The 288358-nt window shown below is 42.2% G+C and overlaps 2 protein-coding genes across 4 annotated transcripts; one reads left to right on the top strand and one right to left on the bottom strand.

Moving 5' to 3' along the window:
• The first annotated feature begins 37178 nt into the window (after window positions 1-37178).
• On the top strand, window positions 37179-148229 carry Dpysl3 (dihydropyrimidinase like 3). 2 transcript variants are annotated; one of them, XM_051163062.1, is made up of 14 exons: window positions 37179-37765; window positions 117400-117488; window positions 119967-120151; window positions 122146-122310; window positions 126186-126247; window positions 127053-127133; window positions 133394-133462; window positions 136318-136438; window positions 140460-140616; window positions 141534-141675; window positions 143264-143434; window positions 144705-144884; window positions 146612-146774; window positions 148091-148229. In XM_051163062.1, exons 1-14 carry the CDS (start codon window positions 37388-37390, stop codon window positions 148177-148179), a joined length of 2052 nt encoding a protein of 683 aa, XP_051019019.1. In that variant the 5' UTR covers window positions 37179-37387; the 3' UTR covers window positions 148180-148229. The 2 variants fall into 2 exon arrangements, with proteins under 2 accessions (XP_051019019.1, XP_051019020.1); XM_051163063.1 differs by lacking the exon at window positions 37179-37765 and adding an exon at window positions 87879-88087.
• Window positions 148230-157153: 8924 nt separating this feature from the next.
• On the bottom strand, window positions 157154-266404 carry Stk32a (serine/threonine kinase 32A). 2 transcript variants are annotated; one of them, XM_051163632.1, is made up of 13 exons: window positions 266261-266404; window positions 261993-262140; window positions 234923-234978; window positions 232858-233009; window positions 212336-212509; window positions 187857-187894; window positions 179839-179928; window positions 169672-169769; window positions 162524-162640; window positions 160955-161080; window positions 159446-159574; window positions 158707-158771; window positions 157154-157281 (listed from the first exon to the last, which is right to left on the bottom strand). In XM_051163632.1, the coding sequence occupies exons 2-13, from the start codon at window positions 262042-262044 to the stop codon at window positions 157185-157187; spliced, it is 1194 nt and encodes a 397-aa protein (XP_051019589.1). In that variant the 5' UTR covers window positions 262045-262140; window positions 266261-266404; the 3' UTR covers window positions 157154-157184. The 2 variants fall into 2 exon arrangements, with proteins under 2 accessions (XP_051019589.1, XP_051019590.1); XM_051163633.1 differs by lacking the exon at window positions 162524-162640.
• Between the last annotated feature and the right edge of the window lie 21954 nt (window positions 266405-288358).

Raw genomic sequence — 288358 nt, 5'->3', positions numbered from 1 at the left:
TTATTCATTTTTACATCCTTATTGCAGCCCCCTCCTCGCCTCTCAGTTCTTTCACCTTGTACACCCCTCCCCCACCCCCCTCCTTCACCTCAAAGAAGGAGGAGTTCCCCCATGGGTACCAACCCACCCTGGCACATTATGTCACTGTGGGACTAGGCATATCATCTCCCACTGAGGCCAGACAAGGCAGCCCAGCTAGGGGAATGGGCTCCAAAGGGAGGCATCAAAGTCAGAGAGGGCCCCCACTCTAAACTAAAGCAAATAATGTGATACTTTTTAATATCTATACAGGGCTGGTCTTTATTATCCAGATTTCCACCACTATAATAAAATGCAGAAAATAACTAACAAAAGGAAAACAATGGTTATTATGGCTCATAGTTCTGGAGGATGTAGTTGCAAAACTCTGGGCCCATGGGAGGGCAGCACATCAGAGCAGGTACAAATCTACTCTATACATGAGCCAGGAAATCGTGTAAGACAGGAAGGGGAAGCCAGGGTCAGAGCTCTGGACCAGAACGTGAAGGCAGAACTCAAGCAAAGGCTATGGAGGAATGCCAACTCCTGGCCTTTTCCACCGGTTTGCTCGCCTGCCTTTCTTAAGTAATCCAGACCCACCTTGCCAGGATGGCACCACCACAGTGAGAGGGGTCATCCCACATGGACCAGTAATCAAGAAACTGTGCTACAGACACACCCACCTGCCAATCTGATGGAGGTAATTCCTCAACTGAGGTTCCTTTTTTCCAGGTAGATGCAGGTTTGCATTAAACTGACCAAAACTAACAATAACTCCCAAAATGTTTGGCCACCTTCCGTAGCTCCACACAGGGAACTAAATTTTTCATGTAGAGAGCTTTTGGGAACTATTCAACATCCAAACTACAGAACTTGGGAAATCATGACCATAATATAATATTAAAATGTATTTCTTTCCCTGAAAAGAAATAAGCCATGCTCAACCTCCACTCACCATGCCTCCTGTTTTCCTCTCCCTCTCCCCTGCAGAGCCTGGCAATCACTAACCATTCTTTTGTCTCTATATTTGCCTCTTCTGGACATTTCATATACATAAAATCACATACCATGTTTTCAGAGTTTGTTACGGTAGCAGTGCTAGCTCTTCATTCCTTGCTAGGGCTAAATAATATTAATGACGAATATACTAGAGTTGCTTACATGCTTGTGCATTTATTTTTCTTTCTGGTGATGTTTACTCTATAGCCATTATGTATGACATGTTGTATGCATATATGTTTGACATATATATGGCATATGCATGACAGTATGTATGACATTGCTGTTCAGAACATTTGGGCACACTTTTTGCTGGAAATGTTGTCACTTCTGTTGGCTATATGTAGTACAGAGGAGTACAGAGGAGTAAGGTAATCACTGAACCAGATGGTAATTAGATTAGAAAAGATCTGTTTGAGGTAGTGGAAGCTTTGGTTTCTTTTATGTGCTTTGTGCCCTGGTCCAAAGAGTGGGATGTGGGAGTGTTTCTCCACTGCTGAAGACAGTCTCATGAACTTTGTTGGCAGAAAACAGACCTATGAGAGGGCATGTGATATTTTGCTGGAAACTCTCTTGGGAGAGAGTGTGTGATATTTAGAAAGAATATAAATAGAACCCCCATGGACATGAGAGGATGGTTTTTGCATTGCTACACTTTTCAACGGTTTACAGCACTTAGTTGGTCTTTGTTGTATTTGCTTCACCAAGATAAATGTTTTAGAGAACTTCTCATGGTACTCGAGCTGAGTCGGCCAGCATCTCCTGACTTGTGCCAATTCGATGGAGTCTGCTGTTTCTTCTGGACCGTGGCTGTTACTGACTCATGTTGCTGTTTGGTGTTTGCTGTTGGACTGGACTGCTGGTATCCTGACAACCCAGAGTGGAATTGGCCCAAGGAACTACGTCCAAAAACGTCCACATCTCCAACTCCTATTAACCTTCATTCTCTCTTACCTCTAGTTGTTGGGTTTGAAAGGAGGTATAAGCATTTATGAATCCTAAATAAAGTAAGTTGTTGAAAAATCAAAGCTGATAGTTTTGTCTGCCCTCAATTAATCAGTTTTCTGCAGTCCCCCTCCATGTTGTCAACTAATTTCTCCACATTTGCTAATCTTGGAAGAAGTGTTAATGAGTTTGTGGTGGTCAGCCCTTGCTAGGCCATGGTGAGTAGCAACACCACTTTACCAGGCAGATGTTTTCTCCTGGGAACTTGACTCCATAATCCAGGGCTCATTCATCTCTGTCCATTCATCTTCTACCATCTACAACCTACAAGAGCAAATAAATGTAAGGTTTTTTCCTTAAGGATTAAATTGTAATACATCTTTCCAATAAGTTCTGATTTTTCCCCTTAGACATTGAAAGGTGGCTTTGATAATGCACCTTTAGCTGGATCTTAAACATCTTCTTTGGATGAATAAAGATGTGCTTACTTATTTCCCCAAACTGATCTTGCTGTTAGCACTATAACTTAATTATTTAAATCTTCCTCCTGCCCCCCACCCCAGGCCATCATCTGGAAATGAAAAGGAAAACACTTTCCATTATACTGCTTGATGCTTCCAAAAAAGAACTTTAAGCAATTTCCCAAACTAGATGAGTGTCAGGCTGGAGAAATGGCTCAGAAGTTAAGAGCACTGACTGTTCTTCCAAAGGTCCTGAGTTCAATTCCCAGCAACCACATGGTGGCTCATAATCATCTATAATGGGGTCTGGTGCCCTCTTCTTCACACATGCAGGCAGAATACTGTATAAATAATAAGTAAGTCTTTTTTAAAAAACTAGATGAGTGTCCTCCAAAATGTTTCAATAATATGCTGCTTTGTTGGTCAAATTTTATGCTGATGGTGTAGTACCTGCACATTCACAATATTAAAAGGATACAGTTAAATTAAACTAGAGGTTCGTCTTTATCCTGTACTAACCCATATAAAGATCTTCATACAAAGATTGAGACCTGAAGCCTTTTCTCTCTGGCTGTGAAAAACAAGACAAATGTGGTGATTTAAAAGATATTTTTTCTTAGACTACAACAAAAAGGAAATCTTTATTAATAAAATATACCTAAAAGAAAAAAGAAGTAGACTGTGGGATTGTGGGAAGAGTAGATCCTGGGATAATGTGGCAGAGCGGAGGTGGAGTCTATACGGAGACTGCATGGGAAGAGTAATGCTGACTTGTAAATAAGCTCTTCCCTGGGACAGTGATGCTCAGCTCATTTCTTTTTAGGAATCAGTTAGTTTCTTTTGATCTTCCTATCCCCACCTTACTACTTTCTTATTTCCATACCTTTGTTCATCCAGTAGCATTGTATAGATGAGGTCCAGGGTTCTAACCTTAAGAAAGAGGAACCTGCTGTCGAGGTCCCTGTCCAGAGAAGCATCTTGGCAGGCACCTGGATGGAAGGCTGCACCTTGAAGCAGACTCTTCTGCTCCTGCTGCCTCATTTTGCCAGTCCCAGATCCCTCCCTTTCCCTTGTTCTCTGAGGTATGGATTAACATTTTCCTTGCCTGGGACAGCACGTCTCCTTTTTCCTATGTCTCACAGGTCAGCTTACTGTATTTTTAGTCAATGAACGCCTCTAGATTTCAAATGCAGTAAACACTATATCAGTCCCCACTACAGCATTCTGTAATACAATTTACCTTTTAGTCTCCAACTTCAGCTACATTGCTTGCCTCAAATGCCTCTTACATAGCAAATCTAATAGAATCTCAGAGGCGAATGAATACCATCTTTCTTTATTATGTCTCTAACAGACTGTCATGTTAAAATTAAAGATAATGTCTGATAGCTTGTAAGCTTTTTTCATATATTTCTGTCACTCAAATTACTATTATTTATATAAAAATGTATCCTGGTTTTTAAGAATAAGAAAAAGTATAAGTTTTATAGGGAAAAACTTGTAGATGAGCAGAAAAACCATGTCTTGTTCACAGTATCCTGTCCAAATTAATGCGATTCTGTGAACACTAAAACTCTGCAATCTGGAGATAAATAACAGAAATGTCAAATCAATTGTTTACAGAAAATCAAAATCTCTTCAGAAGTGTTCAGAATACCCTGTCCTCTCCTTTGGGTGAGTGAAGAGTCTAGTTTTGCCTACATTTGCATATTCATTTTTATATTATTGATCTATAAATATGTTGTTATAGATATTTTCCTGCCTCCATATTTCTACATCCCTCATGAATTTGCTGAATAAAATGTTTAACTTATATATAAATATTTTATCCTTAATCATTTTTTCCTATGCATGCTAGTTTGGGTTTTTTAAATTTATTTATTTATTTATTTTACAGTATAATTGTATCACATCCTTCTGTCCTGCCTTCCACACCCCTTGTCCCCACCTCGTTCTCCCCTCTCCTCCTCAGAGAAGGTGGGAGGTCCCCTGTCGGTACCAACCTGCCCTGGCACATTAAATCGCTACAAGACTACATGCTTCTTTTCCCACAAAGGCCAGACAAGGCAGCCCAGTTAAGGGAACAGGATCCAAAGGGAGGCTTCAGTGTCAGAGAGAGCCCCTGCTCCAGTTGGTGAGGAGATCTACATGAAGACTAAGCTGAGCATCTGTTACATATGTGGAGGGGGCCTAGGACCAGCCCCTGCATGCTATTTGGTTGGTGGTTCAGTCTCTGTGAGCTCTCATGGGCCCAGGTTAGTTGACTATGTAGGTCTTCTTGTGGAGTCCTTGATATCAGTGTTAGTCAGCTTTGTGTCACTGTAACACCTGATAACCAATCAATTTATAGAGCAAAGGTTCATATTGGCTCACAATTTAGAGGGCTCCAGTCTGTGACTGGTTTGTTCCGTTGCTTTGGTTCTGTAACAGGATGGCTCCTCATGGTAGGAATGCATGGTGGAGTACCCACTTACTTTATAGCTGGAAGAGGGGGAGCAGCAGGTTCAGAGTTTCACCATCCTGTATGAGGGAGCACTCCAGTGACCTAAAGTCCCTCAATTAGGCTATATCTCTTAAAGTTTCACAACCTCACAATAGTGGCATACCTTGGAATACAGGACCAACCCTTTACTGCATAAACCATTTGTAGACATTTATAACCCAAAATATAGCAATATCTCTAGGACGGTCGTGGTTTTACCTAGTTTTGAAAATAATATTCCGAAAAAGTTGAATCACATAAGCCCAAAGGCACAGAGAGCTAAAGTGCACTTGGGTAAGTACCATAGGCCTGAGTTCAGAAGAATTATTTTAGTTAAGAACACTGGATCTGAGTTTGTGTCTATAGAGTCAAAGTCAATTAGTACCCCAAAGTTGTGAGGCCTTGGGCAAAACAAAAACAAAAATATCCTGCACTTTTTTCCTTCTGAGGAGATAAAATTATTTCTTTTCATCGAGTTGTTGAAAGGAATATAGAACACGAACTATCAAAAGAACTCAACAATTATTATCTATTATTGCTCGGTAAAGAGGCATACTGGTACATTATGGCAGCCATAAAAAAATCATAGCTAGTTAAAGACCCTCACAGGCTTCGATTATTAGCTACAGCTTCATTGGCAGGAGGAAAAATTGAAAGGACTCAGAGAAATAGGAATCAGGCTCCTGAGAGACACGATTCTACAATTTTGTTCCACTTTGTAAATAAAACACTAAAACTGTTGTTAGTGCTGTGACCTGGATCAGTAGGCAATTATTTAGAGACAGTCCTGAGAAAGAAGAGATCAGAAGATAATAAGGATAGAAGATAAGAAAATTTGGGATCAGGAGGTCTTTGCATAAGTTCTGCCATATGCCAAACATGTTTCTGGTTTTGAGAAGGAGCTATGTTCCTTCTCCATACATCAGGGCTTCAGGGAAAGCCTCAGTTGGTCAGCCCAGCTCTCAAAAGTGCTGGGGTTTCCAAATCAAGACTTTTCAAGGTAATCCCAGCACTTGAGAGGCAGAGGTAGGCGGATCTCTATGAGCTGGAGGCCAGCCTGGTCTATAAAAGAAGTTCAGGACAGATAAGGCTACAAAGAGAAACCCTGTCTCAAAAAAAAAAAAAAAAAAAAAAAAAAAAAAAAAAAAAAAAAGAAGGAGGAGGAGGAGAAAAGAAAAGAAAGAAAGAAAGAGAAAGAAGGAAAGAACGCAAGAAAGAAAACGAGAAAGTCCTATGGTTTCCCCTCTTACTCCCTACTTCACTCAATTCACACAAGATTCCTCCTTTGTTGCTTGTGTGACTTGTACTAATGGACAATTGTGAGTTGGCCATTTCACTGTTTCAGTTTGAAATCCCATTCTAGCCAATTTCAAATATTTTCTGAAACATTCTGGGACCTGCATGACTTCACATCTCTGTTTCTTCCTCGATGATGAAGAATAATCCCTCTCCTGACATTTGTAGGTGCCTCAATTATTAAAAAGAAAGGAAAGAAAAAGAGGATTAAGAACTAAGAAAATGTAGAGTCAGGAAACAGAAATATTGCATGCTCTGTGACATTCTGTTCAGAGGAGCAGCATTACCCACATAACCTCCCCAGCTCATAAACTGGACACAGCTGTAGGGAGGTGCAATCTCAGGAACCAGGACGTTCATATTCCTCTTTTGTTTTCTTTTTTCTTTGTCTTATTTTTTGAGAAAAGGGGTATTTTTTTTTCTTGTTATATGATTTGCTCTCTTGTTTTGGCTGGTTTTGTTTAGTCTACATCAAAATAATTTTTAACTATGTTAATATGTAATTTCACCTATGAATTATCTTCTTCCCCCTGTTGTTCACCCGGGTCTACAGACAAAGCATAAGAAATTGTATTTATTTTTTTTTACAGAGTTTCAAGTTTCTTAATTATGAATTTTGTATCTTTACTTGCCAAGATAAGCAAAATTTTAAGTTTAGTTAATAACATTGCCTGGGGGCCTCTTGTCTACATCAAAGGATTTAAGATTTCCCCCAATATAAGACTCACTGCTTTAGAGGACTGACAAAAAGGTTGTTTTGGTTTTTGGTTTTTGGGGGTTGTTGGTGCTGGTGTTGGTGGTGGTGGTGGTTTTTGGGGCCTTTGTTTGTTTGTTTGTTTGTTTGCTTTTTTAATATCTCTTCCACTCAGTGGGCAACAGGGTTATTCATGTTTAAAGAATTCCTTTTGTTCTGTCTCTCCTCAAGGCTGGCTCACATGAGTGAGTGTCCTGCAGGGATGGGTGATTCTGAGGAGCTCTGCAGTACAACCACCGAGAAGAACAAAGGAACACTGCAATCTTCTTCTCTATTGAATGACATGAAACAAGGAGAGACTGTTCATCCTTTCTTTAAAGAGGTAACCTTCTGAAGCTAACTGGTTAAGTGATGTGGCCAAGTTCATGCAAGCACTGGCTAACGCCCTGTTTATTTAGACGGGTCACAGGCAGTTGTGTGACACAGCTGCACAGCCCCCATGGTGAGGCATTGCTGGCATCACAAAGGCTTGGAGGGAAAGCTCTCTCCCTTCCCCCAGGATGGCATAAGTGGTGGGCCTGTCTCCCTGTTTTTAACCTAGTTCTGAAATGCCCTGAGTGCAATAAGGAAGCTGGGGGAGGGTACTTATTGTCCAGTTTACAGCTCCAGTAGACATTACATTCATAATTCAAAACTTATAATCACTTATTTAGCAAATACCATCTTTAAAAGTTGTTTTGGTAATTTTTTCATTTCGGAACTCTGGAAAACTATTCAAAATCTTTAGGGCCAGTGCCCAGGTATCATTAATGTAAAAACAAACAAACAAGCAAAACTTCATCATTTGAATCAGACATAGCTTGATTTTTAATGGCATCCCACTTTCCTAAAAACAACACAGTCCTTTCGTAAGTATCCATATAGGATACCCACCAAGCATTACACCCAGCTTCCATCAATACAGAAAAAGGGAGAGGGGAGGGAAAGGGTATATTCTGAGAATTACATGTTAATCCTTTTCCATACCACAACTCCGCACAGAGTCATTAAAAATGACAAACGTCTCATTACCATATTCAAATGAAATGAATTTAAAGTCACTCGGCTTTTTGGATGATTAATCCTGACCAAGCATTTTGCTCTTTGTTGCCTGAATAATAACAACGTACAGTGAGCGGCTGATTCGTATTCCACTCACACCCAGACGCCCTAGCTAGAACCAGCGCCGCGGAGGATCAGGCAGTGCCCGCCAGCTCCCCTGTTCACCCATGGATTATTCCTTTGCAAGCAGGGCCCCCCCGCACAGCAAGACTGACTCACACCCAGCTGAGACAATTGTCTTCTTGCCGAGCCTCTTCTGAGAATGTTTCCCCATGTCCCACACATGTCCAGTGTCTCCCTTTGTAATGAATGATACAAGCAGCGATTTGTGTGTGCTTCTTCTACGCCAGTTAAAGTGTGTTAATTATTTCACATATATTCCTGGGCTCAGCCCTTCTGACGCTCGGTGAATGAGATATCATTATCTCCACTTACAGATGAGGAGACAGGACAGAGTGAGGTTAAAGAACTTGACTGTGGGCAAAAGAGCTAATAGTTAATGCCTGGATTTGAATCCACATCTGCTCGGCTCCTGTTCATCTTGTTTCAAATTCCAGCTCGTCTTGCATAAAAAATACTAAAGTCCCAACCAGGTTCTGCCCTGTTCTATCTCAAACTAGGGAGAAAATGTGCTGTGCTACTTCAGAAAACATAAATAACCTCAACATTTTGATCAACGGTGATAACTGACACCTACTGGGAAAGAACTGAGCACTAAATGTTTTTTGTTTACGTAATTTTATTTGAAATACCTATTCTAAGCTTCTAATGCATGCATTTATTGGTTAGTTTGTTGTTGGTAGTGCTGGGGGGAAAAAATCAAACTCAGAAGCTCCTGAAAGGCAGGCTCTAATATTGAGCCACATTTTGGCCCAATGTGTCTATATTAATAAAATATTTTACATGTTCAAAATTATGTGTCCCAACTTAACTATGTACATCATACAAACCTGCATGATTCTTTCTAGTCTTAGCACTCTCACCTCTTCTCATAGTCAAGCATTTGCTGTTAAGAGCCAGCTATGCTATCTTTTCCCTATGGCCTTTTTGCAAGTAATATTTCCTTCTGGGCTGTGATTCCCCCAATACACTCTTCTCTCTGCTCGTTTTTTAGACTCCAGTTGCCCTCATCCTCTAAAGAAGTGTTTCATGTTCTGCTCACCCTTTCTGTACCATTTTCCGGGCTTTATTTTCAGCTTCAACTTACTATTTTCTCCCATGCCGCTGGGAGTTGTCACTACGATCACAGATCACAGACGCATCAGATGGCAAAGTGACCATTTGCAATTTTTAATTTAAATTAAAATTTAACTCTGAATTATCTCTGTATTGAGTTGCCTAGGCTGTATCTCACGTGGTTTTTATTTCCTCTACCAAAACCAAAAGCCATTTGGTACAAGATGGCAGGAATATGTAAAACTCTTTTAGTTAATCAGTGACTTTCTGTTTTCTTCTTCACTTAGTCTCTTTACAGAGGCTGTCCACCGACTCTGTCTTTCAACATACAGAGAAATAGTAGGCACCAGTTTGTATCAAATTTAGAAACAGAAATAACAGTTGAATTAATCTGTTTGTTAATCTGTTCATAGATTAACTGTCCCTAACATTTAGAACATGATTTTAACCTCATGGAATTAAAATTTCAAGCAAAGTTTTTGGTATTTTTGTTTTTTGGAGTGTGTGTGTGTGTGTGTGTGTGTGTGTGTGTGTGAGTGTGTGTGTGTGTGTGTTGCTGTTGTTGTTGTTGTTTCTTTAAAAACCAGTAAAGCATGACTGAAACAGGAAGATTCAATGCTTGCTGCTTAGAATAAAACAATAGATGATAAATGCATGTTCTGCTTGGGTTAAAGATACATGATGTTCTATTACAATCAATACCACAAATATCCTGCTGTATTCTTTACTCCTGGAGATCTGGAAGGCCGCCAAGAGCTCCCCTACCATAAATCCCAGCAATCAGCTTAAAATGCTTTGTCTAGTTACCTGGTTACATTGTGCTCAGAACAAAATCGATTCCTCTTGTGTTTACCTAATCAAAACGATGTAATGCTGCTGCCCTCCCCTTGCTTCCCACCTGCTTACCTGGTTGTTACCTGGTTACAGTTTTCATATATATATATATAAGAAATCCTGCCTTAGAAACAGACTGGCATCACAGTAGCACTGTGGCCCTAACCAGTCAGTTATTTCTCAGCGTTTAAATAAACTTCCATCAATCTGAAAAAACAACAACCCAATAAAGCTAGACAGTCTGGAAAAATGACCCAGTTGGTAGAGGGTCTACTATTGGAGTAGAAATCTCTGGCAAGAGTGTAGGCCTAACATTTCCATCTAGGCTCTTCACTTGCTTTGGCTAAGAGACTGCCCCAAGGAAGGCAGGCTCACCTTCGCTATTCTGAAGAGATGGGTGGAATAAGTAGTCCTTTTATGAGATACTGTACTTTTCCTTCCCAGAATCCCTGTCCCTAGGGCAGAAGCTAAGAGGGGTCTTAAGTCTGTCCAATCTTATGTATGCACATCAACATGCACACACACACACATGTACATATCACATGTGTATAGGATGAAAACACAGACACACGAGAGAGAGAGAGAGAGAGAGAGAGAGAGAGAGAGAGAGAGAGAGAGAGAGCTCTCATAAGAACTATTGCTACTATCATTCTCCTCCTGGAAAATTTAAGTCATTGGCTCCTCACAATGAAATAAAATAAAGATACTCTTCTAATTAAAAAAATTAAATTTATAGCATATTTTGCCTAGCTTGATCCTGTGTTGGTCTTGTGCATGCTGCTACATCACTGACAGTTATATGTGCAGCCACCCTGTGGTGTCCCATTGAAGTCGGCCACCTGCCTCTTACAGTCTTTCCACCCTTTTGCCATAGATGACTCCTGGGATTTGAGGGGAAGAAGTATGACATGCATGTCCCACTTAGGGCTGAGCATCGCACGGTCTCTTAGTCTCTGCACATTTACTATTTGTAGGTCTCTGTGTGAGTTGCCATCTACTACAAGTAGTTCCCTGATGAAGAGGTGTGCTAATCTACGGCTATAGTTAATTCAACATGAACTGCTCAAGTTCAAGTCAGGCAAAAATTTCTATTATGAAGATGGCGGGGGAGGGGGTGTAAAGCATCAAGCCTTACCTCTTGCTAAGGAACTATTGGCAACTAAGAGCATCTGGAGGAGGAAAAGTCGGTTTTCTTAAGGATGGAAACCATCATAGGTCAATCACACTTCAGGGCAAGTCCCACACCCCACAGTATTTAGGAACCATAAATTGGAGTCAGTGGGTCTTTAAAAAGAAACAACAAAAAGTTGGGTGGCTAAGGATGTGGGGTAGGTCTGGAAAGAGTTGGAAGAGGAAGAGGTGAGTATGACCAAAACACATCATATGGCATTCTCAAATAATTATTTAAAATATTAAGATAATTCACAACATATGGTTTAAGGAAAATTCATACAGTTTAGAAAACGCCACAAATGGTTTGTTTGCAGCCACTATCTGGCCATTGCCTTTGCATAGAGGGTTCTGAGAATAGTTGGCTTTTGAACAGGAACCTGTAAATTTTCAGACTACATTTAGGTGTGCATACTGCAGTAACAGACCCTGAAGGATGTGGTGCTGAAAGAACAGTTCCTACTGGAGAGTCCACCTGTAGCAGGACTGTATGATAAGGCCTGGCAATCTTCTCTACATTAAGACAAAACAACAGAAGTAATATTTAAAAGAGCATATACCCATACTTACAACCCTTGATTAATAAAAATACTACTGGATGTATCAACACTTATGATTTAAAGTTAATCTAGTAATGAGGCAGCTGAGAGGATGAGAAAAATATATTTGTCAGCTGTACACCTGAAAGAGCATTAGTGCCTAGAAGAAACAAAGAACTCAAAAAACCAAACACTGAGAATACAACACAACTTAAAAATGGGCTATGGAAGAAGAAAACAAGTGGGTAATAAATATTTTATTTATATACATTTTTATGTTTTAAATAATATTTTAATAATCTTAAAGAATTTTGCTCAATGTATCTTTATCATATTTATTTTCCTTCCCCCTCCCCCAAAATGTCCAAGACTAATCCATTACCCTAACCACCCAAACTCACATTTTCCTTTTTCTTTAAAACCCACAGAGTCCAATTTCTGCTACCCCAATACTCTTGGGTGGGAGGCTTGTCTTAAAGTATGGTCAATCTATCACAGGCTACATCTTTAAGAAAATTAGCTTTCCCTTTGTAGCAGCTGTCATCTTCTAATAGCTCCTCAGCTAGGAGTGGAACACAGTATCTACCTACCCACTGCAGGATGGCATGTTGTATGGTTTGAGTTTGTGCAAGACTTGTACCAATACATATTTTTTTAAATGTGCATCATCCTTACCCATCAGGTAAATTCAGATTAAAACTACTTTGAGATTTCATCTTGCCCTAATCAGAATAGCTAAGTCTAAGAAAACAAAAGACAACACATGCTGATAAGGATGTAGACAGCTGGGGACTCACAGGAACTGTTTGTAGAACTTCAAATTGGTAAAACTATAGAAATCAGTATTGATGCTCAAAAAAAAGAATCTAGAAGTATATATACTATGAAACCTCCACTCTTAGGCCAAAGAAATTTATTTCCTACTAAAGAGACACATGCCTATCCATGTTTATAGCTATTCTACTCATAGTAGGACATGGAAAATGCCTAGATATCCATCAGCTGATAAATGGATATTTTATTCAGCTATAAAGAAAATGAAATTTGTGTAAGTGAATGCAGCTGGAACACATGATACTGAGTAAAGCAACCCAGACCCAGAAAAGCAAACTTTATATATTCCTACTGGTATGTGGATTATTTAATTTTTTGTACTGGTGTCTTTAGATTTTTGTGTGCTTTATTTGAAGCACCTGTAGAAACCACAAAACTAGAAAGGGGGCATTGGGGGTGATCTTAAGGGAGAGATATAGTTTAACATAGTTGCTATGAGAATAGAAGGGTAGTAACATGGAGGAAATATTTGAGAGAGATGAAAGTGAAGGGCTGAGCAAGGGGCCGGAGAGAGGTAACTAACAAAAAGTGTGTTTACAAAAAATATGGGTTTCTACTATTTAATATAAGTTTCACATATACATTTTTATACATATAAAAGAGTTTAATTGGAATTAATCTACACAGGAGATAATGATCCTTTTATCAGCCATAGGCTGCCAAATACAAACCCCAATGCTAGGTGTTGAAGGCCTTCCTTCCTGTTGTCAGGTAAATGTGTCGTAGATACTCTTCAGATAGTATAGGCTATTGCCATCTCTATTGCTCTTGTTTCCCTCTAGAACTTGATGGTAAGACCCTATTGTTGAAGACAAATTTTTTGGTCATCAAACACAGAGTGATCAAGTTGGTACTTACCAGAAAGATTCCTCTTTGCTGTCCAGCTCTCGTAGTAGTGAAAGATGCTATGGTGGTTGCTGGAGGAAAATTTTATTACCAGTCTAGCTAGGCAATAGTACTAAAAACAGCATGATATTCTATCTCTCTCTCTCTCTCTCTCTCTCTCTCTCTCTCTCTCTCTCTCTCTCTCGCTCTCCCTCTCTCTCTCTCTCTCTCTCTCTCTCTTTCTCTCTCTCACACACACACACACACCAGACAAATTGATTAGTGGAATAGAATAAAGGATCCTGAATTAAACACATGCCCTTATAATGACCAGTTTTTTACAAGAATGATGAAAATGCACATTAAAGACAACATAACAAGATATGCCCATGGCTGCAATAGTGGCATGAAGATTATAGAGGTAAGCAACCACTTCCTCATTGAACTTAAGGTATGGGTCACAGGATCAAATGTATGTTTGGTATGGTATATCTGGTCAAGGACTCAAGAACTCATGATTAAGGAGTTCACAGGCCCTAAAGGCAAAAGTAGCATTATCTCACTAAAATAGATTTAATATCAAACTATTCTCTAAATTCATACCTTTAAACCCAGAGACTAACACAACCCTTAGAACTCATCAGAGAATGTGTGTGTGTGTGTGTGTGTGTGTGTGTGTGTGTGTGTGTGTGTGTATGTCTGTATGTTTGTGTGTCTGTGTGTGAGTAGTAGTCATTGTAGTCCTCATAGTAGTAGATGACTGTGGCTAATGTAGAAACTCACAAGTGATCAAATGAGCATCAGTGTACTGCTCAGCCACAAAAGAACATCTATATCACACACACACAGAGGGAGAGAGAGAGAGAGAGAGAGAGAGAGAGAGAGAGAGAGAGAGAGAGAGAGTTCATTTCCTTCACAGAGATAGAAGATAAGATTATAAGACCCAGAAATCAGAAAAGACCAGAGTGAAAGCGTCTTCTGGATATGACAGGACCACGGTACTCATCAGCTCGTGCTGTGGTTGACCACACAAGATCACATCAGTCAGCATGGTATCACAGAAGGGGAAGAGGAGCTAGTAAGTTGATGCCCTCTCAGAAGGAGTTTTAAGAGTGTGGACCCTAGTTGGGCAACCATGTTCCAGTAGACTGCCCCCATTTATGAGAATGTAGGAAGTATTTGGATAAGGGATTATTAACAAGCAAACAAAGAACACAAAGCTGAGAGGGAATGGAAGGAGTACAGTGAATCTGGAAAAAGTCAGAGGGAGGAATGTGGGACAAAATGGTAAAACTACATTGTATGACATCTCAAATAACTAATATAATATTACATTATGCTTTTAAAATTAAAAGTCAACATCTAAAGAAAAATTTAGTACAGATGGCCTCAATTTAGAGACGCCAGAAACTCTTGCATTCCAGAATGGCTGAGAACATTGTACAACAGAGTCACAGGGTTGAGGGGAGGGGAGGGGAGGGGAGGGGAGGGGAGCTCAGGAGAGGGGAGGGGAGGGGAAGAGAGAGGAGGGGAGGCAGAAATGCAGCTTTCCACACAGGTAAGGTTTCCAATGTTTATTGTCAAAGTGTCCCCCCCCCCGAAATGTGCTGTATCCACGAACACACCCATTAACTATAGATCATGGGTTGGGAGACTTACTATTAAAGGTTAGGTATTAAATATTTTTAGTAGTAGGTGCTCATTTTGTGTTTACTGCCATTACCTAGCCCTGTTGTTGTGCACAAAAGCAGCCAAGGTGGCAAGTGAACAAATGAGTGTGATGTCATAATGAATGTATCTGTGAACTTTCAAGTTTTGAGTTGTATAATTTTCAACCACCATTTTTTATTTTATCAATTATTAATACATATAGAAAACATGATTTTTAAAGATTTATTTTTATTTTCAATTTTGTGTGTGTGTGTGTGTGTGAGAGAGAGAGAGAGAGAGAGAGAGAGAGAGAGAGAGAGAGAGAGAGAGAGAGAGAGAGAGAGAATGTCTAGTGTGTGTAGAAGTCCTCAGATTCCCTATAGCTGTCAGCTGTCCGCGGTGTATAAATGTCATCAGATCCCATAAAGGACGGAAGAAGGATGCAGGTTTGGACAGAGCAGGAACACATGTGGATCAGGGAAAGGACCAGTGTACAGGCCAGAGACACCTAGGGACCTGTACCGTGGAGCAGACACCAGAAGGTTCACTTTTGTTTCCCTTTAACCTTTTTCCCCTCTTGTGTAGGATAGCTGGGTTGTATAATAAAGTCTAATTGTTAAGAAACATAGCCAACAGAAGTGGATGCAGAGAGGGAACTGCATAGGAGAGGGTGTAGGAAGGGAAACAAGGTGGGGGATCAGATGTAGGAAGAGTGGGGAGGGGAGGTAAGATGGCTTAGAGAGAAAAGGGAAACTGAGGGCCGGGGCATCTCTGAGACAAGCTGGAGACCTGTGACAGGGTAAGCTACTGGGAGGATATAGGGTGACTCTAACTAAGCTTTTTGACAGTGGAGGACATGAAGACTGAGGAAGGCACCTTCTAGCCAGACAGGACTTCTAGTGGTGAGAGGGAAATATCTATCCACCTATAAAACCTTTGACCCGAGATTTGTCCTGCTTGCAGGATGTACAGAGATAAGGATGGAGTGGAGGCTGAGGGAACATCCAACCTATTGCCTGGCCCAACATAGTACTCACCCCATGCAAGAAAGCCAACCCCTAGCATCATTAATGATACTCTGCTATGTTTAGAGACAGGAGCATAGCATAACTGTCCTCTGAGCGCCCCCCACCACCCCCCTTGCCCGCAGCTGATCGAATCAGATGCTGAGACTCAGAGCCAAGCATTAGGTGGAGCTGGGGAGTCCTGTGGAAGAGTGGGAGGTAGGGGGAAGAAAGACACAGAGGGGACAAGAAAGCCACAAGAACACTAACAGAAACAACTAACCTGAGGATCCAAGATGGCGGCGAGCAGTGTGGACCGCGTTTGGAGGCTCCAGTGAACAATTCAGGGAATTGCACAGATTTCTGAGCCAGGAACACCGAGGTCCGAACATCACGGCAGCAGGAGTGCTCCACGGTTCGGAGGGACCAGGGTGCGGAGGACCTGCGTGCCCCTGCACACGGGAGGAGCGTGGTTTTTCTCTGATCGGAGCGGCAGCAGCAGAGGCGGCAGCACCAGCGGCACCAGCAGCGGCGGCAGAGGTTTGCAGCTCATAGCCTTCCGGTGGAGGCGATTGGTGTGGTGGCTGGTGGGAATTGCTGCGGGAGAGGGGACTCGGGGCAGGATTTGGGTCGCGTGGAGCCTTTGGACCCAGATTGGACTCGGCGGACAGTTCGGCCCCAGAGTCCCGGGTATTGGCCCGGCCCAGCAAGCAATTCTGCCTGAGGCACTAACTCAGTGTGTGGCCACAGCTCCCCTGCTGTGGCGCAGGCTTAGTTGAGCACGCTGCTCCACACTAGGCACTACCTCAGCTCAGCGGCAGCTCCCCTGCGGTGACACAGTCTGGGCGGAGCACTTGGTTTCACCACAGGCGCTAACTCAGAGCAGCCGCAGTTCTCCTGCTGTGGCGCAGGCTTGGTGACGTGCTCGGTTCCATCCTAGGCACCACCTCAGCTCAGCGGCAGCTCCCCTGCGGGGACACAGTCTGGGCGGAGCACTTGTTCCACCACTGGCGCTAACTCAGAGCAGCCGCAGTTCTCCTGCTGTGGCGCAGGCTTGGTGACATGCTCAGTTCCATCCTAGGCACCACCTCAGCTCAGTGGCAGCTCCCCTGCGGGGACACAGTCCGGGCGGAGCACTTGTCCCACCACTGGCGCTAACTCAGAGCAGCCGCAGTTCTCCTGCTGTGGCGCAGGCTTGGTGACGTGCTCGGTTCCATCCTAGGCACCACCTCAGCTCAGCGGCAGCTCCCCTGCGGTGACACAGTGCGGGCGGAGCACTTGTTCCACCACTGGCGCTAACTCAGAGCAGCCGCAGTTCTCCTGCTGTGGCGCAGGCTTGGTGACGTGCTCGGTTCCATCCTAGGCACCACCTCAGCTCAGCGGCAGCTCCCCTGCGGGGACACAGTGCGGGCGGAGCACTTGTTCCACCACTGGCGCTAACTCAGAGCAGCCGCAGTTCTCCTGCTGTGGCGCAGGCTTGGTGACGTGCTCGGTTCCATCCTAGGCACCACCTCAGCTCAGCGGCAGCTCCCCTGCGGGGACACAGTGTGGGCGGAGCACTTGTTCCACCACTGGCGCTAACTCAGAGCAGCCGCAGTTCTCCTGCTGTGGCGCAGGCTTGGTGACGTGCTCGGTTCCATCCTAGGCACCACCTCAGCTCAGCGGCAGCTCCCCTGCGGGGACACAGTGCGGGCGGAGCACTTGTTCCACCACTGGCGCTAACTCAGAGCAGCCGCAGTTCTCCTGCTGTGGCACAGGCTGGACAGAGCTCTCGGTTCCACCAGCTCTAAGACTCTGGTTGGACACAGTGTACAGTTTGAATCCAGAATTCCTGGCTGAGATTGGTGGTCAGTTCGGGCCCTGAGTCAATAACTGACCACCACACGCACTTTGGGCCAAAAGGCCCTAGTGGAGCTTGGTGCGTAGTCCCAGCCCAAAAATTCTGGCTGGGCCCTGTGTGCATTTTGGGCCCAAAATCCCTAGCTGAGCTTGGCAGACGGTTCTGGCCCTGAGAATCTAGCTGAGTTCTGCCCGTGGTTCGGTCCCAGTGCTCCTGGCTGGACTTGGCAGGGGACACAGAAGGCTGTGGATACCTTGGCCTGACCCAACGCTCATTCAGAGACCCAGAACAATTGCAGGATCCACAGCAGAGAGGGACTGAGGATCACTGGCTGTGAGAGACCAGAACAATAGGGCTAACCTCCTAACATCCACACCAGTGAAGCTTTGAGCTCGCAGCCTAGGGAAATCGTAAGAAAACAAGTGAATCTATCGTCAGACACCCTCCATTCAACTCTGGAAGCTACCCAACAAAAACAAAGACGGCAAGATGTCTAAAGGACAACGAAAAAGCATACGCAAAAAACCCCAAAACAACATGGCGTCTCCAGTTTCCAGCTATCCCAAAGAAAACCACCCAGAGAACTCAAATACAACGGAAATACAAGAAAATGACCTCAAATCCCTAGTAATGAGGATGATAATGGAGGAAACAAATAAAATTCGTAATCAAATGCAGGAAGACGCAGACAAACAGGTGAGAGACATAAAAGAAGCACATAGAGTGGAACTGGAAAAATTGCAGGAAAATGCAAACAACCAGATGAAAGAAATAACTAAAATGGTTCAAGCTCTGAAGACCTATAAAGAGGCAATGGAAGAAACTCAGGAATATACAAAAAATCAGATGAAAGAAATCAAAAAATCAGTTCAAGATCTGAAAATGAAAATGGATTCAATGATAAACACACAGACAGAAGAAAAACGAGAACGTGAGACCTCAGAGAAGAAGGCGAGCAACACAGAGGTGAGCTTTTCTAACAGAATCCAAGAGATGGAAGAACGAATCTCAGGGCTAGAAGATACAATCACAGATATTGAATCAACCATTAAAGAAAATGCCAAATCTGGAAAACTCCTGACACAAAACATCCAAGAAATTAAGGACACCATGAAAAGAAGAAATTTGCGGATAATAGGCATTGAAGAAAGAGAAGACATCAGACTCCAGGGCCCAGAAACTATTCTCAACAAAATCATAGAAGAAAATTTCCCCAATCTAAAGAAAGAGATGCCTATAAACATACAAGAGGCCTACAGAACACCAAATAGAATTGACCAGAAAAGAAAAACTGCCCGCCACATAATAATCAAAACACAAAACATGCAGAACAAAGAAAAAATATTAAAAGCTGCAAGGGAAAAGGGCCAAATAACATTTAATGGTAAACCTATCAGAATTACACCTGACTTCTCAGCAGAGACCATAAAAGCCAGAAGGGCCTGGACAGAGATCCTGCAAACCCTAAGAGAACACAGATGCCAGGCCAGACTACTTTACCCAGCAAAATTATCAATAACCATTGATGGAGAAAACAAAATATTCCATGACAAAAATAAATTCAAACAGTACCTATCCACAAACCCAGCTTTACAGAAGGTACTAGAAGGAAAACTCCATCCCAAAGGGACAAGCTACAACCAAAACTACCCAGGAAATAGATAACTATCCCATGGCAAAAACACAACTACACAAACGCTCGACTGGAAACAACATCAAAATTAAGACTCTTAACAGTCACTGGTCATTAATATCTCTCAACATCAATGGCCTCAATTCTCCAATAAAAAGACACAGACTAACCGAATGGGTACATAAATAAGACCCAACATTCTTCTGCATCCAAGAAACACATCTCACCCATAATGAAAGGCATTACCTCAGGGTAAAAGGTTGGAAAAAAATATTCCAAGCAAATGGTCACAAGAAGCAAGCAGGTGTAGCCATTTTAGTATCGAACAAAATAGACTTTCAACCAAAATTAATCAAAAGGGATGAGGAAGGACACTTCATACTCATCAAAGGTAAAGTCAACCAAGATGACATCACAATTCTGAACATCTATGCTCCCAATACAAGGGCACCCACATATGTAAAAGATCTCCTAAAAAAGCTTAAACCACACATCGATCCCCACACAATAATAGTGGGAGACTTCAACACCCCACTCTCACTGAAGGATAAGTCATTGAAACAGAAACTAAGCCGAGAAATAACATCATTAACCAATGCCATGGGTCAAATGGATCTAACAGATATCTATAGAACCTTTCACCCAAACAAGAAAGAATACACCTTCTTCTCTGCACCCCATGGAACCTTCTCCAAAATTGATCACATCGTAGGTCACAAAGCAAGCCTCAACAGATACAAGAGGATTGAAATAATACCTTGTATCCTATCAGATCACCATGCTCTTAGGCTGCAATTCAACAACAGAAATAACAAAAAGCCTACACGTTTGTGGAAACTAAACAACTCTCTGCTAAATGACACCTGGGTCAGGGAAGAAATAAAGAAAGAAATCAAGGAGTTTCTGAAATTCAATGAAAATGAAGAAACAACATACCCAAATTTGTGAGATACATTGAAAGCAGTGCTAAGAGGAAAATTCATAGCACTAAGTGCCTTTAAAAAGAAATTGGAAACATCGCACATAAGCATCTTAACAACACAACTGGAAGCCCTAGAAAAAAAAGAAGCAGAAACACCCAAGAGGAGTAGACGCCTGGAAATTATCAAACTCAGGGCTGAAATTAACAAATTAGAAACTAAGAAAACAGTCCAAAGAATCAACAAAACCAAAAGCTGGTTCTTTGAGAAAATCAACAAGATAGACAGACCATTAGCCAAACTAACTAAAAGGCAGAGAGACAGTATTGAAATGAACAAAATCAGAAATGAAAAGGGAGACATAACAACAGACACTGAAGAAATTCAAAGAATCATAAGATCCTACTTTGAAGGCATATACGCCACAAAATTTGAAAATCTAAGGGAAATGGACGATTTTCTTGATCAAGTTCACTTGCCAAAGTTGAGTGAAGAACAGATAAACAAGTTAAATAGTCCCATTTCCCCTACAGAAATAGAAGCAATCATCGATGGTCTCCCAACCAAAAAAAGCCCAGGGCCAGATGGTTTCAGTGCAGAATTCTACCAGACCTTTAAGGGCGAGCTAATACCGATACTCTTCAAGCTACTCCAAAAGATAGAAATGGATGGAAAATTACCAAATTCATTCTATGAGGCCATAGTCTCATTGATACCTAAACCTCACAAAGACTCAACAAAGAAAGAGAATTTCAGACCAATTTCTCTTATGAACATAGATGCAAAAATACTAAATAAAATACTTGCAAAACGAATACAGGAGCACATCAAAGATATCATTCATCATGACCAAGTAGGCTTCATTCCAGGCATGCAGGGATGGTTTAATATACGGAAATCCATCAATGTAATCCATCATATAAACAAACTGAAAATAAAAAACCACATGATCATCTCCTTGGATGCAGAGAAAGCATTTGATAAAATTCAACACCCATTCATGTTTAAAGTTTTAGAGAGATCGGGGATACAAGGCACTTTCCTCAACATAATAAAGGCTATATACAGCAAGCCAATAGCCAAAATCAAAGTAAATGGTGAGATACTCAAGGAAATTCCTCTCAAATCGGGAACAAGGCAAGGCTGCCCACTCTCTCCATATCTCTTCAATATAGTACTCGAAGTTCTAGCCAGAGCAATAAGACAACAAAAGGAGATCAAGGGTATCCAAATGGGAAAGGAGGAAGTCAAATTATCCCTCTTTGCAGATGATATGATAGTGTACATAAGTGACCCTCAAAACTCCACCAGAGAACTCCTAAAGCTGATAAACACCTTCAGAAAATTGGCTGGATACAAAATTAACTCAAAAAAGTCTGTAGCCTTCCTATACACAAATGACAAGCTTACAGAGGAAGAAATTAGGAAAACCACACCCTTCACATTAGCCACAAGCAATATAAAATATCTAGGAGTTACCCTAACTAAGCAAGTGAAGGACTTGTATGAAAAAAATTTCAAAACTCTGAAGAAAGAGATTGAAGATGACCTGAGAAGATGGCGTGATCTTCCTTGCTCATGGATCGGGAGAATTAACATAGTAAAAATGGCCATCCTACCAAAAGCAATCTACAGATTCAATGCAATCCCTATCAAAATAACTACACAATTTTTTAAAGACATTGAAAGTTCAATTCTGAACTTCATATGGAAAAACAAAAAACCCAGAATAGCTAAAACAATCTTGTACAATAAAAGATGCTCCGGAGGAATCTCCATACCTGATCTCAAACTGTACTATAAAGCAATAGTAATTAAAACAGCATGGTACTGGCACAGCAACAGGCTGGTTGATCAGTGGAATCGAATCGAAGACCCAGATATGAATCCACACACATATGGTCACTTGATTTTTGACAAAGAAGCCAAATCCATTCAATGGAAAAAGGATAGCATCTTCAACAAATGGTGCTGGTCTAACTGGAGGTCTATGTGTAAAAAAATGAAACTGGACCCATATTTGTCACCTTGCACAAAACTCAAATCCAAGTGGATTAAAGACCTCAACATAAAACCAGAGACACTAACTCACTTAGAAGAAAAAGTGGGAAAGAGCCTGGAACATATTGGCACAGGAGACAACTTCCTGAACAGAACACCAACGGCCCAGGCCTTAATGTCAACCATTAATAAATGGGACCTCATGAGGCTGAGAAGCTTCTGTAAGGCAGGAGACACTGTCAAGAGAACAAAGCGACAGCCTACAGACTGGGAAAAAATCTTCACCAACCCTACATCTGACAAAGGTCTAATATCCAAAATATATAAAGAACTCAAGAAATTAAACACCACCAAACCGAATAACCCAATTGAGAAATGGGGCTTGGAACTAAACAGAGAATTCTCAACAGAGGAGTATCAAATGGCTGAGAAACACTTAAAGAAATGCTCAACCTTCTTAGTCATCAGGGAAATGCAAATCAAAACAACTCTGAGATTCCATCTTACACCCATCAGAATGGCTAAGATCAAAAATTCAAGCGACACCACATGCTGGCGAGGATGTGGGGAGAGAGGAACACTCCTTCATTGCTGGTGGGAATGCAAACTAGTACAGCCACTTTGGAAATCTATCTGGTGCTATCTCAGAAAAATGGGAATAGGGCTTCCTCAAGACCCAGCTATTCCACTCCTTGGAATATACCCAGAAGATGCTCCAGCACACAACAAGAAAATTTGCTCAACCATGTTCATAGCAGCCTTATTCATAATAGCCAGAACATGGAAACAGCCTAAGTGTCCCTCAGTAGAAGAGTGGATAAAGAAACTGTGGTACATATACACTATGGAATACTACTCAGCTATTAAAAACAAGGAATTCCCGAAATTTGTGGATAAATGGATTGAGCTAGAAATGATCATAATGAGTGAGTTAACCCAGAAGCAGAAAGAATCAAATGGTATATACTCACTTATATCTGCATACTAGCCCAAGGGGCATGTCCCACGAAAGCCTTCACTTACCAGGAAACTGGGACAGAGGGGAAGGCATCCTATTGGGACTCTAAATGAGAGACGCATGGGAGAACAGCAAAATAAAAGGATCCAGAGGGTCCTAGAAATCTACAAGTAGAACAATATGATAGGCAGATTTGGGCCCAGGGGTCCCGCTCAAACTAAGGCACCAGCCAAGGACAATACAGGAGGTAAACTTTAAACCCCTTCCCAGATCTAGCCAATGGTCAGAATATTCTCCACAGTTGAGTGGAGAGTGTGATACGACTTTCTCACATACTCTGGTGCCTCACATTTGACCATGTCCCCTGGAGGGGGAGACCTGGTGGCACTCAGAGGAAGGACAGCAAGTAGCCAAGAAGAGACTTGATACCCTATGAGAATATATAGGGGGACGTAATCCCCCTCAGGAACAGTCATAGGGGAGGGGAATAATGGGAAAATGGGGGGGGGGAGGAATGGGAGGATACAAGGGATGGGATAAACATTGAGATGTAACAAGAATAAATTAATAATAATAAAAAATAAAAAAAAAAAAAGAAACAACTAACCTAAACCCATGGGGACTCACAGAGACAGAAGCACCATGCGTGGGCTGCACCTAGGCCTCCTACATATATGCAACCAATGGGCAGTTTGATCTCCATGTAGGTCCTCTAATAAGTTGAGCGGGTGCTATCTATGACATGGACTCTCTTGCCTGCTTCTGATCACTTCCCACTAATGGGGCTGCCTTGCCTGGCCTCAGTGGATGAGAATGAGCTCAGTCATGATGTAACTTGATGTGCTGGGGTGGGTTGGGAGGGGAGCTCCTCTTTTCTGATGAGAAGAGGAGGGAGTATAGGGGAGGAGGGTGGCAGGGAGAGAATAGGAGTGGGACTGAGGTCAGGATGTAAAGTTAAAATATAAAGTTACAAAACAAATTACAAAAACAAGCCAAGGGTGAGTCTATTGAGAACTGTAGCAGCCTGTCTGAGCACAATGCTAGTAACTGATGCTACATGAACCGAATCTAGGTCCACTACTGTGTTCCTTCTACCAGTTCATAAGTCATGGTACTCTCTCATTTTATGTCAACTTGATACAAATAGAGTCATTTGGAAAGAGAACTTCAACTGAGGAAATACCTCCACCAGGTTGACCCATGGGAAAGTCTGTGGTTCATTTTCCTCATAGATTGTTGCCATGGAAGGGCATTGTTCACTAGGGGTTCCACCCCCCAGGCCTGTGATCTTGGATGCTGTAAGAAAGCAGGCTATGCAAGCCATGGGCAAGCCAGTAAACTGCAATTCTCCAGGCCCTTTGAGTTCCTGCCTTGAGTTTTGCCTTGAAAGTCCTTTGATAATGTGGAAGTGTAAGAGAAATAAACACTTTCCTACCCAAGCTTCTTTTGGTCATGGTGTTTATTACAGCAACTGAAACTCTAGGACCGCCCTCAGCCACCAGTTCAACTCAAAGAAAAGATAGGGTACCATACTTGAATCAGTGCGTTATTTATTGCATATTACCCTGTGTTGTGCCTGTACATTTTCTTGTGCATTTGTGATTGTGCTCTAAATATACCATGAAGAGATTTTTTTCCCACTAAAATAATATTTTGGGACCAGCAAGATGGCTCAGTGAATAAAAGGTATTTGCTAACACACCTGGTGACCTGAGTTCATCCACTGGAGCCCTCATGGTAGAAGGAGAAAGCTGCCTCTTCCTGGGTTGTCCTCTGACCTTCACATACACACTTTGGCAAAAGTGCATGTAGATGCGCGCGCGCACACACACACACACACACACACACACACACTCACACACTAAATGTAAACAACTTTAAAAATAAATATTAAAAAAAAAAAACCTAAAGTGCTATTTTGGATCATGGAATCAAATCTATACCCTTGTAGTCATCTTCCAACACAATAGGCAGCAGACATTTTGAAACTTTCTGAATTATTTATTACTAAGTGCTGTGCTTTGGGCAGGTTATATAGGCACATAAAATGCAATCCATACATCTCAGTTGCAACAACTTTCTCCATAGAGTCAGGGCGGCAATGGGGATTCTTCACCTGTTTAAGTTTCTGTCATGTGTATCAGTATAGCAAGGAGTTCAAGATAGCTTCTAAGAGTCTCACTCATCTCATACACACTTCAAATTATTCTCTCAAACACCCAAGCAGGTGCCACTCACAAAGAATTTAGCCGTTCATTTGGGGTTTGTTTTTTTTATTTTGGGTTTTTTGAGACAGAGTTTCTCTGTGTTAGCCTTGGCTGCCCTGGACTTGCTGTGTAGATCAGGCTGGCCTTGAACTCTCAGCAATCTGCCTGCCTCTGCCTCCTGAATGCTGGGATTAAAGGCCTGCACCGGGGCTGGAGAGATGGCTCAGAGGCTAAGAGCGCTGTCCGTTCTTCTGAAAGGGCCTGAGTTCAATTCCCAGCAACCACACGGTGGCTCACAATCTTCTATAGTGAGATCTCACGCTCTCTTCTGGCCTGCAGGCACACATGCAGGAAGAATACTGTATAATAAATAAGTAAATCTTTAAAAAAATAAATAAATAAAAATAAAGGCCTGCACCACCATCCCCTGGCTGGATTTAACAGTTTGTTTGTTTGTTTTTACTTTTTTTATTAATTTATTCATATTACATCTTGATGGTTAGCCTTTCCCCTGTTTCCTCCCATTCTTCCCTCCCTCCCACTTCCCCCCTTCTCCCCTCCCCTATGTCTGTGATTGAGGGAGACCTCCTCCCCCTATATATGCTCTTAGAATATCGAGTCTCTTCTTGGTAACTTGCTATCCTTCCTCTGAGTGCCGCCAGGCCTCCCCATCCAGGGGACGTGGTCAGAAAAGGGGCACCAGAGTTCGTGTGAGAGTCAGATCTCACTCTCCACTCAGTGGTGGAGAATATCATGTTCATCGGCTAGGTCTTGGTAGGGGTTCGAAGCTTTCTGCCTATATTCTCCTTGGCTGGTGCCTTAGTTTGAGGAGGACCCCAGGACCTAGATCTGCCTGTCATAAAGTTCTTGTAGGTTTCCAGGACCCTGTGGGTCCTACTATTTCCCCATTCTTCCATGCTACTCTCGCCTGAAGTCTCAATAGGATGTCCTCTCCTCTGACCCACTTTCTTGGTAAGTAAAGTTTTTCATGGTATGTATCCCTTGGACTAGTATTTTGATATAAGTGAGTAATACCATTTGTCTCTTTTTGCTTCTGGGTGAACTCACTCATTATGATAATTTCTAGATTAATCCATTTGTCCACAAATTTCAGGAATTCCTTGTTTTTAATAGCTGAGTAGTATTCTGATCCAACAGTCTTCTGCATTCAAGTGGATTTAGCAGTTTTAATTAATGTTCTTGGCTAACTGATTTAAGGTAGTGAGTCAAAGAAATAGCAAAGAAATAGCAAGTATCTTGAGACTAAAAAACAAATCATGACAAATTGCCTGGGAAAGGCCTCACGTGGCAAGCATAGAGGTAGACTCTAGCAACTAAACATGTTTCCTGTTCAGAGCCAATGAGAAAATGTCAGAACAGAATCGCACTTGGAAATGTAAAAAACTAAATTTTGTCACCAACCAGTGAGCCTAGAGGAGGACTCCAAGAGAGCAAAAAAAGACAATCATTGGAGGTTTCTTAAAAATTGAAGAAAAAGAAGAAGAGGAGAAGACTTATTTTACAAAGCATGTATTTCCAAATGGCTTTCCTGACATTCTGTATTACCAAAAGGTTTGATAAAAAGGCAAGAAAAAGAAACACAAATCAAGCAGACTTGATTTTTATATTATTAAGTACATCACAATTTGGGAATGTCATCCTTTAAGTAAAATTATATCTATCTTCCCCACAGGGGATTTTCATTTATGCCTTTTCCCAAATGAAAGACTTGTAAGCAGCCAGTTATAAATATTATTAGCAGGTCAGTGAGATGACTCAGTGTTAAGAGTACACAAATTACTCTTGCAGAGGACCTGAGTTCAGTTTCCAGCACCAATAGAGATCCAATACGTCTGGTCTCTGTAGACACTCACATGTCCATACATATACCCACACAGACACACACTTATGTGCATGGCAAAATGAATCATCATTGTATGATTTATGATGTGTTAATTATTGATTATTGGACTTACATATAAATATGAACTTTGCAGACAATGTGAAAAATTATAGTCATAACAATGAATAACTCAACTATTAATATTACATCTATATTTTTATTTTGTACAAGCAATTGTTGAAGCGTGTGCCCAGCAGTCTTACTGCACTGATTTACACATGCAATGATGCCTATCTGTGCCTTAAGTCAGTCAATATTTTATTGTGAGATTTCATTTTTAAACAAAGCTCAAGTTAAAATAAAAATAAATTATTATATTAAATTAAAAGATTTTACCTAATAAGGTTTTCATGGTACTTAAACTCATTTTCTATTAAAAGTCCTCCTACATATATGGAATAAATGTATGATTTTAAATTTTTAGTCTATTTTGATATGCCACAATTATTCCTACAACTTATCAAACAGACTTTTACAGCAGATGGCTAAAATAGATATTTTGTAACTTATTTATGCCTTTACACATTTTAATTTTTTAGTGTATTAACTGGGTAAAAGATTATTTATAACTCTGCAAACTGACAATGTGGAAACCCCAATTAAATGTGGAAACAATTGATGCAAACAAAACAAACATTAGGAAACATTAAGTAAATTCTTAGACATTGCATAGTCAAAGCTGAATAAAATTTTATAGGAGCCTTTCTAAAAAGTCAATATTTAAAAACATTTGCCTGTACTGTAATATTTGAAAGACAAATCTCATATTTGCATTTGAGTATACCGTTGAAGTAAGATGCCTCTGAGCAACAAATGTCTAGGAAAATCATGATTAGAATGGAAGGCAATCTGATATGGCTTCCCAAACAACATTCTCCGCTTTGGTCATGCCCAAGACCAGTGAGTAACCAGTGGCCACATAAGTTATTTTATTCTACCTCTGTAAAATGAATGTTGCAGATGACATTAACTCAATGCACTTATTGTTCACCTACTAGATTACAAAAATTGGGGTCAGGCCCTGAAGAAAAGAAAAGCATCTTTCACAGAACACAATTACAACCTGACACAGAATGCCTATCGTTTTTCCTCCCTAACATTACAGCTGTTTATTTCCATGTCATTGACGAAAAAGTAAAAGGTAGTTTCTGTAATTCCCCAAATTTAGTCAGCCTCTCATGGATCCAGAATTGTGGTTCAGGCTTTCTGACTTCATGTCCATGTTTTTCTAACAGTCCTGCCATGAATTACATAAACACCCTGATATTTCTTTATAAGACACAAAAACTGTGGATACATTATTCAATTAGTTGTGTGCTTGTACTTTCCTTTGTGTTTCCAATATAAATTATTCGGAAAGCTTGGACACATTTAAGGGATACTGTTTCCTACTCATCTATCTTAATAATAGTATAACTCAGGGAACAAGGCATTCCAGGGTGCAGCCTAGACAAAAAGTTATGTATTAAAAGAAAAACGAAATTGGAAAAAAAAAGGGCCTGGGCAAGAATCCATCGCCAATGCAGTGAAATTATTCTCCATTTTCCCAGTTCCCCCCAACTTTTAGTATTGGCTACGTATGCCTTTCCCTGGTTTCCCCCTAGAAAGAATCATGAGTATGCTCATCTAGTTTGTGGGTTTGGACAGATTTGGGGGCGGTTTGGCATACACTTTTACACTCATATTTTTTGTATGCCTTTCCTGTATATTACTTAGTTTAAACTCAAGGGAATACTGAATGAAAAATTACTTCAGAAAATGTTATGTGGAAGTTTCCTTTCCAAAAGTAATCTTAGTGAAAGAAAGATGGTTTGTTCTTGAGGATACCTGTAACATACTGTCAGCGTGATGAGAATACCAGTGTTCGGAAGACACATCTTAGAAATCTTAGATGTGGAGTAGAGGACCATTTGCTTTAGTGTAATGTGTTGTGATTTCCTTAGGATGAGAATGCCTGATGTTTCTTTTGCAAGTTCCAGCTTTCCAAAAGTGAGGGACCCTTTGTACCTCACCCTTGGCCAAAGATTGTGCTTGAAAGCAAATAGTTAGAACATTCGCTTATTTGGGATCTGGGAGGATGGCTCTGTTGATACGGTGCTTGCTGCACATATACACCGTGTGAGTTCACACCTCCAGCATATACAGTAAAAGCTGGGTGAAGAAATGAACCTACAATTCCAGTGCTAGAGAGGCAGGAACAAAGGGACTTGTCTACCAAATAAACAACATTAGATTGTCATCGTAATAATATCAACTTGATGTGGTTAATTTATGAATGGATTGAGACCATAAGTAGTAATTGGGAAAAAAATAAAATAAGTTCATTTTGTAAAAGCTTGGAAACATAGTATATGCTGGAGCTGGTGGGTGGCTGAGTAGTAAGTTTGTGTTTCTCTTTGGTTTTTTTTGTTTGGTTGGTTGGTTGGTTTTTTTTTTTTTTTCCTGATACATCCTGTAAGTCAATTTATCGTTCTGTTCTTGTATAGAGATCTTTATTTTAGCGTTTAAATTGTGAGTCTGGGCCATGAAGAAAAGAACACCAGAGCTCAGGAGTGAATGTCCATTTTATCATTGTGGCCAGCAGCTTCTAGATGCATTTGTCTCTTTTCCAGTGAAGGCAAAAGGGGATTCTGTATCTGCACTGCCTGAAAAGCATTTGAAGATGATAAAATCAGGAAGGCATGCTCAGCATATAGCACTAGAAAGGAAACTCCAACCAGGCCCCACCTGGGGGATGATTGTGCCATGTCTTATTACCCAGTTGTCTGGTGGAAACGACTTACCTTGAGCATGTTTGCAAGCCCTCACTTTGCATCCTCGTCACAAATCTTTCCCTACTCAGCTGCCCAATGCAGAGGTGCAGTGCATGAGGGTCTGAGCTGGCAAGGAAAATATGACTCCGTCCTATTTTTACTTCATATTTTCAGCACTATATCTTCTTAATAGAGTAGGATATTCTAGTTCAGATCAATAGTTTTCTATAAACATTTTGCTTCATGCTCAGTACATGTATTTTTAGCTAAATTACCACCTTGGACACACATTAAGAACAATGTGATTTGTGATTATAAAAGTAACATATTTGTTAATATATTTAAAAATATAGAAATGCATAAAAACTGAAAAATTACCTACAATCTTAATGACATGCTCTCTAATAATTTAATAGTTTATATGTATTCTCATAGTTTCTTTAGCCTACATGCATGTGTTTAAAAACATAGAAGTGTGTAAAGAACTTAAAAGGTACCAGAAATTCATAAAGTAGATGAAGGTATGTGAAAGAAAACGATGATTTTTATTATCTATCCCAAACATCATTATAGTGTGTTCCACTTTCCTCCGCAAAATTCTGCAAAGCTAAAGGTATACAGCATGGCTAATGTTATAAACCTTGGGCTTGGCATTAACTATGCATCTGGGAGAAATGAGGATTATGGTACATCTGAGAATATTTTGTAAATACTGCCTCATTTGCATCTAGTGCTTCTCCAGAGAACATGAAAAAGATGATATAGTTTCAATTTTTTGTAGCCACCGAAGATGAGTTATATTTAGACACAGTTAAATTCACTGTCACAATCTTGCAGCTGCTATAGTCGCCTGGAGCTGCCCACTGGTAGCCACAGTGAACCGAACCGTACTTGTCATCTTCACGTCAACTGTCAGCCTTTCGGCTGCATCTCTTTTGAGCTGTTTGTACACACGGTTTTAAAAACAGCAGGAAACTTTTATACTCTGGGCACTGAAGAGAAAGAATTTGGCTCTCATTTCCCCTGGTTGCCCAGAGTAGTATAGGATTCAAGCCCAGACATTCAGGAGGCTAAGGCAGAAGTTCAAAGACAGCCTGCGATAAATAACACTATCCTGTGTGCCCACCAAGGAAATATTCCAGAATCCTTATATGCCAGGATGGTGACTTTGACCACACAATAACACTGGCAGCAGGTCCTCTCCATCCAGAGGGAGGATGGATAATTTGATGAGAGCTTCATCCAAAAATGTACAGGTTCCAGCATCTTGTCCAAAGAAAACGCTAGCCCACAAATGAGTTTCTGTTTTTCATCTGTGATGTCAAGGCAGAGTGGCTGTATAACAGACACTCAGTCTTTTGGGTGAAAAGCAGTATGATGGAAGGCATGGACCACTTTGTGTTCAGGAATGGATGAACCAGCAGGGAAATGGCCATTATGACACAGCCATCTTTAATTTATCTGATTTATTTTTCTCAGTTGCAAGACGGTCCCTTCTGCAACTCAAGGAAATGTTCTTTCATCCCACCTGCTTGCAATACCCTGTAACTTTTGTGCTTCTTCTTCAGTTGTTTTTCTAGTCCCATATGCTCCTTAAGTCTAGTTTTAGTATAGAGCTAAGTTTATGATTATATAATAAAAACTCTGCAAAAAGTAAACAAGTACATTTACTGTTGACTCATTGCTTCTCCTTTGGTTTTTCAGCATGCACCCACAGCCTTAGTAAGCATTGAATTTTATGTTCTGTTGTTATGTTGTTGTTTTGTCTCATAAGAATGTGGTACAATTTTTTTTTACATAGAGAGTATTCTGTGTTGCCTTACAGAGACTGCATGCTGCTTACCACTGCTGACTGCTTAACCATTCTTGCTTTCTGCTGATCTATGGGTAATAGAAGAGGCCTCCTCCGGAAAACATTTCTCTGAAGTTATAATCGGATATGCTATGGACTTCTATCACAAGTCGTCCCAATGCAAAGTGGCATGGGCTTTACTGCAGTCACAGGAAATGCAAATTCGACCTGCTGTGACAAGTTGAAAGCTTTATTCAGCTGCCGGTGTTACAGAAGTAGTTCATTGTTCTGAGCTTTGTTTTGAGTAATTACTTTCCTGGACAGTGTTGGTTAACTGCTTGCAGACTTACTGCCCTTCTCATGTGTGATCATCACATTTATCTTCTTACTGAAAAGAGATATGACACAAATGCCATGTGTTCCCAAGGTTAGCACATTTAAGTGATAGAATATTTGTTTGTATAAATCCTTATATTAAAGTTAACTTCCATATAAGAGTAAGGCATGTACTTAGAGTTGGGTAATTGTCTAATACCTTACATTTGATTTTCCAGATTGATTTCTCTGATCCTTATGAGTGGACTCCACCATAGAATGATGGTTAAGAACAATCAGCCAAGCTGGGCACAGTGGCGCACGTCTTTAATCCCAGCACTGGGGGAGGCAGAGCCAGGCAGATCTCTGTGAGTTCGAGGCCAGCCTGCTCTACAAAGTAAGTCCAGGACAGCCAAGGCTACACAGAAAAGCCCTGTCTAGAAAAACCAAACCAAACAAACAAAACCGAAACCAAAAACAACACCAAAAACAAAACAAAAAACACAATCAGCCAGTAGAATGTTTGAGTACCAGTTTGAAGTGCTAGCTTTGACATTTTGGACAAAAAATTCAATCTTTTCTGTTGGTTATAAAAGGAAAAGTGATAATAATAATCTTATCAAATTATTACAGGTAAAGTCAATACATATGAACATTTTAGCATGATGTATTACTCAAAGACTAAGACCTTCAATAAGCTTGTGGAATGAGCGCATCAGACATGTAGGAGAAAAACACAAAGCACTGAAACATGACTAAGGCCACACACTTGCAGAACTGAAGTCAGAACAGCCATTCTTATTTTGGTCTTTCAGATAATACACTGCTTGCTTGCTTAATTAAACACATGTGTGTATACACAGTGGCTGACTTGAGATGTGATGTTTGGCCAACAAATGTAATTTCTGGGCGTGCATACTGCATTATAAAAAGTAATGAGAAAATAGAACTATAAAATGAGGGTTCCGCCAGGTGACTGTGGTACATGCCTTTAGTCCCAACACTGAGGAGGCAGAGGCAAGCGGATCTCTGAGTTCAAGGCCAGCATGGTTGACAGAAGAGTGAACCTTCCGGTATCTGTTTCACGGGATGGGTTCTTAGGTGTCTCTCTGGCCCGCGTGTTGGTCCGGCTTGTTCGCTGCTCCCCACGCACTCAAGCCTGGGCTGAACCTGTTGTTCTCTCCTCCCCACCTGCCTGAGTCACGTGGGAAGGGCGGTCTCCTTCTCCCTTTGAGAGTCCATTAGAAAAACAATAGCCCAGTTGAGGTTCCCAGGTCTGTTTCCTGAATTTCAGGTCCTGGATGGCTCCACTCAGTCTGTCACAAGGTATTCATGGGGTGCCCCAAGGGTAAAGCCCGCCAAGACTGCTTTCACCTGTGACAAAGCTTAATTTTTCCCACACATCTCCCTTTTTAAAAAAAAAAAATTAAGAACTATATACACACATATACATATATACATAACCAAGTCCTTTTATATTTGTTAACCTGAGAGAAAGTATTCCACTATCTTACCAAAAAGAGTCCCTTTTTTTTATGAGAAATTGCAATTATCAATCTATAAATGTGTTTTTAATTCTTAAACTAAAGCTTCTAGTAACACTGTGGCTATCTAGTCTTCAATCCCATCAGAGACCCAAGAAGGAAAATCTATCTAATAAAGGACGTGTTGGCGGGCAACTTCCAAGTTGCATAGGACAGCGAGAGCAGACCGCCTGGATAGTCACCGGAGTCTCTCCTTCATTGGGGCAATCAGTCTTCAGCCTTATCGGCCCAAAACATCCAACAAACTGCTTTTTGAAGCAGGAAATCCAACGGTCTGGTCCATCCAGTCTCTTCAAAGCTGGACAGTCAACTTTCCAGCATCATTGTTGATCATTGTAGACAGTCACCCTGTCATCAGCAGTAGAGATGAGAGCAGTTTCTCCGTCCAGTGACCATTCTGTCACCCGTGTCTCTTGAAGCCCCCATCTTCAATGATGCAAATGGAGAAGCGGCCAGGAGTGGATGTCTCTCTCTGTCAGGAAAGCCCTCATCCTTAAATGCCATATTCTGTGGATCTCTGAAGAGTTTGAAGACCAACTCTAGCTATGCTTACAGTTATCAATCTATTCCTTTGAAGACATACACAAAAAATTAAACAAACCTGCTCTATGACAAAGTAAGTTAGTATCTAGTAGGATTTCTACGTAACTAAAAACCAACTTTTATCCCCGATCTTCCTGAACGGATTATTAATAGTTTTTCATAAGACATTAGTGGTACATGAATACATACATTAAATAAACATTGAACAAAATGAACTTAAGTTTCTAACATACAATATATAATATTTTGTCAACATATAACATACAATACATAAGGCAAAAATGAATGACAATATACAATTTAAATTCTTATCAATGAAGCAAAAATTGAAGTCTTAAATTTCCATCAATCAAAAGTCTTAAATTTTCATCAATCTACAATACCAATGTAGGATTTTTGAAGTTAGTAGATTCAATAATCTACCTTTTATTTTACAAACCTGTATCATCCCTTCCTTACTTTATACATTTTATATATAACTTGCTACAAGTTAGGACTTCATCAAAATCTAAGCACTTGCTCAGAAACTTTTGTTTACAAAAGGAAATAGATGCCTGACGTGCAAAGCCTATTAATGTTAATGAGTATGTTGGAGGAAAAAAAATCCTTGTAGAGAACATAGCACTAGACATTTCTAGTAGATTCTTCAGAACTCTATGACTATCTGTTCGGTCCCCATTCGTTTCCCCTTCACTAAAACTGTGTTTCACAGACAGGGGGCCTGCAACAGTGTACACAGCAATGGTCTGGAACCTAGAGGCACTAAGAGTAATGAAAAGGATACAAGAAAACAGGTTACCTGAACTACAAATGGATGTAGCTCCAATTTCTCTCAGGAAGCTCTTTGGTCCATCAGTAACTAGCAGTTGCTAAAAAGTATGAGCTTCAGCCTGGTCTACAAAGTGAGTCCAGGACAGCCAAGGCTAACACAGAGAGACCCTGTCTCGAAAAGACCAAAAAAAAAAAAAAAAAAAAAAAAAAAGTATAAGCTTCTCAGAGGATGTTTAGGAAACCATGCATGGTTTTCATAGAGCGCACAGACATTTAGCAAGGGTCTTTTCTATAAACTGTATACAGATAGGTTTGCTTTACGTTAACACCCGTTGTTGCCTTTAATTGAGACCAAATTTCACTCCCCAGTCCTTTGTTATTTGTCAAAGGCTTGCTATTGAATGTCCATAGTGTCACAGGGCCCAGAGTTACATCCCACTCTGGAATAGGGGCTTAGTGTTTTAGTTCATCAAATGCAGTGCACATGCCTCTGAAGACCACCTGTGTCTACAGAGAAGCCCACCAGGGACCCACAAGCATTGAGTTAGTCCTTATGAAACAGTTACAGGAGCTCCATAAATGCTCCTTGATGTTGTTGTCATCTGTTACATACCTTTATATAGGTCCTCCCCGGATCATATGCAAAGGTGAACGAAACAAACCAAACTTCTGCCTTTGTGGGGCTTGAGGAGGTCAGGGGGAAGTGAACTGTGAGAGCCAAGTTAGGTATATAGCATAGAGCAGTGTGTGGGGCCTAGGTGGACATTAGGAATGGTGAAGGCGGGCCCCATCCGTTTATGTAACTGTCGTTCTAGGATTAATTGAAAAGCAGAAAGACTCTTGATTCGCCTCAGTAGAGTAAACAATGCATTTCTGGGAGGGACCTAATTAAACCAGGGCACTGTTCATTCTAGGCTTAGGCTGTGCATGCTGGGGCAAAGTCAACTCTATGGTTGGTAGATTCTGTTTCACATAGCAACACCTGGGTCAGGATCTATACAGCTGGATGTGTGGGAGACGCTGTACATACATGCACATATAAGCACATGCACACACTAAGGTAAAGTCTCTGGGTATAGGGAACATGGAAGACAAATCCTTTGCTTGACTTTTTTTTTTTTTTAATTATTTGTGGTAAATCTAGGCTTGTGTGTTTACCTAAGTGTGAGATTCTGAGAGGTGACTATTGGCTGCAGTCACTATGCGAAGTAGAAGCCTGGAGTTTGTTTGATGGACAAGATGTTATTTACATACACTTTGTAAGATAAAATCTCGGAACGTACTTCTGTCTGTGGTCAGATGTAATTGTGTCTGAGGCAAATTTAAGTTGGGTAAAAGCAGCCTCTGGGGTGGCATATGTGAGTTAAGAACGGGTGTCGGCGAGATAATTACAGACGTTTGTGATCACCAGTGAAGTTAGAGGCGTTCTCCCTGGCACTGGCAGGTGTATTATGTATGCATATTTGTGCGCGTGCGCGTCTTGGAGGTTTATGTGTAACCCAATTCAGGAACTGGCTATGTGAAGGCGAAGGTTCTTGAGGCAGATTCTGGAACTGGGTGTAATTTTGAGATTGAATGAGGCAGTCTGTGGGTAGTAACAGGATCTCTCTCTCTCTCTCTCTCTCTCTCTCTCTCTCTCTCTCTCTCTCTCTCTCTCTCTCTCTCTCTCTCTCTCTCTCTCTCTCTCTCTCGTGTGTGTGTGTGTGTGTGTGTGTGTGTGTGTGTGTGTGTAGGCCAGAGGTTCAAATAGACATACAGAGTTTGTGTGCACGTGTAGCCAAGTTTTTCAGTCTGAATTATTTCTAAGATATCTGAATTGTATCTAACTATGAATCAAGTGCGGAGAGCTGGCGTGACCAGGAAGCGTGTGTCCTTACGTGCGCGCTGGAGAAGTTTGGATTAAGACCTGGGACGGGAGCTGAGGAAGCATTAGGACTGGGGGTGGCCGAGGAGGTGAGGCCGGAGCTGGCGGTCGTCCGGGAGCTATCTAAGCCTGAATTGCTGCTCGCTAGCCTGGCTGTTTGAGGACAGGCGGGAACCGGAGCAGCACTGCCGCCTCTGGCGCGAAGGCTCAGGCGCCTCCTCCCACCCCGTCACTGTGGCTGTGTGCTCGCTGCCGGCCGCTGCTCTCTTCAGCCTCTGAAGAAGAAAGCCCGCGCGAGCCGCTGTCGCTTGAACCATGGCTTCTGGCCGAAGGGGTTGGGACAGCTCCCACGAGGACGATCTGCCTGTGTACTTGGCCCGGCCGGGCACCACAGATCAGGTCCCACGGCAGAAGTACGGCGGCATGTTCTGCAACGTGGAGGGAGCCTTCGAGAGCAAGACGTTGGATTTCGATGCCCTTAGCGTGGGACAGCGCGGCGCCAAGACACCCCGGAGCAGCCAGGGCAGCAGCCGCGGCGCGGGGAGCCGGCCCGGGGTGGAAGGAGACCCGCGCAGGGGCCAGGGCCGAGAAGAGAGCAGGGAACCGGCTCCTGAGTCACCCAAGCCGGCCGGGGTGGAGATCCGGAGCGCCACCGGCAAGGAAGTCCTGCAAAATCTCGGTCCCAAGGACAAGGTAAGGCAGCCCGAGGGCTTTTCCTCCCTTGGCCATCGCCCACTGCTCTGCCTCAGCTACCGTGGCCCGGGTATAACTTTCTTGCTCACACTTTAAAAGATGGGCGATTGGGCTGAGAAAAGGGGCATCCTCCACCGGCCCGGAGTTCTCACGTGTTGCCAATTGTAACATATTCCTAAACGCACTACAAGGGTCTCGGCCTTACCTCGGCCGTCCAGCTGCACCCCTGCCCGCCCCCTCCCCCGGCCGGTTAGTTCTGGGTGGGTGTGTCAACCCTGCCGGTCTAGGAAGGTTTAGTGATTCCCAGACTCTCTCTCTTTCTGAGGAACTAACAGCACAATTGTTTTAGTTCCCCTTTGCCCCAGATTAAAACTCAATCCAGGTCACCAGGGCAGAGGGCAGACCGATGCTAAGAAAGCCAGGTCATTTCTATAGAGTTTGGATTAAAGCAGGGCGCTTGAGCTATCTCCTCTCCGACTTTTCTGAAACTTTTGGGTGTGGGGCCACTGAGCACCCGAATCTCTGTGCCTCACTTCTGTCATAGCATGACGTTTCACATCTGTGTTTATGAAGAGTATATTTGTGTACATGGCCTGGGTCCCAAGGGATGCAGCTGTCTCCGTAAAAATATTACATATTTGAAAATAGGCAGGGGCGTTAAGAGTGCATATTAAACTAGCACGAGCTGCCGGCCCCCCGCTGCACTTACATGTGTCAATGCTAATTTCCTCTGTGTGTTTTAGAGAAACTCACGCCATACTGAACTGTCTGAGCTTACTGCGATGATTTGTGTGTTTATTTCCTAGAAAGCCAGAGGCATGATTTAGACAATTCAGGGGCTGGTGCTGGTCTAGAGGAGTCAAAACTTCAAGTCCTGGGGGTTTGTGTTGGGGAACAGTAGTAATCGGATGACCTCACCCTGCAAAGTCCATCCCCCACGTATTATTCCTCACCAATGCCATCGTGAATAATATCCTGCAATGGAAATGTCTGCTTCACCGTGATTACCGTTAATACTCACCCGGCGCTGAGCTGTTTTTCCATTAAAATGCAATGAGGTAGTGCAAGGACAGCTTATCTCTCCCTGGTTCGATTTGTGGATAGTTTAAAAAACAAACAAAAAAACTTTTGAGTACTGTTAACCAACCAAGGTAAACAAAACCCGAAGCCCGTGCTCTGTAGGGGTGGGGGTGGGTGGGGGGGGCGGAGGCCCTTTGTAAGGCAGCTTGAGTATCCATTGGAGTTACTCATCTGCTTTGTGATTTTTCACAGCCTCCTTTGAGACTGAGACTCCTGGGGGCCCAGCCCACTAGCCCCTTTAGGGAAAGCTTCTGGTATGTTAGAAAGGGTTTTTTGGCAGATTTCTCAACTGAAGAATAGCCCTCTATGGAAAGGTAGCTTCATCACTCTTAAAATGTCCCTTTCCTGGCACGAACCGGGGCAGGAGGGAGTGGAAAAGGTCAAAGACAATTGCTGTGAGTCAGTGTACTCCCGTTGCTGGAACACCCCTGATGTAAGCCAGATAATATGCTTGGTTTGCAAGATTGAAGCATGGTGGTAACTAGAGAAAGGGAAAAAAACGTTCTTCCTTTAAACCCAGCAATTCTCTTGCTTTGTTCCCCTTCACAAACTCTATACTTTCTGGCTCCTAATTGGAAAATAATAATACGACTTAGACATCAGCAGGGTTTCTAGAGCTACATGGATTTTTAAGTTCAGGCTTGCTGTCTGCTTCATGCAGCCCATGTTATTATCTCTAATTTTCTTTAATCACACTGTTAAAACACACACACACACACACACACACACACACACACACGCACGCACGCACACACGCACACACACACACACAGAGGTTATCTAGCTCTGTGCTTGACGGTTACTCCCGTGAAGATATGGACTGTGTTTGGATTCATCTCTGTGCCTGGGATGCCTGGCACATTGAAGGGGTTTAAGACATGTCTGATACTGAAACTTCTTATTTAAAACATCTGTTTTGCTAGACTAGTGTAAAATGGCATCTGCCCTGGTCTAAACACTGTTGTCATCACTGGGGTGCTCACTACCTCATGAAGCAAGTTCTGGACACCTTAGATTAGGAACTTAGCTGACTTACCTACTTGTATAGTATCTGTCGGTTATTCCTAGAGCATTTCCTTATTCAGAGATATTTTTAAAAATTTTCAAGTATATGGGTTTGGCTTTCATGTCTGTCTGGAAGAAAAAAAAAAGTAGATAATGGTTAGTAACAAGACCCAAGCCTCTATGGTTTAACAAAACAATAAGAACTTTTTTTTTTTTTTTTTTTTTTACATCTGCCAGTTTTCTATAAGGGTCACAAGGGAAGTTTTGGTCATCATTGTCCTTCAAAGACCATTCCCACATATCAACAGAGGGGACAGCTATAGCAGGTTGCACGCAGCACTGAACACAGAAGTAATGAATGTCAGGGAAGCTCACTTTTCACTGGTTGAAGTAAATACGTGACTTGAGAGGAACCAGAGGAATATGCACAATTCCGTAAGGCTTGAAATAATTTATAAATAGTTCTAGTATCTGTCCAAAAACTAGGCTGGACTATTGGAGGCAAAGTTGGCTTCATCCCCTCACTAATAATACAACTTCAGCATGTAACTAAGAGTCCTTGTGTTCCCTGTTTCTCACCTACAAGCTGATAATAACAGTGACTACTTTGTTTATACTAAGAACTTAGCATATGCTAATTATTACATTACTACTCAACTTCATTTCTCTTTATATGTTTGAGGGCACTCTCCCCCCACCCCTGGCTTTCTCTTGGGTCTTACTCTGTAGGCCAGGGTAGTTAGGAATTCATTTTGTAGTTAAGTTCTTAAACTTGTGGGGACCTTCCTGCCTCGGCCTGCTCAGTAGTTGGATGTGAGCATCTTGTCTTTATTAGTCTTACTGTCCGTAGCTTCCTCCCCTTCCTCCCAGATGAGCACATCTCTGTTGTGATTTCTTTCTCAGGCTATGCTGCTGTATAGATCTTTTTCTGAAAAGACAGTGCCTCTGCTTAGGAGGTGAACCTGGAGCTCCAGATGGGATGCAGCCATGGCAAAGTACATTAGGCTGCTTAATTTTCTGGATTTACATGTAGCATATGTTTATGTTGCATAAGATTACACAGATTAAGTATCCGTGTCTTACTGTCTTCATAGTAAGCTCCTTGTTCCTCAAGCTTGCAGAAGCTCTTTCTCGTAAGCTACTGTGATGCTGGTTCAGACAAATTTTTTAAGACTGTAGAATTTTCTTTTCTTCCTTGCAGATTCACCACTATTGCCATCTTAGCTCCTCCCTCTAATCGATCAGTATGTTTGAAGCTGTATTTATGGCACAGTGCTACCAGCTTTGTGCCACTACAGACATGGTTACAAGTCCCAACTTTTTAGTCACTTTCTTATAGAATGTCTGTGTTTATTTTTCGAAGAAATTATTACATGTACGAGGAAGTTGAAACAGACACTGAATAATCCCAGGTCACACAGATCGTAAGCAGAGAGAAGCATGATCCAAACTCTGAGTTTCCTGATCAGCGCTTTTTGTAGGCAGTGCGTGGCATTACTATTTTAGTTTCAACAGCCAGCTCCTGACATGCTAAGGTAATACCAAGCAAGTACAGATCTTCCATCAACACCACTGAAAAGCTGTTGTCCTTGCGCTCACTCGCTACTCAGAAAAGCTTTGAGTCACTCAACCCATGAAACACTTGATGCAAGATCCTCATTTGTCCAAGTTAATCTAAATCTATTAAGAGATTATTGAAAAGTATGCTGATAAAAAAAGCCAAACTACATTTTGTCTCTGACATACTAATTACAACAACCTTCTTAAGGGAATGAGTGTATTTAGTAAATGCTTTTCCACCCAAGTATACTTTTCAAAGCAGCAAGAAAATTACCAAGAGGAGCAGAATTATGACCAAGTGTCTAAAGAAACAAATGATACTTCAAAGGCTTCGTCATCCAGAAAAAACAAAGCCATGACACTTTGATTACATGGGCCTTGCTAGTGACTCAATGCCAGGGGTCCTGGCTCATTGATAGTTCTTGGTTTCTCACATGAAGCTGCTCTGTGCAAGAAGTTTCTCCTAGGATGTCAGTCAAGGTTCTGGGTATGGAAGAGAGAATTTGAATAAAGTTAAATGTGGACCCTTACTTTTTTTTTTTTTTTTTTTTTTTTTTTGTCTTAAGTTTTCAGTCTTCAAATATGGTTGGTGTTCCCTTCCTTACCCTGCAAAAAAGATGGTTGCTGCAAATTGAAGTCTGGACCTATAAAGGCCCCTTCCTGTCAGAGCCCAAGCCCAGGAAACCAGCTGACTTATACAGGAGTGTTCTATATGTATGTTGCCTAGGGAATATACATACAGAGTTTGTATGGAGAGGATGTATGCTGCCTAGGGAAAAGAGATCTTGCTATACCAGCTCACAGGATAGCCTTGAGTCCAGTGTTCTAGGACCCAAACCTGACATGCCTGAAACTCTCTGCACTCCAGTTAAGTTTGACAGTGGGATCTGAGGGACATACAAAACATGTCTTCTAAATAATGCTGCAATTGGCAGAGTTCCCTCAAACTAATGGTCCCTGGAGGCCGGGTTTTGCTGACTACACCTATAATGTATTAGATGGCTGGAGGGATGTCTATTAGGGTCTCTGCCAGTGACTCCTCCAGCAGATACTGATCATGATTTAGTTCTTCTGGGCAGCCCTCTGTGGAAATGTCCCGTGAGATGCAGATAAAACTCACCAGGAGTGGAAACTGTCTCAGAGGAATACAGACTGAATCTCTACTTCTGGTTTGGTGTATTAGAACTTTCTAAATTAAACCTCTAGGAAAATAATGTTAAAATATATCTTTCTCCTTTATGTGACCTCATGGTATTTTGAAATAAAGTTCAATTTCATCAGAGAACAATAAAAAGAGATATGGAGAGGGAACAAAACCAGAAAAATTATTAGCAGTCTCAGCTTCTAGCCCTAACCAATTTACTAGCTGTAGTTTTGCCAACTTGTCTCCCTTCTCTCTGAGCTATAGTTTCCTCCTTCCTAAAATGAGACGGCTGGTCCAGATAGTTAGTATGGTAGTGGTGCATAAAGTTTTCTGGTTCTGGAAAATCAGAATATTGCTACTTGAAAAACAAAATATCTGAATGTGGTTGATATTCTATAGGCTTGTGTGCACATATATTTACATATACGAATATATGCATATATGTGCATAAACACATTATATAGAAAATGTTGTGTTTATAAAGTATGAGAAGGATGATAAAATAAGAGCGTCATGTACAGGGCCAATGGCTTGATGGGTAAAGTGCTTCCTGTGTATGTATGAGAACCTGAATCTGGAATGCAGTACCCACATAAATCTAGGTGTGGTGGCATGTGTCTGTAATTCCATTAGTGGGACAGAGACAGGCACATTCCAGGAAGTTCCTGGAAAGCCAGCTATCCAAAACAGAGAGCTCTAGGTTCGAAGACAAATGTTGTCTCAAAAAAAAAAAATAATAGTGAGCACTTAAAGATGTCTCAAAATCAACCCTCAGTGTCCACTCTTGCAACAGAGAGAGAGAGAGGCACACTCACAGAGAGAGACACACATGACACACAGACATAACACACACAGAGATACACACAACATAGACACAGAGAGAGAGAGACACACACAACATAGACACACAGAGAGACACACACACACACAACACACAGAGACACACACAGCGACACACACAGACACACAGAGATACATATAGATACATATAGACCCAGAAACACACAGAGACACAGACATAACACACACAGTGATACATACACACACAGACACACACAAACTAAATGGGAAGATGTGTTGTTTTTTTTTTTTCGAGACAGGGTTTCTCTGTGTAGCCTTGGCCATCCTGGACTCACTTTGTAGACCAGGCTGGCCTCGAACTCACAGTGATCCGCCTGCTTCTGCCTCCCGAGTGCTGGGATTAAAGGCGTGCGCCACCACGCCCGGCGCGAGGATGTGGTTTTCGATCTTCAAATTCCACTCCCCTCCTCCTACATACCAGACCAGCATCCTATCCCAATCTGTATGTTAAAAGCCACACATTCAGTGTGATGGTTGTTAGAAAATAAGGCCTTTAGGAGATTAAGTCCTCAGAGCAAAACATTTGTGAATGAATAGGATTCGATGTCTTTATGAAGAAGATTCTGAGAGCTGCTTTGGTCCTTCCACCATAGGACACAGCAAGAAGGTTCCTTTTGTAAGGCAAAAAGCATGGCTTTGCCAGACAGGGAATCTGCCTTGCTGCCTCACTTAAGCAAAATAATAAGGTTCTGTTGTCTCCCTGCTGCACAGTTTGTAGTGTTTTGTTACAGTGGTGTGAAATGACTAAGCTACTCAAAAACAGAGAAAATCAAGACAAATGGCATCAACAGCAAAACCATAACAAGTTTCTTCAGCAAAGTTAGGCAGAAATACAGAATTTCAGTGCACTTCTGTTCCCACATACACACAACAGTCTTTAGGAGCAGTACTCCTAGGAAGAGTGTATATTTCTCACGGTCGACAAGGTTATCCCCACATATCATTAGCACCTACAGGTCTATAGTTCACAGTGCGGTCTTCTCTTGATATTTTACATTCTATAGACGCAGACAAGCGTGCAAACATTTCTCTACCATTCTAGCACCTGACAGAATAGGTTCCCTGCCCTAAAAATCTCTTGTGCTATACCTATGTATCTCTACCTTTCTCAGGACTCCTCATAACCTCTAATCATTGTTCCATCTTAAGTTTTCTAGGATGTCAGACACAAGTCATGCCCCCAATCCATGGAAAAATTGGTTCTGGGACCACCCGGATACTGACATGTATGGGTAGTCAAGCCCTTTAAGTCTACTTTCTATATCCACTGGTGGGGATTGATACATGCAGAAAGCTGATGTAGCTAGGATTATACACCATTTGTCCATTCCATACAGACTTTTTTCAATGAACTATACAAATTATAGTTTTCTCTATGTTTCTCCATGCTTGATAGGTCATTTTGTGTTAATACTGAATAATATTCTGTTGTTTGTCCATATTACAGAGTAGCTCCACATTTTGGAAGTTATAAGTAAAGATATTTTACGTGTTAACAGATTTTTGTGAGTGCAAACATTTTCACTTCATATGGGTAAATACCATAGATCATAGCTGATTAATAGTAATATTAATAATAATTGATTAACCATTTGGCAAGTATGCACGTTGGCCTGTGTCAATTGGCCTGCTCTCCATCCGTGTATAAGAGTTCCTGCTACTAGAAAAGTTCAATAGATTCTGCAGTTGTTAGTCTTCTGCATCTAATCAGTGTAACAGCGTCACATCATTTTAACTTGCAAGTCTCCAGTGACATCAGAATGATATGAAGGATCTTTTCTTCAGCATGCCCACATCTGTAGATTTATGTCAGGAGACTGTTAGGGTCTTTGGTTTTAATTACATTGTTTGTATTCTTATTGCTGGGTTTTAAGAATTATTTATGTTCTGAATAACAATCCATCAGATGTGCCCTTTGTAAGTATTTTCTGCCACTAGCATTTCTTCTTACCTTGATATGATCATTCAGAGAGCAAAATTAGTATTAATTATTAATTATTATTATTATTATTATTATTATTATTATTATTATTATTATTATTATTATTGTATGTTACTCCTTTTTTAAAAATTAACTAATTTGTTGGATGTGGTGGCACTAGCCTTTAATCCCAGCACTCGGGAGGCAGAGGCAGGCGGATCGCTGTGAGTTCAAGGCCAGCATGGCTAACACAGAGAGACCCTGTCTTGAAAAACCAAAAACCAAAAACAAAGCAAAAATTGATTAATGTATTTATTCACTTTACATCCCAATTGCAGCCCCTCCCTCCTCTCGTCCCAGTCCCACCCTCCCTCAGTCTTCCCCAATCCCTCCTTCCCTACTCCTCAGAAAAAGAGAGCCCCTCCACCAGCCCACCCCAGATCATCAAGTCATGTGAGGACTGAGCACAATCTCTTCCTTGTGGCCTGGCAAGGCAGTCCCACCAAGAGGAAGTGATAAAAAAGCAGGCAACAGAATCCATGCCAGAGACAGCCCCTACTCCCCTTACTAGAGGACCTACATGAAGCCTGATCTGCCCATCGGCTACATCTGTGTAGGGGACCTAGGTCCAGTCCATGAATGGGGTCCTTGGTTGGTGCTTCAGTCTCTACAAGCCCATCTGGGCCCTGGATAGTTTGTTCTATTGGTCTTCTTGTGGAGCTCCTGTCCCCTCCAGGTCCTTCAATCCTTCTCCCCATTTTTCCATGAGACTCTCTACACTTTGCCCAGTATTTGGCTGTGAGCCTCAGCATCTGTTTCTATCCACTGCTGGGTGGAGCCTCTCAGAGGATGGCTATCCTAGGCTTCTTTCTACAAGCATAGCAGAGTGCCATTAGTAGTGTCAGGAGTTGGCTCTCTTCCATGGGGTGGGACTCTGGTTGGACCAGTTATTGGTTGAAGATTCCCTCAATCTCTGCTCTATCTTTATCACTGCATGTTATGTAGGCAGGGTAAAATTTGGGTCAAAGTTTTGTGGGTGGGTTGGTGTCCCCCTCCCTCCACTAGGAGTCCTCTTTATTTAAAGGGTGCCATCTTCAGTCTCCATGACACTTGCTACTAGGAGTCTCAGCTAGAGTCACCCTCATACCCTGCCAGAAGCCCACCCTGTTGTGGGTCTCTAGCTTGTCACAGAGATGCCCTTACTCACAGTTTCTACACAGAGAACAAAGTTCTTAATGCCAATGACTTACCAACTTAGTTCTTTCATGGATTGCAAAGTTGGTATTGTTTCTAAAGCCCCATAAAGTTCCCAAGAGCTTCTGTATTTTCTCTGGTGTTAACATAGAGTTTTAGAATTTTTCATTTCACATTTATGTCTGTTCACTTTGAAATAAATTTATATGAATGAAATAAATATTGTATATATTTTTCACATGGGTGTTCTGTTGTTTTAGCATCATTTGTTGAAAAGACACTTTCCTTCCTTGTATCATCTTTGACATTTTAGAGCAACCAATTCACTATGTGTCAATCTATTTCTAGGCTATTGATTGAGATCTATTGATCAATTTATTTGCTCTTTTGTCAATAACACACTGTCTTGATACCTATAGCTTTGTACTATGTTTTAAAGCTCTGTAGTTTCCTTATCTTTCAATGTTGTGTTGGCTATTCTGAGTTTTTTACTTTTCCATATAAACTTTGTAGTAATTTTGGCAACATTCACAAAATGATTTCCTGAAATTATATACACTGAGTTTGCAGTGGTAAAGTGTTGATGCTTTGACAAAATTGAGTCGTATATCTATTAAAATGGATGGTTTGTCCATCATTCATCTCTTACTTCATATCTTTTATCAGCTTTCTTCGTATATATTGCGTACATATTTTGGTAGACTTAATATTTTGTTTTGGGAGTGATACTGTAAATAATAGTGTTTTATTCAAGTCTAGCTGTTCAATGCTGTTATACAGGAAAGCAATTAACTTTTGTTCATAAATCTTGACTCCTATATTCTTTCTAGAATCACTAGTCCAAGGAAGAAATTTTGAACATCATTTTTTAAAAATTTTCTACCTGGTATTTATGAGGAAAGATAGATTATTTCTATAGGGATGACTTTTTAAAACTGTGTCACCTGTAGCTCACTTTTACAAACCAAAGTTTCACCCAACCCATAACTAAATCAGTACTGTACTTTGACATCATTTATTACTATGTACTCATTCTGCTTACGTACTTCATACCCAGCTGCTTAAGATGAATTGACCTTTAAGAAAAAAACCAAAGTAATCAGTCTTACTATACTTTAGATGTAGTGTAATTAACTACTCTATTTGTGATTTTTTCCATGTTCCCTATTTCTCCTTCATGGCCCATTCATACCTCTGACTCAAAGTGGTGTGTGTGTGTGTGTGTGCGTGCGTGTGTGTGTGCGTGTGTGTGTGTGTGTGTGTGTGTGTGTGTGTGTGTGTATGTGTGGTGCGTGTGTGTGTGTGTGTGTGTGTGTGTAAGATGTGGTGATTAGACCTAAATAGCAAGGCATTGAAAGCAATGTCCCTCTAAATGTTAAAAGCCACACAGGGACATTAATTAATAATATATAGTTATGTGTTCTCTGTTTTAAATACATATGGTTAGTTATGAAGGTGTTTTGTTTTGTTATGTTTTTAGTGAAACTCCTGCAAAAGACTGAGTAAAACAAAAGTTCTCAAGAGTCAGTTTTTTCTCTATTGTGGCCCCACCTCAGTTTTGTTCTTAATTGCATTGGTTAAGCCTTCTACTACAGTATTTAACAGCACTGGTGAGAAGGTATACTCTGCCTTGTTCCTGAGCTTAGTAGAAAAGTTTTGTGTTTCTTCCAGTTAAGTTATGGTGTTAGCTGTAGTTTTTTGTACACAAGTCTATCAACTTGAGGATATTCTCTACCTCTTTTGTACTTTTCTCAGTAGTTTTTTTTTTTTAATCATGAATGGTACCAGAGTTTGTAAATTGCTTTTCTTGCACTTATCCATATAATTATGTGATACTTTTCCTTGTAAACCCTGTTGTAATTATGTATTACATTAACTGGCTTTCAAATGTTAAACAGACCTCATACATTTGGTATAAATCTCACTTGGTTATGGTATATAATGATTACTTATATTTACTGTTGAATTTGATTTACCAATTTTTGTTGAGTATTTTTAAGTTATATCTACAAGAAATGTTAGTGTGTAGTTTTTTGTGGGCTTTTGTTTTGTTTGTCTATGCCTCTGGCTTTAGTGTTACAATAATGTTGGTCTTAGTGAATGAACTGGGAAAAGTTGTATGTTTTTATCTTTGGCTATGGAATAGCTGTGTAATTTCTTCTCTGTTCGGGAAATCTATTAGTGGACCCGTCTACTCTCTGTGCTTTGAATTTGAGGTTATTAATTATTAATATAACTTGTTTAATAGGTATATGTCTACTCTCTTAGATTTTTTTTTTTATTTCTTCTAGTGTGAGTTTGATAAATTGTGCTTTTCAGGGAACTGATCTCTTTCATCTAAACTATGAAAGTTGTTGTTCACAATACTTGTTTATTAATCTTTCAATACCCATGAGCTCTCTAATGCTATCTGTTGCTTTCTATATATCTTTACCCTCCTCTGGTATGGAGGCACCAAAGCATCACAGTTGAAAGGAAGCCAACACTTGACCCTGGCTTACACCCAATGAATATTGAACATGACGTACCTAGCACTGAGAACTGAGATCAAAAGAGGCAAGCAGAATTTGGTCAAATCCATGAGAGTGTCCTAGTATATAAAGCAGAAAAAGTAAATATATCAGGGTCTCCAAGACATAGAGAAGAAGTTGGAAGTTAGAGCGAAGGAAAAGCATAGTGAAAGGGAGCAGCCGCAGGTACCATTCTGTATGCCAGCTGCCAAGTGATCATCGTTATTTGCCTCTGTAGCTCCCTGGTGCATTTTGTTGGTGGTTGAAAGGCGACCACTAAGAGTAGATATTATTCAAAAAGGATGGTGCCAGAGATGGGGCTTGATCCAAGTCCACAGGGCCTCGAGTCCCACACACTGTTATTGTAAATGATCTCTATTGAAAGAACCATTTGCTTTATTTCCAAGAAGCTAAAGTATTCTAATGAGAAAACTTGTCATGCTTGTGCTGGGTTAGAAGTGGGCTAGGGAGGGGTTGTTTTCCTCTGGGTAATATTACCATTTCCTAGCACTTAGGTTGCAATAAATAAAACCAACGCAATGGAAAGTTGCTTGCCAAATGGGTATGGCTTGAGAAGAAAAGCACAGTTGATGAATGACACTATATCATAAGTTTGTTAGGGATGTAGTTTTTTTTCTATACACTACCCAAAGGGAAATTATGAAGTCAATATGTGGTACACTATGAAATCTTTTCAGTGAGACTCAGGGCGAGAAGTAGGAGTGGAGAGTTGGATTGGATATGAGGGGTTTTAAACAAAGATAATGCGTCCAATATTCATGCTATAAGCTAAGATTTTGTAAACAAATGATGCCTCTCATTTGTGTGGAAGAGAAGTCTGTGAACTTTCCCCCTAAAAACCACACAGTAGTATTTGAGCCTTTGTGATCTATAATACATTTGCTCAACTATTCTATTGTGTTTTAGCAAAAATATTCATAGACAATAAGTAACCATACACACACACACAACTGTATGTCAATGATGATTTATTCACCAAGAGTGGTTCATAGGTAGCTTGTCAATCTCCAATATTTGTCTTAACTATAAGAAAAAAGTCGCAGGTCAAAGAAAAGACTTAGCGGTAAGAAAAGACTATGAGGTAAGCATTGTAACTGTGCATGGAAATCAGAAAGGCAGTTGTTCCCCTTTCAGATGCCTGATGTTGGAGGAGGAAATTAAAAAATAAACACATACCTGGCATTAAAGAGAAAAACATGCAAGATATTCTGAGAATGCAGATTTATGAAGTGAAGCAAAGCTTGTTGAGAAACAAAGACAGGAGACTGGGGGAGGTTGAGGAGGGCAATCTGTAAATTACAGAGGGAAAGAAACAAATAAAGGAAGTCGGAGTGATTGGGACGGAGGGGCTGAAAAGAAAGCTTTGTTAGTCATGCTAGAAAAGGGAGGGATGGCTATAAATATCTGTGGCTGCAAGGAGGAGAGGTGCGTAGAAAGAAGCCCTCTTGGAGTTGTGAGCAGTACATGATATCATTAAGTGGATGGAGACAAGGGTAGGCTCACTCACACCTAAGACATGTCAACTGAGCAAATCAGTGGAGTTTGGGGAGCTAGAGTAATGGCTTACTCATACACGTCATTCAGACTGTGTGGGGAAAGGGTCTCCTAGGGAGAATGAGATGTTTATTCATCAGAAGAGGTGTGTTTGTTGTTCAGTAGACTTGTCCTAGGTCAGCCTTTCAGCCAGAGATAGGACCAAATACTGGAGATGGTCACTTAGACTCAGTGATTCTCCCCTTGCTCATTCACGCATCCTTTGGCTCATTCATGGGCCCATCAGACTTTATTGAGCATCTGCCGTTTGCTCCTGCGAGGGTCACTCACCAACCTATGATGTTCTTGAAGAGACTCTGTATCTGAAGGTGCATTCAAACATGAAGGTTCCCAGGAGCACTGAGCGCTCTTCGGGTCACAAGACGGGGAAGGCAGAAGACTGACACCTGCAGAAAGATAAACACCATGAAGCAGATTTGCCCAGCTAGACTGTGGGCTCTCAACTAGAAGCAATTTTAAAATTCAAGTTCAAAGTTTGGTTCTGCTCTCTCACTTTACATGTAGATAAAATAAAATCTTGATCGAGGAATAAGGATGAAAATAAAAAATAAATACTTACTGTATGACAACACTGTATTTGAATTGCGGTAAATAGATACAGCATTCAATTACCTTTGAGTGATATAAGGTATGTTTATAAAATTATACAATCATGACAAATAATTAGTTCTAGATGTTTCCAATTACCCCAAAATGAAGTCTGTATGCTCTTTAACATTCATTCTCCATTCTTTCTTCCCTCTAGCCTCCAACAACAGCTAGTATGCTTTCTCTTGCTATAAATCTATTTATTTTGGGTATTACACATTAATAGATTGTATAGGTGTCCATTGTGCTTTCTTTCTTTCTTTCTTTTCTTTTTTCTTTCATTTAATGTAATATTTTCACAATTATGTTATCTGATATATCTGTACTCTGATTTTATGACTGGACAATATCCTACCATATGGGTAGGGCAGAGATTATTTAGCCACTGTGGACACATAATTCTTTCCCACTTTATTCATTGTGGATAGCTATATTTTGGGCCCTTTGTAAAGTCCTGTTTACTTATTAATTTAATTTAGTTGGATCCACACAGAGTCTCAGAGGGAACCACCATAGTTATACCCACTTGATATGTAAAGGAAGAGACCTCAGGTCAATGTCTCCCTCAGGAATGAAAGATTTTCGTATGAATCTATTTAAATCAACTTAGACAATTAGTAGAAAGCACCTATAGAGGGTGGAACTTTGGCCTAAATTTTCTTCTTTTTAGGTGAGTGCTTTTTCCAGTTTCTCCCAGCTAACTCTTTGTGGGAAGATATGTCAGGTGCTGCTAGTAGTTGCCTTCTGCAGTTCAAGGCCAGCCTGGTCAACAAAGGGAGTCCAGGGCAATCAAGGCTACACAGAAAAATCCTGTCTCTACTCCAGGCATGTGTATTTGGTGTATTTGGTATGCATTAGTTTAGTCAAATCCCTCTTTTGATTAATAAAACGAGACAAAAAGAATAACTGGAGATTGTGTTTGAAGGTATCACTGTGTATTTTAACAATAAATATACAACATAACTAAAAATGTTCAGTAACAGAGTTATGAATAAAATATGACATACCATGACCCAAACTACACAGCCATGACAACTGATGATGCAGAACGAGGATGTGAGGAAGCAGTCCACCTTGTCTCCTCCCCCAGCCTTCAGGAGGAAGGCCTTGTCAGCTACTTGGGTAAGAAAACTGAAGTGTCTAGACAGGACCAAGAAGCTCACGGGTCCCAAAGCTAAAGTTCAGTCCACACCTCCAAACCAAAAGCAGCCACATTTTTAAAAAGCTGAGTGGAACTTAACAAAATTCTAGCAGTGACATATTTCTAAGTATAAAGATAGTGGGTACCATGTCTCCTTCTAGCTCTTCTTTATTGTTATTCTCTACAATGCCTTGAGTTACATTTCTAGTTGAATAAAAGCAGTGCAGGGCTGAAGAGATGAGTCACAGGGTAAAGCACTTGCTGTGAAGTCATGAGAAGCAGAGTTTAAATACTCATCCCCAAGCACCCCCATAATACTAGGTGTTGCCCGGCGGTGTTGGCACATGCCCTTAATCCCAGCGCTTGGGAGGCAGAGGCAGGCAGATCACTGTGAGTTCAAGGCCAGCCTGGTCTACAAAGGGAGTCCAGGACAATCAAGGCTACACAGAAAAATCCTGTCTCGGAAAACCAAAACCAAACCAAACCAAACCAAACCAAAACAAAAAAAGCCAAACCAACCAACCAAACAAATAAAAACCAAAAAACTTTACCTGTGTCTCCAGCTCTGAGGTGGAAGGTGGAGGAAGCAGGGTCACAGAGGCTTACTGGCCACCAGCAAAGCTCCAGGTGTAGTGAGAGACCCTGTCTCAAAGTAATAAGATGGCATGTGACACCCCCACATACCCCAAAATAATATAACTAAGTTAATTTTGATTAAATAAAAAAAAGCAGTAATCTTTTAGAAGGAATCACAAGGACTGGAAAGATTGTTTGGTGGCTAAGAATATTGCCTGCTTTTCCAAAGGGCTCAGGTTCATTTCCCAGCATGCACCTGTAGTGGCTCACAACCATCTGTGACTCTAGTTCTAGAGGATACACCACCCTCTTCTGGCCTCTTTTTTTTTTTTTTTTTTTGGTTTTTTGAGACAGGGTTTCTCTGTGTAGCCTTGGCCATCCTGGACTCACTTTGTAGACCCGGCTGGCCCCGAACTCACAGCGATCCGCCTGCCTTTGCCTCCAGAGTGCTGGGATTAAAGACGTGTGCCACCATGCCCGGCCCTTCTTTTTTTTTTTTTTTTTTTTAAATGAATATATTTATTTATTAATTCGCTTTACATCCTGACCATAGCCTCCTCCCTCCTCTCCTCCTAGTCCTACCCACCTCTCTCTTTCCCCCTCCCCCTTTTCCTCAGAAAAGGGAAGCCCCGCCCACCTGCCCCAGTTCAAGTCAGAGCCTGTGCTTTTTCCTTGTGGCCTCTCTTCTGTCCTCTTAAGGCATCGAAGGCACGTGGTGCACAGACACACATTTGGGCAAACACTAATACACATAAAATAGAAATAAATAAAATCTACATGGATACAAAAAAAAAAAAAAAAAACAAGGGCATTAAACCTCTCATGGCCCACAGCAACATATAGGGATCTAAAATTCACATGCCAGTGACAGACGTGTAAGGAAGGGTGCAGGTGAGACTCTGCACAGGGAGATGCAGTCTTTTGTTTGTTTCTTTATCACCTCCACATTTGAGTGCATTAATGATTGCTGCCAGTCTTCCTCCCTAAATAAGCACTTCTACTGTGCGGCTTCTCCTGGTTATTTGAAAAGATAGTTAACATAGCTAACAAACCATGTCCAGTCATGCGCAGTTAGAGTTGCCAGTCTTGTGTGATACTGGAACCGTGAGACACACAGTCATTCAAATGGTATATTTCCGTCCTCCTGAAACATGTCTAACAATTCTCAGCTGTTATTTCAGGTTATTGCAGTGAGCACTGGGCCCCGGGCCCATTTCTGTCTGTACTGTGGAGCCTCTACAAAGGGCTTGAGAAATAACCCTCCTCTGTATTGTTTATATAAAAACAATATCAGCTTTTTGTTGCTGCTGTTGATAGGAACAACTTTGTGTAAGCTACTCATTGTCTCCAAGGACTTGGTTGGATGATTCCAAATTTATTTCCCCTTCCAAGTCCCATCCCCTTGTTTAATCAGCAGTGACGTGGCCCCACCATAGCTGTAATATTGTCATAATTTCCATAGAAACCGTCTGCAAAGCTACAAACAGAGGATTCCACCCTCCCTGCAGGCTGAGGTAGGGAGACCAGATGGGTCATAAGAAAAAAGGTTCTCAATGAGCCCATAAATCACTTGATGAGGGGAGAGATGGTGGGAGAGGAAATCACTTTAGGAGAGGAGAGAGAGGGGTTTGTTGTAGTTGTAGCTACAGGGTGAAACCCCTAATGAAGTCGCTAGTGGGCTGCTCTCCAAGGCCAATGTCAAGAGTAGGTTACTTGCTGGGCCCGGGTGCTAAGGAAGCTGCAGACAAAGGATTTTTCCTCTGTGGCCACAGGAGAGAGAGAGAGCCCTAATGTGCTTGTCAGCTCCTGTGTATATGAAGATAGAGAGCGGGGTGTGACAGTGTTCACTTGTCTGCCCAGGCAGACCTTTTACAAGACTGTGTCATCACACCTCCATGGTATCCCTGAGGGCACGGTGTTCTTATTCCTGTTTTGCAGGTGAGGAGACAGGGTGGATCTCCTTCCCTCTTCTCCAGATCTCACTGTTGTGTTGCTTTTAGGGCCTCTTTCCCACACCCCTAAAGCTGGGTGAGGAATCATCTGTGTGTGTTCCTGGATGCACTTCTGTTATACTGTAATAGAAATATTGGATAACTGTTGCCTCCCACTAGCCTGGGAAGAGAGACTTCGAGTGTAATGTCTTTAAGCAGCAGAGTAGCACCAACCCATGGTTGACTCCAGAGTCCTCAATGTACTATGTTGATAAAGGAATAAATAAGGAATTTCCAGTTAATTTATTAAATTGGTCATCTTTGTACAGTATCCGTGAGAGTTAACACAGTGTCTAGTATGTACAGGCCATCAAGAAACATTTGAATGGAAAAGTTAATGAATCAGCCAGCTTGTTACCTGGCATTATCAGTTTATTTGTGACATCAGTGTTACTTTGGTTGGAAGGAGTTCATTCTTGTATCTGGCCAGGCAATTCAAAGCACATGGCTTCCTTTCAGTAGCCTGATATTGTTTGTTCTTAGAGGGGCAATCCATTATAGGACAGTAACTATTCTTAACTGAGGGTCATCCCAGTCAGGTGCCAGGAACCTGGGTGAGTCTGATACCCAGGAGAACAGGGTGAGAAGCGGTCACATTACTCAAGGTACAAGTTCAGCCAAATACCATCACCTTGCTGAGTCTTGGTTTTTCCCTTTAAGAAAAGAATGAGTTGATTTCAGTATGGAATTCTTGGAGAGACACCCCTCTCAGTTTTTAGATGAGGTCTTAGTGTGTTATCCAGGCTGATCTTAAATTCACGAGCTGAACTTATCCTCCTGCCTCAGTCTCCTGATTATCTGAGATTGAAGGTGCACATTCCCTTGCCCAGGTCACTCACTCCCTTTGCTTGGAAGAGTTATCAGAAGTTGTCTGTATCATAATCCCAATGAAAGCGAAGCAGCTTTGATGGAGGCCCTCCCTGCCAACCCTTTCACGTACCCTACCCCTACCCCTGCCCCTTGCCCTCTGGGGAAGTTCAATGGGAAACAAGGACCTCAGCACAAACAGTTCAGTGTGTTCTCATTTTGTCTAGCAGAACAAATTATATTTAAGTCCCTGGTTTAAGGCTCAAGAGTTCAGTGGAAACTGGACCTGGGCCCTACAGCTCATTCAGCAGCCTGAACTGATGATATGCACAGCCTTTTCCAACAAACAGGCATCCTGATGGAGAAGACTTTGAATCCAGGGTCTTGGTGTCTCATTATTGAACCCAAAAACCACTAGGTCCTCCAACCATATGTTTGAGTAAGTCATTCACTTCTTTGGCAGTATCTGCATCTGTATACTAGGGAAGATGTTATTTTTGTAATTGTATTTTGTGAGATTTGTGATGGCAGCTACCATTTCCTATAATTAGTAAGTTGTTGGTAAATTGTATGTGAAGTGTCCTTGCATGGTTTTGCTGAGTGCATTGAAAATCAAAAGACTTGACAGCTTATTTCTTTTGGTTTTATTTTCCATGAAAATATCATGAGACCTGGAGTGCTGTTTTCCCAGATAAGGCATCCAGTCTTGCTCTCTCTTACAGTAAAAGTGGTGAACTCCCATGCTTAGGGAACCTCTTCTGTAGCAGACCTACTATGTGTGCCAACATCTATGATGGGATCCCAGGGAGACCTGAGAGTCATGTGCAACCAGTGCCAACCACAGGAAGTTTTGGCTAATGCTTTTGATGCTTTTGTCTTGAATGAGAAAGTTCTTTGTCCCTAACCATGAGTCTCCTGTCTTCTGTCAGGATCTGCAAAATAATTAACAGACTAATTTTTAGGCTATAAGTAGTAAAGCAATTTTATATTCTACAAAGTCCTCAACATGAATAGAATATTAACTAAATGTTATTGCAACAACACTCCGTGATACCATATTTCACAGATAGAAAAATAAGTCTCGTCAGGGTTAAGTAGCTTGATAAATTTTATGTGACTGTTATGGGGTAGACCTGAGATGAAACTTGTTCTGTCTGAAAAGTTACACCCATACCTATAATATATTTCCTCTCCAAATATTGAAATGACTATGAGAGCAGGATACCTGTGCTACTATTGTAGTAAAAAGATAAACACTGGTTCATTTAGGCGATTGTGTTTTGACTAGGGTCGTTGCTCCCTGTAGGAAAGCTGTTTGCCTCAACTTAGGTGGGAAAAATCTAGTTTTAATAATGACCATAATAGCCTCTGGCTACAAGATGTTGAACAAGATGTTTCATCTATCTGTCTCAGTCTGTATTTAGACATAAAATGTACAGCCTACAGGAGCTCCAGCCAGTGGTACAGTAATACAGAGAGCATACTAAACACATATCTGTCCAGGTACCACCAGCAGAAGCAGCAGCCACCCACAGCGGAGTGAGCAAAACCATGACATTGCCTTTGCAGGGTGAGTGTGCAGGTTCTTGAGGAGGCTGCGCCACCCAGCTGTCTTTGGTCCACCAGATCGGGTCTGAAAAAACTAAGAGAGACTCCAAAAGCCACTGTAGGTGGAGTCTACAGCTGTTATACATGGCTGATGACTCCAGACCAGAGAAACCAAGAAGTCCACTTCCTTTTCTTTGGGTTTCTGTTCTGTATTTTTTTGGCCTTCTCATGATGGAAGCTCATAGGAACCAGCTAGTTAATGATGCAGAGTCATACAGTGGCAAAGTTGGAGGCAAGTACAAGTGATGAAAGGAGTATGAGATTGGAGCTGAGTGACAGGCACAGAGCATCCTCAGTTGTTATCAGTGGTCCCACATCTGTAAACAGGGGCTAATACTCCATCAGCCTCTCTCAGAAGATCATATGAAATAATCACTCGATTTCTTCTTTTTTTTTTTAATCACTCCGTTTCTTGAGATTGATTTCCAAGTGCTCACTAAACGCAGGCCTTTGGCTTTCTTGTTATGCTGTTACTTTCCCTCTAATCCATTCCCTCTGCCCATTTCCCAGTGGGACCTGGGTTGTCAGGGCTGCTGAGGGATTATCAGACCATCTGGGAAGCTGTCCTCTCTAAGCTCCATGTGTCGAGCAGGCTTAGGTCTTGGCACTTGCCCTGAGTCACGATGGGAACCTTCTCCCCAGAGAGATTTAATTAGCTGCTTGTCAGGACAGTGTTGATGGATGAAATGTCTGTCTTAGAGCAGAGCCCTCGTTGCTCTGATGTGGGATTCTCAGTTTATTTCATTTGTCATTCTGTTTCCTCTTCTTCTCAAAATGAAGCCTCTTGCCTTTTCCTTCTCTCATCTCCTTTCTTCCGACAAGATAAAATACCCCTCACTGAGTTAGCAAGATTCCTTCTCCCTGGCAGCTGCCTTGAGCTCTGGAGCCCCATGGAACGCCTCCCCAGGATAGACAACTATGTAGGCCAAGACTGTCTATCAGCCTCGGCGTGCAGTACGTGGATATAACTTGTAAAGTAGACACAACCATGCTAGGCTTCGAGTCCCTGCTCAAAATTTATTGGCTTTTCCCTTCCAGCACCCTCACTTTTCTCCTCTGTAGAATGACTGTACTAGTTATACAATATTGAGAAAGAAAAGAAAACATTTGTAACCCTGTATGTTCAGCATGTCCTTTAAGACCCCAGGAAATGACTGGAATCATTGTTCCCTCTGTATACCATTTTTCCTTTATGAATTATTGATACGCTCACAATAAAATGTATCAACTTGTGTATACCAGAGATGTATACTGCTCTCCTTCAAATGCTAGCTATGGTGTAAACAGCTGAGGAAGAAAAAGTAGCACACCCAACCTCCCCAAAATAACTTTTCTCTCTTTACAGTGCTAACAGTGTGAAGAAGAAAAGGGAAAATTGGCCATAAGCCCAAATTTAAAACAGAATATAGGAGACATTGTCATGCAGTGTGCCCAGAGGCCCACTGACAGAAAGGTGGAGAACCAAATCAGAATTTGGGGGACAGAGAAAGCCCCTCATAGCCTCGTTGCACATTTGGGATAGCCTTGCAAAGTGCGGGTGTGAGGTATGGTGGCAGGGATGCATGTTATTGGGGAGATTAGTGTACGGGGTCCCAAGAAGAGATGAGTAAAAGATCAAGTACGGTATGTTCAGAAACCTGAAGGTACTAGCTGAGCAAAAGTCAAAGCCGGAAGTCCACCAGAGCGACCTATCTTTAGAACCTCCCAGAACATGTGCAGGACCGTTTAGATGTTCGAGGTGGCATTCCTTCCAGAGGTGCCACCTGGTTCTCACAGCATTCCTCTTTTATTCTATGACATTTGTCTAACCAATAATCAACAGTCTCCCTGACTACTAAGTCACCTTGGCTTTTCTGAGAGATACAATGTGCCCAGACTGAAAAGTGCATTTTTCTGGTCTCCCTTACAGATACAGCAATGCACAGATCAATAGAAATCCCAGCCAGCATGAGTGTATACTGGCTGAAGAGTAGGTGAAACTGAAGGTCCGTGACCTCCTCTGATAGTTCAGGGAATATAAAGGGATAATTTGTAACTCTAAGAGATATAGACACATGCTATCTTCTGCAGTGCATAGCCTGGAATAAATCCTTTACTGAAAAGCACGTTTTATAAGAGTAGTAATTAAAAAGAGAACTCAGGACACTAGGATGCATGGGACACAAACATAGGTCCTAGTTTTAATACAGGATGGGATGCTAACTTTCAAATAAGACAAGTTCCATGGAAGATGGAAGCAAAGCCTCTTCCACAGAGACATTGTGATCGCCCAATAAATGACGATAGTAATAGTACATGGCATTTATTGCTTCCTGAATCCCCAGGAGCTTTAGAAATATTATGTGTATCGTTTCACTTAAGAAATAAAATTTCATAGTAACCCATTAGGACTACTATTTATAGATGAAGAAAATGAAATGGAAAGATTAACTAACTTTTCCTGGGTCGTAAAGCTTCTAGACATTCATTCTCGGGACTAAATTCGTCACATGGAAAAAAAGGTTGGCACACTGTAAAGGACATAGAAATAAATAGAAGATTTAGGAAACCAAATACACTTACATGTTATAATAAAGTAAATACTATATGCTAACGATCTATCTTGTGTGCCGTGATGCTTCGTATTTCTTTAAAGTTGTCGTCAGTTGTCTCCCAAAGCCTCATGTGCTTTCACAGTCATTATTCCTTGCAGATAATCCTTCTTTTCTCGCTGAGTGCCTTTAACATCATGGTTTCCTTTTAAAGTTCTGCAATATTTGCAAAGGGTTAGGTGTTTTGTTTTTTCCTCTCTGAATCCAGCACATCTCATGATTCTGGAAATGTCACAGGCTTATGTGGTCTCTGAACCCCTCTCCGTTCCTGTCGTGAATTCTTTGACTTCATGATGGATGGCTTCTCTAGTGCCCAAATGTTTTCACCATTGCTATTTTGCGCATAGAGAGGGTTAGTTAGTCATATTCTCATTTCAGCTCACAGATTTCCTCTTCAGATGCATATAACCTTCTGTTTTACTGTTTTTTAAAAACTAAACCCTCACATTTAACTATATTTTGGGCATTTGATTTTTTTTTGAGATTTAGTTATTTATTACTACATATACAATGTTCTGCCTGGATGTACACCTGCAGGCCAGAAGAAGGCATTATATCACATTATAGATGGTTGTGAGCCACCATGTGGTTGCTGGGAATTGAACTCAGGACCTCTGGAAGAGTAGTCAGTGCTCTTAACCTTGAGCCATCTCTCCAGCCCAAGCATTTGATTTTTTTAATTCATTATTTTATCTCACTTTCAGATAATATACATTTTCTTTTTATACTATTTTATTTCATTTTTCCTTTTACAAAACATTTTTCTTTTCATACCTTTCTTATCTTTTTAAGTATTAGGATAGAGAATTTTAATTTAGAATTTTATTTTTATAATATTTACGTATATATCTACCCTTCCCTCCCCGTCGAGATCTTCATGTATCCTCCCCACCGTTTCTGGAATTCCTAACCTCTTCTTTAATATTTGTACACATAGGTATACACACACATATGTAACCTACTGAGCCTATGTGGCGTTCCTCAAGTGTTGCTCACATGGATATGCGTTTAGTGCTGACAGTGTGGGGCTGGAGAAGACTAATTCTCTGTCTCTGAACAGCCATTGATTGTCTATGGCTCCTCATGTAGGTCTGGGAACTGGAGGGATTTCCCTCATCTGTGCTTGTATGTCAATGGTGGTGTTACTATTATTCAGGTCTCGTGTAGGCAATCATATCATTCATATTTCACGGGCAAAGCTCTTCTGTCATATATAGCAAACATTATTTCACAGCTGATGACCTGTTCTTCTGACTCTTACAAGTTTTCTGACCTCTCTTCTATGATAGTCCTTGTGTTGGCTAATTTTACATCAACTTGATACGAACTAGAGTTCCTTTAGAAGAGGGTACCTCAATTGAGAAAATGTTTCCACCAAATTGTCCAGTAAGCAAAACTGTGATGCATTTTCTTGATTGATGATTGGTGTGAGAGGGGACATCTCTCTGTGGGCTGGTGGTTCTGGGAGCTGTAAAAAAAAAAAAAAAAAAAAAAAAGCAGGGCGAGCAAGCAGTGGGGATCAAGGAAATAATTAGCACTCCTTCATGACCTCTGCATCAGCCCCAGTATTCAAGTTCCAGTGCTGTTTGTGTTCCTGCTCTGACTTCCCTCAGTGGTAAACTGTAATGTGGAGATACGAACAAAATAAACGTGTTCCTCCCCAGGTTGCTAACAGTCATGGTGTTCATCTTAGCAATAGAAACAAAGCTACGATGTTCTCTGAGCCTTAGGTATAGAGGTTACATTGCAGATGTATCAACTGGGGTTGAGCATCTCACAGTCAGCGCCTCTCTTCATATTGACCAGTTGTGGTCTGGGGAAAAAAAACTCTTTGATGATGGGTGAGAGCTATGTTTATCTGCCAGTGTGAGGATCCATATTGGTGTATACCTAAAAATGACACTGCTTTAGAGAAGTGGCAGGAGTAAGTGGCCCTCTGGCATCTCTGATTTCTTTATCTATGGGTAAGCGGCTAGGTTTATAGTACCAGACACACTTCTCTTCTACTGAGTGGGCCTTAACCCAGTTAGATATCTGTTACTTACCATTAAGTTGCAAGTCTCCACTGCACCTTTGGAGGTAGCTTGTGAGTCTGGTCATCGTTGCCTACAGACTTTACAACTCCCTTGTCAGCTTTCATAAAAATTGAATATGATAATGTTGATGAGAATAATATTATATTATATTATGTTATATTATATTAGTAGAGAGAAAGAGTTAGTTTACTACCACATAGAGTGCTAATGCTCCCCTCAAGAGTCATAGACTAGCTAGCCAAACTCCAAATGCCAAGTAGGAGAAACCTCCCTTGGAGCAGCTGGCCAATGTAAACTATTGCCATTGTCCTTGCCTGCCTTCCAGAACTTGAAGATAAAATCCTGTCACTGAAGACACTGTACACACCACACCACATACCCATTAGACCTGAGACTTGGAGAAATCAAGCTGAAGTTGCCCTGGAAGCCTCCTTCTTGAGGACTAGCTCGTATAGCACCTGAAGATATATGGAGAGCCTGTCACTTAAAGCATAATGAATTTATTGGTGGATTTGTTTTTTTGTTGTTGGTTTGTGTGTGTGTGTGTGTGTGTGTGTGTGTGTGTGTGTGTGTGTGTGTGGTGTGTGGTGTGTGTGTGTGTGGCGTTTTAAGGGACTTGGTGTTGTGAACTCACATTACATGGACTTTTTCTTGAAAGATTCTAATGATCCTTGGTCTGTTGTTTTGCATTATGGTAGATAATACATTGGTACCTTTAACCACTGTTAATACGTTTTACTTTAGAAATTTCTAGAGGCTTGAAATAACAAATGAAATTGTATGAAGGTCTGCTCCACATCATCCATTATGAAGGGACTCCCCTGCATAACAATTTATCAAAAACATGGACCAAGTGAAAAAAAAGTCTTCATGTGGTGCTATGAATACTTGTGTTTATGATATCTTCGTAGTTTGTCTCTTTTCCCCTGGGTTTATACTGAGGCTTCTGTTCCAATCCCTCCTCTTTTGATGTGGATCAAAGGACCCCATCTTTCTACTCAATTTATCATTATGAACATCAATTATTTTATACTCATAGTAATTTGCCCTCCAGTTCAACTCTGGATAACTGAAATTATATGTTAATTCGAACAAAAATGGTTTGTTTCTTTTTGTTTTGGTTTTTAAAGGCAGGGTTTCTCTGTGTAGCTGTGGCTGTCCTGGACTTGCTTTATAGAGTAGGTGGACCGTGAACTCACAGTGATCCACCTCCCTTTGCCTCCCAAGTGTTGGGATTAAAGGTGTGTGCTGCCATCGCCCAACCTGTTTCTTCTTTTTATAACTAGATGATTGAGGAAACAATTAGCATTGAGGTTCACATTAAAAAATTTTAAACTATAAAGTAATTTGCATACTTTATTTAATTTTGAATGTATAATGTAATTTGTGGCCACCTATTTCTTTATCAATTCTAACTGCATCTATACCACTAACTTGTTATGTACTAAATAAAGCAAAATAAAATCAATGTCTCTCAGTATTCTCAATTTAGAAATGATCCTAATAATACAATTAACTGTAGCCTTTGGAAAATTCAGTAAATTGAACATGTAAACCATTTAGACAAGCTTCTGGACTTAAGTTCTGAATAATTTATTTTTCATTACCATTACTGCTGAATAGTAACAATTATATTACTTACAGATAGTTATCTGTAGAATAGTAAAATAATTTCTTCATTTTTAAGGAAGTATACACTGCTGTGACTTTGTGATCATTTTTATAACAGAAATTAATTTCTTCAGACTTTGTTTATAATAATTCCCTCTGTAAAATACTTTAAAAAGTTGTCAAGAGCTTAAGCCACCTTTCTTGGTGTGATAATATGTTAAGAAACGGGACTACTTTTTCCTTTTGTTATTATATTTTCATTCTTTCTTTGAGACTATCACAGGCATATATATTTTGATCATATGCACTCCCTACTACTTTGCTCAAATTCCTCAGAGACCCTTTTCAACAAAATCCACTCTGGATTTCATGTTGTTTTCCTTTTTCTTTTTCTTTTTTAACCCCACAAGTCTGATTAGAATTGTTTATATCACATGCACGTTCTGAAGGAAAAAGACTCTTCCTCTCTTAGTAGCCACCAACTGGCAGTAGCTCACCAGGTAAGGGTGTGGTCTGTGTACCCTCCTGTCTAGGCTGGAAAGTTGACTAGATTGATCTTTTGCAGGTAACCATAAGCGCTGTAGCTTCTGAGTGCTATAGCCCCATCGTGCCAAGAAGACACTGTTTTACTCTGGTCTTCTCTGAATTTTGGGCTATAAAGTCTTTCCACCACCATTTTTTTTCCCCTTTGGTTTTTCGAGACAGGGTTTCTCTGTGTAGCCTTGGTCATCCTGGACTCACTTTGTAGACCAGGCTGGCCTCGAACTCACAGAGATCCGCCTGCCTCTGCCTCCCAAGTGCTGGGATTAAAGACGTGAGCCACCACGCCCGGCTTTCTACCACCATTTTATAATAGTCCCTGAACCTTGAAGTGGGAGGAGAAGTATAGGTCTCTTATGACTAAGCACTCCATAGACAATTTTCCTCGGCACTTTGAATACTGACTTTTCTCTGTACTGCCTAGTTTTGAGTCTCTGTATTAACACCATCACTTACTGCAAAAGAAGTTTCTCTGATAAGAGCTGAGAACTGTATTAATTAATGGATAGAAATGTAAGTATTTAGAAGGCACTTTGATATTATTTTCATTTTGTAAAATAATAATACTAGGTTCTCTCTTACAGCCTACGGACTTCCTAGCCATGGGTCCCCGGCCAGGGTTGTAATAGCAGTGGAGCAGGCCTTAAATTCGACCAAATGATTGTTTGTTAACCATGCAACTTTCATGACACTAGGGAATAGGATTGCTTTTATAAATTTTTAGTTATACTGGCTTTTCTGCCATTTAGTAGGATACCTCTTATGGTGTCTGTTGAGTATGGATTTGTGTGTCTGTATTATAGTTTAAATTTTCATTTGTGTATGGTTATATAAACTTATTTAATACAATTTCCATTCAATTATATAATGTACTTTGAAGAAATTCCCTCATACCCCTCTCTTACAACCTTCCTTTTCTCCCTTTTTCTATTAGTTTTCTTTGTTCTTTTCTCTTTGATCCTATTTTCAAGTCACTTTTAACACATGATTTCATGCATCTAGAGAACCTAGGCTCATCAAATGAGAGGAAACTCACAACATTTGTCTTTCTGAGACTGATTTAGTTTGCTTCAAACGATCATCCCCAGTTGCATGCACCTACCTGCAAATGACACAGTTTCATTCACATTTATGACTAGAAAATTCCATTATGGATATGAACCATTCTTTATCCATTGCTCAGTGGATGGACATACAAGTCCGTTCTATAATTTAGCTAACATGAATAGTGCTGCAGTAAACACTGATGTGCTGGGGTCTCTGTGTATGTTCCCTTGGAGTTTTGGGGGTAAACCCCCACAAGTGGCAGAGCTTGGTTATATCATTATTCCTTCTACTTTTAGTTTTTGTGGGAACCTCTGTATGCATGCTCATTTGAAGTAGTTTGATTCCTTTGACAAGCACTGTGAAGGATATTTTATAAGTGGATAATTTTCACTACTGTTTATTATTGTGTTTTGTCTAGTTACCAGAATCTAATCTTTCAACCACATATGAATGTTCCCAGTGTTTTACTATCATGAATAAACTTGACATGGACATTTTTTTCTGTGCAGATTTTTGTAGGAATTTAACTTTTTTTCTTAAATCAAATGCCCAAGTATGTTAATATGTTAATATAATTTCTATCCAACTACCATTGTAAGAGAGATTGTAATTTTCACATATATATATATATATATATATATATATATATATATATATATATATATATATATACATATGTATTTTTCCTCTTAACCTAACCTATGAAAATACAGAATCAAGCCGGGTGTGGTGGCTCACGCCTTTAATCCCAGCACTCGGGAGGCAGAGGTAGGCGGATCGCTGTGAGTTCGAGGTCAGCCTGGTCTACAAAGTGAGTCCAGGATGGCCAAGGCTACACAGAGAAACCCTGTCTCGAAAAAACCAAAAAAAAAAAAAAAAAAAAAAAAAAAAAATACAGAATCATTAGGGTGATGAGATGTTCTACACTTTGATCAAAGTTCTCTGCACAATTCTGAGAGAATATTTTAAAACCCAGTAAACTAGAAGATTTAAATGGGTGGATTTTATGGATTTTATGATTATGTAATTTTAGCTCAGTAAAGATGCTGTTTTTAAAGGTGATTACAAGACCTAATTATATTACAAAATACATCCAATTCCTTTTTTAAAAATTGCAATGTAGTGAGAATTTACCATGTGACATGCATCATGGCTTTATATAATCAATGTATGTAATTCAGTCACTGTAACACTGTCACACTAGATCACAGAATATATTAATCATTGTGAGGTTTCAGCACCAAATGCTTGAATGCAGATCTCGACTCATCACTAACTAGCTTGTCACTTAATCAGCGTAGATCTTTTTCTGTAAATAAGAATGTCGAGATTACCCTTTTATGTGAGGGTTAGGGAAATAATGCCTCTGAAGCACTTAGAACACTGTCTAATGCCATTATCATTATTACATTTATGAAGACAGTTTCCTTTCAGCGGTTTGTAATTGCATGGTAATAGTGTTATGAGAGAGCGAGCCATGTGTATTAATAAAAGATGACAGGTTTGCACTGTGTGCAAAGAGAACAAGGGAAGCTGCTGACTCTTAGAGATCCCCTTCTACCCACGAGTCCTGCACGCACTGCACACAGACCTGCACATTTCATCCACACAATGAGTAAGTCACATAATAAGTCCATTATTTATCCCTATCCTATAGGAAAAGAAACAAACTCAGATGAGTTAGGAAAACTCCTCAGTTTGAAAGAGCAAGTATTTGATGTAACCAAGATAGAAAGTTAGATCTTTCTGCTCTCCACAGTCCATGGTTTTCCTCCTTCACACAGGAAAGGGACTGATGAGAGACCCTTTTTCAAATATTATAATAAGCATGATAGTAAGTTGTTGAGCTTTTCTTCCCTTTTTATTTGGGGAGGGTACATCAGCAATTCAACTAGCTTGCCTAGAATATAACATGTATTAAGAAGAAATGTGAGCCAGTCAACCTGGCACATGCATGTAGTGGCAGCACATGGAAAGTGGAGGCAAGAGAAAGGGCTGTGATTCCCATGTTGTTCTTAGTTACAAAGCAAAACTGTGTCTGGCCCACACATGCACATGTGCGCACGCACACACACACACACACACACACACACACAGACACACAAGGGGAAATTTCTAATGTAGTCGTTGAGAAAGGAGTAAAATGATTTACAAGTTTAGAAGTTGAATCACAATTTGCAAATCGGCAAATCCAGTGTTGGAAATTTTGATTTTTAATTGTCTGGAAAGAAACAAAGAGACTTCCTAATTAAGAAGCATAAAAGAAAATCGATTGCCGTGATATGACATGCAAGCATTTCTGAAGCTTCATCACCTTTGGACTCATCTTTGAGTTCTTTCTTTTTCATCTTCAAACTCCTTCTCTTTAGAAGCTGCCAAGCGTTGTAATGGAAGAGAGAAGGAGACTCTAAGAGTGTCCAACTCATTGAGGAAGACAACAAAGGGAAGTCCTTTCCTTTATACCGAGTCTCAGTTCTGCAGCCCATTCCTTGGGTTTATGGAAGAACTTGGCTGCAGATCTCTTCTGAAAGGAAAGCTCAAGGATTTGGAATCTTCTGTGGGAAACGAGATCTTTCTGATCCCTGAATCATGTGGCAGTCAGGATCACAGTGCTCGGTCACACTGGTGACTGGCATTGTGAGTGATGCCCTCTGGGTGACAGTCCCACAGTCCCACGAGAGCATTCTCAGAGCGCTAAGTGCCCTGCTTCGTGTGTTGGCATGCTGCAGCTGATTTTATCTTACTGTGAGCAATAAAAACAGAGTCTGTTTCCCATTTGGTTAAAAAGGATAAAGTCTTGGGTTATCCTAGGGCCTTCTCTCAACCATGGGAAGTGACCTTAAAATTGGCTGAGATGCCCTGTGAGAAGGAAAAACTGTAATCTGCAAGTTCCGGAAGAATGCTGCAGAGACAAGCTTTCAGATGTGTCTCATTTTGCATTGCTGGTAATGGCTTGGAAAGAGGCCATAAACCTATTAGGGTAATTATATCCACAGATGAAGGTAAATAAGATGATGCTATAGACACCGATAGGAAAGAGATGCAGTGCAGAGCAAACACAGAGCATAGAAATATAGTCAGGAAATGAACAAATGAGACCAGCCTGGAAAGCTGGAAAAATGCATCTGGAGAGAGAGAGAGAGAGAGAGAGAGAGAGAGAGAGAGAGAGAGAGAGAGAGAGAGGTGATTTGAAAACCAGAAGGGTTTGTTTTTCTTGCTTGCTTGCTTTTACTTTTCTTTCTTTCTTTCTTTTTTTTTTCTATTTTTTAACTGAAAATTGATTTGTTTTTCATACAATACATTGTGATTATAGTTTCCCTCCCTTCACTCCTCCAAGTTCCTCCCTGCCTCCCCTCCCATGTGGATCCATACACTTTCTGTCCCTAGTTTAAAAAAAAAAGCCCAAGCATCTAAAGAAGAAGAATAAAATGAGATAAAACAAAGACAAACAAATCAAAATAGGACAAAACAAACAAATGGGGGGAAAAAAAGAGCTGGAGAAAATCAGCAGTATTCTTAACAGTAGTCTCATGCTTCAAAAACAACGGTGGGAAATAGGCATTTGAGCAAGCATTAGTCTCAGACATGCCTGAACCACGGTGGAGGGAAGATGAATACTAAATGTTGGTGTCTGTGCTTTTTTCTAAGCACATTCATTTCCATTATCTTACCATAAGCCCAGAGAGGTCAAAGTTGAAGAATGGATTCTTTATTGAAGAAATAAGAAAAGGCTAAGTGGGTTGCTTAAAATTAAGGGTTCTGTTACCAAAATGCACAGGACTAAAATCTGACTCTTCTCTTTATCCGTTTACTATGTCTTGCCACTGTGCTCTGAATCTCACACTGACCTCTTTCTGATGTAGAGTGCAGTTGTAGCTCCGTTGAAACTGAGTTTGCTGTTACAAAGCATTTGAGTGTGGCAGAAATGTACTCTCACCTCCACCCCACCCATCTCATTGGGATGAAGCAAGGCACCTGCCAAGGCTGACAGCCCTATGAGTTTGAAGCTAGAACCTCATAACACGATGAGAACACTAACTGGAGTAGTGAGAGGTGGGCAAAAGCGTGGGCACTTTCCACTCTCATGCTGTCAGGCCAAGTGAGTGGGTCACTGCCGTCTTGTAGGGTCACTCTCAAGATCTACAAGAAGAACGATTCTACAGAAAGCAGACAGTCATAGATGGAGACCATGAAGCTCGAGAGGGCCCAGGGAGAGGGGGGGGGGGATTGTATATTGTAAAGCAGTAAAGAAAACATCTCTTATGGCAAACAGGCACATTTATTTATAAGCGTTCATTTATCCCTTGAAAATTTAATTCCTTTTCTGTTTTTTTATGTTCCCATTACAGCGTTCCTCTCTTAAGGGTGGACCTTACATTTTGTTCTATAGGTAATGATGTGTGGGTGTCTAAGGACCCTTTCTTCTTTTCTGTGCGTAGTAGGTTAAAAATGGAGTATAAAGTGTCTTTGAATTCTGGCAATAGCGTGATGGTTTTTTGCTGCGCGTGTATGCAAACGCATGTGTGTGTGTGCGTGTGTGTGTGTGTGTGTGTGTGTGTGAGCGCCTGCGCGTGCAGTACTGGCAAGGTTATATTGCTTCTATTCTCTCTGGTGAATGTCTGTTGGTCTGTATGGGTAAATACCTGACAGCCAAGCCCATGCAATGACTCTTTATCCCTACTCCCTAGTAACAACACTGCCCATTAACTAACCAGATGCAACTAATCATATTCCCTGCAGCTGGGAATTAGAGCCAAGAGACACTCATTTTATTCTTACCAAATGTGATTAGAATGAAGAAATACAGAGTTACCAAATGTTGAGGGGGAGGAGAGGAGAGTTGTAGGTAGCGCAAACACAGGAGCAGAAAGAATGATGAGATAACCTCAGAAAACAAAAGGCAGACTAAGCCAGGTGTGGTGGCGCACGCCTTTAACCCCAGCATTCAGGAGGTAGAGGCAGGCAGATCTCTGAATTCGAGGCCAGCATGGTCTACAAAGCGAGTCCAGGGCAGCCAAGGCTGTTACACAGAGAAACCCTGTCTCGAAAAACAAAAACAAAACAAAACAAAAAAAATTGCAGACTAAAACTGGCAGATGCGGAGTTCAGCTTGGTTGAATACCCATGCCTGTACCTTTTCCTGTGGCTGCTTTTTTTTTTCTAGTTTGTATGACATTGTTACTTTTAACTTCTTATAGCAAGGTGCTGTCATTAAAACAGTACATGAATTAAACTACATCTTATTAACACACACGTAAGTCCACTCAAAACAGTTTCCAGAGCTAGAGACATGGCTCAGTAGCTAAGACTGCTTGCACCAAGTGAGGGCCTGGCTTTAGACCCCTAGCACCTACTTTTAATAAAAGTCATATGTGATCACACACATACTCATAACCCTAGTGCTGTGGAGGGGGACAGGAGACAGGAGCACCCTTGGGGCTTGCTGGTTCCAGACAGCTCTGGGTTCAATGGGAAGTCTTGTCTCAAAGGAATAATGCAGAGTGATAAGGCAGGAAACTTGATATTCTCTTCTGGCATTCAGAGAATCACACACACACACACACACACACACACACACACACACACACACACACACATGAACTTTCCTTGTGTGTACCATAACTACTTCAGGATTCTGCCACCAACCAGGGCTCACATTTAACTTAAGTTTGTGTATGTATGCATGTACGTTTGCATAAAAGTTGTATATACTTGTTATATTTCTTCAAAGCCATTATTTAACAAATATATTGGTGAAAACATTACTATATTAGATGCTATAGTGCATACAGTGACTGGAATGATGCATAAGCAGACTTATATCCCCCAAAGAGTCCAAAGAAGATGCTTATAAAACCATATAACAGCAACATAATTTATAATTTTAGTACTGTAGGTCAACAGCAGCTCTTGGAATCACTAGGGATACTCTATAGACAGTGTGAAAGGCTTTTCAGAAGAGATAATGCTGCAACTGAGTCTTAAGGTTTGTCTGGCATTTCCAGAGTCAGAAATGGTGATCATCATTCCAGGACAGGCTGTGATGTGGGCAAGTACCTGAACAAGAGCAGCTGGATGAGAAGGAGGAGCTCGAAGCTCCTGCGGTTCCTGGAAAACAGCACGCACTTCAAGAGCGAAGAGATGATGCTTCAGAAAAGAGCGTAGGTCATACGTAGAGACCCATGTATCATATTAAGGATCCTGGACTTTACACTGAGAGAACTGACAGAGAAGTGAGTTAGGATGAGGCATGTATGATGAGATCCTGTATAATGATTTCCTCTGAGTTGACTCAGCCATGTGAGGGGAGATGTCCCAAACCTGAATTTTACTCCAGGAGGTAAGATGGAAAGTTCTGGAATCTATCACAGACTTGTTGGGTGTTCCAAGTTTCTTAGGGAGCTAAACTTACTACTTGAGGGTGCTTTAAATTTGACGTCAGTGAAAGCAAAAGATGGAAGCAGAATTGTATAAGGGTAAAATTCTGGTCCTTGAGGGGATGAAGAAGCGATGAGAGCCTTGTAGTCTGTCTTCTGTTTAGATAAGAGGGCCCATCCCTTTACAGCTTGTCATTTAGTGTGCTTAGATGTGGGTCACCTCCCCTACAAGGCAGTGTTATCTTGGACGAGGTAGATATCATTAGCTGAAACGGTGTCAGAAGGTGATTGGTAACTGAGTGTCTTGACTATAGCACTTGCAAAAGCTAGTCCTGCATTCCCCAAGGAAGAGCTGAGCAGTGGACCAATGGACTCACGGGGGTGGAACTGGGGGCCATGTAGTCACTCAGGTGGATACACTTCATGGGTAGTTATATAAATCACCTGAGGTTCAAGACAGAGGGCTGTCCAGAGGTAAGAACCAAGAGAAAATAATTTTATTTCAGGGATGAGAGACTGTGTAATCTTGTGCAGTTCACGCATCCTTTGAGAATTTGAAGAAAAAGCAGAGGCCTTTATGTCCCCATATTGGGGTGAATTATATACCCATGGAATTTCTGGGTGCTTACTTTCTTCTGTTTAAGCCCTCTCACTGATACTATACCTTGAACCACACCATGCAATGTTTTAATTAATTGAATTAATTTGTTAATTTCTGGAGGCATCTACAAGATGTCTTGACCTATCCTTTAACTTACACTTTACAGCATGTAGACATTCAACCACATTGTCATCATTTGACAGAGGAGAACATATCCAGGGCCACCACAGTCTCTACAGGGCAAGAGTAGAAACTAAACACTGATCTGTGTGACTAACAGAGTTGGAGTCCGTGTCTGAGCTCCATGGGGGGGGGTGGACCATGTGTTCCCATAATGGCCCAGGAAAGGCAACAACAAATGGTTTCTTGCCAAGAAGAAAGGAAAACAAAGAGGCCTCAACGAGGATGTTTATTGAAACCATCCCATGGCAGCCTTCAGTGTAGCCAGAGAAGAAGATAATTATTGGCACTGGGCAGACAGATCCGGAGTCTGGAGTGCAAGGATGGGCTACAAGGCTGTTGGAGTAAAGGTGACCCAGAAGTCATAGGAGTTTACCACCCACTTCTGATAGTAGGTTATTGACAGACCGACTACCTCCGTTATTTTTCATTTTCATTGGTGGTACAATAAATAGAAAAGAGAAAGACTTGCTAATTGTCTGGTTATTTTATTGTTCTTATTTCTTTATTTTATTTTTTTCTCTCTTTTTCTTTTTGAAATAATTTTTATGAGTACTCTTGGCTCTGTCCATCAGGCTTTGCTCTGTGTGAATGTGTGCACTTGTGGTGTATATACATGTTTGTTTGTGTGCAAATGTGTGTGAACACATATGCATATATATGATGGGGGCTAGGACATCAGATGGCTTCCTCCATTGCTACAACTTATTGACTGAGACAGGGTCTCTCACTGAACCTAGAACTTATCAGTTCAGCCAGTTTGCCTGGCCATGAGCTCCAGGCATCTGCTTTCCTCCAGCTCCACAGCACTGGGATCACAGATCTGCATCGCTGCACCTGGCTCTCTTACCACCTTTTTGTACTAGTTCCAGACCTCAGTTAACAAGTCATAGTAAAAAAAAGTCATCAGATGGAGACCTGCAACAGGTTAGGCTACAGAGAAGATGTGGGGATGTCTCTAGCTGAGCCTCCTAACAGCAGGGGACACAGAGACTTAGGAGGCCACCTTCTCCCCTCTCAAGGAGGCAGGACCTGTAATAATGGGAAGAGAACACCAATCCTTCTACAAAACCATCAGCCCAAAATTTACCCTGCCTACAAGACATGCAGAGATAAAGATAGAGACTGAGAGAATATCCAACCACTGCCTGGCCCAACCTGAGACCCACCGCATGGGAGAGAGACAGCACCCCTGACATCATTAATAATACTCTCTTTGCAAACAGGTGCCTAACTTAACTGTCCTCCGAGAGGCCCCACCCTGCAGGTAATCGAATCAAATGCTGAGACTCAGGGCCAAACATTAGGTGGCGCTTGGGGAGTCCTGTGGAAAAGGGTGTGTGTGTGTGTGTGTGTGTGTGTGTGTGTGTGTGTAGACGGACCTGGAAAGGACAAGAAAGCTACAAGCAGACCAGCAGAGCCAACTAACCTAGATCCATGGGGACTTACAGAGATGGACACACCAATGGGCAGTTTGATCTTAATGTGTGTCCCCTAGTAAGTTGAGCAGGTGCTGTCTATGACACGGGCTCTGTTGCCTGCTTTCGATCACTTGGCCCTAACTAGACTGCTTTGTCTGGCCTCAGCAGATGAGAAGGACCTCAGCCCTGATGCAGCTTGAGGTACTGGAATGGGTTGGTGGGAGGGAGGCTCCCCTTTTTTGAGGAAAAGGAGAGGGGGAATAGAGATAGAAGGTAAGGGAGGCCAGGAGGAGAGGAGGGAGGGGCCACCATCGGGATGTAAACTGAATATATAAATGAAAAATAAATTAAAAAAATCATAAAACAGAATGTCTAAATTTTAAAAAATTAGTCATCAGAATTAAGAACTTAAGTGACCTTTCTATGTCAAAGAGTTTCTGTCTTTTTTTCTGAGTAGGATCTTTTATAACAAGATTACCTAAAAAAAAAAAAAAAAAAAAAAAAAAAAAAGATTACCTAGTTTCTTCTTTAAAATATTCAGTTACAAAGTATGTACATACCTTAGACCTACTTAAAAACACTTTCAACAGTACAGAAAGCTGTCTGGAATCAGGGATGTGTAAAGAGAATCTCAGCTTTATAGTACCAAAATAGTAAGGATAGACTCAAATTTTATCATAGTGTGTAGATACTCATTGACTTTACCCTTCTCTTTCTAAATAAAGGAAAGTTTTTTTTTTTTTTTTTTTTTTTTGTGTGTGTGTGTGTGTGTGTGTGTGTGTGTGTGTGTGTGTGTGAAAGAGGAAGGCAACTTGATGCCTTGAAGGACTCTGTTCCCTGCTTCCACCCTGTGGGTTCTGGTGGTAGAATTCAGGTCACCAGGCTTAGTAGCAAGCATCTTTTTCTTCGAAGCCATCATCTCACCAGACCTATAGTAGTGCTTAAAAAAAAAAAAAAAAAAAAAAGATCATACAAGCTATTTCCAGAGCTTTTGCTTATGAAAATAATGTAAATCCATGAAACAAACTTTCATTTTAATGAAAACTGAGTCCAAGTTATGTGGGTATTATAAAGTTGGTTTCCACAGTGGCAGTGGTTAAAACTGTGAATATGGCAGAATCGTCATCCTACAAATTTATATCTACCATGTATCATTTTGCTGGGAATGTGAATATTAGTATTCCTCCAAAGTTTACTTGTACAATCCCAGCACTTGGTGGGACAGTAGTCAGAACTGGGGCATTTGAGGAGATGATTAAGGTATGATGAGGGTTCAGCCATAGGCATGCGGTAGTGCCTTGTAAAAAGAGGGTGAAGGGAGCTGGTGGTCCTGCCTACTCCACCCTTGAAGGGCACAGAAGGCACCACCGTCTGCCAGAACAGAGTTCTTACCAACAGAGTGGGAGAGTATATTTATTTTGGACGTCTGGTCTTAAGAAACATGAGAAAATTCTGTTGTTTATAAATCACCCAATTTAAGGTATTTTGCTGCAGCAGCTGGAATAAACCAAGCTAATCCCCATGAAAGGCAAGAAGCAAACCAATTGTTCCTGTTTCAAACAATTGTTTCTATTGTCAACAGACCCTGGGGGTTTTTTGAGATCATTGTAAAGTTTTGCAGCTATCAGATAACAGAAAGCCAGTTTGGTTACTTTCTACAATATGAGGTAATGAAAACAGTACATTTTATAAGATGCCCATTGTTCTCTTTTCCAGACCAAAAAATGTCCTTATCTAACTGTGCATGTGACAGCGAGGGGAGATGAAGATTTGCCTGGACCTAGAAAGGGCAGGGTCTATTTTCTCTCGGGATTGTGAAGGCTCTCAAATCTATTCTTTTTGTGACAGCTTCTGCATTAGTTATTCTTCTGCTCTTGTGAGGGAAAAAACAAACAAACAAACAAACAAACAAACAAAAAAACACTAACCAAGGCAACTTCTAGAAGTAAAAGTTTACTCGGCTTACTCTTCCAAAGGGACAAGAGTCCATCTTGGTGGGGAGGCACAGCAACAAGCAGGCATGGTGGCATGAGAAGGCCGTGCTGAGAAATCACAGTTCAACCCCAAACACACAGCAGAGGTCGCAAACTGAAAGTAGGGCAAGGGTATGAATTCTCAAAGCCATCCATATCCTCCCCAGTGATATATTTCCTCCCGCAAGAAAGTAGATCCAAACGTGTGTGTGTGTGTGTGTGTGTGTGTGTGTGTGTGTGTGTGTGTGTGTGTGTGTGACCAACTGGGGACTAAGTATTCAAATATGAGGGATATTTCTCATCCAAACTACCAAACTACCACACCTGTCTGACATAACATTATCCTTTGTCCACTCCTTTAAAATGATGCAATAGGACATCTTTTTGTTTCTCAACACCCAGAGCCTCATGCTCACTCAGCTGTTCTACCCATTTTACAGATGAGACAAGTAGGCTCATAATATTTTGTTGAGGTTGTTAATTACGGTGGCAACATGTTGAAAGCAGTTTAGAAAATCGAACTGTGTCCTGGGTTTTGCCTCTTGTGTTCAGATCGTTAAGAAAAAAAAGCAGTGAGTAGATCTTCAAAGCTGTCTAAGTACTCTACTTGAGACCCTGTGATTATTTAATATTGGGCATCCTGAATACGGAAATGTAAAGTCTCTACTGGAATCAGAATACAGAGGTGGCTAACTCATTAATGAAGCATTCATCTGTTAATAAAGCATGTGTATAGGAGAGAGGCCTGATTCTTAGTCTATGCACTCTAGAAATTTTCTCAGTGTCACCTGTCTCTGGGGTAATTGTCTCATCCTGTTTCCTTGAAGATAGGTAGCCAGAGGCTGACAGAGCTTTTAGCCCTAGAGCATTTACTGTAGCTGAGAACAGGAAATGGGGGGTGGGGGGTGGGGGGGAAACTGCACAGCCTGAGTTCCTTCCTGGAGACAGATAAGAAACCCAGAGAAGGGAATGGTGGCTGCAGCCTTGGGCTGTGCATGGCTGGCCTGCTATTCTGAGTCTCCATTCAGAAGTGGGGCTCGTGCCCTTCATCTGGGAGAGTGCACTGGTGTGTGTGCTGAGGACTCTGAATCCATTCACTGTGTTTCCATTCACTCCCTTGAATTCATTCAATGGAGCACACAGAAGCTCCTGCGCATGTCCCGAAATAGGCTGTTAAAAGACAGCATCACTTAGAGATCCAGTCTTGTGATTTAGGGCTCCCATGTGTGAGTGTGCTATCCTGGCGAGGAGGCAGGGCCTTGCAGACAACTCATTGCTCCCCTGAGTCTAAAAGAGCATTTGCAATAAGATAATGTGGGGTCTACAAATGGCCTGGTGCCAGAAACTCAGATGACTGCAAACCAGGCAGGTGGTGTAAAGAAATGGAAACCAGAACCCTACAAAGGAAGCCAGCAGCAGACATTCCAGTGAGTTGAAGATATGCTACACCAGATGGCATGTAGTGCCTGGGTGCTAATTTATCAGTGAGATCAAAGTTGACAGAGTCCTACATTTTTTAGACCTCTAAATGCACAAAGAGTGGTGCAAGACATCTGTTGTTCCAGCACCAGGGGTACTGAGTCAGGAGGATTGTGAGTTTGGGACTAGCCTGGGCTGCATAGAGAGATCTTTATGTAAAAACAAAACAAAACAAAAACAAACAAATAACAAAGCAAAACAAACCCCAAAAGGTTAAAATAAATAAGAATTATAAACCTGAATAGTCTGCTAAATTAAAAATAAAATAAAATAAAATAAAAAGCTTCACTCCTTTTAAGCATCCGATGTCAATCTGCTGCAGCATTGGTTAGATTTCCCAGGAAGCAGATTCAGAAGACACTGTTCAGGAAGTTGATTAGGGAGTGTTTCTGGAGTTGCCCTCTGTTGAAGGACAGGGGAAGAAAAGGAAGTCCGGCTGGGCCGAGGGACAAGGCCAGCTATAACGTATGTTAAGTAGGGCTCCCCTTGAGGGGACAGACAGGCCTGAAACTGGGATGGTATGGGGGAGCCAACCCTGCCATCCATTAATTAGTCATTGGAATAGGCTGCTTTTGGTAGGCAACATGTGACTTACATAGGCCACTTTTCCAGAAAGGGTTGACAGCTGAGGGTTGAGTGCTGCCTGCCAAAGGGAGGACATTTTCTGTCTGAAGGATTGGGAGGAGCTTCGGTGTCTGTTACAGATAACAAGCAAGGCAAGCGTTTTACTGAGCCAACCCCTCCACCTCCTACACTTACTTCTTTGTGTAAATTCTGAAAGAAACGTCTCTAGGTTTCAGATGTCTCCTCTCTCGGGGGTCTCATGGCCTCCCCTCCACAGCTGGTCTTAGACCACGACCATGTCCATTATTGTCTTTAACCAACCGTTCCTGATTCTCCTCACTCATAGCTGGATCAGGTGGCTCGCCTGGTGTGAGGAATCAGATACTTTGAGAAGTCAGAGCCCTGCTTGTTCATGTGCCATCAAGGTTGGGCAACTTGTCATCCTGTCCCCAGGGTCTAGCAGCAGTCTCACCTTTTCCTGACAGGGTCCTGCTGTGTATGATGTTGGCTCCCACACACACACATACAAAATGCAGGTAGAAGTTTCAACTTGCAGTTCAATAGCACCTGTGCTCTGCTCTCTGCTGGAAATATTGCTCCTTTAGTGAAAAGGGTGGTGGTGATGCACACCTTTAACTCAGGAGACAGAGACAGGGGGGTGGAGCTCTATGATTTCGGGGCTAGCCTGGTCTACAGAATGAATTCCAGGACAGCCAAGGCTACATAGACAAACCCTGACGCAAGAAGAAGAAGGAGAAGAAGGAGGAGGAGGAGGAGGAGGAGGAGGAGGAAAGAAAGAAAGAAAACCTCAAAACAAACAAACAAACAAACAAAAAAACCCAATAGCCCATAATCACACAAATAAGAAGTATATATCTCCCATTGGTTCTGGGAGTGAAGGTAAAGAGGGCCAACCTTTTTCCTGCTTTAGTTCTTATAACCATTTTTTTGTCATCTTTATGGATCCAGTATCATTTAAGGACATTAATAGAGAATTATATTGTTTCCTGGAACTTACTGCCCTATATTTCCTAGACATTATCTCAGAATGATGTGGTCATGTGGTATTGGTCATAGCTCATGGCCATGTGGCCTTTCTTGCATCCCGTTTGCTATTATCCACACCTTCTGTTATGGTGTGATATTACATGGGGGTTTCGTGCTAGTACATCAGTCCTTCCTGAGGCTGTCATAGCGTCATCTTTGACATCCAAGAAACAAGAAAACCAAGTCCATACTAGAAATGTTTATTTCCATAAAGATGAATCACTGTATCTTCAGATGTATTTAACTTGTAACCAAGTGGCTGTCTGTATCTTTGCCAGATGGTAGCTGTTTGGGAACCAACCAGTATTGTTCTCTGTTGCTGGCAAGGTGAACACTGATTGCAACAGTAACTGGTTAGCATTGATGAGTGGGTGTTGGTTTCATGCAAATCCTCTAGCCCTATCACTGAGTCTACACCACTGAAGACAGTCTGGCTAATGTCAACTGACAATCACTTTATCTATCTTGGTGTTTAGTACCTCTTTCTGAATGAATGTTCCCTGGAAGATAAAAACATCTGGTATATAATAGATCTTCATTCCTGCTACCCATCCAAACAGGCACATTCATATGGATCTAGCAAAGCTTCTTATTTTTTTTTTTTTAACTTTTCTCTTTTCAGACCCCAGTCAACACTGCTCAGGAGTCTATACATTCTCTCTTGAGATGTTTTTCCCTCCATATAGAGAGGATGACCAGGTGTACAGCCTGAAACTGTGGGAAAGTATCTCTTCACTGTTGCCTGTCAGGACACTCCTGCATGAAGCCATCATATGTCTATTTTCGTTTTGTTCTACATGCCCAAATGAGCTATTTCAAAACAAGCCCATGTGTTTTCTTCCTCCACCTTCTGATTGCAAAGGGCCACCAGAGCATACAGACAGGAAGGTACTTAACAGCGGAGGTGGATGACATGGGAAAGGATGACCTGTTTGTCTGGCTGACTTGTGCCTTTCAGTTCCACTCAGGGCCATGTTAGATATTACCAATGGATATATGTCCATCAGTAATGAATTGCTGATGGGACCGAATGATTGTATGCTATCTTCAGTCTAATGGAACCTAGTCCATGATGGGCTTCTGACTGGCCTGTTGTCTCTGCTAAAACTTTTATCTCCCTTGGAGTCCAGTACCATTCAAAGGATCTAATTTTCAATTAAGGTATATCTCTCTTATAACAGAGTCAGAAGGATATTAATTATCATCCTCCCACTAGAATGTATATAGCCTCCAAGTGGCACCTTTTACCACCTTTTACCATGCCGGTACTACAGGAGTTATTAGGGTCTTATTGCCTAAGCGGCTGGCCTTGTTTGTATTGCAGCTAGATCATGCTGTGGAGCCATTTCTTACTCTAGACACCATTCAAAGGAGAAATGTTTTTGCATGAGTGGGTTTTAATAATTTTTAGGTATGAAATGCGTTGTTTCTAAAAACCTGGGAACATTTACCAGGCTGTGTAAAAAACAACTGTAGCTGGGTGCAATGATCCATCCTCTATTCTGGGGGTACTGGGTGGAGAAGCCCTGGAAGCTCTTGCCCCGTCTCTAGGGTTCATCTGTCTTACCAAAACCTCTGGTGCACTTGTGACTTCTTACTCACTTACTTAGATTTGTATCGTGGCATCGGTAAGTTGCACCACTTAGATGCTCAAGTTGAGCAGCAGCCTAGGTCGTTCACACTGTGTTGTGATGGGGAGAAATATAGTTAGCACAATCTGGGGTTAGGACTGTTACTGCAACTGCTGTGTGTTTCAAAAGTGTGTGAAGTGCTTCTGGTCCCTCTTTCTAACATAAAGCCACCCATCTGCTAGATTAATGGCTCTACACAATGGGCTTGAATCCATGACAACCTGCTCTAGAAAAACTCTCCAGTGCTGCCCAATAACCTTACCACTCCTCCTCTCATTCCTTTCCAACTCTCCTCCAACTTCTTCTGTAATCTCTAGTAGACTGTCTGAGTGGATGGCACAGAAAATACAAGTGACAAGAGAATTTCCATGAACTACCTCCTCAAAATGACCTATCTGTCTGTCTCAGGGATTGTGTACTCCAGCGACTGCGGAGGAGCCATCGGCTTCCTAGCTTAAGACAAGCCTTCCACTTGAACACTAGGTGTCACCTGTGCTGCCCTGTTCGAGAATTCCATGAAAAATTTCTCTTATGTCTTTACTGCCTCCTTACTGATTCGGCCATCTGAAATACATTCTTTTTTTGCTGAATTACCATCCACTTTATGTGCTAGTTACTACTCTATTTCCTTCTCTCTGCTTACAGTAAAGTCCTTTGAAATAGTTGTCTGTGTTAGATGCCTGCAAATTCTACCTCAATTGTCTCCTGAAAAGACTCTAGGGAGGTCTTGCCCTAAATCACAGGAAACCCACTCTGGCACATATAGGTATCCAGTAAACATTGCTTTAATAAGTTTTTCAAGGGATTCTGGGAACGAGACCTAGAGCTGTGCACATTCTAAGTCACTTCTTTATCACTAAACCAACACAAGCAATGTTCCAGTAACTTCATACAGCCTCACCTATGACACACACACACACACACACACACACACACACACACACACACAACACTGGAAGATGGATAGTAAGGTGCTCATCTTGGACTTACTCTGGTCAAAGTTGTTGTGACCTTGAAGGTATTCTCACCCAGTGAGAAGTTAATTCTCTGTTGTCTTCACTTTAGCTTTGCTTTTAAAGGTGAACACAATCTGTTTGCCTTGACACTCAGGACATCACACCCTCACCTGAAGCTGTGGGAAAGTATCTCTTCACTGTTGCCCACACTTATTGGTTCCTCTCCTCCAGTGCTGTTGCTTTAAGACACCTACAGATTCTAATCTCAACTGCTCATCTGCGTTCTCAGCTTTTCACTTAGATATTTAATAGTGATGTTCACAGACCCATTTCTGACTTTCCCATCTACGTCTCATTCTTTCCACAGATGTCCCATGCCAGTTTCATTTGCTTAACTGGACTAGAAATGAAAGGAAATTTCCCCTTTGCCCACTAAGGTTTGCAGGACTAAACTGAAAGGTTAATTAGAAAAAAGACATGTGCATTTATGATGTGCACAGAGGCAATTATGATGTAATTGTGTACGTGATTCAGATACTTGTGTGCTCTGATTCTGTGGGAGATGGGGAGAATAGGGATTGCAGACCGCTTTTAAAGAACTAGCAAATAATTTTGAGGGGAACTAAATTGGATCTGGAGAGCACAGAGTGACCAAGGACAAAGTCTGTAGGATACAGAGAGTAGACGATGGAGTTCTATTGACACTAAAATAGGCACATGTGCAGCAAGAACATTCAAGTGTAGTGACAGACTTCAGCATTTCTTTCTATCATATGAGTTTCATCTTTAGTTAATAACATTTAGGTTAGAAGACTAAAGGCAAGTCTCTTTCCCTTGGTAGATGTTAGCTGGCCAGGAAGACAGGGAACTTAACAGAAATCTTTACAAGCCTTGCCAACAGGGAATAAGCAAGTGAAGGCCTCTGTTTGGAATTGGGGCCTGAAATATCTTGAGCCATCAAAGCATTCATTATGGGCACCTAGTTTTCTGAAGGCCAACAGCAGCCTCACCTTCCCTGAGTTGCTCATACCTCAGTCACGTCCATCAGTATATATTGACGGTTTTACTTTAGACGACTCCTCATGTGAGACTGTGTTCCCTGTTCCTCTGTTATCTTGGTACAAGCTGGCGTCATGTCACAGGGGCTCTGGTGGCCCCTGCGTGTAAACTCCTCTTCAAACTCTCAATGAATTTAAGCAACTTCCTCTTCCACTTTCTAACGTGGCTTATCTCCAATGTACTGGCAACCATTTAAACACTATATAAATGTCATATTCTCAGCTCACCTCTTTTCTTAGGATGCAAGCTGCATGAGAGAAAGGATTTTTGTCTTGTCTGTTTAAATGTTTGTATTCCTTTTCTCTTGGAATCATGACAGAACTTAATTCAATGTTGGTTGAACTATATGATAAATCATTGTAAAACCCCTTCACTGTGAGGTAGGTAACACAATCTTCAATTTAGGGAAAAAGAAACTGTTTCGGTTCCTGTCCTATTGCTATGAGGAGGCAACATGACTAAGGCCACTCTTATCAGAGAAAGCTGATGGCTCAGAAGGTGAGCCATAAACCAGGTGGCACACACCTTTTATCCAAGCACTTGGGAGGCAGAGGCAGGTGGATCACTGTGAGTCAAGGCCAGCCTTGTCTACAGAGTGAGTGTGAGACAGGCAAGGCTACACAGAGAGACTCTGTCTTGGAAATCCCCGCCCCCCCCCAAAAAAACCAAACATGAGCCATATGGTGGGAAGCATGGGGGCACATAGGCAGACATGGTGCTGGAGAAATAGCTGAGAGCTTTACATCCTGATCCAGAGGCAGAAGGAAGAGAGGGACACTACACCTGGCATGTGATTTTGAAACCTCAGAGCCCATTATCAATGACACACTTCCTCCAACAAGGACACGCCTCCTCCTCCTTCCCAAACAGGCCCACTAACTATGGACCAAGCGTTACAACATATGAGCTGAGGGGAGGCATCTTTATTCAAACCACTATGGAAACCAGGCGTGCAAAAGAAGAACTGAGCTGGTGGAGAGTCTATAAAAACAGAAAATGAGCACATTGGCCTGTGGCCCAGTCTCCTGTTAAGTCTGGATCTTAAGCAACATACTCTTCTAGACCCTAGTTCATGCTTCTTTCTTGGAATCCAATATCAAAACCTTTCAAAATTTCTAAATAAAACAATGTTTAATTTTCTGTGGCTGTGACAAAACACAATGACCAAAGCAACTTGTATAGAAAAAGAAGTGTACTTGTGCCCACCTGGGACATATTTCCTCCAACACAACCATTCCTCTCAAGCCTCCCCAGATGCAACCACCAGCTGGGTGCCTAGCATTTACATGCAGGATGCTATGGGGGACATCTCATTCAAACCTGTAACCAAGCCTTTGGCCTTCTCTATAGGCTTTGGTGTAAGCTTTTTTCAAAGCCATGACCTCCTAATCAGTGTTCACGGACAAGGTATATTCAGTTATTCTTTGGACTATATGTTGCCTTGGAACATGATGGGTTCCATCATGTTAGAAAAAAATGATTCTCCACTATCCCGAATTGAATCTAGAGTCAGGAAACCACACGTGGCTCATCTCCAATGTACTGGCAACCATTTAAACACTATATAATGTCATATTCACAGAGAATAAAAGCTAATATTTTAAAATCTAGATTCCAAGTCTATGGAATAGTTACAGGAAAACCATGCCTCACTTGAAGTCTTTCTTGAGGAAGATGTATTTTTTTAAGTCTTAATCGACTTTTTTTTTTTTTAAGAAGTTTCCATCATCAGGGACCTGAGTGAGCCACTCAGTGAATAATGTCAGCACATTTCCTGCTCTCAATGAGTCTGCATCCTCTAGAGGGGAAGAAATCTATTTCTCAGCAATAATACCAAGTGTTACATTAATATACCACATGTTAAAAAGTACTGTGAGGGTGGATAAGTCAGAGAAGGGCTAGTATTGACAGGCGGTGTTCTTCTGAATGAAAATGGGAAGTGAATTATATAAATGGAGTGCTACCATTCATCTAACTCTACCACCTAGAAAAATGACAGTCTATAGTCAGTACAAGGTAAACACTGTGGGAATATTATGGGGCTACGCTAATAAGGAGAGATGTTGCAGAGCTCTGGCAAGAGTTGTTCCTGTAAGCTGACAGAGCTTAACAAAGAGAGATGGATCTCAGGCTGGGTGCATTTAAAGGCAAGAACTGACCGTATTTGCCGGAAGACTGAAAGCAAGGGTTGACGTGTGACTGATGGAGCAGAGTCAAGATGAAGGGAAACCTTCAGTCTGAGCAGCTAGAATAAAGTAACCATTGGCTCAAGTTTTGGGGGTGTGGCAGGTTTGGAGGCCAGTGTTAAGTTTCTTTGGGACCTACATCAAATCTCTTACTCCTATGTGTCCGAGTTTCTCTGTCTCACAGTTTCCTGAGAAACTTAAAGCCAAGTCCTGCTGTGTAACCAAGGAAAGGCATTCTGAATCCTTCTGTGGAAAACATCACACTAATTCCACTGCTTTCTTGGCCAGACACAGAGGCAGCCTGAATTGATGGTTGTCTTGACTTTCATATTCCGGGAATAGCCAATGAAGGCTTTTTTTTTTTCTTCTTCAAATTCATCCTGGAGGCTTTATTTTAAGAAAGAGGAAGATGATTGAAGGGGACAGTGTAACGGAAGAATTGTTTGTTGTGTAGTTCTGATGATGGCAACAGCTTGAACCAATTAGTTGGTTATTACGCATTCCTATGCATGGACTGTCACAGCAGCGGATCCCAGGAACACATCAGAATTCCTACTGACCGTGGCCTCTGGCATGCAATCTTGACCTCAACAGGTTTAGTAAACTCTTGTGATTTAAAACAGCACACATACACAACGCATGATCACCAAGTGGTTAAAAAAATGTGGCGGGGATCTCATAGAGAGTGTCCTGGATTTCAATAACAGTATCCAAGGTGATAATCCACATGCAAGAAAGGTAAAGAAACCCACGAAGTGAACAAAAATGAGAGAATAAAGTAAGGAGGTTTAAAGAGAAGATGAGGAGAAGGAAAAGGAGAAGGAAGGAAGAAAATATAAGAATAGCAGTAGTAATATATATTTAAGATTGTAAGCATTTGGTACTTATCTTTGCTTTTCCACATATCAAGATTTCTTCCAGAAAGAGTTAAGTTTGGAACAGTAAAATGTAGGAGAGGGGCTGGAGAGATGGCTCAGTGGTTAAGAGCACTGACTGTTCTTCCAGAGGTCCTGAGTTCAATTCCCAGCAACCACATGGTGGCTCACAACCATCTATAATGTGATATGATGCCCTCTTCTGAATAAATAAATAAATATTTAAAAAAATAAAAAAATAAATAAATAAAAAATAAAATAAAATGTAGGAGAGACAGAAACACACACACACACACACACACACACACACACACACACACACACACACCATTCTGCGCAGTGTCATAGCGTGAAGTTAATTTACTCTTTGCTGTAAATACAACACTATTCATTTTCAGATCAGTCCCCGAATGCTTTGGATCTCCCAAACTCCTGGCTGGTGGTTTTAGCATCTATTATATGATAACAATCCAAAATGTTTAGGGTCTCTCTTTTACCCAGTCTTTTCTCTCTTTCTTTTTTCTTTCTGTCTTGTGCCTTGCAAAAGAATTCAAGGTGGTGACCTTTGCTTGGCACTCCTCCTCTTGGCCAGAAATAAACTGGAAATTGTTGCAACTTTTTCTTTGAAAAAAATTGCATTCAGAGCCAGGCGTGGTGGCACACAGCACTTGGGAGGCAGAGGCAGGCAGATCGAGGCCACCCTGGACTACAAAGCAAGTCCAGGACAGCCAAGGCTACACAGAGAAACCCTGTCTTGAAAACAAACAAAAACAGCCCCACCTCAAAAAAAAAAAAAAAAAAAAAAAAAAAAAAAAAAAAAAAGTAAAAAGGAAGAAAATTGCATTCAGTCCAATTGCATTGACTAACTTTCTACAGAAGGGAGTGTTTCAGGCAGTTAGTGTGCCCTTTGATTTTGTGTTCAGGCTAGCTCATTTCCAGTTTATGGAAAGCAGAAGTTATGGCATTCAGAACTCTCTTTCTGTCGCAAGAAAATCCTCAATTTAATGACAAGATGTCAAGAAGTGTGGTTGGAGGGTCTGCCTGTAGCAATGTCAATGTCAGATCCTAACAAAATGAATCATACTTAATGACACGCACGGCACGCACGGAATTCCCAGCTAGTGCAACATTTGGGCTGAGAATTGGAGAGCTGGGGTGGTGATAGGAGATTTATGATTCCTAATTTCTGCATAGCAAGCCAATTTTTAGATATTATTTCAATTGTATGTTTGGTTTGCTTGTTTGTTTGATTTTGTTGTTGTTTTGTTTTGAGGGGGAAAGCCACCTCCCAACGCTGTTCAGATTCTCATCCACAGTGGCCTCTCTAGTTTCTCTTGCCCCTTTCAAAGTAGCTAAAAGACATTATATGTCCCAGAGCTTCAAAAGGCACCTCTTTCACTCTTCTAAGTTGTGTCTTTCAACAATAAATTCGGGATTTCGCGCTGCACACCTGGCTGGTTGCTCAAAGGCAGCAACATTGTCAAAAGAAGTCCCACTCACAAATCCATGGCTACATACTGGAATGTGCACGGTTTCTACCTTCCCACTATAGGGGTTTTCTCTGCCTTTTGCCTACAGAGCAGCACAATGCTCTTTCTTGAGCTGCAAGAGTCAGAGAGTGTTTTTTAAATACAGGGAACAAGCAAGAAACTGCCCCTCACACAATCTATCCCCCGAATGAATTTACTTTTCATTTTTAAAAGCATATGTTCCTGGTCTAGAAGCAGCAGACACTGAGTTAGGTTGTATAAAGTCTGACCAGGTCTCTGCTCTCCAAAGGCCTGTGCCTGCTGTTTACAAATATCCCAGGAGCAGCAGAGGCGCCGCCCATCCTAAACAAAGGCGGCGGCGCCACACTCGGTCCGCTAGTGGCAGAGGACAGCAGACTCCTAGAAGGGAGTCCGGTGCTATTTCCTTTTTAAAAAGCATAGTCCCGAAGATGGGAGGTCGGTGTAGGGACTGGTGGGAGGCGTGGGTGTTCGAGGGGCTTGGCCCTGGAGGTGCGAGAGCCACTAGCCCAGCTTTGCCCGCGACTGCAGCATCCTTGTCCGGAAAAGTCCCTCGCGCCCTCTAGTGGCCGAGGAGCGGGCTGGCTCCGCAGAGCTATCAAGTAGAGGGCGGGGTGGGAGAGGGGGAGGTTAAAAAAAAAGAAAAAGAAAAAGTGGGTGAGGCAGATGCAAAGAAGAAAATCAATAGGGATAAGGGAGAAGAGGGAGGAGTCTCAGATCAGCCATTCCTGCCTTACGGGGTCCCAGCTGGCACCACAAAAGAAAAAACAAAAAAGAAACCCCAAGCCGGGCGTGAACGCCAGTGGAGGAGGGTGCGAGTGGCGGGGGGCGGGTCGGGGCGAAGGGGGACCGGGGAGATTTACTATTGTCTCTGGCAGCCGCCGCGGGAGCCTGGGAGGGGGGCGGAGGCGAGAGGAGGCGGCGGCACCGGCCAGTGCACCATTCGCTCCACCTGATCTGGGTCGCTGTGCGCTGAGCCAGGCGCGCGAGCAGCAGCAGTAGCAGCGAGGCAGGCATCCCCTGCAGCCAGCGCCGCCACCATGTCCTACCAGGGCAAGAAGAACATCCCGCGGATCACGGTGAGTCCGCCGGTGGCTCCTCGCGGGCTGCGGGCGGGGCGGCTTGGATGCCAATGGCGTACCCAGCTGGGTCCCCCGGGAAATAGGGACCCGTCGTGGTCCGGGGGTTGGAGTGCAGCGGTCAGTCCAGACGGCGCGGACGGCGCCACGCTGATGCAGCGACCCTGGGGCTTGAGGAAATCAAAACAAAGAGGAAAACCTTAAGCACTAACGCAGAGAACTTCGGGTTGTTTGTCCTTTTCCACCGCCGAGAGTGCTTGGCTCACGGGGCTCCGCGGATGGTAGCCTCGCCTGGGGCGGTAGCGAGGGTGGGGGTGGGTGAGGGACTGCTCCTGCAGCTTGAGGTGTGCTTTTTGTTGGTGGACCCTTTTGGCAGGGTATGAGAGATGACACCTTTCTCGACTGGTACTTGGCAGCCGGACCGCGCCCCTCTCCTACCTCTGGCCATACAGTTTTGATCCCAGAGCCTCCGAGAGGGCGCTGTGGGTGCCTGGACTACCAGTCCTCCGAGGTGGTGGTGGTGGTGGGGGTAATACCCTCCTTTCCCACATACAGGTTTGGGTGTGTCAGATACCAGGTTCAATAGCTAACGTGGCTGCAATGAAAGTGATCGACTTTATTTTCACCTTAATTGTGTACCTTTCTTATGCCATTCCTATTCCTTGTGCCAGGGCAAGCTGGGTTTTCAGAGAACATTTTAGTTTGCAGTTGCACATAAACACAGAGTGCATGCGGTGTCCAAGTGCCATTGTGTGCTAGACTGAGCCGCCACCGGCTGGCTGTTGTGTTACTCTAAGTGTGCACCTAGGGCGGGGTAGAGAAGGGTGTGTGCCTTTATCACCTTCTGAAAAGACCCGTTCACCAGTTTCCAGTTAGGTGCTGTCCTGGACAAAACACTTCGCCCTGCCTGAGATTCCTCCCTGATGAGTTGACTTGATGCCCTGATTAATGGGGACATGTGCTACTCTGGGATGGCATTAAACCAAAAAAAAAAAAAAAAAAAAAAGCAAGCGCCAGTGACATTTGGTAGCTTAGCAAGAAACAGTATCGATGTATTGAGTAAGTGCGTGCTTGTGTGTGTGTGTGTGTGTGTGTGTGTGTGTGTGTGTGTGTGTGTGTGTGTGGTTTTAGAGGAATGGGTGGCTACTCCATCTTTGCAAGGGGAACAAAGGAAGTGATAGCTGGCCTCCGGGAGGATCTGCAGCTGCCCCTCGGGCCGACTTCTACCTGCCACCTACTTAACTTGTAGGGATCTGCCAAGATTTTGCCACGAGCCTGACTCGTGTACTTGTTCCTCTTCCGTTTGGAACACCGCGTGCAGCTGCAGTGAAGGACTTTCTTCAAGCCCCTACAGCACCGCATTGTTCAGGGGCTTATGCCTACTGCAGCGTCTCACCTTCAGCACCCAGCTGAGCCCTACTTCACTTTGTGACAATTGCACCCTACCTCTACCAGCTGGCCACCTGATCCCAGGGAAGAAACACTCCCCAGGGAGAATAGTTGAGCTGGGCAGGGATCCGTTTGCCTGGCAGAGGCTTTGAGCCTAGTGAGTGTATTCCTGTATCACTACCTGACAGCATTCCCTCTCCAGTCCGGAGAAAACATAATGTGGCTTTAGCAGTGTCGGGGTTTGCCTGGTGCCAGTTGCCTTTGCAAGGAGATGTAGAAGATATCACCAAAAAGAGTCTAGTTGGGATCTCAGCTTCATTTTTACATTGGTTTCTTTGATGAAGTGGCTAGGACCACATCCCTCCTGGTACTGCAGCTGGAGCCTTTGCTGCACGCCACATATTTACACCTAATGTGCACTTGCCAAATCTCCTTTTGGGGACAGGCAGAGGACCATTGCCCATCTCTTCCAATTTTTAAAGGCTTCAGACCCAGCCTGTGACATGGCATTGAGGACCACACCCATCCTTCTAGGTATCATTTAGTCCACCTTTAAGGAAAGAAAAGACATTTAGGCAGTATAGTTTGCCTTAAGAACCATAGGGACTGTGGCTGGGCCATGCCCTCTTCTCAGGAGTGAGCTTGTAAGGGGTTCCCTTTTGTCTCTGCTTGGATGCTCTTCCCTGGGGTACTCCCTTCATTTTCAGTGTGGCTCCCATTCTTTCTCTGTGCATGGGCGTGGTGCTACATACAGCCTATGCTGGAAGCTGGAGCTGTTTCTCCAGCAGCTGGAACAGGACTGGACAGTGGGTGTAAATTTCTTCAAGCCAGGCTGCCTGGCAGTCATTGTTAAAACCAGGCCGATGACAAGGAGGGCATGGCAGGGGGCGGGGTCGGTCTTTAGGGATAAGGAATCCATTTTCAGATTTTTCTCATGCTTTGTGCTTGCATTTCTGTGAACAGGGATCTTTCTTAGAATAAAATATCTTTGTGTGTTTGTATCACTATAAACCACAAGTATTAAAATACCTTTCCTAGACATAGATAAAAATATAAAAATACAGACACAGTTCTACATAGACTGAAAATGTGATTAAAGATATAAATATAACATGTGTTCCTCACTGTTGATATTGATTCATTTTTAAAATGCTAGCTTCTAAAATTCGAGTTAAATATTCTAGTCCTTTCTTCTTTTCTGTTAAGGCAGCCCCACCCAGTAGCTCAAGTGTCACTATAGGCTGAAAACTGAAGGAGGCAGTCTTCCCTGGGCCTGACTCACCTGCTGCCATTCTTGGTTGAGAGTGGGTTTTTTTTTTTTGTTTTGTGGTTTTTGATTGTTTGTTTGTTGTTTTAATGCTTTCCTCCTTCTGCCTGCTTTTGCTGGTCTCCTGAGCTGGAAGCATGTCTGCTCTCAAGTGTACATTGGTTTCCTGGGGGCAGCAGGGTTGGCTGTTGCTGGTGGACCTGGGATGGGGTTTTCCTTGTGAAAGGCTCAGGCTTGGGTCTTATTTTGCATTTTCAGGGCAGCAAGGTGAACCATCTTTTCCACCTCAACACTTACCCTTGATTCTCAGGGTCAGACACCAGTCATTCTGGGTTGCTCAACAGATTGGGCAAGAGATCTTCTAGCTCCACTGTCTCGCACAATGATACACCTAAGGTGTATCGGCTGAATGAGTGGATGATTAAAAATGTCTCCTAATCTACCTATTGGGTATCATTTTGTCCCAGTATTGTGTTGTGTGCTCTGCATGTTTTTCCCATTCAAGCCCAGAATCAATACAGCCTGACAGTATACTTAGCCATACTTTAGGGATTAAAAAGAAAACTTTAAAAATCTGTTTCTTATAGCTATTATATTCCATAAAAAATAAAGATAGATTTGAAATTATATCTATCATTTCAATTTTGGAGAAATTTTTTTTATGGTAACAGTCAGTCATTTTCTTTCTCTGATATAAACTCCAACTTGAAACTGACCACAGGAATGGGAAGACCCCTGAAGCCTGGGTACCAGTGCTTTCTGTTCATTTTCTGTTTTAAGCATCAACAGAAAACCCTTCATAGTTTAGAATGTGGAAACCTAGGTAGAGCAAGTCAGTTGTTCAGAGCTACCCAACAAGAGTTTGGAGGAAAAGCTGGAAATCACGCTTATGGCTTTATCCAACTTCAAAGTCGATTTAATGCAGCTGCTGCCTCCCAGAGACACATAAAGAGCCCCAGAATCCATCTCTCTCCCCTCTCCTCCCCCCTCCCTTCACTTTCCCTGCTCTCCTCATCTCTTCGCCCCCTCCTCCCCAAGATAAACCACCGAGAGATGCCTTTTCCCAACAACTACTTCCAGCAACAAATAAAGTAAATAGTGTCTTGTAGGTAACTACAATTTCTGATTTCTGGAAGTTGGGTTACCTGCGTGATCCGTGGACGTTGCTGGGCCACAGACCTCAGGACAGCAGCTGGCAGCTTTAATCTAGAGCATAGAGCCTGAGTTCTAAGTTCTTGCTGGAAAGAGGACTATGATCAGGGTGTAAGATCCATGGCAATTACCTTTTCCTTCCTTCCTTCCTCCTTCCTTCCTTCCTTCCTTCCTTCCTTCCTTCCTTCCTCCTTCCTTCCTTCCTTCCTTCCTTCCTTCCTTCCTTCCTTCTTTTCTTTAATAAAAGAGTCTAGTGAGCTGGAGGGGTACCTGTGGCCTTTGGGCTGGGGACTTGGCTTTGAGGAAGGAGCCAGTGCAATCGTCCCTTCCCCAAATGCAGGCGTCTGTGTATCCTTGTGGTTCAGTGGTTATGACTTAATGGGAAGGAAATATTAGGAGGTAGAGAATTAGAGTTTGGAGACCAAGCGATGGAGCCTGCCTATCCAAGTAAGGCATCCTGGAAGGGAAATTCCAGAGAGAAAGACAGATTAAAAAGTCTTAAACACTTAGGAATGGAAAGCATTTGAGCTATCTAATTGTGGAAATGTTGACGCAGGTCATGCCTGGGGTATCTGTTTTGTTCCTTTATATTCTGAGCAGGTATGCTGTGAGTCCCAGCCAGGCAATTCTTTCTGAGGTATGAGTAAAAGGCCTCAGGTGTAGTAAGAGCTTTGAGTACCAGTCACTATGAACAAACCAGCAAAAGAGTTTGGGGAATTCCAAGAGATTTCTTAAGAGAATTTGAAACTTACCCGGTTCAACCACCAGCTTGTTAAAAAAAAAAAAAAAAAAAAAAAAAAAAAAAAAAGACTCCTTTCTATCCTACTAGGCTGTTGGGAGGGTCAGTGAACTTTGACCCCTGAACATGGTCTGTGAACTCAGATGTGTTCAAGATAGTGAACACTGGTTTGTTTATAAGAGCTCTATTACTTCAGAGTATGAACATTAATAAATGAATATTTGGAAAATGTCTGGTAAAGAGACTTTCCTGGGAAACTCTTTAAACATGTTTTCAAACACACACACACACACACACACATACATGCATACATACACGCACACAAATGAAAATGATATTATCCAAAGTGTTAATAATTTTTCTTGCCTTAGTTATGTTATAGCAGTCTGTAGGATTGTGCCTGCCATTCATTTTTTTTTAACACATTTGTATTGAAAAAGAAAATAATTCATATTACATCTCATTTTCTATCTCATCCATGCATCTTCCCATTCCTCCCTCCCTCCCACTTTCACCCCAATCCCCCTTCCCTATGACTGTGACCGAGGGGGACCTCCTCCCCCTGAATATGGTGCTACGGTATCAAGTCTCTTCTTGGTAGTCCACTATCCTTACTCCGAGTGCCATTGGGCCTCCCCAACAAAGGGACATGGCCAGATATGGGGCATCAGAGATCGTGTGAAAGTCAGTCCCCAGTCTCCACTTAACTGTGGAGAATGTTCTGTCCATTGGCTAGATCTGGGTAGGGGTTTGATGGTGACTGCACATTTTGTCCTTGGTTGGTGCCTTAGATCAAGTAGAACCCCTGGGCTCAGATCCACCCATCATAATGTTCCTCTTGTAGGTTTCTAGGACCCTCTGGATCCACCTACTTCCCTATCTCTTACATTTTTCTCACCTAGCGTCTCAATAGGATGTCTTCACCTCTATCCCACTTTCCTGGTAGGTGAAGACTTTCATGGGACCTGTCCCTTGGGTTAGTGTCCAGTTATAAGTGAGTATATACCATTTGAGTCTCTCTGCTTCTGGGTTAGCTCACTCATTATGATCATTTCTAGTTCAATCCATTTGTCCACAAATTTCGGGAAATCCTTGTTTTTAATAGCTGAATAGTATTCCATAGTGTAAATGTACCACAGTTTCTTTATCCATTCTTCTACTGATGGACACTTAGGCTGTTTCCATGTTCTGGCTATTATGAATAAGGCTGCTATGAACATGGTTGAGCAAATTTTCTTGTTGTGTGCTGGAGCATCTTCTGGGTATGTTCCAAGGAGTGGAATAGCTGGGTCTTGAGGAAGCCCTATTCCCAGTTTTCTGAGATAGCACCAGATAGATTTCCAAAGTCTGCCATTCATTTTTTATGATCAGACAATTTTTAACAGACTCAGACACCTCCTAAATATATTTGCACTGTACTGTATTTCAGTCCTAATCAGCTTCAGTCTAGAGCTGCATAGGATGGGCACCCTTTCCAGCAGGCTGTTCACAACTCAACTTGAAGTGGCTTTTTCTCTACCATTTCTTCCTAAGTTAGAAAAATTAAATTAAATTAGGAAAAAAAAAACAACCCCTGTGTATCCTATATAGCCCCCTGCTCCTTAGCTATGGACATATTTTATAGAACCCTTTGTATCTGCTTATTATAAGTAAAAGCTGCAAAATGTTGACAACAGTAGGGATATGTTCCTAGAGTACAAATGTGCCTGTTTGATCCAGCCACTGCTCTTCATCAGAAGCGGACAAGAAGATGAGGAGCATCCTTAGCTCCTAGATGATGTTAATAGGTGAAGAGAAACCACCACCCCTACATCCAGAAGCCCTCATTAGGGCCATGCAGAGCATCACGTGTCCTCGGTCTTCCTTCCCTCAGGCCAGTGGGAAACAAGTACACTAAGACCTTGGAAACCAGAGTGTTCCATGAAGTGCCCTCTTTCACGAAGTCAAGTTCAACACATGTCCGTGTCAACATATGAAATAGAGTTAAGTGAAAAGAAAAGCTCATCTGGTGAAATAGGATGAGTCCTTCCACCTGGCTCTTAGTTTAAGGCTCAGTCCTTTCCTGGAATAGATTTCTTGAGGAATGTACTCTCTGAATTAGCAAGATGAAGCTAAGCACGATGGAGCTGCTATTATAATTCATTAAGTGACTGAACACAAAGTCCAGGAATTATCCCATACAGTCTACCACAAGTGACATGGAGTAGTTCATGAAGTTCTATTCATTCTGGAGAAAGGACCAAAGAGATTACCTCGTTCAACTAAAGGCACATGGGTAAAAACAAAGATCCTGGGATTGTTCTAGCCAGAGGCAAGTTACCTAGGCAAGAAAGCAGCAGGTCCATGGACACATGTGACTCCTCCCTTCTCTCCTCACCTCTAATTGTCTAAACCTGGTAGCTCACACATCAAATGTTTGTGGTGGGAAGGTTGGGAGTGGGGATGGGCTGGCCAGTGCATAGCACTGCTGCTGTTGGAAGAACAGCTGAGCATAAATGCCTTTCTAACATGGTCCTCTGGGCTGTGTGAGTTTCCTTCTGGCTTTTGGCCAGGGGCACGTAACAGTACAGGGTGGGAAAGCAGATGCTGGCTTGTTTTGTTTTGTTTGTGTTTGTTTGTTTGTTTTTCTGCCTTGCTTAACTGCAGATCTTGGCCCTGAGTGCCCCCCATTCCCATCTCTCTCTACCCCATCTTCCTCTCCCCCACCTCTGTCCCAGCCCTTTTCCCAAATAGAAAAGAACAGGCTCCTATCCCCAAGCAGAGACACAACCAGCTCTCTTAGCCAGATGGAAGCTCCATAGTAGAAGGGCCCAGAAACCTATTGGGGAGATCTGGAATTCTAAGACACATTCATTCCTTATGGCTTACGTGTGTGTGTGTGTGTGTGTGTGTGTGTGTGTGTGTGTGTGTGTGAAATACTAAACAATAAGATATGAACAGATACGAATTTTTCCCTCGCTGATAACATCCAGTATCTTGTACATCTTATAAAAGTCCTTCAACTCTACACAATCCTATGATAGCCACAGCGCAGACTTTATCTGAAGAGAGACATCCCTTAGTGAAGCGAGGAACCTCTCTTGTGACCACAGTGCAAGAGGACCCTGAAAGCAAGTAGTCTCAGGTCTCTCCTTTCCTCTCATTTTCCTGGGACTTTAGGCAACCTCAGAATCTGCATTGATAAACACTTCTTTACACTCTCTAATCCCAAGGTCCCCGCTAATGCAGATGACCCCGGGAGCAAGCCTTTTCCTCTTCTGTTCCACATTCACAGAGAAGAGTAATAAGCTCTTCCTGTGAAGGAAGCATGAACAGCAGAATCCAAGAGCGTTGGCATTGGCTCAGCAGGACCAGCCAACATCTGTGTTGAATATAAGGGACTCTGGTTGCTTTTTACCCTTTAGATCTCAGCCTTTTTCTCATTTAGGGGGTGGACTTAGCTAATAGACTGTACGAAAGAGCAGTGGGGTAATAATGAGTGATAGGCCCTTTTCTTTAGCAGCTATTTAGGTTAATAAAAAAAAGAACATTATTAAAGTGATGCCATGATTCATTTGCTGTCACTGTGTCTCCTCCAGTGAAGGCTCCATTGATAAGGGCACAAAGGCGACACTTGCACTAAACTAGACTAGGCAAACAAACAAGCAAACAGAAAACAGCTCTGAGCCTGTGCTCGCCCAAGCCTTTTTGGCTGCCCATACTGATATTTTAAATATGATGGCTACTGTCCAATGGAAATAGTCTCCTCTCAAAAGCCCAATAATGCCACGGGCTCTGTGTGAGGTTACCAGTGAGTTCTTGCACTGACATCTTTGACTGGCACATATTAGGTCCTCGATTAAAGAAAAGAAAAACCATCAATAGATACATTTGACAGTGACCTGCAGCATTAATTTTAATGGAGAAGATGACAGAAGGAAATTCACTTCGCTCCTGAACACCAGACTTCCTTTCACTGACAACTTTTGAGAATATTCATTCTTAAGACTTAAGATAAGCTCTGAGTGTAAGAAACTGGCATCAAGTCACAGAGCCAAGAGAGACAGTTCATCACTTTAGCAGAACAAACTAGTTACTGTGGGAGTGAGGTTGCCCTGGGCAAAAGTGCCAGGAAACCATCATTTACACCTCATTCTTTCCTGCCTGTGTCCCCTTCCAAAATCCGAGCACCCTTTCTGAGCATGTTTTAGAGGTCTACATGGGTACCTTTAGTTGTAAATGGAGACATCATTTTTCTTACTATAAAAGACTTAAAGAATTCATTCAGACCATTAACTCTTCTTTCAAATAAAGGAAATTGTCACCATGACTTTTTGAACCTGAATACAATATAAATCTTAACGGATGCCCCTCCATCTGCCTTTGTACATTAACCATGAAATCATTAAAGTTATTAGCAGCAATTAGCCCCATTGGTTCATGCGCAGTAAAATTGGTCTGTTAGAAATACTGCCTCATTGCTCCTTTTTTCCCTCCTGTATTAGAGTTGGACATTCAGATAGAAGGTTTTTATGTTTGCTTATGGGTTATCATGGATTTTCAGCGTCTTGCCCCACGGCAATTGTCATCTTTCTTTGAGCTTATATTTGGAGTTATTCTTGGCTTTTAGAGTATTTGGTAAACTTCACATACTAGTTAACTTGGTTCACCGCTATAACCAAATGCCTAAGAAGAAGCAACTTGATGAATGTGGGCGTATTTCGGTTCAGCGTTGGGATCAGAGTCCATGTTTTCAGGGGAGGGATGGCAGCGGACCATGGGGCCCTGACAATGAGAGCCTGAAGCTAGAATTTTACACCTCCTCCCATGCTGGCAGGACAGAAAGTAGAGAAGGAGAAATGGATGGGGACTTTTCATTTCCTCCTTTTTTGTTCATTCTGGACCCTAGCCCGTAGGACGGTAGTGTACACATTCAAGCTTGGCCGGCCTTCCCATCCGGTTAGAATCCTCTGGAAACACAAGCTGAGAAGTGCCTGGATCATTTTCGACCCAACAAAGTTAGTTCTTTACATTAGCCTCCACATTTCATTCTCTGGTTTCCAGAGTATTGTCAGTGAAATGAAAGCACATTTTATGGAGCTCACGTCAGCATGAGCCATGTAGTGGCAATAAGGCTTTGCTTTTGTTGTGACAAAATATCTGGAAAGGGCAGCACAGCTTGAGGGGATCCAATCTGCCATGAAGGGGCAGACAGCATGGCAGCAGGTGCACCCCTGGAGACAGGAGAGTTTCCTCACCTTCTTAGTACATTCTAGTACGTTCTAGTTGAAGAATGGGAGAAAATGGGACCACCTTTAAACCCACCAAGACCACGCAGTGACCCTACATATGTGAGACATTTTGAAACAGAATATTCTTTTTGTAACAGCAGTCACTGAACCCTTTGCTCTACTGAAGGCAAAGCCTGGGAGGCCACTGCATTCATGGGCCTAGAACACTGAAAACATTTGTATTAAGTACTACATGCATTATGATGCTGACTTCATAACATGACCAGATAAAATAGAAACATGCTGATATTTTTCTGTTGTAGAATTACTAATATTTCTTGACCAATAACTATGTGAAAATTGTTGCACAAACATATAACGCAGACACTATATAAGGGGCATTAGTTTTACAAGAAGATTTGATGTTTACTGTGCGTTATATTATCTCACTTAATCCCGAAAACAGTCTGATTAGGGAGAGTTCCAGCAGAAAATTTTCCATTTTATTGGTGAAAAAATATATAAAGATTAAGCCTTTAGCCGGGCATGGTGGTGCACGCTTTTAATCCCAGCACTTGGGGGACAAAGGCAGGCAGTTATCCATGAGTTCAAGGCCAGCCTGGTCTACAAAGTGAGTCCAGGCCAGCCAAGGCTACACACCCCCAAAAAGATTAAGCCTTTAGTTCACATAAGCTTCGAGTGACCAAAAGTCAAATTTGAGTTTATCTGACTCAGAACCCACATTCTTAACCCTATTATATGGTGCCACCTTATGTACGTACTACAGTTAAGAAAATATCACATTTCTGGAGACACAAAAATTTGCCTCTTCAAGCCCACACTATGTCTGCTCTTCTTTCCCATGAGGCATAAGTGGTGCAAGAAATATGAAGAGCAGCTCATTGGCTTCTCTCATGGGGGTTGGACCAGTAATCACTGCTTCTCATCCAGAAGCTTCTCAGCCTCTCCACTAAACGCCTAACCTGTCTTATTTACGTGAGCACCTGGGCAGTGAGGTGGACCTTACCCTCATCATTAAGGCTACTTTATAATGAATTAGAAAAACTACCAGCGAGAGGTTTCTCTTGACAATGGGAATTTCACGTTCACATTGAGGACCTACACTACACATAATTGTGGTCAAGGTTCTGGAGATGGGAAGTTCAGTTTTCTCTAGTTCTAAAGTTTTGATGTAGCCAGGCATGGTGGTGCATGCCTTTAATCCTAGCACTTGGGAGGCAGAGGCAGGAAGATGACTATGAGTTCGAGGCCAGCATGGTCTACAAAGCAAGTCCAGGACAGCCAGTACTACAAGAGAAACACTGTATTGAAAAATGAAGACAAACAAAAACAAAAAACAAAAACGTTAATGCAGTCAAGAGTGTCCTTCGAGCTATAACTGAGAGCTCAGCTTCTCTGTACAGGTGAGGAAACAAAAGCCCAATTGAATTATGGTTTTTCCCAGGGTAAGTTACTGAGCATTCAAATTTAATAAAGATTTTTTCCATAAAAAGGTAGTTGTAGAAGAATTTATCAAAGATATAAATAAAATAAAGGCAATAAGCACAACTGCCAATGGTATTAGCAAGAAATAGCCACTGGGAAGTTTATTAGTATGACCATCAGACAATTTTTCCTTATATGTATCACTTATTAAAATTACACCATATTATCCATGCTTTTTAATATCCCCTTTGTCTTTCTAAAATAGTATTTCATTTTTTATTTTAAACACTTTTCCATAAAGTTGTTTTAACTTGCTCAATATATAATCCCATTGCTTGGGGAATCCAGTTAAATTAATTCTGATTTTTTTTTCCCTAAGTTTGAATTGTCTCTAAGATCTCTGTAGCAACAAAAACTAGAGTGGCCTTACTTTTCATCTCTGGATCCATATTTGAGATCAAAGGAAAAGCTACCATGTGAGGAGAAGAAGAATTTGTCTACTCACTCAACTCCCAGGTCTCAGAAAACTGGATTGAATCTTAGGAATCTCATGGTTGCCTTCTCTACAACATTGCACCATTTTCCATGAAACATACCCTTTCCTCTGTTTCCTTCATCCCTCCAATGAGTTGTTTTCTCATCAACACCCTTTGCTTGCCTTTCTGCTGTCTTGACATTCTGATGTTGGGGGACCTGGGTGGTGTCCAGGAAGCTGGGGTTGCACAGCCAGAGAGAGAATGTGGCTGCCTCTTCTTTGCCCCTCTCCTTGCTGGCTTAACCTGTAAGCCTAGAAGTTGGTTTTCATTTTCCATTGTCTCTGTATTTCTTCCCTTTATTCTCTCCAAGAAATCTACATCTGAAATTACCCGCTCTTTTCCCTCAGAGCTGATCTGTGCCCCAGATCTTCATGAGATTATTTTGTATAAGGACATTGATAATTCAGAAATGGGTTTCTGATTTATCCAACAAAGCAGGTTTAAATTATGGCCTCGTAGAGAGGGAAAGTTTCAAGCAATTTAAAAGGCTTTAAAGCAATTGGCTACAATCCTTTGCTTCTAGAGACTTCATTCTGGGTCATTCCCCAAAGAATATCTACTTCATTTGTGCTTCAGACCTTCTCCGGTCTATCACAGACACATTCTTTTTGGTACAAAAGTTGACATGAGAGTGTGTTTCACTTGGTTAAGGGCAGGAAGACAAATGCCCTGTTATCCCAGTCTTTTTGTTTATATCTTAAAACAGCGAGGGTAAGAGGTAAAGTCATTTGTCAAAGGTCATATAGAAAAAAATTTTTTTTTCTTTTAAGTGGCATTTCCCCTTGCTGGATTTGGAAATTTTTCCCACATTTAGAGAATGAAGTCAAAGAAAGCCATTAAGAGCCAGTCTTAATCCAATATGAATCAAAATATCTTACACATACATACCCCCCTACACACACACACACACACACACACACATTTAAAGATCCTGGGAAGAACAGCTGGTGGTGTGCAAACTCAGGAGACAGGTCTCAGCAGCCACACTTGCTGGTCCATAGCATCAGACCTGCAGGCCCTCACAGGGTCTCACGGGGTAAAAATTCTCTAGTTAAAGACAGAGACCTTCACCATGTGGATCTTCTTTGACAAGAACTATTATTTATAAGAAATTATAGCGTGAACAAACAGATGGAAGCATCATATTCAAACCTTGTAACGTGCCTGGGATATAGTTACTATCAGCCTTACTTCAGAGATGAGGGAGCTGAGGTCCAGAAAGCTAAAGGCCTGGGTCTTTTCATGGGATGCGAGGCCAACCTTACCTTCTTAGCTGACTTCAAGTCTTCACTAAATACCAAGCTCCTTCCCGGAGAGAGCGTGAGAGCATTCATCTTGGCTATGAAGAGCCTCAGTAAACTTGAACCTGGTTCAGAGGTTAGACAAGCGTATGCCTTCTGATTTTAGAGTAAAAAGTAAGGTAGAGGACTATACAAAGACAATGTAGTTGGGTTTCTCTAGAGTGTATACATCCAAAAAATGAAGGGATAAATAATCTACATGCAATAAAGAACTGACATTTATAGTGGCAGATCCCTGACCCTGAAGAAATCTGACCCTCCAAAAGAGAATTAATTACCCACTCTGCTCACTTTTGCTAAAAGCAGGAAACCAAATCCATACAGACATAATCATGAGTAGAAACTCTACACCAGATTTTTCTGTAGCATACTTTAGAATTATCTCAATTAGCTTTAAGATTTTAGTTTATTTGTATTGAAATAAATAAGGTGATAAATGTGCAATTAATGAAAACCAAGAAGAAAGTAGAAAACAGCCACGCAGTACTCTCTCCTGTCTGCCGCTGTGCAGAGCTGATGCTTCCCCGTACATGCTAAATATACTTGCTCTGCCTTTTGGCTTGACCTTTGCAAGCTTGAGCTTTGCAGTAAGATGTTTAATTCAGACACTGCTCACTGCTGTTCATTACTAGCTCCACCATAGCTTAGGCCCCTCATCTTACTGTAAGAACCCCCCCCACCCCCAGTGCTCCATTGTGCTCACCCATAAATTTATTCTCCATGGATAATCACGGTGCCTCTTTGACATATAGACCAGGCCGAGTGACTGTCTTATTGAGATGTCTTCTGTAGTACCACAGGTAAAACCCAGCCCTGGCTCCTGAGGCTGCATGTGCCTCTTGCTGCCACTGCCTTCCGGTGGCTTGGCCTCACATCCTGCTTGTCCTTGGTCACATGCTTGCTTCTAACTTACAGTGTCTGTATTTGCTGTTGTCTCAAAGCGAACATAGGATTTTTTTTTCCCCTAAGATCTTCCTGCCATTGAGAACTTTCTTTACTGAGAACTTCTTAAATGCCCCTTCTTGGGAAGCAATCAAAAGTAGTTCTATGCCCTCACCCACCTCCACGCTGGCCTGTCTTCTTTCTGAATGGCCCCGGTCTCTGCTGAGATTATACCTTTCTATCTAGATCCTTGTTTGTTCGGTCCCTTTCCAGTCATCATAGTGGCAGATTTTGGTTGTTGTTGTTTACTAAATTACCCTTAGACACATTTACAAACACCAAGCAAAGAAACAGACCCGTGAATGAATAAAACATCACATTGTACCCTGACTTTAAACTAAGGTGCTGTCCCAGGGGCAGCAAGGAAACAGGATGATATATGAGGAGAGAATTGGGGACCATTTAGAGAAGGGAATCAGAGAGAGGGAGCCAAGGAGCACAGGGAGAGCAGTGGGGGAAAGGAACCAATTAGAACAAAGCATACTGACACATCTGTCTGAAAATGCCATAAGAGCCCATATGTAATGTACAAGTTACATGTAATAACAAAAGGCCACGAGACTATCTTTTCAGTGGTAAAGGGACTGTATCTGTGTGGTTCCCTGCTGTCTAAGCAAGGCCTTGCTTGGCCTACCCTTAGGAGTGAGATAAGGTAGGAAAGAGGAAGAGTTGGAATGGCAGGGGTGTGTGTGTGGGAGGCTATTAATAGACATGTGACTGAGCTTATACTTGGCTACTTTTTGAACATAATTTAATAAGCCTCACGGTGTATATCTTGTGTCAATTGCTGGGCACAGAAGGCTGGCAACTATAAAGTTGAATCTGAAACACTTCTGGCCAGATGCAAACCACAAGGGCTTATGGCAGAACAATTCTGAAAGGTTGTTCTCCCAGATGCTAGGAAAATAGAGTGTTAAGTCATGACCAAGACAATGGGGGCACAGCTTCATGGCTTTGTGGGTAAGAATGAAGTCAGCTTGTCATTAAATATGGGCAACATATCCCTGTAATGTTAGCGTGCTCACGAATAGGAAGCATCTTGAACGCACTCCGGAAACTGCCACTCATTCCCAAAGCCTGAGAAGTTGAAGATGAAGAAAGCTTTGTCACAAGTTCTGATTATTTTAAAGTGAGCCCTCATTTGTATTATTTCAAGAGTTAATTTCAGTCTAGTTCTTCCATGTTCGCAAAGCATTTGTAATTTTCCCTGTCCATATAATTTGGGACTGGTAAGTCAAAATAGCTGTTGCTTTAATTGATGCCTTTCTAGTCAAGACAGGGCTGTGGGTACGTACAGGCTTTTCAACCAGGTGGAAGACTGAGAACACGAGAATTTACCCATGACCATAACATGTTTTGTGTGTCAAGAAAGGACCAGCAAAAACATGGCCTACCTTCCCACCCTAAAGTTCTTTATGAGAATTGTGCTGTGGTCTTTACAAAAAAAAAAAAAAAAATAGTTAAAGTTTATTTATTCACTGAGCTGAATAAAAGTTAAAAAAAAAAAAAAGTGAAAAGTCAAACTGTTTTTTGAGACCAGAGGGAAGGGAAGCAGATAGGCAACAAGATTGATGATTTCATCCCGAGGTACGGGTTCTCACTATGGGTTTGCTGTTCAAGATAGAGTTTCTTTGTGTAGTCTTGGCTGTCCTGGACTCACTGTGTAGACCAAGCTGGCCTTGAACTCACAGAGATACATCTGTGTGCCACCATGCCCAGTGGGTTCTCACTTTTAAAAAATCGGCATTTGTTCAAAGTTTTCTGTATCCAAAATGGAGGATCTCTGCAGTCTTGGAGGGCAACAACCATTTTCTTGAAGGCCTTCTTCCTTGCTCTGTCAGGCTGCCCTGGCACAGACCCAGGGCTTGGATTCTTGCACTGTGAAGAGGATGAGGGGCCCTTCTTTATTCTCCTCTGGATGCCAAGTTACAGCAAGCCCGAGCCCATCTCTGGGCGTTGAAACAGTGCCTTTCACCAACACCCTTTCTAACAGGCCCCTCTCCCCTGGTGCATAAGTGAGAGCTGGGACACAGCAAGCTATGCCTTCTATAAAAACGTGTCCACCGCGGGCCAGTTTTAGGGAGTTGCGTAAGTCAGCGGTTGCGTGCTTTTAACCATGATTCCCAGGAAGTCCCCACCAACTGTTAAAGTATAATCTGAGACTTGGAAAAAGAGCCCTGTGGCCTCTACAAATTGTTGGGCGCAATCGCCTGTCATTTGAAGGAGCCGCTCAATATTCCAAGGCCCTACCCTGCATTTCACTTCTGGGAATTACATTTTGGCTGGCTTTCAGAGTTAGTGAAAAGGTTTCTTGTTTCTGAAAAGCAATAGGGTGAGAATTTCACTAGGCTTTCCTGTCACTGTAAAGATCCAGTCAAAGCTTGCTGCCAGTCAGAAATGATTAAAAAGGAGAAGGGCGTCTTAAAAGAGGGGTGTGGACCATTCATCCACACTGCAGACACAAGACATCACCTGCTGGAGCCACAGATCTAAGGCTCTTGATTTCTAATGATCTGTCACATTTTGTTGTCTTTCTATGGACTTAGGAGTTTCCAGTGTGGTATTAACGCAAGTCCATCCATTAATATCATTGTGCTAAATCACAGGACCTCAATTCTGCTACAAGTCTATTTGGTTGGCCAGTCTTGTAGCTCAATTTTGTTACTCCCTCCCTCTCCCTGATTTTGCTAATGGAAATCTTGATGTGTGAACCATGGTGAACTTTTGTACATTACTCCATTTCCTTCGGCTCTTTAGGAATCAAACTTTCCTTGATATTATGCCATTCATTTTTTTAAAAAAATCCATGTTCTTGGTGTCACATCAGACCATAGCAATCACTTCAGTCTCTATCCATTTTGTAATTTTCCGTATCAAATTTCTTTCAAAAGTTATAAGGTGTCTTGTATCTTTTGCAACTAAATAATGAAAGTAATTGAATGGAGAGCTTTTATGATTCTTCATATTGCCTTCTGCATCCCATCCTACTGCTATTACCATGAGAGCAATCTATTGTTTACTCTCCCAGATCTTTCTCCTGTCCACCCAAAAGCATGATTCACATATGTGACGGCCAATCCTAGTTGTTAACTTGATCACATCTGGTACTAACTAGAGCCCAAGCATCTGGGCACACCTGTGAGGGATTTGAGTAGGAATTCTTTGAGTAGGAAGACCCACATAAATCTGGATCATTTGAGGTCTGAAGACCAACCCTAAATCTAGACTAATATATATCATGTGGTTGCTGGGAATTGAACTCAGGACCTCTGGAAGAGCAGATAGTACTCTTAACCACTGAGCCATCTCTCCAGCCCTATAGGTGTACGTTTAATGTTTTGTGCATTTTGACAAAAATTACATCCTATTTTGCCCACCCATCAGCTCAAAATATAGATTTAACATGCTTTGGCACACAAAACAAATGAATGTGAAAAGATAATTTGGGGCCAAAGAAATGGCTCGGGGGGTAAAGGAGCTTGCTGGCACACATGACAACCTGAGTCTGATCTCCTGGATACTTGATAGAAGGAGAGAACTAACTCTGACCTCTGACCTCCACAGTCATGCTGTGGAATGTATGTCACACACACACACACACACACACACACACACACACACACACACACACACACGCACACACGCACACACGCACACACAACAAATAAATGCAAAATAGCCTTGGAGAGAGGGTTCAGCTCAGTGGTAAATCATTTATATAGCATGTTGAAAGCTCTTGAGATGTTCCCAGTACTGAAAAACAAACAAACAAACAAAATCCCCCAAGTATTAATAAAATAATAATTATATCACAGTTTATTAAATCATGGCTCATTGTTGAATGTTCCTTGTTCTCTTGTTTCTCTTTTCTCCTTTGTGACCCTGCCCCACGCCCTGGGCTTTATGATCCTCATTAATAGTCTCTGTTGTCTTTGGGCTTTAGTTGGTATCAGTAGGAGATTCGGTGGGGGTGGAAGTCATAGGGAAGTAGAGGCACTTTCCCCCCTTGATTGCTTCCTGCAGGGCTTGAGATGGCTGAAGGTACCCAGGGAAGGTATACAGCTCTCTACCATGCAGTACTTGCATACATCAACCCTTCCCAGTTCTAGGAATTACTTCCTCCTTTGTCACCTTCTAACCTGGGTGGTGATGACTTCCGGGTTCATGCTGTGCACAGAGCCTGAATGTACGCGTCCACTGAATTTCCTTAACCCAGGTCCACGTTGTTAGACATTCCCATTATTGAGCTTCCGGTAATAATTCAGACTGAGTGTTACTTCTGTTCCCTGCTAAAGTTACTTCTAGACTTTCCTTTCCTCCTTCTGTTAGCTGCTATTTTCCAGGTGGTTACTGTCTTGATTTCCAGCATGGCCATTCTGTCAACTAAATTCTTTTTACATTTTTAAGTCTGGCATTAAATTTCACACATCTTTCTTAAAAATTGTTTCTAAGGGTTTTCTAGGATTCACAGAATAAAAATGAGCCCCCTAGATGACTGCCTCCCATCCCTGGACCCTGTCTGAGTATTCTTAGTGTCAGTGTGAGCCCACACCAGGTCCTCAGTTTCCCACTGGAATGCATTTCCTATGTTGCAATCATTGATTCTCCATTGACTGCTTATCTGGCATCAGGCTGTGAGTTAACCTCATCAGTTCATGCGGATGATGAGGGCCTGTAAGTCAGCATTATATTGAGGTTTTCTCGAACAAAAGCACATTAATTTATGGCCATTTTGATGTGTGAAAAGTTTCTAGTAAATGTTGTAAATCACATACTGTTATAAATTAGTGCTTCCCTACTCTGGCCAGAATTTGTTCAGACCACACCTGCATATTCAAATCAGCAATTTTCATTCAGACTCATGTCAAACAAGGCCTGTGTGGCTTCTGTGGTCTCTGCAAAACAGCACACATGCCCACCCCCTCTCATTATGTAGCGTGCTATTTAGACTGGTTCTAAGATTGTAGAAAAGCTGCACATGGAGTACAGAGGGCTCCCAGTCTTACCTCGAGTTGGTTGGGCACACTTGGTGCAGATGAGCCAACACTGATACCACTGTTAGCAGCACAGCTTCTCTCAGGAGTCTCTTTGCTGAATGGATGATGCTGTTTAGCCACCATTACAGCATCTTCCGAGAGAGTTCGCCATTATGAAAAGCCTCCATGTGCCGTTTTATTTTTTACCAACTCACCCCTCCCTGTACTCCCATCTGCTGGCAATCACTAACCCTTTTGCTGTTTCTCTTCTTATCCTCTTTGTTTTTACTCTGCGTTGTTGCTTGTGTTCCTGGCTTACTTTTATTACAGTCTTATCTTTAATTTCTGCCTATATCTGACATCAAACATCCTGGCTAATTGTCATGTAAGCATGTGTTTCGGGACTGACATATTAAATTTGTTTGTCCTTGGAATCACGGCCCAGGATGAATTTTCATGTTCATTTCCTGATGGCATAAGCACAGCACTGGCAGGATATGGATGCTGCCCAACATGAGCTCAGTTGAACGCATGCACAGAGAGAGCTTTCACCTATAGTGGGTGGGGTTTGAGATTCTAGGGAAGAACAGAACCAGTGGAATGTGTGTATGTTATAAAGAGGGGTGGTACTAGAACGCCTTACACAATAAAGGGCTGGTTTGCCCAATAATGGCCCTCAGCACGTGGTAATGACACGCCCACAGCTACTCAGTCCACTGAGCTAGATGCCTCAGCAGTGTAATCTTCACTGAAGACCTAGAAGATTCCAAGAGATTCTCTGCAACTGGGCCCACATTGGAAGGATGAAGAACTTGAGTCTAATTGGAGCATAAGATGTATTCATTGTCAAGAAACAAAAGCAGGCAGGCAAGCAAGACTGGTTGGTTTCTTGGGCATCCTTATATCTGGGTGGTCCATAGAATGCATTTTCCACTCTGGAAGAGGCCTTTTTCCTTTTCCTTAAACTTTCAGTTACCCTTTTCTGGTAATTCTCAAAGACTCACTTAGATGTATCTTTCAGTTGATGTTAGACCTTATGAAGGTGACACTCAAAATTAATCATCACAAAAATCTAAGGGAAAGCAATGCAGAATCCACAGCAGTGGTATGAAGTAGATTTTCCAAGATCCCACTGTTCTTTGGGCCTTCCTAGATTTTACAGTCTGCGCCATGCCTTAGAGGATTTAGTATACTGAAAATAGCTCCTTTATTGTTGTGCTAACCTTGTGGCTTTGGCTCTTGTCCTACTTTGCCTGCTACTGCTGTGATAAACACCATGTCCAAAAGCATCTTGGGGTGGAAAGGGTTTATTTGGCTTCCACTTCCTCATCACAGTCTATCACTGAGGGAAGTCAAGGCAGGAGCAGAAGCGGAAGCCTTGGAGAAAAGCTGCTTTTTGACTTGTTCTCCCTTGAGGCTCAAGTTCAGCCATCTTTCTTACACTCCCCAGGACTGCCAGCTTGGGCATGGTACCGCCCACCATGAACTGGACCCTCCTACATCATTCATCAATCCAAAAAACCCAAAAAGTTCCAAAAGCTTGCCTACAGGCCAATCTGATGGGGAGGCATTTTCTCAACTGAGTTTCCCCTTCCCAGATGACACCAGACTGTGTCAACTGGACAGTAAAGTACCCAGCACATCAACATCTGTATAATAAAAGTGATATGGTAGATGTCATAGAACAGTAGCTGCAGTCATATTTGTAAAGCTTCCACTTACAGGCCATCTGTATGCCCCACCCTCCATTATGCCATTAGTGCTCATGGTTGCCCATGATGTAAGCATTCCTCTCTGTACTCTCTCGATTATGCATGTGTTTTCTTTTCTTGTTTGTTTGTTTGTTTTGCTGTTGTTGTTTCGAGACAGGGTCTCTCTGTGTTAGCCTTGGCTGTCTTGGACTCGCTTTGTATACCATGCTGACTTCAAACTAACAGCAATCCACCTGCCTCTGCCCTTCCTGAGTGCTGGGATTAAAGGCGTGCATCACCATGCCTGGCTTTTTTGTTTGTTTGTTTGTTTGTTTTTGTTTTTGTTTTGTTTTCTTTGCATGTGCTTTCCAAGAGATATTTACCTCACCAGCTCTCGGGCTGAGGCTCAGGGACAGGTCAAATCCTTTGTCTGAAACCACACACAACATAGTGGCCAGGATGCCAATACAGCCCTTGCTTCCCTACTCTCTGAATTCCATGAGCTCTGTAAAGTCCAGTCAATGCTCATGTCTGTCCAGAAAGCAACTGTTCTAGTTTTCCCCAACCAAACACCCAGTGGGGGCTATGTCATGTCTCCTCTTCCTCTCTGACTTGAAATGTATTATTTTTGGACTATTCTTATTCTCTATTGTGCTCCTTGCCCCTGTCCCCTCAAGCTGACTCTTTAAGATGAGCCCAAATAATCTTTCCTCTCTAAGGAGCTGCCTAGTGTCTGCGGCGTCTCTGCCGTTCTACTTTGGCCCTGCTCTTGCTGCCCATATTCTTATTGGTACACCTTGGCATGTAGACCTGTGTTAGACTGCTCTGTGTTTCAGTGCTGTAATGGTATGTTTTTAAAGACTATATAACATTTATTGCCAGGCAGTGGTAGTACATACTTTTAATCCCAGCACCAGGGCAGTAGAGACAGGTGGATAACTGTGAGTTTGAGGCCAGCCTGCTCTATGTAGTGAGTTCTAGGATAGCCAGGGCTATACAGAGAGACCATGTCTCAAAAAAATCAAAAGTAAATATTTTCTAAAATGCCCTTATTTATTCATGTATTTGTATGTGTGTGGGGGGGGGAGTATATTTGTGGGGAAGGAGCACATGCCATGATGAACATACAGAGGTCAGGAGACAATTTTAGGGAGTCTGTCCCCCAACTACCATGTGGATTGAATACAGGATTTCAGGCTTGGCGGCAATTGCGTTTTACTAACAGAACCAATGTGCCAACATCAGGACTGGAATTCGTGTTTGTTGTATCAGTTCCCTTTTAGATCAAGGGGGAAATCTCAGTATGGTCCTAGTCTCTTTTTAACACTTTCCTCACACTTAGCGATCTTTGAAGTGAAATAGTCAACTGAGGTCACCTTTTTGAACTTTCCTCAAGGTGACTGATTACAAATGTAATTGTAGTGTCTTAATTGCATGTATCCCTGAGTTTACTATTGGTGGCTTTGAATTTATGGTAGTAAGTTTACTTTTCAAGGCATTATTTAAGGGTAATAGTAAGTAGATTAAGAGCATAGTTTGAATGAGAATATATCAGATACCATGAAGGAGGGTATGAGTGTGACTAGACTGACCGACCGTTTTAGATCCAGCTGACCTACAAAAATGGGGATTTCCCCTGGCCACTCCTGTCCTGTGCTAATATCATCCCCTCTGTGTTTCTTTACGTGCCTGACCATCCACTTATCCAAGTCTAGACTCCCATTGAAGGTTGACTGTTATCAGGGAGCTAGGATTAAAGAGCCATCTATAGTTCATTCCACTGTGACCTGGGACAGACCCTGTCACTCATCAAGGCCTTTGATAGTTACATCTTTTAAGTGGTTGACAAGAGAAGAATGCATATGGTTGGCTTTGATGTTCTAGTCCCCAGGACTGAGCAGTCACCGTGCCCTGTGTCATACTGCTGCTAGCTACTGCTCTCTTCATTGTTTTTCCTTCGCATTTTCATCCAACCAGGACCAAACCCACGATGATAAAATGAAAACAGTGCACTCCCTATATTGTGTACTCTGCATAGTCCGCTGCATTTTGAAAGGAGTCTGTCAAGTTCACTTGCATCCAGCAAGCTTTTGTGGTCCTCTGAGTGGTCCTTTAGATAACAAGTGGAAGAAAGTGGTTTTGAGAAGTTTACTTTATCAAGCTGTGCCCTATAACAGGGAGGACTCAGAGCTGTAACCTACATTGCTCCTGAGAGTCCATCTTCATGTGGCGCTTTTTCTCTCTCTGTCTCAAAGTCATGAGTGTCACCCTGGGCCCTGGAAACAGATCCATGTGCTGGGTGAAGAGCATGGGTGTGGGCCAGACTCAAAACCTCACCACCCGGCCAGGCATGGTGGCACATACCTTTAATCCCAGCACTCAGGTGGCAGAGGCAGGCAGATCTCGAGTTCAAGGCCAGCTGGTTTACAAAGGGAGTCCAGCACAGCCAGGGCTATACAGAAACACACCCCCCACTCCACCCCACCCCCACACATACCCATCTTAAAAACAAAACGAAACAACCCCAAAACCCAAAGACCTCATATTCCACTCCCAGTTTCTGCTGGAAGTGAGTAAGTAGTTGCTGCCTTTCAGGAAGCTCATTTGCAGAGGAAGAATGGAAGGGCCAGGGAACTTGCCCTGAGGGGATGGGTGTAAGAGAAGCCTTGGTTAAACACAGCCTTGGTAAGAACACGGAAAAGCTGCTAAGAGCAGGCTGGGGTCTAATGACTGAAATCTCCTATATGGAAAGGTCTGTTATATTCTGATTAACGAAGTGTTTGTTCAACTCTTGTTTGTTTGTTTGTTTGTAGACAGTTTCTTTGTGTAACCCTGCCTGTCCTGGAACTCTCTTTGTAGACCAGGCTGGCCTCAAACTCAGGGCGACTGCCTGCCTCTGCCTCCTGAGTGTTGGGATTAAAGGCGTGTGCCACCTGCCTTCTCCTCTCAGAGTGCTGAGATTATAGAGTTGTGCCACCTGCCTTCTCCTCTCAGAGTGCTGAGATTATAGAGTTGTGCCACCTGCCTCCTCCTCTCAGAGTGCTGAGATTATAGAGTTGCGCCACCACACCTGGCTATTTGCTCAACTTTTATTTATGACTGGCGCTTTGCAGTGCGAACAATAATACAAATCGTAACGTGCACTGGGGATTTAGCGTTCAAGTCATTTAGTGCTTCACAGAGCATCTCTTCAAATCCTTACCAGAACCACAAGAAAATGGCATTATTTTCTTTATTTTACCAAGAGCCTGAAATCCATAGAGGTAACATCATTTTCCAAAACCAGGTTGCGGTAAACCTTTCCCAAGGAACTGCATTCATTCAGAGGCAGGCTGAGAACTCTGAATGCTGAGAGCCTCGCAGGCACCTTTTTCTGAATCCATCTCCACCCCGTACCCCTTGCCACCCCCCTATAAATCAACAGGATTATTTTAGAGATCCAGGTTTAACAAGATTTTCATCCCTCTAGTTCATCATCCTGACCTATTGTTAAGGGTGAGAGTGTTTCTAGGAAGTGAGATTTAATTGCCCAAGTGGGAATCCATTTAAAATAACCACCTGTGCCTTCATCTACATCATAAAAGGCATCTCAGATCTCCAGGAAGGGTCAGGGTCTGCTCCTTATGATTTGAGTCCAGGTCACCAGAGACTTGATTTTGGAAAACGCCTTGTTCTTCCTGTGTTTTCCTTTTCTCTTCTTGGGACTGCAGCTTTTATGCTGAGCACCTGGGGTGTCTGCTAGAACACACAGGGTTAAGTACTGTTCTCTGGCTGACCTAGGGGCTGCAAAGAAGTCAAAGGGGAGGCTCTGGCTTCACCTGGATGTGTCTGTGTTGCCTCAGACAGAGGTGCTGCATGCTAGTCTTTATATTAAAGACTAGAGGAGAAAGCTAGACTGTCAAACAACAGGTCCATCAGGCTTGAGTTCCAGATTTTTTTCTTTTTTATTTTTTTTTCTTCCTTCCTAGTTTGAATCAGCCACCAAGTCATTTATTCCTGTCCTTAGCAACTTTAACTGTGTTGTTTTTATATTCTTTTTCTCCTTCCTGTCCCTCCCTCATTCTGTCTTCTATCACTTTTAATTTCTCTCACAAAAATTATTTTTTGTTTCTTTAATCATCACTATACCCTAGTGGAAGAAAAAGGTCAGAGTTTTACCATACTTTAAGAGTCCATGCTACCCAGGATCAGGGGTCAATTCCCTTGATGAACTGCACTAACACTCTTGGGCCATAAGGGGCAGGTCTAATGTGCTGATTTATTACAGAGGCGAAAAGTTAATGGATTCCTCAAGTTACCTACCGCAGAGACCTGGCCAGCAGTGTAAACAAAACAACACTTAGATTCAGTATCAGAGAAGAGAGACCTGCTACAAAACGTCCCCCCAAATAACATGTGACTATTTTGGGTACAGTCGCCTGGGGTGTAGGATCAGCTTTGTGCCAAAAGAGGAGCCCTTGAGTTTGATTGATAAAGTGCCTTACCCTGTTGCTTGGAGTCAGTAGCACCTGGGTGAGGCTCCTATTTAGAAAACAGGAGCCAGAATCTGGCTTGAGCATATGGGACTCCAAAAGGCTTTTTTTTAGAGGAATTAGCACAATTATGATAACTAAAAGAAGAAACTGGAATGGTATTGGATGTATTAACTGTGTGTGCTGGGTTGCCCTCTCCTCCGTCATTCTCATTCCTGACGCCAGCCCTAGGAGGTAAAATAGGTATTATTGACCTGCTCCGTGCTTCTCAGACAAACAAAGCACCTGAGGCTCTGAGATGGTAAATCCTAACACAAGGTCACACACCTGCGGAAGCGTTCTACAGAATTCTCATAGTAGTAGTAAGAACATAACTGGATCCGAGCTGACCAGCAAGTAGGCTGAGCTAGTGTTGGCCAGGAAGACGTTGAGGTGCTTAGCCATGAGGGAAACATGAGTCCAAGGAAACGTCCTCAGCTGCTGATGTCAGAGTCCATTTAGAGTACAGATACTAAAGGAGTCGCTTCTCTGTTGCTGTAATAAAACACCATGGGCAAAAGCAACTTATGGGAGAAAGCTTATTTTGGCTTACAGTTCCAGAGGGAGAGTCCATGCGGTGGGGGAGGCATGGCAGCAGAAGCAGGACAAGATGCTGAGAAATGAATCACATCTGCAACAGCAAATGCAAAGCAGAGAGAGTAAAACGGAAGTGTGACAAGGCTATAAATTCTGAAAGCCCACCCCGAGTGACATACTTCCTCCAACAAGGCTTCACTGCCTTCCCAAACAGCACCACTAAATGGGAAACAAGTGTTTGAATACCTGAGTCTATAGTGGATATTTTCCAGTCCACCATGGGTACCTTCCAGATTATCCCAGAAAGCTCTGGAAATATCCCAAGTCTTTGTGTTTATTATTATGTGATGAAGAGTGGGCATTCTGAGCCAGTCTACGGAGGCTTAGATGACTCAATGCCAGGAATAGAAAATGAGAACCCATAAGCCATAACTCATATACTCTTTGTTGACAATAACAATCATAGATACTGGGTTTGCTCATACTGTTGGGTTTTGATTTGGTCACATTTGTAACTCTGAAGTTAGTCCATGAATGCATAACAAACATTGTTTTGTGTGTGCAAAGATAAGTAGTTTTGCCTGCTTTGGGGGTGACCAGTAGTTCTTCGTTTGTTTGTTTGTTTGTTTGTTTACAGCCCTTGTGTCCCTTAGTATTAGTCTCAATAGTTGCCCCTCAAAATTTTAGATTCTAATAGTTTGCTTAGGCTTCTGTTGGTAATAGAGCTATTCAACATGGGATTAAAATGAGTCAAGTGGGCTGTTGTGAGGGAAGTGGAGAGCAAGCTGGAGAGTCCCCAGGGAAGGTGTATCTTTGTGATCTGTTAGTTCAAACTTTCATATTTCAGTTCTGCCTAATGGAAACAAATAATAACAACAACACTTAAAACCCATGGATCAGGGGCCCTGCCGCCTCTCACCTCATGCTCTCACTCCTAGGCCCCCATGCCAAAGACCTACACCAGGTTTATCATTTGTCTTTGGACTTTGTTTAGATTCCTCATCATTAAGCCAGAAAGGGGTTATCTAATTACCATTTGAAGAGCGTCCAATGATGTGCTCTCAGTGGTGTTGATTCTGCCTGGACTCACTCGTGTTGTCCTTGTATGGAAACATCAAGGCTACCCAGAAAGCAGTTGCCTCTTTGCTGATTGTTAGTGCTTGTCAACGAGAGTGGCTCAGGTCTTAGAATCTTTAGGTGGTTCCTGTTTCATCATTTAATTCAGGTAGAACATGGCTCCTTTCCACAAACTGGTTGACCATAGCACTTTCCTGGGAAGATAAAGAAAAGCATAGAGCTATGGAAATGAACTTATATAGTTACCACGATTACTTCTTCATGCAGCTACTACTGGAACTCAGAACAGGAGGGGATTATAGGTCATGTGTGGTTGGGCTTTGGATTTGACCGCCATGTTGCTTCTTTGTTGCACATGTACAGCTTTCCTAAATGCTTCATTAATCTGTATGTTTGGAGCATCTGCTCCCCTGGTGATAAGACATGATGAAACTTCTTATTCTCATGCAACACTTGGTAGCAGGAGTTAAGAGGTAATTTTCCGTATCCCACATGGGGGCCAAGTGCAACCTCTCATTTTGTAGCCTTGACCACAGCTTTCATTACTAAATCCGGAAGTCATCTGCCAATGGGACTTTTTTCTCTGAACCTATCTCCTCTTCAGCTGTGTTCTCCAGCAGAGGACAGGGAAAGAACATGCAAGTATCTGTAGAGTTAAAAGGCCCTGACTGGTCTTTCTGACCTGGATCTGTCGCCTAAGCCCTGGGTAGTGAAGAAGAACATCATCTTTAAACATTGAGTTGCAGAATAATGCTTTCCACATGGTTTTCATTTCTCCCACGTGTCTCAGTGTATTTTCATTCAGATGTAAACTCTTGTTTTGTTGGTTGGTTGGTTGGTTTTGGTTTTATTTTCAAGACAGGATTTTTCTGTGTAATAGTCCTGGCTGTCCTGGACTCAATTTGTAGACCAGGCTGGTCTTGAACTCACGGCGATCGCCTGCTTCGGCCTCCCCAGTACTGAATTTAAAGGCCTGCACCACCAGGCCTGGCCTCAGACATAAAACCTTAACAATCCCCATGTGAGCAGTCACCCCGCCTCCCTAACCTCATCTCATTCCACTCACATCCCGAGCAGGAAGCTTCTGCAGACTGATTTTCCTCAGCTTTTCAAAAAAACAAATACTCATTCTCAATACATTTCCCTTCTGCACTAATTCTACACTGCCAATCCCTGTATGTTTTTTCTCCTTACTAGACCCTTCATAGTTTCTACCTAAACTAACCACACTTCCCTGTGTCCTGTGACACCGAATCCCATTCTACATTGCTTTATCTCAGCTCTTTATTACCAAACTCCCCCTTTATGTCCCACGAGGGCAGTAACCTCTTGAGTCTTTTATACGACTCTGCTTTTCCCACCTTTGCAATAGTAAGTAATTATTTGCCAAATCAGTGGGGGCCTAGTAGCTGGATGGCTGGATGGATAAAGTCTGTAAATTGAATTCTTCATCAAATCCAATTAAATAATAGTCTTGATCATAGCCACAGCTCTACTCACCAGTCTTCTGGAAATAGTTTTCTAGTTCGTGGCTGAACAAAGGCACAGCTCACAACTTTGTACTCCATTCATTCATTCATTCAGTGCACTTTATGGTCTACAGAAAACTCTGATTTGATGTTCCCCTGATGCACAGAATGTGTGTGTGTGTGTGTGTGTGTGTGTGTGTGTGTGTGTGTGTGTGTGTACTATGACCACCCATAGAGCATATTTTCATTGTTCCACGTTGGATCATTCTTAAATTTCATGTAAGTTGCGGGTTTTTTAAGACTTTTTCTCATGATGAAAACAATAAGCAAGTACATCCATTCATAGTCAAAGTGCATCATATAGTTGTTTTAAAATTCTCCTTATGAAACTCAATATTATGTATCATGGATATTAAAAAAGAAAAAAACATGAAATGCATTAAGAGAATATGAGAAATACTGACTATAACTAAGCAAATCTAAATTTTACATACTTTTTTCTCCACCCAAGTTAAATAAGTACACTAAAATTTTTGTCTTTTCCCAGCAATGGTTCTCTTATACTTTAAAACTTTGTCATCATGCCGGGCATGGTGGTGCATACCTTTAATCCCAGCACTCAGGAGGCAGAGGCAGAGGCAGAGGAATCTCTGTGAGTTCAAGGCCAGCCTGGTCTACGAAGAGAGTACCAGGACAGCCAAGGCTATCCAGAGAAACCTTGTCTTGGAAAAAACAAAACCCAAACCAAAACCCAAAAACCTTTGTCCTCTAACAAAATTGTGATGTAACATGAACTGAATGTTTCATTACAGAAATATAGGTCATATAAACACTCTTATAAACCTGTGACAATGACAGCTTGCAGATGCAGAAAATGAAACCCTGGAATAATTCGAATTAGAACTGCATCCCCAACAAATACAGCACATTCAAATGTGTAATTCACTGAGCACACAGAGGGTCATTTACCAAGTCTGTTCTTACCAGATGTCTGCAAGAGTGAGTTGGCAAGACCCTTTTCCCCTAGGTACCGGGACAGGGACTCATTCATGTCTTCCTTCTCTTCCAGAGTGACCGTCTTCTAATCAAGGGAGGGAGAATCGTCAATGATGACCAGTCCTTTTATGCTGACATTTACATGGAGGATGGCTTGATAAAGTATGTACATGAAACCTTCTACTTCCTCTCTGCCTAGGAAGAAGCTTCAATTTCATAAAATGAAAGCTCCAAATGTGGCCAAAAGCATAAATCTGAGGGCCCTTTTGTACAAATTGTACTAAAGAGGATTCCATGGGTCATAGATGACTGAATGATGTGACTCCTGTCTTTAAGGATATTGAGAAGTGTGCATGAGTGACAGAATCCTAAAATTATCAAAGTGGATGTAATAGGCCCTAAGGTGAAATCTTGGTACTCACAGACTATTGGGTTTTGTTTGTGTTTTGTTTTGTTCTGTTTTTTACAGGTAAGGCTTTAGAATTAGATTAGATTAGATTAGAAAAAGTGAACATGACAAATGGTAAGGCTTAGGAGAGCTGGGTACAAATAGAGCATATATTTCAGGCATATTTTCCAAATACATTCATCAGGAATCTACAACTTCTCTGTTGAATAATTTGCTACTAAAGAAGCATAGACAGTTAACATTTATGTATCAGCTTTTTAAACAGTGATTTAATAGTTTTTAAACAAGATTTGATCAACATGGTATTATGTCATGAACAGCAAGGTACACCACCATATTAATAAGATGTTGTGTGTGCCTCATATATATAGTTTGCCCTACTAGCAGGGGCATTTGGCTAACAGCAACACACTTGTGTAAGGTGGTGAACACTGCTATGTCACATCCTAGAGCAGGCATTCTGCATGCTCAAATCAGCATTTGTTGGTCCTTGGAGGACCTTATAGTCTTTCAGGGAAGACTATAGGATCCAGCATTATCAGGTATTAGCAATATCAAGTCCTGGCTAGATGGAATTCAGGGGGAGCAGTTGTTAATTACAACAGCTCATGTTTATTGGTCCCTAATGTGCTTAATAGTGTTTTGTGGGTTTAGCAGGGATTAACGTTTAATCTATATGACTCCACTGAGGAAATATTACATTTTACAACCAAAAGAATTGGAGCATGGTGAGAGTAAAAGTTAACTTGGCCATGACTAGTAACAGGCAGAGCCAAGACTGTGAATCCGGGTAGCCTCCATTGGAGCACACTTGCACAGGTTAAGCATAGCTTCAAGCAGAAGAATGGTTAAAGGAGTAGGTGGAAGCTGAGACGTTACAGACGTTAATTCGTGTGTTGGGGAAAAGTGGATGAAGTATTTCTGCTTCAGAAAAAGTATTGCACTAGTTGTAAAAATGAGTGGAAAATGTATGTAAACTTATACAAACACACACACACACCACATGGACCCATCATCATCTTGGTTCTCAATTTCTATTTCTCCTGGTGGAAAAACTAAGAAAAACAAGAACTGGGCTAGGCAGTAACTGGACTAAAGGAGAATTACAATCAGAAGCTGCATTTTTTTCACAGTGTGTTTTGAATTGTGGTGGCCCTGGAATGGTCCCATGGTGATGCGGTGAAGTTGAACTCTTAGACACGTCAGGAACACATTAGCTGTGAACCTAGAGTTGGCTGGTCAGTGGTGGACATTTTACTACCCCAAGAGAATCTTTTTGGCTATGTACAGAAAGGAAACTGTTCACACCACAAAGAGTGGGGCAACCCATGTGCCCAAGAGAGGAAATATTTAGTGTTAATATAAACTGTGAATCCAAGATCCAAGGTATACCAGATGCCTAAATCAAAGCTTAAAAAACAAACAAACAAACAAACAAACAAAAACAACAACAACAAAAATCCTCAAGCAGTGATCTTCAAACAGCATTGTGAGGGGTAGTTATCACATTCTTGTGAGGTGCACCTTTGGAGCTCACTGAGGTACTACTCCCTCTGGCTCTTCCCTGACGCCTTCCTGGGATGCTCTGAGGCTTCCTGGGTAGGGAGAGTGCCATAATCATCCTTCGAGGTTTGAAGCTTCTCTTGAGATACTGACAGTACAAAGGCAGTGGATGTGGAATATATCTGCATGCTTGACTCTTTTCCTTGGGAATATGCAATGAGGCACCTTTGGCTGGTCAGGGAAGGTGTGGGAGAGTACAAAGGAGCCTGAGGTGGGAAAAGATTCAATCAGAAGCCTTTGCTTAGGCCACAGAGAACCTTCTTAGAAGATGACTAAGTTCCCATACCTGCTATACTGAGTCCGTACTGTATCTTTTTCTGTTATGCCTAACAGTCACTTATTTCACACTCCTAGCATTCCCCAGCATTATCCCACACGACTAGAGTGAAAGAACACAAACTGAAAGAAGTAACAAAAATATTTATGTAAAGATATTACTCACATGGCGTACTCTAGACAGTGGCAAGCCATAGGTTTCAATACCAAACGATAATACATAGTCGCGTGCAGACAATTTCATGTCAATAAAAATAATTTGTATACACAGCTATTGTGTAAAGACTACAGGACTTGTGACTTGGAAGATCCCAGTGTTTAAAACACCTACATCCTGTTCTTGTCTTGAGAGTTGCTCTTTGTAATTGCCAGTTGTTCCACTGTCTCACCAGGCAAATTGGAGACAATCTGATTGTCCCTGGAGGTGTGAAGACCATCGAAGCCAATGGGAAGATGGTGATCCCTGGAGGCATTGATGTCCACACTCACTTCCAGATGCCTTACAAGGGGATGACCACAGTGGATGATTTCTTCCAAGGGACGAAGGCTGCCTTAGCGGGCGGCACCACCATGATCAGTAAGTCCTCAGATTAGATCTACTCCTGCTGCCCAGCCCTGTGTGCTTGCCGATGGTGCCACACACCAGCCCTCTGATAAAACAGACACCAGACATACTTCTCTCAATTTGGTTCATGGAGAAACAGAGGAAAACTGTCAGCGTCCTGTAATTACACAAAGGAGACCCTTGAGCCTTGTTACCCTGAAAGCAACCAAGAGAAAGATAAGTCCACAAGAATGTCCATTGAGACTGACAGCTCTTGGGAGATTAGTGGGTCTTGGTGGATTTAGTGTTGGTGGGTCTTTGCTGCAGTTTGACCACGTTGTATCTTTTAAGATTAGGAAAGCTGTGAGTTGGTTTCCTTTATTTATTTTTGTTTTGTCGTGTTTCTGGTAACTACTAATTCTAGAGAAACTTGGGAAATTGCATGGCATTGGAATACTGAACTGATAGCATTTCAGGCAATCCTTCCTGTCCCAAGGACTCTCAGTGAATTGGGTACTCGCCCAGAGCTAGCCTCAAACTCAGAGGAGACTGAGCATTGTTTACTTAGCATCCTGTTCCTCTACCCACAGTCACCGAGCAGCCTGAGCCAGAATTACAGTGGGTCTTGACCTTCCTTTTGACTGACCCACTAGCAAAGTTCAACTTTAACTAGCATGTGGAAGCCCAGAAAAATTGCAGCCAGGCCATAAAAGGTGCAGTCCAGAGAGGCCTGAGCCTTCTTTCCCCAGCTGATGGGAGGAAGCCAGCTGACTTCTCAGCAGCTGTCTGCCCAGGGAAGCCCTAGTGTCCTTGAAGGCATTAGAATGTAGCTGGATGTGTTTACTTTCCAATCAGTGCACTTGGGCTCCTTTGAGAGAGGAAATGGATGGCCGCGGCTTTGGCTTGGCTGGCTGCCGTCTGGGCCAGGAACTGGGCCCGTTTCTGCATGCCTGTAATGTTCCTTATACTTGGTCTTCAACATTAGTGAAGGAGCAGAGGGAAAATGAGAGGTCTAGGTGGAAAATAAAGCTTACAGGGAGCCACAGATGCGGTCTCGCCCTTCATAAGTAACTTAGAAACGCTAGGCGCCCAGAAAGCAAGCGATCCACGTAATGCTACTTCACTTCAGAGTTGGCTACTATGTAGTTTCCAGTTTAACAAAAACATCATAGTATTTGTGCCATATTTCAAGCTGCCTTTTTTTTTTTTTTTTTTACTAAATCATGGATCATGAGTGTCTTTCCATTCATTTGTTTATATTCTACCACGTCTTTTAATATAGGTGTTTTTCATCCTCCAGTGAATGCGTCTCTATGTTTTTAACTGAACTCAGGTTTTTCAATGTCAGTTGCTTCCAGTTTTTTATTGCATACTACATTAACCATACACCCTAGAAACTAAATGTTGCTGACAGCTACATCTTATTTTTCTAGGTATGATTCTTAAGCATGAGAATAATTACTGAGTCATGTCAGAAAATGTCCAGATTTTTTGGATGCATATTTCAATGTCATTCTCAGGGAAGTTGAACCAATTTCGCACTTTACTCCAGCTCCCCATGGGCCATTGATGAGAGCGGAGTTTTTGCCTAGCCCTTACTGTAACAACCACAATTATTTAAAACTAGGTATCATCCAAGGTTTCAGGGAAAAGAAAGAGTGGATTTGAACTCAGAGAAACCAATTCTTAGTATCAAGTTCATGGGCTCTGGTCACTCATGCTTGTCATGTATCTAGAACTTCTATCCAGGAAAGAGAAAAAACAACTTTGGTCATTAGTAGTGACTCAGCCCCAGTAGTCACGATGAGCTAACACTTACTAAACACCTAGCATGTGCCAGGGATCAGTGAGGCACTTCGGATGCATCTTATCAGTTGATCAGACAGCAAACTCAGACCGAAAATACTGTCTTTGAAGGCACCAAGGTACAGAGGCTGTACAGCCACAACTAAGCAGGAAGGAGCAGGAAGGAGGGAGGAGAGAGCCAAGCTGTTTCTGAGTCACTCATTTCGCTCTCTGTCCTTCAGTTGACCATGTCGTACCTGAACCTGAGTCTAGCCTGACCGAGGCCTATGACAAGTGGCGTGAGTGGGCCGATGGGAAGAGCTGCTGTGACTACGCTTTGCATGTGGACATCACCCACTGGAATGACAGCGTCAAGCAGGAAGTGCAGAACCTCAGCAAAGACAAAGGTGAGCCAACGCTTGTTCTCCAGCCTCCTGTCTGTCTCTCTGCTGCTCTGTTCCGCTCATGTGAGGCACTCCCCTGGCTTAGAGTCTCACGCCTTAAGCATGCGTGTTGAGTGTGGGGGTTTCTACTTTGTTCCAGGCACTTAATGTTTGTACAGCTTTACTTTTTACAGGATCCTCACTGGAAAAACATTGTTAGTCACTTTGCAGATGGAAAAGCAGAGGGTCAGAATAACTGCCCAAGATCATTTTTAGTATGCAATAGATGTATTGATGTTTTTCAATTCCATAAATGTCTTAGGTTTCTATTGCTGTGATTAAACACCATGGCGAAAAGTAAGAAGGGGAGGAAAAAGTTTATTTCATCTTATATTAAAGGAAGTCAGGACAGGGAAGGAGCCTGGAGGCAAGAATTGAAAATACAGGGCTTGAAGAGGCACTGCTTGCTGACTTGAGCCTCATAGCTTGCTCAGTCTGCCTTCTTCTTCTTCTTTTTTTTTTTTTTTAAGATTTTTAAATTTATGTATTATGTATACAGTGTTCTACCTGCATGTACACCTGCACACCAGAAGAGGGCACCAAGTCTTATTACAGAAAGTTGTGAGCTACCATGTGGTTACCGGGAATTGAACTCAGGGCCCTTGGAAGAGCAGCCAGTGCTCTTAATCTCTGAGCTATCTCTCTGGCCCCTCAGTCTTCCTTCTTATAGCACCTATGACCATCAGCCCAGGGTCGGCACTGTCCATAGTAAGCTGCATCCTTCCACATCAACCATCGATCAAGAGAATGCAATACAGGCTTGCCCACAGGTAGAGGCATTTTTCTCAGATGAGGTTCCCTCTTCCAAAATACTCTAGCTTGAATCAAGTTGCCATAAAACTTAACGAGCACAATGCATTGCTGCTAGTTTTACAGAGGAAGAAACTGAGGCAAGGTGACTGATCCTCCCTGACATCACGTTGCCAGCAAATCTGAGAGCAAAGATTTCTAACCCTGATCAGTTTTACAAGACCAACCAGTTAGTATTACATAATAACATCCTCCTGAAAGGCTAAGACATGCCAGGAACAAGGATGGATTGATTCCTCAGTTAGGAGTGAAAAAATACCGTGTGTGTGTGTGTGTGTGTGTGTGTGTGTGTGTGTGTGTGGTGTGTAGGGGGGTCCTTTATCTTCTGAGATTCTTTTGGTCTCTGTTTCTTCCTTTGCTCTGATCATCAGACATTCAACACCCACGGGAACACATACATATGCAAATATGCATATATTTGCTCATGTATATATGTGTGCTCAGCTTTGTAAGGTGATCTAGGATATCAGAGATGGGTGAGCAGCAGCTTCTCCTGAAGGCTCAGTACAAAGGAAAGCAGTGCAATGAAAGGCAGCAGAATGGGTGCTTCAGAGCACAAGACCCGTCTGGTCCCTGTGCAAGGACTTCAGTGAAACACCATGTGTCTGGGTTGGAGGAGAGAAGGTGCTCCCTCAGAGGATGCGTTTTCCTTTCTATCCCTTGCTGTACCCCACAAATCCTGCCCAATCCTTGGTAACAATAAACATGCCATTAGTCCTTCCCTCATTCTCTGGTTCTCTGTTACCTGTCTCACAGAGCATCTTAACTGCAGTAGAAAAGTCAGTGGCTTTAAGGAGCATAGGGGCCCTGGGTCATTGCAACAATGACTTGAGAGCTTTTGGAAGGGGCAATGTTGTGGAAAACTGCCCTGACCCATGCTGAGTACGGACATTCATGAACTATAATCCACTTTTGGCTGGGGATACTGTGGGCCAAGCTGACCCTAATGGTTAAACCAAAATTATTTTCCTTTCCTCAAAATGATTTTCTGTTCCGCCGTCCCACTTACCTATTTATTTTGGGTGAAAATAAAATGGATTTATAATGCTGATGATTTAAGTTCAAGGCACAGATTCAAGGCATAAATTGCTATCTGGTCCTCATTTGATGTGTCAGTTCATTGAGGTCAGGTTTTATGGATATTTTTGCTTCTGCATTTGAAATTTTAGATAGGGTTGTGTGAAAGAGTCAGTCTTCAGTCTTCAAACTTGGTATCTTAGGCAATGTTCTTTTGCAGTGAAGACACCATGACCACAGCAACTCTTATGGAAAAAAACAAAACAAGACATTTTGAGGCTGGCTTACAGTTTCAGAGGTGTAGTCCATTATCATTATGCCAGGAAGCATGGCACCACAGCCGTGCTGCTGGAGAGGCAGGTGGCAGTCATACATCTGAATCAGTAGAGAGCAGGAAGAGAGGAGAATATTGGGTCTGGCTTGAGCATTTGAAAGCCCAGAGCCCTCCCCCCGTGATACATTTCCCCCAGCAAGGTCAAACCTGCTCCAACAAGGCTGCTCCTTAATCCCTATCAAGTTTTGCCACTCCCTAATGACCAAGCATTCAAACCTATGGGATTCAGACCATCCCGCCAAGTATATAGTCAGCACCCTTTTATTATGAAAACCAGGAGTATTTCTGGGTTAAAAAGTAGATTTGACTTTATTATTATTATTATTATTATTATTGTTGTTGTTGTTGTTGTTGTTGTTATTATTATTATTATTATTATTATTATTATTATTTTGGTAGAGACAGTGTTCCTTTGACTTTATTATTATTATTATTATTATTGTTGTTGTTGTTGTTGTTATTATTATTATTATTATTATTATTACTATTATTATTATTATTATTATTTTGATAGAGACAGTGTTCCTCTGTGTAGCCTTGGCTGTCCTAGGACTTGCTCGGTAGAATAAGTTGGCCTTGAACTCACAGAGATCTGCCTGTCTCTGCCTCCTGTGTGCTGGGATTAAAGGTGTGTGCCCTTGCTGCCCAGTTTCTTCTTTAAACAACTTGTAGAGAATGGAGGGGAAATAGCATATTTACAAACAATGTGCATGTGCTTTGTGTATGTGTGAACACGTGTTTATACGTGCTGTGCCTGTGTGTACAGTTTCAGCAATACAAAATATCTCATTGTGTAGATACCTATCGGTACAGCTTAGAAACAGACTTTTATGGGGGATATAGGATTTTGCAGGAATGTAGGTTTTATTTTATGGGGACACAGAGATTTACTGGCTAGCCTGATACTTTTTATGTAGCCCAGCCCACCCCCAAATTCATGGGGTGTGGCAGGGGATAGAAAGAAAAATTCATAGCAATCCTCCTGCCTCAGCCTCCTCAGTAGCAGGATTAGATGCTTGTCCCCTCACCAGGCCTGGCCCAGAAGTAGTTTTTAGGTTAGTTTTATTGTCATCTTTCTCCTCTTAGGCACCTCAGCCTGCAGCCTAGGATAGATCAGTCATTCACTAAACATTGAAGTAAACCCATCCCTGTGGAGACCAAATGCTTGCCTCACAGAGACTAAAAGCCTTTAAATGTGTTACCTCATTTAGTGGTGAACCTTATGAGGTAGGAGTTATTTCTCCAGTTTACATGGGGAGGAAACAGAAGCCCAGAAGTTAACATGCCCAGCTAATAGTAGTATTGTGGCGCATCCAGGTGTTAAAACCCCTAAGGTCTGAGCAAGGCTCATGTGCTAGCATGAGTTCTCTGGTTTCTGCTTCTTTTGCTTTGAACACCACCAAAGTTATTGATCTTCTGAACTGCGATGCTAGGAATCAGGGTTAGCGAAGGGTGCAGAAGACGACACCATTCTGCTAGGACACAGCTCTCAAACCGTGGGTTTTACAGGGCAAGGGAGGTCCTGATATGATAAGGTAATTCTGAATGTCTCCTCTCTATTGGGTGGGCATCTAAGTGATGTGCTCAGGGCCGGTGGGGGATAGACATGAGAAGGTGGTGGTGATAACCAATATTGTATTTTTTCCTGATTTTTTTCCCTTTTCCTTGCCTTGCACAGGTGTTAACTCCTTCATGGTTTACATGGCTTACAAGGATTTATATCAAGTGTCCAACACAGAGGTAACAACCCATTTGGCTGTGTGGTTTGGATTGTCTGTATGAGTATCCTGTTGTTCCTGCTGACCTTGGCCTTTAGAATAGGACCCACTGTGGGTACTGTGGGAGGCCATCGTGTCGGGCTGTCTGTCTATGGCAGTCCTTGCATTTTCAAGGTTATTGGTTGGTTGCCTATGGCAAAGCAGCGATAAGCTTGAATTTCTATTGGCAACAGGTGTCTTAAAAAATAAGAGGAAAGCCCATTGTCCCCAAACTGATCATAAAGCTAATGAAAATGTGGAGCTCTCTGCCTCATAATATCAGGCGGGTTTCCTGCTATTTGTACCGGCTTGGCTGTCATTATTGTATCAGTTTGCCTTTCCCTAGGAAAGCATGGATGTGTATGATTTTTGATAGATCTGAACCAATCAGGGGAAATGCAAGATATTAGGACTCTTACCTTCTTGATGGAGAGTAAGTTTGTGTTGAGAGGTTGAGAGTAAGGACTTGAGTGTGTATACTAGCTATGACAGGCTTTTGGGGGGCTTTTGGGGGCTTTTGGGGTACTTGTTGAAAAGAATTCTGACACCATGCTCTCAGCTTAATGAGACAATTCCTCCATTAGAGACAGATGCCCAAGAGAAGACTCATTAGATATTGGTCCTGTCTGTGTGTAAGTCCTGAAAAGTCTTTCATAAAGACAGAGCCTCCTGAAATGTCTTTGGACTACATTTGTCTCTGTTTTAAGGCACTGTTTCAGCTCTGGTTTTAGTAATTGACCTTCATGTGAAGCTGAAGGAGGCTGTGTGGCTGTTCCTTTCTGTTTCAGCTCTATGAGATCTTCACCTGCCTGGGAGAGCTGGGAGCCATCGCTCAAGTTCATGCCGAGAATGGAGATATCATTGCCCAGGTAACCTCATGGAGCAAGGCTTCTGTGCAAGTTTGGGTCTACAGCCTATCCATGTCCTATATGACTTGAATGCCCCAAGCGTTCAAGACTCAAAACACGTTGCTAAAAACAAAATCCATAATAAAAACAAAACAACAACAACCAAACTCACAGCTCTGGGCTCACACTTATAACCCCAACACTGGGCCTCCAGGAAAAAGGAGGATCACCCAAAGTTCAAGGCAATTAGATGTTGTAGTGAGCTTTTTATTCCTGGCTGTAAGCAGTATATCTTAGTTCTTGTTTTATTTTTTTATTTTTTGTTTTTTCGAGACAGCCTTGGGTGTCCTGGACTCGCTTAGAAGACCAGGTTGGCCTCGAACTCACAGCGATCCACCTGCCTCTACCTCCGAAGTGCTGGGATTAAAGGCATGTGCCACCACGCCCAGCTTGTATTTTAGTTCTTAAAAAATTAATAATCTTCAGTCAGGCAGCGCTATCGCATGCCTCTAATCCCAGTTCTCTGGAGTCAGAGGCCGTTCCAGGCCAGCCTGGTCTACCTAGCAAGTTCTAGGACAGCTAGAGCTACACAGAGAAACCCTGTCTCCAAAATCAAAACAAAACTAACCAAACAAAAAGGCTCAATCTTCAAGGTCAGGTGGTAGTGTACACCTTTGGTTTCCTGAGTCTCACAGTGCAGCTTCAGTTGTCCTGGAACTCCCAGTAATCTGCCTGGCCTCTGCTTCCGCAGTGCAGGGATTAAAGGTGTTAGCCACCTCACCCAGCTACCAGAGATTGTCCTAATCTGATCCTTTGACGTGAAGACCCTCCCTAAATGTAGGCGGCACTTTCCAGCCGTCCAGATAAAAAAGACGCGGTAAACAGAAACACTGCTTTTCGGGCGACCTGCCCTTTTTTCGGCTGGCAAGTTACCCTATCCTGCTGCGAGGCGTTCCTCAACTGGTGGTAGGGCCCAGTTCTTGGGGATTTCAACAAAGACGGAAGACTGAAGAACATAGCAGGACAGGATTCCTTCCACCCTCGGCGACAGATTGGGACTGCAGAGTAATCCGGGTTCTCGAACTTGAACAGCTCCGGTGGATTCTTGCTTGGCGTTTCCAGACTAAGACCCACATTGGCTGTTGGACTACCCTGACCGCGACTTATTTGTGAAGACGAGGCTACTTATGCAGAGCTCAGGCCATGACACGCAAGTACTCTAACCCCGATCTCTACAACCTGGGGGTGCATGAGATAGAGGTGGAAATCGAAGACGACCAAGAGGCAGGAGCCGCAGAAGGGAGCAGTGGTTTTAGTCAATGTCCTGTAGGCTTTGTAGACAAACCGAAATACCAGGACACGCTGACCCAATGGGATGATATGAACAGGGTGAACTTGAACTGCGTTGGTGGTGAGGTCACCACCGCGAGCCGAGAGAGCTGCCACTGGAGGAGTGGGAGACCTCAGCTGCCCGAGTTCCACAGCCACGGCGCACTCGACCACGGATCTGCAGGGGTCTCGCGCCCCGGCAGCTGAGGAACCTGGAGAGAGTTTTCAGTGAAGTTCAGTACCCTGATGTGGTCACCCGGAAGGACCTTGCAAGGCACCTGTACATGGGAGAATCTGAAGTGAAGTGTTGGTTTAACAAGAGAAGGGCCAAGTATAGGAAAAATCAGCGCTTACAAACGCCCAAGGGCGTCCCTGGTGGTACCCAAGATACCGTTCACTGAAGGTTTTGGGGAAAACCTGGAGTGCCGTCCTAGTCCAGGAGCAACCTAACCCCTTCAGACTTAAAGACATGTATTAAGGGTATGTATATGTGTAAATATTTGTATAAGTATTAAGAAATAAAAGAGTATATACCATGTGTGCGTTTTCCGTCTGGATCTTTTTGTTTGTTTGTTTGTTTTTGTTCTTCAAGACAGGGTTTCTCTGTGTAGTCCTGGCTGTCCTGGACTCACTGTGTAGATCAGGCTGGCCTCAACCTCACAACAAACCACCTGCCTCTGCCTCCCAAGTGCTGGGATTAAAGACGTGCGCCACCACACCTGACTAGGTCTGGATCTTTTCTAGTTCTGTCCATTTGCCTGCAGATATCACAATTTCCTTGTTTTTAATAGCGGAGTAGTATTCCATTGTGTACCACAATTTCTTTATGCATTCTTCAGTTGAGGGACATCTAGGTTGTATCCAGTTTCTGGCTATTTAAGCTGCTATGAACATAATTGAGCAAATGTCCTCATCAGAATGTGCTGTTACTTGAGTTTTTGATTTTCACCATTTTGTAGGGTGTAAGATAGAATCTCAGAGTTGTTTTGATTTTGCATTTCCCTAATGACAAAGAACATTGGTTTGTTTGTTTGTTTTTGTTTTTATGTTTTGAGACAGAGTTTCTCTGTGTAGTCTTGGCTGTCCTGGACTCGCTTTGTAGACCAGGCTGGCCTCGAACTCACAGCGATCCGCCTGCCTCTGCCTCCCGAATGCTGAGCGCCCCCACCCCCACCCCTAGTCTGTGTGAAGGGAAAAAAAAAAAAACTGGTAGAACAAGGGATGAAAACAAACTAGGAGAGAAACTAGAAGATTCTGTAGATGGCTGGACAGTCTTGGAAGCCAGGCTATATTGGAGAGGAGAATTTCAGAATGGCCCCTCTTGTGCAGGAGCAGGGCAGGTTCTTTGCTGAAAACGTGCCACATGACGTTCTCTACCCTAAGGCAATGTTTCTTCAAAGCCAGAAATCTGATCCAAGACAGCCTTAGATAATAATGAATTTAGGTCTCGTGGGGATCGGCATCAACTGGTTTCCTAGAAATCATATCGAGTAACTTGATGAAAGAATGATGCAAGTGAGAGCTCCAGGGCCCAAACTGATCATTTGTAGGAAGCAAAGCAATTTTCTATCCATCTCCTGGGCTGCTTAATGGAATAGATGCATAGACGTGTTTCCCTCAGGGATGTGCACTGGAGGGCCCAGCAGGAAAAGGAGAGGGTGCTCTTAGTCCATTTGATGACATGAACAGTGAAAAGCATAGCTCCTTCATTCAGTGTCTCTCTTTTTCGAGACAGGGTTTCTCTGTGTAGCCTTGGCTGTCCTGGACTCACTTTGTAGACCAGGCTGGCCTCGAACTCACAGCAATAAGCCTGCCTCCCAAGTGCTGGGATTAAAGGTGTGTACCACCACCGCCTGGCCATTCAGTGTCTCTTGAACACCTGGTTGGTGCTAGGCACTTGGCTGTAGAGGTAAGCACAAACAGGCCTTGCGTAGCTCTCAACCTACCTGGACCAACTCCTTCTCCCTGAGAAAATGAGTTGGTGACTGTGGTCAGCAGGCATAGAGGACTAGTGTACAGTCTGAGACTTGTGTCAGACCCATTAGCTTCCTAGTAGAAACCACCCTTTGGTGAGAGTCTGCTATTGTGTGCCAAGCATTCATTCTTACTTAGTCTCATTCCAAACTTTAAAAAAAAATAAAGGCAGGGACTCACCATGTAGCTCAGGCTGTCCTAGAGCTCACTATATAGACCAGGCTGGCCTTGAACTCACAGAGATCCGCCTGCCTCTGCCTCCCAAGTGCTGGGATTAAATATATTTGGCACGGTGCCCAGCTGACTTCCAAACTTTTAAAATGCCATCACCCTGTCTATTTTGTAGATGAAGATACCAGTGCAATTTCCTCTGACTTATGACCAAGAAAGCTAATTAGTCAGCACCCTGATGTGCTTTTTTCCCCGTCTCCTCCACACCCAAACTTAATGAAATCTTTTCACACAGAGGCCCCAGTTTGCCTTGCTTTCAGGGGATGGACCCATGGGTGCTAGAATTGTTACCCCTTCCCTCTTTCCATGTGTTCAGCCCAGCAGCAAGAGGTCCCAGAACTTTCTCTGCTGCTGTGGCGTTCAGACTCCTGCTTCTATCTCAGGCCCATAGCTACTTCAGGGCTCCAGGTTAAAGCACCATTGCTCTGTTCCTTTCCCCTCAAGTGGCCCCTCAGCACAGACGCTCCCCAGCTCCTTCCTCTTCGTCCCACACTTTCCCGACCTTTGGAAGATCTGTTCTCCATCAGGAAAAAGAATCAGGACATTTTTCCACTTGGATGAGTTTCTACTGTGCATTTATTAAGTTCAGCTTGGTCACATCATCTAAACGAAGGCAGCTGCTATCCTTGGAGTTCCGTGCTATACTTCTGCAAAAGTAAGAACAAAACGCAAGCTCCTTTGGGTACAAACAGGGACAGTTTTCAAATCTTCCAAATTGCCAAGCTAGGGTGAGCTTTCTTAAAGGACCCTTTGAGGAAGGCCCACAGAGAGGTGTAGCTCCCTTTCTTCGTCAGAGAAGCCTCTCTTTGCAGTAAACAATGTCAATCAAGGAAAACCACACCTGGTCAAACGCAGAACCATTGCCTCTGTGGATACAACGTTGCAAAGAGCCACAGGCAACAAATGAGTGCTGAAGAAGGGAGGGCTAGTCTCTCCCATGACTAGGCCCTAACTGGTTATCCAATTTTAGCCCTAAAATTATGTACATACAAGCCCCTCTAAAAAGACTCAACTGTTTGACTATATATTTTTGCACTATGTAGATTTAATAATTACAATACAAGAAAAAGGCCAAGAGGCCATGGATTTGAGAGGGAATGATGGGTGTGTGTATGGGAGGGGTTAGAAGGAAGAGAAGGGGAGAAACAATGTAATCATATTTTAATTAGGATTAAATAAATAAAAAAATTTCAAAAGAAACATTTTCTCCATATCCGTGTTCCAAGCAAAAACAAAACAAGGCCCATTTCTTTGAAGCTCTCCCGTGACCAGAATAGTGAAGTCACTGTCACTGTGATGGGCACTTGGAAGCAGTGTGCTCAGAGTGTGGCCTTGATAAACTGGCTTCATCCTTGTTAACACATATGACCAGGATTGAGCTTATACAAGGAGAACCTTTACTGGAATTCAATGAGTTCACTCCGTGAGAAAGGCCAGAAGATAAACTCAAGGTGCTATGCTTTAAAAAAAAAAAAATTAGCCTCTGGGGATTTTAGAGAATTTTACAGTAAGCCTAGTTCTTCTGGCTTTCCCCTTCTTGTTTTGTTTTGCTTGAGACAAGGTTTCTCTGTGTAGCCCTGGCTGTCCTGGAACTTGCTCTGTAGACCAGGCTGGCTATGAACACAGATATTTGTCTGCCTCTGCCCTCCGAGTGCTAGGATTAAAGGCATTCAGTTCCAAGCTTGGCTTCCTGTTAATTTGTCTGGAACAACTCCGTCCACCCACTGTCAATCCTGATACACACCCAGAGGTATGCCTCACCAATCTAGTCTCCTAGGTGATCACAGAATTAATCAAGTAGACCTGGGAAGACTGGCCATCAATGTTAACCACCACATATGTGCGTTTTCCTCAACACTCCTCTTAATTTGAATTGCTAACAACAAACTAGAGGCTGCTAAGAATTCTTCTGTGCTAATTCTCTGCCTTACAGTTACCAGGCAAGTAAGGCTTGTTCCAAGTCCCAACTCTTGCATTACCAGAGCCTCCCAGGCCACTAGGCTGGGCTCACTGCAGCAAAGGTTTTTAGGAGCTGGCTTTAATAATTTAAGGACGCAACTGTAGACAACCGCAACTTAGAGTTTCTGCCACCACTAATTGTGTTCAAGAGGTAACTGTGTCTCCATGACATTGTTCATGCATATAAGGATAATAAGAGTTAAGAGTCGGCCAGGAGCAGGGCGTGGTGGCACACGCCTTTAATCCCAGCATTTGGGAGGCAGAGACAGGCAGATCTCTCTGAGTTCGAGGCCAGCCTGGTCTACAAAGCGAGTTCCAGGACAGCCAAGGATGCACAGAGAAACCCTGTCTCGAAAAACAAAAAACAAAACAAAACAACAACAACAACAAAAGAGTCGGCCAGGAGAAGTAGGACTTTCTGTCATACCTATAGCATAAATAGAATTTTATCAAGACAGTAATTCAGGTTATGCTATTGAGATCCGTGATGTTGTCTGGTTGAATTCTGAATCTGTTCACCTAATCCATGTATTTAAAATACACAAATCCACACAAGGTTCTTAAAATGTGATTTGTCAGAATTAGACACTGTAGCTTCTCATTAGGCCAGACTAGGTTGGAATGAATCTTTGATAGAGATGGCAGGTGACCACAAGCTGGGGGGATTTGCCCAACATATAAATTTTATTCTTCCCCATACCCTGAGTGCATCTTAGCCCAGAGTATACAGATGATAATCTTGGTGACACTCATTAAGAGCTCTCTTCCTGTTGTTTTTCTTATTTTAGGAGCAGGCCCGGATGCTGGAAATGGGGATTACCGGCCCGGAAGGTCACGTTCTGAGTAGACCAGAAGAGGTGGGTTTCACAAGCAGCAGGGCCACACAGGGAAAAGCTAAGATGGCAGTGAGGGTTGCTTCTCCGCCAGTGTTGTCTGGGAGACTGGTGGTCGTAGTCCCAGCCTGCCACTCACTTTACATCTGGAATGCTTTTGTTTGGCCCCGCTTTGCTGAGCCACATCCGCACCCCCACGTGGTGTGGGCATGAGCATGGCTGGAAGGCAATAGAATCTATGAGTACCACTAGCATGTTGGAAGGCTTCTCTCGAAGACCTCTTCCAGCTAGAAAGGAACAAGTAAACGAGATGCTTCAGATGCTGGTCTCTAACCTTCAGTTGCTTTACACTCCCTCGGCATTCAGGAGGAGTGCTGTCTTCATTAATCATCCTCAATACTGGAGACATTGTTAGGAACTTTTTTTTAACATTGCTTTGAGTCTTGTTTAAAAAAAAAAAAAACACTGACAGCATAGAGGAACGGATAGAATTTTAAAGGAGGGTGAATAGACTTTTTGTAGGCATTATGCCTAATCGATTCATGGCTCTTAAGCCTGCAACTTCTGCTGGCACAGGGCTCAGCACTTTGAGGTAATTGCCATCTGAGAGCATGGTGGTTCTGATCTACCACCGTAAGTGGTCTCAAGGCTCCCACATCAATGAAGGTAATCCTGTTATGCAGAGCTCCACTGAAGCAGCCAAACCTAAAGATTTTGTTCTTCCCTCATCTCCTCTAGATCCTGTTTAAAAAAAAAAAAAAAAAATATATATATATATATATATATATATATATATATAAATGCAATACAACTGTAGAGAAATGCTCCTATTACAAGGAAGCTATACAGGCTCAGGGTTAGGGTAGCAAGCTGAATATCAGGGGCGTTCAGATGGAGACATAGAACATGGTTGCCTTTCCAGATGTTGCCAGTTGATACAATCTGTAAATTAATGGTTGTCCTTCCAGCCACACACGACATTCCTAAGGTTGGGGGTAGGGCTGGAACTGCCCTGATGATTCCGGGGGTGAGGGGTGGGGGGAAGGCTGGAATCTATGACCTAATGATTCCAGGCCCCTTCTAAGAGGCACTTATTCCTGACAGTGCTCACTGCATGTATTATCTCAGCTATTTTTGCTGCCACTCGAGGTAAAGGTATTGGGAGGATGAGGAACCTGAAGTGGAGAGCGTCATCCATGGGGCTGATCATGTTTGAGGGGATGGAAAGTCATTTATGTGGTGTTAGCTGGCCACAGTGGTCAACACTGTTTGTGTAACTGTAAATGCTGGTCACTGGAGGGCTCGGCTGGCAAGACAGATTTCTTTAGACGCAGCCAGGGGATTTCACAGGCAGAGTCTATTTCTGTTCCTTGGTTTGTTTTTTCAGCCTCGCTCCACCCCCACCACCTCAACCTTTCCCAGTCCCATCTCCTTTTTAGTAAGAAGGCCACTTAGCTGTAAATCTCTCCAACTCTAGAAGCTCTTTTGAGTAAAGCTGAAATGTGATGTAACCTTCTAAAGATAGTCACGTTGTCGAAGTGCAGAAAACCCTGCCTTGCAGGGACGGAACGAGATCAAAGAGGCCAGGAGTGAGGTCATGGGGCTATGGAAGTGGTCAGCCAAGGTATGAAGGGGGAGTGAGTATGGGAAAAGCCAGCTCTTTCTCAGTTCAAAGCTCACACAGATGTAGTCTCAAGTGATGCTGTTCAGAAAAGCAGAACCAGAGTCACAGTAAAATCTCCAGAGTGCAGTGTCTGGGGGCGCCAAGGGCTTTACCTGAGCCCAGTAGCCTTCTGAAGGATCCCAATTCGTCAAGCCGATGGAACCATATTCACCATAGGGTGACTGGTTTGCATTATGCAGCCACTAGACATCTGTAAGCTATTTGGAGCATTTTTTTTTTAAAGTGTTGATCTGTGCAAGCTAACCAAGAAAGTCATATTCATATGAAAAGGAATGGCTGCCGATTCAATGAGAAATCACCACTGTCTCCATTTCCAGGCTGAACAGGACTTGCTCAGGGTTTGGGCAATAGCAGACTTTACATTGGTCAGAAACTGTGACCACCAATCACACCAATAGCTTCTATTCCAGGCACTCACTCCTCAAAAGAACTAATCATTTCATCCTTGCAAAAGCTCCAGATATCAGGACTCACTGCTATGCACTCTTAGACAGGAGGGCAGCAGCATTAGAGGGTGTGCGGTATACCTGACGTTATCTGGCTTGCACATAGATTTGCTCTCAGTGCACCCAAGGGAGCCCGAGCTCTCACATCCCACTTGGGTTAATCAAATGTAGAGAAAGTCATTACATCTGATTATTAAGTGCAGCTGGGTTAGTTGGCCTATTTGAAAACATGAATCTACAGAGGAGTAGGCTAGAGGAGATCACTAATAAAAAGTATCTGTGCTGTGAAGTTTAGGAATTGTTCTAATAAGAAATCCCTCATAGAACTAACCCTTTGCCTGACTCCATTGCTGCGGGAAAAGACTTGCTGTCCTTGGGTGCCAGATTCTCTTCGCCTGATGATGATAGGCTTGTATTTCCCCAGAGGCTCTGCCCTGAGATTGGGGAGCAGAAGCTTCCATTTGGGTTCGGTCTCTAGATTAAGCATAAGAGAGGAGAGAAGCATAATGCCAGGCAATGCCCTAGACACAGCCCTATGCTATCCTCCTTGTCTGAAGGCCAGGAAAGTATCACAGCAGGTAAGTTGGAGAAGCAGATTCAGACCATGTTGTTTCAGCTTCCCCCCCCCCCCCCGGGTGGTTCTTAGCCTCTGCAAAGCACTGTATCACTGACCACCTGTTGTAGAAGCAGGGAGAAGCAAAGCTGAGGGACCCATGCTCTTACTGACTGTTGGCGACTTGCTTTTATAGCTGGAGGCTGAGGCTGTGTTCCGAGCCATCACCATCGCCAGCCAGACCAACTGCCCCCTCTATGTCACCAAGGTCATGAGCAAGAGTGCGGCTGATCTCATCTCACAAGCCAGGAAGAAAGGTGATTTCTACTCCCAGGATGGTGAACCCCCACCCCCACCCCCCTCACCGCTGCACCACATGGCTCCTCTACTCTCTTCCTGGCTGTCCACTGTAGTAGACATGGTCTCTCTTGTGTCCCTTGCCAAGCTCTCTCGGAAGCCCTTGTCTACACCTGGAGAGCTGAGGTTTCTCCCATGTGGGCATATAAACAAGCTGAGGTGCAGGAAGGTTTAAGCAATTTGTCCAAAATAACAGCATGAATGAATCTTCTCCGAGATTTGGTATATCTTCTACACCTTCCATCTGCCCTAGGTCAATTCACATTATCTGAGCTTTGTAAATAGACATACCATTCAACGTTATGCTGTGTGCAGAAGTCCAGCCAAAACTGGCTTAAACAAGCCATCAAAAAAAAAAAAAAAAAGTACTGGTTGTAATTCAGTTAGCTTGGTGAACTTCAGCAATGACATTCACACTCTGAAGTTCTCATTGGTTGTTTTGTTTTGTTCTGTTTGGGGGGGGGGGTCTTTTGCTTCTTATTTCTGCCCCTAGTGGTTTCACAATCGGTATAATCAGTGACAGGAATAACGATGGAGACGTACGGGGGTGATGGTGGTTATCTGTTGTCCTTAGTTCCTGGGGAGGGAAGCAATGCAGAAATGGCTCCAGCAAGCTTCTAAGACTACTGTGACTGTTTTGTCTGGGGTCTATGTGCATCCCTGAATCAAAGGCTGACCTAAAGACAGCATCACCTGGCCAGTTCTGAGAGCTCATCCCAGGGGTGAGGTCACTCCACCTGATCACACAGGCCAGCACACGTTATTTTAGAAAGCAGTGCAATGGCCTTTACAGTGTGGTCTTCATGACCCAGCGTCCGCATTGCCTTTTGGCCTCTGCTGTGCTGCCCACTGCTGTTAACTAGGGCTTGCCGGGTCTTGACTCTCGTCTCAAAGCTTTCTTTTTGAGTTTTGTGTCTTGTGCTTAGTGATAGGCTCATGGGCTCAGCTGTAAAGCTGTGTGAGTAAATACAGTGTAGTTGAGAAACCAGAGATGTGGGCTGCGCTTGATGGTGAACGAAGACTCCCCGGGGGCAGCCAAGCATTGCTGTTGCCTTGTGCTAATGGCCATCTGGTAGCAGAGACCCAGGATGAACAATTTGTGGGCTAAGTGGTCCTGTGGAATTTCTATGGGGGGTGGGAGGGGTTGGGGGGCGTGACTAGGGTGCTTAAGTGGAGGCCTGCTGACTTCCAGCATTGTCTGGCTTTCTGGAGAAAGGTGACCCTTTTCCTGTGGGAGAGAAATCTTGCTAGGTGTTCCAAATGTCTTCCTAGTTGTGAAGGTCCCGAGGTTTTCCCTACTTCTCCGTGTTCAGGATAAGCCCATTTGTCTCTCGGCATCTCTGTTAATGATGCTACTCCACTGGATGAGGGGTGCTCAGGAAAACCAGGAGAGCAATCAAATTCTCCTTATTAGAAGTGGGCGGAGAGAGGAGGAGGGAGAAGAGAGAGTAGGGGAGGCCACTATGCTCCTCCTGACCTCCCACCCCCTCAACCCCCAGTACATTAGCCCCTTGTGCTCTCTGTAGGTGTATCCTACCTGAGCTCTGTGCTCAGAATAACCCTGAACATGGGGTGTTTTCAAGTGTGTGCTACTCTTCATATTTCATGATAGATGCTTCCTCCCATTAGCCTTCTGGCTTGTGATTTTTTATTTTATTGTATTTTATTTTTTTGTAAGGAGAACTCAACACAGCTGTGTCTCCAGGCTGATGGGGATGTGTAATTCTGGAACAAAACAAGGGCTGGGGGCATTGAGTCTGTGATAATCTTTTGGACCGTCATTCTCAGGGAGAATTGAGAGCACTTCCAAAGAGAAGATGGACTCTGCTCCTGCTCAAGTCCCAAAGGACCTCGTCACCCATCATCAGTGTAGTTGAAGAACTCTGATGCCCATAGTTAATATTAGAAAGCTACAGCTTAAGGCATGTGTGTGGCAGGGGCGCTCTGCGTAAAGGCATTGTATAGAAGATCAAAAGGCCTAGGCCAGCACCCCCTACACATACACACACACACACACACACACACACACACACACACACACACACATCAACCAATACAATGAAGCACTGACATGTTGTGGGCATTATTAGCAGCCTGTTTTGAGTGAAGAAATTAATGCAATCAGCTGGGCAGTTCAGTATCCAAATCTAGATATGATGGCAAACTTTTCTTTCTTGAACTTCTGCCCTGAGTGCAGTCGCAAGGGATAGTTGTTTTTTGTCATTGCTGAGTGATTTGTTTTCAATCTCACTTCTTCATTTCTCCCTGCACCTATGTTTTTGTCAGTTCTTTTCAACACCGCTCCTTAAGGCAGGGGATGCCTTATGTGAGTCATGCTATTTTCTCCTTTTCTTCCTGTAGTAGAGAGCACTAGTCAATTGTGGATATCTTCTAGTGAAACCAGGAGCATTGTTAGAATCTCCCCCTACCTGGTATTCCAGGGCATCATTAACAATTGGTTGAAGTTGAAACAAGGCGAAACCTCTTCAAAACTCTGCCTGCGAAACCTCTTGAATGGGATTGTGCAAACTCAGAAGGCAGAAAAAGATGAATGTCAAAAATGCCCAAGGCTCCTCCTCAGATGGTTGTCCCATGATACTGATGCAAAGAAATGAGGGCCAGCCGGGTGTGGTGGCACACGCTTTTAATCCCAGCACTTGGGAGACAGAGGTAGGCAGATCACTGTGAGTTCGAGGCCAGCCTGGTCTACAAAGTGCCTCCAGGACAGCCAAGGCTACACAGAGAAACCTTGTCTCAAACAACAACAACAACAACCAAAAAAAAAAAAAAAAGGAAAGAAAGGAAGAAATGAGGGCCAACCAAGTTTAGGGAAAAGCACTTCCCTCTGAATAAACATCTCTTTTTAAAAAAAAAGTTCAACGCAAGCTTGATACTGCATCCAAGAACAAGTCCCACCTTAGTGCATTTCAGGTGGTTGTGTCTTCAGTCTCAAGTCATTACTTGTCATACTATCAAATGCATAGTCAAGGCCGACAATGATTACAAAACACAACAGCAACAACAAAACTATGTAAGAGCCTTTTATCCTACATAGTGGGTTTTACACAGCAGGGCCAAATCTTGTCCTTGTAGCAGGAAGAGCCGGCCATTCCCAGCAATGTGGAGCACATTCAGGACTTTGGTCCTCTGCAATGTCGAAAGGGTAGATGGTAAAGAAATTAGTACTGGGGAGAAGAGAAGACTCAACTGGTTAAGCATCTGCCATGCAAGCACAAGGACTTGAGCAGCAAGCTGGCCTTGGTAGCTTATTCTTATAGGCATAGGTCTATGAGTAATGGAGACAAGAGGACACCTGGCCCTCACTGGCCAGTTAATCATGTCTAGTTAGTGAGCTGCCAGTTTAGTGAGGGACCCTGTCCCCAAAAGTAGGATAGAGAACAGTGGGGAAAGGCATCCAACATTGACCTCTGACCTCCTTACCCATGTGCACATGTGCATAAATACATTTCCAAATGATTTGTGTACACACACACACACACACACACACACACACACACACACACACACACACAATTAGAATGTGAGCATCTATCATGTGCTAGACCCTTCATGCACACTAAGTCTTTTCACAAGTCTGGGAAGTAAACAGTGTCTCATTTCATCAGTTCTGGGACATCTGGGACACATTGCTTTGACATTTTCACGTTCTAAAAATGATCATGATTCTTATAATCTGCATAGCCATTATATAGTTTTATTTTCTTCCTGTCAAATTTAAAATTGCCTCAAAGTGGGATGTTTACTTCCAGACCTTAAGACTAGTGGCTTATTATTATTTACAGAATATAGTAGTGTTTGCATTTAATAGAGGAACAGACCCCAAAAAAGCGGTGAATAGAAACATGAACCCCAGGGTTGCCTCACTCCAGAGACAAAGCCTTGAGCAGAGTTAGCTCTGATTGGATATCCTGGACTAGAGCGGTACCTATCTCTTGCAAACCTGATGTCCACTCCTTCCAGGAAATGTGGTCTTTGGCGAGCCTATCACTGCCAGCCTGGGAATAGATGGCACCCATTACTGGAGTAAGAACTGGGCCAAGGCAGCTGCTTTTGTGACGTCCCCACCTCTGAGCCCTGACCCGACCACACCTGACTACATCAACTCCTTGCTGGCCAGGTTGGTGTAGGGATGCCATGTATTCTGTGGAGTCATCTTGGGGGCCCCTGGGATGGGGTGGAGTGCGGTGGGGTGCTGCAGTGGTGTGTTTTAGGTAATAGATGAGAGTCTGGGGCATCAAATTCTGCAGCAGTCTTGAGTACAGAAAACTGGCCCTTCTACATCACAGTACAACAATGACACATTTCAGTGTGAGTAATGGTCCTAGCAGTTGATGCCAGGATGTGCCAAACTTGTGCTGTCCCTTGTTCCTTGTAACAACTGTATAAGGGAGGCGCTATTACCACCATTTTGCAGATTACGCAACTAAAGGTCAAGGCACTTAAAGGTATTTGTCAGAACTCAAACCAGTTGTCATGATGACACTTAGCCAGTACTTATAAGGAGCCACAAAATCAGGCCACTGGTCATTTGAGTCCTTATTTTTTTTTTATAACTTGATTTTTAACTTGTGTGCATTATGAGTGTGCACGCCTAAGCGTGCATGCTTGCCTGCTTCTCTTTATGTGCATTTTGTGTGCAGGCAGCTGCAGAGGCCAGGAGATGGCATCAGATAGCATGGAACTGGAGTTAGAGCCAGTGGTGAGCCACCTGATGTTGCTGCTAAGAACCAAACCTGGACCCTCTGCAACAACAGCAGCAGCAGCAGGTGCTCATAACCACTGAGTCCTCTCTCCAGCCCTCATCTGATTCTTTGTTGTTTGCCATAGAAGACACGATCCAATGCTACTTCCTCACTTTTGGGATGCATAACTGAGCCCAGAGATGGGGAGGAAACGTACCCAAGCTCACACAGCTTAGTGAGGAATAGAGGGACTTCAAGCTGAAGACATGATTCTGGCCCCACAATATTCTCTAGTCATCTCTCCTAATCATGTGAAACTTTCTCCTTTTTTTTTTTTTTTTTTAAAAACCAGCGGGGACTTGCAGCTCTCGGGAAGTGCCCACTGTACCTTCAGCACTGCCCAGAAAGCCATTGGGAAGGACAACTTCACAGCCATCCCCGAGGGTACCAATGGTGTGGAGGAGCGTATGTCTGTCATCTGGGACAAGGCTGTGGTAAGAGACTGAGGGAGGGTGGCCTAGGTAAAGCTGTCCGTGGACCAAATCAGAGCCTCAGGCACCAATTCAAGCTAAGACACACTCCCTGAGGGGTGCCCTGGAGAGCATGTTCATTGTATAGGTGAGGGCTATACCGGCTGAGAGGCCGCTGGAGGCAGGTGGCTTGTGTGGCTTGGGAGCTCACCTTGTAGAAATGATGCCTGGGGTCTAGAACTCTAAGGAGGTCTCCATACATGCAGTTCTGTCATCTGATTTCATGAAGGATCTGTGCTTAACATGATAGTGAGTTCATTTTGTGAGTGATTTGTGCCCTATATGATAGGGAATTCATTCTTTGTGTTTGAAGAGCTTTTGACTTCTTTTGAAAGGTTCGGACATGATGCTTTGACATGACAAGCGATGCATTGGTGCCTAAAGCCACTGAGCCACACCAAGGGCATCCCACACTGAAGGCTTGTGAGCATCGTAAGCAAGACAAGAAATCGACTCTCAGTGTTTCTTGTCCAAGCAGCATTTTTTTTATTTTCCCCGTTTGTACCATAAAGACTGATGAATGAAAGAGTCATATCAATGAAGACACTCCTAAAGATTTTAATAAAACCATAAGAAATTCATTGTACAGTTCCCTCCCCCATGTGCAGTGTTGTCTGAACCTAATGCTCATTCATCTACACAGGCAATCCAGCAAGCCCCCTGTCCTTGGCTTCTAGGAAGCTTATGGCTGGGTTTGGAAGTCAGTTCTTTCCATAACCAGGCTGTTTGCTTCAAAATAAGAGAGATTCTAAGTTTTTGATGGTTGGCTTTTGTCTGTTTTTGATAGAATTCTCTCTTTATGAATTTTGCCTTTACAAATCCCATCTGAATTTATTAAAAAATTGATATGAAACTTAAATATGCTGCATGTGGATGGATATTCATGTCAATACAGAGCCCATAAGTAGTCCCCCTAAATTTAAGCCACTAGTGATACCACTGTGTAAGAGAAGTCTGTGATGGTCACCGGGCAGCAAAACCACCAACACGCTTCCCAGAACATACCCTCATCATTCAGTGAGACTCAACTTCAGTTTTTAAGTGGCAACAGGATACATGCTCAATAAAGGACACTCAGAAACCCCAGACAAACACATACATTGATTTTATAAAAAAAAACCTCATAATTCTATAATACAGGGATGTCCACTGCCACCATCCAAGTTAGGCTTTACCTATCTCTTCTCTGAGTATACAAATATGCACATATACCTAAAGAACAGGATCACATGTTTGTTTTTTTACTGTAAACTCTCTCCAATCCTTTTTATTAACTTACTTAACATCAGGATCTCAGTTCCCCCACCCTCCTCTCCTCCTAGTCTACTTACCCCTCCCATCCCTTCAGAAAAAAGAAGGCCTTCCATGGGTACCAAGAAGTTCAGCTCAGTTGACCCTCAAGCTTGATGGACAGATGGCATCTGTACTCAGTACCTTTGTACAACTGGGCCTTGGTGGTTAATTGCTCTGGGCTCAGCAGCTTTGCATCTACAGATGGAGCTGCCACAGTCCTGGAGACAGGCACAGATAGGCAATCTTTGTCTTTCAACAGGCCACAGGGAAGATGGATGAAAATCAGTTTGTGGCTGTGACAAGCACCAACGCTGCCAAGATATTCAACCTGTACCCTCGCAAGGGGAGAATAGCTGTGGGCTCTGACAGCGACCTGGTCATCTGGGATCCAGATGCGGTGAAGATCGTCTCTGCGAAGAACCACCAGTCGGTGAGGGCAGGGGCTGCTGGCATGCAGAACGCGTGTGTAGAACTGCCTCCGGAATAAGCTCATGGGGTGGACCAGTCTCTGAGAGAGGGTGGGCAGCAAGAGTAACCCAATCCTGAAGAGATTTTGTTTTGTCTGTGTTTTGTTTCATTTTGTTTTGAAAGCAAAGTCTCATGATCAGACAGGCTTCAAATTCGAATTGCTGATAACCCTGCTTTTGCCTCCTAAGTGTGGATATAACAGGCATGCACACCCATGTCCAGTTTGCCCTATGTTTTATTGGCATAAAAACAAACAAACAAACAAAAGCAAAGAAAACCCAACGCCCCCAAAAAAAAAATTCTTAAAAACTGTTTATTTCTTTCCCTGCTTTCCTGAGTGACGTAGTGGGCAGAGGGGCCCAGCCCTTCCTAGTCACTTGGTGATGGAGGCACAGGGAGGTACTTCCTCTCTGCATACTTCCTGGGTAGTGGAGCCTCAGAGGGGCTTTATGGTTTTGAAGGAAGAGAAGGCTAAGTACCCTCATCATTCGCTCCCATTCTCCAAGATTGAAACTCAAACCCAGTACTGTAAAAAGGTACTCAGTACTTGGTGGTAAAAATAATACCTGAAGTGGCTGTGCGTAAGTCAGCTTGCTTTCAATTCACTGAAATCTCACTAGCAGTGGATACTGTTTGGGTTGGTACCTCTATCTCCTTTATGTAGTTTTGTGCATAGAAAGCAAATCATTATCTACTTAGCTGATGGTAGAGCTGCCATTCAAATCCTAGCACCAAACCAAGTGCTCCCCAACCGCTGCAGTGCTGTCTTCCTGCTGAACAAGTGAGGAGGGTAGGCAGAAACACTGCTGCGGGTAGTAATGGCCTTTGTTTAAACACCAACTCACACCGTGTAATGGAACTGTACACTGGTAGGGGCCAAAGGGCCATGTGTCACTGCATTCACCATCCAGCACAGGCTCCGTATGTAGCAGAACCCCTAGGGGTCTTGTAGCTGAGTTTGAGACATGGCCCGAAGTAGAGATAGAATTCCAATTAAAGATCTTAATAGAAGCGAGGTTCTTTGGTTTGCTTGAGGCATCTTTATCCAGGATGTATCAGTCTCCTGTTCCATATCAGAGCAGGCAGATGTATCCTGAACTTTGCCTGGCTTTACTTGGCAACTCAGTTCCTAGTGACACTGATGGCCTGGTTGCAAACCAGAAGAAAACCCTATTCCTTATTCTTTCCTTCCTGTACCCATGGTCTGGCTTTGTCGCCATCCCTGAATCCAGGTTGCAGAGTACAACATCTTTGAAGGGATGGAGCTACGTGGGGCACCTCTGGTGGTTATCTGCCAGGGCAAGATCATGCTGGAAGACAGCACCCTGCACGTGACCCAGGGGGCTGGCCGCTTCATCCCCTGCAGCCCGTTCTCCGACTATGTCTATAAGCGCATTAAAGCCAGGAGGAAGGTGAGTGCCAATAAGGGTATGGGTCCCAATCAGTGCCTGGGATTCAGAGGACCAGCCTTCCTTAGTTACCCCCACAGGAAAAGCCACGGCAATAGTTTGGTGCTGAAGAAATGGCGAACAGAATTCTTAAGCCAAAAATGTTTGGCTACAGAAAATTTTTATTTCTCCAAATAATTCCCCCACATTATTATAGAACTTTGGTTTAAAATTGGAAGGATTTGATGTCTTGATAGTGTATTTTCATAGAAAAGTTATTTCCAAAGGCTTAAAACAAGAATAAGTTGACACCCAGATATCTCTCTTCCAGTCTGCCGAAGGTTGCTCCATTGGAAGAAGTGCACACAACTTTTAACTAACTACTGTGGTTCAATGAAATCCCCCTTCTCTTGCATACACACACACACACACAACCAGAGTAGTTTTGGTGCTTTAGAGATGGGGCCTGGGCCGTTCTCTCGAAATCCCTCTTCTTCCCTCCCCACTTCCAGCTGTTCTTGGAACTCAAGGGCTAAACAAAGCAAAGTTAGACCAGATCCTGAGACTGAGATAGATGTGTAGAAAAGTAGAAAAGAGAAGGCAAAACTTCCCCAGTGTAGCTCTTTATTATGGTGACTTAGATTCTGGGACTAAAGAAATGCCACTGCTCTAGTATTGCTGGTTGGAGACACAGATGCAGTCCTTATTGCATGAGGGACAGCTGCACTGGGCCCAGGTCACTGCACAGAGGGCAGCTCTAGGGCTCCATCGAGGCCTCACCCTGGTTCATTCTCACTGTCAGGCTAGTAGAGACGCACGGCCCATTGCCTGACGACAGGGTTGCATGTCACTACTGCTACCTCCTTGGGTGGTCTCATCACGCTGGTCTCATAGACCACCAATGTCTCTGGGGAACACAGCATGTTTCATAAAGCTATAAAGCCCAGCCCTTGGCATAATCCCAGCATAGAACACATAGTTGATTGATACCCTGACTGGCTCCACAGCCCCCAGGCAAGATCACAGCCAGAGGTCTGTGGGTCAGACCGCAGACTCTCAGTTTAGGTCCTGGCAGCCCTGATGGGTGAAAAGCCATGAAAAGCCTTGGAAGGGTCTCCCAGGGGATCTCATCCTGGCAGTGCATGTGACCTCATCTTAGAATAATCCTGTCCTTCCTGCTGGCTCTGCTCCAGCTGTCCCAATAGTCTTCCATTCTGTCATGTTGCTGCTTCCAGCTATCCGTACTGGCTGATTCTCCGCGGTCTCTATTGTCATCTGTATCTGTGTTTAGCATCCCCTCAGCCAGTCCCCTTCCCCAAGCCCCTCATCATCAAAGGGTCATTTGATCCTCTAGACCAGTGGTTCTTAACCTATGGCTCTTGACTCCTGTGGGGGTGTTGAAGTGACTCTTTCACAGGAGACCCCTAAGGTCATTGGAAAACAGAGATATTGACATTACAACCCATGGCAGTAGCAAGGTTATAGTTATGAGGTAGCGACAAAAATAATTTTATGGTTGGAGTTCACCACAACATGAGGAACGATATTAAAGGGTTGCAGCTTTAGGAAGTTTGAGAAGCACTGCTATAGATGAAACCTCATGTCTACAGAGGCCTTTATGACACTGGCTTCTTATTTCACACTCATCTCTGTTTATTCCTCTCCATATACTCTTTTCACTGCTCAGCTTACACCTCCCAGAGGTTACTCTACACTGTTGAATGAATGGTGACATGTTTCTGTGACTACAGATGGCGGACCTGCATGCTGTCCCAAGAGGCATGTATGATGGACCGGTGTTTGACTTGACTACCACCCCCAAAGGAGGCACCCCAGCTGGCTCTACTCGGGGCTCTCCCACTCGGCCAAACCCACCAGTGAGGAACCTCCATCAGTCAGGATTTAGCCTGTCAGGTGAGTGGAATGAGATGATGAAGAGAGGAAAAGGAGGAGACAGGGAGAAAGACCAGCATCTCTAGGATACAAAACAATCCTGCAAACTCAAGGGAAGCACATTTCCCAACCTAGTGCTCGTTCATGTCCACTTGAGGGAGGTGATTAATACTGAGAACAGAGTTTTCCCAATCAGCAACTGGCCCTGGTAAGAAAGTCAAACAAGGCCTCGCCCACTTAGAGGTCGAGCTCAAATGATAGCAAACTCTACTTAGAGATCAAACCTAACCAGGTCTATGGAGCTCATTTCCACTATGAATTGTTGGTATTCTTCTATATCAGCGTGTGAGAACTGGTGTGTGTGTGTGTGTGTGTGTGTGTGTGTGTGTGTGCGTGCGTGCGTGCGCACGCACAAATCTCAGTGCACATAAAGCTCAGACTGCAGCTTCTTAGAGCCTAGTTTCCCAGCCATAGTAAAAACGATGCCAGCAATAGCACCCAGTGGCTGAGTGTTTACCATGCACTTTCCCATGTTATCAACCAAGAACTCTTTAATATAGAGACTGGTTGTCTAATTGATCCATAGTTGTCTTAAAGGGGGGGAAGATAAATGCAGGTGTGCTTTCCCACAATGGAAAAGGCACATGTGAGGGGGAGCAAGGTGACAAGAAAGAAAAGATGTCTAAAGGTGAGACTGCAGCATATAAAGAAAGGAAGGGAGGGGGCAGAAGGAATCGAGACTTAGGGAGGAGCAGAGGAAAAGAGGCCCAACATTTGGAGGTCACTGCTCCCAGGCAATGGAGCAGTGATCACCTTTGTCTGTGGCTGCCTGACATTCCGAGGCTCCTCTCTGAATGGAACCAAGCAAGCATTAGCACTTGTAGCTGCATATACAGGGGAACCGTGGCCCTCCAGCTTGCTGGCCTTGGGCAAGTGACCTCCCCTCTCCAGAATCCTCCTGCCATGGAACAGTGAAATTAATTCCTCCCAAACGATAGTAGTTGGACTTTAAAGCGCAGCCAGGAAAAGTTCATATAAGCAGCCACCTCCCTGCTCCTCCTAATGTTATTGATGAGTTTAGCACCAGAAGGACTCTAGAGAGAAAATTGGCTTTTCCTATCAAGAAAGGTTTTTGTTTGTTTGTTTGTTTGGTTGGTTGGTTGTTGTTTTCTCAGGAGAGGAGGGGGTCATGACAATGCAAAGTTCAAGATTTGGCATTAAGTTTCTTGGGCACCAGAAAGGTACTTAATGTCAATCACTTTTATAATGTCCCGCCTCTTTTCCCTAACACACTTCTTTCCTCTTACTCTTCCCTGGGAATCTGTCTCCATCTGCAGGCACACAAGTGGACGAGGGTGTCCGCTCAGCCAGCAAACGCATCGTGGCACCCCCTGGAGGCCGTTCTAATATCACATCCCTGAGTTAAGCAAGCCCTCCCTCTGGAAGAGGGAAGCCGAAGCACGAAGTTTTTTTTTTTTTTTTTTTTCTGAAGCCAAAATGGTACACCGATATTTAAGAAGGAAAGTGAATCCAAACAGTTGAGATCTAAAGAATCAATAAGCCTCAAGCCTTATGTTTCCCGATGTTATGCTCGCTTGCCTAGCTTTATGAATTGCTTTGATTTGTTTATGCATACCTTTGATTTCTTTGACCCTCCCTTTCCCCCACCCCCACCCCACTTACATGCATGCGATCAGACAGGCCACTAAGGTAGAGTCTGCATATTATAGTGTTGAGAGCATATGTAGCGCTGCATCTTACGACAAGGGGACAGACAAAGCTGGGACGCCAACAAAATGAACAAAAGTTATACGAAGGGTCATTGGGTGATTGGGTGGTGGGAACCCAGGGCAAGGTGGAGGGCACAAAGGGACCTGGGTGGGGCATGTAGGAGGGAGGTGGGTGGGCTTGGTGAGCAGGAGGGCATTGTGTGTTGTGCGGACGATGTATGTTAATTTCCACGGAAGATGGCTAGTGTGGCAAGTGGATGCTTACATCCCAGTCCCCTGGGATCTGCAGAGAAGGCAGGAGGTCTCTGGGTTCTGGACTTTGTCATCTCCGCCCTCTCTTAGTAGATCTGCTATGCCAGACTCCAGTCACTTCCTCCACCTGTCTAGAGATGCCAGTGCTTGCTTGGGCCTCTTTCTCTTCTTGTTTTCCACTCCTCTATTCCTGCCTGTGAGGGCCACACAAGCAGGACAAACAGACAGGTCTCTCTCTGAGGCTGTCTGTCATCAAAGGCTGCCACGGAGGGTGCAGCAAGGGCTCTGTTTGGGGACAGCCATGAAGTTTAGGCGGACTTCCTCTTTACCCCTGGGAGGCAGCTCTCTCTCCTGTCTGCAGGCTGAAGGGAGGAAGCACACGTTCTATCACCTGCTGAGTTAGGACCCAGGCAGAGATAGAGTCAATAGCTTCCTTTTCTCACGGGTGAGTGGCTAGTCTCATCTTCTCAGATCCAACCACACTCTTGATTTTTTTTTTCTTTTTTTAGAGAACTGACTTTATCTGTGTTCCTTATTTTTGCTCCCAAAGTACAGCAGAGATTTAGGGAAGCCAGCCTGGTGTAACAGGAGTACACCCCGTCACCGTATTTTCAACTCTAAGCCAAGTGCTTCCTCTTCTATTAGCAGACCCAGGGGCGGAGATGTCACTCTTTCCTTAGTACTATGATCTCCAGGGTGATATGCAGGAAGTGGCTGGATGCAGCCTTCTTGGTGTGTGGCCATGAGGGAAAGTGGGCAGCAGTGCCTGCATCTCCCTTTGGCTGTCAGGGCTGGAAGTCCTTGTCCCTAGCACACCATTTCTAAAACCAATTGTGAACCAGATTTTGTGAGTGAGGCAGGGGTCCGTAGAAGCCAGGATAGCCTCCTGCAGGAAGCATCGTATCCACCTTGGCTCGGACCCCTGAGCTCTGGGGACCTACTAGGTAGGGAATAACACACTGTGGGCATAAGTACTCTGAAGACAGAGCAGGCCTCATACACCTTCTAAGTACTTACGAAAAACCGCCATCTCTGCCTAAAGGTGCTTTGGGGGCGGGTTTCTGAGGTGGGGGATTTTTTTTTTTTTTTCATTTTGTTTGTGGAGATGGACAATCGAGTCCACGGCCTCTCACGTGCTAGTTTGCCACTCTGCTTCACCCTTGCCCCCCAGCCTTGACTGCAGGTTGAAATAACATCGACAACTAGGGAAAACAGTAACGGTCTGCATACAAAAGGATTTGGAAATAGAGGAAGAGGGTTTCCATGAGAAAACGAGTTTCCGTTCCAAGCATGGAAAAGGCTCTTTCACCCCCTAGTAGGAAATTTTGATGTTTTTAAAGCTTCATGGTGCTTTCATTTTAAAGGAAAATTTAGAATGAAAAGATGAGAAGAGTGTAGTTTTGGATTACAGTTCAAAGGTTTGGGGATTTATCCAGGAATTAGGAATGACTTTTTTATGCAAAGGGCGCATGCCAGATCTGAACATGCATACTACAGATATACCTCAACAGCGGGGCTTGGCAGCAGCATAGGTTGTAGTACCATCTGTGGCCACCAGATGGAGAAAGAGACCTGTAAATGAACTGTAATTCTGGGCTTCCACAGCTGTGTGGTTTCCCATGGCTGAGACCAACTGGTCCCTCCAGGGTCTCTCTGGTCATGAAAACTAACCTCCTCTGGGTCATCTGCACTGCACTTGGGACTCCCAAGATGTGCCACTGAGCCAGAACCTGATATTCCACCCAAGCATTTCCTGTGCAAGGATCAGCTTCTTGAAGTCCTCAAGGTAGGCAGGCAGCATCCCAGGATGCCTCCCACTCTTCAGTCACTAATTAGTAACACCCAAACATAGAAAAATCCTGAGGATTCCTTAACAACTTTCTATTTTCTTAACATGAGGATTTTTTCCAAGCAACATGTTACTTGAGTTAAATTTTTATATTTCAATTGGTTCTGCTCCATAGACACAACAGACAGACCCAGTTCGCTGGGTTTGGGGAAGAAAAATGACAATGAGTGGCGCTTCCTCCAAGGTCACTGGCATTCCATCCAAGGGTGGAAGGACATGCTGGGTACCATCTTCGCTCAAGAGCCCTTGCCATCTGGGCTTTCCACCTAGCCCCTTCTGAGAATACCCTGCAATCTCCAAACCTCAAGTGATGTCTAAGCCCCAATGACATTCTTTTGGCATTCTTTCTGAAAGTGCCACAGGCTCAAATGACTGAGAAGGTCTCTATGGAGTAATTAAATCAGCTTCCTCAATGGAGGTATTTTACTTCTAAGTTTTGTATTAGCTAATAGGATTATAGTCGTCCTCCAAAATGGCCTTTCCCCAACAATAAAGTCCACTGCTTCTTTGAGCCATTTTTCATGATACTCAGAAATCTCGTGTCATCTCCCAAGGCCTGAATCCCAACTCTGGTCCTCCCTTCTGCTCATCCTGCTAAGTCCCTTCCCAGAGGCAAGCGCTTCCCAGCTTTGATTCTTGCCACAAGCCTCCCAGGTCTTCTCCCCTAGAGAGCCCCAGTTTGGGTCCGGATGCAGTCATGGGCTGGCCCAGGCAGCCAGCGTTCCTCGTAATTCCCCTTTGAGACATGGTGTGTGGGTGTTCAGTTCTGTGTCTGGTGGCTATGGACAGACAGTGAGTCTCCCCGTGACCTGTGCTAGCTGTGAGGCAGCTCGGAAATTGAAGAGCTGTTTGGTTTGAACCGTGAAGAAAACTGTGTATTGAATTAGCTGAGATTAAAGAGAAAAAAGCTTACCAAGTGACTGTTAATGTAAACCTGGTTATTAAAATAATTATAAAATGACCATCACTGTTCTCCAGTCTTTTGTGCATGGGAAAACATTTTATCTACTGTCTTGAAACTCCAGGAAACTGGGAGAACATGATAGAGCAGGTCATCTGATGTCCTTCCTGGACTCCAGGATCATGTACATGGATGCACAGTCACACAGAAATGTACATATTTAACACACAAATACACACACACACACACACCACGTAAAACCATACAGGACAAATAGGAAATGCCCATAACAAAGCTTAGTTGGTAAACAGACAGCAGATCTGATAACCACAGAGGGAATTACAGGCAGTTTTCTTATATTGAGATTGAACTCTGGGCTACCAACCTGATACTAGCAGTTGAAACCTTGGAATACTTAACGATTTCCTGATCATATCCATTATTAGTGTAAAAAAAATTTTATTGGAAATAAGCTGGTTCTGAGACAGAACTTAAAAAGGTTTTGTTTTGTTGTGCTTTTGTGTCTTTCTGTCTTCAGCCAACCTGTGTTATGCTGTTCTATAAACATGGTCTACTTATGCCCTAAAACCTGGTCTTGAAGGGAAAACCCCTAAGTAAATCCACACCAAATATTCCCTCCAGCAAGCTGACCTGCAGGATTTAAGAGGGTGTCTGAAAAGCCTGCTCGCTGGGCACATCACTGTGCGGCTTACAAAGTTGGAATCTGATTTCCATAATGAGTCTTTATATGCTGGTCAGGCTTAGGGGTGCAGCTCAGGGCTAGAGTGTTTATTTACTTAGCAGGCAGAAGGCTCCAGGTTAGATCCCCACCAGTGAAAACACCTCCCCGCCCCCCCCCCCCCCCCCAAAAAAAAAAAAAAAAAAAAAAACCCGAACCAAACAAAGCAATCCCCACAAACAACAAGGAAATAAAAATCCAACTCAACAAAGAGATAAAAGTCCAATTCAGGGCTTTCAGGGATTTTTGGCGACGGAACCTCCATCACATCTCTCCCTGTGTGGGTCAACATTCCTGAATCCAGTTCTCATTTGTGTGGGTCACTCAACGGCCTGTATACACTGGTATACACAGGTGGGGCTGGAGGTGGGGTTTTAGGATGTCTGATAGGAGCTCAGATAAAACTGGGCAGACTTGGCCTTGTGAAATGTGACAACCCAGGCAGTTCCCACCTCAGTCCAGCCTGCCTGAGAAGGTGTTTCCTCCTCAGCAAAGCTCCTTCCTTGTGGAGGAAAAACCAGCCTTTGGCATCTCCAGATTTTCATGTTAACCTGCCCAGGGAAGCCAGGTAATACTGAGAGAGAGCCTCTCAATATTTCCAGCCAGAGAGCCTAAGTTTCATCACCTTCAAGACTGGTGAAATCTACCTCCCCTCTCATGACCAAGCAATAGCTAAGCCTACTAAAGGTTTGAGTGGCTTTACACAGGGCCATTGGCATGTACAATGATCTGTGTTAGGATACAGTGCTCTGGAAAGGATGAAACAACTTTTTAAAGCATTGATGACAGATACACTGGCGAACTCTCGTACCTATGGAGTCTGAAAGTATTTGGCGGCTGAGTCACACTTGACCGGGTCATGACTAAGAACCCTGAACAGTGTCTGAAGACGCTGAATGATAACAAGAGGATTCTGGTTCTAAAGAACTTTTGAGAACCAGCTCTTCTTACACCAGCCCATCACAGAGGGAACAAACATCTGAGAAAGAGATGGAGGATGAAAGGACTGGTCAGAGCCACCTGCAAAATGAAATCGCATACCTGAGGCTGGCACTAGTCAAAGTCTAGGGTGCTGGATCCTGCCTTTTGCTCAGCTGGCTACTGGCAACAGCATACTCAGGAGACTTAGCATGGCCTGGGCCACAGGGCAGTTGGTATGCAGGACTTCAAACCTCACGATCTCCAAGCCACGGCCAGGGGCTTGCCACCTGCTGACTGTGGAGCTGGTGTGAGCCTGCGAGTTAGTTAAAAAGTTCCCTTGAAGCCTCCGCTGTTCTATCTCAGACTATGAGCCCTGGATCCACCTGTGGCTATGGCATAAGAAAAGCAGCAGGACCCTGAGGGGAGGGGAACAGCACAGAAGGGTCATATATGTGTTATCTCTAAACCTGAGGTCACAGTGAAAAGCAAAAGCCAGGGTGCTGGCTGCAATCCTTCAGTGCGTCCTCTAAAATGTGTAAATAGAGACCTCTAACACCATCCCTGCTAAAGGGACATTCTTAAAGGAAACAGAAGTAAGAGCAGATGACCTGGGATGGCCAAACACACACACTTGACAAAGGAAGTCCAACAGCATATTGTTACAGAAGACATTTTAATCCATGCAGGCACATTTACATCACATACACTATGGCTTAACAGAAGCACATTTTTTTTTTTTTTTTTTTTTTAATTTGAGGGCTTCTAAATCAGCCACCAGTTCCAAACAGCACAGAAAATTGAAATGGGTCTCGGGTCTCAGTGTTTAATATTGGGCAGATACATTGAAGCCACAGTGAATAGCAACCACGCGTAGACAGAAGCAGGAGACACATTTTGTGTGGACAGGAACACAGAGGGAGGAGTTGAGCAAGGTGCTTACCACACCTGTTCACTGAGCACCGGAATCTCTGGAGCTCAGCATCCCTGTCAACCTCGAACAGCAACATGGGTCCCAATAGCCACAGCAGTACTTTCTTCCTAGTTACTTACTCATGCATCTACCAGGAAAGCCGTAACGATAGGAAAAACAGTCATCTCTGGATTTCCACTAATTAGATTACTATGATTAATTTAGCAATGCTCTGAGCTGCTGGAGATTCATTGCCATCCTAAAGAAGACCTCGGCCACACCAGGGCTGCTATAGGGCCACTGGCCCTTCGGATAGCGGGACACTTCCTTCAGGGAATGGAGATCTTGGCCAGGGTTGCCCCCTAGGCTGCCCCGCCCCTCCATTCTGGGCCACTGGGAATGCCCCTTAGGGCAGTTCAGCTGCAGTGAGGGGAGCGGTGGTACAGCCAGGACGCTCTGGCTTTCAAACCCTCGCTCAGGCCTTTCAGGTGCTGTGTACAGTGTGGGAGGAAGGATGCTGCTGGGAGAGGTTTGCCAGGAGCAGAAGGAAGGATAAAGTAGTCACTGTTTTCTGAACTTCTCAGCCCTAATTCTTATCAGAAATTCTTGAGGGATGTTTCATCTGGTGGGTGCTAACTTTTAGCCGAAACTGGGGAATAAAACTAAGAACCAGTTACCAGGACCCTTGGGAAAGTTAAAAAAAAAAAAATATATATATATATATATATATATATATATATTATTATTATATAAAGTGCACAGCAGTAGGCAGTGCTCAGAACCAGTTATTATCCACAGCCAGATGCAATGATTCTATTTCTCATCATACTGGGGATCTATCCCAGGCCTTCCTGCATGCTAAGCACATTATACTACTAAGCCTCAGCCCCAGCCCAGTGTTTTTTCCTTAACTGTGTGGCACTCATCCGACTGACACAGAAATCTGCCCAACCCCCACCCTGCACTAGAGCCAGCACATCCTTGTTCTGAAAACCAGCAGTGCTCAGAAAGGTGCCCAATAGGAACAAAAAAAAAAAAAAAAAAAAAAAAAAAAAAAAAAAAAAAACCTTAGGGATTTGAACTTGAGAGATTGCATGGCTTCCTATCCCCACCTTAGTGTTTAAAGACACAAAATAGCCCACACCATCTCCAGAGACCTGCTGGCCCCACTGTCCTTTGGAAAGCATTTCTGAAAGCTGCTGTTTGAGAGGATGCAGACAAGGTCCAGGAAAAGGAGGAGTCAGGGGAGGAAAGGAGAATCCTCAACACATCAGGGCTTCAATACAGACAAACAAAAGGTGGAAGGTGGAGCATGCAGGTGGTCCCTGACATCTGTAGGGGTACCAGCCTGGAGTAGCATCCAGTCACCTCTGTGCTGCTGTGTTTGACCCACTCACCCCTCTGAAAGTCAGGGCGAGCGCTCTGAAATAAACAGATTGAACATAACCAGAATACCACAAAAAGCAAGTGAGAACTTCAGCGACAAGAGTTGAATAAAAGAGATGGTTTTTCATTCTTTAAAAAAATATGGTTGCTCTTAGTAGAGAGGCACTATGTCCAAGCCATGCCAGAAATTCTGGAGAACCAGAAACAGTCATCTTAGCTTTAGCTACACAAACTTACTTGTCATGGTGTGTACAATAAATTTCTACCAGTCTGCCTTCCCCATATGACATCAATCATGTCCCTTGGGCCAGCCTGCTGTCACCATAGTTACACCTGTACCCTCCATAATGAATACCATTAGATGGCCTCAGTTTCCAGCAGTTAAAAACAATGCTTTGTAAAGCCCACCTAGTTCTTGATTCTACCCAGTGTCACCAGTGGGGCACCCAAAGGGGTTCTTCAAAGGTCTCATGTGCCTCAGCCAAGTGGAGTTACATCACATGCACATATAGGTGATTTAGACTTTGCACATGAATGAAATATAAAGACAAGAATGAGTGAGGAATCAAGAACATTTTAAGTAGCTAGGCAATTGTCCCAGCCATCTCACAGTGAGGATAATGTGGGGGCATTGCTCTCAGATCTGTAAGCAACCGGTTGAGTTAAATGTAACTCCACAGCTTTTTAAATGTAAAGTGTAACTTTGACAAATATGAAAAATAAGGGACCAAACCAAACAAAAAAGTGGCATGTTTCATGACAAGGCAAATCCCCACCTTATGATATGGGGAGTTAAGAGTTTCTCAAGGGGAAGTTTACCAGCTTCCAAATTTAATCTACAAGATAGCTGTGTGTGACTTCCCTGAGTGGTTCAAAATAACTCTGCCTTCAATATGGCAGCAGTCTCAGATCCTCTCTAGATCTGCAGGACTCTGCTAATCTTGAAGAAAATTAGCCTTCAAGGGGCAGACCTACTAGAGAATGGCAAATAGAGTCTGATATTTCACAACTGCCATGCTGAAAAATAAATGTGTCCCAACTTGGAGCACTTGCTAAACCTCTGCCTATGACTCCTTCCATCCGAACCAAGTTCCGCTGACAGAGGCCAAATCACTGAAAAGTGGAGAGGCCGTGCGCACAGTAGGCACTTGCTAACAGATACCGTGCCAACACAGGTCTCCACTGCAAGGTCCCATGAGTCTCTGCTACTCCTACTCTGACCTATGTATGTATTCCTGATGGGATCTTTATTCCTACCCAATCAAGCTTTGGAATTCTGGCCCCTGTATGATACTCTCTAGCCCTGAAGAGGCTCACTGTACATAATATCCATTTTTCACAGTGTCATAAAAAAGGATGGGAAAAAAAGCCTTACATTCAAATATTCATTTAAAAATAAAAATAAAGGCTGTTTAGAACAGTAAAGGCAGCACTTTTTAACAGAGCAAAGGCTAGCTCGTCTGAAATAATTATCTACCTTTTGAGCAGTGAGCTAAAAGAGAGGAAGTGGTTACATGATTTGCTTAAGGTCACAGAGTTAATTGCTGCTGATGTCATATCTGAGGAGCTCTGAGGCAGGGCTCTCTTCACTGTAGAGTGCTGCCACCTTTGAAGGGTATTCACTCACAGTCTCTAAGTCATGAGGTGTGGTGTGGCAAGGACCGGTGTCAGCGCTTCTGCGAGTGACAATCAGACGTTTCCGGCCAGGTACTGAGAACTGAGCCCCTAAGATGCTGAAGCATCTTACAGGTTGTTACTCTGGCCATCCTCTTCTTCTTCATTGTTTTTTGTTTGTTCCAAAGCTAGATTTGCTTGTCTTTGATTAAAGTCTCTTTTTACTCTTAAAGGAGAGAGAGAGAGAGAGAGAGAGAGAGAGAGAGAGAGAGAGAGAGAGAGAGAGAGAGAGAGAGGCATTCAAAGAAAAAAATTGAACTTAAAAAACTTTTGAAAGGATACTATATAACCCAATGCATTTTATATTCTTTTAAAGCTTAATTAAAATAAAATTATATCTTCTCTCCTTCCCTTCCCCCCCTCTGCCCCTCTCATGTCTGACACAGCTCCCTCCCAATTCACTGCTCCCTCCACTTTAACCATTTTTGTTACAAATATAAGTGAAGAGATATATAAATACAACCTGTTGAGTCCCTTCAGTGTTGCCTCAATTTATAAAAAAATAGGAGCCCAGGAATCTTTTTAAAGTCAATTGTGTTGGTCTGGCAAGATGGCTCAGTGGGTAGAGGCATTTACCAACAAGCCTATATTCTGCATTTAATCCCCAGGACCCCAGGTGGGAGAAGAGAACTGACTCTGGCATCTTTTCCAATGCCCCCCAAAACGTTAAAAAAAACTTTTAAAACAGTCATTGCATTTACATTCTAGTTCCCATAAACAACAAATATGACACTGGGGTAATTTACTGACTACAAACCACTGACGAGGCTTGTGGAGAGCAAGAGTGAGGTGTACACTAAAGTAAGGCCTAGCATCATCATCTTGTGACAGAGGTGGTTCCTTCACACAGCCAGGCTTCCCTCCAGGTGCTTTCTTCAGACAGCCAGGCTTCCCTCCAGCATCTGCCACACCATTGCTTCTAGCCCTCTTGCTGTCTTTGCCTTGAGGCTGTAAAAGCCACAGCGGAGAGAGCACTGGTGCCCACCCAAATAGGCATGAGGGACCGTTACTGCTTGTACACAGAGCTGTTGGCTATCTCATGGCAATTCAAGGAGAACTCCAATGAGCTCATGGTTACCTGGATCCTGTAGGTATATGACCTGGGAGGCCCTGCCTTGTCCCTTGATTCCTGGGAGCTGGGGCTGCAGGGTGATCTTATCCATGCTACCAGACGCTGCTGAGCTGGCTGCACTTTGTTGTTGTTGTTTTGTTTTGTTTTTCGAGACAAGGTCTCTCTTTGTAGCCTTGGCTGTCCTGGACTTGCTTTGTAGACCAGGCTGGCCTCGAACTCACAGTGATCTGCCTGCCTCTGCCTCCCGAGTGCTGGGATTAAAGGCGTGCACCACCAAGCTCAGCCTTACTGCACTGCATTTTGAAGCCACTGAGGCTCACTTCAGACCTTGGACCACCGTGGAGGCAGGCATCCAGCTAGTTCGTAAACTGGGCATGATTGAATGGATCCACTTTGACCCATAGGATGTGGCCATTTTTTATAACAAGAAAATAATTAAATATATGAAATATCTGAAAATAAAATCTGCCTAAATGACAATCATTTTAAGCTGATGGTGTCCAGTCCAGAGTTACTTACTTTTCTCTGTTGAATATTATAAATTCCTTCTGAACAGCATCAAGATGCTCTTGAAGAAGACATGCCTTCAGGGTGACCATAAGACAGAAAAACAGGCATACTTAGCTGACACGTCAGGACTCCAGATAGCCAATAGCCTACAGAATATTCAGTGAGCAACCTAAATCAAAAAAGTCCTGTTCCCAGACGAGAACAGAATCTGGGAGGATGACAAAAGAGGAACTACCACTACACACACACACACACACACACACACACACACACACACACACACACACCCTGGTATGAAAAATCTATATATCTATCTATCTATATATATAGATAGATATATACATAGATAGATAGATAGATAGATAGATAGATAGATAGATAGATAGATAATCTATCTTTTAGCTTTCATCCAAAAGCACAGGTTAATTCCTTTCACCACTAAGCAGTAGCTGTTAACCCTCTGGGCCCCTGACAGGGAGCCTTGCAAATGCACCTTCAGCAACCTGCAGGATACCTTGCAGAAGACACTGTAAGAAATTAAGATTATGTCCTTCCAATTCTGGGGACCTGAGTTCTGGCTGTCGCTCGCTACTTGTATCATCATAGAGGCACAGACAAGGAGTCAGGTGGACACCATACCTGTTGTCCCTCACATCGGGGCGGGGGGATCTGGCTTCTGAGATGGCTTCCCACAGCAGCTCTGGACTGAATGCACTTCCCCGACCCTGGTGTGGAGGAGCCCACCTACCTGAGAGGAGTCACATTTTCTCATCTCTTTCTCCTTTTTTGCCAGGCGCTTCTTTTTCTTGTGAAGAGGTTTGGACTCCAAAATCATTTCCTCAAGCTCAAAAGTGGGGTCGCAATTCAGCCTGCCTTTCTGTAAAGAGGGAAATGTGGCTCAGTCCTCAGACTCTGCATCTTTCCTGAGACATACCAGCCTAATGCAGAGAGTAACACTTAGTCCTGATGAGGCAATCCAGGAATAACCACCTGGCCTCCCACTGAGGTTTTACAGCATTTATTGCCAGAGTTATCTTTTGCATTCTTTGGTTGTATAGTTTAGGTTTTACAAACTTCTAACTATCCCTCAGTGAGTAGTCAAGGAGACCATATTAAAATAATATTTCTACAGTTTAACTTCTGGTTTCTCAGTTTGTTCCAATGCTCACATAGATCAGCATCATGGCCGTTGCTCGTTCAGACTCTAAGGACATCAACACCAAGATTTCTGAACATGAGGCCAAGAATTTGCCGCTTGATTAATTCTCTAAATAAGTCTGATTCACAGAAACACCCAAGGTCTATAAGCTGGAGCTTCTCATAGAGAGTCAGGAGTTTGCTAACAGAAGGAAGGTGTTCTCTGCAGCAGGTGGTACTCAGGGCCCCTCAGAGTCGTGCATCAGCCACGCCTCCAATTACAAACCTCACCTCACTTTCCCATTGCTCACCTAGGCAGACACTTGCACCCTCGCATGCCACCACACTTCTCGCTCCTTCCTTCCACTGAACTCTCACCTGACACACTAAATGGGCACCTATCCAACTGCTCCTGCAGACTTCTGTGTGTCCGTGTCCCTAGAACAAATGCCTCGCTTGGACTTGAACAGGAAACTCAGAGTTATTTCTACAGGCCTCTGCAAGAGCACGTCACTCTTGCCAGTGCTCCTATACCCAGCAATAGAATTCAAATTCCAGGCAGAGAGAAGGAGAGAGGACCCTCACCGGGGCTCCAGCCTAAGCTTTATCCAGAAGTGTGCCGTGGGACTCAATATCCCTCGTTTAGGCACTCAACCAATGGGAATTATTCCTCTGTGATTATTATGTCTTAAAACTCTAGATCAGTGTAATAAAACTAACAAAAGAGGAGAAATGATTCCCAGAGTGAGGTTTCTACTAACCAACCTATAGATCTCAATGGACATCAAAGATTACCTCTTTGCAAGAAGGAAAAAAAATGTTCTTTCAACAAGCATATTTCTAGAAATGACTACTTGGGAGACTAGAACATTCTATATAATAAATCATGGCTAAAGCCTACAAGGCTCCGATGTGGACAATCCAGCTTAGCTCTTTGCCAGTTCTGTGACTTTTGGTGGTTAACTTGCCCCATGTATGCTACCACTTCCTCCTCTGTAAAGCTAGTATCATGGTGTTTTTATATTACTGGTGTGATCATCAAATCGCTCTGGGTGGACTTGTACCCAGTGTAATGTGGACAGAGTGTGGGGACTATTAGGGCTTGTTAAGCTTGACTCACAGTTGGAATGAAGCCTGGAACAAGCCTCTTCTGCAGGACAGCATCCCAGTTCATGTCACTCAGGTAAGGGAAATTCTGAATATCGGTCAAGTGAGAAAATCGTTGGTCTGGATTAGGTTCAAGTAGCTGCCAATGAAATACAAGCACTGTTACTACAATGAAGGCCAGACAGGTGGCCCCCAAAATTCCCCACCAAGTGTTCTAAAATGAGTGTCCAATGGGAGTCCCTTGCAGCAGAAATCAAGCAAGTGGATTGAGGAGCCAGGGATGTGATCTCCTACCCACCTGCAAGCCACATGGAGAGTGCGCGGTTTGGAACACCACCAGAAGCAGTGTTTGCAATGTGGCGAGGACAAATGGCTTGTCCCAGGAATTAAACAGAACTTCCCTTCCTGACTCCCCTACTGGGCAAGTTTGTTTTCTAAATCTCAGTTTACCAAGCTCAAATGGTGAAAAACAGTATGAAGGGAGCATTGCTTTATGGCACTAAACCCTGAAGCGGCATTTTACAAAGGACACAAAGTGGCCAGTAATTCTTCTTTATATTTTTCTTCAATTTCTGACCCATTCAAGCCTGTTGTGGTCTTGCTGTACTTGGTTCACATGCAGACCATGTATAACCCTTAACTTCAGTTCAACTGCAGCCAAACAAGCTGATTCCCCATCCAAGGCGGCATATCCATTGACCATGTGACAGTATAGAACTGACAGAGCAGTGTCCAAATGCCATGTGTTTCCAGAGGCTTTGATACTTACAGAGAAGTTATACAAACCAATGTATGGACCACAGTCAGTCAGCTAAGTATACTGCGTCACTGATCTCAGGGAAGGTGCTAGAAGAACTAAGTCAGGAAGCAGTGACCCAGGAGGAGAGAGTAGCATGTGCAAAGCCTAGCAGTGATGTGGTGGTGAGGAATGGGAGGAGAAGGCAGAAGGCGAAACAGAGCCAAACCAGCCACAGGGTGACCAAAATTCACAAAGACTTAGGCTGTTTACGACCATAATAACGCACAACTCAGTTTGATCTAAGGCCGATGAGAAGATGCTGAAAAAAAAAAAAAATGGGAAAGCAAGCAGAGGAGAGTGGAGTGGCTAAAGCATGCAACAAACCAGAAAAACAAAAACAAACAAGCAAACAAAAAACCTGATGGTAGCTGGGCTAGGGAAGTAGCCAAGGAGATGAAGGACAGGGAGAGTGGCAACTGCTATTGAAAGTGTAAATGTAGGATCCGGTGATGGACTAGGTACGGAACTGATGCCTGAGCCCTGGTCTCTGACTTGCACAGACAGGTGAAGGGACCAGTCATTGGGAGAGACAGCACTGAAGGAAGCCCAAGAACTATAGAGAGATTAAGGATTACGTTTTGGGCACAACGAAGTTCTGAAGGCCTTGAGACACCCAAAGGCATTTGTGGGTTGAATGAAGAAAGCCGTATATTTGAAAACGATTAGTCGAGACAACCATTCAACAAATGTGTATTATCCTGACTGCGTCTTGACTTCTAACTATGACCCAGGATGTACACTTCCTTTTTTGACTTCCTCCTAGCATGTTTTCTCCTGTCTCACCTTTTTAAGAAGGGATACCATCTCCTGTGACCAGGCAGAAGGGTAAGTTACAATTGCCGTCTCAAACATGTTCACAATTTCCTTGCTGGAAGTACTGGATCGGATGTGATATGGTCTCTTAAGGGAGATAAAAGAGAAAGGTCCTTCAGTTTTACATGTCAAAGGGGTGAAATATGGAAGTATTCATACTCTGAAACGATAAAACTTTAACCTGAACCCCTTCAAGATGATTGACAGGTAGTCATATGGGTTAGTATAGATTTTGAAAGAAATGTCACAGACCTATAGTTCTTCATCAAAATATCCTGTTTTAAAAACTTGGTATTTTACAGATCCAAACAAAATATTTCAGTGAACCGAGCCAGTTTCTGACACACTGATTTCAAACTCTTTTGTATGTAACTTTTAGGTATATTTATATAAAAAGTGAATAATGAATAGAAAAACCTTAAATCACTGTATAAAGTTGATTACAAATTATAGATTTACAAAGTTCACAAATTAAAAAATTACAGATCCATAATTTTTCCATAGTCTCCTTCCAGCTTATCTAAAATACATGAAAGCTAGCTGCTGTGGTGTATACTTGTAATCCCAGTGCTTGGGAGATGGAGGCAGGGAGATCAGGCCTTTAAGACTGGCCTCAGCTACATATTAAGTTCAAAGCCATCCTGGACTATCCAAGGAAAACATTTTTAAACAAAGAAAAAGATGTTAAAAAAAAACATAAAAAATTTTTAAAAATTTAAAAACCTTAAAAAATAATATAAACATAATGAAAAAGTTAGGGATAGAGAACTGCTCAGAAAATATCAACTCCAGAGTCCAATACTCTGAGTCCATGAAGTGTGTAGTAGAGGATTTTATGCTGGGATAAAAACTTAAGTAAACAAAAACTTTTCTAGAACAATCAGGCTCATCTATGGCTTTAGCTTGAATAAAAGAAATTAAAACCCCAAATGGAATACATATGGAAATCTCATTTGGAAACCTGTTGCATTCTACTGTACTCCCAAAATTAAAAAAAATAAAATATTTTGTGTTTTTTTAAAAATAAAAGATGGCCTGGGCGAGGTGGCGCACACTTTTGATTCCAGCACTTGGAAGGCAGAGGAAGGTGGATCTCTGTGAGTTTGAGGCCAGCCTGGGCTACACTGAGAGTCCAGGACAGCCAGGGCTCTGGGTAACAGAGAAACTGTCTTGAAAACAAAATCAAAAAACAACAGAAAACAAGCTAGTGATGATTGTTATATCTGTCCACTAGAGGGCAGCCGTTAATGGGTATTAATTTCTCTATTGGGTTTCCCTGTCTTCTAGGAAAACTGTAAGCAACTCAAAGCCAGAGTGAGGGCAAGAGGTTGAGAACTCAGTTCTGGTGCAATTTGATGAGCTGTGGTTGGTGGCTGGGGAGCTCCCCTTTTCCAAGGAATAGAGGAGGGGTTGGGAAAGAGGAGGGAGACTTGGGAGGCGAGGAGGGAAGGGTCTAGGACTGGGATGTAAACACACACACACACACACACACACACACACACTACCAGCCGTAGTGGATATACTATATGCATAGGGGCAGAACTTCCACATTAGATTAATCACAAGTAATCACAAGACAGTTAACGTGTGTGTACACATCACATGACTGACCTTTTCCAGATGTTTAACTAATCGCTGATGGATGAGCTAAATTGGAGGAAGGGGAAGTGTTTGTTTTTCCCAGTAGTCAATTAAAAGGTTTCCTAATGTAATCATGTGTTAGAGCTCTGAGGTCAGAAGGCTTTGGATGCTCAACCAGGTCATTCATTTTCTGACTTTCAGTCCCTTCAAGTACAAGCTGAAGTGATTTCCTTAGCAAAATGAGGCCCTGCAAAAGGCAGCTGGAGAAACGAGTAGGCGCAGTACAGGAAAGTGCTCTCTGGCGTGACTTGTGCCTAGCAGACAATGTGATAGGCTATATCAAAGAACCCGAGAACGTGCTGCCAAGCTGGAGGGAGAACACACAGAGAATGAGTGTGTAGAATGGTAAACTGTTGTATGGAAGTAAATAGTGTGTTGTGGTTGTGTTTCAAGAGTAGAGAATGAAAAACGGTCAGTGGGAAGATGGCACGAGCCTCCATCCCATCTCAGAACTCAGGAACCAGAGGATGGGCAGCTTGAGATTAGCCTGAGCTACACAGTGACTCTGTCTCCCAAACAAAACTCAAAGAGTTGCAGCTATATACTACAGAGGAAGCTACCTGGAGTACCACTTAAGAGCAATACAAAACTATGAGGCAGGACACACTTTTGTTTTCAGTGGCTGAGATGTGGAGATGACATACAGGTTAGTGTGTAAGGTCAGACCCACCCAAAGGGCAGCTAAGCTCAGAAAGATTTGCAAGCACATTTCCACTAGCACATCCTTTTCTTTTTTCTGTAGAAAAGAGTTTGCAAATTAGCAGGAAGTCATTGTCCTTTCTGCACACCTCCTCTGTGGTTTAGTTACGATGCTACTTGTAACTAAAAAATGTTGCTATTTCGTTTTCTTCTGATTAATTGTATTTGCAACATAATCACATACCATCTTTTAGTGATTTCTTCCTAGAATGTGTCAGAGTTGATGTGTAGTGTTTTGTCCCTCCACTCATCTAGCTCAATGCATATTGATGAAAAGTTGCACAGAGTAAATGACATTTTATTATGTAAGATATATATATATATATATATATATATATACCATTTTTAATGAATCAATAATCTGTTCACATGGAACAGAGAAGACAAAAATTGATATGCCTGGAAATATTTGTAAGGTAATGTATTTACAAAATGGATTTAGTTATGAAAGTAAAATACACTGAGGCATTATCACATAGAAAGTTATATGTTTGTATAAATATACATATATATGTATACATATATAACTGTCTCAATGTGAAGTTAGAGCATTATTTATAATTTTGAAACTGCTAAATATATCTGCATATAAATACCTAAGGATGGTTTGTCCATATGAAAATAGAAAGATTTGGGAGTGACTACAACAAACTGCTAGGAATTTTTTGTTTGTTTTTGGTTTTGTGTTGTGTGTTGGCTGGTGCAGATTTTGTTTTGTTGGTTTTAATTTTTAATTTTTTTGAGTTATGTAATTTCCCCTTCCTTTTCTTCCCTTCAAACTCTTCCATGTATGCCCCACTTCTAGCATAATCCCTAAATATTTATCCTCAATCAGCCCCTTATCAAGGAAATTTTTCTTTGCAATAGACGGAGACCATTACAGGAAACTACAACCAGTTACAATGCAGAGTTGTGGAACTCAGTCCCAACAATATATCACAACACAACTCCTGCACCTAAGGGCCAGGAATCGTTATGCAAGAAACGTAGTTCCTCCTGGCTGCTTATATCAAAATGCAAAAGATAAGAGACGAATCCCAGATGAAAATTATTGAGCAACAAGGAAACAGAAACTGAAAACTTGCAAGTTTGAGCTAGATTCACAGTATAACATAATGCAAACTAGGCAAAACAAAATAAACAAAGAAACCAAGCAATTAAAAGAAATTTTAAGAGGAGAAAACACAAGCTCACTGGGGGTGCCTTATGAAGACAACATGAAAGAAAAGGCTGAACAACTAACTGATAAGGAAATGCTACTTGAAAGTCATGAGTTTACAAGAAAAGTCAGAGATGAGGCAGGATTATGTCACCAGAGAGACTGCTTCAGTAAAAGGCTACAGACAGTGTGCTGGAGTGAAGAAAAGGTGTCGCACGATTGAACATCCTCTGTTCCATCTTTATGGCCAAAGGGACCTAGTGGGTTTGAACATGCTGCTCCTTTCTCACTTCTTATTTGTCTCCACTTGGATGGGGTGGTCTAACCCCTCTCTGTGCCCATCACTATGTTTTAGAAGCACACGATTTGTCTGGCGTCACAGGTTCCCAGATGGATGAATCATGATGTAAGTCTTATCCATACTGGATTTGGCTGATAATTCAGATGATTTTTGGGACACCAGACATGATGTTGGAAGGAGAAAATGTTATTGCTCTTGGAATAGATTGCAAATTGTATATGGGTTTTGAGTTTTGGAGGGCAAAGAGAGAAGGGCCAAGGTCTGAATGTGTCCCTAACACATGGTCCTACATTGGAGCTCTATGCTCAGTGGCATGGTATTTATCTGAAGACAGGAACTATGGCAGACTATTTAAGACAGATTATGCCCTAGGGGTAGAGCCTGACTCTTTAAGATGAGAAGATCCCTCTCTCTCTTCCCTCCCTCCCTCCCTCCCTCCCTCTCTCCTTCCCCCCTCCTCTCTCTCTTCCCTCCCTCCCTCCTCCCTCCTCCTCTCGCTCCTCTCCCCCCTTTGTCTTCACATCTTCTCCCCCTGCTTACCTTCATCTTTCCCTTCCCTCCCCCACCCCCTTTACTTTCTCTGTCTTGTGAGAACATCAGAACCCAGCATTTCTGACTCTCTGACTTTGGACTTCCAGCCTCTCAAGCTGTGAAAAAATAAATATTTTAAGTTACACAGTTCATAGTATGCTATTTTGGTAGGCTAGGCTAACTCAGAAAAAAAAAAAAAAAAAAAAAAACCTTTGGAGGGGTATCTGAACTCTGTATTAGTTTGTAAAAACCATATAAAATATAATTCTTCTTATTATATTTCTTTGATTTTTTTTCAAAAGAAGAGTTTCTTGTTTGAGAAATGTTTTCATTGACACTCTTCCAGTTTGCCAGGGAATGCATATGTAGCAACCACCTCAGACAAGAGACCAGCAAGATAGAGCACAGGTTGTCTGGTGCTGACAATTCACATTTATTTGGAGACATGTACCTGAATTAGAGCGCCGTCCAGTTACTGGAAAACGATTTTCTTTAAACATACACGTTTATTTACCCAAGAGAGTGAGGCATATCGATTTCCCTTCACCAGGAGTTTTTGATATTCATATTATTAACTTATCTGCGTAATTAATATTAGCTGACAGATTTGGTGACACATATAGGACACTGGATTAATCTGTGCAAAAGTCTCAAGGGGTATTACTAACAGCAGACTGGGTAGGTGTATTCTGATTTCAAATAACTGCTTGTTTCTTAGCGAACAATGCCTTCTTTCATTCTGAAATAGAACCTGAAGGGGCTGCAGAGATGGCTGAGTTGTTAAAGGAATCTGCTGTGCTTGCAAAGGGTCTGGCTTCAGTTCCCAGCACCCACATGAGATGGCTTGCAGGTACCTGTAACTCCAGTTTCAGGGGATCCAATGCCCTCTCCTGGTCTCTGTTTGGTATTGCACACAAGTGGCTTATGTATACAACCACTTGGGCACACACACATAAAGAAGCAAATCTTTACAACATCCTCCCCCACCCCTGCCCCGCCCCCAGCATCTAAGGAGATGATCATGTGGGTTGTTTATATGATGAATTACATTAAATGATTTCCGTATGTTGAACCACCCTGCCTGCCTGGGATGAAGCCTACTTGGTCATAGTGAATGATACGTTTGATGTGTTCTTGGATTCAGTTTGCGAGTATTTTATTGAGTCTTTTTGCATCAACGTTCATAGGAGAAATTGGTCTGAAATTCTTTCTTTGTTGAGTCTTTCTGTGGGTTAGGTATCAAGGTGACTGTGGTCTCATAGTTTGGCAGTGTTACTTCTGATTCTATTTTTGTGGAATAGTATGGAAAGAATTGGTATTAACGCTTCTCTGAAGCTCTGGTAGAATTCTAAGCTAGCTTGTTTAACCATTTTCTCAAATTGTATTTGGGCCCTTACAAAAGTATTATTTGTTCCAAATCAGCTAGAATAAACCTTAAGAGAACAACACCCCATTTTCCTTAGGGAGGGTTGGGTAGGTTTTTGGTTGCTCTCTTGTGCTACAGATGCTTATTTTCATTAGGAGTTGGTTATAAGTTATTATTGGTCTTATCCAGAAAGAAAACAAGGTTGGACTCAGGGATATCTCTCTATTCATTTATCTTTCTTTCTTAGGTTTGGAGATAGGGGTTGAAAAGAAAGAAGGGGGGAATATAGAAATATGTAAGGGTCATAGGAAAAAAAGTAGATTATTGACTCTACTCTTCAACGTAATGCCTTAATTGTTACTCACAAATAAGGTTATTTTTAATTCACTGGTATAGAATTTTGTATATGGATGCAAAATAAGTTGAATTCTGATACATTGAAAGTGCTATTGCAGGCTGCTTAGGATAATTAAGTAATACAAGTTAATTATTAGTTGATTAAATCATGGTTATTTCAATTACTAGTCTATTTTTATCACAAGACTGTACATCCTAGGTTTAACAGATAGATATGATTCTTAGATAGATAAGGTAAAATAGATAAGATCTTCAAAAACCCCAGAACCCTAGAGGATATGGCATTTACAGATGTTTTTATTATTGCAAAGATTCCCTTGACAATAAGACAGGCTAATTCTAGCAACACCCAGCCTACCTCAAAGATGATGAGCATCAATGAACCCCCTTATGGAGATGGCTTCAAATGTGGCAAACAAGCTATTGGGCAAAATGTCCTCATTTCTGCCACAGACAGAATTCTATCTAAAAATGGGCAAGCTTGGATATAGGCAGAGTCTACCGCCAAACACTGACAAGACAGGGTAATCAAGTTTTCAATAGTTCCTGCCTCACAAATATGTCTGTCAGATATTTTGGGCCAGGAAGCTGAAGATGATGCTCCAACGTTACAGAGTTTCAAGCGACTGTTCAGGCAGCAAACTGTCTCTGTCATTTTTTCACTTTGGAAGCTGATAACTTGCACTTCCTGTCTACTCAAGTCTCTGATGTGGTTGAAGACCAGAGAGTTTAGTTTTACAATTAAGCTTTTGGGGGTTAAGATGTTTTTAGGTCTAAATAGATATTTTAAGTTGATAAAGATGAGATGTGATAGGTATGGATTTACATTCAGAATTTTAGACTCACCAAGATAGGAAAGATGTTCTCTTCAAGGTTGTCAAATATGAATAGCCAAAACATTATGAATGTAACATTTATTTAATCCCTGATTGTTTTGTGGCTCTTCTTGCTGTAGGTAGCTTATTGTGTATATGTTTAATAATATAAATGTATATGTAAAAAAGAAAAATAAAAAATTATTTTCCTAGAATAATAAGAAAAGAGAACGTGTTGTTCTACTGTACCCGGCCTCTCAGCAGTTCATAGGCTGTCACCCCCAGGGACCACCAGTCAACAGCAAAGGAGTAGCCCGTCTCCTTCCTAGAGGTGAACATCTCTGGTGCTGCAAGACACAGAAAAGGTCAGTTCCACTCCCCGAGACTCCAACCAATATATTTCCCCAGCGCATTCCTCCAAGGAAGAATTAGCAGCCTGAAAGGTGCAAACACATTCACAGATGGCTATCATCCATTGGTAGATTGCTCGCAGCAGGCGACATTTTCTAATTTTTTTTTTTTTTTAAAGCTCTCTCGGCAGTCCCATCCATCAGCTAATGCAAACAGACACACATAGACCTTAATGGCCAGATTCATCTCTTATTTAAATCATGAACCTATTACACCGTAGATCCTATTGGGCCTCAAATGAGCCCCTCATTCTGAGACAAAGAAAGCTAAGGGGGGCGGGGGGAGGCTGTCTTAGTCTGGAAAGTGTACACTAAAGGAGCTGAATGTTTATAATATTCTCAAACAGTGCTCAGAATTGTACGAGACAGATCCCGGCTTAGCTGCCTGTCTTGGGAGCATCGAGGGAGGCCAGTGCAGCCTCTTATTGTGTGTGAGGGCAGGAGAAAAAAGGAGAGAAGACACTCCAGGAGGTATAATGCTTTGCAGTATCCACAGGACAGCAATACTTAGTAATTACAGTTCTCTGAATTGACATTACTGGAAAGCAGAGTCACCATCAATTGAACCTGCAGAGATGACCCCCAGGCTTTCTCTAAGCACTTTGCTGTACCTTTCTAAGGATATACTAGAGTCCTACAGGTTAGAACATGGAAAATAAGGACAGAGCAAAGACAGGATTCGTTGCTCGCTGGCGTAAACACAGTGTCTAGTACAGAGCCCAATAAATAAAAATTTATCACACTGGTGAATGGGCACTGAAGTCAGACTTGGAGGCATTGTCTCTGCAGCTGTGCTGGGTTCAAATGCTGCCTCTACCACTTACTGTTCCCCTGAGCAAATGAGTCCGCACTACCTACTTCCTGCACCAGTAAGATGGGAATACTAAAATGAACTCTTTATCAGTTTAGAAATCAAATGAATCAATGCACATCCAAGTGTCAACATAGTGCCTGGCATTTGCAAAGCGCTAAAAGAAAAATCAGAAAGGAATGTTCATAGCAGCAGAGGAATGTGCCTACTCCAAATACACAGAGATGGTGCCGTGGCTCCTGTAGTAAGGTACTGACAGCAGGCAAGGGAAATCTCTTGGATGTGGCCTTTGTACACACAAACCTGCTTACCCTTGAATTCTAACTGAATTTCTCTGGACAGCTTCCCATTACAAGGGTAGAACACTGGCATCCTGATGCTCAGGACTGACTTAAGAGCTTCCTGCTGGAGAACTAAGTGGGTCTCATGCCCTGGGGAGCTCACGTTTTACGCTCCACTGTGTCCTTTCTTCAAGTCCCAAGTCCTAGTGCAATGGGGAGATAACGGTCCTGACCCCACAGTGCCCTGACTCCTGCATGGAATGGACTGTGTTTCTGTGTTGCTTTTTCGGTACCGTGCCACAAATCACATCTAAGGCGAAAGGTGTCAAACATTGCACTTAGAGGACATCCAGAGAATTTGGAGGCATGGCAGAGACAGTGTTGTTAGAAAAATGCTAAACAAAGTAGGCACTACACTAGGAAAGTAGTGCAGCCTGTCATCTCAGATCATCCTTGGAGGAAATGCGACTGGTTTTTCTTCTTCCTTTTGATATTTTCCAATGCAAAGTGGGTGTCTACCTTTTTGTCTATTTGCTCCTTTTTCAAACATGAAAATGTCTGTGTGTGCATTCCTTCACTAAACAAATATTCATGGTATGCTAAGCATTGAGGAATTGTGTTGGAGGTTTAAGAGCAAAAGCCTCAACAACATACAAAAATATTATGACACTTTAAGCTCTCAAAGAGGCAGGGGGAGATGCTGAGGGCCTCTCTCTGATTCTTTGAGAAGATCCCTGCTCCTGAGAGGAGCCAAACAGAACTGGAAGAGCACCACTTTCCCTCCAAATACACAGGGGGACTTCTTTGTGTAAATTTTTCTTTTTCTTTATTTTTAAAAGTTTAAAAAAATATATATATATATACATCCAAAAAACATCGGAAACACAAATGAAATGAAGAAGTATTTAGTACCCAGTGCCCTTTTATCACACACAATCTTGCTCCCACCACTCTACCCTGTCCTGTCCACCCTGCTGAAAATTCACCATCCTGAAATTTAATTGAATAATATTTATTTTTTACAATAATATTTGAATTTCTAAATAACAGTTTAATTTTGCCTATATTTTATACACATCCCAGTGTTATGAGTTAGTGGGAAGAGAGGGTGTCAAGCTGCATAGCCACTTACATAATTTTTTTAAACAATTATAACATAGGAACATTAATAAAGCATAAAGGGAGAATAGGAAGGAAAACATACTTGCATTCCGTCAAGTCTTTTTTAAGTCAAATGCTGGTCTCTGTTGTCCTTAGTGTCCTGTGTTTTGGCTCAATAATGTTTGTTTGTGATTTATCCAAATTGCCAGGCAAGATTTGTTTGAGTGTAATACTACATAAATACATAGTCAATTACATACCTGTCCTATTGTGGATAGCTGTTGGGGTTATTTTCTACTTGGGAACATCACAAACAGCACTGTTTTGACCACTCCTGTGCCAGTATGGTCCTATAGGTTTACAGATGTTGTCAAGATGGAACGTACTGGAGATGGGGGTGTGCAGTTCACATAGCCAGATAAGGCCAACCTACCCACCAAGGGTTGTGTGGTCACACCAAGACCAGTAGCTAAATTCCTTTTGTTCAACACTCTTTTTCACACTCGGGGTTTTTTTCCAATATGATGCATGTGCCATTTAATTTCATTGCAGTTTAAAAATGAATGTCCACTGACTACTAATAGGAGTGCTATATTTTATATGTTTTGTTGGGTATTTGATGATGAGTATTTGGTGTTCAGTTTAAAAACCTAGACATTAGGTTTTTGGTAGGATGTAACGGTTCCCCAAGTAATTCTATGATATAAAGAAAATAACTCCCACGATTTTAAAGAATTTACCACGAATATCATCCTTGAGAAAAATGTGCAAATAGTGAGTTTTGAAAAGAGAAAGAACAGAAAAAAAATCTTATATCCCATATGCTAACTTACATTATAAAGCTATATATAGTAATTAGTGCTGAAGCTCCAGAGTACCAATGCTAGTACATAAAGTTATTTAAATGATGGTGAATGACTTTAAAATCAGTGTGGGATGGGTGTGACTTTACAGAGGATTTCCAAATAATCACTTAATAACTTAAAAATAAAGTAAGGGCCTTGTTAAACATATGTTCAGGGAAAGTAGTGTAGAATTGGTATTAAGTAAAAACGAATAAAGCATTAGGGAAACTTATCTAAGATCTGGGAATAAGAAGATCCAGGTAATAGAATCCGTAGCAGAAACCCAGGAGCTAGTCCACAAGCACACCTGAGAGACAGGACATGTGCTCCACATGTGCCAGGCCCCAGGCAAGAGTCCCAGCCTTCCATATAAATGCGAGCAGGTCAATTATATTAACAAGAAATGCAATGCACGTGGTAGCAATCCCAGCAGTCAGGAGACAAGCGTAAGGAGACTGCTGCATGTTTAAAGTCTGAGCTACATAGAAGCTCCAGGCCAGCCAGAGCAACAGGGAAAGACTGCCTCAAAATAAACAAACAAACAAACATCATCATCATCGACAACAGAAAGCCCTTAAAACCAACAAATGAAGGAGACAGGAAACTCGTGTACCAGTAAAAACAAACACTACACTAGGATCTAGAATTCCATACCCCCGATACAAAAATGTGGGAATTATTACCATTATCACTAAGCTCAAAAGCAGGGAAGAAATCCAAGACAAACGAGAAAACGAGCAGATTCTATGAGCAGGAAATAGATAAAAAGTCAGAGATGGATTTCAATATCACACTGTGTAAAAGTAACTTATTCTCTTGGCTCAGTTATCTGGGAGGCTTACTGCCTCCTTCTGCTAACCTAGGCCTAGTCCTGGAAGCTTCTAGCCTCCATACAATCTAAGCTAGGCCTAGAATGTTTTAGCCTCTGAGACTTAACTGCTTAATGAGCTCACCCTTACTTGTTCTTTCTGAGCTCTGAGCTGGCTGGTTCAGCTCAGGTGTTCTAGCTTAAATCTCCCAGCTGGTTTATATAATCTGGCTTCTTTCTCAGCCCAGAATTGCTCTGCTTGACCTCAAACTAACTCAGCAATCTGCTCTAATCTTCTGGCTTCTTCTCATTTTCTGGATCATTCTGTCTTCACCTGAGTTCTCTCTCTGCAACCCATCTATTACTGTCCTGGTAAAACTGCCTCCTCCCTCTGAAAAACTGCCTCTTGAGTAGCTTCCCTTTGCTCTCTCTTCTCATGAGAGTTAGCCATATCCTATTCTGTCAAATCTCAGATTCATCACCTTTTCTTTTTTAATATATTTTATTAATTTATTCATATTACATCTCAATTGTTATCCCATTCCTTATATCCTCTCATTCCTCCTTCCTCCCATTTTTCCTGAGAAACACTTAAAGAAGTGCTCAACCTCCTTAGTCATCAAGGAAATGCAAATCAAAACAACTCTGAGATTCCATCTTACACCCATCAGAATGGCTAAGATCAAAAATTCAAGTGACACCACATGCTGGCAAGGATGTGGAGAGAGAGGAACACTCCTTCATTGCTGGTGGGAATGCAAACTAGTACAGCCACTTTGGAAATCTATGTGGCGCTATATCAGAAAACTGGGAATAGGGCTTCCTCAAGACCCAGCTATTCCACTCCTTGGAATATACCCAGAACACGCTCCAGCACACAACAAGAACATTTGCTTAACCATGTTCATAGCAGCCTTATTCATAATAGCCATAACATGGAAACAGCCTAAGTGTCCCTCAGTAGAAGAGTGGATAAAGAAACTGTGGTACATATACACTATGGAATACTACTCAGCTATTAAAAACAAGGAATTCCCAAAATTTGTGGACAAATGGATTGAACTAGAAATGATCATCACCTTTTCTGCCACTCAATTAGACATCACTTTTAAATGTGGGTACTTCCTTCTACAAAATAACTTTACCTTTGCTTGGGATTAAAGGCATGTACCACCACACCTGGATCTAAGCTTTTCTTTACTTGATACTTGCTCTATACCGGGCTGGCCTGAACTCTGATCTGTTTGCCTCTGTCTCCTGGATTAAAAGCATGTTTGTACTCCAGCCAATCACACAGACCTACAAGGTCTCTGGAAATGATCTCTTGTCAGAATAGCCAGGTTCTGAATTAACATTTTTCTAAAACAATGTGCCCCATTTCTACCGATCATTTGGGAAGGTTTGTGGTCCTGATGACTGGGCAGGGGTGAGGGTGCAGGGAGCTCATGTGTTAAGTTCTTCCAGTGCAAGTAGAGATCAAAATGAATCCTCAGGTGTGAAACACTGGCATGTGTGTCCTGTGGCCAGGAATTCTTTCTTGCAATGTAAATTTTAATTAACAAGTAAAAAATAAATGTTTTCAATGTGTACAATACATTTTGAACCATGAATACAGTATGGATGGATAAACTGAGGCACATATAAATTACAACACATACCATTAATTCTTTTGACATGTTTAGGGTGTGTGTATGTGTGTGTGTGTGTGTGTGCGCGCGCACATGCGCGCACCTGCCATGAGGTGAATGTGAAGTTCAGAAGATAATTTGTAGGAGTCCCTTTTCTGCTTCAGAGATTCTAAGGATCTAACGCAAGTCATCAGGCTTGACTTAAACCGGTGGGTCTCAACCTTCCTAATACCATGAACATTTAATACACTTCCTCATGCTGTGTTGACCCCCAACCATAAAATCATTTTCATTGCTACCTCATACCTATAATTTTGCTGCTGTTACAAATAATAATGTAAATATCTGATACACAGGATACATGACCCCTCCAAGGAGTTGCGACCCACAGGTGGAGAACTGGCGGCTCAGACTGTGTTTCTAGGTCCTCCTTGGGCCCGCTTCCAAAGTGCACAGAGCAGCATTTCTTGCCATGTAGCACTGTTTTTAGAGTGAGTGATCCAAGGCCTGTACCGGAGCGTACCCGGCACACAGCAAATGTCAGCCATTACACCATCATCACTGCCGTTTCCCAAGATGTCCCAGGCTACAGGTGTCTAGATTCAGGTTTAATTTCATGCTCTGTCAATCACTCGCTCTGTGGTTATGATCACGTCATTTTCTCTCTGGGTTGCACTTTTCAATGTATGAGTAAGAATAGTAGTAATATCTGTCTCACAGGGTTGTTGTTTTAATGATGTAATAAATATTAAAGATTTAACAAAGTGCCTGAGACATCTTAGGTGCTCATCACATGGTAGCATTTGTTGTTACCTTCACATTGCACATTACAAAATGTGATTAATTTACATTAATCTAATCTAGCTTCTAAAAATGTAAAGGTAACTCTGTTCGTACGTAGAAAAAAACATTAGAAAGGAAGCTATAAGCATCTCTTGGTACAAGAATTAGTTTACTTTCTTCTTTGCTTGTAAGAATTCTGTACTATTTTTCATAGTTGAACATACACACACATTTCTCCTCTGTACTAGTGAGAAGACTTTAGTTGGTGAGTTTCTAAGTGGTCTGGTTTATACTCACACAGGTATAGGCTGGAGAGGAAAGATGGAATGGGAGGATGGAAGGTGAGAGCATACGGAGCCTCAACTTCTATCTCCCTATTTTCTTAGGTCTGTTTGTCTTTCTTTCTTTCTCTTTCTACTTAACTGTAGTGTTCTATGCCAGCACAGTAAAGTAGGTCCTAGTAACTTTCTAGAAGATAGGAGTTTACTAAATTACTGTGTGTGTGTATGTATGTGTATGTGTGTGTGCGTGTTTAAAAAAAAGGCAGGCTCCTATCCATAATTCTTCATGGAAGGATGTCTACTAAAAAGATCAAAGGCGAAAGCAGTGGTGGGTAAAGCTGTGGGCTGTGGCGGTCACACGTCCCTTCTGGAACACAATGGGAAGCATTCCCATCATGCTGGACAAACTAAACTAGTTCAGCCATTCAAGAACCATGAGTGGAAATGACCCGGAACATACTTCACCCTTTATGCCTCCCCCTATCCGAGGCCAGACAAAGCTTTGCCAAAGGATAAGATTTGCATTCCAAGATGATTAATTGTTCCCACATAGAGCATGGCAAATTGCTGAGTGTCAGATTATCTTCATTTAAAAGCAGTAAGTATAGTCAGGCTCCTAGGGCAGGCTGAGGAAAATAAATGAGTAAGTGGGTGTAACGCATCTAACGCCTTGTCTGGTCCACAGAAAGAGTCTGATAAATATTACAGTTGTCCATTAAAAACGTGACAGTAGGGCAGTGCTTGGCCTTGTGCCTAGATTCCAATTTCCTAGCTATATTGTATAAAAATGGTAGAAATGACAACTGTGAAAAAAATTGAATTATACAGATATTATACATAAAATGGTGGGGCAGAGGAGAGAAAGATGACCTCCCCTTACTTCCGTCACCATGGAAACCATCCCTAGAAACCCCAGATGCACATTTTCTGATTTGGCTCCAAGAAAATAGGCTATAATGTGGAAACCCAGGAAACCTGGGGAACAAACTGGACAGAGCAGCAGGCCTGATACTCCCTTTTATCACTAGATTGCTGTGGGTTTTAGGAAGAAAAATGGGCTGAATTACATGTGTCCATTATTTGAGAAGTGACAAAAGAAATTTATTCCCCCCACTGGCCATTGAAAGCCATGAAATCTGCAGTTGTTCAAATGTTACATAAAATAAGGCTCACTCTTTTCTTCAGAGACAATTTTGTGGTGGCCTTTCTTGTAAGAGTGCCCTCCTCCCAGCCCCACCCCATTACAGAGAGGAACAAGAAGGAAAAGCTGAAAAGAAAAATTAATAGTGGCATTGCTCTTTTCCTTGATTTTTCAAGTTCAGACATTTTGCTATGTAATTTTCAGGCTATATCTACGTTATGCCATTCCTTCCTTCCTTCTTGAGTCCCTGCAGCTTCAACAGCTTTAAGAGTTTAACTAATTAAGAGAGATGCACAGGTGGAGAGTGGATTTCCTTCTTCCATCATCTCCCAGCAATCCTGCATTGTTTAATGTCCTACTTTAACTGGCTGGTACCCAGTCCCCTCCCCACTGATAACTTATCAACCATCAAGGCCTAATGATTCTTTAAAAAGATGTATTTATTTATTTATTTTAGGCATATGAGTGCTCTAGCTGCATGTACACCTACACGCCAGAAGAGGGCATCAGATCACATTATAGATGTTATGAGCCACCGTGTGGTTGCTGGGAATTGAACTCAGGACCTTTGGAAGAGCAGACAGTGCTCTTAATATAATGTTTCAAATATCTTAAAAATCATGACAGTGAGTTTTGAAAGTAGTCTCTCAGGGCTCACTCGACTATCTCACCAGGCTGGATTTTCACACCTCAGTGTAGAGATGGAGGGCTGGGCTGGCTCTTACACATCTCCTGTTTCCTAGTGTGCACTGCGTGTGTTTCAAACTGTAAAAAGGATCGTGGACTCCTCCCACAAGCATGTCGAGTGTGCCAATTCAGCTTGCACAGTAGTGACCTAATGACTTTGTAAGCCTGATGATGACAGGGGATGTACCCTGAGAGAGTCTGGTGCTGTGAGTCTGCACTGCAACTCTTGGCATCTAAGTAAGCCATACAGACATGAGTCTCCCTTTTAAGTTCTAAGCCAGCCCTGTAGGCACCCCATGAAGCTAGAACACAGGCCCTACCTAGTCCCTTCAAACGTAGCCAAGGTCTGTCTCCTCCTGCTAAGACTTGACTGCACAGTCAACAGACCCTCATGAACAATTAGGGTCTGTTAACTCAGGAAACAGCTTGCCCAGCAGACAAGTAAGACAGCCATCTGACCCAAATATGAATGTTACAATCCAATTACAGACGACACAAGAATTAACAGATAATTATGAGGACTATTAACAAATAATTCTGAGTGGTAAGAAATCACATCTTTAGGAGGGATATGGGAAAGGGCTGTGTTCCATTGCTGTGAGGACCGCATGCCTCCTGATAAACAGTTCTCTGTATATTCCAGGGTGGACACAGGGCCCAGTAAGTTCTACTAAAACAGTGTCTCTCTGCAGATGAAAGCACTAACAACTGAAGTTGCAATCTGTAGCTGATATTGCCACAAGTGAATGTAGACTTTATGGGCTGTTTGACTCCTGGCCCTATGTCATTGATCGCCCCTTTGTGAATTCTTAATCTTCAAGGCAAAAACCGGATCCACATGTCACTGTAAATGAAGGCAGGCATGTAACAGAACAGTTCTTGGGCACAACCTACTCTTTAAAAAACAACTAACTCATGAGATTGTCGTGAAAGCAAAACTGAAGCTAATCGCATGGCTGGGAAGGCACTTTAACAACGCTACCACCTTGTGCATGCATACAGTATTATTTAGATAACACTAGTATTATTACTCTTATTATATGACTCTGCTTATTCCTGATTCCTTTTGTTTGATTTGTTTTGTATCCTCTCCTATTGGTGTGTACTTTCTATGACGTAGAGACGTGTGTGTGTGTGTGTGTGTGTGTGTGTGTGTGTGTGTGTGTGTGTGTGTGGTATGTGTGTGTGTGGTGTGTGTGGTGGTATATGTGTGTGGTTTATTTTGTGTGTGTGTATGTGTGTGTGTGTGGTGTGTGTGTATGTGTGTGTGTGGTGTTTGTTAATGAGTCACTAAGATCTCAAAACCTTTTCATATACACAGGCAATCAATTAGCCATTGACCAAATTCATACTTTTGTTCAGAAATGGGTAGATACTAATTAGGTCATAAGATAGCCTTTTCATAATGTGATCAATGTCCCCAATGAATCAAGATCACCCCGCGTGGCTTGCTAATGCAGATGCCTCAGCTTCAGTTCAGACCCATCAAATCCACAGTTCCCCAGGTAAAGCCAACTAGAAAGGAGTTTGTCTGCTCCAGGTCCAAATCCTTATCAATTTGGCCTACAGTGAATGGTACTAGAAGAACCAGAAACAAAAGATCTGTTCTTACAAACACTTGAGAAGCTGCTTGTACCCACCCATGTACGGCTTGGTGCCAGCTACGGTGGTGATCCGAGTCTCCTTGGGCAGCATGGCTGCAATGTTGAAGTCTGTGATGTGCACATGCCCTGGGGGGAGAGGAAGACCAGGAGAATGTTGAATCCCTCCAACCAAGAAGAACAGCCAAACATCTAATTGAAAAGATCTGGACACTTAGTCTTTAGTTCTGGTATTCTAGCTGCAACTGAGTACAGGCAATACCAACTCCTTAGTCCATCCTCAAGGCCAATGAGGTCTTAAACCAGCAGGTCTGCAACAGCCGGAACATGATATGTAGCCATTAGTATCAGATTATACACTTGTAGTTCAACCTCAGACTATTTGAAAATTGCTAGATGAGTTCATGTTCCAAGAACTCCTCTGGGTATTACTGTCTGTTGGAACCAGGCTAGACTGTTTATCCTATGCATGCCATATAGGATACAGCCCAAGTCTCTCAAAGCATCACAATTCTCACACTCTCTCATGGGATCTTTAAAAACAACTATGAATCAAATTACTATTAAATTACTATATTCTGGCCCAGGTATGAATATACATTTTTTTTCTGCTTTTGCTGTTCTTTACTTTTAAAAGATGCCATGTGCATGGAGGAGACAGACAGGGCAGGATGCATTCAGTGACCTCTAACAAAATAAACTGTATCAAGGGACAAGAGGAAAAATTTAGAATTATTTTTAAAAGAATTGGGAAACATGATCTGTGTCTAGACCTCTGTCCCCCTGACATGTAGTAGGCATTAAGTCCTTTTTCTACATTGAGCCTAAAGTTTCCTGTACTGAAAATAAAGAATGGGTAGATTAGATGACATCTAAGACCTCTTCGAATTATAACACGCAGAAATAAAATGTACGGGTAGCACTTAAGTTTAGTGGGAAATACACCTTACATAATGTTTCAGGGTTTCTGTATTTGTATCTGGAAGGAAGAAAAGGGCAGCGCAGGAAATTCATGCCAACAAGCCTGTTGTGTTAGCTGTTGGCACAACAGTTACCTGCCTTCCTAGAGCTTGACGTGTTGGCATTTCCATTTCCAAGTGTCTGTGTTGATGAGACGGGGCTACAGAGGGAACAGCACCTGATTCTCCTTCCAGGGCCCCCAGTCCAAGCTCCTCACACTAAACTTCACGGCCTGCTTCTGGTAGCATCCTGCCCTTTGCTAAGAAAAGCTCTCGTTGTCTCCATCAACATGGTTCTGTTTTTTGCAGAAATACATTCCTCTTGATTGTATGCCATTTTCATAGGGTGAAAGTAGCGTTTGTTGAGTTGAAAGGTAAAGCATTCTTGGCCAAATCATACCAGTGAATGATTTCAGTAGCTCTTCTAATTCTCCAGAGTTTATGCTTCAAATATAGGACAATTTTGGAATTTGATGCAAATTAAGCGGGCCTGAAATTGTCACTACTATAAGCCAGAATTCATGGCTTTAAGTCTAGTCCCCACCACTAACCAGCTATGTCACCTTGAAAAAGTCCCCTGTGCTCTCTGATTGTAGTTTTCTCACCAGGTGAGGTTATAGAAAGATGAAAGGGGACAGTGTCTATGGGAGACTTAGCCCAGCTCTTGTCAGGGCAGCAGAACTATTGACAATCACTATCAGAGACTAAGGTAGAGTTTTTACAATATACATATGCCTGTGTCTCACTCCCATGCATCTTCAACTGGGCTGACAGGAAAGGCATCTGCACTGAAAACATCAAACTCCAGAAGATGGTTGCGAGCATCCAGGCATGGACCCTTTCCAGACTCAGTTCTAAGGTTTCCTAGACTTGTAGTAGAAGTAGAATGCAAAGGGCACCTTTGATGTGCACACTTCCCAAAGCCTGTTCTCTGGATGAGAAACACCAGGGGCACTCACTTGTAAGAAATACAAAACTCCAGACCTCTCCTACCTTCTGGATCAGAAACACTAAGGTCCATGGCCCAGCATTTAAGCCCACCTTTCAGAAGATTGTGATGTCACAGCACTTGGGAGGCAGAGGCAGGTGATCTCTGTAGTTTGAGGCCAGTCTAGGACAGCCAAGGCTACACAGAGAAACCTTGCCTCAACAAACAAACAAACAAACAAAAGAAAGAAAAACAAAACAAAACAAGACATCATTGTTTTGAAAGAAAGACCTGGCTGAATGGAATAGTGAAATTGGTTCAGGAAAAAAAAAAAAACCAAACCAAACCAAACCAAACCAACCAAACAAACAAAAAACCTACAAACCTAGACAGCACTGATGATTTTTTTCTGTTCAATGCTCAATATTTATTTTTCCATTAACATTGCATGATTCCTTCAGTGTTGAAAATGCTGTCATAACTTGTCCCAGCAAAGTAGTCCCTGTTGTGTAGGTGATTAACTGGCTTAAGAATAATTTCCTAGGCCCCAGACGTGGCAGAATTGGAGTTGAGATGTAGAGATGGTTTCAGGATCTAGACTCTGCTCTAGTGACACTTTGGTTCAGATTCAGAATCTCCTAAAATGTCGTGTGTTCTGTCCACAAACCCAAAGGACTGAGCAAATGGAAGCAACCACTTTTTGATTGACTCAGACGTTTACCCCTGCCGGGATGCCTGGAAGAAAGTGCGAGGGGATGATCTGAGGCCTAGGGTTTATGGGAGCTGTAGCAGGTGCCATTATCAACTGTCCAGCACCCTCCATGATGCTGAGCTTCCGCTCCCATGGGCACATCTGTGTTGCACTCTTTCCTGGCCAGGCTCTCTTCTGTGCTGGGACGATGACTTCCAAGGGCGGGCTCATTGTGATGCTGACTGAAGGAATCAGGGCTTTCCCTGAGAAGGAAGGGGTTTGATACCTTCTTCCACAATCCAGCGGTCCAAGCAAACTCCTGGAATAAAGTTTCTTAACACCAGGACTGTAGAGACACTAGATTTATAAATCTTGCTATGGAGCTGACTTGGGCATTGTGAGATGTTTGGTGTAAAGTTCTCCTGTGGAAGACTAAGGATTTCCTGGCTTAGATGCCTGGGAAGGGTTTCCACCTGGGACAGCATAATAAGCGCAACTCACTTTACAGGGCGGTTGACTCCGGCCACCACTGTTGTCCGTATCTATATCCTTCCTCACTGCGGCTGTGCTCACTCTGAGGCCCTTTTCATCAACACATTTCTCCAGGACACGGTGGCTAATCAGCAGGCACTGGCCACAACTGTTAAGACGCTCACATTTGCAAATGTTTACAGTATGTGCGATCCACTTTTCCTGTGATGCTAGCTATTCTCAGCACTAGCTAAGGCATGATCATCATTATCTGGGGCGGCCACACGTGCTATCATACCTTTTCAATGGGACACCTTCTTGATTTTTCAACATGTTTTGGGGCTCTTCATGGAGGAAACTGATAAGATAGAAAGCTCTGTTCTTTCTCACACTCAAGACTGGATTTTTACCTCCCTCTCTTGTGACTACAGATAATATTAAGAAGCTAAATTATAGATAGTTTTGTAATTACCCAAGTCTTTGATATACCAGGCAGGCATTATTGTTCCTCTGGATGTAGCTTTATTTCCAGGATAACTTAATAAAAACACACTGATTTGTTTTAGACATTTGTGGAAGTGATAGAATCGGATTGGCCACTTCTACTGGTAGGATGTAAAAATATGTATCAGGACAGTCAGCTGTGACTCACCCAAGACCTGTTGCCATACTGGCTCTGAGCTAGTACACGTGAGGTATCTGGAGAGAGCAGTAACTTGCCTGCTCAAAATGAAAAACATTTTTTATGTCAAATGCTGAATCATAAGAATTGTTAATGCACACCATGGAAAGAGTCTTCATCTTGGATGATCTCACATAAATGCCACTACCTGCTGGTGAATATGAGCAATATAAATCATTACAATAAAACATACTTTCAGCCTGTCCCTGAGCACAGGTGAATTACTATAGAAGCCATGTGATGTAAATACAACACTCATTTGGAAGGATGGGCACAGGAAAAGGCATGCAAGAAAAATTACACAGCTGCCCTTTTGCAGCTGCTACAATCTCCACGCCAGGGGTGAACTATTGAAAACGTGATGGTAGAGGTCAGTAAGCTTCAGCAGCAGCTGTTGCTCCAAAGGGCAGGCATCAGCTCGTGGTCCGACTGGTTCTCTCATAAAAACAACCACATCAGGAGCTGGGAGGATACAGATTGGGAATTTAATCACTTAAGAGTGATGAATTTTGGTTCAGGAATAGTGTTGAAGTCCTAGATTTTTTTTTTAATCTAAGTGAAAATGACTTCAAAACAATTATTTTCTCTAGAAAGATATCCCCAGGACAGGGTTTACAGAATGTATCCCAGATTTTCTCTTTGTCTGCATCTATTTCACTCCGACAGTCCCTCCAGAGCAATTTTTTTCTTTTATTAAAAGCAACAATTCTGAAGGTGAGTTTGGAATGGGACTACAATATAGTTCCTGTTGTTGGTGCTGTTCAACCTTAAATCAAAGGGGTGCTGGAGTTACCCATCATCTGAGACACTGCAACTGTCCCTCGGGAAGACACTCCAAGCCCCAAAGTCCTGACCAGAATGACAATGCCAAGAACAGTGACCTCAGACAACTGTGGAAATGGAGGAAGCCAGAATGGACCGGTTACGAGTGGAGTTACTTGAAGGTTAAGGCTAAATGATCTTGTTTAAACTCAGCATTCAATATGAAAAGAAGAGTCTTTAGTACATCACACCCTAAAAGCCAAAGTAATTCTCTGGGGGAAGATCAGTGAGCACTTAACTTGCATACACTCTATCCATAGAGATCTGGGCCTTCTCAGATACGTGACGCTCTACACAAAGCCATACAGCTCGTCAACACAGTCCCTGTCCAACTCTGAAAGCCTCTGCAATCCTATGGAAGTCACACTTCCATTTGGTTCTAAGAGGTTTTCTTTTTCTCTTTTAAATTTTTATTTCTTTTTTATTTTATTTCTTTTTTACATATACATTTATATTACTACACATAAATAAACTACATACATCTAGAAGAACCACAAAACAATCAAGAATTATATATATATATATATATATATATATATATATATATATATATATATATATATATATATATATGTTATGTTCATAGTGTTTTGGCTATTTGTATTTAGCAATCTTGAAGAAAACATCTTCCCTATCCTCGTGAGTCTAAAATTCTGAATGTAAATCAATATCATATTTCATCAAGCTTTACAGAAGATACTAGAAAGAAAACTCTAGCCCAAGGAAGGTAACTTTACCTAGGAAAACAAAGGAAATAACCCCACATCCACAAAAACAAAAGAAAGGAAGCTCACATACACACAGTCTCTCTAACAGTCCCAACATCAAGATAATAGGAACCAATAACCACTCATCATTAATATCTCTGAACACCAGTTGATTTAATGGTTGACATTGCATCATATTTTGTCAGTGTTGTATCAATGCTTCTAATGATGGTAAAATGTAAGTATTCTTGTGTTCCAAAGAATTGAAGACATGGAGACTGTTTGAGGCAACTTAACTAAATTCTGAGAGCTAGTACTAGTGAACTCGGTTTTAAAGTAATCTGGCTCTGGAATTCATACTCTAAACAACATTATAATCAGCCCTTCACAAGGGTAGGCTCCCTGTGTGACTAAACTAACTCACTTTTTTCCTAATGTATAATCACCAAACTTCCAAGAAAAAATAATGAGAAGAAATGCAAACGTATAAAAACACGATAAAGCCTGTTTTAAGAACCAAGATTAAAAGAGGAATGGAAAATGCTTCCATTGGTAAGGTCTCTATTCAGAGACTTTACAAATGATGAAGTGACAGGAATCTTGCCTAAGGCAGCCATCTGTCAAGAAAGGTAAGGAATAGACCAAAACCTGGTTCTGCTTGACCAGCCATGTTTGGTGGTGCAGAGTTGCTTTTTGTCTAAATTACAAAAGAGTGGTTTGTGCAGGCTGCCTTTCTCCCCAGCTATGAAGATTTTCAGAGTGTATTTAAACCAGGCATGGGAGGACCATGCCTCCCACAGAAGGCTGGAAGAGATGGTGTTTTCACGAAGGTCACCTTCACGCTAGGTCTCAGCGTTGCTTGCATTTCTGAGGTTCAGAAATGTGTTCCAAAATGTCAGAAGCTATAAAGGTAAAGAAATAAACCATTGGAAGGAAGTGGGGAAAAAAGTCCCTTCAGACAGTCCGTAAATAAGTAATGACTTTGTGCTTTGAGATCAGAGGCCATGCACGAAGGATTTTTCTAGCTCTCTGAGCTTAGGTGGGAGCCATTCAAGCAGGCAAATAAGTAATAAGCAATAAGTAGAACTTAGAGTTTTTCCGTTCTAATTGCAAACCTGCTTGATTATCAAAGTTTGATAAAGAAGGGTCTTTACAGACTTAGGTTTGCTTTGCAGAAGTTTTCCAACACAGAGCAAGGATGAAACAGCTACTGCTGAATCAGGTAGGGGCAGCTGAGAAACCCAGGATACCACAGGGCTTGAGTCACACACACCACTTTGCTAATAACGTACCCAGGAACCCAGGAACCCCGACCTGCGCCGATGCGCATGTACACCCTGCTTCTACATAAAGTGCGTTGCTCCTTGGCAGTCGTACAGCAATACCCATCCTATTTTAGCATGCCTTAAGATACAGTAAGGAATAAGGGAAGAAGAGAAATTGGCCAACTACCCCAAACTGGTTTGGGTTTTGTGTACCTTAAGGCAACTGTACCTTCTGAGTGAGCTTATAGGTAAACCCCTCCATTTACTTTCTTATGCATTGCAAAACTGGGCATGCTTGTTATTAAAATCAGGTGCATTGTGGGAAAGGACATCTACAGTAAGCAGGGCTTACATCACACACACCTTTCTAATGACACAGAAAGACCCTCCTCCTAGCAACCAACTCTTTCTCCTGGACCCCATAAAAAGAAGCCTCCAACAATAATTGGGGGGTTCTTGGACATTCTATCTCCAATAGGCTACTGCTTCTTTGCACCGAGTCCTCTACTGCCTTTAAATAAAACTGCTTTGTCATTTGTGCGCACCTTTTCAATTATCTTAGTAAGTTGCCAAGAACCTGGAAACACTTACTGCCAACAGTGGCCAAGAGCAGTGCCCTCCCATTTACACCACGCAGCTTTACGTCATCAGTATTCCCTGATGTAGTACCAATAAGTCCAAGCAGACTTTTGTAAATGTTGAGGAAAGAGCCGGGGAGATGCTCCAGTGATTAAGAGCAACTGCTGCTCTGCCAGAGGACCCAGTTTTGATTAGCAGCACCCACATGGGGTTCACAGCAATCTGTAATTCCAGTTTCAGGGGATACTATGCCTTCTTCTGGCAGTGCGCACACATGGTGCACAGCATAACATGCAGGTGAAACACTTATACACATAAAAATAAAAAGTTCTAAAACATGTTAAGAAGAGACTATGCATGTTTCATTATGTTGGCAAAAGCTTGTATTTAACCAGGGCTCTTGAACTGCAGTCATTCACGGTCCCCTTCATGAGTCTTGCCATTTTCCTTTCAATTTTATTACTGGATCCAATAATAATATTTTGCCTATATTATATATTTTCTTTAAGTTCGTTTACTTTCTTAACTGAAAATATTGCACATAAGCCTTGATGTCTCATATAAATGTAGACAGAAAACGCAAACAATGAAGGGATACATTGACAAAATCATCTCAGTTACTGGAGGACAGTATTACCTGACAAATGCTCTGTATTTGGACCAGCTCTGTCTTTCAGTGAACAAGATTAAGGCAAACTACTACTAAAACAACCAGATCGTTTTCTGGGAGGGATGTAGTACTGGAAAAAACCTGAGTAAGGAGTGCCTTTCTCATTATGTCAATTCAATGTTATTTAAGAGTCTAATATTGGATTATTTCATTGTTATAAAGTTTATCTATGAAGTTTATATACAAGACATGTGTGTGTGTATGACAGATGAATCGAGCTAGGGTAATCAATGTGCTGGGAATACCTGTCATATAGATAATTACAAGCAAATCATGTACTTACCATGTTCATCAAGTAAAATATTGTCGGGTTTCATATCCCTAGGGAAGGAAATAAGGAAAAGATAAAACGGTTCATAATAAAACAAAGTGAAAGCAAAAGTGTTCAGTAGATCCTATTTAGGGTTGGCACGCTGTACTAGCATTCATTCCCAAGGTCAGAGAATCCACGAGACAGTTAACGTGAGCTGTGCAAATTAGAACACTAGGGATCCAGCCCAGCTCACACATCAATAGATAGAGGAATTGGGCTCTGAACCTGGACTTCTCCCATTCACAAAGACTCTTAATTCCTATAGCATGAAAGTACTGGTCCACGGGGAATTATGGAACATTTACATTGACAGAAAGTAGCTTGAATAATATTAGCCATTGTCTTCCTGTGAAATCCCAGTTACACATGGTCTAATGCCTTTAATAGCTTAATTACTGTACTAAAGGTAGTAAAAGGGAATCAATCATCTATGCACTATGTATAACATGATAGCCATAATTAATATGCATTACATTGTATATTAGAAATGTGCTGAGATAGATGGTCAACTTCTGACAAGATCACTCAAAGCCAAAAAGGTAACTGCATGAGAAGGTCCTGGTAATTTTCTTGATAGTAATATTCATTTCATCATGTATAATTATTTCAATTTATTCCAAATTCAATTCATTTCCTATCAACTCAACATTGATGAATGATTATTTATCAAAGCCTAATGGTGTGTACCTTTAAAATATGCCTATGTTATTAGAAATGAAAGGGATAGTAAAAAGATGGTGAGGGGAAGTGAAAACCATTCTTCCAGTAGAAGGTATTTTGAGATAACAAATAGGAACCCTGATGGCCAACAGTGTTTTCAATGTTCTCATGAAATGATTACACTAGATGGTTCTCCTCGATCAGTGACTAGCACTGTAGTTTATAACAAGCCACACTTCTCCTTGCTCAGATTTTCACTACCCTTCCCTAATGTACCATTAAAATGCTTCAGCCTAGATTCACAAAAGCCATTAGGGAAGAAATGCTGAAACAGGTTTGGGAACACATTATCAGTTTGGTCAAGTGGCTTTTATGTTGTTAGAATAAAAAGTGACCTTAGCTTTTGACAGACCAAGGCTGGACATCCCCCTTTCTTGGTGAAATTAATGAGCTTCCAAAAAAATAATACTTAATCATAAACAGAAGTGGGTACATGCTACATCCAGCCTTCAGGTGGCATGGATTAATTTGTTAATCCTGAAACTTTCCTTTTATGATCTATAGAGGAATCACATTTCTCTGCAGCAGGATGCTTTACTGTGCTATAGGGTGCAATTTACTGAAAAGATAATGTAACAGGATTTCAAATTGCATGTGTCTGTGGCTAAGCGCTCTTGTAATATTGCAGACCTGCCTCCAAATCCTTTGTTTGAAGAATCAAGTCCAAACTCTCACACGTCATAGAAGCCATTGTGCTATCTGGTTCTGTGCTCCAGCCATATCAATACCTGTGGGAGCCTCTACCATATTCCCTGTAAGCTTTTGCCTGCTCATTACCAGAGTTGTTGCTCTTTAGCCTGTATCTGACCCTCTCACTACAGCACTGAGACACCCGGCAGATTTACCCTGGCCATCAGAGATTTCACTTCCTGCAAGAAACCTTCCGTGACACCCTAGTGCTAGACCAAATGTGTGGATGTGGTTTCGACTTCCTTGTCATGTGTGCCACACTTAGGTACAATGCTTCAACACACTCAGGCTCACGACATCCTTGATGCTAGAGATCATTTCTTGGGTGGCACATAGAGTCCCAGTCTATGGTGGTCACTAAGGGAGACGCGGGGGAAATTTTAGCACACAGAAGGTGGACCCAACAGGATAAGCCAGATGCTGCTGCACACCACCAAAACTGTGGCAGGAAGCTTGCGGTAAAGCAGCCATCAGCACTTTGCACCATTTTCAGATTGTATCCAGTTGACATCAGTGTTTTCTGGCAAAGCAAAAGCCCCAGGAAGGAAAGAGTTGGGTATGGTAAGTCCAATACCAATATCTCTTTGCCTGTACTTATGAGGGTTCGTGCCCAAAATGAATCACCACACATTTCACATTTTGTGATTTTACCACTAAGTCCTTCAGTATTGTGGTTGATTCTTTTTGCACTTTCTCATCTTTTTGTCCATTAGGCTTCCCAGAACTTACTGTGAAACTGAGAATATTATAGAGAAATCCAAAAGGTGAATAACTCATTGCTTATGCGTTTTTTACTTTAATTTTATGTTTATTTCATCTTCAGGTAGTTACCCACTTGGGTAAGCCACTGTGCTCAGATAACAGGGAGAGAAATGAGATCTTGTTCCCTCGGGGATGAAGAGGATGAAAAAAGATGCAGAAGGAACTGGACCAGAGAGGTATGCAGTGGTAAAGGGGCATGTTTATCTCAACATGAAAGGAAGAATATGAGAAAGCTAATAAAAAATGTGGATTTTTAAAAGCATTAGAATAAATTACATAAGCTTAGGATCTAACTACACAGTTTTTGAAAACTATAATGAGGTAACTTCTAAGTCAGTAAAGGTGAATTTGCAGTCTGATAAAATGATTTATTCGTTCACAAGAAAAAAAGAAACTGAAAAGAAACTTAGAGAGTTAGATTAATATTCCTGCTAGACCAAGTTTGAGTTTTCTACTTCTGAATTTTAGTATTCAGCAACACTTCAGTACCCTACAGTAAATCAGAATATGAAATCATTTTTCCCAAGATGGTTATTTCACTTATAGCTGTCTCTAATATGGTTTAACTTAGTGGTCAACAGACATGGATAAGTTTGAAGTTCCCCTGGAAACTGGGAGCTGTGGGATCTCTCTACCAAAGTTCAGGCATAAGCCATCACACGCTGTGTCTGTCCAGAACTACTGGGTTCCTCTCTGACATTTTGAGATAAAAAGTCACATTTAGAGACTAATCAAGAAGACAACACCACCAACAATGGATGATGTTGAGGATACGAAGAGCCTTGTACACTGTTGGGAGAACGGCTGTGAGTCTGGCCACTATAGAAATCAGCAGTAAAGTTCTCCAAGATTCAAAAAGTTCTTGAGACTAAAATGACACATCTATGCTCTCCTGAAGGAACCCAGCCCAGTGAACAATAGGATGGAAATAATACTGAGCGTACATATCCAAGTATCAGTGTGCTGGGCAATGCCATGACACTTGCCTACTCTGAAGTCCCTTCACATTTTGATTGTTCCTCAGACCCCCATGCCCTCACCCCTTGCTTCCTCTCTGTGGGTGACCATAGTGTGTCAATTCACAAACATCAGAGAACCTTGCAGACCACATACCTTTTGACTTGCCACCGTCTTCTCTTGGGCTATGGCGTACCAGCTCTTCTGTGGGACCTGGAGTCCTGTCCTCTTCCCTTTCCCGCTTTCCCTTGAGGGAATGTCCTCATATTGTACACCAACTCCTCCTTCTCCTTTATAGAAGTACGTTACCGTAGGATCTACTCCAACACACCTCCACTCATTGCTACATGGTACTCTTCCCTTGAGGAAGAGTCTGAATCTAACACTGACGGGGGACCTGGCAACAGCAGCTGCTACTTCCCAGATCCTGAACAGACTTCCATCTCCTTGGGTCCTTGAAATTACTCCTGTCAGCTACATCAATCCCCCCTCACTGTGCCAAATCCAATCACCGCACAGTTATTTATGCTACACTTTCTGGAGAGTAATCACCCCTTCCTTCATGACACACTCTGTTTTCATGCCTTAGAAAGTCATAAGTTACTGGGTCTCTTCTACCTCAAAGATCCCTCCTCAGCCTCCTTTGCTGGCATCTTCTGGCTCAAAGCTCTGAACGTTGGGCTCTATCAAGGTTCCGGTCTATGCAGAACTGCCTTCCACTAAATGGCTGCATTTAGTCTTATGATTTTAAATATTATTTACATTCCAAATGATAATGCACATGAAGCACATTTCTAATCCTTACCCTGGAATTACAGATAAGTACATAAAATTGTTCATCTGATGGTCTCATCTGCATAAGATACATAAAAAATGCAAAGTTCCTTGAACAGAACCTTCCCTGTCTATCCACAACCCTCAACCATACAAGACCAAAATGATTCCAGAATTCCTTACCCCAGTACCTGGCTCCATAGTTCTCCTGTTTTAAAACTGAAAACATTGAACTATCTCGTAAGTTTTCTGTTTTGAACTCCTAACACCAATTGCTTAGCAACTCTTGATAAGTCTACCTTTAGAATAGAATTGCTGGAAATAGCATTGGGATCTCCCAGAATATAAAGTATGAAAATAACACACTGTCCAACAGCTTCATAGCTTAGACGTCTAAGCCAAAGGTTTGAATGAGAATTTGTGCAGGGGTTTGTGTGCCCACGTCCATAGCAGTGTTATTATTCACAGTAGTCGATGGGAAAGCTCTGAAGATGTAAGGTGGCTATAGTTTCCACCATGTTCAAGTAGTCACTGTGTTTTTGTCACTGAAAATGATCAAGTTTCACGTCTTACACATTTTAAGCATCAATAGATAAATTAGTAACAGAATTACCAATCTGCTACTGAAAAAAACACTACAGTGGTACCTTTGTTTTCCTCCATGTGCCTTCCCTACCTGAGCTCCCACTGGCTTTCACCCCACAGGTATAAGAGTGACACTGTTGGCTGCTACCTCATATACAGGCGAAACTCCACCACATGCCAGCTCCCTGGCCTCCATCCCCCTTTTCCAGACAGCCCCTTATGCCCACAGTCCTGATTCCCGCCCAGTTCCATGGCTGAGAGCACGGTGTACTCTGCCCCACACCACACCAGCCTAACCATGCTACAAGTCATGTTGTTAGCAAAACACCATTAGAACCAGTTGTTTCACTGTTGATCTGCTCTGCTCATTCCTTCTCTCTCTTCTACTAGGATGTAAGTTCTCTGAGAAAAGGCACGTTTGTCTCTTGTTTAAGGCAGAAGCCACTGGGGCTCGTAAAAGTGCCCAGAGGAGAGTAAAGTGTTTAAGTAAATGGTCATCATAAAAATTATGTGTGAGTCCTGGTACTAAATGCTATAACACAAAAGCTTCCAACAGGTTTTTGATGCCGCTTACACTGCATTCACTGTCTGCCTACTGCAAGCCTGGCCCCTTTTAGTAAGTGTATGAGCATGGGTCAGGGTGAGGGATGACAGGTGAGAGCGTATGACTGCAGACAGGGGCTTTGGATTTGCAGAGTGGAAAAGTACACGTCCGGGGACACACACATTCTGTGGAACTCTGCTACATTTCGCTTTGACAAGGCAGACAAACAAGCAAGCAAACAAAAAAGCCGCGTCTCACTGAGACAGCTGTTTCTACCTTCCAAGGAATATAAATAGCAAGGAAGAAACACAATGCTCCCTGGGGCAGGGTCCAAGTGGAACTGATATATCTGCCAGTCTCACTTGAGTGACTTTACAAGACATTAGCAGAGTCTAATTGGGTAATTACATCCCTTCCCTGCACCTTCAATGGAGTCAAGTTGCTCACCCTGCAATCCCACAGAGGGTGTATGAGAATAGGGAACAAGGAACTCAATGTAGCCAAACCCAAATAAATGCCCCCAGCACCCCACAGTTTCTGACTAGATAACAGGTTCGTTTTGTTTTTATTTATGTTGTTGTATAGCACATCCTCAAGCTGAGCCATCTTCAAGTTCTAGGGCGGAAATAATATATATATATATAATTTTAATATTTTAAATTAATATACTATACATAATACAAACATATGTGTAAAATATGTAAGATTTGGAGAGTCACACGAAGACTAGTGGTACTTACATTAGTCCTATAGTAAAAGCATGAGGTGGTGGGTGAGAGGAGAAGTTATAAGCACAATGTATGTTGAAGCAGGAAGCAGAGTACAAAGTTTTCTGGACCAGACTGTGTCCTAGACCAGATATTTTGCTCTAAGATTTCACTTCGTTAGCTTTGCTTGCTTCTTATGGACTTTTGGGTCCTATAGTCGAAGCTCTCTAAGACACCTGCTCCTTCATTATCTGCACACACGGTCTAATCTCTGCAGGAGAACCATGGAAAGGAATAAAGGTGGAGCCCTGGGAGGAACTAAAATCTACACCTGCACTTAACCCTTGTCTTACCAATTGTCTGAGCATCTCTCACCATTAGCAGAGGACTGGATAAAGGCATTCTGGGTTCTCAGCATCACAGTGAATATTTCTAATGTTCAGTGAATGTGCTGTACGTATTTGATATTTTAGGTACAAATGGCTATTGAGGTCAACAATATTTTGTAATTTTCATTCCAGCTAGTGCCCCCATTATATGCTAAGGAGGCAGTATCTATTCGTGGAGGGATCACGAGGATAGGAGTCTTAAGGATGCATGGAAGTGTCGTTCTGCGTGCCCTAAATAACATGACTTTCTTTTCCCATTGTTTCCCATTGTGTCACCAACATACTCTCCCAAAACAGCTTCCCCCTCTCTCTCTTATAGTCTGAATTTCTGATCAATTTGTTCTTGACACTTTAGCTCACACACCCCTTAGCAAACAAAAGCCACAAACATTAGACACTGACCTTGGGAACCCCCGCTTCTCCTGCTCCCCACCGCCTAAGTTCTTTTCACCTAAGAAAGGTGCCTTTCTTCAGTAGAGTGGGAAGAGGGCAGGAGGGAGCAGATGCTGAGGGCCTTCTGTGGAAACCAGACTCAACTCTAGCAGAGAGTGGTTGGGGGAGTTAACAGAAGCATTAATTCAAGGGGCAGAGAAGAACCTCTCCACAGGCTCACATTTCCAGTGCCAGTGTGTACCACGATGAAATCTTAGGCTGTGACACAGCTGTCAACTCGGCTTGAAAGGGTCTGACTTGAAGCTACATTTAAGTGCAGAATGTAGCAGAGAGGCCAGCCTGACCTCCAAAATCTTTGTGCCTTGGTCTTTTGTGGTCTACTCAGTCTCGCTCTAAAGGACACTGCCACCACCCGCCCCTCTCCTCCCCCAGTGAGTTCTTGTTCCTTATTCATCCTCCAAATAAGTCAGCAACACAAAGCTGATCATCAATCAATAATCTACCACTATTCTCACAATCACCAAGGTTGCAATGGCAGAGAGGGGCTTAAACCACCTGTTTGTTTGTTTGTTTGTATTTCTTTCCTCAGTGACTAGCTTTGCTATGTAAAGGACCAATCGAATTGGTTGTTTCTGCCTATGCAGATGAAAAAGGCTTCCATGGACAAAGAGAATGAGGCTTGTAATTGATTAGCAACTCCTGACTACAACACAGAAGGGAAGCTTGGGAACAAGCCACGACACTGCTTCCAGCTGTGGTCCTTACTGTCTCTGTCTTGCAGCTGTGTTACAAACATCTAATAAACAAGTATCTTCCAAACCTCAGAGCAGCTCTGTCCTATAGGCATCACCCCATTTAGACGGATGATTGACGGATGATTGCCAGATGAGACTTGGCAGAGCTGGAACCACCACCACAAACTGGTGCAAACCTGATTTACAATTGGGACCTCCATTCCTTACATCTCCTAAGATGAGAGAGGGGTTGGATGTGGCTCAAGTTGGCCTAGAGTAAGTATGTTTTTTTTTGTCATATTTTCCTATTGTACATTTGTAAGTCATACACATATTCTAGTTTAAGGATGCATTGCTAAAGATCAGATGTGTGAATGCAGTTTAAGATACGTTGAACTTGGAAAGGTAGAGCTTAGTGAAAAGCTGGAAACACGTAGCTCGCACTCCAGTTTCCTAGGTCCCCATGTGATCTCTTCCACTCCCTGAATTCCTGCCTTTGTGGTGCTTTTTGCCATAAGATGTCTGCCCAGCCACAAGGGCTTCACAGTGCTATGGTGTTTGGACTTTCAGTGCCTACAAATACAAGATAAATAAGACATTTCTTTATAAGTATCCAGCTACAAATATTTTGTTATAGCAATGAAAAAATAGACCAATCTAGACATCTAACTCTATTTCATTTTTTTCAAAGTTTTCAATTTCTTACTGTGGAGGAAAATCTGTTCTATGAGAAGATGAGATGCATTCCTGATGACCCAGGTTCCCAGCAGCAGGGAGTGCAGACACTCCAGTTTGAGAAGTATGTCAGCATACCATGACTCCAATAGTGAGTTTTTTTTTTAAACATTGCAGTCTTTGGAAATAATGCTTGCCCATAGATAACTCTCCTTTGGGGCTTAGCATAAATCAACCTTCACTTGTTACCACTAGAACCTACAATTCAGACCCACTCTGGTGGAAACCCACATCCATTGGCTAACAGAGCAACTTGGGACAACTCACACAGCCCCTGAGACCACAGTGAGTCAGCTTCATAGGGTTAAAGTAAAGAAATGCCCCAGTCTTGGGATGGGAAGGCATCTAGAAGTAAGAGGGAATCCAAGGGAACAAACTAGTATAAAACAGTCAGGTGATGGAGAAAAGTATTTGGTTAGAAAGAAAAAGTAATTTGCTGTACTTCAACTCCAGAGATGAAGGCGCCCTCTCCAGCAGAAGGAAAAATAAACTTGTCATTTGAAAATGAAGCAAATTAACTCTCCAGATGCCAAGAGAATTAAAAAGAAGACAAAGCTAGAAGAAACATCTGTCTTTGCAGAGCAGACTGTGACTCCACCGAGCCTGGGGATGGCAGGATTTGTATGTCAAGCACACATGCCTTGTTTAGGAAACAAGTCACAGAATAAAACCAGCTGCTCCATGCCTTGAGCTGTTTTGTTTTACTGTCCTATAAAGCATACAAGGTTATAATGAAATGTCTGTATCAATTTTGTATCACTTGCCCAGAACCATGAGAAGTATTTTACGAATATTATTTCAAGTACTTCCTCCACTGCTCCACCACAATACCTGATGGTAAACAGCATTATCATTTTGGCCTTAAAGATAGTGATGCTGAATTCAGGAGAGACTGGAAAGTTGTCTAGACCCCATAGCTATTGAAGAGTGGAGTAGAGCCAGGATTAGAACATTGAATACCTATTTTTGAGTGGATGCAATGTCATGACTGCAAGCAGGTAAGTGATGTCATCACAGAAGGAGAGAGCAGGCATCAGAACACTGGGTGGCACATAGAAGTGCTTGCAGGATACTGAACACTAGAGGCAGAGGACAGATGCTTGGGCAGATGCTGCAACAAGGAGACGTGCACTGATGCAAATTGCTTAAATGAGCAAAACTGCAGTTCAGGATGCCTGGTCAGGTCCTGTATTAATTGCCGCCTTGGGTTTGTTTGCATTCTTTTTTTTTTTTTTTTTTTAAATGCAGGTGACAATAAGCTTACCTCTCTGGCTTATGCAAGAAATGTGAGGATGCACACAGCAGCTTTGACTGCTGCCGGCCGGGATGTGCTCCTGTGCAGTGAGCTGGGCTTCCATGCTCTGCTTTTGATCACGGACCTGGAAGGCCGCTCTGTGACCATAGCGGAGAGAGGAAGGCAGCCCTGCAACTGTGTCATCATGCCTGAGCATGAAAGAAAGGCACTAGGCAAACCACAGAAGTGACTGTGGAATAGCAGCTGTGTCTTTATGAGTGACAGACACGGGCCACCCTCTTCCCCCAGTTCCTAGATAAAGACTCCCAGTTGCTGCATTATTTTCTGGCAAGACCTAATTCTAAGGAATAGGGTGCTTACTTACTCAGTCCTTACAATATCCAGAACAGCCCTAACCCCCCCCCGCCCAGAAACCCTTCTTCATATTTTGTGATTCCCAGTCCCCAACCTTTGCAGCCTTTTCTTTTGGAACAAATACCAACAAACCTAATGTGTTTTACTCTACAGATGAACTTGACATGTTCCTGTTCCTGGCACTCTGAGCAGGGTGAGATCAGTTAGAAACACTCCAGAGGGAATGATGTAGCCACGCTCCTGCGCTGACCCCACACGGTCACCAAAAACACAGCTTTGAATTCTACTTTGCCATACTGTTTCATTAGCGATTTGATTTGTTGCTTTTTGATCTCAGAATCTTTGCTGCAGCTTTAGACCTGGCTGATAGCTCTAGGATGGAAAGAAACTGAACCCAGCATCACTAACTGGGCCTCTCCTCTTTTATTCAGGAAGCCAATGCTTTGTTTTGTTTTGTTTTTGAAGAAGTCACTAGCCACAGGGCCTCATATCCATATTGAAATGGGGATGCTGGGAACATAATCACTGTAACAGACTTAGACCAAGCACTGAACACTCACCTGGGTCCTGGCTACCAAACTGAGGTTATCTTACCAAGAAAAAAGGAAGGTTTGTATATAACCAGGCAGTTTAGAATGCCACTGATGTCACATGGCCTGAGGGTTAACCCCAGCCTGGTTCTGGCTGACTCTAGAAAGTTAATAAGTCTCTCCTTGTTGTTTCCTCACCTGCAATATAGGGAGGACTACGGAACTGCTCACCTCAGAGAGTTTCTGTGAAGATGAAACTGGTTCTGGAAAAGTCTTTACAAAAGAGACTGGTATACAGTAACCACTGAACGAGCTATAAGGAGTTCTAGCAAGATTAAGTTGTACATAAAGACAGTGTATAGATTTTAAGAAGAGTAGGCATCTAAGTGTCGTATGTACATAAATGAACTTGCAAATATTTAATGACTACAACCACATGCTCACAAAATGCATAGAATGTGACAGACAGACAGACTAGTTGCAGGGGACACAGGTGTAGTACTCTGATGGATCTCTTCTGGGACAGGAGTTGGCACTAGACTGATGCATCTAGAAGGTTCAGGCAAGCATACTGCAGCACTTTTTATAACTGGTATTGAGACATACAAAGGAAAACCCACCCTAAATATACTTGACTGATGGCAGTGGGTGATATTAGACACAGTTCCTTGCGAAAGACATCAAATCTTTGTTATAAGCACTCTGTAATGTTTTCCTTTTAAGTTATCAAAGTTGTTAGTGACACACTGCTTGGCAGACAGCTGCCAGATCTGTCTCCTGTGCCCAGCTACCTTGAATGAGGCACTGTCAATCACGATGCCCCCTGTGTCACCATCAGCTGGCTTGTGATCATGGCTGCCTGGCTGCTTTGAACCCTTCCTGAGCCGTTTGGGGAAATTCCACTCCAGCTGTAAGGACCACAGAAACTGTAAGCGTCCACACTGCCCATCACACACACACACACACACACACACACACACACACACACACACACAAAATGAATCTGTGCTTTATTCAGAGAGCTGCAATCTGGGGAGTCAGAATGAAATTTGCCTTCCCCCGATCTTTCTCTCATTAGCATTTTCATACAGAACCAGAACAAAGGCATCAAATCAACTCAAAATCACTTCTGCCCAGGTGGGTCTTGTCTTTGAAACTGCCTCCACCCTGAGTTGGAGAGGGAGGGTTGACCTACACTGAGGCCATTTGGTCTTGCACACAGGTCCTGAGCCATCTGGATGGCATCTTGCTTTAAGGTTAACTCACAGAAGACAGATCACTGGCCATAGGAATGTGCCAATTCTGTCGTTCGTCACAAGAAGGCACAAACGTGCTGATTACAGAGTGGCCCGCCACAGCCACACTGCAGCAGCGGATGCACTGACTTCCACTCTTCCTCCAGTTACAACGCCACCACTCTCTTCCCCACTACCGCCCCCCCCCACGTTCTCCCCGCCACCCTCCCCCCGCTGGAAGTATCTCTGAGAGACATTCAGGTCGCAACAACCCTAGACCCTTCTAGACCTCTAGAAGAACCCGCCTGCAGTTATTCCCAGTGGTTCTTCCAATCTTCCTGCTATTTCCACCCAGACCAGGTGGGGCGCACTTCCTAGGCTAACTCAGCACACAGCCTCTGGGTGACTTGTTGCCTGTGTTGCAACACTGGGCCTGTGCTCATCTGTCCCTCCCCTGTGCTGACTTCGTAAACATCCTGTGTCAGCCTTTTTACATCAGACTGTGACACTAGGCCATGGTAAAGCCTCTTTAGAGTGATTATTTTTAAAGTTTTTGACTTTTTATGATCTTTCTTATGGATAGAGTGGGCAGGGCTGTTACACTAAGAACAGATGAAGTCTTCAGGCTTCCGGTCTCTGCACTGTTAGTCATTACACAGAGCAGCAAGCCCTTTCCTGGGTACCTACAGCCACTCTCTGGCTTTGAAAGCAGGGATCCCCAAGCCTTGGTTTCTGAAGGCACAGAGTCACAAACTTATGAGTTTGAAAACACAATCTACTAGGTTGTATACCTAGATCTCCAAGCGCCTGGCATTGATGGCTGTAGCTATAGGCCTGTACTTCTCAGGATTCGGGTCTCTGAGATTAGAAGTCATTCTGTAGTAAGGCTTGGGTTGTGAAAAGTGCTGGGATTCCAGCTCTAGCAGAAACGGCCCTTTGCCTGTGCATTACTTCCACCTGACTGGAGGAAATGTGCTCTTGTGTTGTGAGAAGATTGTTGAAGCACTACACGCAGACTACATCCCAGCCCTATACAGGCTTTACTATACTACATAGTGTTTGAATATATATGCATGCATATATTTTACAAAAGCATAAAGACATGCAACAATGTAGCAGGTTTTACATACATGCATACATATTATTAATATAATCATGCAATCTAAAATTAAATACTTATATTAATACATAGAGTCACATGATGGCAATAGTCTCAGTAACAAATGGCTAAACGCAGACCTAGGGGTTTCCAGCTTCACTTGAAGTAGAAGCTAGGAATATGGGCTTTGTAGTCATAAGACCCAGGTTCAAATCCCAAACCTGCCAACATCCTAGTTCTGGGACTGTGGGCAAATGCAATTGCCTTTCTAATATACATTTCTCACTCTCTTAATAGTCACTATAGCTTTCAGCTGGCTATTTAAACAGGCACAACCTCATGTGCTTTGAGGGCACCTAACTCTATGCTGACCCAAGGCACAACCTAAGACATGTCTTATCACATGACTCCAGTTATCAGACTAGGGATGGGCTGTTAACCCAATTTGAGCCACTGAGTGGGAGGGAGGGTGATGGGCTGCTGCTGGTGCACTGTTAGATAAGTAGCCTGCAGATAAGTTTACATCTGAGTATTCTAGTTTCATAAGATAATTAATTTATTTTATTGCTTGAAGCAATGTGAGTTTAGGATTTCTATTATCTGAGCCCTGCATTCTTGTATGTCATGGAATTCTCAGACTCTACTCTGCATGTATAATGAGGGCAATGGTCACTACTTCATAAAATGATGATTTAATTAAATGGTGCAAGTAAATCACTTACTACAGAACCTGACACAGCCAAATTTCATAAAACACTGAACACGTCCTTAGCAGGTGCCCAGCGTAGGAAGAGCTAGGTCATGAGCTACTGAACATAAGCTGAGATGGCAGAGATCAACAGGTGTTTTCAATGTTCATTCAACCATTGTGATATGATAATGGTGACAGGCTTCACTTGTTATACTTAGCGACTCAGGCTGAGCTCCTTTATAGACTTAAGTCTGAGCCAGGTGGTGGAGGCACATGTCTTTAATCCCAGCAGCACCCAGGAGGCAGAGGTAGGCAGATCTCTGAGTTGGGGCCAGCTTGGTCTACAGACCTAGTTCCAGGATATCCAGGGCTACACTGGGAAACCCTGTTTTGAAAAACCAAAATAAATGAACAAATAAAATATACTTAAGCTATATTATCATCCAAAACCCTTATATAGCATCCATGACAAAATTTGGTGGTACACAGTCTGGTGTCTTCAGAGTAAGAGGGTGAGCAGGTCAGCTCATGGAATCTTTCTCACTATATGAGACCAACCAACAGATAGCTTTCTAATCATCCCCATCTTACTGAGTACACACTACAAAAGTGAAAACCCAGTTCAAGTGCATACCCTTGCTTGCTCTGCTTTTTCCCTAAACACGAACAGGATTCCTCGCTATGCCAGCATGCTTGTTTGAATGTGGCTGTGATCTAGCCTCTGCTCACACTCGTTGTCCTCTTCCTACCTTCATATGCCCTCTGCTCTGCATCAGGACATAAAGAACACCCCCTCAGACCTGTTTGTCTGTCTAGCCCTCACACCAATGCTGTCAACTTGGTTAGCTCTCCTGTGAGCACAGCGTTAAAGCAGCCCTACCTTCCAGAAGTGTGCCCACTTACATCTTTGTTTGCTATAAAGCACTAAATACAATCTGTAACTAACACAGCTCCTTAAGTAGTTAGGTTTTTGTTGATTGTTTTACCTCATAAGCTGTAATGTTTAAGAAAACAAGAAGGAGGAGGAGAGGGAAGAGGAGGAATTTTTCTCCACTCCCAAATTCTACTCAGGGCTATGTGCTGACGTATGCATAAGTAACCAATAATATGTAGCATTAAATGACTAACTCTAAAAGAGTAAAGCTTGTGCTTCGTGTGTGCTAAACTAAGTAAATTTTTATTTAATGCAGCTTACAGTCTACATATCAATAAAGCTCTTAATCTTACTGAAGTTATTAAAAGTGTAGCCCAGCCTAGTTAAATGTTACACCATAAACAAGCAAGTCCTAGCCTTTTCCAAGGTGAGTCTTCCCAAGTAGGTGGTACGTTTAAAGGCCCTTTGCAAATGTCTGATGCACACCAAGAGGGCACAGTCTCCTGTTTTCACGGAGTGTAATTCATGCTCATTCATTATTTGATAGCCTGGGAGCAGGTGCTGAACAGAGCCCAGCAATATGATACCCTTATTACTGCTCTGCATTTTGTTTTTAGGGATCAAGTAGCCCCTGTGCAAGAACAGTTAGGAAAAAAGACCGTTTGCAAGGCCTCATGATCTATGAAGATAATATTTAATAAGACAAAGAGGAAGAGCTTTTTCTTAAGCACTTCCCAGAAGACGTTAGCCCGAAACCTAAATCTAATATTTCAATGCAACAAACAACAAATGTTGTCAATATACTGAAGGCAAGAAAGGTGAACCCCAAGCAGAACACACATACTAAGAGTAATAGCGTCATCTACTTTTAGGTTTATAATATTCTCAGGCTGAACATACTGCTATGTGAATGAGGGAAAACAAACCCTCCTTTACAGGTATATAAAAGCCAACGGAGACGCCTTCAGCCGAGAAACCAGATAAAAACGTTGTATACACCTAAAATATTTCACCAAAGTTGAAAGAGAAAAAGTAGATTTGAGCAGCATGGAGAACTACAGTTGTTTGTTCTACCCCTGTGCTTGGCTACAGGAAATTACTGTCTCAAGGTTAGAGCAAACATACGTAGTCTGAAGTAAAAGTATCTTCTGCAGATCCAGCTTTCACAGAAACCATCCTCTCTTGCCTCTTCTAACAACTGCTGATATACAAGAAATCTACCAATCATTGGTTTATATGCATATATCTACAGTCTTCTATCGTGTGTGTGTGTGTGTGTGTGTGTGTGTGTGTGTGTGTGTGTGTGTGTCTTTCTGTCTGCATTCAAATCACTTCTTTTTATAAAACCACCAGTCAGGTCTGAACAGCGCCTACCTGAATAGCACCAATGACATGGGAGCAGGAGAGTTGATCCTGCTCCTTGCCAGCTGTGGCACTGGGTGAGCCAGGAGGGACAGTGCTGAAGAGCTCACCTTGGTAGAGTGGGCACAGGTGAGCTGGCAGGCCAATCAACTTGACTACCCAGGCCCAGATCCACAGCTTTGAGTTGCCCAGCTCCCAACATCTACCCCATCTATGATCTGCTGGAGCACGTGAAAGGGCCAGTCCTGCAGATACAGAGCTGCAGGATGCCCATGACCCAGGGCCACAGCAAGATATTCAAGAGAAGTCCCAGGTGATGACAGTATTGATGATGTAGCAGAAGTCAGAGGCCTCAAAAGAGACCAATGACTCATTGCAATGAACATTTGCAAGTACCTATGTGTGGACAAAAGGGTATACTGTGCCATTTAATGAGGAGAGAGAGAGAAAGAGAGAGAGAGAGAGAGAGAGAGAGAGAGAGAGAGAGACAGAGACAGAGACAGAGACACAGAGAGACAGAGACACAGAGAGACAGAGAGACAGAGACAGAGACAGAGACAGAGACAGAGACAGAGACAGAGAGCAGGCTGAATAGGCCAGAAGGAGCAGAGTAGTAAACACTGCTCCTCCATGGGTGTTGCTTCAGTTCCTACCTCTAGGTTCCTGCCTCTAGGTTCCTGCCTTTAGGTTCCTGCCCTGTCTTTCTTCAGTGATGGATTGTTACCCAAGTGTTGCAAGATGAAATAAACCTCATTCTCTCTGAGTTTGGTTTGGTCACGGAGTTTATCACCACAAAAGAAACCAACCTAGGACAGGAGGAATGCAAAGTAACACACCATACATACCAAACCCAAATCATCTTGCAGTTGGCTAAGTGGCGCTACACAGATCATGCAACCTTGAGGATGTGTGTCAGTTATTTTCATGGGGATAAAACTAAGGAAGCCAGCGTTTGGAGCAGGAACATTTTGATTGTTTATTTCTGTTTGTTTCAATGTTGGGGATGAAAGACAGTGTCCCATATCCCATGAGTAGAGCAAGAACTCTACCACTCTCTGCTCAGTCAGAGCCTTTAGTTAGGTAATCTTGCATTTGACCTTAGTCTCCAAACACTAACTGTAGGTGGTCAAGTTACTTAAATTAACCCTGCCATGTTATTGTTGACTATTAAACGGGGCACTGCTTACAGCATGCTTAGTACCATAGGGCAAGGTCTTGGTATGTGTATAATAATTAACTCTTGTTAAGTCATTAAGGCAATAGCTTTTATGTACTTTGTAGTGTAAATTAATTGGGTAAAAGGGCTGGTGAGCTAAAAGACGTAAACACATTCAGGAATGAGAAAAACATCCCAGCAGGTGACTCATTCCTAAAACCTTCAGAGCTCAGCTGTCACTGGGTTAGCATATTCATTCATTAGGGACTCATCTGTCACTTGAATGATTAGCACCACAAGGATCTCATTTTTTTGCCTATGAATTTTCACCTCAAGAAAACGAAACGTGTTACTACGTGCATGTAAATTAGATGCAAAGGTGACTGCCCAGCCTTGATCTTTACCTGTAGTCCACTGAAGATCTTCACTGAAAACAAGTATGATGTTGGTCCACACTTGAATTGCAAACAAGAGCTTGCCTGGTAAATGTGCTAAGAGCTGCTTGGCACCCATCAATGCCACATGCTCTTCAGGCAACTCATTTCACTCACACGGCCTTCTTGGAGGGGAAGGCATGTGTGGTAGAGAGTGGAGAAATGATGAGCTCACACTTAAAGAGCATCCTGCTAAGGCAAAAAGGGAGGCATCCTGGAGGCTTAGGGATGAAGGAATCACTTCTGATCCCCGGTCAACCCCCTTTCTTCTTCCTTGATGGACAAGTTCACGGCTGTGCCTAAGGTTGTAGAGGAAATTGATACTGCTAAGCAGCACAGCACATTTCTTTAGGAGAAACTGACATTATGGGGAGCTCTCAGCCCCACCCCATGGATTTCCACCTCTTATTTATGTCCTTGAGTAACTCACACAGCTTTTTGGGGTAAACCAACTCTATCACTTGCTTCTAACAAACATTGTTTTGGATTACTGGGAGCTCAGGGGTTATGTTATAGAATATTATATATTGTTATTTGAAGATATAAATGCTGTCCTGCTAATCAGCTCACTCTAGAGGAGTGGTTTTCAACCTGAGGGTCACAACCCTCCCCATTCATGGGGGCCACCTAAGACCACGGGAAAACACAGATATTCACATTAAGATCCACAACAGTAGCAAAATTACATTTGTAAAGTAGTAACAAAAATAATTTTATGGTTTGGGGTCACCATAGCATGGAGAACTGCACTAAAAGGTCACAGCATTAGAAAGATTGACAATCACTGCTCGGGGGGTCTTGGTGCTCTTGTTAAATTTGGCAAAGTAAGCTGCCATAATTCCTGCAGCTTCAAAGGAAATGAATTCTACTAACTTCCTGTCTTTCCTTGTCTGGCCCTAATCTTGAAAGAGAATCCAGTTCTGGCCAATAAGACAGCAGCTTTGGAGGAACTTCAGTTGTGCTATGCCCTCATTCCAAGCCAAAGCGGCAGCTAATAAGTACTGTTTAACTCGATGATTCATTTCTTACAAAGGAATCAAACAAAGCTATCACAGAATCTCTTTTTCTGTAGCTAGACAATAGGAATTTGTAGAGCAAATTAAGATCTGCTTCAAGCTATATTTACCTTGTATAATCATTCAAGAGCAACATGTGCATGCTAGCCTCATCCATGTTTATGCTAAATTATCCAGTGGCTGTCTACTTTGGTTACTATGCTGAATGTTGGTGATTAAACATGTGGAGAGCATTCTCTATTCATAAGGGGTTACATTTAGGAGTGAGAGAAACCAGGCTAAGAGTAACCCCGTGGCTCAGAAGGCCCTATTAGAAGCATAACCATGGCTACTGGCAAGACGTGGCTGAAGATGGGTTGACTGCGTGTGTCCAGCCCATGACCAGTTCACAACAGCTTGTAATCTTTACCATGCCTGCCCCCAAATTTAAAAGCCTTTCTTATTTTTGCTGATGTGTCTACTGAACCAATTTTTTCATGATCAACTCTTATCAATGCTGCAACGGCTGCAATGCTGCAATACTCACGCTGGCGCCTTAGCCCTACAACATTGTCTGGTAACCACACACTTTGAGGGTTTGCGTGAATATTTAGGCTAGAATCATTGTTTACAGAGGTGGTGGTTGTTGTTGTTGTTGTTGTTGCTGTCATTGTCAGGGCACTGCTACTGAGAAAGATGGTAGATGCTCCTTAGAAATTGCTACATTAGGCTGAAGTATTGATGAGTGAGGATTAATTCTTATCTGAATCTTGCTTTCAAATGAATCTGGATGCCTTTATTGGTCCCTCTTTCCCTCTCACTGTAGCAAAGTAGACAAGAGTAATAAATGAAAATACAGTCCCGTGCTCTTCTTGATAATTGAAACTTTTCTATTATTCCCTGTTCAATATTTCCATTATCAAAGGGAGATAATATTTTGCAATTTTCTCTCTCTTGTGCTGTTATTATTTATATGAGTTGCCTAATAGGATTTTTATCTCATTCCTATAGGAATAAGGAAAACACCGAGTTATAGCTTCATTAGAGGGAGGTTAATTTTACTAGAAGAAAAATGCAATCAACCATCTATTCTAATCTAAGATGACTTACTGTTAACTCTCTTATACAGTTCATCTCCATAGCCTAAATTCATAATTTAGTCTTCTACAACATCTGATAGAAGAGGGAATGCTAATTTCTTTTGGCCTACAAGAATTACTTTCCGTCAGATTATTCACTGGGGAGACTGTGGCATTCTAATCAAACACTGCTCTCCTCACAGGAATTATATTGAATTTGGGCTCTCTTATTTTTAATAGAAGCAAATAATCACTTCACCCACATTTTAAAGCCTTCACTTACTGGTTTAATATAAATAAGGGAGCATTGAAGTAGGATCTGCTACACTTTCAAAACTAAGGCTAGTTTTCAATCTGAAAGCACAGAAAATTGTTTGAATTCATTGAATAACAAAAAACTTGTCTAATTATATAAATCAAAATTAAAGTTATTGTGAAACTCTGTGTAATTATCGATTGTGTGAGGGGGAAAGCGCCCCAAACTGATAAAAATTAGCTCAATATTTTGTATGTAAAAAATTAAAAATTTAAGCCTAAAGACTGAAAAATTCTACCAATAAAATAAGACAAGGCCTCATTATATCCCACATGGGATTTATAGCAGGTGTTTATAGTAGGATACGCAATGTTTTAGAAAAATAAAGCACACACTGCATCAAGAAAGAAGTGAAAATAGAGGCCATTCTGTATTACCTCAAGAGCAGAGGAGTGTGTGTGTGTGTGTGTGCGCGCGCGCGCGTGCACTTTCATGTAGGGGAGGGTTTATGCACTCCTGTGCATGCACGTCCTGTTGAGGCAACAGGCAGAGGTTAGACATCTTTGGCATCGTCAGCCACTCTCTACCTGATGTTTTAAGACAGGGTCTCTCACTGAACCAGGAGTTGAACAATTCGGTTAGAATGGCTGGTCAATGATTTCCAGAGAGCACCAGTCCCCATTTACCCAGCACTAAGATTCTGGACACGTGCATTTTTTCAGTGAGTGCTAGTGATCCAACCTTAGTTCCTCATTCTTGTGTAGCGAGCGTCTTACTGACTGAGCCATCTCCCCAGCCCCGCTTACTCAGTCCCTTTTACATGGCTTAGGTTCAATGGCTGCTTTGGCCATTCAAACCTCTTCTCTTCTTTATCTCGTCATCTCTAATGTACCCGGCCCTTCTCATAACAGGTTTAGCTTCCGGTTTTAGAGCATTCCCTTACCCGGTGGTTTCAATGTACCCCATTTGTCTGTGCAGTTGGGATATGAGTGTTTGCAGGCACGTAGCCATACTGGCTGCCTTCTTTCTGCTCTCAGGCTCCAGCAACACTCAGCCTCAGAGTGCAGTGTGGTCAAGAGCTCTGCATTTTCCTCACGTGATGCTTCACTTATACTCTAACAATGTAATTTGGGCTAAGGTCCTTCATTTTCAGAACTAGAGTTTCAACTGTAAAATGGGGATAGCAATGCTACCAGCTTCCTGGAACTGGGAGAAGCCTGAATGGAGTAATTTACAAAGTGCTTATAGAATAATGTCTGGACTGGGAGCCACCGGTAAGTAAGTGGTCTATCTGCTGAGTATTTGAGATCATTTTGAATTACCTACCATGCCCAGATGCAAAACATGGTTTGACTCTAAACATAGAAGTCCTGTGTTTTACAGCTGCTGTCCCCTGTAATTGATTTCTTCTCCCTTGGGCCAATCTATGATGTCTCATGTATTCTTTTCCATTCACACATTTCATGTGGTGGAACTCAGGGTGTGAGTTTTACAGTCTTCTAAGTAGCTGAGAGAGAATTTATTCCGTCATCTTTTCATCAATCAAATGGAGCATTTATTTCACTGATTCTTTTGAAGGAAGAGTTATATTTTTAATTTGAGTTTTTCCATGAAAATCACCAAACACCCTGGGAAATAACTGAGCCATCAAGATGAATAAGTATGTGTCAAAATAAATGAAGAAGCAGATTTTACAAAGAGATTCTTAACACTCAGAAGCCCATATTGTTTCTGGGGCTTTTGCTTGTCTGCTTTTGTTTTTCGAGACAGGGTTTCTCTGTGTACTTTTGGCTGTCCTAGACTCTTTTCGTAGAGCAGACTGGCTCGAACTCACAGAGATCCACCTGCCTCTGCCTCCTGAGTGATGGAATTACAGGCGTGAGCCACAGTGCCCAGCACCATATTGTTTCTGAATTGATCTCTCAGCTTTACTCCCCACAAGACCACAGTTTCAGAACAACACTATTACTCTCATCTAAATTCCTTAGACAGAGAAATACTCCTTAGCGCACCAGTTTTTAAAGCCATTTGACACCATTTTAAGGTGATAACACATTGAATTGGGGTTTGGCATTTTAATAGTAAAAAGTCTTAGTTATTGGACAATTAAAGTGTCTACTGGCCCACTGTGATAAAAGAACCTTAATACTGGTGATATGTCTTTAATTTACCAGAACATATAAGAGTTTGGACTATTGTCTCACCATAATTATTTGTTTTTTGAAATAACACTGTAATTATATTATTTCCTTCCCTTTTCTCACTCCAACCTTTCTTATATATCCAAATGTATTCTCCAATTCTTGGCTGCATTTTCTTTAACTGTTGTTACATATATATCAACTTTTGTATGTATATAGTTCCAAATATATAGGTACAGCCTGTTCGGTTTGTATGATGTTACTGCTATGTGTATGATTTCTAGGCTGACCACTTGGTACTGGATAACCAACTGGGGGAGGGGGCTCTTCTCTGGAGGAGGACTGTTTCTCCTGCTCTCAGCATTTCCTAGTGGTTGAGGCTCCATGAGATTCCTTCCCTCCATGCTAGCAGGTCAATTGGTGCCATCTGTCCAGGTCTTGTGTAGACAGCCAGGTCCAATATTATTATTGTTAATAACAGCCTATTTAGCTCTCAGAAGCACACAGTTCTACTGATAAATTATGTTACTCAATGTAGAGGCCATGAGATGTTAACATATTTGGCTTTAATGTGCATATATATGATTTATTTTCTTAATCATGTGTATGTGCATATCTCCTCTATCTCTGTCTCTGTCTCTGTCTCTGTGTGTGTGCGCGCGCGCATGTGCATGCACATGCATGCACGTAGTGGTTTTTGAAGGCCAGTGGTATCAGGCATCCGTGGAGCTAAGTGTCTGTGAGATTCCTGACTTGGGTTCTGGGACTCGATCTCCAGGTCTCTGCTAAGTGTTCTTACCTACAGAGGTACTCTCCAGCTCCACTGCGCCATATTTTAAATTTGAAGTTATTGCCTTCTTCCAGTAAGTCATCTACATGGCTCAGCTACCATCTGTTACTTCATTTTTTCCAAAATAACGGCAAGGCAAGGGGAGGCTAAGCAGGCATGGCTTCACTCCCAGAGTAGAGGACACAAATGAACCAAGCAATTGGATATCAAAAAGTGTCAGAGCTTCTCAGAAGTGCAGAATACTCTGATAGCTTATAAGGTACAAGGCACAGGAGGTGACTGGGGCCCAGAGGCAACAGAAACACACTTGAATTCTTCTTTGACCCCAAAAGAGTGGCGTCTCAGTTGGTTTCAATGCTGCATTTGGAATTTTCACCTTTCCCCCAGAATGTCATGGTTGGCTTTCATTCATTTCATTTCATTTTATGTGAGAGGAGTTCCCTGACCACCCCACCCACACACAAAGATTATTTAAGATCATTTTGAATCACCATCAGATCCCCAACTTTCACTGAGGCTTTTGTGCTGGACACTGGGAGGCACTTTATGCATATTACTGTCTTAAATGCTGAAGTGTCCACAAGGACTCCCCATTTGATTATAGTGCCCTCATTGTACTGATGCTGAAAGTGGACAAGAACTAAACACCGCAGGACTGTAAAAAGCTGGGACAGGAAGTTCATCCACCATGTGCTACATGACTTAAGTGACCCAAATTTGATGAGGATAGTGACGAGGGAGGGACAGAAAGACAGAACCACAGTCATGAACTAGGAGTGAGCTCCTTCCGGGATGGGGTGAATTTCCCTCCTGAATTCCTCTCAGAATAAAGCTTTTCCCAGAAAGAGCTGCCATGAGTCAGAAAACCTGGTCATCAAAACAAGATCTCCAATTACCCACAAAACACCAGGTGTGCGCACTCCCTTCTGAAGTCCTGGGTGATTAACTGGTCAGCTTTCCGTTTTAACTATTATGCAAGAAGCACATTTCCGATAGAAGTAGATGCTCCAAAGATGGAAAATTAAACAGTTCCTTAAGTCAACCCACTTAAAACCAGAGCAGAAAAAGAGGCTTGGTTCACAGTGCCTACAAACTGGGATGGTACATGTTTGTTCACAGGCTCAGAGCTGAGCCAGAAACGTGCCAGAGAAACACAGCATCCAAAGATTCTCTCCGTCAATCCAGTCAATGCCGAGTGAGTCACAACTGTGTTAAAACCTCAGTCAGTTCTTCAAAGATTAGAGAGGACAGCAGTGAGGTTTTCCACGTGGCTTCATATCTAATAATGTGTCATTGATGCATGTAATCTGCATGTATAATTAATGCAGTCCATATAACGAGGTTCCCTCTCATTTGGGGCTGAGGAGAATCCGTGTTAGAGCCTAGAAGTGCCAACTGCTAACAAATCTTTGGCCTGCTTTCTTCTTCAGGGCAATGGGGACACCATAGTCAAATGTGAGGTCTTCATTGATGTTTCAGGATTTAAAATAGTAATAAAGTGCCTCCCAGTGCCCAGCACAAAGGAAACCTCAGTGAAAGTGGTGGATTTAGTAGTGATTTGGGTTACTAATAAACCTAGGTGTTAATTTTATATTACTGTTAGTAACAGTCTAACAGTCTTCTCTCATCCTTTATCACAGGCTGTTTTAGAGATAACGTTTTAGCGATAAATGAGATGTGCTGAGGCCATCGTTAAAGCTAGTAATATCTTCACAATCGTAATGCACCCTGTTCTGACATATCCCTTTATAACTCCTTATTTGTTTTCTCAAAACAAATGTGTTGAGTGCAGGAGACTCCTTTTTTGTTGTCCCTGTTAGCAGTGAACATGTGAGAGCCTCACGTGACAGGAAGACATTAAACCAAGCTTTCACCTCTGGGGACTTTCTTTCTTATCTTGCCCTCTGTGTGTTTCTCTTTCTATTTGAAATGATTTAATATTCAAGTTCTTGCCCGTCACCATCCCTTCTCTTTATATATGCATCGTTATTAACCAACTACCAAGAGGCATTAGTAGCGATTTTCAGTCTTGTCATTTTCCTCACCTTGGGCAAATCAAACTCTACATACAAACCATTCATGTGGGCAACCTCAAAAGGCTGCTGTGACAACTAAAGGAACATTGGACACCTTGAGGAGCAAAGGTTTGTTCAATGCAGTAAGTTGTGGCTTCCTTTCTAACCCATTATCTCCTTGGGCTCAACTGACCTGTGGATGATGCGCTGGCTCTGCAGGTAGTCCAGGGCCAAGGCCAGTTCACAGATGAAGAGCTTCACTGTGTCCTCCTGGAAGTGGACGTTCTGCTGCAGATGGTAGCGCAGGTCCCCACCAAGCAGCAGGTCCACCACCATGAACATGTCTTCCTCATCTTGGAAGGAATACCTAGAACAACATAAGGAAATAGAGATCAGGGCTGGAGAGATGGCTCCAGATGGCCAAGTGCTTGCAATGTGAGCACCAGGACCTGAGGTCGGATCCCCGGCACCCAGATAAAACATGTGACATGGTGGCTAGTATGAGAAACCCCCTGTGTTAGGGACCAGACATAGCCAGATCCAGGGTCAGGGGGCCTCTCTGGCCAGCCCATCTAGACAAATTAGAAGAATCAAGTTTGTTAAGATAAGCTGTAGAGAAGCAATTGGGAAAGACACCTGGAAGTCAGCACTGGCCTCTCTGTGCACCTACATGAGAGGGTGCTGTTTCATGCACATGTGGACATACACATGCAAAACACACACACACACACACACACACACACACACACACACGCACACGCACACGCACACACACACACACATACAAACCCTACGAAACCACTGTCATGCTCCCATTCCTAATGATCTAATTAGGGAATGGTGAAGTTCAAGTGAGCGTCACAAAGTAAAATCCTAACAAATGACACAGCCAAGGGTTCCACAGGGACAACATGAAAAGTTAAGAGACCATTATCACATTCTTAAGTACAGACAAAAGAGAGAACTCCATGCACGGGGTACAGTTTAGACTGTTGGAACCACAGGTATGATGGGGTGAATGCACGGGCCGATTCTATGACAGGAATGTAGTCACAAATCTGTAGACATTGGGAGTCCCTGACAGATGTGATGCCAACTGCAGAACCAGACACCAGCTCTTCATTTGAAGGAGCATGGAGCCGAGGACTGCAAAGACAAAGCAAGACACAGACAGCTCCGCGTGGGCCCCTGTTGTATATACAGAGCCTCCAGCAAAGATGCGGGATGTGTTTACATGTGTAGTGCCTTGATAAAGATGCTCGTCTCCTGTGGGGATTTGTTTTGTAGTGTTCACAGCTCCAGTGTGATTTCTTGTCACGACAAAGTCATCTACATCAATACTGCTTTGATGTGTTTCTGTTTTCCTCATGTCGCTGAAATCAAAATTTGAAGTTTCATTTACATGAAAGAAGGAAGCGCCTGTAAGCAGGACCCAAGGAAGCATGTAATTCTCTGAAATGACCTCTCTGCTCAGGAGTAACTGTAGAACACCATTGATGGGGCAAGTACTAAGGGGGAGGGGGAGTCTATAACAATAAGGAGTGAGAATATCAACAAAGCTTTATTAATCTGAGGGAGGTGCTTGGCAATGCTGACAGTTCCTGATGTTCACTGGTTCAATAAACAAAATTTCAGAGTCACAGAGAAGATGTCAGAAATCGAGCTCTTAGGGAAATTAAGACAAAATTCAGGGAGTGCTTTTTATTTTATTTTTTTCCTTTTTTTTTATTAATTTATTCTTGTTACATCTCAATGTTTATCCCATCCCTTGTATAGAGAGTGCTTTTTAAACGTTTGAGATACACATACTTATCATCTTTTAGGGATTATGTTCTTTACCTCAGTGGGGAGACTGGCTGGCTAGCTCTGCTTCAGGTTTAATAGGCACCAAGAAAACTGCTGGGTCCAGATGCATTCATTTGAAATCCTTCCAACTGCACCAAACACAATTATATTACTGTTTTCTGGAACTCCTTAGTGAGCCACCCTGAGATAGTTAATATGTAATCACACCCGGGTCTGCTGTACCTCATGCTGTTCTCAGAAGCGGAACAGAAAGCATGCTTGTTCACAACCTGAGTTGCAAATGGAAGGATGGTGAGAATGGGGAGTGGGTACCAAAAAAGGGGGAAAACAGTGCCAATAATAGACAATAAATAGAAAAGAATAGTAAGTTAGCCTGTGGAACAGACGCGTGTTACACACTACTGTTGACTGCCCTCTTAGGTATAGGTTAGAAACCCGCTGACACACCAGGAAGGTCTGCTCCTATTATTGAGCTAAACTCTAAATGTAAATATTCCTTATACTAAATTCAGCCTGGACAAGCAAACACTGTTACTGAGGCTTGAGTTAAGCAATTTTTATCCAAAGAACAAACTGATACACGTGCCAGTTGTGACAAGTTAACAATAGCGTTCCAACATGCAGGGGATTATTAATCAAAGAGAAGAGAGGCCGAGGCAAGAGGCAACATGCTCCCCTGGCCGGCAAAAATACAAATTTAGTAAGCTGTGAAATAAACCCTGACTCTTACAGTCACCTCCCTTCCTCAGCTCATCAGCTCTGAATCCAACTTCTGTTTCTTCACTCTCAGAGAGAAAAGATAAGCATTTTACTTTCTGAAATTTTTTAATTAAAAAATATGCAGGCATAACAATTTAGTGATACACAGAATGTTCAGGTTCTTAATAAAATTTGATTTTTCAAAATAAAAAGACCTTTTTTTTTTTTTTTTTTGTAACTCAACAACTTGTCGTTGATGGGTTTACGAAGCCTGCATTTCTATGTCATAGCATGGTGTAGTTCTTAGCCAGCTGTGCTAAATTAACAAGTCTAGCCCTGATGATGTGAAATTCACTAATTCATCAATACTCTCACAGGTCAATCTGTTAGAGGCAATTTATAAACTCCCTTCCCAGATGGCTTTAGTTCATGTCAAATATACAAAACCCTAACCAGCACAGTACACATACACACACACACACACACACACACATACACACACACACATACACACATGCCAAAATGAAATGTATGCATGTGCATGTAGGTGTATGCACAGTGTACATAGAATAGATATATTTTAAAAGATACAACAGATACAAAATAAAAAGGAAATAAAAAAATGCTGATACATGCATGAAATTTTCTGCTGGAAACTTACTTTGTCTAAATTATGGGATTTATAAGTATTGTTTAAGTATAGTTTTTATTTTATAATTTACTTGATGTGAAATGCAAATAATTAATGAGAAAAATACCTTATTTTATTTTACTTGTAGCCAATATTGTTTGCCTGAGTGGGGGGAAAAAACCTAACAGTGTCAGACTTTGAACTGTAGAAATTTTGATCTGTATTAATTCACCAAATACAAATTCAATGTCCATATTTCTATATTATACAAATATTAATTTTTTAAAAAAGAATTTTTATACAACCCTGAGAGGTCAGCATAATGGAGAGAGTTTGGAGAGGGATAAATAACACAAAAGACCTTTGGAAAAAGTCATATGGAAAACTGTAGAAACTTCCTAAATATATATGCAGACATAAATATATACATCATATACATATGTAGAAGGAGAGTCACTTGTTAGAGAAAAAATGCTTTTTAAAGATAACATAGGCTATCAAGTAAAAAGCCCAGTGACATATATGGGTAATCTCTCTCTCTCTCTCTCTCTCTCTCTCTCTCTCTCTCTCTCTCTCTCTCTCTCTCTCTCTCTCTCTCTCTCTCTCTCTCTCTCTCTCTTTCTTAGATAAGATCAAAGTTTATTTGGTTCTCAGATTATCTTGTTACACAGTTGTCAAGAAAATTTTCCCTTAAACATTTATCAGGATAGCAGCAAATATGAGCACAGACATGTTTTACAAAATATGTGACCATTCTATTGATTGTTCGTGGTTCAAATATTTTTAGCATGCAGTTTGTCACAATATAAATCAACATTTTAAGACAGTGTTGCTTTAAATATTACTAAATTAAATAACATCTTTGTCTGCCCCTTAAGTGACATAGAGCAAACTGGGTTCTTAATCTCACTTACAAGACATTTAAAAAATAGAGTCAAATTAAAGCATAATAACAAATTTATTGTACTTTTAAGGAAAATCTTCCAGGCAGAAAGAGTTAAATGTCTCCTGCTGCCCAGAAGAGGATAACAGGGAGAGAAGGAAAAAGTCATACTGTGTAAACTGGGTGATGGTCAGACACATAGTCTAACAGCCACATGGCAGGGTGGGAGAAACTGTAAGAAAGCTCAAATCTCAGCAAGAAGCCTCGAGTGTTAAAGAAAAACTGCTTAGAAAGGAACAAAAGAGAAGACATGTTTTTCTGAATAATTCATAAAAGTGGCAGACTTAAATTTCCTGCCTGGCTGAGGTCTGTAAGGCTCTGCACTGGAAGTGAGGACTCTGGAAAGGGTGGGTACAGTGTCTCATTAAAACCTACCTCACTGTGCCACCTTCCTCTTCAGCATGGCATCAGAGGGGCCTGCTTTCCTAGGGGTGGTCCTTTAGCCAAAGTGATGGGCTCAGCCCACCTGCAATGGGAATTCTCTACTCAGGCCACACATTCCATTCTCTCAATGAAATTCAAGTCAGATGGATTGTTTATTTGGGGCTATGCAAAGCTACTTCATTATTGAGTCTATGCACTTCAATAAACACGTGTGTAGTTAATAGATCTACATTGTGCTGCTATCCATTGCCTGGGGCCTAAAGTTCTTCCAGAGTGGTAAAACTGAACTCTTGTCACTTCTCCTTCAAGTTTAAATGGAATACTTTAATAAGGAAAAACTGTCTAATAAACTATTTAGTTACTATGAGATGCAGTTCATATAGGAAAGATTAAAACAAGTGTTTAAAAGTGAACTCTCCTTTAGCAGTGGTTTTCAAAATGATTTGTTTCCTAATATTTTTCCAAAAGCAACCTACACGTTTTTTTTAAAAAAGTGTCCTAATGAACTCATGGGTTGGATGTGATCATTTCTGTTGCTATTTTCTTTGTAACGTCCACTCTTGAACCAGGAAGACATGATCAAGCAACAACACGTATATTAATGTGATCTAATAGGCTTTGATACTTTTATGATATAAAAACATATTGCTAGCCATATTGTAAAGTTCCTATTCCAGACCAATGTGGTCCTTAATAGGGTTTTCTCTTTCCCTCTCCCTCCCTCCCTCCCTCCCTTCCTCTCTCTCTCTCTTCCTCCCTCCCTCCCTTCTTCACTTCCTCCCTTCCTCTCCCCTCTCCCTCTCCTTCCTTTTTTCAGCCTCTCATACACACATGAAGATATAAGTACATATGCAGACTCAATTGTAATCTACAATAAACACATATTAACTTTCTTTTTGTTGTTGTTGTTGAGGCAAGGTTTCTCTGTGTAGCCTTGGTCATCCAAGACTCCCTCTGAGGACCAGGATGGCCTTGAAACCACACAGATCCACCTGCCTCTGCCTCCCCGAGTGCTGGGATTACAAGCTTGCACTACCATGCCTGGCTCATATGAAAGAAACTTCTTTATCCATTGCTGAAGATGTTGGTGTGTAATGGCAGTCATATAAACATGTGATAGCTCTATCCCATCAGACACACATACATGATGCTGTCAGGATGGCAGCATCGCCACTTATCAAAGCATCACTGAAAACTCTGCAGGCTACTTTTACTCTTATTGTTTGTTATTAGGTTATGTCCAAATGGTTAAGCACAATAGAGTAGTCAGTAGCTCTTGCCACAAACCGGGTACAGTGTGCATATTATAAGTAAGAGTTTCGCATCTTTGATGAATTTGCACATCCTTTCCAGCATTCATTGCCTTAAAAACAGTAGTCTTGCCAAGGCACAGGAAGTGGTGTCCCACTGTGTTTTTTTTAAATTTGAAATTTCCTAACATTTACTCATTTTGTACACCTTCTCAAGTACCTATTGGATACTTGTAATTTTGGAGAAAACCTTTCATTAAGATTCTTTGTAAAATAGGCTTTTTCCTCTTTTAATTTTTGAGATGTGAGTATTTTCTGTAGACTGTATTTGTAAGACTCTTACCAGGTATATGGTTTATAAATCGTCTTTATTTTCTCTCATTTTATGTGGCACCATTTCACTTCTTGATCACAACTTTGAAGAACTTTTTTTTTTAATTGATAGTGTCCAATGTGTCTTTTAAAATATTTTAGCACACATTCTGCTGACTTTCACAGGAACTCCCCTGGATGGGGAGGCCCGGTGGCACTCAGAGGAAGGATAGCAGGCTACCAAGAAGAGACTTGATACCCTATGAGCATATACAGGGGGAGGAAGTCCCCCTCAGTCACAGTCATAGGGGAGGGGAGTAAGGGGAAAATGGGAGGGAGGGAGGAATGGGAGGATACAAAGGATGGGATAACAATTGAGATGTAATAGGAATAAATTAATAAAATATTTTTAAAAAAGAAAAAATATTTTAGCACACATTCTATTTAGATCTGTTTAGCTGTAATGTATGAGCTTGGAGAACTACTATATTTTTGTAAAAGCTCCTAGATATAGCTCACGTTTATGTATATCATCCATTTGAGATAGCTTTTACACGTGATAGAAGGTGGACTGTGGTCTCATTTTTCAGTACCAGGTTATCCTGATGCTTTGGCGAGAAGGCAGTAAACAGTGTGAGGGTTTACCTTAAGGTTCTCCATAGTTGTCTCTGTCTGTCTTTTAATGCCTGCTATTCTGTCTTGATTCACAGGCTTTGAAGTAAATTTTGAGATGGGAAAGTATAAGACTATTTCAGTTTGTCCTTGAATTTAAAAAAAAAAAAATTCTCACGTTCCTTGAATTTCTACATGAAAAAAAATTTTTTTTTGAGTGAAGGTTCCAGTATGTAGTCTAGGCTACCTAGAGATCGTTTTACAGGCCAACTTGGCCAGACTCACACGTATCCACCTGCTTCACTTATTGATTGCTGGGACTACAAATTTACTTCCTTCCACATTAGGATGCCAGTTGGCATCCTCTTTATTCAGTAGGTGCTAGGCAGCCATGTAGGTGAGACCTCATGGATATAGCTTCTGGCATTTCTAGGAACCATAATCTCAAGCAAACCCTTTGTTTCTCTGGCTCTTATGGTCTCTCTACCCTGTCCTCTTCAGTCGTTGCTGAGCCTTAGGCGCAGGGGTTGTGTTACAGATGGATCATTTGGGACTGGGCTCCACAACTCTCCATTTTGATTAGTTGTGGTTTTCTGCAATTGTCTCTGTTGGATGAAAGGTTTCATAATATGAACTGGGCAGGCTGGATTTATGCATTTAGAAGTAAACCGCAATACACACACACACACACACACACACACACACACACACACACACATACACACCAGCAATTAAAACAAAACAAAACAAAAAACAAAGAGGCTATAGATCTGAAAGAGAGCAAGGCATGGGGTACATACTGGGGTTTGGAAGGAGGGAGAAGGAAGAAATGGTGTAATATTATAGTCTCAAAAAACTAAAAATTAAAAAATTAAAAGTGTGTACCACCACACCCAACTCTTTGTGAATTTCAAGAACAGTTTATTGATTCCTGTTTTCTTTTTCCTCTTTCTCCCTCCCTCCCTTCCTTCCTCCCTCTCTTTTTCTCTCCCTCCCTCCCTCCCTCCCTCCCTCCCTCCCTACCTCCTTCCTTCTTTCCTTTGGTTCTTTTTTCATTCTTTGAGGCAGGGTTTCTCTGTGAAAGTGTCCTGGCTGTTCTGGAACTCACTTTGTAAACCAGGGTGGCCTCAAATGCACAGAGATCTGCCTGCCTCTGCGTCCTCGATGTTGGGACTGAACTTGTGTTCCAACACCACTTGGCTTGGATTCCTGCTTTCTTAGACCACATAGGATTTTTATAGGGACTGGGTAAAGGCTATAGACTTAACTAAAGTCTGGTGACTTTTCTCCCACTTAATAGTACAAGATGGAAAGCACAGCACAAAGAGGTACCTGTCATTCCTTTTCTCGGCTGTGAAGTGTTATAATGTCTGTCTGTCACCTGTTTGCTCAAACCATTCTCCATAGAAGAACACACAAGCTGTTCTCAAGCTTTTACTATTGGATACCCAGGTAAAACAATAGTACATTCGTGGTGCACATGCCTTCTTATATTCTGGCTGGCCTAGCATTATCGTACACGGCTAGGAGCAGGTTCACTAGTATTGGGACTCACTGTAGCAGAGGGCAAGAGTGCACATATTATGTCAGATATTATCAAATTTGTCTTCTAGGGTCTGTGCCCTCATTAAAGCCAAGTGACCAAATGACAATATCCACTCTCATGTGGGTAACTGAAGAGCCATATAACTGAAAGTTATAAACTTGGTGAGTCGGCAGGTAAACAGTCCTTTTAGTCAGAATGGAATCAAGAAAACTACTATATAGTCAAACTTCCCATTTTGAAAGAACAATTTTCATATACATTTCAGAGAGCTAAAAGCCTTTTCTGAGTTTATCTCAGCTTTGCTTTAGTCTCTCCTGGATAACCTTTGTATTTCCCACCTGTGCAATTCCACAGCTCTCAGACACCTGCCTGAGAAAGAACATTTCAGCAGCTTAGCAGGGGATGCTGTTCTGAATCATGTTGTATTTCCATAATGTATCCATTTAGCTTGAACTCCTCAGTTGAGTGAAGCTTTTGAAGATCCTTTGCCTTCTGCTCTGTACCCACCATGACCCCCTAGCATATAGCCTGGTGCATGATGAGTACTTGGTTTTCGATGATATTATACAGATATTTATTGCAAATCTATATCCCTGAACAATGTATTGCAGTTAAAGCAGTGACCCAAACAATGTAGGGTTTCATCTCTTGAAAGCAACCTTTAAAAAAATAATATTTACACAAATACGTGGTTAGAAAATTGTACAAGAAATATGACAGAAACTAACAGAGGGCTCTAAAATAAATTATAGGTATCATTAAAACCTCAAAAAATGTCATTTGGGCCATAAACTAAAACACATACATATGTATGATTGTCACAGTGAAAAACATGATTTGTAGTTTCTTTCTCTTTTTAATCATGGAACAGGCTGCGGCTCATCTTCCCCATGTCCTATGTCATAGCTGATGGTTCAAAGCGCTGACCTTGCTCTAGACAGAACTCTCTGCATTTGGTGATCTGTCAGCTCACCGTACTGGCTCAGAGATGTTTGTGAAGTCTCCCCAGGGGGAAATTTGGCAACTATTATTTTGTACTGGATCTCCTGAGATGGTTCCCTTAGGGAAAACAACAGCCAGTAAACAGGCAAAGGGGAATAACACCATCTTGTTCCCCGTATAAACGGAAAAGTCAAGACACATGCTCAGATGTTAATGAGGAGCAGTTAAATCAGAACATTACCCAAAGGGCTTAGCGGGGGAAACCAAGCGTTAGAAATAGATAATTTCAGGGATCCGTGACAATCACAGATCACTGCAGAGACCAGTCCACCTTGGTGAGTCTGGGTCCTTGATGGGATAGAAAATGGCCACCTGTGGCTGGGAAGGCACGGGAATGCCTTGCTGGCATGAGCAGGGTTCTGGAGGTGTTGAGTCAGAGGTTCTGACTCGTCATTCCTGAGTAGGGACACACTGTTCATTTGGCACAGCAGGACTGCCCATCCCTCTGTCGCTCTGGCTAAAAAGACAATTTGTTTCCTTACTGAACAAAGTGTACAACTCCAAGAATTCCTGAGCAAAGGGAAGAGAGGCTTTCCCAGAACCACTACAAGGGTATTTACTACGCCCTTCATGCCCGGTCCTTCTCCCTGATGCTCCGTGTTCAGTGCGCCCAATCGCCGTTCAACACAGTAGTGACTACAGTCAAACTGGACCAAGGAGGAGCCTGGTGCCCTAAGCTAGCAGGGCTGTGTTGTCTCTGACACCTGACATCCAAGCTCTTCCAGGGAAGCAGAAAGAGAAAAGACTTGGATATTTTAAAGAACAACTAGTGGTTTTGTTCCACTAAAATTTATTTATCATGCTAAATGATGTCTACACTTGTAGTTAGTCCCTTGATTGCCTTTATTTTTAAGCATTTTGTTTTATTGATGTTGAAAGACTGTTAACTAAATACCTTCCGTACATAATGTTAAAATGAAATGTAAGTTGACATTGAAAGCGTAAGAGGGTACGAAGAGTGGAAGTTCGGATACAGATGGGCTGTAATGCTGGCTTTGTGGATCTGACCTGGTGTGCCTATCCCTATCTATCTATCTATCTATCTATCTATCTATCTATCTAGCTAGCTATCTAGCTATCTATCTATCTATCCATGTCTTTTTCTCTCTGGAGTTTTGAGACAGGGTTTCTCTGTGTAGCCCTGGTCGTCCTGGAACTTGCTCTGTAGTCCAGGCTGGCCTTGAACTCACAGATCCACCTACCTCTGCCTCCAAGTGCTAGGATTAAATGCCTGCACCACCACTGCCTGGTATTTGCCTATTTCTCTAAAGGAACAAAAGCTTCACACACACCACCAAGTAACTGACATGAAGATGTACGAGAATGCACCACTTTCCATACACTATATGAGGCTGTATTATCTTCCATATACTATATGAGATTGTATTACTTTCTACATAGATATTTTTAAGTTTCTCCTAAGAATCTACATCCCTTTTTTTTCTTTTTTGAGATGAAGTCATACTAGGTAGTCCAGGCTTTCCTCCAATTCTTAATCCTCTTACCTAAGCCTTCCATGTGCTATGGTGGCAGGTCTATACCACCACTCTCAGCAAGCATTTTCTTGGGTCTATGAGACTCCTTCATGATTAAACTCCAGTCTGATATGTCTTAAAACTTAAAAAAAAAAACCTATAAGACTAATATTTTCTATGTGCAACCTATGTAGAAAAACAAAAAGATCTGATTGATTCACTTTAAATTTATAAACATGAAGTTTAAGTGGATACTTAGAAAATACTATTCTAACTTTACATTTTTACATTTTCATTTATTAGTTTCTCTCCTTAAAATTTCTATACCCTTCACTCCCAGTTTATGTTTTCATAGGGTAAACAGAGACAATACCGGGAACATTGCTTCCTTATATGCCCACCATCAAACCTGCTGCCTCCCTCACATACTCTTAACATTCTGAGTTCTCTCTTAGCACAGTGGAAGAAGCATCTTCATTTCTATCTCGAGCTGGTGCTTTCACCTGCACCTTCAACCTAAGGCTAGCCCATTCACCTGCACCTTCAACCTAAGGCTAGCCCATTCACCTGCACCTTCAACCTAAGGCTAGCCCATTCACCTGCACCTTCAACCTAAGGCTAGCCCATTCACCTGCATCTTCCACTTAGGGGATAGCCCACTTATACCCTGCAGGATTCCACTTGTCAGTCATATTCCTTCTGCCCTCCATTGTCAGTTCTTTCCTCTGCCTTTCATCTTTGGCATTCACCCCAATTTATACATATCTCATAATGTATACCAAATAAAACACAAATGCATAAATAAGATAATATACAAAGTAAGGTAAAAAATATAAAAATCTAGCAAGTCAATGGCTCTTATAGTGACCAGTGGTTTTATAGAAATGTTTAAGGAGAATAGAATGTGACCAAACAGTCTATTTTGGGGATTCAGGGTTGTTTTGTGATTTGCAAATCAGTTTATTTTACTATGAAGTAGAAATGAGCCCAAATTAAAAAGAAATTACTTCATAGCCTGTAAAAATCATTCATTAAAAAATAATACAATCTACAACCAAAAGAACATTTTCTTATCCCAACTATGTCTATAGATAGCCTATATCACGTGACATCTTACAATATTAAAAAACTATTTCTAGGAACTCAGGAAAGACCAGCTTGCCCAGAATCACAGTTTGTGTTCAGCTTTGCTCTCACTGCACAGGAACAAAGGACGGAGACCAGAGAGGTAGACATGAAACCACCATTATCTGTAATGGTTGTAAATATTGAAAAACCTATTGGGAAGTTGCTGAGGAAGTTCAGGAAGATCAATGAAAATAACACCAATATCAATTTTATTCTAACATGCAAGCAACAGACTACTAGAAGACACTAATTAAAAAACAGCAATATCAAATACAGCAAATATTCAAGACTAAATCTTAAAAACAGACAAAATAGCCCTCCACATCAGGGCCTACATTAAAAACAGAAACAAAGGGAGAAAATCAAGGGCTCTCTAAATTAAATATATATATAATAAATTAAAATTTTACTATTTTAATATATCCTAAATTCTCCTTGAATTAATCTATGAATTCAATAGTACCTCAAATTAATACCAGTAGTTTTAGGATACAAATTAAAAGACTATTATAAAATGTATATAAAATTGAAAAGATCCGATTACAGCCAACACCATGCCGAAAATACACAGCTGCAAATGAAGCATGAAGCCACAGAGTGCATGTATTCCAGGGGAGTGAATTAATCCACAGAGCTGAGTGGAGGCACCACCCACACATGTGTAGTGACTGAGAAGACAGCAAATGGAGCTGTGTTGTGCTGTGGTGTGGTGTGGTATGTTGTGCTGTGTGTGGTTCGTTCTCCATTCAGTTTCCTCAAACACCCACTTTTGTGAGAACCCTGGAGCACTCGCAGCCTTTGATCTTCAGGCCTTATGTTCCTCCTGCACTCCTTCCGAGGGCCCTCCCTTCCAGTCCCTGAAAGGCAGCCACCAGCCAATGCTCTCCGCACATTCGCCTTCTGTCTGCCTAGTCCCTGGAGTCCGAGCCTCTCCAGAGTACCTGGATCTACTCCCTATGCAACAATTGCATTTTAGATCCCTGAGCAGAGGCCCTAAATTGAATCTTCGCCTCCTCGGATCTCCCCATCTCTGGGAGTGACACTGTCATCCACTGTTGCTCAGGCCAACAAGCCAGGAGTCATGTCTTTTAGCCAAGGGGCAGGCCTGGTTTTTTTTTTTGTTGTTTGTTTGGGTTTTTTTTTTGTTGTTGTTGTTGTTGTTTTTTCTGAGCAGAGCCAATTAGACTTTTCCCTAGGACTTTGAATCTTGAGTGGTTGACACAAGGTTAGGAAATCGATCAGCGCTGACTCATCTGGGCCAGACAGCCTCAAGAGTTTGCACATAAGTCCCTGTACCTGGATTCCCGGAATTGCCTTTGTCCCTGCTCTTCAACTCTATTTCTTCATCTAAGTTTATCTCATAGGCCTGGTGAGTTTCCTTTGAGCTGTGTGTTTTTACTCTCTCTGTGTTGTTTTCTATAATGGAAATTTCCTAATAGGATGAGAAACCGTGGAGTTGATGGGCATATTATGAAGACCCAGCAGGTCCATGAGACTAACCCATCAGTTCATGAGACAGCCAGTCATCAACTACATATGGTGCAATTACCTTACACAGGCCACACAGCAATGCTGCGTCTCTGCGGAGTTCTTCAGGGACTGCCCTTCTGTCTTATCCGTGTACACCAGAGGCATGCCCAAGAACAATTATGTCAAGAATTGGGGTTTGGAATCTTTTATTATAGGCTTACACACAAGGGCTCAGAGAAAGAGAGGTACTCAGAAGAGGGTCAGGTGCACTTGAGAGCATGGGTGTAGGCTTCTTAGAAGAATCACAGACAATAAAACATCTGAGTGTGGGTACAGACTCCTCAAAGGAGGGTTACTGCGAAGACAAACCCTTTTTTGACACACTCACAGTGAGGGGCACTTGGTTAGGTCTTGGAGATCCCATTTCTAGCAGGAGTAAGAATGTCTACCCTTTTCTTGATCTACTTAAGAATATTTCATGTACTGCGGTGGACTGTTTCTAAAACAACCATAGTGCTTCCTCTGAGAGTCTGACTTTGCCATGACCCTCATCCAAGTAGAACCCGCATCTCTAGCTCAATCTGACCATGGCCTCATGATACATGGTGGCCAATGAGACCATAGAAAACATGACACAGGCAGCGGCTGGAGAAGTGTCTCTTATGAAGAGTAAGTATCCTTTCTTGCTGTTGGGAATCCTTCCACTGCCCTGTGACAACACCCCGTCTCTTCACTGCTGTGAAGCCATCAGGAGAGAGGACTAGCCCCAGTTATCAAGAGCTGGGTGGAAAATTTTGGGTGGCTGACTCTACTATTTCAAACAGCTTCAAAGAAGTCCTCCCAAACCAGAAGAAATGCCGCCCTAGTCTATAATATCATGGGGAATAAAATATCTGGTGACAGGGACAGTGGGTCACTGCACTTCCATGAGGAGCTTCATTCAGTTGTTTAAAGACGTGACTTACCAAACAACTACTTTGTGTAGTATCTTATATGCATGCTTTGATTATCTATAGCTATCTAGATCAATATTGCTGTTATTCTCAGTTATGTCCAGGGAAACCAAGTGATACACCTGGGGTAACTGGTCTAATTCATAGTTAACCAAATGGCAGAGCAGGAATTAAAACTCAGGTTCCTCAGACCTTATGGGCCAGCTAGGAATTGGAGTGGGTGTGATTGTAAAAGAGTACATTTGGGAGAACGCAAAAGTTGTATTGATGTGGTAGGGGCACGGTCAATCAACCAGGAGCCAATAACCTGATCCTACTGCTAACTTATTTATTCATTCACTCACTGAACAGGTATTTATTGATCACTAGATGAGTGCTAGGCACTGTTAGAAGAGTTGAAGGAGCCAGAGGAAGCATGCAAGCATACCTGCCTGTCAAGTTATTTTCATGTGAGTGTGGAAAATAAATAAGCACAACTGATTCTGCTGCCTCACATATTTGCAAGGAAGATCTCTGCAGGGGTCACATATTCGCAAGGGAGATCTCTGCAGGGGATGGTAGCAGATAGCAGGAAGGCAGACTTGAGGTCAGGTTATCAGATGTGAGCCCAGACTCTCACAGATGCTCTGTATAACTCTTGGGGGTGTAACCTTACAGTTTCTTCGGGTGTAGAATAAAACTACCAATCTCTCTCAACTGAGTTTGTTAGGATTAAATAAAGACTCTAACATATGTCAAACCAAAAGTGATAGGACGTCATTCAGAGGGTCTTTGTGGCAGGTACCGAGTTCTAAGCCTGTGACTGCACAAATTGAGTGAAGATCATGGGAGAAGTTTCCAGCCCCCCGTTGGTAGGGCTGTGTGTTCAGCTGTCTGGAAGGACCTCTTGTCAAGCTCCAGGTACAGGCAGGTGGTCTTTCCCACTTACAACAGGTGACTTGGTCCTCTAATTTATTAAAACCACGTGTGCTGAGCCCTTCCTGTTCCCAGGGCCCAGGGACCCAAGCAAGCAGGGAGAGAGGCCCCAGAGTGCCTTGCAGCTGCAAGCTTAATCTCAATTAACAAAAGGCACCTGGGGAAGCTACTGTGGGTCTATTTGTTTTCTCACTATGGGTTGCCAGGGCTTGGTTAGGAGCCCTCAGGGAGGGACTCAGGAAGATTGTATTTACTTTTCCTGAATGCCAGCCCTGTCTGGCAGCTTTTACTTGACAACGTGTCCTATATCTGAATATTCTTCCTGACTGGGGCCAGGACCAGAAGGCTGGCAAGGTTGAATGTTAATTCAATTGTTTTTCCTCTCTGACATCTGTCCTGTGCAGTGAACTTCTTTCCCTGTAACACAGGTACCCACATGCAGAGCGTTCTACTAAGTCCTTCCGGACCTTCCTTACAGTTTATATTTCAAGTGCCATTTGATTGACATCAGTGTTTTCCCATCCATAGTAATAGTGTGCAGATAAGAGCTCCATCTGTTTTTGCTCATCACTCTACCCTCTCACTGTGAGTCCTTTTTGCAATTAGGATTGCCAGATCTAATAAACAAGAGTACTCTATGGCCAGCTAAAATATAAATTCAATAATGAATAATTTAAAACTATGTCTGTGTGGCATTTGAGACATAGGCTAAAAGTATTGGCTGTTTATCTAAGATTCAAAAAATATTTATATGGCAGCCTGAATTGTGGCTTGGTTCTAATGCTCAGTAGATACACACACTGATGAAGGAAGGAATGGGGCTAATTCATGACAAAACTCATAAATCTACATACAAATATTTTGCTGGAAAGCACATACCAACATACTACATATGGTTGTGTCAAGGGGCTAAGGCTTTTTAAGAAGTTTCATTTGTTTGTAGGATTTTTTCCTGTTTTTCAAATTAGTGGCAATAAACAGAAAAAAATTCAAGCATATATATGTATACACACACATATGCACACGCATGAGAGAGATACAAGCACACACACACATATCTATACATTTATACTTCTTAACATCAAAGCAAACAGTGTTTAGGAGAAATTTGGTTACTTTTCTCAGCTTGGAAAGTGAAGTTTCCTGAGTACAACACTAGAGGCCAGGTGCATCTTGAGAAGATTATTCAATGCAGTACAGGTTAGGAAAGCATATTAGAAAAACAGGGTATGTAAAACAGAACACAGTTTTATATCTTATACAATGCTTCTTAAGGAAATCAGCCTCCAAAGCATTGCAGATGTCAAAGTAAATCTAATAGTTAAACCAGAACATAAATCTGAGTTATATATATATATATTGGGGAATATTTAATTAACTTGTGTTTGATTTACAGAACAAGCATGGAAAATCTACTCTAATAGAGAATGAATTAAAGACATTTCCCATGATGCCTTGGAATCAAGCATCCACACTAGACTGTTTGTGACAGGTATGTTTAGTATATTATACTTACATGGAACAAAGAAGAAAAATGCTAACAAATAGTGGCAAGAGCCTATAGGCTGGGTAACCCCCTTTCATCCATTGAAACAACTCAAGTGATTCATTGTAACCATGTCTTCTGGAAATGTGACTTAAACATGGCAGATTCCTCATTATTAAGACTCAGAAGCTTTGTGGCATGCTTATTTCTTGTGAAAATTCACTTGAAACCACTGTACCTTGTTATTAGAGAAAGCACTGCAGATAGAAGGAGTGAATAAATGGGCTTCTGTTCAGGAGCTGTGGAGAGTAGGGCAGAAGATGTCATGGGAAGGGGCACAAGTAATATGAAGGTAGAAAGGACAGTACTAGGAGTGGGGAAGAAATTAGAAAGGCATAGCAGAGAAGATTTGTAGATGAATAACCAAGACCAGAGTGGGGGATGCAAAAGCCATATGGAAACCTATCTTATAAGCTTATTTAAAATAGCTTCAAAAACTGAGTTTTAGTGAAGGTATGCTACACAAGGTGATAAAGCTCTTCCCAGAAGCCATAGCTTGTTAAACAAAACTCTTGAGTTCTAGGTATAGGATTCTTCCTTATATGTTGCTGATCAGGGAGGTGCCATAGGTACCCAAAACTACAGTCTACTGCCATTGTCCTGGGTGCCCACTACAGCTTGATCTGAAGACTCTATCGCTGACGTCCCCACTCACTTTGCTCTCAGGATGTGGGAAAATCAAGCTGAATCCGATCTGGAAGCTTCCTCCCTGGTGGTTAGCTTCAGTAGTGCCAGCCGGTGCTGTGGAGAAAAGTCACTTGCTGTCCTACCCAGCTTAAACAATCTGAGCTACAACAACATGCCACCTGGTAGGATAGACCCGCTGGAGCAATAGTAGCATAAATGGGATAACCAAGAGCTTTCTGACTAGATTCCATGCCTGCTCTGCCCATGAGAAATTACGCCAGGTACGATAAAGCCTGATCGAGATCTGGTGACTAGGGAAATCCCTGGCCCTAGGGAATACACTCCTGTTGTCTTGCTAAGGAGACAGGTAGTCTGACTGCCTTGTAAACACTCACTTATATCCACATATTATTGCTTCTCTCGGTCCTCATCAGAGAAGGTTCTTACTACATTGTGCAGTAGCAAATGCTGAGACTATAACTGGTTGAAATGCTGAGAATAAGGAACTTCAGAATGTGCAGCCATAAAGGAGATTTCTCTATACCGCCAGCTCCAAGCTCAGGGGACATTGTAGAAGAAGAGGTGAAAAGAATGGGAGAGCTAGAGGACAGTTAAATGTGTTAAAAACAAACAAAATAAAACAAACAAACCAACCAACAAACAAAAAACCTTCTCCAACCCAGATGTAGCTGCTATAGCCACGAGTTCATTTCAGCTGTGTTTATCTGGACAAGCCCTGTCAATATTTCATTATGAGCCCTCACTTCTCCCAAAGAGACTATGAATGGTTAATGGCAGCTTGGGAAAGTGATTTTACTTTCTTCCCCATGGTGTAGACTCTAATAAGTTGCCTAGGCCCCGTTAAATAACCTCCCACTTATGCTCTTACAAGCAATCCTGTTTAAGCTCCATGGCCCACAAATATTCAAAAGAGACATGAAACTAGGAGGGGCACTTACTGGAAAAAAGAAGGTCCTAGGGGGAGAAGGAGGAGGAATGAGAGAAAAGAACGGAGGATGAGATGATGAGAATTCACACACACACACACACACACACACACACACACACACACACACACACACACACACACTCTGCAGTCAATGAATTAAAAAAAATAAGTTTAAAAGTGGTTACTGCTTTACTTTTAAGAATGCCCCCTCCCCGCTCAGGTGTGTTCTGCACGGCGTGTGGTGGAGGGGGCTTCCTTTTCCTTCTCTTCCATCAATAAAGTGTGCCCAATATTCCCTTGTGATGCTCAGTCAGAGCAACAGAGGACCAGGGAACATACGTCACAGCACAGTGGTTCTCACAGTGGTTCCCTTTTGTGAATCCAATGACTGTTTGGAAAGGGCCACATATAAGATATCCTACATATCAGATATTTACAGTACGATTCATAACAGTAGCAAAATTACAGTTACAAAGGGGCAATGAAATATTGTTACGCTTGAGAGTCACCACAACATGGGGGGGCTGTATTAAAGGGTCGCAGCAATAGGAAAATTGAGAACCATGTCCACTCACACTATGGCCAGTTCTTCACATACAGTGACACAGAATGTGGTTTCAAGTAACAGAATTTTTTAAGCATTTTACATTTCGTACATCCCTGCACCCAGGTTTCGTTACCTGTGCCCACGTAGCAAGAAGAGACCAAGCACCAAAGAGGCAAACTCTAGGTGTGTCCTTATGAAGAGTTCTTGGCTCTAAAAAGGGAAAATGAGTTGGCTGAACTTTTTAAGGAGGAAAAAAAATGTGACTTTGAACAAAGGGAGGCTGAGAAGTGACAGCACCTTGTCATTTGCAGGGTGGAAGAGAGAGGATATAATGATTGCTAAGCAAGAGAAAGCTGCTGCATCCATTTTAGCATCTTACATGGCAGCATTCTGAATAGGCTACTCTAAAATACTGATTAAGAACTACACCGAGGCTGCACCAAAATTAGATTCTTAGGAGGCCTGAGTAGTGCACAAATTACAATAGATCTATTTCTAAGTCACACAGAGCCATCATCTTTTCAACTGAGAAGTATCTAACACTGTGGATTAAGTGGGCCATGTTAAAAGATGGATGGAGGCAGGCTTTCTGCACCGATGCCTCCAAAAGGCTGTCCTCAAACTCATAGTGAAATCTCAATTATTTTTCCATTAGCATTCTCTGGATAAAGACTTTCATTTTCTTTGCTCCTGCTGGCAAGTAAGAACTGCTTGGCGTGCATATTTAAATAACAGCCATACTGAATTAACTTTAAGATCTGGCTCTTAACATAATAGATGCATTAACGTCTACAGCAAAATGAGAGGGAAACATAAAGATCTCAGTGCACAAGAAAAGCACTGGGGGTAATAAACAGTGCAAGTCTTCTAAGCCTTGGATTATGGTAACGGCTTTGAGAACTGATCCCAGACAGCTAATGTGTAGCTGCGAACGTGTTAAGCCTATTTAAAGCTATTGGCTAAGGATGGCATCACCGGACTTTACCAAATTAAGGGGAATATATATTAAAATAATAAAATCTATAGCTATTTCCAAAGAAACCAGCCTGTTGTTGATTATCTTAACGAGAAAGTGATTTCTACAAGCCCTGAAGATAAACTTCATATTAACCAGGGAGCCCTTCCTTGGCAGCCAAAGTTCCTGACCCTCAGTTCATCAGAAAAACCTATCTGCTTAGAGATAACACATCTGGGTGCATTTCTTATTGGTCCATGTAACTAAAATTCTTTAACAAACACTAGCCTCAAGGGCAAGGGGAGTATATATTCCTGACAATTAGAGAAACAAAACAAAGCAAAACACATTTTGGGGCTGATGTGATTCAGTGGATAAAGTGCTTGTTATACAGGAGTGAGAGTGGAAATTTGAATCCTTATAACCTATGAAAAGCTGTATGCAGTTGCACACATCTGTAATCTCAGCTCATCAGACAAGAGGTAGAAAATCTCTAGAAGCTTGTAGGCCAGCCTGCCATAAACACAGCAGTAAACAAGAGATGCTATTTCAAATAAGATGAGGCAACCCAAGGTTGTCCTCTGACCTCCACACTCGTACAATTGCACACACGCCCACACTCACAGGCACATATGAACTTAATACCACTTATGCACGGGCACACACACAAACACACACGCACTACACACCACACACACACACACACACACACACACACACACTAAAAAACATTTTGGTAGAGTTTTTGACTCATTGGTGCAAGGCCCTGAGTTTGACCCCCAGCACAACAATAAAACAAAACAAAAAAATATCCCCCCTTTAACACCAAAGTTATGTGCATTTCATTAAGGGAAACCCTAATGAGGACTGAACAGCACACATCAGGCAATCATGATGTAATCGTGTGACTGTGTTGGCAGCTGGATGCAGAAGTGTCCGCTCAGAGGTGCTGTCAAAGCACTTACCACAGGTTCACCAGGAAAGGGTGCTCCAGGCCCTGCATGATCTGGAGCTCCTTGAAGACATTCCTCACTTCGTTGCGCTCCACACACTTCTGCTTATTCATGTACTTCATGGCGTACATCTTCTTGGTGTCGTTCTTCTGCACGATGCAGACCTGATGACAGAAACCCAAGCCCGCAAGTGATTAGGGAAGAGGAAGAGTGTGGCTGAGACACACAGGGCAAGGCTTGTCCATTAGCATACCTGGCACAGAGGCCCTCCCTGCCTTTCTCTGGCATTAAAGTTCTTATTTCACACAGGGTAAACGTTTCACTAATCCCTCCATCTATTTAGTTCATCAGTAATTGAATCTCTACCTTCTCACATTCGTTTGCCTGGTTTTGCTCCGGGGATCTTCAAGACAAACATTTAAATCTGCTTCCATGTTAAGAATCTCCTCTAAATGAGAGAAGCATGGGAGAATAGCAAAGTAGAAGGATCCAGAGAGTCCTAAAAATCTACAAGTAGAACATTACGATAGGCAGATTTGGGCCCAGGGGTCCCGCTCAAACTAAGGCACCAGCCAAGAACAATACAGGCAGTAAACTTTAAACCCCTACCCAGATCTAGCCAATGGTCAGAACATTCTCCACAGTTGAGTGGAGAGTGGGATATGACTTTCTTACGTACTCTGGTGCCTCACATTTGTCCATGTCCCCTGGAGGGGGAGACCTGGTGGCACTCAGAGGAAGGACAGCAGGTTGCCAAGAAGAGACTTGATACCCTGTGAGCATATACAGGGGGAGGTAATCCCCCTCAGGAACAGTCATAGGGGAGGGGAATAATGGGAAAATGGGGGGGGGGGAACAATGGGAGGATACAAGGGATGGGATAAACATTGAGATGTAACAAGAATAAATTAATAAAAAAAAATAAAAAATTAAAAAAAAAAAAAAAAGAATCTCCTGATAACAAATAGCATCCTAGATCCTCTTTTAAGTGGCAAGACCAGATGTGATTAGAAAGGTAAGATGAAACTCTGACATGAACTCTGGTGCTCCATATTTGATGACCTCCCCTTGGAGGGGAACCCTGGTGGCACTCAAAGAAAGAATAAGCAGTCTACCAAGATGAGACTTGATAGCCTATAACCATATAGTGGGGGAGGAGGTCCCCCTCGGTCACAGACCTAAGGGAGAGGAATAGGATGAAAGTGGGAGGGAGGGAGGAATGGGAGGATTCAAATGATGGGATAATAATTGAGTTGTAATCTGAATAAATTAATAAAAAATGCTGAAAAAGAAAAAAAGAGAGGTAAGATGAGAAACACTAGGCAAAGAGTGTCTTTTCCCAGCATAGGTGGCATATGGAAAAGACTAAGCATGAGGAAACAACTACACAACTGTCCATGTTCTGTAAGTCCTCTAGAGGCCTATATAATAGTCACAAATATAACATGCAAATTTAATATAAAATCATCATTTTACCTTAAAAGTATTGTCTCCACAGTGAAACAAATAGAGTTTGAAGACAAAAGATTCTGACTTGGTCATGAACTCTGGTGCCCCATACTTGACCACTTCCTCATGGTGGGGAGGCCTGGTGGCACTCAGAGAAAGGATAAGCAGGCTACCAGGATGAGACTTGATAGATAGCCTATGACCATATGGTGGGGGAGGAGGTCCCCCTCGGTCATGGACCTAGGGAAGGGGAATAGGGTGAAAGTGGTAGGGAGGGAGGAACGGGTGGATACACGTGAGGGGAAACAATTGAGATGTAATCTGAATAAATTAATTAAGTAATAAAAAAGAAGAAAAAAAAGAACTAAAGTCATTTAAAAAAAAGATTCTTACAGGAAGCTGGGCTATGTATATTTTTCCTGGTATGGTTTTGAAAATGGCAAATTGGGGGAAATACAGAAATTAAGTGGCTCTTTTACCCAGGAAAAATTAAGTCTCTCATTAATAAGATAACTCTTACTGAGAAACTTGCAAATGAATCTGAAATCATAAGCATCTTTCACCCCTTTCTCTGACCTGCTCTCCGTGACTCACATCTCTGCCGGTTGTTGGACAACTCAGTTCTTACCTTCCCAAAACTGCCCTTCCCAATGGCTCGCAAAATTTCGAAATGGTCAAAGTTGACTGTAAAGCAAGAGAATGAAGAATATTTGAAGTTATTATTAATTAATTTTTAGCAGCTAATTAAAGAACAAGCACTGTGCTAAATCGAAGTACCTTGTTGAAAATGACACACCAAACTATGTTAAAATACCAGTTTGTTCATAGAAAATGATTTGTTAGCCACCAATCCCATGTGAACATAGAGCTTAGAGAGTATTAAAGAGAGTCAAAATACAAAGTCTACCTTTGTGAAGCCCTTAGTCTGGTGATATTGTTTCAAGAAAGAGATACTTTGAGCTGAAATGCTCATGATAAATAATAAATGGAAACTTAAAAATGCACTGAGTTCTAGGAAAGACAGAGGCCGTGGGGCTGTCTCTAAGAGCACAGAACACGGGTTTGCCTGTAGACACTAAGGGAAGAGGGTCTGCCCAGAGGGACACGTGACTTCCTGTAACGCTTTTGTGCTTTTAACGTTTTCTTCGATTGCCTATTTTTTCCCTACTTCGCTCTCTTGTTCCTAAACGATTTCCGTTTCCCCAAGTTGCAAAATGTTGTAGCCATAAGTTACTAGAATGGACTCATCTCCAGCTTACAAACTGGCATGTGTACCTAAGTCCACTGAAGTAGGTTTGAACAGGACATGGTCCGCGCATGCTCTTTGGCACCCACAGTGTCTCAAGATGAGAATACCCAGCATAAACACACATGTTCTTTCAGGTTTGATCTCATAAAACAATTCTTGATAAGAACAAAAGTCAGATCGTCTCTGGCAGGCGACAGTCTTGGATTTCTTGCCTTTGATGACCTTAAGATTTGAAATAAAGATTTAGGCACACAAACTCTAAAGGAGAGATTTAAAGAGCTTCCTAAGGAAGTACCGTGAAACACTAGAAAATATCTCTCATCTCTTTGGGAAATAAAAACTGCATCCAGTTATTTATGGGGAAGGTATCACACTATATAGCCCATGTGTACATGTGAGGGGCAGATTTGAGGATTCAGTTCTCTCTTTGCAGAATGAGTGTCCCAGGAACACACTGGGACACACTCAGTTGGTCAGTGTGGTGGGAAGCACCCTTATCCACTGAGCAGTTGGCCCAGCCTCCTCTCAACCCTTGAAGTCCCATTTTCTGTTACCTCATCTCCCCAAGAAGGGAAAGAAGAGATGGTCAGGACCTCCTGAAGGTTTCTGGGTTTTCTGAAATTCAAACTTTTTTCTTTTTAATATGTAGTAACTTCATCACCACTCCCTCTCTGAACTTCTCTCTCTTTTTTTTCCAGCACAAAAACCTAATCACATGAAATCATATGTGTTTTACAAATGCTCTGTCCTAGATTTGGACCCCAAATAGTAATGTGACTTGAGAGGAAAAAAACAGCCTCAGTTTCTCCGCATGCTCTCCTAGGTGGGAAAACAGCTTTACCTAGAAGGTGCCCAGAAAGCCCTTTCCTTCCTGAAGCATTATGTGAATGACTCATCTACCATGGCCTGCACTCCAGGACAGACTGCTGCGTGTCATGGTGCTCACACCAGAGTCCCTGCAACCTTAGACTGTGACCCACGGAGGCAAGGGAAGCTGGAACTCTCTGTAGGCCCCGCAGAGGCTAGCACAGTGATAGACACAAGTCTGTCTCCCAGCACACACATCAAACTAAGCTATAAGAACACGCAAGGCTTCCCAAACAGTGGAGCCCTAGAAACATGAATAATGTGAACATTTGGGCCATCCCAGGGAACTTTCACTCCAGGGTGAGTGAAATCCCATTAGTAAGTTAAGAAACTGGTTTGGCATTCATAAGAAACATTGCATTTTAAAAAATGGAATAGAATAGAATAAACCAGAAGCTATTCAGATGGAATACGAGCATCATATCATCTCTGAAATGTTTGTTTTATAGATGTGGATAGATATGGAATCTTTGGTACATGTCTTACCTTCAGCTAACATGAAATAATTAACAAAATGCTTTTATACATTTTTTCTCAAATTACATAATTGATATGACAAAACCAATGACTTTTTTAGGCACTCAGTTCATGAATCTCAGGGATAAACTATTTACCATAGTCATATCATAGAAACAGACCAGGATTTATTTGCAAAGCCAAGGCTTTATATTGAGCACATCCAGCAACTCACTATGACTTTTTCCACTAGCAGCTTAGCCTGGGAGGCTGCAACATCTCTAATCTCCGAGCACACACCAGGTACCTAGACAGCATGAGGTCTCACTGTGAGATAAATCTATTTCAGGAGCCATGTCCTTTTCTAAATCATTTTAAGCATTAACAAAAATATATAAAATATTACATGTCAAGGTTCCTGAAATCTTTATATTGACAAAACTGCCTAATTTAATGATTTAGTGTGTCTTCCCAAATGTCAAGTCTCAGAAAAGTCTGAGGAGAAAAAAAACCCTTAGACATAAAAAAACAAAAAAACAAAACAAAAAAAAACCAAACCATATCTTCTGTCAAGTCAGTGAAGAGGAGAACAGTCTTTATTACAGTGTCAGACCACCTAAAGTCCTTTCTACCCAGAATACAGCCTACGTAGAAAAACAATGGCCAATCAAAAGTGAATGGGAAAGCTGCAGAGATGGCTCAGTGGTTAAGAGCACTGGCTGCTCTTCCAGATGACCCAGGTTCAGTTCCCAGCAACCCACATGGCAGCCCACAGCCCTTCTGTAACTAGGAGATCTGATGCCTTCTTCTGGCTTCTATGGGCACCAGGCATTCATGTGGTACACAGATGTGCCTGTAGACAAACGCTCACACATTTTAAAAAAAAAAAATTTTTTTTTAAGTGACTGCAAAGCAAGCCCTAATTCTACTCCCCCAACACTGCCGGTTAGTAGGAAAGCTAATTTGAAAACACAACCAAACCTCATACATTGAGACAGTACCATAAAAGACAAATTCAGAATTGTAGTTTTCCAACACAAATCCCACTGTGAGATTATATATATATATATATATATATATATATATATATATATATATATATATATATATATATATATAGTTTGTTTGCCTTTTTTGGTTCTGGACTTAGACTCTTGAAATAGGAAAGGCAATATGGAGTTCCCCACACCATCATTTAGAGTGTTTTGTTGTTTTTCAATTATTATTATTATTATTATTATTATTATTATTATTATTTATTCACATGACATCCAGATTGTAATCCCCTTGCTCTTATCTTTCTATTCCAACCCTCTTCTTCTTCTACCCCTAGACCTCTGACAGGTGGGGTCCTCCTCCCCTACAATCTGACCACAGCCTATCAGGTCTCATCTGGACAGCCTGCATCCCCTTCCTCTGGGTTCCCACAGGGCCTCTCCACTAGGAGCAGTGATCAAATTGCCGACATGAAATTACACTCCCCAAGTCTTTCTCTGAACAGAACGCTGCTGGCTTGAAGACACATTGCTGGTGATGTTATCAATTTCTTTACTTCTCTTACCCAATCCTGTTATCGCAACATTTTGTGACACTAACACTATTGAAGGAAGAAAAGGGAACCACCCCCTTTCAGAATTTGGAATAACACCCTGACACTAGGGCTTGGCAGAAGGACATTCTAAAAAGTGAAGCAATGCATCTTCTCCGTTCTATTTTGAGATAACAATATTTGAAAACCTTGATTCCAGCCTTCGGAAGTAGCAAATAGGGAACATATGTGAGTCTATTGAGAACCAAGTCCCACAAACTGCTTATGTAAATCTTCCTATTGATGATGGAACAAGGACACCAGCTGTGTGACCCTAGACAAGTTACTCAGTCTTTCCAAATCACAATGTCCCATCTGTAAAATGGAGCTAATTAAACCCAACAGGCACGAAGCTTCCAAGATGAGACACTGTAAGCCAGAAGTGTCGTGTCTGCCTCACTGAGATCTCAAAATGACAATAGCTTTTAAAAGTGCAATTATTCAATGGAAATAGGGCCTTATTCCCAGAGTTTCAGTTCTGTTCCTACAATGCAACCAGTGTTACTAATGCTAGGGTGTCCTTGAAGGGTTTTTCTCGGCATGTGTGGGTTCCTTTCTGGCAGCAGAACAGCGCACTATCACCAGGACAGGAGCATATTTTCTAGTAACTACACCCTGTCTGTCCATTCATCCAACATACAGAGATCTACTTATTTTAATCTGCTCATTTGTCTTCCACTATCTCAAAATGCTGAACTTATCGATGAGTATTAAAAGGTGATTGAATTACCTACTAACAACAATACCACCCCAGAGAGACTTGGTGGGCTTTTGTGCTTAATTTATCGGACAAGAACTGTTGGCCAAATATATGCCAGCTTTCTAATGTGAAGATATTGTCAGTAGCCCTCCAAAGACACTGCACCTACTCCCTTTCATATCAGTGACATACAGGAGTGTCTTAGCTAGGGTTACTATAGTTGTGATAAAACACCATGAGCAAAAGTAACGTGGGGAAGAAAAGGGTTTATTTGGCTTACACTTCCACATCACCATTCATCATTGAAGGAGGTCAGGACAGGAATTCCAGCAGGGCAGGAACCTGGAGGTGGAAGCTGAGCCAGAGGCCATGGAGGGGTGCTGCTTACTGGCTTGCTCTCCTTGTCTTCCTCAGCCTGCTTTGTTATAGAACCCAGGACCACCATGCCAGGGATGGCACCACCCACAGTGGTCTAGGCCCTTCCACGTCCATCACTAGTTAAGAAAATGCCCTACAGGCTTGCCTACAGACCAATCTTATGTAGGAATTTTCTCAGCTGCAGCTCCCTTTTTTCCAATGACTATTCTGTGTCAAGTTGACATATCACTAGTAGGCATAAAGGGTCGTTTTTAATTTGCTATCACTACTATCTATAATTGCCTTGATTCGCAAGATAAAAAGATGGGTGTATTGATTTATGTTATATCTATGAGTGAAGATGTATGGACATCCTTATATATCTTCCAGCAAAGTTCCTATACCCCTATTTTGCCTATATGAATTACTTGCTAGTCCTTTTGAATTGCATGTGCACTTAAATTTTTGTAAATTAATTCATTATAAAATATCAGGTCATTTTCTCTTGGCTATTCATTTGCACATATTTAAATAATAGAGGTCTTCTTAAATTTTTATATAGTCAAATCATTTTCTTTGGCTCTTCTGAGTTTGTCTTTTTTTTTTTTTTTTTTTTTTTTTAGTTCAAAATGCCTTTTAAAACATGTCCTTATATTTTAAATTAAAAGCATTTTTATAGAAAGAAGTGCCTATTACTTAATCATTTTAAAATGTATTCACTTATTCTGCTTAGGAGGGTGTAAAAATGTCACCATGTACACCTGGAGGTCAGAGGACAATGTGCTGGAGTCAGCTCTTCCATGCTGTGGGTCCAGGGCATTGAACACAGGCTGTTGGGTTTGGAGGCAAGCGCCTTTACCAGCTGAGCCATGTCACTGGCTCATTAAAGCTGTTGGCATGGATTCATAACACAAATGACTTTAGTTTTTAAAGAATCTCTTCCTCTGGTATAAACATACAGTGTGACTTGTGTCACATACTTTAATATACAGAACCAAAAGTTTTCTAAGCTCTGAAGTTTTCAAGAACCCAACACAAACCCTTGTGCATGGATGCTGATGCCATTTTAGAAGCTGATGTGCTGATGTTTTTGGATGTCTATCAGCTTCAGGTAAGTCTTCTGAAGCTTGCTTGTGCTGGCAACCTCTTGGCAAATGTTTGTGTATAAAGTACAGTGCTAACTTCTGATGGCTTGTGGTCTCAGTTGCCAGCAGATTAACTCAGCACAGTCTGGTTCAGGTCCAGGGCACCAAAATAAGGCACATTTGTCAGAGAATGGAAAAACGAAACAGAGGTCCCAGCTGCTTTTTTTTCTGTTCAATTTTTTTCTACAAACTTTCTACTTAAATGTGGTGTTATCTGGTTCTGAGATCTCTAAAGACAGACTCAAGTTAATGTGAAATCAGCCGGGCGTGGTGGCGCACGCCTTTAATCCCAGCACTCAGGAGGCAGAGGCAGGCGGATCGCTGTGAGTTCGAGGCCAGCCTGGTCTACAAAGTGAGTCCAGGATGGCCAAGGCTACACAGAGAAACCCTGTCTCGAAAAAACAAAAAAACAAAAAAACAAAAAAACAAAAAAAAAAAAAAAAGAAAGAAATCATAATTGCTCAGATGCGCACATCATCTCCCCAACCTACAAAGTTCTTTATTTTATTTCCTAGGAGAGCAGAAAACCAAAGTGTGGTAAAGTTCAGCAAAGACAATGCTCATCGAACTTGGCTTATGCTAAATGAAGATATAGTTATTGATGAGCTAGTCAGCAGCTAGGAGCAGAGCACAATGCCCCCTGAGAAGGTTGTCTGCCTGCTGGAACTTTCAGTCTAATGGGATGAGAAAGAAATTAACCATAGTCAATATCCAACCTTATGTAAAGGATACCCATCGTTATTCTAAACATGTGCCATAATTATCCCAGCGTTCGACCATTTCAATAAAAACAGCCCTACTATAATTGCTATTCTGTTTTAAAGATGGGCCAACTGCAGCAGAGAAATTAAGTAATTTTCCCAAGGCCAGAGTGGCGGAGGAGTAGAGTGAGAATTCAAACGGACTCTGCAGCTATCCTCTAGCCTTGTGCTCTGCCGCCTTCCACCAAATATGTCATCAACTGCATCTATTTTTCTTTTGAATATGAAATAGAATAAATCATAGAGTCTACCTTCCCACTTTTCTTAAGCAGGGGGTTTGTAGTTTTGTTGGGTGCTATCTTGGAAGCCACGTTCCACTAGCTACTTGCAGTCACTTAGATTGTCAGTTATTCCTACATCCCTAGCCAGAAGCCGTGGTCTAGACGTTAGATTGCAACCCGAGCCATTCTATGCTATATCCTTACACTGGGGTTCCTGACCTGGAAATGGATGTCTTTTCTCTCTGTCACTGATGTCCAGAAAATGAAAACAACTGGCTAGACATAAAAGAAAGGGGTCCTCAGTTCAACAGAACAAAGCCAGCATATGGAATACATTAGAATTATAATACTGCGGCACACCCCGTGGCATTGAAATGTCTGGGTTCATGTTTAGAGAGGTCAGATTTTGGGTTCCATGCAGGTATCCCCAGCATTTTTCACTAATTATGATTTTATTTATTTGATTTTCTGATCCAGGGTCTTGGTGTAGCATAGGCTGGCATCAAACTCAATGTGGTGTTGAATCCTGATCCTCCCAAGTATGCCTGGATTACAGAGATTTGCCACACCTGGCAATGTTAACTTTTAAAATTAAGACTAATTACAAGTCAAAGGGAGGAGATGTGATCGTCCTAGGAAGGTCAGAGCACAGCGACGAGCTCTTCCTGGGAAATCCATGGAAGCACCTGAAGAAACCCCTCTGGCAGCCTGGGGTTGGGGGTGGGAGTGGGGGGTGGGGGGGAGGTGGGGCGGCTGTAGAGGGGGGGAAGGTCCTTCTGTTTACAGCTCTTGCTTCCTTTATTGTTGCAGTAGTATTGTCATTTGTTTTCTGCCAGTATAACAAAATTTCTGAGACTGGAACTTTATTAAAAAACAAACAAGTTTTATTCAACTTGTGGTTCAGGGGCTGGGAGTCTCAGGAGCAAGCTACTGCCCCCTCTCCCCGCCCCCCCTCCCCCCGCCTCACCCCCTCCTTTGGTCAGGCTTGCATTGCGCTATGACATGCCAGGCATGGCATACATGCGCCAGCTCCCATTGCCTTTTCTTCCTGTCAGGTCTTTTCTTCCTCTTCTTATAAGTCCATGTTGTCATCTCAATGACCTAATCTAATCCTGAATATATCCCCAAATTCCACTCCAGATACTATCAACATGTTGCTCTTGGTATGCAGTTTCCAACACATAAAAATTAGGAACACACTAGCCATAGCCGTTAAGGTATTAGAAAGAGTCCCAGGAAAAAGGATATAAACTTGCTGTGTCCCTTTTTCTAGAGAGACATGAATAGACTTTTTTTTTTTAAATCTAAAATGAACACAGATGACAACCAAAGAAACAATCCTGGGCAATTGTATCTTGGCGAGACAGAGAATCGAATCAATGGAGATTACTCGAAGAAGCAGCTGTCACTCAAGGGAAACTGTTACTGCAGAGGTTACCAGGAAAACTTCCTTCCTGTCGCTCGCTGCACACACTGTCTGCAGGAACTGGTGGGAGAGGCTTGCTTTCTCCACTGATTATAACCGCTTTTACCACCTTGGGCAAGAGGGTATGAGTCCTGAGTTTCTAATAGAACCAGCATAGCATGAATCTGCATGGGTTTCTTTAGGAACAATATTCTATACAGTAAATCACACAAGATTTCTAAGGTGAGAAAAAATCTCTTCTGCTTTTTTTCTTTTTTAAAAAAATATTTATTTATTCACTTTACAATCCAGTAGTTGCTTTCCTCCTCTCCTTCCAGTCTCACCCTCCCTCCCCCATCCCTCCTCCTCTATTCCTTAGAACAGGAGAGCCCCCTACCCACTATTAAGGATGCTTGCAGACAGGAGCCCATCAGAGTTGTCTTCTGAGAGGCTCCACCCAGCAGCTATTTGAATCAAATGCTGAGACTCACAGCCAAACAATGGGCGAAATATAAGGAGTCTAATGGGGGGGGGGGGATCTCTTCTTACTTTAGAAAATTAAAAAGCTTTTAAGAAAGAACATTTCACCTGGGCCTTCCAAAACCGGGAGAAATTTAACAGTGGACCAGGCAAAGCATGCAGGGAGGATGCACTTACAAAGTAACCCAGATCTCTAGAAGAACCATTAAGGGACAAGGGATTAAACCGATTGCCTTAAATCTCTACTTCCACATTCATCCTACCCTTGAGTCTCAAGCCAACTCATGATTTTGCACACAAATGATTAATAAAATGTCTATGCTGCCTGCAGCACACCACATCTTGAGGCATAATTATTACATTCATACCTGCTAGTTACGCATGCATGTGTATCATTCAGACACCCTAATAAACATTATTGTATATAACCCTTGCCCAAACAGTGTGAAGCACACCGAGAAAATCAAATCCCCCTATAGGGGGGTTCAGACTTCACTCCAACTTTGGGTGACTTCCCCGCCAAGTTCGATTGTTTCAATATTACATGAGCCTGAGATCCAGAATACATTAGCACAGCTACGGAACTCCGAGTCTGGATTTGGGCTATGCTACTATTTAGGAACTAGAAATATTATGCACAGCATTTAGTTTCTTTTCATTTCACCTTTTTCCTCTGTAAAACTCTGATCACACATAGTCCACTTCTAAAAGTATTATAAAGCCTAGGTAGCATAAGCTATAACAATGATGTGGCTCAAGTGAATTTAGCAAAGCAGAATCTCAATAAATGTAGTGTTACTACTGGTACTGCTGCTTGAGAATTTGACAGAGGACATTTAGTACCGAGCATACAGGCTGATTCCTATGGAAAGCTTGCTTTGTCAGCATTTGTTAACTAATATAGAGCGATGAAGGGTCAGCACCAAAGTACTTGGATGGCTTTGAAAAAAAATGAAACGTTTTTTCTTGTTCATCATTTTCTGGCACGTGGTTGTTAATGCTATCCACCTTTAAGAGATCCTATCCCCGCTCTCCACACGATTGTGGATAATGTCCGTGTGGAGAGCGGGGACTGACTCTGACATGAGAAGAAATATTTGTAATGTGTACATTTATTTTGCTGTGATGTCATATGTCAACTCTGAAGGTATTTTGAATAAAATTAACATTTTAAGAATGTAAAAAAAAAAAAAAAAAAGAGATCCTATCAACAACCTATTGTTAAAAGATCTCTTGGGCCAGTAAGATGGCTCAGCAGGTAAAGGTGCATGCCTCCAAGCCTAACGACTGCGTTCCATCCCTAGAACCCAGGTAATGGAAATAATGAACCCATTCTTACAAGTTGTCCTCTGGCCTTCTGTGACACAGGCACATGCATGCATGAGAACATACATACAAAAAAAAATACATAGCCAAACAAATAAATAAACAAAGAAAATGAAAACTTAAGACTACTTACTGGGGTAGATAGTAATGGAAGTCTCCATTGGGCTGTTTTTCTAATACTATTGCAAGTTCAGATTTCTTTGCAGATACTGGATCTCTATCTTAAAGGCTCAAGGTTTGAGCTATTTTCAGAATGATTCAGAAGTGTTCAGAGCTGTCATTTTTTTTACTCCATCTACTTAATAAACACGAAATCTCCTAAGTCAGAACATGAGTGGAAGCTCTAGAGCAGGACTGGATAAGTAACATGGGAGTCAGAATATTTGCTTTGTCAGAACTGTGTGGTCTTTGAACTGAAGTAAGTGTATTTCACTATGGCAACAGAAAGGCACCAAAATTAAATCACAGCCTGCCAAACAGAGATAGAATCAGCCCCTTTTCTAATCCTGTCTGCTTGTAAGAACGGACACAGCATGATTGGCCAAGGAAAGAAGAAAAGGGCCAGGCACATTTGTGATAGCACTTAAGAAAATAATTCTTCAGATCCGTTGTACAGTTCGACATGAATCCGATGAGTGGCTCATCTGCTGTGTTGCATCTCAAATGGGATCACTTAGCAAGAAGCGCTTGCTTACAGCCTTTTAGGACAGTCACAGTAAGACAGGAAAGAAGCTGAAATCACGCCCCCAGAAGCCACAGCTGTGCTGCAGAGTCAACTCAGCAAACCTCCAGTGAGCATCTGGGTGCCTGGGACTCTGTAAACATGGATAGAGAAAGGAAAGGAGAGTTGGACTCAGTCATGTCCTCAGGAGACCTGTGCTCTCCAAGGGGGAGGGGCTGACACAATGAGAGCAGACCCAGCAGTCTGAGAGCACCAAGCCTGGATTAGAATACCATTTTCATGATTTTTTTTCTCTATAGCACAGGTGCCATTGAAGTTCACTAACTTTTTGGAAGGAGATGAAGATGGATGATGGATAGATGTATGGGTAGATAGGTAGATAGATGATAGATACATAAATGGATAGGCAATAGATAGATAGATAGATAGATAGATAGATAGATAGATAGGAATAATTATAGGGCAATGTGATTAACAGATGATAGAATGATAGAGAGCTGATATGTGAAGAAAGATGATAGAGAGTGTCCTAGTTAGCACTAACTATCACCTTGACAAGGCCTAGAATCACCTGAAAAGACAGTCTCAACAGAGTAATTGGCTTTTACCAAAGCATATCTGTTAGGGATTGTCTTGATGGTTAATTGATGTAGAAAGGCTCAGCCCATTGTGGGAGATACTATTCCCTGGGCAGGAGGTTCTGGGTTATATAAGCAAGTTAATAAAGTATGAGCCAGTGAGCAAGGCAACAAGCATCATTCCTTCATGATTTCTGCTTCAAATCTTGCCTTGAATTTCTTCAATGATGGACTATAGCCTATGAGGTAAAATAAGCCCTTTCCTTCCCAAGACTCCTCTTTGTCATAGCAACATAATGAAACTATAACAGGTAGATAGATAGATAGATAGATAGATAGATAGATAGATAGATAGACTAGACAGATGGATGAGCAGACAGATGGATGGACAGAAAAACAGACAGACAAACAGGCAGACAGACAGACAAAAAACAAACGCATAGCAAGTTTGTTGTTAGCTCAGTTTGAGCGGTATTGTGGACCTTCAGAAACGGGAGAGAATGTTAAAGCGTGGCTGTTGTGTTTCTTAGGTTTTAATGAGGATTGAATACTTTGATAAAAAATAAAAATGATCTGATTCAACAAGGATTGCATTAAACTTCTATAAGCCCAATTTACAAGATGCTGTTAAATATATTGGGACCTTCTGAGTGTCCAATTTCTTGTTATTAATAGAGGTTATATTTTTATTTAAAGATATTTTAGGTATAAAAATACAATATAGTAGAAACAAGAAAAACCAAACTCCCTAAAGATAGCCATCACTCATATTTTGATTTATGTCTTTCTTTAAAATTCTTTTATTTTTATTTGTTAAGTTTTTTATACTCACATGTTTATATATAACTTAAATGTTTCTAAGGGATTTTAAAATAAGAATTGAGCTACCCATTGTGCTCTCTCCCAGTCTTTCCCACTCAGAAACAGCTATTCTGCCCACCTGTAGCTAAGCACATGGGTATTTTCCATCCCATCTTAAAGCAGTATATTTATTGTCAATTTTTCTTCCCAGTGTTAGGCTTCAGTTAATTGAATTTCAGGGACAGCAGGTGGGGATTGTCTGACTTGCTCACTCTTTTGGTTTTCATCACAGCACGCTCCCATATTTCCAGTATGAATCATTTGCATCTGCCCTCCTCATTTCAAATAGCTTATATTCCTTGATTTCTTTCTTCTGACTCCTAAGTGCATGCCATATCAGTGTCACGTAGTGAATCAGGACTCCCTTGTTGTGATTGGTTTTGCAAGCCATTGCTGCACAATTTTAATTTTCCCCGAGGTGATTAATTGTCTTGTTCCTACGTGCCTTTACTTGTCTGTATGTTTTTTTTCTCTTCTCATTCCTGAGCTCAGTTGTCTAATATCTGAGTCCAGGGACATCAGTCATGATGACATCTTCACGGAAGTTCCCCAAGAGGACCCTGACCTGTTCCAGTCAGTTCATCTCCTTTGCTGGGCAGGTCTCCTCCTGAGCTGTCATTCACTCTCACCCTAGAGCTGTCTTGCTTTTTGCAGCAAACATATCCCACAGCAGCTTTAGAAGAAATGTTACACAGAAACAATTTTAAGGCATTGTGATAACTTTTCATCTGCTCACTGGTAGTTGGGATGGGTTGAACATCAGTGTGAGACATTGTATCTTTCTCAGATTTTGAAGGCACTGCTCTTCTTCTTTGCCAGTTTTTAGTATTCATGGCTGTTTCATTGGATCAAAGTTTTTTTTCCTCCAGAATCTAACCATATACTTATATTGAGTATTTTCAAATATCATGATGATATAAGTGTGTGATACCAATTCCAGGAGCATTTTTGTAAATTATAGTGTTGGTCCCCTCTTCTAGTCTAGCTTTCTCCCTCTCTGTACTTTGTAGCTGCTGGATGTTGCCAAGTATTTTGAACCATGTTCTCACTTTATAGGCCAGGTTGGCGTGGAACTCTGGATCCTCCTGCCTTAGAACTTCATGCTCTGGGATTACAAACTTGTCCCACCACTTTGTCACCTTGTATGGCTTAGATGCTACAACTCTCATTACACTGCCGTTAAATGTTCTTGGATTTGTTTCTTTTATCTCTTATCGCTGTTTTCTTGTTTTCCTAACAAACTTCCCTAAATTTGTCTTCTTAATCATCTTTGAATCTTTTTCACTTATGCTAAAAGATGCTTTTCCAGAGCTAATTTTTACTTTCTAGGTATTACTCCACCCCCTCTTTCTCTCTGTTGCCTTTAGATCTTTTACTATCTCACTAATGTAGTTTCCCCTGAGTTGTTTCTCTATTTCTCCATGTAAATTTGCTTTAGTTTCTATAAGTCATGTTAGAAGCTTTCAGAGTAAGCATCTCTATATAACCTCTATATAGCCATGTCTAGGATGCTCACATACACATGCACACACACACACACACACACACACGGAGAGTACTAGGGCTAAGTTACCACTTTGAGAAGTGGGGAGACTGCAAGAAGAGAGGACTGTGGCAGCAGCAGGAGTCATCCATAGGCCCAATCCCTCTGTTTTCTGTAGCCATCCCCAATCTCTACTAAGGATGCTTCCTTTTCAGAGAAAAAGCCACACAACAGCATGAGTAATCAGTGTTTTCTATGTTGTTGTTGTTTGTTGCTTGTTTTAGTTTTGTTTCCTTCCCCGCGCCCCCCCCCCCAAACAGGGTATTAGAAGGAAATGAATTTCTGAACAGATATGCAAATGCTCTCAATTCATGACATCCCCATGCCCCTCTGCCCCTAGTGGCTCCTGACACTGTTCTCACTGGGGGCTTCAGCTGCTGAATCTGCTCATGACCACACTCTATCTAATATACTTAAAACTTGGATCTCCGGACTCTGTTCTATCTGCTTTCTAGTTTCTGCTATACTAAGCGGGACATTTCCTCTGCCATGTTTTTCAGACTTCTGGGCAAATATCTCAAAAGTTAGATTTTTCAAGCTGGACGTGGCACTGAACACCTGTAATCCCAGAATGCAGGAGGCTGAGCTAATGGAGTGTGTCTTTGAAGCAACTGTGAACTATGTAAGGCCTGATTTGCAGAGCTAATGACAATCTAATCTGCTAGCTCATTGGAACCTTTAGTTTGTGGAACAATATGCTAGCCATCTCACATTATTTCATGCAATCTTCACTAATCTCCATTTACTAAGACAAAAACAAAAATAAACTAGAGAGTGTTGAAGATAGTGGGTAACATCTTCAAGGTCTTAGAGCTTGTGTGAGTTGAAATTTATAACCAAACCAACAACAACTCCTATCATTTGAGTGTCCCTTAAAAAGATATGTCCTAACCCCTGACACATGAATAATATGAACTTATTTGGCAATGATTTTATAGCAAATAGGCTTCATTAAATTTAGATGATGTCATAATGGAATCAAGAGAGCCCTAATCCAATACTAGCCTCCTTCCCTGCAGAGAGAAAATTCCATAAGGATCTAAACACAGAATGAAGATAGTTGTGTGAAGATACAAACATATTTGGAGCTATCCTGCCTCAAGACATAAAACTCTGGACTACCAGAACTTTGGTGAATCTGGGAGAAATATGACCAGAGAACAGAAAAGGAGTATGGCTCACACCTCCAGCTGCCATGGTCCTGAGGCAACGGATTTTTATTCTTATAAGCCATCTGATTTGTTATACTTATAGCAGTGCTAAGGACATTTATGTGATGAGTGAGTCTGAAGCCAAACTTTTAAAAAAGATTTTATTTATTTATTATGTATACAGTGTTCTGCCTGCATGTAAATTTGCATGCCAGAAGAGGGTACCAGACCACATTACAGGTGGTTGTGAGCCACCATGTGGTTGCTGGGAATTGAACTCAGGACCTCGTAAGAGCAGCCAGTGCTCTTAACATCTGCGCCATCTCTCCAGCCCCTAAACTCTTTACTTTGGATAAGAGCATGTATTTTCTATAGCCATCTCAAAATTCAGGTAGAGTGGCTTATCCTGTTATCACACTTTACATTTGATAAAATGCTAAGTGGCAGAGAGACGTTGGCTAATAATAATGCCAATAACAAGTTCCTATAGTGTGCAGAACAGCAGGAATTATACAGTTATTGTAAAAAAGCATTAAAGACAGTGACGCAGCCTTGCTAAGCTCCTTGATGGGACCCTGGGATGTCACTGGTGTCACTACTAGCCCTGAAAGGAGGATGTGTTTCTGAGGCGTACTCTTTCTATCAGGACCTAGCGACCACTGAAGTTTCCTGTACAACACATACTGAGTGAAATTAAGATGGGACATCCTCCTCATTAGAGCACACACTCCTTTCATATGAAGAAGCAAATGTTGTGATGCCAGGCTGCAGACTCAGGCATGATTCTTACTCCATCTGTGAGCACACTACAAGGCTCTTTCATATCTTGAAGGGAACAAAAGCTTCATTTTTCATCTTCTTGTCAGGCTGCATGCAATCCTCCACGATACGTGCCTAAAATGGCTGAATTGTAGGAGTTTTCTTTGAGCAATATTGCGCTGAGAAATGTACACCAAAGATTAAAAACAAACTCAAACAAATACTTGTGTACTAAAAGCTACTTCAGCATGATCTCAAGAGTTCACAAACACATAAAGAGCCTAAGAGTCTATAGCCCAAAAAAGGAAGTGAAGATGAATAAGTATGTGTCAGAATATTATTTGACAGCTAAAAAGAATGAGGTTCAGATGCACACTGTAGTAATGATGAAGCGAAATAGCTGGATATAAAGAGGCCATCTTAGAGGATTCTCCTTACAGAGCGTGCCGAGAACGCCCACGTTCACAGGGCACATGCAGAAAGAGTTTCTAGGAGGGAAGGCAGAAGGACCTGAGTTATTGCTCAATGGATATCTTGTTTCTCATTGGAAAGGAAGAAGGCTCTGGAGATGAATGGTGGGAGTGGCTGTGGACCATTAGGACTGCTTAATGCTACTGAAGTGTACACCAATTTCGTGCAATGTGTACTCTTCCACTTTAAAATCCTAAACTAACTCTCTCTTTAATAAATGGCATAAAAACATCCATAAATTTTTAAAATTCATGTTAATCATGTTTACTAAAATACAGATTATACTTATTTCTAAACCATTTTTATATTTATACTTAATCCTATATAAATAAACCAGCTAAATTTATTTAAATACTAAGTATTATATGTAAGTGATTTGAATTCTCAACCATAGAAGATATTCCTTTCTTTCCTTCCTGCAACAAAGTTTTTTCAAGGTTAAAGATGTTTTATATGAGATGTAATATGAATAAATTAATAAACTATGTTTAAAAAAAGAAAGAAGCTATAATGGGTTTTTAACAATATGAGTCCCCAGAAAAACAGACCATATTTTAGGGAGAGCAAAGGGGCATACAGGATGAAAGCTGCTGAAACAACGCTTAGAATCAAAGTGACTAAAGATAGGTAAGCAGACCCCAAGAGTAGCTCCACCACAGATCTCAGAGAAGACCCTCCAATTTGCCACAATCTAGTCCCTGAGGCATGGCTGTGACTTACTGGCGGAACCGTGGAAACGAAGCTGCACACAACTCTTTGAGGGCAGGAGTCAGAGCAAGTTGAAGAGCGATCCTCCAAGTCAGCTTATTTAATTTTGCCATTTCTCTCTGCCTATACAACCAGGGAGCTGAAATAACTGCTCAGAATCTGCTGTAGACATCTGATTTCAGGCCAGTTCAGGCCATGTGTGTTTACATTGCAGGCTGCTCTGATGATAAAATACATTATGAATATTGGCTATCTCTACCAACACCCCTAACAAGAATGCTACTTGTTTCTAATAGATTCTTTTTTTTTTTTTTTTTTTTTTTTTTTTTTTTTCCCAAAGCAAGGTTTCTCTGTGTAGCGTTGGCTGTTCTAGACTCACTTTGTAAACAGGGTTGCCTTGTGATCCACCTGCCTCTGCCTCCGGAGTGCTGGGATTAAAGGAGTGTGCCACTATGCCTGGCTTCTAGTGGATTCTTATGTTTCTTATCTGAACTCTCCTGAGTATCTAGATTTAGAAAGAGGACTGGTTGGGAACCCAAGACACAGGAACCCACCAGGTAAACTGCTGTCTTGGAGTGGTGAGTCATTATGATGCCCTGTCTAGGGATGTCCTGGTGGCTCTCACACATCAGTCACCTTTGAATCAGTACACAGACACTTAGTATTGATAGGACCTGGCAGAACTCTTGGTTTCCAATGAGAAGCCAACGCCTATTCCTAACAGGGATAATAGGAAGATGTAAGCCAAGGGTCCATCCCCACCCTCCCTCAATGAAGACCCATCAGACTATAAAGAATGAAACTCTTGCTCAACTTTGAGCCCAGAGTTTGTACTCATTACTGGGCACTCAGATCTAGTCTTCTAGTTGTCTCTTAGTTTGCTTCCAGTGGCTAAAACCAGCTTGGGCGGAAAGGGATTATTTTATTTGTCTTTTATTTCCATGGAATGGACAATAATAGAGAAAAGTCAGACCAGGAGCGAAAGGCAGAAAGAGAAACAGAGCTGGAGAAACACTGCTTACTGGTTTAACTCTCCACAGCTTGCTCAGCCTGCTTTCTTATACAACAGCAGGACCACTGCCTAAGGGTGGGACCACCTGCTGTGTATCGGGCCCTCTCATGGTAATCATTAACCAAGAAAATGTTCCCACAGATTTGCTTATAAAGCCAGGCTGATGGAAGCAATCCATACAACGTGACAATGCCAGATTTGAAGAGAGCTCATGAGGGCCTCTGTGTCCTGAGCTCCCGGTGCCCACTCCTCTCAAGCACAGACCCAGGATCCCCCTTTTTCTTTATCATTTCCATCTTACTGCATATTCAAAATACCACTAACTTCTAATTGTTTTATGGAGAAAATGGATGTCCTTTAAGCTTTCAAAGTTTCTTTAAAACCCATCTGCAGCCACTACGTTCGTCCAGACACTGTCACCTGGCACTTACATGATGACAATGGTCCCAGTGAAAGCAGATCATTTTTTTTTTTTTATTTTCTCCAACTCAGTTTTTTAGGGGAATTCATGCCAGTTACACATAAAACTCCTGATGTAACTTTGAATTTTATAGATTAGAAAACCTTCTACTATTCTTCCTTCCTAAAAAAAAAAAAAAAAAAAAAAAAAAAATCTAAGGGACAAAAGGGAAACCAACACTAAGTGACTTTTTTTTTTTTTAACTTACTGAGAAAAAGCACTGACAGCTATAGTTCTGATAATTACAATGAAAATGAGTAATGTTTATTATTATGCACCTGGCATTAGTCAAACACTTCACACTCCCACACTCCCCCAAAACTACATGAGGCAGACACTATGATCTGGTTCCTTTTATATATGAGAAAACAGGCCAGAGGCAAATCACTTACCTAAGTTCTCACTACAAAAACATAATTTCCATTTTGCAACCTTCAAATGCTACAAACACAACAACACGGACCTAAACAGAATTAAAATTTTTAAATAGGTTTAGCTTGATGAGAAACTTATTACCTTATATTAATTTTCTCATTTTATGCAAACAAAACCTGGTTGGTTTGGCACTCGTCCACAGGAAGTGTCTGAGAATGTGGCTCACGGACAGCTTGGTACTGGTAAATGGACAAGTGCAGGTTATCCAGCCTGTTGCATATGATTCACGAGTGAAAAAATGACTCCATTTTTAAGGCAGTGGAGTTTCTCCAGAGCTGTGGCCTCCAGGGTAAATGCTGGCCACTGTGTTCACTGTCAGCCCTTCCTTTTATGAGACAGGGTGCCCCAGGAAGTCTGGAATTTGCTGTGACCCATTACTGGTGCCAAGATGAAGCAAAAGTTTTTTATGGCACCAAGATTTTTATATTCTACTGCCTGGGCCCCAATTCATAAATTTATTTGGATGTCAGATGAGCATTGACACTGTAAAAGAAACCACAAAGTAGGACAGTGAGGCAAAATGAAGGATCACTATCTTGAATTTTTAAATGGCCTTCAACTGAATCTATGTCCGTTTGGGGAAACAAATTCTGCTTTAGTCATATTTCAAGTGCAATACAGGTTGTATTTATTTACTTGAATTATTTATTGGAGTCACTAAACTATGTTTATATGTATTCATGCATGCATCTATGTGTATCTATCTATCTGTCTGTCTGTCTGTCTATGCATCTGTCTGTCTATCTATCATCTAATCGTCTCCCAATTTACAAAATATTACCTTTCCAAACACTAGATTATTGTTCAAAGCAATCCCACTGGGTCTTAGAGGTGGTATAAATGAGAGATAGTAAGGACTGGATTATTATTAAAGAACAGAGTCCGGCCTCTTTGCCCCAGTTGAATCCAGAAGATTTGGTTGTGGATTCAGAAAGTTTCCCAAAGTATGTTATAAATGCCTGCACATTACTAGAGAACAAAATGGGCGCAGTATAATTCCTGCACCAAACTTAGCCCACATCTATTTTCATATATTCCATGAACTAACAATCACTTTCGCATTGTAATTGACTAGTTAAAAAACATCAAAGAACACTATTTGAGAGCAACTGAAAATATTCGAAAAGTCAAATTTCACTGTCTGAAAAGTTTTATTGGTGGAGGCTGTATTTGTCATGTTATCTATCAATGACAGGGCTGACTGGCTGTGATGGAGGCTGTTCATATTGCCTACAAAGCATACACTATTTACAGTCTGGCCATTACAGAAAAGTTTGCCAAATCTTGTGTTAAATTAGTCTCACAAACAAATTTAAAAACAAAATGATGCAGATTCCTCAAATAGGAAACAAGTTTAATTTTATTTATTTTACTGTAAATATGTCTCTGGGAAGGAGATAAATAATAGTTAAAAAAGAAAAGTAAAGTCTGTGTTGGCTAGTTAAATTCCAAATCTATAACCCTGAATTTTCCAATCTTTATGTGCTAGCTATTTTGTTTCACTGTCATGTCTCATGACAGGTATAGTATTCCATCATTGGATTCTGTTCTTTTCTTTCTTTTTCTTTTTTTCATGACAGGGTTTCTCTGTGTAGCCTTGAGTGTCCCGATTTCTCTTTATAGACCAGACAGGCCTCGAACTCACAGAGATCTACCTGCCTCTGCTTCCCCAAGTGCTGGGATTACAAGCATGTGCCACAATGCTTGGCTCCATCGCTGGATTCTTAATGCTTGTCTTTCTACATGAAACTGCCACAAGTGGTTCCGTGGCTATGCACAGTTGAAATCACTCGTAATACATAAACCCACAAATTGAAGGCTAATAATTGTCACTATAATGAACACTATATGTGCAAGCCAAAGATCAACACATCACTTTCCAGGAAGGCTCATACACACATTCATTGAAGACCATCTGCATATTATCACAGGCTTACCGAGTCAGTTTTTCCCCACCGTGTGGGTTCTGAAGCAGGAGCTGATCACTTAGCCTAACCAGTTCACCTTGGCCCTCTCTGGCTCTGTGTTGATACCAGAAACCATGCTGATCAATAAACAGCATTGTGGCTGGTCACTGAATGTAGCCTCAAGCAACCTGAAAGATGGGCCACCTACCAAAGGATGGGTAGTATCTGTGATGGAGAGGCTACAGCCAGAAGCAGATAGAATCACTTCATGGGGGACCAGATAGCTCCCCTCAAGTTATGACCATCCTCCTCGTGGTCAACCAGGCATATTAATCAACACTACTTAATTATGCATACCCCTGGCACCATCATCCCAATCCTCTCTTTTCTTATACCCAGAGCTCATATGAATTCCTAAAGACAAACTTGGAGTCATTGGGCCCTGTTGTATGTTCCTTTTCTCAACACACCTTGGTTAAATTTCTTTCTGGTTTACACAACTAGTCACCTCTTTGGTTGATATTTTAGAACCACATCTAGCATAGTTTTCCTGGAATTTCTAAGGCTAAGACTTTTGTCCCAAATCTTTAGTTAAACTTATAAGTTGAAAAATTTAAAAATCTACTTTTGGATATGTCAATAAAAAGGTTATCATCAGCAACTGCTTCGCTTTCATGTGTTCATAAATTATTCTTGATAATAAAATCATCATAAAAACAAATTAAAAAAAAATAAATCCAGCTCTTACTTCAAACAAATAATCCAACATCCCAGACTTAAACTAAGTCAGCTTGTGTTTTCCTCATTAACCTCAGTAACCCTGAGCCATGCTGCAATGAAGAACACATGAAGAGTACTTAGGAAATAGCAATCACTCTTCATATGTAATATGAAAACCCTATTATGTTTCTACAAATTGTATTACAAATATTTCAAATAGAATCTGCTCTTATTCAACCAGAAGGGGAAAATGGCATGAAAAGATGTCTTCAAGAGAACACACAGGATATTTTGTGTCACGAAATATTTAAACGTTTCCCCAGAAGTAATGGTTTAATTTTGAAGTGTATCATAAAATCTCAAGAAGACTGAGATGTTAATACTAGAGGCCATGTCTGAACCTTTCATATACTAATAAGAGTGTGAATCACTAAAGGCAAGGTGCTACCTCCCCCAATTTGAATAAATTCTCTTGAATGTGTTTTTGATTGCCCGCAACACTCAAGTGCACAGTGCTAGCTCCAACTTTGAAGTAAATCTGTTTTCTTGACTTTCTGGTCTATTGCCCCTTCACTTTTCCATGGAGAAATAAAGAGCTTCCAAATTAAAAATGTTTCCACAAGCACTTGGACTTATTTCTGACAAAGGAATGGACTGAATAGTAGCCTCCCAAAGATGATACATGTAATTGAATAAGCTAATTCTCCTGAGGGAAATTTCCTTTAACTTCTCTAATCATTCCAATATAAAATAATAAATATAACTATAACATAAAGTAGCATTGTTCTACTCCAGTCTGAAGGGGAGAATCTGCAATTCATTGACCTTCCCTCTTGGATAGAAGCTTGCACTGCATGGGTGTTTAAATACCAGCAGATTCTAAAGTCCTTCCTAGCTGGAATCAGTTCAGCAAGCCTCCCATTTCTTTTGGGTTGCAAATCTGTGGCCAGTTTTCTTGGCCCAATGATTGAAGAACCCCCATTGCCTCTGTCACTGAAGAAGATGCTGGAAACAGGAAATAGTCACATATCCTGTTGCCAAACGAAAGAACATTGAGTTTTCACCAAGTCCAAAGCAGAATGCAGCAATTGAACTCCCTCTGCAAACTCAGGGCATTGATGAACTCTTTAGAGAAACTTTTTAACCTAAGGCCAATTTTCTTTAGCTTAGGTCCAAAAGGGGGCTGCCTCTTGGCCTAACTAAACCAACTTTTCACCTCTCTGTTCTCTGTAATGCCGGGAGACACATTGCTACCCATAACCACGGCAAGAAACCCTCTTCTTGTTAAATTTATGCAACTTTTCAACGTTTAAAATACTAATTTATGGAAACAAAGAGAACAAATGGGCAATGCCACCACAACCAAGAAAACTAAACCAAACCACTGCACTCAGATACATGAACTACGGCAGATCAAACAACAAAGCAAACATTACAAACAAAGTCACTTGCATTCGGTTTCTTTGCATTAGTTTCTCAGCATATGTGTACGTACAGTCATTAGGTGTGGTGAACACTTGTCTGTTACTTGAATAGTCACTTTGGGATTAAAAGAGAAAAAAGAAAGGAAAAAAAAAAAAAAAGAAAACATCATCTCAGGGAGATGAAAGGCAAGCCAAATGCGAGCCCATGGTTGGCTTACGGAGCTCTGTGCAGCACTTATAAAGTCCTATACTCGCTCTGTCAATCCAGCTCAGTTACGAGGGTCACTAGTCTGCCACACTGACTGTGGCATCTGCTGTCACATCTCATCTATTTGTATCAAGAAACTGAAGGACTTCAAGGAGCTCATGCTAGGAAACTCTGGCGCTAATAAATGCTGCTACTAATTATCATTAATTGTGTGGTCACCTTATGCAGAACATCTGCTGTACTTGCGTCATTTTACTTAAGCCACACAGTTACCCAAGAAGGTGGGCCAAGCACTTAAGATTTGCTTTACAATGCTGGGTGGCAGCAGCAGCGCACGCCTTTAATCTCAGCACATGGGAGACAGAGGCAAGCAGGCCTCTGTGAGTTCGAGGCCAGCCTGGTCTACTGAGTGAGTCCAGGTCAGCCAAGGCTACACAGGGAAACCCTGTTTCAAAAACAAAAACAAAACAAAACAAAACAAAAAAACAAAAGCAAAAAGATTTGCTTTGTAAGAAAAAAAAAGGGGACTAAATAAGCAAAACTTTATTCTCTTAACAGTTTGATTCATCAAAGATCAACCTTCACAATGAACAGAATGGTGTTTTCAATATCAGAGGTCAGATGGGCCATCACTATCACAGGCCACCAGAATATGTTGGTGTTAGGATGAACGCTAGCTTGGAGGGCTCACCTCAGGGACTTCTAGTAACAGTTCATCTTGTCCCCTCAAAGTGAACAACTCTACTTTTCTGTGAGCAATAACTCTTAAAACATCGTCTGAGAAAACTATTCAATATTCTTGTCGACTCCATATATTGGGACGGTTACATCACTTAAAGGAAATGCTAAATACTTTCCCCCCCCCCCATCACATTAAAGGATTCTTCTCTGCAATACTTTTAAGTAATTAAATTGGCTCATTTGGTGCTCTAGATTCTGGCCCAGTTTGATTACTTATACATAAATACAGATATAAATATGGCATAGATATTAGTGTTCTTTGATTGGCCAGTGATTCTGCTGCTGCTGCTGCTGTTGTTGTTGCTGATCAAATGCAACCTTAGTTTGTGCTCAGTTCACAGCTGCACAAAGAGCTAAATGAACCTCAGAGGATTTATTAACAAACAACCAGAGGCAGGGGCGATGGCTCAGTGAGTAAAATGCTTGCTACACTAGCATGAACACTGGAGCTCAGATTCCCAGAGCCCAAGTAAAAGCAGATCATGGCTGCAATCCCAGGATGGGGCTGGGGGGGGGGATGAGAAGAGACAGGCAGATTCTGGGGGCTTGCTGGTCAGACAGTCTAGCCGAAACTGCAAGTTCATTGAGAGACCTTGTCTCAAAACTATGAGGTAGAGATGGGATTGAGGCACGTACTCAAGGCCAACATCTGCCCTCCACACCCACATACTTGAACACGCACAAACACCACACAAGTAACAAAGTAATTTCATCAGAGTAGCTTGCCTTTCTTACTCAGAATTTAATGATCTTAACAGGGATAAATTAATAAGGGAAATAAGTGTAATCTCTCGTACAAACTCATCTGTGCCAAAGACTTATGATGCAGGTGAGTGAGTGTGAACTCCCACATTGTAATTCTCACAGCTTCGGAGTTGCTCTTTCCTGTGCTTGAACTATCCCTCTGAGGCCTTTGTATAGATGGCTTCTTCCAGCCCCTTTGCTCACTGTCGTATTGTCCCCAAGATCACTCAGAGCCTTTTCCTTGGTAAACTTCTCAGATCTGTGTTCTTGACAGATGTTTGCCCTCTGTCTTTTGGTTACAGGCATTGAGAGGAAGAACAAAGGCCTGACTCCTTTCTTCCTCAGTTCTCTGCATCCAGCAAAGGGACAGGCTCACAGGGGAGGAGCAGTTCTCCTCCTTCCTAGGGCTGGGCCGACTCTTTAATGCATTTCCTCATGTGGTGACCCCCAACCATAAAATCACTGGGTGGCTATTTCATGACTGTAATTTTGCTACAGTTATGAATCATAATACAAATACATGATATACAGGATGGTCTTAAGTGACCCCTGTAAAAAGGTTGTTTGATCCCCCAAAGGGGTCACAATGCACAAGTTGTGCCTTAGATGAACTGGCAGTAGATGAACTTGCCTTTCACTGCTAGCCACTTATGTAAATGAGCTGGGAGCCTAACCCCTCTGGGAAGCACAGATACTGTGTTCATTTTAGATGGCTCCCTTATGGGAGTTGTTGTAAGTTGCTATCAGGAGAGAACAGCAAAAAGAGAACATCTAGGAGATGTCAAGGTCTACCGGATTTTGTTGTTGTTGTTGTTATTGTTTTTTCAAGACAGGGTTTCTCTGTGTAGCCTTGGCTGTCCTAGGCTAACTTAAACCTAACTCTCTAATCTAAGTTTATTGTTTTTAAAACCATTTAAAGACAGTTATAAAATGTACCAGATCATTATATATATCTGGCACCCCATAAGAGAGAAGGCCTGTACTTTCTTTCTCATCATCACGATCCCCTATTTTCAGATGATGTAATATTCCTAACAACTTAAGGATGAAGTTGATGTCCATTTTCTCATTCTGTTTACCATGGAGACCTTCCTCATGCATGGAGAGCATAGGGAACCACATGAAAAGCCAGCCTACCCATCTTTCCACTTTACAGATGGGAGAGTCACCTAGCATTGCTATTCTCTAGAGCTTAGAGCTTCCCTTAAACTACCTGATAAAACAAAGGAAGACGTCAAAAATAGCAACAAGAAGTTTGCGATCTTTCCAGTTATGCAATTCATTTTGTCCCTGGGGAATATTTTCTAGAGACAGTAGAGATGATGTTCCTATGCTGACAGAAAAGAGCTTTGCTATCTGAAGCAAAGCATATTCTGGATCTCAGTGTTCACAACCAAATAATTCAATACCAGGATGTGTCCATCAGCCACAGCACACATAGTGGTTTCCCATCCATGACAAACTTCAAGTTATCCCCCATCTTGTAAGAAGACCTTATTTTTAGAACTGCATTTTCCAGGCTATCTTAAGATTGACATATGTGCGTGTGAATCCAAGTGTCAGACCGGATCAAACCCTTAAAGGAATGAGTACATCTTCCTGACTTTCTCTCTCCACAGCTGGAGACTGGCTACGCAGAGCTATGAGGGGATGAGTACCACTCTAGAGATGGAAGGAGGCAGTCGGAGCCAGTGCCCTGGCCCTGTGCTTCCAAGGAGCTAGAGGAGAAGCATGTGCATGCTGCAGGATCTGCCTCTGTTTTAAAGATCAAGCTCGTAGTCTAATATAGCCAACTTTCCTCAGTGGTCCAGAGGTAGCCGTGTGATGCAGCAAAACGATGGGTTTTGAGCTGGAAAGAACCTTTGAGGTTCTGTTGGACCTCTTCACTTTACTGAAGTGAAGGCCAAAGTTAGAAGAGTAGACACGTTTCTTGATCTTAACAGATAGCTGGCAGTAGAGTAGGTTGCAAGCATCCTGAAATTCCAGTCCATCCTTCTCCTTTCTGGTGCAATTAGCAGAGCTCCCTAGAAGTTACTCTGGACCCGGCCCCCTAATGAACCTTAATTAACCTTTAATGTTTCCCTTTTCCTCAATGAAACCAATTAGTCTCACTATGACCCCCCCCCTCGACTGTAAAATGTCTGGGGTGCAGAGGCATGACAGTCAGAAATTCAGAAGGCATCTAGTTTTTAGAACTCAGCTGTATAATATTACGAGGAGCAGTTATCACCTACATGAAATTTTTTTATAAAAGTATGCAATGGCAGTAACTTCAACTGTCAAAGAAACAGCGTAAGAAACACGCACATCATATAACCATCTACCATGGGCCACAGCTCTCTGTGGAGCACAGGAGACATTAGGTATAGCAGTGATTTAGAAAATTGCCAAAAGCCAGTCTCAGTGGCTTATGCTTGTAATCTCAGGAGGATCCCTGTGAGTTTGAGGCTAGCCTGGTGAACAAAGAAAGTCCAGAACAGTCAAGGCTACACAGAGAAACACTGTCTCAAAACAAACAAACAAACAAACAAAAAGTTGTCAAAGGCGAAGGCATCATAAAAAGCAAACAACACATCTAGATACCAACACCCAAGGTCCTTGAACTTCATGCTGATTTTCATTCCCCCTTTATCCTTAGATACCCCATAGACCCTGCTTATACTTATGTGTGAAACTATGTGCTTATATTTGAATTTCCCAAAATTCCATTTTTACATGCCAGTATGGCCCATTTCTTACCATCCTCATTTTCATCAAACACTGGTGCTTTGCTTGAAGTGTTGGCTCCCATGGTCAAGTTTGCACTGACCTGGACACTCTAGTTACAGTACCCTGGGAGAAACACTCATTGCTGTTCAATGTAGGCCTCAGAAATGTAGCTGGATGTCTATACAAAAAAGGGAGAAAGAAACAAAGAAATGGTATCCTTATAATAGAGTATGTGATAGATTACCCTGAATGCAGAGTGTAACAAAGCATTAACTTGTGTTGCTGTAGCAGAAACTTCTGTCCTTAAAAATTATGATACTAGAAATGACAGTGCATGGGGCAATGGGAGAAGCCACACAGCACAGTGTCATCAACCTGTGCTTATAAAGTAGAAAAAAGGCAAAGTCTTTCCCCAAGTAGGAAGGAAAAGTGAAGGTGAGGTCAGTTAAGTGACTGCAAGATAAAAATAAAAATAATCTTAGGAAACCCATATGTTTTAAAGAAAATAGGCTAACTTTACGTTTTCATTTTTGCTGTGTGACCAAGAACAGTCTTACAATCTTCACTTTTAAGCATGAAGTTGCCTTGTTTTTTCCCCTCACTCTGGAAGGCACCACACTGGGTTAGACTTTACTAGCAAGTGGATGGCTTCCTCCAAACATTTTTACTTCTCCCAAACTTGGACTTGATAATGCTCTTAACCCAAAAGGAAAGACACATACATTTAACTCTTTGTAAATATATGGAATATCGATAAACATTATATATTCACATTATGTGACTCCTATGCTGTATCATATTAATACACACTTTATGTGACATGTATAAATTATGTTTGTTTGAGTGGCATACTCCCTTATGTAGCTGAGGCTAGCCTTTAACTCCCATTTACCTACCTCAGCCTCAATAGTTTGGTGAGGGCAGATGCTCAGAGCTAGCACAGGCTCTAATACAAGTTTATGTACTGAGTACATGAACATAAATACATATTTAAAACAATACATATGTTCCTTTTATAATACACATGCTCATTAATTGCTGTGCATCTTAAACCTCAAGTTAAACTATGTATCTGAGAGATGAAAGTGCCTTTAAAATGGACATTTATTCATTGATTCCTTTAAAAACACAAGTGGTAAAAACTCTTGCTATCCTGCAATCCTATTAAGCAGAAGCAATGCCTGGTTTCCAATCCTAAAAACTGCATGGTCATGGCCTTGAAACAGCTACTTAGCCTCTGGCCACTAAAATGGGCACATAACAGTATCCCTCAGGAGTCACAAGCTCGAATGCCTTTAAGTGCCAGGAAACCTCCACAAAAGACCCAAACCAGACCAGGTACAGGACATTCGGGCACTGTGAGAACAATGGTGGCACTAGCTTAATCTAAAAGATGCATTTGTGGTCAGATGAAGAAATTGCTGCTGTGTGGAGACACTGCCCAAGGATCTTTAGAACTACTGAAATGGAGAAGAGTCGGATTTTACAAAAAAAAAAATAAATAAAATTTTTTTTTTAAATTCAGCTCAGCTATACAGTTCAAAAAAATCATGCTTGGGACAAATATGACTCATAGATGTAGATAGTAAAGCAATAGAAGTGCAGTAACTAAGTACTTAGTATATACAGTGTGCAAAGAATGAGTGTTTATTTTCACTAGTATTTCTTTAGCATTTATTATTATTATTTTTTAGTTGTTGACACTTGTTGACCTTTTGTTTTCTTTTGTTACTTTTTCCCCTTGAATTTTTTAACACATGAAGGAAATACAGATTTAGATGCAGAATTAGAGAAAGTATTCAAGAGAGCCTGGTTTACGGATAATTTATTTTAAAAAGAACTTGGGGAGCCACTAGGTATAGCAGAAAAGCTCATTTTCTCATTAGAAAAGATGTAAGTTGAGCCTTCACTTAGAAGGAAGATCCATTAAGGAATTGCTACTTTTCCAACTAAATGCCAGCTGCTGGCAAAATGCCTTATGGTCTTTAAAAAGAATCATTAAATGTAGAGCAAAGAAAGAGTTGAGCAATCAGGAAGTGACCCATTAAATGGGGAGAGGGTTGGGGCAGGTGGTGACTGGTGGCTGAAGCGTGCTCAGAGGGATTTCGGAGACCCAGGAAGATAGAAGAGAGAACTACTCTCTGTGTAAGTCTAAAAAAAAGGTTAAGAATAAGCAGGCTACCAAGATGAGACTTGATAGACTATGACCACATAGTGGGGTCCCCCTTGGTCATAGACCTTGAGGGTAGGGGAATAGGGTGAAAGCAGGAGGGAGGGAGGAATGGGAGGATACAAGTGATGGGATGACAATTGAGTCGTAATCTGAATAAAATAATTATATAAATAAAAAAAAACCCAAAAACAAAAACAAAAACATTTTAAACAAGAGAACAAATGAAGGAAAAGTATGTAGGATGGACATTGTGTTTGATGGAGAGTTAGGAAGCAGAATGAGGTACATATCCCTTGTGCTTTGTTGTAGCATGGAGTCCAGGAACAAAAATTGCAATGTCTCCATAACCAACAGCAATTTAAAAAAAAGAAAAGATAACTGGTCCTATACGTTTTAAGGAACAATGATTTTTAACAGTGTAGAGTTGGGCTATGTAAAATCTGGAACGCCTGCGTTTACACCACACAGCAGCTCTACCTGTCTTGTATTGCTCTGCACACCTTACACTTTTCTCAACTAGCCCATCTTTCCACCACATAAGATGTGCCAAGGACTGACCTTGCACACTGTCAAGTCAGATGGAGAAAGGGGGAGAACATGATCACGTCTGTCCACATTTCAGACTTCCATTCTGGGGTGCAATTTTATCCACTACGCAGCCAGCAAATTCACTGGGAGAAAAGTACATGTAAAGGGACCCATAGCCATGGATGTTTCGAAGGGAGCAGGTAAAACTTCCTTCCCTCATGGTAGCTACCACACATAATGTAGCTTAGAATTCTCTTTAACTTTTTCTGCCCTCCCCCCCCATACCATGCATAACCAAATTAGAAAAGTTTCTCTCATAACTGGAGAGAAACAGGCCTTTCTCTGGCAGGAAAATGGTGACTCATTCTTTCCACTCTGTTGAATAGAGAATAGAGGGAATGTTAAGATTCTTTTCTACAAAACCCTTCTACCCTTCCTGACCTCCTGTCTCAGAGTCCTTGGCATTAGCCAAGCATCAGATGCAGCAGCTCTGCACAGAAAGGGAGCCCTAAGCAGAAGAGGACAAGAGTTCACACTCTACTCTGACCCCATAATCACCAGATTATTAAATATGACCTAATTTTCTAATATCAGAATTTCAAGTGGTTAGCCTTGGACTAGTCAGCAGGTGGATGCTCTGGGCAGCGGTTTCCCTAGAGACTTCTAGAATTGGGGAGCACCAGGTGTGATGCAAGGATGTTGTAATAGCTGACAGCGCTGTGTGGATTTCATTACCAGAAGATGTGCAGTCCTGATTTTTTTTTTTTTTTTTTTTTGCATTTAAAAACAGCTTACATTGAAAACATTTAGAAACATGAGAAAGAACAAAAAGGGGAAGCATTCAAGTTAACAACATTCTCTGTTAAGAATTGTTTGTATTTTTCAACTTTGCTTCGCCGTTTTTTAGGTTACTGGCAAATAGACATTTCCACATTAGCCCTCAAGCCAAACAAACTGACTTTTCCCACCTCCTAAAGACAGCTCATGGATCTGTACACACCTCCATACTTTTAAAACGGAGATGTGTTTTAAAATAAGACGTCCGGACACACAAAGGAGATGCACCTAGTGTCTTGCTGTGCTCATTAGCCATCCTATTTTTGAGATCTAAGTATGAGCGTGCATATCTTTACAACTCTGATCTATGCTTTTCAAGTGCCGCCTAGCAATCCACAGTGTGACTACTGCACACACTGCACACTTTACTTTTCTGTGTGAAAATGTTCAAACTCCTCAGCTTTGGAGCCAGAGGACCTTGTGAAGACGAAGATAAGCGCGGAACGCAATGCTAGCTTACTCTGAAACTAGATCAAAGAAGGTAGTGGGAAAACTTCCCTTCATTCATTTCAACCCGGAGAATATTTCTTGGAGTCTTTGGGACCGAGGTGCTGTGAAACTGGAGGAGCCCGGGGCAGGGGTGGGTGGGGGTGGGGGCGGTTAAAGTCGCTCCTATCCTCCCTCTGGTTGTGCGAGTCACCATTTCCTTGAACTTCTCAGCTTCCCTTCTTCCACCAGTGCCCTTCTTCACACCGGGCGATGTCCTATGTACAATCACTACTCACCCAGTTGGCATCCTTCCTCCAGCCTTTACACTCACCTCAGAATGATGCTTCCATTCGAGAAGCAGGGGCTAACAACACGGGAACGATGGAGACAGAAGACACCTGCCTAGCAGGACGTGGCTGAGGGACTGGCCAAGCAGGATTGCGCGCTGGGCGCAGGCACCTGCAGCTGCAGACAGGACCCAGCGCAGCCGCGCAGCTTCCCAGCGAGAGCTGGTCGCGAGCAAGGAGGGGTGCGCCAAGCAGCCCGCCAGGGGCGTCCCCAGACGGCGCCCTCCCACAGAGCGGACTGGCAGTCGCCTGGACCAGCGCCAGTCTCCAGGGAACTGTGTGTCGCTGGCGGAGAGGTGGCGGGGGGGGGGGGGGGGGGGGAGTGGCGGACGAGCTCCCCAGGAGGGCGTTGCTGGGAGCCCGACCGCTTGCCACCCCGCCCGCCCCTGACTCCATCTCTAGCAAGCTGAGAGAATTCCCCAACTTCCCAGACTCAGGCGGAGATCCTTCCTAAAGTGATCCTTGGAAGGCATTCCTCCTACCTTGACCCCTAGCAATAGGAATCGCTGCGAGGTGGTGGATGTCAGGGTTGCAGGTACTAGATTCGGACTAGTACGGACAGTACATATGGATCGATCCATTTCATTGCTGAGGAAATTGAAGCACAAGCCAGGGAATGGTTGCCCACTGTAGCAGAATCATCCATCCGTGGGGAGACTCTCCTGGCCCCCAGCTTTTCCTCCTTCTCTGTACACTCACCTGCTGCTGGAAGTAAGAGTGGAAAGCCCCACAAGTACAGAGGAACGGAAGGAGAGAGCTATTAGGACTGTTTTACACGGCAGCTTCCTCTGCTTCCCTTGGCAATGGTCATGCCAATTAAAGTAACTTATTGTTTACCTCCAAGGCCAGGGTCACACTCCTCCAGCCAAGGGAAGAATGGTGCAGCAGTTGCTTCAGAAATGGCCAGTGTGACAGCAGGACAGGTGCCAGGCAGGGACAAATGAACAGCAGGGGGCCTGGTTTGAAAATGGCAACAAACTCTGCCCATCTTCCCCCATCCCTGCCATAAGCCCAGTAGATCCTAAAGAGAAACTGAGAACTTTGGGGAAAGAGAAAAATGAGAACTTTGGGGGTTAAAACTCTGCATTATTTCTAAATCTTTGCAAGGTTACAATGTTTTAAAAAACTGTTAGTCGAACAGAACGTGTCTGCCACTAAAGTTTTCAGAGCGCTTCTCGTTAAGCTAGCTAGAGTGGACACAGAACCATGCTAAACTTCTCAGGGTGGTGCTTAGTGGTTTTGTGTGTGTGTGTGTGTGTGTGTGTGTGTGAAAAATATATGCGGAAATTGTTGAACCCTCACCACATACATTACACAATGCTTCAGGATAAAGCTGCCTTCCTCGAGCCACTTTCCTATTCTTTCTCTCAGTTAGCTATGAACTATGTTCTTCCCAAGTATTTTAAACTCGAAGGTGCCTTTACACACGTGTTCATTTTGCCTTGAGCGTCCAAAAAGAAAGCCCAGGCTACAAAGAGAGTCCAGACCAACCAAGGCTACACAGAGAAACCTTGTCTTGAAAAAACAAACAAAAAATAAGAGAAAGAAAGAAAGAAAGAAAGAAAGACATCAGTAGTCAGGGGAGGTTTGAACTAGATGCGTGATAGTAAACTTAACATGGACCTCAGAGAGCACACATTCAAAGTAGCAACTGCTAAAACTATCATTTCAGGATGGCAGAGGCAGCTCAGTGGTTAAAAGCACTTGTTTCTCTTGCAGAGGACCCAGATTCAATTCCCAGCATGCACATAGTGATTCACAACCATCTATTGCTCCAGTCTCAGGGGATCTGATGCCCTCTTCAGACTTCCATGGGCACTAAGCATCATCCAAGGGGCGTGCACATAAGTATGTGCAGAAACACACACACACATACGCACACACAAAATCAAAAGATTTCCATTTCAATAAACAGGCTATTAGGTTTTATATGCCCCGTCCCGCTCAGATTGGCTCTGTAATCCATTCTTCTGCAGCTTCAGTCACTTTTGCTTAAAACAAAGCTGCAATTCAGCCAAATGCATGTGCTCCTTATAAGCTTGTCCTACCAGAGGTTTTATTTTTAAAAAGTTATATTGCTCATGACACATGAGTCATTAAATGAAAGCATCAATACAAGGCTCAGGATGGATACCTTCATATGAGTTACTGGTCTCCAAAACAAAACAGGTTGTCGCCATTGCCGTTGGTCATTCACCGTAACAACTTGGTTAGAGCCTATCACCAAAGACACAGAGAAATCCATCTCAAATTGACAGGAGGAGCTTTCCTCCATGTTGGCAGGCTTTTATAGTGCTGGCAAGTGCCATGCAGGTTGCTGGGGGAGAAAAAACATCAATGGTCCTACCCAGCATAGTACTCTGCATGCTATACCCATCTGCCCCCCGATGCAATAGTGGCACAAGTGTTCTAGGGTAGGGCCTTTCTGATTGGACTTGAGGTCTTCCCACAGGAGGGAATTCCAAGCCTGGGACTGTAATCCTCGTTAAAAGTCCATGGCTTGGAAGGTCACAGTCCCTAAGGTAGAACTTACTATTTTGCTCAATAGTAATGTTATCAAGTTGCCTCTGAACACTAATGCTTATACAAATAGACTTGGGCTTCTTTCAGCCTTGGTCCAAGAAGCTTCTTTTGTGCAGTGGACAGCAGTCAATGTAGACATGCATAACTGACCAAAATGCTGAGAACAGGAGACTAGGAGCCCTGTTATCGACCCCCACACTGCCAAGACTCAGTTGATCATTAGGGAAGGAAAAATGCAAAGACGATAAGAGCTGGAGAATGGGAAGGGGAGCTGCGAAATGCTTTCTTCTTTCTGGGTGGCACGGCACTGCACGCACAAGCTCACAGCAACTGTGGTCACCTGCACAAGACCTGCACAACATTAAGCCAACCCAAATCACACATGTGCAGCACTAACTGGACTTAGTCTTCAGTTGTCAAGGAGAGATAGTTTCAAAAGTAACGGAAACATTTTACCACTGTATCCTGTGAAGAGCAGAGTTGTTTCAACAAGATAATTGGGCTACAGTCTCTTCTTTAATTAGTTGTGCATTGTCCCTGTTGTTCCTAATCGTTGCCTGGGTGGGTGACTACTGCACAGGGTCTTTGCGTGGAAGGGACAGCCTGCCGTAGCCTAGGTATTTGGCCAACTAGGCTCTGTGCGTATGACAATCTCTGGAGCCCCCTAGTGGAGAGGAGAATGCGTTACCAGAAAGCAGTGAAACGGGGATGTTAAAGGTAGCCCATGGCTTACAGCAGACGTTTTAATACTATGGACTTCAAACATATTCCTCTTGTTTTGAGATTGTTTGATGCCACTTCACTTAAAACAAAGTGACATTCCTTGCCTTTATTAGTTACTGTTGTGAAGAGACACCCGTGACCAAGGGAACTCTTACAAAAGAAAGCATTTAATTGGAGAGTGGCTTACAGTTTCAGGTTAGTCTATTGTCACCATGGGGGGGTGGGGGAGGGCAGAAGCATAGGGGCACACATGGCAGGCATGGTGCTGGGGAAGTAATTGAGAGCTTGATCTGGAGAGAGAGAGAGAGAGACTTGGAGGAGGAGCTGTGGAGAGAGGAGAGGGGCGGACGAGGAGAGAGAGGAGAGAGAGCGAGAGAGAGAGGGAGAGGAGGAGAGAGAGAGAGAGAGAGAGAGAGAGAGAGAGAGAGAGAGAGAGAGAGAGATGCTTCCAAACCCACTCCCAGTGACCTATCTCCTTCAACAAAACCAGGCCTTCTAACCCTTCACAGGCAGCTTGCCAGCTGGGGACCAAGCAGCCAAATGTATGAGTGTTTGGGGGCCCTATCTCATCTGAAGTGCCTCATTACTCCAGCAGCCATTGTCTTAAGATGGCATGTCCCTTGACATCTGTTCAATGACCTCATCTTGAGTCAAGGTTTCTCTACAGCCAAACTGCCTATCTGGAGACTGAGGTAACTTTGCCTCTGCCAAGGGACATTTGGATAGCTCGTTACAGACAAGCTTCTGGATGTCGTTTCATTCAGCCTTCAAATCAGTTTCTCAGCTCAGATTTATTCTGACCTGGGATGCCATGCCTCAACCTACTCCCCTGCCCTTACTCACCATGAGTTGTTGTAACTACTTTGCTGTAGTTACAGTTCCTTGTCTGTCCCTGTGTGTGCAACATTGAATCTGGTAGTTGGCATAAAGGAGAGGAGATATTCCATAAAATACGTGTTTGGACTGAAAGGAAATATAATAAAACCATACTATACCTCGATGCAACAACTACATGGAGAAAGCAACCCTTTACAAGACAGTGTGTGAGGGAGGCAGCTCGCCCCAGGGGTCCTGGGGTGTGGGACGTAGCCTCCAAGTGTGGAGTATGGAGACATAAGTGTGTGATGCTTGGAGATGTTAATAAAAGATGTAGTGTTATTGGAGTAACAGAGTGTGGTGTGCAAAATTGATGAGAGGAACACCTTGAGGAAGGAAAGATGGTGTTTAAAACACTGAATTTTTAAACAGGGCATCAGTGGGAAGACTCTAGATGTGTTAGCGGGAAAATAGACCACTTGCAGTTCCGTTTTAGTAAGACCCCTCTGCCCTCTCTGAATAACTTGAAGCTTTATTTTTTTCTTATTTTGATATGCAAATTATATTCAGCTGTTTAGAAGGTGTGTTCTTATGACAGCATTCTAGTTCTCCACGGATATAATGAAGTTTTAGCACAGTGTCTTGGATTTAGTGAGTTCTCTGATATTTGCTGAATGCAACTCTGTGTTGAGTCTTCCTTAGTTTGCTCCCACAGCCCAGCCACCTTGAGGTATAGCTCACAATGATCTGCTGCACCTGTTTTTCTTTCAGGTATTATCCTGGAAGAGATGCTCCCATTCCTTTTTTTTCCCCCCAATTCCATTGACTGACTGAACTGTACAGTTTGCAAATACCTTTTACAAATCCTGTAATTCCTTCATTACTGTGTAATTACCACTTGGCTGTATTGATTATTTGCACACAGTAAGGAGGGCTCCTTGCCAGGAGCTGCGGATAGGAAGACAAATAAACCCACTTCTGCTCTGCAGGACTGCACAACGCGCTCTGCTGAGCCATAATACACAGCTGGCTGCTGCTGCTGCTGCTGTCACTCTGGGAGTGACTGAGAGAGAAACACATTTAGGAAGAAAGGGGGCATTTTATTTTGGTGCCTTAAATACAAGGTAAACATAGTTTCCAAATACCTGATACCTGACTGAAAATAGTGAATGGAAGTAAAGTTGGTGGAAATTAAAGCACAGAAGAAATAAAGACTTGTGTACCATTTGTTATATATGTACAAATGTAGCACTGAAAAGCAGCATGTGAGATGCAAATATTTAGACCAGTGGTTCTAGACCTTTCTAATACAAAGACACTCTAATACAGTTCCACCAACCATAAAATTATTTGTGTTGCTACTTTCTAACTGTAACTTTGCCACCATTGTGTATTGTAATGTAAATATTTGTGTTTTCCTATGGTCTTAGGTGACCCCGGTGAAAAGGTCATTCAATCCCCTAAAAGGAGTCAGGATGCACAGGTTGAGAACCAGTGATTGATTTAGACTCCGAGGCCTTTTGCTTCCTGAATTGACTGATGTGGGTATGATGGAAGCACTTTAACTGAACATTAGCAAGATGATTAAATAAGACAACACGTGAGAGCATTGAATGGCATGCCTTGGGCCATGCAGGTACTGACAGACCAAAGCAACTCCATTTTGCTTAAAACTTCCATGTCTGTATTTGGGTGACCTAGTCCTGAACTCTGAATCCAGGAAAAACCCCAGAAGATACACTTGAAGCAGAGGTATAGAATAGCCAATCAGCTGGAAAACAGGGAGGTGCTGAAAGCCCAGATGCTTCTTCAGACCTTCCAAAATGTTATTTCTTAGATCTTCTAAAAAGCTGGTCATTTGTGGTTTGGCACCAGACTTGTGCCAATCAGTTTAATGGGCAATATTCTCTCACAAACGCCATCCAATCATATACTCCAAAACCTATTTCTTTGTCTAAAACCTATAAAACCCACACATTTTCTAAGCCCAGAGCTCTCATCCCCAATCCACTGCATCAGTGATGGGGGAAGTCCCTGTCCTGGCTTGAATAAATAGCCCTTGTGCACTTGCATCAGAAGTAGCTCCCAAGTGGTCTTTGGGGACCACTTTGGGGTCTTTGGGGGCATAACAGTACCTAATAAACGTATTATACAGCTAATCACTCTTTTTGTCTGACCAGTGTGGCAGAGAATCCTTCTCACCACACTCTCAGCTGTGCTATCTGCTTTGAAAGGTCATTGCTAGGAGCCGTATATACCACAATGAAAACTACAGAGTCTTGTTCTAACAAAGCAATTTGCCAGCTACTGAAAAAGACAGTTGCAACACAGGGTGACCAGGCCTTCCTAGTCCTGGTCCTAGAAGAATTGGGGTGTCCTCCGAGTACATAAACGAAGTATCCAGTGTAGTCTGGAGGTGTTAACAAAGTTGTCACAGAGTAGCTATGTGTGGTCCTGAAAGTAAGTACTAACTAGTTATACAATGGGATTGAAGAAAAAAGGGTCCAGCGAAGAAGGGGCAATGTGGATACAGCCATAGTCTGTAGTGCAACTGTGTGCCAAGAATGCTGGGAGTTTCAGATCAGCTGGTTAAGGCAGATACAAGCTCTCCACACAGAATGAACCTCAAAGGCAATGTGAGGTAGCAATGTAACCTGCCTATGGAACGTGTGAACCCTGTGGCCTTATCGTCTGCTCTCAGCATAGAAAATGGAGGAAAATGACTTGGGGAAGTTTCCCCAGACCCCGAGGTCTGGTTTTCTGACAGAGCCAGGGATGGTCACATTGTAGTGCAGGCCTCTCTTCTGTATACCACACATGCACATGCCATACATACACCACTGCAAGTACCCTTTAATAGTGAAACAGATACAGACTTTCATAGAATATTCTTATGATGTATTTCAAAGGTAGGAGATTTAAATAATTTATTCTCTTCTCTTTGCACATCTAATTTGTACTTACTTTCAGGTTCATAATAGATCCATTTTTCTGTGTCACATTCTTAGTAACCTCTAGACTAAACGTGAATGTGTCCATCAAATGTCTTCCCAATTACACAGGAACAATTTTCTCTCTCTCATTATAGAACCAGGCTAGCCTTGAACTCATGATATCATATAGGCTGGCCTCAAAGTTGCAATCCTCCTGCCTCAACCTCTTGAGTGCTGGGATTATCAGAATTTGCCATTCATGCCCTCTCTGATATTCCTAAATAAAGCCTATATTATAAAGGATATTTTTTAATTCAAAGAAATTGTGACTGTAAAAAATATGTGTTTACTCTCATTTTAACAAATATAAAATATATACATGTAACAAAATACTCCATGGTAGCGCACTAATGTGCATAATTCTCATATATTACTTAAATTTGTAATAAGAAGTTTAAAAAAGAAAGAAAGTAGACACAACGTTGTTCTCCATATTGCTGTCACTCCTCACTTTTTGGAGAGATCAAGTAATTACTGTGAAAGAAAATGGGAGAAAAGAATGAACCTGTTTTCTTAGGAACAGGTTAATCTGCACTCTTTGGTTACTGGCGCTCTTTGGAATTCTTTAATTCCAACACACACATATCTCAGACACAGACACACACCATCATATGCATGTATTCATTCCAAAATGCAGGAATATGGAATAACAGACTCTGGGTTTCACATTTTCCTACATCACATAGAAGAAATATATACTGTGAGCCATCTGTATACATATAGTAATGAAAGGGTGCTTGTGCTGTGTAAATATCTAGACTCTGAGGCTGTTTGCTTCCTGACCTGAGTGATGTGGGTATAGCTAAAGCACCCTGTCTGTGGAGCATCAAGACAGTTAAATAAGACAGCATGTGAGAGCTTGTAATGTCAAGCCTTGCGCCAGGCAGGTACCCAGTAACTGTATTATTTTTATAGTGAATGGCAACACACTAAGGACGACTCTACAGTTTCCTCCATTTCTTCCCATGTCCTGTGGTTTCATATTAAGGTTGTCTTTACATTGGACTGCCTTCACACATGATATAAAAAGTAATAAGAATACAGATGAGTTCTGTGCTTTGACAGTGGAAAATTGCTATGATGGTATTATGTGTAATTCCTGGAGATGCTTTCACTGTGCTGGGAAGAGAACTCAGGGCCTCACACATGCTAGGCATTCAAGCATTCTGCCACTGAGCAGAGTCAGAGAGAAGGGGTTAGATCATAAAATCTATAAATGTATGACCCGGTTAGGTTCAAATGTCAGCTTGACACAGGCTAGAGTCACCAGAGTAGAAAAAAGGAAACAGAGACAAAAAAAAAAAAAAAAAAAAACAATGGAAGAACTGCTTTCATCTGACAAGCCAGTGTCCATGTTGCCTGATGGTTGTTGTGGGACAGCCTTGCCCACAGTGTGTGGAGCTATCCTTAGGGATGTGGTTCTCAGGTGTATTAAAAGCTAGCTGAGCATGAGAGGTCATGAGTGAGCCTGTGAGCAGTACCCCTCTGTGATTTGTGACTCGGTTCGTGTTTGAGTTCCTGGCCTGAATTTCTTCAGTGATGGAGTGTGGTCCAGAAGCATGAGCCGAAGGAAACCCTTGCCTCCCCTTGCTTTTCGCCATGGTATTTATCACAACAGGCAAAATCAAAGTAGAAGAATGTATTGATATGTACTTTGTGTGTTTCAGTTGAATATGAAGTTATGTTAAGCCAGTGTATATGTTTCTCCCTCTGGAATCTTGTGTCTATGTTAGTGGAACACTAAGGATATTCCCTTAACAATAATTTTCCCTTTCAAGCAAAAGTTGTTTCTTGGTCTGTTCTACCTAAGTTATAATTAGAGACATTTTCTCCTAGAGTTCTTGTGAAGTTTACTATCTTCAAAGGTTTATAAATAAAAGTTTATAGATGGAAAAAAAATAGAATAATCCAGAATACCAGGCAAGCTAGAAAAGTGTGCATTATCTTAGTGTCAATGGAATTAAGATAGACATCCAAGAAAGAGTGTTGGAGAACTAGCCTATTTTTAAGCTAAACTTAAGTTCTGTAGTGTGTGTGTGTGTGTGTACCTGTGGAAGTCAGAGCATAAGTTGGTGGGGTCAGATATCCCCTTCCACCTTACGAGGCTTTTGGAACAAGCTAAGCTGTCTCACCAGCTCCTACAACTTCACTGTAATATATCATTTTACACATTCCTGGGTGTGGATGTGTTTCATTTCAACAAGCCACAATGAATTAAAGAAGAAATGATGAAAGAGACTTTATATTTTATATCCCAAATTAGGCCCCATTTTGAATACTGAGCCGAGTCCTGAGGCATTAGTTCTAACTGAAGCTACTTCTGCGAGTCCTACTGTCATGTCTCATGCTTGTGCCATCACTTTCCACATTGTCTTTCTTTTAGGATGGCTTACTGTTCACAGTATGAGTTTCATAGAGAACGGCTGAGGATATAGGGGCTAGTAGCGGAGATCGAAGAGCATCCTTGAAGCACCTTAATAGAGTGCCTGGAAACCGAATTACTACAGCAATTTCCGTGTATTTGTCATTCACCAAAAGGTATCTTTTCAAGAAAGGGTCTAACGCTGTTCAGATCATCATGACACGAGTTCTCAATGACTTATGTCAAGATAATTTCAAGAAGGAAGCGCTGCCCTTTGAGTTCTCTACAGTCTACATAATTCAGTGAAATGGTAAGGAAAGGTCCCTGTATCCGTGGTTGTGTATGTCTCCTAACACTGGGTAGAAAACTGTAATTATTATGCGGAAGGTTATATTAATAATAGAGGAGACGAGGAACAAGGGTTTCAGATTTAATATAATAATAATAACAAGAAGAACAACAACAGTAACAATAATAATAATTTCTCTGTAGTGTTTTGTGTACCAAGCGCTGCACTCAACACTTTTTCACATTCTTACTTAATGCAGCCTCCCCAATGCTTGCCCAGTACTGAGGGCTTTAAAAAGAGCAGGTAGGCAGGTAGGCCAGGGATAGAGCCCAGGTGTTTTTCATCAGGCCTCAGGCTTTTTTGCCATGACAGCATACACCCCTCTATATACTGTTCATGAAATTAAAGTTAGAATACAGCCTCCCACCGGTCACCTGAAATACATTTTGGGGCTTTCTCTGCGTTTGGAGATGTCATTGAGTACTCATCTCCGATCTGCCCTTCCATTTGAAAAAAAGAATGGTGCTGTTGAGCTAAGTAGTTTCTTTCTATGGACCCTTTGAGTGCTGCTACTCTGTGAAGACGGAAGATGTCATGTGACCTGTGGTTAGATTGATGAACCATCACAGTTTGTCCAAAATCAACAGAATGAAAGAGTGTGCAAGTAATGGACATGAGTTATGAAAGAAGATAGAAAACTGTTTTTCTACTTCTAATTCTGTTGGGATTTTCTTTTTGGATAGTGGTGGTGGTGGAAGATAAATCCCTAAAATACATTCAATACTGAAAGTGTAAAATGAAATGTGAAGTTCCATTCCAAATGCCTATTCTAGCTGTATAGAAGTCCATTAAGTTGTACAGACTTTGGATCTGCTTGATTTGGGTTTGCGATATTTCTGTGTGCAATGTTTGTTGTTTACATAATAAGATCTTATAAAATTAAAATTATAAGGTTTTTGTTATAAATTGTATATGTGTATAATTAAATGCCTATACAATTTTTTAACATGTAAAGAAAAGAGTTTCCAAGACATGCAACTTTAACTTTAGGAAAACCTGAGACTATTGCTCCTGCAGAAAGACCTTAAACTTTCACATTCTTGCTACATACAGACACAATCCATAGAGGAAATCTTCTTTAACAGGAAATGTTTGGTTGCTTAAGCAAATGCTTATGGACCTGGAAGACAGGGGAAAATGACTCTTTACTTCTTAGGTAAATGAGTGAGCCAGAAGCATATGCTGGAGTGTCCCCAGGACTTGAAGCCTGACTTTCCTTCCTGTGTAAGTTAGCCTTGAGTTCTTGGCATGGCTTTCTCTTCCTTCCTTCAACTTGAAAGCAGCTGCTTTCCTTTGGTAAAAGTTGCGTTTGCATGGAGGTGTTGTCAAGGCTGCAGGCGTCACCCACCTGCAGTACCCGCTCTTTGCAAGGCTCCTTAGGAAGCACATCATCTGAACACTGACAGCGGGGAGTCCAGGTAGTGATCACCATCCCTGCCTTAGGAACAAGGACCTGGAGGTTCAGAGGATAGGTAGTTTATAAAGTTATCGACTAAGGCTGAACTGGGATCAGAACAGTGGAAACTCAACCAGTCTGTTCCCCACCCACCACCCCCATTGCCCCATGTGAACAGTGACTTCCCTGGTTCAAGTCAGCTGGGATTGCAGTTCATCTGAATATGAATGAATGGATGCTCCACTGGTCCTAAAGATCCAAGGAGGAGCACAGATGTCAGACTGTTTGTATTTCTTGTCTTTGTTCTGACACAGAGGAACAGGATCACTTTATTAACGTGTAAGCACTAAAGTAGGGGAGGAAATTTACTATGCTATTGTTCCAGCTTTTAAAGTTCCTGACTGTAAGGCGGAATTTTGTTTTCAGTTGTTGAAATAAATAAAAATGAATTTAATTCGTTCACATTTTTTTTTTACTTGCCCACATATAAGTGCCATGGGAGTGGTCCAAGGACAGCTTGTGAAGTCAGCTTCTCCCTTCTACTATTTGGGCTCCGGGGATTGGACTTAAGTCTTCAGCCTTAGCAGCAAGTGCCTTTACCTGCTAAGCTATCCTGCCAGCTGGTAATGGGTTATTTGTTTATACTAGAATAAAAAGCACAATGGCAATAAAAAACCTACAGGGACCTGGGCTATTCAAGCAAGAACATAGAACAGATAGATAAAGGTACATCATCTAATTCCAATTCAGACTTAATTGTTAATATAACCATGAGAAATAGAGGCAAACATTACTTTTCACCTTAATGATCAACTCAAATTGATACTATTTTGCAGTGTCTCAGCAAAAAATGATATAAAAACCATTTAATGATTTTTTTTTTCCTGTGAACTGAATTTTTATAGAAACGTATATTGGAAAGTAAGACACATCTGACAGGAAGGCAGAAAAAGGGCTACTAGGGACGGGAGGAGACAAGATCGGAAAGACAGGAAAGAGCAAGTGGAGGGCCACCAAAAGCAAATCATGGATGAAGATGCCATGTGAAAGCTATTGCTTTATGTCTGAATTCAAGTAAATACAATTTTAAAACCCTCAACTTCTGTTTAACTAGTGTCATCACCCACAAAGACCAAGAAGTTGATGACATCCAATGTTTTGGAAAGATGTTTAACTGTCACCTTGGAAGAAGCAGAGTCTACCTATTCTGACCTTTCAATACCCAGAGTGGCATGGTAAGCCAGGGTCTTCACACTTTAACAATTTTTTTTCTTCCACTGCTCTGATATCTAAAGTAAGGAAACAGCCTTTAGATTTATTGAGAATGCTCTAGCTGACGGCTTCATTGGGTTACCAACTCATTGTTTACCCATGGACATTCAACTCTATGTACCAAGTGAAACCCACTCCCTATACCCTATGGGAGTTCTAAGAACATAAGCCTAGGTCCATGGGCAAGGGTCAACCTCAGACGATGTCTACTTAACCACCCACAACAATGCTGGTCATGGTTTAAGGAGTCCTAAATTATGTTAGCAGTGGCAGGTACTGTTGCCTACCTACAAGATCTAGAATCACTTAGGAGACAAACCTCTCAACATATTTTGGAGGAAGTCTCCAGACTGGGTGAAAAAAGGTGGGAAGATCCATCTTGCAGGTGGCTAGTCTATGGGCTGAGTCCTGAACAGGGGGGGGGGCATCAGCATTCACCTCTATTTCCTGGCTGTGGATACAGTGTGGACAGTTGTCTCTTATTCCTGCCACCATGGCTCCTCTACTACAATGGATTGTACTCCCCAACTGTGAACCAAAATAAGCACTTCCTTTGCTACTTCCCTCCCTCCTTCTTTCCTTTCTTCTTTTCTTCCTCCCTTCCTTCTTCCCTCTCCCTTTCTTTATTCCTTCCTTCCTCCCTTCCTCCCATCTCTCCTGCTAGGTATGTTGTCATAGCAACAAGTAACCAACACACCTGCCATTTCCCCACATTTAGCATGGCTCAATCTTAGGTGATATTGATTGAATACACAAGGTAAGTAACAATCCTAAGTGTCATGCTGTTCTCATTTCCCTAAAGCCTGTAAAAACTATAGTGGAAGTATATTCCAAGAAAATTCATAGTACTGTCAGGTACTAAAGATTCCTGGTTTCTGTCTCAGCCTGTCTTGTGTGCTGGTCACACTCAACGCCTCCTCTGTCTGCGGCACACAAAGAGCTCTGTGCCTTGCCAGAGGAGATCTGAGGATGAGTGATGCACTGTACTCCAGTGAAATTCCATACTTAATTACAATACTTATGTAAACATGGTAATAAGCATTATTATTCGTGGTTTATGACAGATACACTCATTTGCCCCAATTAGTTCCAATTTAGCCATAGATACCCTTTCCTTCTTAAAGACTGTAACTATCTACTAAGTACACCCTTCCAAATTATTGCTGGTATCCAAACAAAACTCCATTGCTGGTATCACACATTAACTTAATAATAAGGCACAGGACAATCTCTGTGCTATAAATAGCTCCCTTTCACTCGGAAGGAATGGGAGCACACAGTGAACGCTCTGAAGTGAACACAGCGCTGCCAATGTTCAGCATTGTCTTTGCCTTTTCCTGGCTCCCCCGACACCACCTAATTGTGCGCCCTCAGACTTCTCTACAAGAGACTTGGCAGGAATGGAATGATGATATTTTCCTGTGGTTATGGAAAATAAGGGCCCTTTTACAACCTGAAAATTATATAATTGCTGGTTGTAGTTCTTTGAAAAGTTACTGCTATATCCCAAGGTAGAAGTCTTTCTCAAATGTTAACTTAAGACTTACTAAATTGTATGTTATTATAAAAGGATTTCTTTTTAAAAATTAATTTATTCAGATTACATCTCAATTTTTATCCCCTTGCTTGTCTCCTCCTGTTCCTCCCTCCCTCCCTCTTTCACCCTGTTCCCCTCCCCTAGGTCTGTGACAGAAGGGGACCTCCTCCCCCACCATATGGTCACAGCCTATCAAGTCATAAGAGGATTTCTTAATGAGTTATTGAAATATATGTGTAAGAAAATAAAACTGTAAATACTTATATTCTGTGATTTGTTCTTGTTTTTGAAACTCTTTACACATATAATACATGTTACATTTTCTAATTTTTGCCATGAAGTTTCAATTTTATTTGAAACTTTAAAAATTTTTAAATTTAAAGAAATATTGCCTTTACTTAAAAATGTAAACATAATTTACAAGGACTATGTCAGCATATGTGTGTTATAATCATTACTGTTTTGTGGGATTGGTGAAATTTTCCTTTTGAAAAAACCCAGTACTTTGCAAATTATAACCATTGTGAACGTTTATTAAGATTGTAGTAAGTCTCATCCTCTCCCCATTGTCGTATCTATCCTATTCTTCAGGTACATTTGGCTTTTTATAAACCACATTCATTTTTCTTGACATGGCCAACTTCCTCTTCATGGTCAAATGACTATAAAGTCTAGCCTAGTTCCTACTAATGCCATCTAGATCTGGCCACACACCAACAGCTATTCATTTGATTTATCTTTGTGGAAATAATTCTGTGTGGCTACAGACAAGCTGGAGCAGAGCGTCTCTGTTCTAAAAGTTCTAATTATCTCTCCTATCATGTAATTTAACTTCCTCCTGAAAATGTCATGTGGCTTATTAGAACAAACCAAATTCACTTGTTTCTTGAATGCGAACCTTTCTGTAGAAATATAAGACTACTTTATATTCATATATTGTATATTAATAGAGTGCACTGTGTGTGAATATAATAAATATATCAAATATAATCCATGTGTAACAAATAAATTAATATGTAATATAATAAAGTATATATTCATTTTTATTAAAGAATTATATGTTAATACCTTACTAACCATTTAGTAGTTCTCAAGTCACAGACTTTGCATTAGCCTGGACAGATTATATCACCACCTGGTAAAAACATAGATTCCTGGGACGGAAGAATTGGAGAATGTGCCTTGCCTTATAGTGATGATTAATTCTTGTGTCCAGTTTTATTTCATATAATTCCAACATTTTTTAAGAGTTAGAAATTATCCAACAGTTAAAGTTTTAAGTAGAATCCTGGTCTGAATAGAGGAGGGAGGGCCATGCTAATTTGAGGGAATCTTAAGGGCTTCCTCATTGGTTCATCTGCCCCGTCAATGTCACTGCAGTCAAGGTAACTCTTGCTTTTGCTCCTGCACAGCTCCAGCACAGCTCCTGAGGCTGCACAATTGCTTTACTCTTCCTAACTCCAGAGCAGTGGCTGTCAACCTTCCTAATGCTGCGACCTTTTAATTCGGTTCCTCCTGTTGTGGTGACCCCCAACCATAAAATTATTTTCATTGCTACTTTATAACTGTAATTTGCTACTGTTATGAGTCGTAATGGAAATGTATGATATGCATATGGTCTTAAGCAACCCCTGTGAAAGGGCTGTTTGACCTCTAAGGGGTCACAAGCCACAGGTTGAGAACCACTCTTCTAGATGTCAAGAATTTAAAAGTCAAGAGTCTTAGTATTCTAGGGCCCAATCTCTGTTTTAAAGATGCGTAAGGGATGATAGAAGATAGACAGATAAAATAATTCTATCACCTGTTTTAGAAGAGTGTGAATCCATTCACACCTGCTTTTGGTTCCCAGGCTCCCAACTAGTTGCACTAGGGATTATGTTTCCAATATGTGTACTTTGGAGGGAATAGCACCCCTGAAACACTACAGGTTGGGGATTCTTGGATGACTCAGCATCCTGGAGGATCCAGGGCCTCCAAGTCTCCGGTTTAACAGTGGAGTCCTTTCTAGTCGTTCAATCCAGTGGTGAGATCATTTCTGGCTTCTTCGTGTATATGTAAGTGCCAGCAAACAGTCCAGGGTTAGTAACTATTTGGTAACTGAAACAGTACAAGCTCAAACCCACGTTTTATTGTCTTTGTGTCCTTTGTAAGTCTATTTACTTCCTTTTCAGCTGGCCTTTTGTTTGGTTTTGCTTCATAATCAGTTGTCTCTTTGGTTGTCTGCTCTCCTGCATTTCCTCTGGCTGTGTTGTGGTACCATAGATCTCTGGTTGGAGTTCAGCACACTGGACACTGCCAGTTGAGCTGTTTTCCGATTTTAGCACATGGGAACTAGTACTTTTATTGTCAGGATTTTTTTCTGTTAGTCTTTTCATTTAGTTTTTAGTGAAACAATGTCTATAGATGGTTTATAGTTAACTCTTTTGCATGCGTCCCTCAAATGTGCTAGAAGATTCCCAGAGTTCCAGAGGTGAGGTCCCACCCTCATGGGTTAATGCCACTATAACAAGGCCTTTACATGAGGCTTCTCTTGTTCTCTTGTCCTGATGCATTCCACTATGTGAGGACACATAAGAAGAGCATCATCAGCGTTAGAGCCTTGACCTCGGACTCCATAGCTGTCCGAGGCCCGAGCAAACACCCTTCTGTTTTATATTAGCTGTCTACAGTTTCTGTTGCAGCTGCATATACTAGACTGAGACACTATGTGGGCACACTTCTTTAAGTCCAACAAAAGGAGGTGTGTGTGTGTGTGTGTGTGTGTGTGTGTGTGTGTGTGTGTGTACATAAAATTACCTTTTAAATGAACTGGTTTTTTTAAAGTACAATATGAGAAAAATCAGCTCTGCTTTCAGCCACCATGGTGCTCATACCTGGACACATTTTAGACGGAGCACTTTACATAGACTCTGGCCATATCTTCCTGCTAGGCAGAGCATACTAAGACTCTTTTTAAGGGAAGTCTGGCCTGAGAAGTCCATATTTTGACAAGGAGAGAAATTATTTCAGCTAGAGAAATTAATTTCTATCAATACTACTTTAGGCAGGAGGCACATTTAAGAGTTATTTCTGAGGGCAAGCATCTCCTGAAATAAGGCCACAATTATTTCATCTATTTCAGGCTTGCCTTGTTTGTTCCACATCATAAAAGACCATCACCATTTAATGCATGTGAAATTGCCCACATGTTATCTTCCAATATTAGTTGTCTCAGTGGTCAGATGTGAAAATTGGCTTCCCAGAATACAGCACGGCTTGGGTATACAGTGTGCCCTGGGACAACATAAGTGGCATGTCAAATCCAGCTTTTCATGGATAGTCTTTCTGATAATGAGACCAAATATGACAGAGACACACCCACCTGATTGTCATTTATCTCTTTAATGTACAATAAATAAATGTAATGTTTCATAGTTTTGGGAACCAGTGATTTTATTTCAGTAAAAGGACTTCTATGTTTCCCAAGCTGCCCATGGCAACCAGACCAAGGACACAGTCTTAATACATGACCTTCAAACTGTTAATACGTCACAGGAAATCTGTCCGAAAATGTCAATGTTTGCCATTTCTTCCTCATGTCCCTGTGATTTGTGAGCCTCAGTCTTCTCATATGTAGAAGTGGACTAAGGAATCTACAAAGACGATAGTAGAGCACAGATCCTCAGACGCATAGCTGATGCTCCACACTTGCTAGCCGTCATTCACAGCCTACAGCATAGTGTCTGGATATTGCTAGTCAACAAGAAAGCCAGGCATGAGAGGACATGCCTGTGATCACAGCACTCAGGAGCTGGGGAAGGAGTATCACAAATCCGAGGTTAGCGTGACTCGAATAGAAAATTGCAGCAGCCTGGGCTGCATGCTATGACTGTCATGAAAAAACCCAAACCAAGCCAAAATAAAATTAAACAACAAAAAAAGATATCCATGTTCAGTAGATAGCACGAGCTTTTAATCTACAGACAAAGCAGATGTCATTTTAAGCTATCTTAAATTGGAATTTCAACACACCTGTTGGGACAACTTAATCTTATTGGCAAGTATCCCCAAAGATATGGGACAACTAGAGACTTCACGGTGTACAGGAGAGACTATGGAATGGTATGTGCCCTCTGCAAGACAATTTACTACTTATGTAAAGTAGGATGCGTAAGTCTCCCATATCATCCAGCCTTCCTTAAGTCTCTTCTGTTCTGTGAACCTCATACAACTGGCTATATCTGCTCCTTCCTTGGAGTGATAGATGGAGACAGCCCTGCTCGGTTTCCAGCTAATACATCAATGACTAGTGCCAGTAGCAGGCTCGTTATTTCTAGCAAGCTCTGGAAACGGCAGAAAAGAATACACCTCAACTAGATTGAGAATAAAGAATATCTGACTTAAAATGTTTACCGTTTGACACCTGACTCCACATAACGTTTGATTTAAGCAAAACAAGAGTCTTGCAGGACATGCAGGTCTCTATGCAGTCCTGGTCAGAGAGTACACAGAGGCCTCTACAATAGTAATGTATACTGCCACCGTCCTTGATGTCCTCCATAGTCACATGGCTCTAAGACCCTATTGATGAAGACACCACACACTGCAGCTGCAGGACAGAGATGTAAACCTCTCACACCAACCAGGAGGCCTGTACCCTGCCGGCTAGCTTTCACAGCGCCGGAAGCAGCTGCTCCGACCATACCACAATTTTCAGTTAATAACCCATTACTTCTGGGAGCCACATTGTCCACCCGAGCAGGTGACTTCCATTTCAACTCCCTTTCAAGGTATATTATGAAATCAGCCTACTAACTAGTGAGTTTCCTCAGAATGAATTGGAAGCAAATTAGACTCATTTTCTGTACCAGCTTTATCCTCCTCCCCATTCCCACTTCCCGGTAAGAGCAGGTCATGAAAACTCACTTGCACGCAGCAGCTCCATTTGGAAGTTTGTCCATGGAAGAGGGAGAGAGGGAAAGGAGGGTAAGAAATCTCAACTGGAGAAAAGAAAAACATAAGAAGAAAGTGGAGGGCTGCAGAGTTGGCTCAGTGGTTAAGAGCACCTGTTCTGGCAGCAGACAGGGCTTTGGTCCCAGCACCCACATGGCAGCTCATAATCGTTTGTAACTCAATTCCCAGGGGATCTGATGCCCCCTTTGATCTTCAAGGGCTCCAAGCACACATGCCGGGCACATACATAACATAGGCAAAGCACTCATATACATAAAGTAAATAAGTCTAACTTTGTTTTTTTTTTTTAATTTTATTTTGGGGGGATGAGACAGGGTTTCTCTGTGTACCCCTGGCTGTTTTGGAACTTACTCCGTAGACAAGGCTGGCCTGGAACTCACAGAGATCCACCTGCCTCTGCCTTCCGAGTGCTGGGATTAAAGGTGTGTATCATGACTTCCCAACAAGTTTGCTTTCAAAAAGAAGGAAGTAGAATATGGATCTGGTCATTTCTGTGGCCGTCTGAGGCTAGACCTCTTAGAAATCCCTACAGATTACTGCTTAGAGCGGTCTACTACAGACAAAAGGAGTAGTCACTCCGTGTGCTGTCCTAGGCATCACGGTTCAGCCATTTATATCTTATGACATTAGTGAACAGAACAACACTTTAAACAAAGAAAATGCCTAATAAATACTTAGTAAACAATAAATAAAACCATGTGCTATGCTGTTGTTCTCAGCAAAGTATAGATTTACTGAAATCAATGCTGAAACTGTATGTATATCTAACTTTTCTGTTAGCAAAAATTTTAGGGATAGTCTAGGGCCTAATACAGCTCCAGGAAAGCAGGTGAGACAGGAACTAGGGCACTTGGGGTTGACAACAGAAGAGGGACAGCTGCTTCTGAGAAGCACTGAGGGAGCCTTAGTTGTCACTCTTTAGACATTCTTGTCAGGGTATCAGTGTGCTCCGCTTCGGGGACAATCTAGTGTCTTTGCCACAGGCAGCAAAAGGCCTGGAGTCTGAATACCAGTTTTGCACTCTTGGCCACCCAAGTGGTACCAGCAAGTATAGGAACCTCTACCTCTCCTTCTTTAAGAATCACAGGGAGGCAGCTATTTGGTTGCTGTTATGACAGTCTGTGGGGCTAGCGGCACAAGAGGGAACAGCTCCTTTTATTGTTTGTTATGGTGCGAACGTTTGTATCCTAGCCCCAAATTCAGAGGTTGAAATCAAATCCTGATGCCTGAGTCAGATGACCCAGAGGGGTGAAGTGAAATCTATGCAAGAAAGTTAGGTCCTAGGATGGCATTAGTGTCCTTAGAAAAGAAAAAAATGAGGTGCTCCTTCTCTGCTTTCTTTGGCCTATGCAAGAAGGTAAACAGAAGCCAACTGTCTGCACCTGAAGGCCATCCTTGCATGCCTTGCCTGCAGTGACTCCCTGGCCTCAGACCCACGTTCTCCAGAACCGTAAGTGTCTGTTTTTATAAACCATCAACTCTGAGGCACTTTGTTATAGCAGATTAAATGAAAGCATTAACAAACAAGACAACCAGAACAGGAAGCAAACCTGGACCCAGGGTTTTACTCTACAAATCAAGCAGCTAAAATGGAATTGATTCCCACCCAGCCACTGCAGCAAAACAATGAATTAAAAAAAACCCTGATGGACAATTTTATACAATCTTTTTACATTCATAACCATGTAAGTTTGCACTCTTTGTTTGTGAAAGCTAAAAGCGTGAGCCTATGAGTGTGAATCTCCAAAGGCCACTCAGGATCCAGATTTTTGAATTCTCTTCCCATGATTCATTCTGAATCTAAAGAGATAATAACATATAATAGAAAGGATTGTGGAACTGGCAACAGTGGATTTCATCGTTGACTTGCTGCTTTCAGTGGGGGCAGGCGAGCAAGGCGCTTTACCTTTCTGACAACACTTTGTCATGAGCTGCATGGTGTAGTATCCCTCAACCAGTGTATATACCACCCTTATACTCACCTGTGAAAGGGTTTCAGTCATATCCAGAAATACATTTTTAAACTTGAAATGCATTTCATTATTAGAGTTTTGCCTGGTGTGCTTGGAGTTCTGAGTTTGATTCTGAGTGACAGAAAAAGAAAAACCAAGAGGAATGCAATTGAAGAGAATTCTATTCCCAGCCCTTCTTTTAAAGCTCAAAGCAAAAGAGACATGTGCATATTGACAAAACTGCCACAGTGCACTGTCTTTGGCTGCCAGCTGTCTTCTCTAAGGACCCTTTGCTGATACCTTGAGAAGAATCAATTATAATAGAACATTCCAGAATGTCTCACAGCGAGGAGTAGCTACTGTCATGTTGGTATCGGGATGCTACCACAGTAGGCTGAGAGTGGCCAAGGAGGCCTGCTGCAGTAGCCAGCTACTGAATACCCAACCTCTCACTGGGGACAAACAAGGCTCCTCTTAGAGGGGTTTGTGTTTCAGCTGTCCATCATGTTCATGGCACAGTGCCCAAATATGGACGATAGAGACAAAGAACTGGACAACTGCATGTGAGTCCTGGGAGATACAGTTATAGATATGTTGCTATGCATGGGGCACATCCACCCCTTTTCAGTAGATGGTGATTCCCCCTCCCCATGCCAGTATTAACCAGCCTGATTTCTGATCCTAAATGACCATGTGAGCTCTGCAAGTAACGAACAATGCTATTATTCCCCGGAAGCAATTCATACACTAAGCTTCATGACATTAAAATCTACTCTCATCATCTCAAGATTTGTCAAGAAAACCCAGTGGGCTATTGCAACCTTTTCTTATAACCAATTGTTGCAAATATTTGAATGGTAAAAATTCAGTGTTTCAACATTGCCGCCCTGATTTGAAACTTGTGAGCCGAAAAGTCTCAGGCAAGAACTGTGTGGCTCTCCACACAGGCAGGTGTCAAGGGCAGGATGAATAGATGCTAAGCAGGAACTGTGCCAGTGGCCTCATTGAAGAGCTGAGCCATTGAACATGTACAGAACTTCACAGCAGAACCGGGACAGAATGAGTTCTGAGCAGCTTTCTTAGGTCAAGCAATTTCCATAAAAAGCTACCAAAGGACAGAAAAGCAACAGAGCGTTATGCACGAACACTGGACCCCCTTTATCACAGTGAAAGGGCTCATTCACGAGGTGCCTTTTTTAAGAGAAG

Source organism: Acomys russatus, chromosome 20 (genome assembly GCF_903995435.1).
Source record: "Acomys russatus chromosome 20, mAcoRus1.1, whole genome shotgun sequence".
In the NCBI taxonomy this organism is placed as follows: domain Eukaryota; kingdom Metazoa; phylum Chordata; class Mammalia; order Rodentia; family Muridae; genus Acomys; species Acomys russatus.
Note: the sequence above shows the minus strand (reverse complement) of the source record. Positions and strands in the feature narration are given on the sequence as shown.

Coding starts and splice junctions, on each gene's coding strand:
- Dpysl3 (XM_051163062.1), top strand. CDS start 37,388: ATGGCTTCTGGCCGAAGGGGTTGGGACAGCTCCCACGAGGACGATCTG. Junction 133,463..136,317: donor TTCTGAGTAGACCAGAAGAG/GTGGGTTTCACA, acceptor TTGCTTTTATAG/CTGGAGGCTGAGGCTGTGTT. Junction 136,439..140,459: donor CTCACAAGCCAGGAAGAAAG/GTGATTTCTACT, acceptor CACTCCTTCCAG/GAAATGTGGTCTTTGGCGAG.
- Stk32a (XM_051163632.1), bottom strand. CDS start 262,044: ATGGGAGCCAACACTTCAAGCAAAGCACCAGTGTTTGATGAAAATGAG. Junction 233,010..234,922: donor GGAAGGGCAGTTTTGGGAAG/GTAAGAACTGAG, acceptor TTCTGTCATCAG/GTCTGCATCGTGCAGAAGAA. Junction 187,895..212,335: donor AGCCAGCGCATCATCCACAG/GTCAGTTGAGCC, acceptor TTCCTTCCCTAG/GGATATGAAACCCGACAATA.